The sequence below is a fragment of the Bufo bufo genome, chromosome 4, assembly GCF_905171765.1.
Source record: "Bufo bufo chromosome 4, aBufBuf1.1, whole genome shotgun sequence".
NCBI lineage: Eukaryota > Metazoa > Chordata > Amphibia > Anura > Bufonidae > Bufo > Bufo bufo.
In genome coordinates, this window is record NC_053392.1 from 300,912,613 (window position 1) to 301,190,905 (window position 278,293).

The 278,293-nt window shown below is 44.7% G+C and overlaps 1 protein-coding gene and 1 long non-coding RNA gene across 2 annotated transcripts; one reads left to right on the forward strand and one right to left on the reverse strand.

The window, feature by feature from the left end:
- The first annotated feature begins 61,183 nt into the window (after positions 1-61,183).
- NT5E (5'-nucleotidase ecto) lies at positions 61,184-223,948 on the forward strand. The gene is made up of 9 exons (XM_040428723.1): positions 61,184-61,549; positions 150,529-150,751; positions 154,442-154,630; positions 155,099-155,296; positions 178,051-178,205; positions 185,070-185,178; positions 200,659-200,808; positions 217,229-217,429; positions 221,466-223,948. Exons 1-9 carry the CDS (start codon positions 61,229-61,231, stop codon positions 221,648-221,650), a joined length of 1,731 nt encoding a protein of 576 aa, XP_040284657.1. The 5' UTR covers positions 61,184-61,228; the 3' UTR covers positions 221,651-223,948.
- A 24,128-nt stretch (positions 223,949-248,076) lies between these two features.
- On the reverse strand, positions 248,077-257,374 carry LOC120996940. Its single transcript, XR_005777991.1, has 3 exons — positions 257,154-257,374; positions 252,957-252,962; positions 248,077-248,087 (listed from the first exon to the last, which is right to left on the reverse strand). It is a non-coding gene; the product is annotated as an uncharacterized LOC120996940 (long non-coding RNA).
- Positions 257,375-278,293: the final 20,919 nt, after the last annotated feature.

Below are 278,293 nucleotides of genomic sequence, written 5' to 3' on the forward strand. Positions count from 1 at the left end.
AAGGTAAAACAATTGGTTCACTGAATATTGCAACACCTGCTCTAAACAGGTTTATGTATTTTGTAAGCACTAGCTAAGGAAATACTATATAAACTATTTTATGCAATTTGTATGCATTGAAAACAAATTCAGGCTTAAAAATGTTTATCTACAGCAGCGGTGGGGAACCATTTTGCTGCCAAGGGCCTTTTGGATATTTGTAACATCATTCGGGGGCCATACAAAATTCTCAATAAAATTTTTTTACTGCTGTATTTGGTCAAACATATAATTGACTTAGGGATAAGTTACAGAAATTGCACTTCAATTAAAATAATCTAGAGGGCTGTATTTTTGCAGCACAAAATAGCGCCTGCACTATATATATACAGTATATTACATACAATACAGGCGCCATATTGACCACACATAGCAGTCTAATTTTTAAGTTCAGAATGTTACTTATTTGACATTAATGGCAGGAAGCTAAACCCAGGGGGTCCAGAGAGGGGTTCACCCAGCTTTCACTCTCCCTGCCTCTTTCTTCGCAACTGTCCCTGCCTTTGTCCCTTTCTCAGCAAAATATCTGCCCCCACCTCCATCAGCCTGAAATCAGCCTCCTATCAGACCCCCCAGGCCTACATCAGCCTCAGATCAGACTCCCATCAGACCTCTAAGCCTCAGATTAGACCCCAATCAGACCCTTCCTAGCTTCAGATCAGACTCCCATCAGACCCCCAGCCTCAGACCAGACCCGGATCAGACGCCCAGCCTCAGATCAGCCCCCATCAGACCCCCCAGGGTCAGATCAGCCCCTATAAGACCCCCCAGCCTCAGATCAGACCTTCATAATACCCTCCCTAGCCTCAGATCAGCCCCCATCAGACCCTCCCCAGCCTCAGATCAGCCCCCATCAGCCCCCCTAGTCTCAGATCAGACCCCTATCAAACCCCAGCCTCAGATCAGACACCCCCAGCCTCAGATCAGACCCTCCCAAGCCTCAGATCAGACCCCCATCAGACCCTCCCCACCCTCCTTTAGCCTCAGATCAGCCCCAATCAGACATCAGATCAGATACTGTATTTAAGATAAACAAATAAACTTACCTCTCCAGCTCCGTACGGCGCTGCCTCTTGGCAGATTCACTTACCCTCCCTGTTCTTCTTCCTGCCGCACTATATTGTCACCTCACACCGCACAGCGTCAGGTCATAGTGCACGTCTACGTGCACTGCGTCCTGACGCTGGATGTGTCAGGACACAGTGTGGGGCTGAAAGAAGACCAGGGAAGGTGAGGACAGCCAGTGCAGTCCTGTTCTCACCTTCCTGTGCCTCCCGTATGCTAATGACCGCTTCCATAATGGAAGGGGTCATAAGCATTTTCACATTATGTTCTGGCAGGGGGCCGGGGGCCACATGAAATGATACCGTGGGCCGCATACGGCCCTCGGGCCGGAGGTTCCCCACCCCTGATCTACAGTATAGTACTATAAACTAGTTCTCTTTAACCTGACTTTATGAATCACAGTATGGTATAATATAGTAGTAGCTTTAATCAGAAAGAAATGTTCTCAGGAAAATATTACATCAGCACATCATGGCTATTAACTATAACTATACTGTGATTCATCAATGGTGCTAAGTTTTGGTATCCTTTCCGTCTGGGTATATTATACTTAGCAGCATTGGAAACTATGTGATTTTTCCCATTGCATTTCCTGTGTAGTATTAGACATATAAAGGGAAGACTGTACTTTATGCAGATGGTGTGAAATAAAGACGTTTTCAAGTGAAATTGGCCCATAAAAAGGACCACTAGTTCTAAAACCAGAAGTACTGCACTAGAACATAAATCAACAGTTCTACAATTTTCTAATATATCTTAAGGGTGTATTAGGCTGAGTTCACACGGGCGAGATTTCCACGCGGGTGCAAAGCGGGAGGTGAACGCATTGCACCCGCACTGAATCCGGACCCATTCATTTTATATGGGGCTGTGCACATGAGCGGTGATTTTCACGCATCACTTGTGCGTTGCGTGAAAATCGCAGCATGGCCCCATAGAAGTGAATAGGGCTGAGTGAAAATCGCAAGCATCCGCAAGCAAGTGCGGATGCGGTGCGATTTTCACACACGGTTGCTAGGAGACGATCGGGATGGAGACCCGATCATTATTATTTTCCCTTATAACATGGTGATGTCACTCCGGACCTGTGGTGACGTCACTCCGGTCATCACATGGTCCATCACGTGATCCACCACCATGGTAAAAGATCATGTGATGGACCATGTGATGACCGGAGTGATGTCACCACAGGTCCTTTTCCTGTACACAGCAAAGAAGAAGACATAAGAGATGCCGGCTGCGCGAGCAAGTGGATTAAGGTGAGTTAAAAAAAATTATATTTTTTTTTAACCCCTCCAGCGCTATTGTACTATGCATTCTGTATGAACCATGTTATAAGGGAAAATAATACAATCTACACAACCCCGATCCCAAACCTGAACTTCTGTGAAGAAGTTTGGGTTTGGGTACCAAACATGTTGATTTTTCTCACGCGCCTGAAAAACGCATTACAATGTTTTGCACTCGCTCGGAAAAATCGCGCATGTTCCCGCAACGCACCCGCACCTTTCCCCGCAACGCCCGTGTGAACCCAGCCTTAGACTGCCAGATTTTCTGACATATGATCGCTAATGAGTGTTCCTATGAACACTCATTAGCGATAGTGTTGATCGAGCACCGTAGTGCTCGGGTGCTCGGGGGCTCGGGCCGAACACATCTTGATATTCGGGTGCTCAACCGAGCACCCGAGTATAATGGAAGTCAATGGGAGAACCCAAGCATTAAACCAGGTACCCCCTGCTCTGAAGAGGAGAGGGTGCCTGGTTCATAAGAAAATGTCAGAAATTGTTGGTAACACCACCAAAATGGTTCTGTAACAGCATGGGGAGGATGTATGGATGCATCTTGGACTCATTGGTCACTGCTAGGAACTATGTTGTCCAAATTGTACTCCCCTTTTACATAATGACAATAATACGCACATTCGATTGCGTATCGATTTTAGAGGAAAAATTGATAGAAAACATTCTTTCCTGAATATTTACTTGTATATAAAGTGCAAGTGCTGCCAAAAATTACAAGGAAGAGGCACTCTGATACACCCTTAGTTACACATAAAAGAGGGCATCATACACAACCTTTAAAATTATGATTGATGGCCTGCTGGTGACCCTCAAAAATATTAGAAGCAAGGGCCTGCTGATCTGACCATCTAAAACATTATGAGCGGTGGCCTGCTGCCGCTTTGGTGACTCTAGTTAACCTGGGGCTGATGGCACGTCTCTGTGACGGCGACGATCCATTTGAATGTCTTGCCTATAAACTTTTGATGTAATTGTCAGCTCAAAACCATTGTAAACTACGGGTAACGGGGAGTCAGTGTTTTATTCCGGAGAGGGAGCCTGAGAAACGGCTACCATGGCTACCACATCCAAGGAAGGCAAGCAGTACCCTAAATCTGGTGTTTCAGCTGTGGCTAGCCAATTGTAATACTGTCTGCTGTCTGCCGAAGCACAGTTTTTGTTCTGAGTTGAATACAATTCCCAACTTAGCAATTCCCTAAATAATTGTTTTCTACTGTATCAGGCCAAGTTTAAATCTATCCATAAAAGGGTATATTAGATTGAAGGTGCTGATAGGGTCATCCTCAATAACTTCACACGCTACCGTGCATTTCCAAGTCTAATTCTGTCTGTAAACGTATACCTGTCATCCAGCGCATAAATAATAAGCCTACAATTTATATTCAGCTAAATCTGTTGTTACTGCTGTGGCTGGTCAATTTATTTAGTGTCCGCCAAAGCACAGTTTTTGTTCTGGGTTGAAATACAATTTCCAACTTAGCAATTCCCTAAATCAGTGGTTTCTGCTGTATCAGGCCAAGTTTAAATCTATCCATAAAAGGGTATATTAGATTCAAGGTGCTGATAGGGTCATCCTCAATAACTTCACACGCTACCGTGCATTTCCAAGTCTAATTCTGTCCGTAAAAGGGATACCTGTCATCCAGGGCCTAAATACTAGGCCTACAATTTATATTCAGCTAAATCTGTCGTTACTGCTGTGCCTGTATTAGTGTAATACGGTACCTAAATAGATAGCCAGATAGTGTTAGGTGCCTGTAAAAAAAGGCCTGAATTTGAATTCAATACATTGGGCCAAATAATTTTTTTCTTATTGTGGTGAACGGTAACAATGAGGTAAACATCTAGTAAGGGACGCGGACGCGGACATGGTCGTGGTGGTGTTAGTGGACCCTCTGGTGCTGGGAGAGGACGTGGCTGTTCTGCCACAGCCACACGTCCTAGTGAACCAACTACCTCAGGTCCCAGTAGCCGCCAGAATTTACAGCGATATTTGGTGGGGCCCAATGCCGTTCTAAGGATGGTAAGGCCTGAGCAGGTACAGGCATTAGTCAATTGGGTGGCCGACAGTGGATCCAGCACGTTCACATTATCTCCCACCCAGTCTTCTGCAGAAAGTGCACAGATGGCGCCTGAAAACCAAGCCCATCAGTCTGTCACATCACCCCCATGCATATCAGGGAAACTGTCTGAGCCTCAAGTTATGCAGCAGTCTGCTGGCAGGGTTTCCCAAGGGCATCCACCTAGCCCTTCCCCAGGGGTGGAAGACATAGAATGCACTGGCGCACAACCACTTATGTTTCCTGATGATGAGGACATGGGAATACCACCTCAGCACGTCTCTGATGATGACGAAACACAGGTGCCAACTGCTGCGTCTTTCTGCAGTGTGCAGACTGAACAGGAGGTCAGGGAGGAAGACTGGGTGGAAGACGATGCAGGGGACGATGAGGTCCTAGACCCCACATGGAATGAATGTCGTGCCACTGACTTTCAGAATTCGGAGGAAGAGGCAGTGGTGAGACCGAGCCAACAGTGTAGCAAAAGAGGGAGCAGTGGGCAAAAGCAGAACACCCGCCGCCAAGAGAGTCCGTCTGCTACTGGCCACCGCCATCTGGGACCGAGCAACCCAAAGGCAGCTTCAAGGAATTCCCTGGCGTGGCAGTTCTTCAAACAATGTGCTGACGACAAGACCCGAGTGGTTTGCACGCTGTGCCATCAGAGCCTGAAGCGAGGCATTAACGTTCTGAACCTTAGCACAACCTGCATGACCAGGCACCTGCATGCGAGACACGGGCTGCAGTGGCGTAAACACCTTAAAAACAAGGAACTCACTCAGGCTCCCCCTGCTGCCTCTTCTGCTGCTGCCGCCTCGGCCTCTGGAGGAACGTTGGCACCTGCCGCCCAGCAAACAGAGGATGTACCACCAACACCACCACCTCCGTCACCAAGCATCTCAACCATGTCACACGGCAGCGTTCAGCTCTCCATCTCACAAACATTTGAGAGAAAGCGTAAATTCCCACCTAGCCACCCTCGATCCCTGGCCCTGAATGCCAGCATTTCTAAACTACTGGCCTATGAAATGCTGTCATTCAGGCTGGTGGACACAGACAGCTTCAAACAGCTCATGTCGCTTGCTGTCCCACAGTATGTTGTTCCCAGCCGCCACTACTTCTCCAAGAGAGCCGTGCCTTCCCTGCACAACCAAGTATCCGATAAAATCAAGTGTGCACTGCGGAACGCCATCTGTGGCAAGGTCCACCTAACCACAGATACGTGGACCAGTAAGCACGGCCAGGGACGCTATATCTCCCTAACTGCACACTGGGTAAATGTAGTGGCGGCTGGGCCCCAGGCGGAGAGCTGTTTGGCGCACGTCCTTCCGCCGCCAAGGATCGCAGGGCAACATTCTTTGCCTCCTGTTGCCTCCTCCTCCTTCTCGGCTTCCTCCTCCTCTTCTTCCACCTGCTCATCCAGTCAGCCACACACCTTCACCACCAGCTTCAGCACAGCCCAGGGAAAACGTCAGCAGGCCATTCTGAAACTCATATGTTTGGGGGACAGGCCCCACACCGCACAGGAGTTGTGGGGGGATATAGAACAACAGACCGACGAGTGGTTGCTGCTGGTGAGCCTCAAGCCCGGCCTGGTGGTGTGCGATAATGGGCAAAATCTCGTTGCAGCTCTGGGACTAGCCGGTTTGACGCACATCCCTTGCCTGGCGCATGTGCTGAATTTGGTGGTGTAGAAGTTCATTCACAACTACCCCGACATGTCAGAGCTGCTGCATAAAGTGCGGGCCGTCTGTGCGCGCTTCCGGCGTTCACATCCTGCCGCTGCTCGTCTGTCTGCGCTACAGCGTAACTTCGGCCTTCCCGCTCACCGCCTGATATGCGACGTGCCCACCAGGTGGAACTCCACCTTGCACATGCTGGACAGACTGTGCGAGCAGCAGCAGGCCATAGTGGAGTTTCAGCTGCAGCACGCACGGGTCAGTCGCACTGCGGAACAGCACCACTTCACCACCAATGACTGGGCCTCCATGCGAGACCTGTGTGCCCTGTTGCGCTGTTTCGAGTACTCACTCCGCCAACATGGCCAGTGGCGATGACGCCGTTATCAGCGTTACAATACCACTTCTATGTCTCCTTGAGAAAACACTTAGGGCGATGATGGAAGAGGAGGTGGCCCAGGAGGAGGAGGAGGAAGAGGGGTCATTTTTAGCACTTTCAGGCCAGTCTCTTTGAAGTGACTCAGAGGGAGGTTTTTTGTAACAGCAGAGGCCAGGTACAAATGTGGCCAGCCAGGGCCCACTACTGGAGGATGAGGAGGACGAGGATGAGGAGGAAATGGAGGAGGATGAGAATGAAGCATGTTCACAGCGGGGTGGCACCCAACGCAGCTCGGGCCCATCACTGGTGCGTGGCTGGGGGAAAACGCAGGATGATGACGATACGCCTCCCACAGAGGACAGCTTGTCCTTACCTCTGGGCAGCCTGGCACACATGAGCGACTACATGCTGCAGTGCCTGCGCAACGACAGCAGAGTTGCCCACATTTTAACGTGTGCGGACTACTGGGTTGCCACCCTGCTGGATCCCCGGTACAAAGACAATGTGCCCACCTTACTTCCTGCACTGCAGCGTGATAGGAAGATGCGCGAGTACAAGCGCACATTGGTAGACGCGCTACTGAGAGCATTCCCAAATGTCACAGGGGAACAAATGGAAGCCCAAGGCGAAGGCAGAGGAGGAGCAAGAGGTCGCCAATGCAGCTGTGTCACGGCCAGCTCCTCTGAGGGCAGGGTTAGCATGGCAGAGATGTTTAAAAGTTTTGTCACCACGCCACAGCTAACTGCACCACCACCTGATACGGAACGTGTTAGCAGGAGGCTAAACATTTCACTAACATGGTGGAACAGTACGTGTGCACACCCCTCCACGTACTGACTGATGGTTCGGCCCCATTCAACTTCTGGGTCTCCAAATTGTCCACGTGGCCAGAGCTAGCCTTTTATGCCTTGGAGGTGCTGGCCTGCCCGGAGGCCAGCGTTTTGTCTGAACGTGTATTCAGCATGGCAGGGGGCATCATTACAGAAAAACGGCAGCCGCCTGTCTACAGCCAATGTGGACAAGCTGACGTTCATAAAAATGAACCAAGCATGGATCCCACAGGACCTGTCCATCCCTTGTGCAGATTAGACATTTATAACTACCTCCCCTTAACCATATATTATTGTACTCCAGGGCACTTCCTCATTCAATCCTTTTTTTATTTTCATTTTACCATTATATTGCGGGGCAACCCAAAGTTGAATGAACCTCTCCTCTGTCTGGGTGCCGGGGCCTAAATATATCTGACAGTGGCCTGTTCCAGTGTTGGGTGACATGAAGCCTGATTCTCTACTATGACATGAAGCCTGAATCTCTGCTATGGGACCTCTCTCCTCTGTCTGGGTGACGGGGCCTAAAAATATCTGACAGTGGCCTATTCCAGTGTTGGGTGACATGAAGCATGATTCTCTGCTATGACATGAAGCCTGATTCTCTGCTATGGGACCTCTCTCCTCTGTCTGGGTGCCGGGGCCTAGAAATATCTGACAATGGCCTGTTCCAGTGTTGGGTGACATGAAGCCTGATTCTCTGCTATGACTTGAAGCCTGATTCTCTGCTATAACATGAAGCCTGATTCTCTGCTATGGGACCTCTCTCCTCTGTCTGGGTGTCGGGGCCTAAATATCTGACAATGGCCTGTTCCAGTGGTGTGTGACGTGAAGCCTGACTCTCTACTATGACATGAAGCCTGATTCTCTGCCATGAGACCTCTCTCCAATTGATATTGGTTAATTTTTAATTTATTTTATTTTTATTTTAATTCATTTCCCTATCCACATTTGTTTGCAGGGGATTTACCTACATTTTGCTGCCTTTTGCAGCCCTCTAGCCCTTTCCTGGGCTATTTTACAGACTTTTTAGTGCCGAAAAGTTCGGGTCCCCATTGACTTCAATGGGGTTCGGGTTCGGGGCGAAGTTCGGGTCGAGTTCGGATCCCGAACATTTCCGGGAAGTTCGGCTGAACTTCTCGAACCCGAACATCCAGCTGTTTGCTCAACTCTGCCAACAAGTGTTAAGCATCTCTGGGAACTCCTTCAAGACGGTTGGAAGACCATTTCAGGTGACTACCTCTTGAAGCTCATCAAGAGAATGCCAAGAGTGTGCAAAGCAGTAATCAAAGCAAAAGGTGGCTACTTTGAAGAACCTAGAATATGACATATTTTCAGTTGTTTCACACTTGTTTATGTATATAATTCCACATGTGTTAATTCATAGTTTTGATGCCTTCATAGTCATGAAAATAAAGAAAACTCTTTGAATGAGAAGGTGTGTCCAAACTTATGGTCTGTACTGTATATTAGAAAAACTTTTATTAGGGCTTTAGGGACATTATATAAAAATTTTTGTTTAAGGTTTAGTTACTCTTTAACTTTTTTCCTTATTTTCATGGGGGTGTCTAGTAATTAAGAGATGAGCTGAAGTGCTGACACATGGGGCTGTCTTATTGTCTGAAGCATCCACCCTTTTCTCATCCCTCACCTCAAGGGGGGGGCCTTTGGTCAACCTAGTTGATCCTCCCTCTTTCAGTCATTCTGTCCTTGCACATGAGGTCAGATTCCTGATGTTAATTTAACATATAGCATTTAACAATACAATCATGGAAACAATAGTCTGACAATACAAATAACACATATCAGGGCTCATAATAATGTTTACACAACACAAACATATCTGAGTTCTACTGAACACGTAAAAAATGTAAGCGCCAAAAATCTTCCATATACAGGTGAAACTCGAAAAATTTGAATATCGTGCAAAAGTCCATTTATTTCAGTAATGCAAATTAAAAGTAATTGCATTAATGCAGCTTAAAATTAGTATTTTGTGAAAAGGTTCGATATTCTAGGCTCAAAGTGTCACACTCTAGTCAGCTAATTAATTCATACCCCCTTAGCAAAGGGTACCTCAAAATTGTGACTTTGGGGTTTTATAAGTTGTAAGCCATAATCATCCAAATTATAACAAATAAAGGCTTGAAATATCTCACTTTGCATGTAATGAGTCTATCTCAGATGTTAGTTTCACCTTTTAAGTTGCATTACTGAAATAAATGAACTTTGCACGATATTCTAATTTTTCAAATTTCACCTGTAGAAAATCAAAACTCCCAATGCTTTTTAAAAAAAAAAAATCTCAATTATTTGCTGCAGCCTCATGTCATACTCTCATTTCTTTCTGCAGCCTCAAACATTTATCACACACAGCTCATGGCCACATAGATAAACTTTGCTCCCATTAACAGACAATAGCTTATAGCCACACCTATCTCTTGGTCTGCTTAATCACAATGTAGCATCACACACTCAGCAGCCCCCACTGGGTTCCTCTTATCGCTGAAACATTCCTCCACCCAGCATTCCTGAAAACACATGCAGACCCCCAGAAAACCATCCTGTCTGGGTACAAAGAAACATTCATTAAGTCAATTGCTGGCAAGTAATACCATTGTCTTTGTATCTTCACGCCTACAAAACATCAAGCTAGTTAAAACAATTATAACAATGCTAAAACACACAAGTGAGCACACAGAGCAACAAATCATTGCAATACCAAGTGGTCATGATCAAATGGTGGTGGAAATATATAAAAACCATTTTCTTGGAAGAGAATAAAGAAAAAATATGAATTGATCTTTACTCTTCTGTGTCTTATAACAAGGAAACATGTATATCTTCTATATTGCAGACAGTCATATCACAAACTAAAATACATTACTAACTTCAACACACTCTATAGCCCTCTCTTTTTTCTACTCCTGCCCCCTCCCAGTAAATTAACACAAAAGGGAAAAATGGGCTTGTGGGAGAGAAACATCTTTTTTTAACGGACCCAATAAAACACATCGAGAAAGTCCAGATGTGGAGCCGATATATTGACGATGTGCTCATGATCTGGCAGGGAAACACTGAGAACTTGCAAGAGTTCATGGCACTCCTCAATGAGAATAACGTAAATATTCATCTGACATATAAAATGGGGAGAACCAAGATGGATTTTTTGGATGTGGCTTTGCATGTGGATAACGATGGCTTTATTCATACAGATCTGTTTCGGAAGTCGACCGCTGTGAACAGTCTCCTCCGTGCTGACTCCTATCATCCAAGCAAATTACTAGATGGCATACCCGTTGGACAGTTCTTGAGATTGAGAAGAATTTGCTCTAGGGATGAAGATTTTGAAAAACGGGCAGTTGATCTAACCAGAGATTTAAAGACCGTGGATACAGTGAAGCGTATTTGCGAGCTAAACACTGTAAAAGAGTGAAACTGCTGGAAGATCGCGGTAAACAAAAAGATGGCAGTAAAATGGTGAGATTTATCACATCGTATACTTCTGGCCATGAAGAGCTTACCTCTATACTTGAGAAACATTGGAACATACTACGGATGGATCATACCCTGCGGAGTTATGTACCACATCATCCCTCTCTCACTTTTAGACGTGAAAAGAACTTAAAGGATATGCTAGTCCATAGTCATTATGAAGGCAAGACCACAGGGAATCTATTTGGGTTCAAGGGTCCAAAATGGGGATGTCGTCCTTGTGGAAAATGCGTTGCATGTTCCAATATCATGCAAACAAATTCCTTCACAGACTGTACTGGGCGGAAGAACTATGAGATCACGCACACAATTTCGTGCACAACAGTGGGGGTGATTTATGTCGCCACCTGTCCCTGCAATTTGTCCTATGTAGGGATGACATCGAGACAACTGAGACGAAGAACGCGAGAACATGTACTCGGAATTCTGGGAGCGAAGGAAGAAGATGACCCACAGAATCTAAAAACGGTCCCCCAGCACTTCAAGATCCATCACAATTGTGATGCCTCTCTCCTTAAGCTAAGGGGGATTGACAGGGTCCTGGTAGGCGGGAGGGGAGGTAACTGGAAAAAGGTCCTTGCTCAGAAGGAGGTCAAATGGATTTTTGAGCTAAATACGGTTATACCATCTGGCCTGAATGAGGCTTTAAGCTTCTCGCCATTTTTGAGGTAGTCTAATAATACCTGTTTATCTTGCCTTTCTGTGAATGAATTCCTCTGTAGGTCTAAGTGGTGTGTATCTCTCTGACCTTTTTAATACACAGCTTTGTGTTTTTAATTTATTAATTACGTTTTTTCTTCATTATTAGGTTATTTCGGGTCGCATTTTTTTTATGGCTGCATCTAACAGTATATATGTATATATAGTGGATAATAGTGTCCGTTGACGAGCAAATAACAGTGTCCGCTGACGAATCGTACATAATGGGAAGCATTAGCAAGGAAGCTGTACAAATGGAGAGTACACAGTGTCTCTGCAACTACAGAGAAAAAAATAATGGAAAGTGCAAAGGGCCTACCTGCACCTAATAGATACATCCATCATTGTATTCAGTTTGAGTAGGGACATGTGTGTACAGAGTACATCATGAATAAGGGTTATTCTTAATAATTAAACATGTCTGTATAAGATATACTCACCTTTCACCTCTATCACATCTATCATTATTTTTCACCTTTTATTATATTTAATATCACTTTTTTGCACTTATCACTTTTTTCTTTTTCTCACCCCTCACAATTAACCAATATTATAAGTTATAAATGAACATTAAATGTTTAAATCCATACTGTGTATATGGTCTGAAAATCTACACCTGTCTTGTATTATATATTACTGCTTGATTTGTGCACCTTATGTTATCTGTATCATATGAAGGTATTATTCATATAGGTGGGCCCCTGCCGTAAAAGATATATGTATATTTTCTTTACCTTTTTATAATTGATCTATTGTTTATTTTTCAGATGTCAACTATCTAATTATCCACCATGTGATTAGTCTACAACATGTAAGATAATCTTTCCATCACAGTGCTTTTTGTGTGTTGACTATTGTAGTATGTTGATTTACATTTCTGTCTTATATCTCTTTGTGGCCACTCCCCCTATGGGATGGGCCTCCTGCCCCTGTGGACGGAACCTTTTGTATATATATCTTGTTCTGATCACACTTGGACATACCTGTTGATGAAGGCACATCGCCGAAACGCGCCCTGGTTATAGGACTATTTCCGTTTATGGAATAAAATTGCTTATTTGCATCAAGACACGACTGCTGGGATTCTTTTCTGAACCATTATTGTGGAGTGGCCTCTTCTCCCGGGTAGCGTGCACCTGAGCGAATGCTGGTTTTTCCATATTCAATATACATGTATCCAGCGTTCTGATGTATTCAGCTATTGATGTATTCAGCCTCTGATATATTCAGCTAAAACCGCTCATGTATTCAGCTTTTGATGTACCCAGCGATCCACCTGAGGATTAAAAAAGCCTGTTGCACTGATTGGTGAGTGCCGCCTGAATATTTTCTTTTTACTTGTTGGCATGATATCACTGAAGGGCAGAGCACCATCAGGTAGCACACCTGTACACCCCGTGCATTAATAGTGACATTTAACTGGTAATTGTAAGGGGAAAGATAGCAGTGCCACTCACACTGTTTTCTCAAGATTTGTCATAGACAAGGACTTTGCTATTTCTCAAGGAGTAAAGCACGCACAAAATTCATCCCCAGCCATGGAAGTCACTACAGAAGAACCGCACCTGGGTGTAATAGAAGGCAGAGAGGGGGCGGACACATACTTTATGCAGTGTAATCTCAAAGACACATATGAAACACTAAGTACAAAGGCCTTAGAGATCAAGACCATGCAGTTGGCAGAAAAGAAAGTCTATACTGGACTATCAGCTCCCTTAAATCATACAGAGACAGTGGTCGAGTGCCGAGAGGCCTGCATATATACAAAGACATGTCTCAATGCCAAGAAGACAAGGATTTCTCAAAGGAATGGCAAGCCCTACACCAAGATTTCTCCATGAGAATATTACAAAGCGTATTAAAAAGAAATGAGAAAGAGTATTTAATGATAAAGGATGGCCTCCAAAAAGCCAGAGGAGAACTACAAATGCGTCTCACAGAAAGCCTGCTTCAATCATTTAATAAACGCCTTGAAAAGAAGTTAATTGTAATCCAGAGCAAGATAAAGGAAAAGAAATGGGACAAGTTCCTCAGAGATAAACAAGATTATGACCAAGAATGGATTTTCGATTGGAATCAAAGAAAATTGGGCCAGAAACGCCAGCAGCGACACCGGGTGAAAGTGACTATTGGACAACAGATTCCGACTCAAGTATCTCCGATGACTCAAGGGATGCAACAAGCACGAAAGGACATAATAAAGGGGCCCCTTTGGGAGGAACACCAGGAGGGGCAAAAGAAAAAGGAAAAACAAAGGAAAGACAAGGACACAAAAAAAAGCAAGTCTCTTGGAGACGATAGTAGAAGAGGATGAAAATCCTGTAATGTCCAATTTGGTAATCAACTTGACCGGCTCCGTGCTTCCACCAGACTGTGAAAGAGTCCTTAATATAGGGCTCAATTACATTTTGGTGGAGCAGTTTGACCCGGTCAATTTTGAAATTGACCTGTTCAAAACCATAAGAAAGCTCAACCTAAACAGAATGTTTCGAAATGTGCCTAAAAACACGTAAATTAACATGGAGGGAGAAACACCGGCAGCCATAGGACCCCTGGGTTTCACGGTGACTTCCGGTTTCAATCCAGCCGAAATATCAGTCCTGGAATGGATGGCAGACACATCATTAAAAGTACCCGTACAGACACAAAAACAGGAGAGTTTAAGGGGGAGAGTCGTTTCCACTTTTTATCCCCCCTTGCCCGCCGGTTGTAGCATAGAAATTTTCCAACGTAAAGTGCTGGAAGGGGTTAAAGCTTTATTTACCCCCTAGCACCCAAAAACATAGATACGGGAGAAGAGAAAACACTGAAGTGGCTACAATCTCAAAATAATCTGGTGGTTAAGCCGGCGGACAAGGGGGGAAACGTAGTGGTAATGACTAAGGAATACTACGTACTGTATTTGAAGCGCGCAGACAATTGGAAAATGTTGAGGTGTATGAGAAACTGAAGACCAACCCTACATACAAAATACAGGGACAATAAGAAGTCTCTTGTTTAAATACACCCAATATGAATTTCTGTCATGTAAAACAGCGGAGAGACTCCTACCCCTTTTCCCAAAAAAAGCCCAGTTGGTACTTTGTGCCAAAGGTTCATAAGTCACTGACCCACCCCCCTGGGAGACCTATTGTCTCGGGGGTTGGGTCAGTGACTGAGCCTTTGTCCAGGTACATTGACTGGCTATTGAGAGCGATGGTACGGGCAGCACCATCACATCTCAGGGACACTGATGACCTATTACGGGCACTGGACAATGTCCAGTGGCGTGAAGGGTTTCATCTAGTGTCCCTGGATGTAGAGAGTTTGTACACACGTATTCCCCAAGATGAAGGCATTAGGGCCATAATGGAGATGCTAAGCAATACCGATAAGAGTGCGTTTTTTTGTAACTTAATCAGTGAAGCATTAAGCTTCATCCTGAAAAATAATGTCTTTCAGTTTGGGGATCAGTGGTATAAACTAAAATTTTGCACTTCGATGGGTACGCCCGTTGCATGTACCTTTGCCAACCTGTATTTAGCAAGACTAGAAGATAAATTCATATATTCAACTGTTAATAGATTTCTTCCATACATGTACACATATCTAAGATTTATAGATGACGTGTTCATCATTTGGTCAGGTTCAGAGAGGGATTTTGTCGACTTTGTTGATTACCTAAACAAAGAAAACAGTGTGAATATGGTATTTACTTACAAGTTTGGAGGCTTGAAGTTGGAATTCTTGGACGTGCTTTTCACAGTGAGCGATGGTGAGTTGGTGACAGAGGGATATCGTAAACCCACTGCCACCAATTCACTCCTACAGTATTCCAGCTTCCACCCTTTCAGCGTCAAGAAAGGGGTCCCCTATGGTCAATTTTTAAGATTGAGGCGTATAAATAGAACAGAGGAGGACTATGCAAAGAAGGCCTCAGATTAAAAAAAAAACGCTTTCTAGCCAGAGGATATCCAATCAGTTTGCTTAATGAAGCTTTGTCAAAAGTAAAACAAATAGGTGACACTCATAGGACTACACAGAAACAAAAACAGGAAGCTACACAACCAATTGTCTTCTCCTTCAAATTTAGTCCCATGGCAGAACAGATTAAAAAAAAGTAATACGCAGCAATTGGGACATTTTGGAGGGGAGACGACAATTTAACCAATGTGAAGGGCATTCGCCCCATTATTGCATTTAGGAGGTGCCATACGCTCAAAGACAAGATAGTACGCAGTTGCTTTAGGGAGGATACAAAAACCTGGTTAGACGGGTGGAAACCCAAGGTTAACCACCGCTGTGGAGACTGCATATGTTGCAAATTTAACCCCCAATGGGAAATACTATTTTTTTGGAGGTGTCGAATATAGGGTAAAAACAGTTATTACTTGTAAAACCAAGTTTGTTGTTTATTTATTAATTTGCACATGTGGCAGATTCTACATTGGCAAAACCATCAGAAACCTAAATGAGAGGATTAGGGAACATGTTTTATCTATACGTTCAGGCAAGGGCTGCCCATGCGTAATAGAACATGTCCATTCCATACGTAACGGAGATGTCAATGTATTGAAGTTCACAGGCATAGAAACGGTACAGAACTTCCCTCAGGGAGAAGATAAGCACCGCAAATTATTAAGGAGAGAAAATAGATGGATACTGAAGTAGCAATGGGCCCGCAATGGGCCCGCTAGGTCTAAATGATAAAATCGATTGGCAAGTGTTTCTTTAACCATCTAATATGTCAGCAAGAGATTTGTTGTTTTTATGATTGTGTTTTTACACACCTAGTAGCACCTGCTCCAGGGCAATGTCAGACGAGTGCGCCGAGTCTGTGACGCAGCGGATGACGTCACAATTGTGAGACGCTGGAGCCGATGCTTAAATAACTGGCGCGGACGCGCAGTTATACTAAGGGCCAGGTGAAGCGCTGACGCGCGAAACGGCCGTCGCCGAATCTCAACCACTGCATGCTTGTATGTAAGTCCGTCCCATGCCACATTTATATGTACCCAGCTTTTGAATTCAGCTATTTGTGTACTCAGCCATATACATGTATCCAGCGTTCTGATGTATTCAGCTATTGATGTATTCAGCCTCTGATGTATTAAGCTACAACCGCTCATGTATTCAGCTTTTGATGTACCCAGTGATCCACCTGAGGATTAAAAAAGTCTGTTGCACTGATTGGTGAGTGCCGCCTGAATATTTTCTTTTTACTTGTTGGCATGATATCACTGAAGGGCAGAGCACCATCAGGTAGCACACCTGTACACCCCGTGCATTAATAGTGACATTTAACTGGTAATTGTAAGGGGAAAGATAGCAGTGCCACTCACACTGTTTTCTCAAGATTTGTCATACTCTTTAAAGAGAGACAACCCACACCACTTTAAGAACATCGATGGCCAGTTCGCAGTGTTCGCCGACGAACACATGCGATCTGCCATCTTTATTCCCAAGTTCGGCGATGCAGAGGTAAGTCCTTACCGGTGCCTGCGCCGCGAGCCGCTCTGAAACACATGCGGTCACCGGGAGCAGGCAGTTCCGAGAACAGCCTTCATCGGGCTGTTCTCTGAACTGTCTGCTCGCTATGACTGCATGTGTTTCAGAGCGGCTCGCGGCGAGTTTTCTTTGCTCATTCATTCTGATAGAAATGGACAAGGTCTCGCACCAACAGTTGAGACAAATATTCACTTCATACATAGATCAGGATAATTTTATCAGACTCAATGGATTCATGCCACAGCATCTCGATTAGATTTAAGTCCAGACTTTGACGAGGCCATTCCAAAACCTTCATTTTGTATTTTGTCACCCGTTCAGCTATGGCCTTGCATTGTCCTCCTGCAGAACCCAAATACACTTGAGCTTAAAGTCACAGACTGATGGTTGGACATTCTCCTTCAGGATTTTCTGGTAAAGAGCAGAATTCATGGTCCCATCAATTACAAGTCATCCAGTTCCTGAAGCAGCAAAGTAGGCCCAGACAATCACACTACCACCACCATGTTTGACTGTCGGTATGATGTTCTTTTTCTGAAATGCTCTGTTAGTTTTACGCCAGATGTAATGGGATGTGCACCTTCCAAAAAGTTCCACTTTTGCTTTGTCAGTCCACAGAATATTTTCCCAAAAGGCTTGGGGATTATCAAGATGTTTTTTTTTGCCAAATGTGAGACGGGCCTTTGTGTTCTTTTTGGTCAGCAGTGGTTATCGTCTTGGAACGCTCCCATGGATACCATTTTTGCCCAGTCTCTTTCTTATTGTTGAATCATGAACACTGACCTTAACTGAAGCAAGTGAGGCCGGCAGTGTTTTAGATGTTGTTCTGGGCTCTTTTGTTATCTGTATGAGTTGTTGATGCGCTCTTGGAGTAATTTTGGTAGGCCGGCCACTCCTGGGAAGGTTCACCACCATTCCATGTTTTCTCCATTTGCGGATAATAGCTCTCACTCTCACTGTGGTTTTTTGGAGTCCCAAAGACTTAGAAATGGCTCTGTAACCTTTTCCAGACTGATAGATGTCAATAACTTTCTTTCTCATCTGTTCTTGAATTTCTTCAGATCAGGGCATGATGTATTGCTTTTGGAGATCTTTTAGCCTACTTTTTTTTTTGCCATGTTGTCAGACAGGTTCTATTTAAGTGATTTCTTGATTCTACAGGTCTGGAAGTAATCCGGCCTGGATGTGGTTAGTGAAATTTAACTCAGCTTTTCAAAAACGGTGGTTAATCACAGTTAATTCATGGGGCAGCAAATAATTTTTTCACATAGGGCCAGGTTGTTTGGGATAGCTTTTTCCATTAATAAATGAAATTAACACATGTGGAATTATATACATGACAAACAAGTGTAAAACAACTGAAAATATGTCATATTCTAGGTTCTTCAAAGTAGCCACCTTTTGCTTTGATTACTGCTTTGCACACTCTTGGCATTCTCTTGATGAGCTTCAAGAGGTAGTCCCCTGAAATGGTTTTCACTTCACAGGTGTGCCCTGTCAGGTTTAATAAGTGGGATGTCTTGCCTTATAAATGGGGTTGGGACCATCAGTTGCGTTGAGGAGAAGTCAGGTGGATACACAGCTGATAGTCCTACTGAATAGACTGTTAGAATTTGTATTATGGCAAGAAAAAAGCAGCTAAGTAAAGAAAAACGAGTGGCCATCATTACTTTAAGAAATGAAGGTCAGTCAGTCAGCCGAAAAATTGGGAAAACTTAGAAAGTAAGGGCTATTTGACCATGAAGGAGAGTGATGGGGTGCTGCGCCAGATGACCTGGCCTCCACAGTCACAGGACCTGAACCCAATCGAGATGGTTTGGGGTGAGCTGGACCGCAGAGTGAAGGCAAAAGGGCCAACAAGTGCTAAGCATCTCTGGGAACTCCTTCAAGACTGTTGGAAGACCATTTCAGGGGACTACCTCTTGAACCTCATCAAGAGAATGCCAAGAGTGTGCAAAGCAGTAATCAAAGCAAAAGGTGGCTACTTTGAAGAACCTAGAATATTACATATTTTCAGTTGTTTCACACTTGTTTGTTATGTATATAATTCCACATGTGTTAATTCATAGTTGTGATGCCTTCATAGTCATGAAAATAAAGAAAACTCTTTGAATGAGAAGGTGTGTCCAAACTTTTGGTCTGTACTGTATATGAAAAAACTAAATAAATTTGTAAGGGGCAAATACTTTTTCACAGCTCTGTATCTATAATTCTATCTATCTATCTATCTATCTATCTATCTATCTATCTTATATCTATCCAGTTATCTATCTTTTATATCTATCAAATCTGTCTATTCCCACTAATAGGTCCTCCTATTGTGTCCTGTCAGCATAGAGGCAGTTAGAGAACCTCTGTACATACCTGCTGTAGCCTCTGACCCATGAAGGTTGGCCTCCTGCAAAGAATTAAGCAGCCCCAATAGTCTCTGGTGTTCTTATACAAGGACCATCATTGTGATTACATGGAATGCAACTGTGAATCTGCTGCTTTTTAACCCCTTGAGGACATCTGCCGTACATGTCCAGCAGACATCTCCATTTTAAAGAATTGCACTACTACCCCTACTTTCCCTGGTCAAAGACACTACTTTCCCTAAAGCAGTGTCTTTGACCACGGCATCTGAGGTGGCCTTTCCCAGAGTATCCTGGGGTCCAAATTGCTCCTTGATCACCACAGAAGGCTTGAGTCTACCAAAGCAATAGATTCCTATGGAGTCCTGCCTGTGACAATATATTGAATCTCTTAGGCCTCATGCACACGGCCGTTGTTCACTTCAATGGGGCCGCAAAAGATGCGGACCGCACTCCGTGTGCTGTCCGCATCCGTTGCTCCGTTCCGTGGCCCCACAAAAAAAATAGAACATGTCATATTCTTGTCCGTTTTGCGGACAAGAATAGGCATTTCTACAATGGGCCGCCTGTTCCGTTCTGCAAATTGCGTAAGGCACACGGGCGGCTTCCGTTTTTTGCAGATCCGCGGTTTGCGGACCGCAAAAAACAGAACGGTCGTGTGCATGAGGCATTATAGACAGCAATGGTAATTCAATGCAGTCTACAGGAGAAGCGATCTAACAATCGCACGTTCAAGTACCCCTAAGGGGACTTAACAAAAGTGTACAAATAAGTCCCAAAAAAGTTTAAATATATAAAAATTCAAATCACCCTTACTTTCCCCATAATAAAATAACATTTAACAAACAATAAAAAAATAAAGATTATGTGCTCTGCCGCATTCCAAAATGCCCATACTATTAAAATATAAATGTTTTTATCCTGTAATGTGAATGCTTTAACAGAAAGAAAATCAAAATGGCCTATTCACAGTTTGTTTTGTTGCGTCACCTCCCTAAAAATGGAATAAATAGTGATCAAAAAGTCATACACGCTCCAAAATGGGAAAATTAAAAAACACAGAATACCCCACAAAAAAATGAGCCTTTACACAACTATGTAGATGTAACTATAAAAAGTTATAGGGGTCGCAAATAAAAAAATCAGGTTTGTTCAAAGTTTTAAATTTTTAAAACACAACAAAAATTATACAAATGTGGCATCACTGTAATCGTAGAGACATGGACAATGATGGATCAGTTTTATCATATAGGGAATGCCATAAAAGCAAAATCGGTAAAAGTGTGGCGGAATTCAATTTTTTCCAAATCCACCCCATTTGGAATTTTTTTTCCAGCTTCAGGCTACATTGTATGCAATATTAAATAGTGCCATTAAAAAGTACAACTTGTCCTGTAAAAAACAAGCCCTCATCCAGCTATGTGAACGGAAAAATAAAAAAAGTTAGAGCTTAGAGCTCCTGTTGCTCCAGGAAAAACACGTAAATGCAAAAATGGAAACTTGCTCTCTCCTCAAGGGGTTAAACTATGGAAATCCTCTTTTATTGCCTCCCAGACTAAAAACTTCCCACCCATTGGATCCCATAGATGCAATGTAAAATGGATTAGGGTACTTTCACACTAGCGTTTTTCTTTTCCGGTATTGAGTACCGTCAGAGGGGCTCAATACCGGATAAAAACTGATGAGTTTTATCCTAATGCATTCTGAATGGAAAGCAATCCGTTCAGGATGCAGCAGGATGCATCAGTTCAGTCCCTCTTACGTTTTTTGGCCGGAGAAAATACAGCAGTATGCTGCAGTTTTCTCTCCGGGCAAAAATCCTGAACACCGGCATTATTTTCCATTGAAATGCATTAATGCCGGATCCGGCCCCAAGTGTTCCGGAAAAACGGATACGGTTTTGCAGTCTTCGCATGCGCAGACCTTTAAAAATGTGAAAAAGATAAATACCAGATCCATTTTTCCGGATGACAACCGGAAAGACGGATCCGTCTGACAAATGCATCCGTTTGTGTCCGGATTGCGACGGAACTGCCTGCCGGAATCCTCTGACACAAGTGTGAAAGTACCCATAGCTATTAGCTGCCAGATGCGCATCTGTAATAACGTGATGTAACTATTTCATAGCCAGCGCTAGATTAGTCCACCAGATTACCAGAGGGCCTCAAATGTCCAATATGATGTTATTATTTGAATCAAAACCTATTAGACTTTAGTGATGATATGGGGGTTAGGGCCCAAGAGTAATGTCCTCTGGTGGACCCAAGGAATCCCAGTCCAATCCTGCACACAATCTCCTGCTGTGGAGATGCCAGGAACCTCACTTATTGTGGCACTTATTCTTTGGGGACTGTGAAATAATGAGGATGGAAGACTTGATTTCCTCATTTAGAGGTACAGCTACCTCTTTCACCAGTACATGGCATCATGACTGGCCTTCTAATCCACTACAGTACACCAAGCCCATTTGGAAAAAGAACTCTTGCATCAGGGGAGCATAGACTGCTTAGCCATATTCCACTCCCCTTTCTTTTCTCTTTCTCTTTCTTTTCTCTTTAGTGGTTCCATAGCCAGATTGATTTGAAAAAAAAATTGTTGCCATCCCCAGGCATAAAATGAATTATAAAGATCCATTACTCGGAGGTCAGGCAATAGCTCCCTGGGTTCCAGTTAACGCTTTTAAATTCTCCCTTTGTAAGGCAGATGTTTTTTCCTTGGATACTGCGTAACATCTGCTCTTAATTATATTGGTTTGCTTTTCGGCAGTGTTCTGGGATCTGCATCCCACCACTGCCAACACTGCGGCCAAGTGATGATTGTTTAAATAAAGAATTAAAAACACAAAGAATGAAGAAAACGATCAAAGGTTAAAAATCTAACATAACGAAATATAAACAAAAAGAAAGAACAAGAAAGGTATTGGTCCTTAACTGCATGAAAGAAGTGCTAAGTGGTTAAAGCTTTTTTGACCTCATTTAAATATTTTTGTGGGCTGTGCTGAAAACTCCCACAATTAAATCCATGGTACTGTAAGGCCCCTTTACATGAGCCAGCAGAGTGGGCACTGATAGGGAATAAGGAAGTTTATACACAGCATTGACCAGTGATTTAAGGGGGAGTTTCCTTGTTTGTTGGCAGCAACAAGCAAGGACTGGGCAGTTTACAGTTTTTGCATCTTTAATTTTTCACTCCCTGCCTTCCCAGAGCCATAGCTTTTTTAGTGTTTCACAGGACAAGCTAGTTTTTTGCAGGAGAAGTTGTGCTTTCTAATGGCTCCATTTAATATTCCATATGATGTAATGGAAAAAAAATTCAAATGGAATGGAATTGGAAAAAAACACAATTCTTTTTTTATGGGGTTTGTTTTAACGTCATTCCCTATGCGGTAAAACTGACCTGTTACCTTTAGGCCTCATGCACACGACAGTATTTTTTCACGGTCCGCAAAACGGGGTTCCGTTGTTCCGTGATCCGTTTCCGTTTTTTTGTCCGTGTGTCTTCCTTGATTTTTGGAGGATCACCAGACATAAAAAGTGAAAAAAAAATCTAAGTCAAGTTTGCCTTGAAAATGATAGGAAAAAAACGGACACGGATCACGGACGCGGATGACAATTTTGTGTGCCTCTGTGTTTTTTCACAGACCCATTGACTTGAATGGGTCCGCGAACCGTTGTCCGTGAAATAAATAGGACAGGTCATATTTTTTTGACGGACTGGAAACACGGATCACGGACGCGGATGACAAACGGTGCATTTTTCGAGTTTTCAACGGACCGATTGAAGATCACGGAAAACGGAACAACGGACACGGAACCCAACAACGGTCATGTGCATGAGGCCTTATTATCAGGGTCAGTACGATCACTGTTATAATACGTTTTTGTAGATTTTCTTATATTTTTAATTGAAAAACAAAACTAAAATCTTTGAAAAAATATATTTTTTCTTTTTGCATATTCTAACCCCCATAACTTTTTTATAGTTACGCTTATGGAGTTGTGTGATACAAATTTTTTTTGTGGGGCAATCTGGCATTTTTATCGATACAATTTTGTAGTGTGAATGACTTTTCGATCACTTTTTATTACATTTTTTGGGAGGTATAGCAATAAAAAACAGCAAGTTGGCCATTGTGATGTTTTCTTCCATTCCGGGGGTTCATCATATGGGATAAATGCATTTATATTTTAATAGTACTGGCGTTTTGGGATGTGGCAGTGAAAATTATCATTTTTTTATTGTTTATTTTTATTATGGAGAAAGGGGGTGATTTTATATATGTATATTTTTTTACCTTTTCCCACTTATATTAAGTCCTCTTGGGGGACTTGAACATGCAATTGTTAGATTGCTTCTGCCATAGACTGCAATGAATTACCATTGCAGTCTGTGGAAGATTCACTATGGTAAGGCAGTGTAAAACAGAATGCACCCGACAGCTATGGTGCCCTCTCCACTGCGAAGCAGGCAAGGTCTTTAAAGACCAGACATGTGCCATACATATATGGCACATGTCAGGAATGGGTTAAACAGGTGTTATGAGCAGTAGAAGATTCCTTGCTGCTTGTCCTTGACTGTTCACTAACATTGTTTGAGGCAGTTGCTATGCAATTGCCTTACATCTGGATCTGGTTCATTGTATCAACTTGCCTGGTTAATTTACAAAATTTTTGATTAGTTTTCCTTCAAATGGGTTTTCTGAGTGCTTAATATTAATGAAGTCCAGCAGAAATTATATCACTTTATAGAAAATAAGGGTAGTATTAAGAAAAACAATAAGTCCAGCAATTATACCCTACTAGAATAATGGATAACTAAGTTTAATGAGAAAAAAAATATACATAATATAAACCTCTATATAGTCAGTCGAGTGGGCCACAGCCTAGTAGGACATACAGGGTAAGTGATGGGGAAGATATCCCTACCACTGCTACCCTGCTCTGGTCCTCAGCCCAGGGACGTCTCCTGATGGTGGGGACTCCCTGTCCACGTGCCTAACCTAAAACTCCTGTCTAACCCTGATAAGGTGACAGGTGAGGAGATAATGATGTACAAGTGGCCCCTCCACGGATGACTAGCACAAAAAATATATATATAGAAAAAATATATATAGAAAAAAGAGGTGTCCACTGTATCATGCCCTCGTGACTAATTGCCAGGAGGTACAGGGTGCACCTAGCGGTTAAAATACGCAGACAAACATACGCACAAAGAGACACTAATATAATGGTTAAATGATACACAAAAAGATACAAATCCAACCCCGACGCGTTTCACCCACAAAGTGGGATCATCAGGGGGTAATACGAGGTAGGTAAAGGAGCCCGAAATAAATGGCACAGGCCCTGTCCAATAGTAATGTGTAATTATATATGCGTTTTGATAATTACGTGAAAAACACACCAGACCCAAGACTGATGAATAAATAAATCAATGGATCGAAGCCAAATGGCAAGGTACATACGGTCACTGGAAAATGAGGTAGGATGAACTCGTGCAAAATTCAAATTTCTACAGGAAAAACACATGGATAAGGATATGAATAAATAAAGAAAATGGCCTTGTAAATACACATGGAGCACTAGAATGAATAATTCAATGAATACCTGCAGTACCAGAGGGCGTCAGTGTCACAAACTGATGAATTGTGAAAGTGTGCAGTAAAAGGCATCAAAGGTAATACCCATGATAGGTGTAGCTGAAAAGAACAAAATGATCACAATACTGTACACCCCTCAAATCCAAGGGATAAATGTAGAGATAGATTGCAATACCGGATATTCAATCCTAGTGTGAAAATGTTAAAGCTCCTATGATACAGAGCTATCGTCCGTAGAGTACCTAAAAATATATATAATAAGGCTGAAATGATGAGCCTATAGACAAGTTGTCAAAAGACCAACAGTAGAGTGGGTACTCACATGGTGCCGATATCCAAATGGGAAGAGGGTCTGGAGCCATGGTGATGGAAGCCCCCGCCCTTTTATATATACCAGGCCCGCCACCATGTGAAAGGGGGCGGTAGCAAGCCCCAGGTGAAAGGACTAAGTCAAGAGTCGCTGCTATGCGACCGCCGTAATGTGTGCGTTCCACAGTGGAACGCACGCCAGAGTCATGCTAGGCCGCCGTAATGCGTGCGTTCCACAGTGGAACGCACACCAGAGTAAATCCTGATAAGCTGCCGCCGGGCGGATATCCGGTGTGTGAAGCGCAGACAACCGGAAGTTACATGGCCAGCGCCAAGCATGCGTGTCAACGTGGAACGCATGTCGGAAACAACGCTTCCAGGTGAATGCCAGACATGATATCGGCATATAGAGCGCATCTCCCACATATTGAAATGGTACCAGATGGATTAAATAGAATAGAGTTGAATGTCAACCCACTGTGGGGTAGAGCGCCTTATGAAAAATAATTAATTAAATAAATAACAACGGCGAACAGCATGTTGATGGTAAAGGATGGGGCCGAATAACAGTGGGACTGGCGAGGTGGGGGCGGGGAGGGGGGGGAAGCAGTGCACAGAATGGAATATATAAAGTAATCAAAAAATACTCAGATATATAACTGGTCACCTCACAGATGACAAGGTGCCATTTTTGGTGTGCATAAGTATAAGCCACACCATAATAAATATCACATTCGGGTACTTCCCGTACCCAGGCTAAGTGACAGGGAACACCCAATATTTTTACGAATGGCCACAATTGCGAACGGGACCTGACAGGGATAGTCCCCGTACGAGGCCAGAACTGTAGCAAAACAGGATAAGTTCAGTGATATGTGAATATGTGAAATATAGTATTGATGAATGATTAAATGATTAAATGATTAAGTAAATTGTCGAGGGGGGGGGGGGAATAGGGGAAAGATTCCTAAAAAGCATGAAAATGTAAGACGCTCGTTGAGACCCCGTGGAGATTGTGAGCGGAACCTATGTATCCATTCGCTCTCCTTTTGTAAAATTCGCCTATCCAGGTCTCCTCCTCGTGGAGAGGGGGACACTAATTCAAGGACGGTAAAGCGGAGAACGGAAGGATCACCCCCATGACAGTCATTAACGTTGGTGGCCACGGGTGTTGGCTCTTTCTTAATTATATCGTTGATGTGTTCGAGGATTCTTCTCCTGAACTCTCGTATGGTTTTACCCACATAGTCCATTGGACAAGGGCACTGGCAGAGATACACCAAGCCCTTAGACACGCAGTTAATAAAATGGCGAACCTGATAGGAATGACCTGTGACTGAGAAATTGATTGTCTTTGCAGTCGAGATGTATTGGCAGGCTTTGCATCTCCCGCATTTAAAGACACCAATAGGTTTCCGGTCAAGCCAGCAGCCACCTTTTATAGATGGTAAAAAGTGGCTGCGGACGAGGCGATCCTTAAGGCTCCTGCCTCGTCTATAGGAGACCGAGGGATATTTGCTCACAATGTCCGATAGGTCAGAGTCCATATGTAGTATGGGCCAATACTTACTAAGGACTTCCCTGATTGCACGATTAGCAGTGTCATAATTTGCAATGATACGTGCTGGTTGGGGACCATCACTGGTTCTACATCTTGGAACCAAGAGTTCAGTTCGAGGTTTAGTTACTGCACATTGAAATGCCTCCCGAAGTACTCTTTTGGGGTACCCCCTTGCCAGGAGTCTCTGCTGCAGGCCACCAGCCTCATTGAAAAAAGATGTGTTGTTGGAGCAGTTCCTCCTAACCCTGAGGTATTGTCCTCTGGGTATGGCCTGTTTTAGAGGGACAGGATGGTAACTGCTCCAATGAAGGAGGGAGTTTGTGGCAGTGCTCTTACGATAAATATTGGTAGACAAGGAGTCCCCTACCTTGGTTACCAACACATCAAGGAAGGCAATGGACTCGGGATCCATCTCATAGGTGAATGAGAGGCCCACATGGTTCTGATTGAGGTCAGAGACAAACCGTTTGAAGCTATGAGAGTCACCCTTCCAGACAACGAACACGTCAGCTATATATCGGGTCCAAAATTGGATGTTATCCGCCCACCAGACGACGTGGTCCGGAAACACGTGAGTGTCCTCCCACCAGCCCAGGAAGAGATTGGCATAGGATGGGGCGCAAGGGCTACCCATTGCCGTCCCCCTGAGCTGGTGGTAGAACCGTGCATCAAAAAGAAAAAAGTTATGATTAAGGGTGAACCTCAATAGCTCCAAGATGAAAGCGTTGTGCGGAAAGCAATGAATACCCCTGGTTCTGAGATAATGGTCAACAGCCTTAAGACCCTGATCGTGTGGTATAGAACTATACAACGCCTCGACATCAATACTGCCCAGTAAACAGTCTGGATCAAGATTCAAGGTGTTAATTTTATTGAGGAAGTCCATCGTGTCCCTCGTGTAAGCAGGGAGGGACACGACGAACTCCCCCAGAATCCGATCCAGATAGATGCCACAATTCTGGGTTAAGCAATTAACACCTGAGACTATCGGGCGACCTTTAAGGGGGGATGTTCCCTTATGAACTTTCGGAAGGCCATAAAATGTGGCTATCAATGGTTTCGCCGGCAGTAGAAAATCATACTCAGCTGCACTAATAACCTTGTTGGATACACCCTTGCTCAGGATGTTCTTTAGTTGCCCCAGGTATACCTGAGTTGTTAGTGGATAGAATCTCATAACACCCTCTGTCCTTCAAGAGGTCCAGACACATATTTTTATACATTTTGCAATCAAGAACGACAAAATTGCCGCCCTTGTCGGATGGCTTAATGACAATGGTATCATCCTTCTCGAGTGTCCTAAGTGCCTGCATCTCAAGGACAGAGAGGTTAAAAGTCCTGGGTCTCACATGTTCCAACTGATCAAGGTCCCGTGTGACCAACTGAAGAAATATATCGATATGCTCAGAACTCGAAGGAGGAGGCATTCTAGTGCTTCTGGGCCGTAATGTAGTAAATGGGCCCGTACCGGGGGTTCTAGATTGTTCACTGCTGAGATCCATGAGATTCTGAAGATCACTATAGTCAGCCTCCTCAAGTCCTAATCTATAGCAAGTGTCACTGTTGGAGTTCTTAAAGAACTTGTGCCATTTAAGCCTTCCTCAGAATAGGTCATTAAAATCTGATTGGTGAGGGTCTGACACCTAGCACTTCCACCGATCAGCTGTTTCCAGTGAGCGCCACAGTCTCCATACTGCTTACCAAGCACAGCACTGTCCACTGAATAGAGCTGTGCTTGTTACTGCAGCTCAGCCTCATTTACTTGAATGGGACAGAGTTGTGCCTAGGCCATGTGACTAATGAATATGATCTAACTTAATTTACATATAGCTCCCTAACACGTGTTGGAACTTCATTTTATTTCATACATTTTATTTACAATTGGTCATGAAGACCATTGATGTCCCTGGGTTAACATGTGTTACTAAATATAAAATTTAACATGTATTTCATATCCTTAAAACTTTTAGAACAACTTAAGTTAAAATAATCAGCTATGCCTGCCTTGTGTATATTAGTCACTCTGGGTCTGATTATTGGGTGAGTCCACTAGGGGGCACCCTTCACTTATAGCTGTTAGGGTCTCTATTCTTTAAGTATCATCTGCACTCAGTTATTACACCCTGTTCCTTTCACAGCGCGCTACTCACTAGCGATGTTTGCCCTTGTGGAATAAACTCCTATTAATAATGTATCTACCAGACCTTTATTGGCTAGGCATACGCTGCCTAAAATACACTAACAACACTCTCTGCTCCCCGACATGTTTCGCCAAACACTTGGCGTCTTCAGGGGTATGAGCAGTGAATAGTGTGTTGGGGGCGGGGCCGACCTTATAAAACCTCCCTACATGTGTCATAGTTCTGTAGACCAATCTGTATCTCTGTTACTAGGAGCCAAGATGACCGACCAATCTGTGTAGGTCTAACAATTGAGGCTCGATGGAAGCTCCTCCCACTGTCTCATTATCCAATGAGCATTCGCCTGAGCTGTTTCAGTTGCGCTCACACTTAGTGCCTGTTGCCGATGCTTGTATTACCTGCGCATGTCTGGGCACTTAGTTGACAATCCCATGTTAGTCATGTATACACGCGCGCTCCCACTGTTCATGACGTAAATTCTTCTGCAACCGTCCGGTATGTCGCGCATCTGCGCATGTCAAATGACTTAGTCTCTTTTCATTTTGATCGTAAGTTTTACTGCGTCTGCTCAGGATGATAGTGCAGGTATCTCAGGCTTCTATTGCGCATGTGCTAGGACTCAGTTTCCAGCTTGTGTCCCATACTTCCTACTGCGCATGTCAGAACACTTCAATTCCGTTTTCTGCCATTTGATTTTCCTTTAGTAAATAGCTCCTCTCTGTATAGTTCATTCATCCAGCTCGTGCATGTGACTAATGAATATGATGTCACTGGCATAGGAAGATGCCACAGAGCCACTAGAGTGCCACAGCCTCTTTAAACAGCTGTTCGGTGGAGGTGCTGGGTGTCAGACACCCACTGATCAGATATTGATGACCTATCCTGCGTCTACAGGTTCCTGAAAGGTAAATCTGGTGCTGTCCGAGTCATAAGCGGAAATGAATTAGTAAGAATACAATTAAAGGGTTTCTACCACTTAGTTTCACATATTTAGCTGTCAGACACTAGCGATCCGCTAGTGTCTGCTCTAACAAACCATCCTAATATAATTGCTTTTTGGGCAGCCGTTTCGCTAAAAAAAGAACTTATATAGATATGCTAATGAGCCTCTAGGTGCTATGGGGGCGTCATTAGCACCTAGAGGCTCGGTCTACCTTCACAAACTGCCGCCGCCCAGCGCGTCCCTCCAGCCCGCCCATCTCCTCCGGAATGCGATCCTCCCTGTGAGCGTATGTATTCGGCGCATGCGCAGTGAATGTCTGACCGCTTCCCTGCTCAGACATCTCCACTGCGCCTGTTCCTCGGAGCACTATGACGTCATCGGCGCAGGCGCAGTGGAGATGTCTAAGCAGGGAAGCGGTCAGACATTCACTGCGCATGCGCCGAATACATACGCTCACAGGGAGGATCGCATTCTGGAGGAGATGGGCGGGCTGGAGGGACGCGCTGGGCGGCGGCAGTTTGTGAAGGTAGACCGAGCCTCTGGGTGCTAATGACGCCCCCATAGGACAAAGAGGCTCATTAGCATATCTATATAAGTTCTTTTTTTAGCGAAACGGCTGCCCCAAAACCTATTATATTAGGATGGTTTGTTAGAGCAGACACTAGCGGATCGCTAGTGTCTGACAGCTAAATATGTGAAACGAAGTGGTAGAAACCCTTTAAAGTGACCATATTTAGACCAATAATCAGTGTATCTACAGTGATTGGAATACAGCTTATAACAAATGGGACAATGTTCAATTATATTCATCTTTACTATAATCTATCTGAACATAGCAGAATACAGCCTTATGTCAGTGTTTGGTTAGTGTTTTCCATCAGTGATTGTGAGCCAAGTGGAGCCTACACAGAGATCAGGTATTACCGAAAGATCTGCACCTGTTCTTTGGTTTCACTCACTAAACACTGACTTGTAAATAAGACCTAAAGGGAATAAGGTTACAACTGTGCAGTCCATGTATACTGCAAACTGCAGAGGGTTTACCCAATTTATATATTTTAATATGTAATACCTGCATATGTGCGCATGGTAACATCAGGCCATATTCTTAGCTACCACTAGCTACCACTAGATATAAATAGAGGAGATAGAACATTCTAGATTCAGTTCTGAGCCTAGCCTAGGTAGTGCTAGGAGAAGGAAGCACATGTGTAATGCTGATATCCAAGCTAATCCTGGACCTGGTACCATCAAGATGGGGCTGTAACAACTACAAAAAGGAGGCGTAGAGGAAGACCCGTAAAGATAACTGTCTAAAAAAAGACTTATATGCTGTGTGGAACATATGTGTAGGAGAAGCCTCCGGTGCCTGTATACATACCTAAACACATCCCAAGGTGGATTCTGTGGACTTGTACTGTTAGTACCGGCAACCTGTCTTAAAGGGGTTAACCACTTTCTGGCTACTTTTTACCAATGTGTATGTAAGATGACTATATAACACTTACATAGCCTTTGTTGATTTTCTTTGCTGTTTGCTATATTTCATGTCAAGTCATGTCCCATGTTGGGCAGAATCCACACAAGAGACCTTTCCATAAGATGGCCACTGATGGAAGATCATGTGAGCAGGCAAAAATTACTCCAAACACATGACTCAGCATTCTCCACTCACATACACCCCATCTGCCATCTGAACTTGAAATGTTGAGAGTTTATTGCAGGTGTACTGTATTTTAATGGAGGAGACTGAGTGCTTTGCCTGGTCACAGGACCCTCCATCAGCAGCTGCTTTATGGACAAGACCTCTGTGTGGAAAGCACAAAAGACTTGGTTAGCAAGGGGGCAAACCTTATGAAATTTATAAAATGGTGTAGTATACAAACAAAGACTAAGTGCCATTTAGTCATCTTGCAAACACATTTACCAACAATAACCGGAAAGTGGCCAATCCCTTTAATAATGGAGTTTGCCTTCTGTGAGGGAGAACTGCCCTACTAGTTGCTAGTGGAGAACAGAAGAAGAAATACCATATTTAAGAGTCACCTTTTGACCTATTACTACTGTGCGGCTGTGAACCCTGTAAGGGTGAATTCACGTCACCGTTTAGTTTTCCATTCTTCTCATCCATCAGAAGAACCGAAAAACACAGATCCTTTACATTGAGCATCTGTTGTGCTTATTTTGCATCTGTGTTAGTCCCTTCCCTCTGATATCCATTATTTTTGATGGGGGAAAAAGTCCTTCCTGGAGGTTTTTTCCTCCCGTCAAAAATAAAGGATCTCAGAGGGAAATGATTAAAATGGATGCTCTAAATAAAAGATCCATTTTTTTTCTGTTTTTCTTTTTTTATGGATCAGAAGAATGGAAAAGTAAACTGTGAGGTAAACCTACCCTAAGATCTTTGAAAGTGCATTCTGCACTACCTCTTGAAGCTCATCAAGAGAATGCCAAGAGTGTGCAAAGCAGTAATCAAAGCAAAAGGTGGCTACTTTGAAGAACCTAGAATATGACATATTTTCAGTTGTTTCACACTTGTTTGTTATGTATATAATTCCACATGTGTTAATTCATAGTTTTGATGCCTTCAGTGTGAATCTACAATTTTCATAGTCATGAAAATAAAGAAAACTCTTTGAATGAGAAGGTGTGTCCAAACTTTTGGTCTGTACTGTATATATATTTTTTCATCATGTAGCTGTACCCTTAATGTTTGCCTAATTCTGGACAAAGCTTCGTGTCCATAGTTACATAGTTGACACAGTTGAAAAAAGACATAAGTCCATCAAGTTCAACCAAGGGATAGGTGGGACGCGAATCCCAGAAGGAAGTGAGACTCAGATTTCTACACGTTTACATAAGTATTAATGTTGTTTACTTTTAAGAATGAATCTAAACCCTTTTTAAAACTGTCCACTGTTCCTGCCGTGACCACGTCCTGAGAAAGTCTATTCGGTAAAGAAGCTTTGACGCTTCCGGAGACTGAACTTTTTCTTCTCCAATCGGAGTCAGTGCCCCCTTGTCTTTTGAGGGCATTTTACATGGAACAGTTTTTCACCGTATTTTTTGTATGGCCCATTTATTTATTTGTATAGGTTAATCATGTCCCCCTTAGACATCTCTTCTCAAGACTAAATAAATTCAATTCTTTTAATTTTTCTTCATAACTAAGATACTCCATGCCCTTATCATTTTAGTCGCTCTCCTCTGTACTTTTTCCAGCTGCAGTGCATCCTTTCTATGGACTGGTGCCCAGAACTGAACTCCATATTCCAGATGAGGCTGCACCAACGCTTTGTAAAATGGTAATATCACATCCCTGCCCCGCGAGTCCATGCCTCGTTTAATGTATGACAATATCCTGGTGGCCTTAGAAGCAGCTGATTGACATTGTATGCTGTAATTTAATCTACCATCCACAAGGACACCAAAATCCTTCTCTATAAGTGACTCTCCCAGTGCTACATCACCTAGGACATATGAAGCACAGAGATTATTACTACCAAGATGCATAACTTTACATTTGTCCACATTGAACCTCATTTGCCAAGTTGATGCTCAATCACTCAGAGTGTTCAAGTCAGCTTGTAGTTTATGGACATCTTCCATAGACTGTACAGCAGTGGCGTAGCGTGGGGGATGCCATGGGGGCCGTTGCTCCGGGCGCAAAATTGCAGGGGGCGCCAGGCAGCAATCACTTCAATGAGGGCCACAGGAGCCTACGGCTCCCGTCCCCTCTGTTCTTCCTCATAGGCTTCAGGATAGTGGGCTGAAGCCTCTGAGACAAAAGAGCATCCATAGGGACTAGAATGGATTTTCTCCTGGGAAGTATGATGTCAGGGAAAAAGGCGGAGTCTTGTTGTACAGGGGGTGGGGCCTAAAGATGTGCGGGAGATTCTACAGAGCACAATGTTGGAGAGAGGAACAGAGGCTGCAGGTCAGTATGTGGAGGAGAATAGTGATTGTTATTTTTACTTGGGGGGGGGGTTTGCGAGGGCTGAAGGGAGGAGGAATAATCCTTGTACTGGAGACTGCATGTTAGAGGGGTCTGTAGAGAGGGGCAGGGTGGTGATATTATTTGCATGGGACTGTATGCTGGAGTGGCTGAAGGCGGGGGGGTGATAATATTTTAAATGGGACTGTATGCTGGTGGGGCTGAAGGCAGGAAGAGTGATGAATTTTACATGGGACTGTTTGCAAGAATGGCTAGAAGGCAGGGGGAGTGATGTATCTTACATGGGACTGTATGCTGGAGGGTCTAAAGGCAGGGGGAGTTTTGTACTTTACATGGGACTGTATGTTAGAGGGGCTGAAGGTGGGGAGTGATATATTTTACATGGGACTGTATGCTGGAGGGTCTGAAAGCAGGGAAGTGATTTGTCTTACATGGGACTGTATGCTGGAGGGGCTGAATGTGGCGGGGCATTGTATCTTACATGGGACTATATGCTGGAGGGGCTGAAGGCAGGAGAGTGATATATCTTACATGGGACTGTATGCTGGAGGGGCTGAAGGCAGAGGGAAGGTTGTATGTTACATCGGACTGTATGCCGGTGGGGCTGAAGGGGGCCATTATTACTATAAGGGTCCATTCAGACGTCCATAGTGTATTGCGGATCAGCAATACACATGGCCGGCACCCCTATAGAAATGCCTATTCTTGTCCGTAGAGATTGAATGGGTCCGCACCCATTCCGCACAATTGCGGAACAGATGCGGACCCACTCTGCGGACGTGTGAATGTTGCCTAATACAGAGGGGGCCATAATTATTACAATAACACTACAGAGGGGTCCATTATAATATTATTAATAATAATTATACAGAGGGGGCCATTATACAGGGTTGGCCATTTATATGGATACACCTTAATAAAATGGGAATGTTTGGTGATATTAACTTCCTGTTTGTGGCACATTAGTATATGTGGGGGGGGCAACTTTTCAAGATGGGTGGTGACCATGGCGGCCATTTTGAAGTTGGCCATTTTGAATCCAACTTTTGTTTTTTCAATAGGAAGAGGGTCATGTGACACATCAAACTTATTGGGAATTTCACACGAAAAACAATGGTGTGCTTGGTTTTAACGTAACTTTATTCTTTTATGAGTTATTAACAAGTTTCTGACCACTTATCAAGAGAATGCCAAGAGTGTGCAAAGCAGTAATCAAAGCAAAAGGTGGCTATTTTGAAGAACCTAGAATATGACATATTTTCAGATGTTTCACGCTTGTTTGTTATGTATATAATTCCACATGTGTTAATTCATAGTTTTGATGCCTTCAGTGTGAATCTACAATTTTCATAGTCATGAAAATAAAGAAAACTCTTTGAATGAGAAGGTGTGTCCAAACTTTTGGTCTGTACTGTATATATAAAGAATCTTTTGGAATCTGTTTTGCTCTCTTTTGCCACCTGCTGTTGGTTTTGTATTTTTGCTAATTTTATCTCCTTTTTACAGATTTTATTAAGCCCTTTGTAATCTTCAAAAGCGACAGCTGACCCTTCAGATTTGCATTTTTAAATGCCCTTTTTTTTGTCTTTTATTGCCTTTTACAGTAGCTGTAAGCCATGGGGGGTTTAATTTTAGCCGTTTATACTTGTTAGCTAAAGGAATACATTTTTTAGTGCAATTACTCAATATGGATTTGAAGCTCTCCCATTTATCCTCAGTATTATTATGTGACAGTAGCTGCACCCAGTTTATGCCCTGAAATGCTGCCCTCAACCCAGGGAAATTAGCCTTTTTAAAATTCAGTGTCTTTGCTCTGCCTGACAGAGTTTGCTTCTTATAGTTTAGGGGGAATATAATTATATTGTGGTCACTATTACATAGTGTTTCTCGAACAGTAACATTTCCAACAAGCTCTGCATCATTAGAAATTACCAGATCCAACAGAGCATCGCCCCTAGTGGGAGCTTCTACAAACTGGCCTATGAAGTGGTCCTGCAGCAAGTTGAGGAATCTTCTCCCCTTTGCGGTTGAGGCAGAACCATGACCCCAGTCAATGTCTGGGAAGTTAAAATCTCCCATTATGACTACTGTACCAGCCTGTGCAGCCTGCTCTATTTGGTTATACAGTTGCATTTCTATCTCCTCTGTGATATTAGGGGGTCTATAGATTACACCAAGTATTATTTTTTCAGTGTTTTTATCCCTTTGAACTTCCACCCATAAGATTTCCACATGCTCACCCACAATTGCCTCTTTCACACTTGTCTTCAGATCACTCCTCACTTAGAGGCACATGTCACCACCTTTTCTATTGACCCTGTCTTTTCTAAATAGTGTAAAACCCTCAATATTTACAGCCCAGTAATGCGGAGTCCAACCATGTCTCAGCCACACCAACTACATCTATGTGTTCTTCTAGTACCATAGCCTCCAGCTCCCCCATTTTGCTTGCTAGACTTCTGGCATTTGTGAAAATACATTTTAAATTACTATGACCTGTAAAGTGAATATCTGGGATTTTGGGGTTTTCTTGGTTGATGTTTGTATGTAACAGGTTCTTGTTATCAGCAGTTCTATTTTTCACCGCTGTATAGTTCTGCCCAGTCTTCTCCCTACTTTCCTAACTAACCACAGCCCCCACTAAATCCCCACTGTCCCCTCCTATATCCAACTCTCTATCTACACTATCTACCCCCTTATTAGTATGACCCCCCCACCCTCCCCCAGATCCTAGTTTAAAAGCTCCTCCAGCCATCTAACCATTTTTTCCCCCAGGACAGTTGCACCCTGCCCATTAAGGTGCAGCCCATCCCTACTGTAGAGTCTGTAACTGACCGAGAAGTCGGCCCATTCTCCATGAACCCAAACCCTACTGCACCAGCTTCTGAGCCAATTATTTAACTCCCTAAGCTCTCCGTTGTCTCTCTGGTGATGCTCGTGGCACTGGTAGTATTTCTGAAAACACTACCTTGGAGGTCCTGGACTTGAGTATCTCTCCTAGTTCCCTAAAATCATTTTTAAGGACCTTCCATCTTCCCCTGACTTTGTCATTGGTGCCAATGTGTACCATGACAGCCGGGTCTTTCCCAGCCCCACCCAGCAATCTGTCAATCCGATTCGCAATATGCCGAACCCGAGCACCTGGAAGACAAAACACTGTTCGGCATTCACGGTCTCTGTGACAGATGACCCTGTCTGTCCTCCTAATAATAGAGTCCCCTACCACCACCCTCTGCTTGACCTTTGCTGCACTCCTTTTCCCATCTTGCATTGGTCATCTTCCTGGTTGCTAGGAGAAACGCCCTGCTGCAGTGTTGCTGGCCCTGGGCTTTCTTCTCTAATATCAGCCAGTCATATTTACTAGGGAGTTCCAGCTCAGGACTAGCCTACCTGGCACTTTTCCCTCTACCCATTCTTCCTACATTAACCCAACTGCTGACCTGATAGTCTTGCACAGTGAGGTCTAAGCCTCTCTCCAGGTCTGCAATGCCCCTAAGTATTTCAAGCTGCTTATTTAGATCCAAGATCTGGGCTTCCAAATATGCAACATGCTTGCATCTAGTGCAAATGTATTCACCCTCGAATGACTCTTCAAGGCACGCATACATTGCACAGGACACACACTTAGTAGCATTGTCCATGGAGCATATGTTTAGATGGGGATGAACAGTGAAGAAGGAAACAAAAATATGAGTTAGAATTAGACCCTGCCTGCTGCAGTTGGATGACTAGCTATAATCAAGCCAACAACACACAAGGAAAATGTAGCAAACTTTAGTTTCTTGCTCCTTGTCTTAAACGCTGGTTCTTTAAACTCCACTAGTGATGATCGAGCATGCTCAGCCAAACACCTGTTCGGCTCGAGCATCTCGATGCTCGGCACATGGCGGTACTCGACCGAGTACCGCATATGCTCGAGCGCCATGCTCAAGTCTCCTCCCCGCATTTTTCTTGGCTGCTACGCAGCAAATAAACGTGTACGTGAGTGCTGCCCTCACTGTAATGCCAGTAGCGCTAAATTGCTCAGTGTTAGGGAGAGCTGTGCATAGGAAGGGACAGACAGTGTAGGGAGTGTAATAGGAATATTTTTATACAAAAAACTTTTCAGAGACCCTTAAGTCCTTTTAAGGACTATTGTGTGTGACAGCAGCAATATATATTTTTTGCGCATCCTGCGCAAAATAACGTGTAATAGGCCGCTGCTGGCAGTTAAATTATTTGCGCTATATCTCCTGTGTAAAGTGTGCGCATCCCTAAAATATCAGTGACATCCAGTGTACTTTTTCCGTAGACGGTGTCTGCTGTGGACAGTTAAATTATCCGCGCCACATCTCCTGTGTAAAGTGATTCCGCCGTTACCCATGGTTTACATGGTTTGGGCTGAAAATAACATTGAAATTTGGTAGGGCAGACATCCGAATGGATCGTCGCCGTCACTGGGATGTGCGATCGTCCCCAGGTTATCTAGAGTCACCAAAGCGGCAGCAGGTCCTTGCCTATAATGTTTTAGATGGTCAGATCAGCAGCAGGACCTTGCTCCAAATGTTTTTGAGGGTCACCAGCAGGCCATCAATTATAATTTTTCAAGGCTGTGTATGATGCCCTCCTTTATGTGTAACAAAGGGTGTATTGTAGTGCCGGTTCCTTGTAATTTTTGGCAGCCCTTTCACTTAGTGCATAGGCTTTATGAGTGTAGGAGTCCCACTACCTGAACAATTGTACCACAATGTGAATGAGGCCCTTCTTTATGTGATATACAGGTTGTATCGGAGTGCCTCTTCCTTGTAATTGTAATTTTTGGCAGCACTTGCACTTTATATAAAAGTAAGTATACAGGAAAGAATGTTTCCTAACAATGTTTCCTCTAAAATCTATTTTATCTTTGGTTTTGTGCGTATTATTGTCAGTCTGTAAAAGTGACGTACTACTCAGACAACATCGTTCCCAGCAGCGACCTGGGAGTCCAAGATGCATCCAGACATCCTCCCCATGCTGTTCCCAAACCATTTTGGTGGTGTTTCTGACCTTTTCCTATGAACCAGGCACCATCCCCTATTCAGAGCAGGGGGTGCCTGGTTTAATGCTCGGGTTCTCCCATTGACTTCCATTATACTCGGGTGTTCAGTAGAGCACCCGAGCATCCCGATGTGTTCGGCCCGAGCCCCCGAGCAATATGGTGCTCGATCAACACTATACTCCACTTATTCACAAGCCCACTTAGTACAGCAAGCCCAGGTAGAGCGAGCTCCGGAAGAGTGGAGCAGTGCAATTAATAGCACCTGGAAGCACAAACCACTCCCCTTACCCAGGTACACAGCAGAGAAAAAAAATGGGTTTAAATGTCAGTACCAAAAGCACTTAACTCACAAGGACCTTTTCTATAAACTATATGCAGCTATTTGCAATCACTCCCACAAAATCACACTCAGCACCAGCACTCCGGTTCTTTTACCACTTCCAGACCGGCCATTTACCCCCTTCCTGACCAGGCCTAATTTTGCAAATCTGACATGTATCACTTTATGTGGTAATAACTTTGGAACACTTTTACTTATTCAAGCCATTATAAGATTGTTTTCTCGTGACACATTGTCCTTCATGTTAATGGTAAATTTGAGTCAATATGTTTTACCTTTATTTATAAAAAAAATCAAGAAAATTTCCAAAGTCAACTTTTTTAAGGACCAGTTCAGTTCTGAAGTCACTTTGTGGGGCTTACATGGTGGAAACCCCCATAAATGACTCCATTGTAGAAACTACACCCCTCAAGTTACTCAAAACTGATTTTACAAACTTTTTTAACCCTTTAGGTGTTCCACAAGAAATAAAGGAAAATGGAGATGAAATTTTTAATTTTAATCCATTTTAATCCATTTTTTTCTTTAACACATCGAGGGTTAACAGCCAAACAAAACTTAATATTTATTACCCTGATTCTGCGGTTTACATAAACACCCCACATGTGGTCGTAAACCGATGTAAGGGAACACGGCAGGGCGCAGAAGAAAAGGAGCGCCATATGGTTTTTGGAAGGCAGATTTTACTGAACTGGTTTTTAGATGCCATGTCCCATTTAAAGCCCCCCTGATGCACCCTTACAGTAGAAACTCACAAAAAGTGACCCCATTTTGGAAACTAAGGTATAAGGTGCCAGTTTTATTGGTACTATTTTGGGGTACATATGATTTTTAATTGCTCTATATTCAATTTTTTGTGAGGCAAGGTAACCAGAAAATGTCTGTTTTGGCACGGTTTTTATTTTTATTTTTTTAAAACATTCATCTGACAGGGTAGATAATGCACTATTTTTATAGAGCAGGTTGTTACCGATGAGATTATATCAAATATGTCTACTTTGTTTGTTTGTTTATTTCACTTTAACACAATAATAGAAGTTTTGAAGCAAAAAAAAAAAAACATATTTTAGTGTCTCCATTGTCTGAGAGTCATAGTTTTTAACTGATTGTCTTAAGTAGGGTTTCATTTTTTGCGGAATGAGGTGACGGTTTGATTGGTACTATTTTGGCGGGCATACGCCTTTTTGATCGCTTGGTGTTGCAATTTTTGTGATGTAAGCTGGCAAAAAATGACTTTTTTTGGCACTGTTTTTATTTTTTTATTTTTACTATGTTCACCTGAGGGGTTAGGTCAAGTGATATTTTTATAGAGATGGTTGTTACGGACACGGCGATACCTAATATGTATACTTTTATTTATTTATTTCACTTTAACACAATAATAGAATTTTTTTAACAAAAAAATTATGTTTTAATGTATCCATGTTCTAAAAGAGATATAAGGCCAGATTTATCATTAGCTCAAGTCAAAATAATGAAGTGAAAAAGTCACAAATTTTTGCGCAATCGCTAAAACTGAGCAAAAAATTGCGACTTTTATTGGCTCTACGCTATGCTCGCCAGTTTTCTGAAAGTCGACTGGTTTTCTTATCTAAATGAAACTCTAGACAGATTTACTATTGCAACAATTTAAAAAAGTCGCTAAAAATTGCGCAATTTCACTCCAGTGAGGACCATGCTTATCTTATGCGACTTTTTAATAGAACATGCGACTTTTTCGTAAAGACGTGGGACTTTTGTAAAGCCGCTTACTGAAGGATAAACTGCTACCGTCAAACCACATTTATTACAGTATTAAAGGACCATTAATAAATCGGACTTAGCCAGAAGTGACTTTGGACATATGTAAAAGTGGAGTAAGATGTAAGTGTAATGATAAATCTGGCCCATAGTTTTGTTTTTGTTTTTAGCGATTTTCTTATGTAGGGGCTCATTTTTTGTGAGATGAGGTGAAGGTTTTCTTGGTACCATTTTGTGGGACATACACCTTTTTGATCACTTGGTGTTGAACTTTTTGTGATGTAAGGTGACAAAAATGGCTTTTTTGACACAGTTTTTATTTATTTTTTATGGTGTTTATCGGACGGGGTGGATCATGTGATATATTTATAGAGGCGGCCGTCACGGACGCAGCAATACCAAATATGTATATTTTATTTTTTCTATTTTTAACTTTTATTTTAATTACTTAATTGGGGATTTATTTTTTTACATGTGAAACCTTTTTTTTATTTTTTTTATAAAACACTTTCTTTTTTAATTTTTTATTTTACACTTTGCGTCCCCCATAAGGTCATACAAGACCTCTGGGGGACATTTAACTTCACTTTTTTTTTTTTTCACCATTGATTTCTCCTGTAACTGGGGCTGACATAGTAGCCCCAGTTACAGGGGAAATACACCCCCAGAGAGACTGTACAGCAGTATACAGTACTGTACAGCCTCAGTGAAGGGCAGATCGAGGTCTGTGGAATACCCGACAGCTACTGCACTCTCCCGGCCCCAGCGGTGACATGACCACCAGGCCAGGACAGGAAGCGCATAGCGCTTACTGATCTGTATACACAGCGCTCGTTGAGCACTGTGTATACAGCGATCTAGAAGGCAGGGACACCTGGGAACTGTCCCTGCCTTCTCTCTGGGGTGTCCTGCTGTCAATGACAGTGGGACCCCCACTCGGCAGCTGCACGATTAGCGTGCAGATGCCATCTCTGAATGGACGTTCTAAAATGTCCATTCAGAGATAAACGACCGCCCATAGGACGTTTATAGTCAGTGGGTGGTCTGGAACTGGTTAAACTCCACTTATTCACAAGCAGTGATGGCCAGTTCGCCGTGTTCGCCCGCGAACACATGCAGGCTGCCATCCTAAATCACAAGTCCGGCTAGGCAAGTCTGGCGAGCCGGTCTGAAACAAATGCGGTCATCGGGAGCAGGCAGTTCCGAGAACAGCCCGATGAAGGCCCCCGGTGGCTGTTCTCAGAACTACCTGCTCCCGGTGACCGCATATAACAACTACCTAAATTTTCCCTATGGTGTCAGGATGCGGTGTTTTACTTTTATAACTTAATATACTAATGTCCCTTGGACTAACTTACACCTATTAATCCTGCAACTCCTTATCCTAAAACGAAACCTTTATTCATGTTGCTTGTAATAGGTGACTAAGAACTCATTGTTAAAAATTTGCCAGTTGGTCTCTAGATTATAGTCGGTAGTTTCCTCTGAATATACACTGTTGCCTTATTGGCTGCGCGCTAGCCAGCAAAGTTAGGTTCAATGTGTCTAATATCTCCTATTTCCCATCACTACAGACCATACTGAATTAGGCTACTTTCACACCTGCGTTCGGGTGTCCGCTCGTGAGCTCCGTTTGAAGAAGCTCACAAGCGGCCCTGAACGCAGCCGTCCAGCCCTAATGCATTCTCAGTGGACGCGGATCCGCTGAGAATGCATCAGTCTGCCAGCGTTCAGCCTCCGCTCCGCTCAGCGAGCAGACACCTGAACGCTGCTTGCAGCATTCGGGTGTCCGCCTGGCCGTGCGGAGGCAAGCGGATCCGTCCAGACTTACAATGTAAGTCAATGGGGACAGATCCGTTTGAAGATGACACTATATGGCTCAATCTTCAAACGGATCCGTCCCCCATTGACTTTCAATGTAAAGTCTGGACGGATCCGTTCAGGCTACTTTCACACTTAGAAATTTTTCTAAGTTATAATGCAGACGGATCCGTTCTGAACGGATACAAACGTCTGCATTATAGGAGCGGATCCGTCTGATGAAACATCAGACGGACCCGCTCCGAACGCTAGTCTTCAGGGGTTTGGGCAGGTGTGAGCGTGTTACTGCTCGACTTGGCTATATACCCTTCGTTTGTCATGTCATCAATAGAGGACTGTCCAATGGAGGTCATCTCCGCCCATGGGCTTCGGGTCGTGATTGGTAGCGTTCGCCGGGTCCTCCCCTCGGCGACCACCCCCATCCGGACCAAGCTTCCTGATTCGTTCTAGCCCCAGCGTGTCATCCGTCCGCGCCGCGCATGTCTTGGGGACTTAGAGATTTTCATCAGTCGGCAATGGTACTGCGCATGTGAGAGGACTTAGTTTTCATCATTTCCCCAGTGTAGTGCTGCCTTTGCGCATGCGTAGGGACTTAGATCTTTTTTCCAGCAGGCTCATCATTGCGCATGTCACGGGACTTTATATTTTTACGACTTTGTTTTCATCACATCCCCGGTCTAGTGCTGCATTTGCGCATGTGTAAGGACTTAGATCTTTTCACCAGCAAACTCATCATTGCGTCTGTCATAGGACTTTGTTTTAGACCTTTCAAAGGTCAGATACTGCAACTGTGCCTGTTTACCCACTTGTGTTTTTTCCCCCAACAGGTCAAATGGCTGCGCATGTCATCGGACTTCACCCCCAACACCCCCATAGCCAGGTACTTCATCCAGACTTATGTTAGTATTTGCTTGACATTTAGTTGCCTATATATTAGGTCGTCAGACCTCCAAAGTGTATGCTTGGTCTCTTTTCTTGCTTTTCATATCCTGGGACCCAGCATTTCTGCACCACTATAACTAACCTCTATATGTGTATATATATTAATGCCTCATTGTCTGCATAGGTCATTCATTCAGTGGCACATATCAGGCAATATCTATTTATAGTAAGTAATGCTTTACATCTGCCTGTGATGTGTTCTTCAGTCTCTGCTGGGTCTGTGCCATGGAACTATGCCCATGTGAGTTCTTGGTTTATGACATAACCTGTCTGGTTATATGTCCAAGGAATACGTGTCTTTCCCTATGCACTTTCATGGATGCAGTATAGCTGGCACTCTTTGGATGCAATATAACTGGCACTCTTTATATGCCACATGTTTCAGGGCATTGTTTCCAGCCATGGGTAAGTATATCTCCATTGTGATTTCTATGCCTCAAGAGTTACACTTATTGCGTAATTTTATTTTTTGCGAGCAGTTACTTTGTTTACTACTGTATCTTCTTGTGTCTGCCTTCTTTTCTGTTTACTAATTGCTTTATTTTATTTGTTTTTATAGGTGGAGCTCGCAGCCAGTAAGGCAACAGTGTATATTCAGAGGAAACTATCGACTATAATCTAGAGACCAACTGGCAAATTTTTAACAATGAGTCCTTAGTCACCTATTACAAGCAACATGAATAAAGGTTAAGTTTTAGGATAAGGAGGTGCAGGATTAATAGGTATAAATTAGTCTAAGGGACATTAGTATATTAAGTTATAAAAGTAAAACACTGCATCCTGACACCATAGGTAAAATTTTGGTAGTTGTTAGACAAATTAGGGGATAATTCTCCCAGCGTTGTTCCCTGTACCTGCAGGCAAGCAGCTATAGGAGGGACGGAAGAGTAGCAACCCAAACTTGACGAACCCCTGGTGATGGCAGGCTTTCTCTCTAACCAAACCACAACACAGATGCTTCTGGCTGAGGCTGGGAGAGTTTTTTCCACTGAAAATTTACCCATAGACTCGCTTGATGTGGCTCAGGCGTTTAGAGAAATTAATTAAACATATAAACAATACATTCATGCAGTTTGGGAAACAGACAGTTTGGATACATATATTCAACAAAAGATAGTGTACAGAGAAATGCGAATTAACATAACACCAAAATCCCATCAGGAGGATAGTGATTTTGCAAAAGGGTGGGAAACATTGCTAACTGAAAACTCCTTACGCATGCAAGCATATTTATTAGATTACGAACAAAAATCACTGGTGAAAATCACATCACAACTGCAAAAAGAGATTCAGGAGATCCAGATATTCAGAACAAAACGAGAGTTTGGAGAGTACGAACTAAGGGCTCTTTCACACTTGCGTTGTCCGGATCCGTCGTGTACTCCATTTGCCGGAATTACACGCCGTATCCGGAAAAACACGTAAGAACGCATATTTTTTTCTTTCCGGATGCGTCTTTCCGGCTTTTTTGGTAAGAGACTGATCTGGAAATCCTGAAGCCAACATCAACTTTTTTATTTCCCGGATCCGTCGTACGGAACCGGTATGGGGCCGGATCCGTACGATGGATCCGGAAAAAAAACGTTGATGTTGGCTTCAGGATTTCCAGATCAGTCTCTTTTCGCGCCAGCCAAGTCCTTCCTACTTCTTGGCGCAGGAGCAGATGCAACTTCTGGATCCGTTGTTGCGTCGTAACAACTGAAGATGTTAGGACGGATCCGGAATAATACATTTCAATGGGCTATTATTCCGGATCCGTCGATGCGGCAAGTGTTCAGGATTTTTGACCGGAGCAAAAAGCGCAGCATGCTGTGGTATTTTCTCCGGCCAAAAAACATTCCGGTTCTGAACTGAAGACATCCTGATGCATCCTGAACGGATTTCTCTCCATTCAGAATGCTTGGGAATAATCCTGATCCGGATTTTTCTGGCATAGAGCCCCGACGACGGAACTCTATGCCGGAAAACAAAAGCGCAAGTGTGAAAGAGCCCTAAGACTTCAAAAAAACGTAGAGAGCCTTCAGGGCGAAATTAAAGAACGCAAACACAGAAAATATAACAGAGATAAAAAAGACTTTGATACAGGCAACATATACCCTAGGAGACAGGGAGGACGGTATCCATATAAGACGAGGGAAAATTGGAGAGATTACACTGATATCTCAGAGTCAGAGATATCAGAAGTGGAAAGTAATCAAGGACAAACCAAAGCAGGTACAAAAAGGAGAGTAAAAAATAGAACACTTTATCCACCAAGGAAAAATCCTCCAAAAAACCCCCCACAGTATACAAACCCAAATCCTGCAGCAAACACAACATGCATAAGGAACCAGGAACCATCACTAAGCATGCCAGCACAGTATTTGCAATTTCCACAATCATCCTCCTCAGTTATACCAGCAGCAACAAATATTATCCAACCACCCCTAAACATGACATCTGGGAATTTTTTAGGAATGGGAGTCCAACTGAGAGACAGGGACAAGTGGGGTTACAATCAGAAGATCTGAACCCAAGGACAGTACAGTCAAGAAATAGGAACCAACGAGTAAACCATTTAAATGCGGAGTCCCTGGGGGGAGCGATGCAGATCATCAATAAAACTGAGATGGAACTCAAACCCGAACATATAAGCCTGATACATAAAGGCCTATCATTTACACCAGCTCCACAGTTCAACTGCTTTCTATGGGTCAAAGATGTAAACTTGTTCGCTAGGAAACTAGCTTTACACAAAGAATTTAAAAATAAAGTATATGCAACTGACACAATGCAAAAACGTGAGAGAGAAGCAGTTGAGACACTTGAACTCTTGATGAGAGAAAGTGAGGGAGAAATAGTTGCCCCTACCCCCCCCTTTCAGCACGATGACACCCAGGTCTAAATTCACTCCACCTTTTGGCAAATATGCCAATATTCAGACCTTTGTGGATGTAGTGACGAGAGACTTACAAAAAATCAAAGTACACAAAAATAATACATACTGCAATCTAACCACAGAAGAACAAGCAGCTATGAAGGATCTAGAAAATGAGAACCTCATAATAAAGCCCTCAGATAAAGGGGGGAATATTGTGCTACTGGAAAGAGAATACTATGAACATATAGTAATGACACTCCTAAAGGAAAACAGTACTTATAGAGAACTAAGTACTGATCCAACAGAAAAATATGTCTCAGACCTAAAAAAAAAGCTAAAAAATGCCAAAGACAGGAAATTAATCACTAAAGAAGAGTACAGTGTAATGTTTAAATCACGTCCCACTATAGCCACCTTCTATGCCATTCCCAAAATCTACAAACAAAGAGAACCTATCCCGGGTAGACCCATTGTCTCAGGCAACCAGAGTTTGTGTGAGGGTATTAGTGAGTATGTAGAACTGGTCATCTCCCCATTCGTGAAATCACTTCCATCATATCTCAAAGACACCAAGGACACTGTCGTCAGGCTGCAAGAGATCCAAGTCAATCCACAAACATATATAGCAAGTTTGGATGTTGAAGCCTTGTACACCAGCATCCAACATAGCCTAGGGATACAAGCAATAGAACACTATCTTGGCACTAAAGGTGTTCAATATCAGGAGCACAATTGTTTTGTTATAGCACTTTTAAAGTTTTTGTTGGAGCACAATTATTTCATGTTTAATGGGAAATATTATTTACAGTTAACTGGCACCGCTATGGGCACAATTTGCGCACCAAGTTTTGCCAATCTTTTTTTAGGGTGGTGGGAAGGTCTTATAGTCTTCACTGAGAATTAAAGCAAGTACACAAAACACATTTCTTTTTGAGGTCGATATATCGATGATATATTGATATTTTGGGATAGCACTGAAGCACTTTTTCACGAATTTGTTAGTCAACTTAATGACAACCAAATTGGTATGAAATTTTACGGCTGAAATACACAAAAGCACCCTAAATTTCTTGGATCTAAAGATAATGCTGCAACCTGACGGCAGTGACCAAACGGAAATATACCGCAAACCAATGTCTACCAACAACTTCTTACACTGGCAAAGCTTTCACCACGAATCCCTCAAAAAGGGAATCCCAGTAGGGCAATATTTACGAGCCAGGCGGAATTGCTCTACAGAGGAAGCATTTGAAAGTGAATGTAACACACTATACTCACGGTTTTTAAGTAGGGGTTATTCCAAGAAATGCTTACACAGAGCATACAACAAAGCAAGAAAGATAGAAAGAACGGAACTACTAACAGACCAGACTAGAAAAAGAGGAGAAAAAAATCATTCGCTGTATAGGCACGTATGATACAGCACATAGTGCCGTAAGACAGATTTTGAAACGGCACTGGCACATTTTACAAGCAGATATTGACATACAGGAAGTGATACCACGATACCCCATGATAACTTACAGAAGGGGAAGGAATATGAGAGAGATGCTGGTCCATAGTCACTACCAACCTCATAAGACAACACATAAAACAACCTGGCTGGACCATAAGGGATCATACTCATGTGGTGATTGCACCTTTTGTGGCCAAATGAAGACCACAAAAACTTTTGAGAATCCAGTGGATGGGAGGAGCTATGAAATTAGAGATTACATCAATTGCAAAACGAAAGGAGTAGTGTACATTATCAAATGTGACTGCCCCAAACTGTATGTGGGTAAAACCACCCAAGAAGAAGTTCTGGGGAGTGACAAAAATAAAATCAGGCCCACGGAAAGACGACATAGATAGAAAATCACAGCAGGAGGAGACAAAATGGATTTACCTGCTGAACAGCCTATCCCCAAGAGGCCTAAATGAAGGGTTCACATACTCGTCCTTCCTATAGCCAGCACCCCCTCCTATAAAAACAAATAAAATAAAGCAATTAGTAAACAGAAAAGAAGGCAGACACAAGAAGATACAGTAGTAAACAAAGTAACTGCTAGCAAAAAATAAAATTACGGAATGAGTGTAACTCTTCAGGCATAGAAATCACAATGGAAATATACTTACCCATAGCTGAAAACAATGCCCTGAAACATGTGGCATGTATAGGCGCGGCAGACGCCGCATTTGTGTGAGGGGAGGCGCCAGCAGGACTACAAAAGGTAGGAGCAGCGAGCTCCCGAGTGACGCGGTCTTCAGCTACAGCTGACGTCACTTCCGGGATTCTCCTGCTCCTACTCTTGCACCGGCGTCGGCGTGGAACGCGATCCCCCGATACTTCCTCCGGTGGGTAAGTATAGGGCGTGCAGCCGAAGCGAGGGACCGTACATCGGTACACACGGAGGGTAAGTGGGGAGGGGGGGGGCGGCACGGCGCAGACACCAGCCAGACACCAGCCAGACACGTTTTCACACTTACCAGCGGCGCCGGATCACTGGCACGCACGCCCGGTCCTTGCGGCGCATCTACCTGCTTCCTCACATGTGTTCTTCCAACAGGTTGGCGCTAGTGGCAGTTCGGCATCCCTCACTATAGCAGCGCTTACTGTGGGTGTGTTAAAGGCATTGTCTGGGGATGATAGGGCTGTGGCAATGCAAACATGGGAGTCCACCATCAAGTACATTTTCCTTACAGGGCGCCAGTTTCAGTAATAAGAGAGAAAAAAAAATAAAAAAAAAAAATAAAATAAAAATAAGGGGAGCATCTGCCTGTGGGAGAGGGGGGGGGGAGAGGAAAGAGGAAATATTGGCGATGGTGACATTATCCTGCTGCTGATAGGTCACGTAGGGGAAATTCTCATAAGGGGCGTACGGCCCGGGTATTCTGCAACAATCAGCTGCGCCCCCTCATCGCCGGGGCGCTAGTCGCGCATCACCATGTATTATCAGGTTCACGTGTCTGTCTGTCCTCTCTGAGTACCCAAATACGCTTAGCGCACGCGGGGCGCGTATTTGCAGTTGGCTCAAGCTACGCGTGCTGGGTTAAATGATGGTAAATGTGGATCAACGGTCAATGATTTAAAAGCGGTCCATGACGTGTAGCGCTCTGGGGTGAAGGGGGTTGGGCTCCAATGGTCAAAAGATCGGGGTTAGGATTGTTATCTTCAAAGCTATATCCGTGTGTCTGCATTTACATTTTGTCCTATACGCCATTCACTACCAGAGCAGCGTTCGCTGTTGCATTACATTAATACTCTGCTCACTTCAGATTGCATTCATACGGCTGCTTGATACCATGCTCCTCATATTCATACTCAGAGCTGTGCCCATACCATGTTTTAGGCTCCACTCACATCCAGAGCTGCATTTACCCACTTATTCTTACATCATGTGTTATACTCCGCTTCCACCCAAAGCTGCATTTCTTTTCATTGCTACATAATGGTTACTCTGCATTTTTACTAGGGCTATCAGCACACCGCTCTGATACCGCTCTTCCGATAAACATAGCTGCTTTCTTTTCAGGCTTACGTTTCTTTCCTCGATGGTTTGTTACATTCCTTAGGCCTACCCCTTTTTCTGTTGGTGTTCTTTAAATCCTGGTTGGCATTCACTCAGACTGGTCTCCTTTACTTCGGGTTCGCATTCACTCAGATTGATCCCCTGCCCCAGTTAACCAAATAGCTCCCTAGTGGACAGTGGGCAATAGGAGTAAGTTCCTACAATGTTTCACAGGTGTTCATTCGTTTGTCATCAATTTCACGGTTGGGTAATGTTTCATTTATGCAAGTGGTTCGGATCATTAATGTCTATGCATTTTCCATTAGGTCTGGCTTACGTTTTAAATTACTTATCGTCACTGTAAGGTCATCCAGGTCAGTCTCTTGGCTCAGGGGGCGTCATGGCTTAGGGGGCCCGATGACCGTTCTTCATGTTGTCCGTTAGGGGTACAATAGGGTGTAGGCTGGTTAGAGTCCTAGGTTGTTGGAGAGGGTCATGGTTATGCGAGTCCCCAAGTCATACTGGAGCTGCATAAGTGGTCAAAAAAAAATAAATATATATATATAGATATATATAATTAAAAATCCGCCCTTAGAATCTCTCTCACATGGCTCCGCCATTAGTCTCTCACGCATGACCTCTCCGTTTTAGTGTTACACATATGGCTCCACCGGTAGAGTCTCCCACGCATGGCTTCTCCATTTTCAGGTTTACACATATGACTCCGCCACGAGTCTCTCACACTTGGCTCCGCCATTAGAGTCTCTCACGCATGGCTCTCTGTTTAGTTTCACACACATGACTCCGCCATTAGAGCCTCCCACGCATGGCTTCGCCATTAGTCTCTCACCCATGGCTTCTTCGGGTTTTAGGTTTACACATATGACTCCGCCATTAGTCTCTCTCGCATGGCTTCGCCGTTTTTAGGTTTACACATATGACTCCGCCATTAGTCTCTCGCATGGCTTAGCCATTAGTCTCTCGCATGGCTTCTCCGTTTCAGTTTACACACACATGACTCCGCCATTAGAGCCTCTCACGCATGGCTTCTCCGTTTTAGGTTTACACATATGACTCCGCTATTAGTCTCCCACGAACGGCTTCTCCGTTTTAGTGTTACACATATGACTCCGCCATTAGAGTCTCTCACGCATGGCCCCGCCATTAGAGTCTCTCTCGTATGGCTTTTCCCTTTAGTGTCACACATGACTCCGCCATTAGAGTCTCTCACGCATGGCTCCGCCATTAGAGTCTCTCACGCATGGCTCTCTGTTTAGTTTCACACACATGACTCCGCCATTAGAGCCTCCCACGCATGGCTTCGCCATTAGAGTCTCACGCATGGCTTCTCCCCTTTTTGGTGTTACATATGACTCCGCCATTAGAGTCTCTCACGCATGGCTTAGCCATTAGAGTCTCTCACGCATGGCTTCCCCCCTTTTAGTGTTACATATGAATCCGCCATTAGAGTCTCTCACGCATGGCTTAGCCATCAGAGTCTCTCACGCATGGCTTCCCCCTTTTTAGTGTTACATATGGCTTAGCCATTAGAGTCTCTCACGCATGGCTTAGCCATTAGAGTCTCTCACGCATGGCTTCCCCCCCTTTTAGTGTTACATATGGCTTAGCCATTAGAGTCTCTCACGCATGGCTTAGCCATTAGAGTCTCTCACGCATGGCTTCTCCATTTTAGTGTTACACGTATGACTCCGCCATTAGTCTCACGCAGGGCTTCTCCGTTTTAGTGTCACACATATGACTCCGCCATTAGTCTCTCACGCATGGCTTCTCCCTTTCAGTGTTACACATGTCTCTGCCATTAGAGTCTCTCACGCATGGCTCCGCCATTAGAGTCTCTCACGTATGGCTTCTCCGTTAATTTTTACACACAACAACGCCATTCGAGGCCGGCTGCTTAGTCCCACAACAAGTAAGTTCCATGTCTCATTCTGCCTTCAGACCCGCTCGCATGGCTCGGCAATCTGTGGCTCGCAATACAATTTCTCGTGGTGGCTCGCACATGTGACTCATGCCATTAGAGTCTCACTCACGTTATTGTTCTCCCTGACTTTTATTTTCTAGGTTGTTGGGTTTCATTGCTTTCTTTATTAGCAGTCATCCCAGGCCTGCCTTTGCGGACATCATCTTCTCCCAGGCATGCTTACTTCATCTACAAACTCGGACTGAGGGTGTTGGTGTCCGGCCTAAGTCCTGGGTCTCGGTCCATCTTCCAGTAGGAGGTACAGTAATAAGGCGCAGCTTACGAAGTCCGTCATGTCTGCTGACACGACTAGTCCTATCACGACTATAGGCGCAGCATACACAGTTCATCACGACCTTAAGCATTTTTCTGTCACAACTGCAGGTATCGTGTACGTTCTGTCCTCATTACAGGCAACATTAGCTCGGTAATCGATATAGCATGTATTCCTGTGGATGGTTCCCCAGGCCTGGTGGGCTTACACATTTCACTTAATTTACTACTACAGTAAGACGGCAGACACCATGTTCTGACTCGTGGGCCCTTAATAGGAAGTGTGGCCTGGGGAATAAGTAGAGGTAAAGTATTTTGCCACCAGGAACAGTTGGTGCCCGATCTGGGCCCTGGGCGGATGGTTGGAATTCATCTAGGCCCTACCAACAGATTCACCATTGTTTGTTTCAGTCTGCAGCTCTCAGGATTCAGACCTTCTCGTAATATGGTCATACGTTAGTCAACATAGGAGTAAATCGTTTCTGGTTATTGGCCACTCTTTCAATTGCATCAGCATTAACCATCTCCAAGAACGATGTGGTGGTACACATGACAAAGAGGTAAGGTAGATGGTAGTCACTGTGATATATACGGTATATTCCGCACCTCCATCGTGAAGGGTCTTTTCCGTTCAAAATCGGGTGTCGTAACGGTATGTATATATTTACTCTAAACAAGGTCGGCTCTTTTTGGCCCCTTTAGGCCACCCTAACACGGCGGTCATGGCATAACTCTACTGCTCATGGTAGATAGGGTAGGCCCGCCTTTCTGATAGCCTATCCGACCACAGGTATTAAGCAAATATATCGCGGCATTTGTGGGAGGGGAGGCTGATTACAAGGCTGATTACACGCACCAGTGGGCCCCAGCTGACGATGATTCAGCTGATCTCCCCTACTAGCTCTTGGCTCCGTTCCCCTCAGCATTCTAGTCTTCCCAAAGCACGTCCGGATCCTCCTCTCCAAGCTAAAGGTAAACCCACGATCTATCACGGGGCATTCCTTTAGGATAGGCGCAGCTTCCGCAGCTTCAAAATATATAGCACCCCAGCGCACATCATAATGTAACTAGGTCGGTGGCAGTCGTCATGCTATACCAGGTACATTCCCAATCCACGCTCCGAAAGGTCTTGTGCTTTTCAGAAGGTATTACTGTAAGTCAGTAACATGAGTCCTTTGTACCATCCGGGTCTCACGCGTCATTTTTGGCCCCCTTTAGGCTTTCCTTACACAAGCAGTTCCGCCACACCCCCACTGCTAAGGTTAGGGCTCATCATCTGCTAGCCGATCCGATCACAAGTATAGGCGCGGCAGACGCCGCATTTGTGTGAGGGGAGGCGCCAGCAGGACTACAAAAGGTAGGAGCAGCGAGCTCCCGAGTGACGCGGTCTTCAGCTACAGCTGACCCTCCCACCCACAGCCCTCAACTCACACATCCTCCTTTCAAGGTGGCCCCCTTTAGGCTTTCCTTACACAAGCAGTTCCGCCACACCCCCACTGCTAAGGTTAGGGCTCATCATCTGCTAGCCGATCCGATCACAAATAAAGAGTGCCAGTTATATTGCATCCAAAGAGTGCCAGCTATACTGCATCCATGAAAGTGCATAGGGAAAAGACACGTATTCCTTGGACAAATAACCAGACAGGTTATGTCATAAACCAAGAACTCACATGGGCATAGTTTCATGGCACAGACCCAGCAGAGACTGAAGAACACATCACAGGCAGATGTAAAGCATTACTTACTATAAATATCTGTATGGGTCCGTCCGGGGTGTGGGGGGGCCTGTCCTTCGTGACGGGTGCTCTGGCCTAAAAGGGTCATATAGAGAATCAGGGAGTAGTAAATGCACTAAAAGATATTGACTGATATGTGCCACTGCATGAATGACCTATGCAGACAATGAGGCATTAATATATATACACATATAGAGGTTAGTTATAGTGGTGCAGAAATGCTGGGTCCCAGGATATGAAAAGCAAGAAAAGAGACCAAGCATACACTTTGGAGGTCTGACGACCTAATATATAGGCAACTAAATGTCAAGCAAATACTAACATAAGCCCGGATGAAGTACCTGGCTCTGGGGGTGTTGGGGGTGAAGTCCGATGACATGCGCAGCCATTTGACCTGTTGGGGGGAAAAACACAAGTGGGTAAACAGGCACAGTTGCAGTATCTGACCTTTGAAAGGTCTAAAACAAAGTCCTATGACAGGCGCAATGATGAGTTTGCTGGTGAAAAGATCTAAGTCCTTACGCATGCGCAAATGCAGCACTAGACCGGGGATGTGATGAAAACAAAGTCGTAAAAATATAAAGTCCCGTGACATGCGCAATGATGAGACTGCTGGAAAAAAGATCTAAGTCCCTACGCATGAGCAAAGGCAGCACTACACTGGGGAAATGATGAAAACTAAGTCCTCTCACATGCGCAGTACCATTGCCGACTGATGAAAATCTCTAAGTCCCCAAGACATGCGCGGCGTGGAAGCATGACATGCTGGGGCTAGAACAAATCAGGAAGCTTGGTCCGGATGGGGGTGGTCGCCGAGGGGAGGACCCGGCGAACGCTACCAATCACAACCCGAAGCCCATGGGCGGAGATGACCTCCATTGGACAGTCCTCTATTGATGACATGACAAACGAAGGGTATATAGCCAAGTCGAGCAGTAACACGCTCACACCTGCCCAAACCCCTGAAGACGCCGGTACTCGGCGAAACATGTCGGGGGGCTGTGTGGAACTTATGTTTTAATTCAGTATGGTCTCTAGTGATGGGAAATAGGAGATATTAGACACATTGAACCTAACTTTGCTGGCTAGCGCGCAGCCAGTAAGGCAACAGTGTATATTCAGAGAAAACTACCGACTATAATCTAGAGACCAACTGGCAAATTTTTAACAAGGTGACCGCATATGTTTCAGACTGGCTCGCGGCGCAGGCACAGGTAAGGGCTTACCTGTGCCTCGCCGGACTTGTGATTTAAGATGGCAGCCCGCATGTGTTCGAGGGCGAACACGGCATCACTGTTCACAAGTCCACTTAGTACAGCAAGCCCAGGTAGCGCGAGCTCAGAATGAGTTCAGTGGTGCAATTAATAGCACTTGGAAGCATAAACTACTCCCCTTAACCAGGTACACAGCCCGAGGTGCAGGCTCCCAGGGGTGCCGAAGCCTAGAAGCAATGAGCGCTTCCATTAATATAGATGTAAGCGTTCATTGCTAGAGCACAGGGAGCTGTGGTCCTGTCACTCAGCTCCCTGCGTTCTTTCTCTCCCGCACTGAATGGTGAAGTAGGAAGACTTCTCCCCGCTCCACCATTCAGCCTGCGGGCACAGATCGCTCTGCCGGTTGGTGTGGGCGGAGCCTGCAGCCCAGAAATGTGCATAAGCTCTGCCCACACAGTGCTGCAGAGCGATCTGTGTCTCTAGGGGAGAGAGGACTGTGAGCTTCAGGAACAGGACAAGGTGAGTAGTTACTGTGTTTTTTTTTTATTTAACAGAGACAGAGGGCATTTCTACCATGGTGGGAGCACAGAGGGTATTTCTACCATGGAGGGGGCACAGAGGGCAAAATTACTACAAAGGGGGCACCGAGGGCATTACTACTACAAAGGGGGCACAGAGGGCATTATTACTACAAAGGGGGCACAGAGGGCATTACTACTACAAAGGGGGCACAGAGGGCAATACTACTACAAAGGGTGTTACTAGTATTAGGGGGGCACGATGGGCATTACTTCTATGGAGGGGGCACAATGGGCATTACTACTATAAATGGGATACAATGGGCATTCTAACTATGAAGTGGGCACAATGGGCATTACTACCGTGAAGAAGGCACAGTGATCATTATTACTATGAAGGGGGCACAATGGACATTACTACTATTAAGGGGGCACAATGGGCATTACTACTATGAAGGTGCACAATGGACATTACTACTATGAAGGGAGCACAGATTGCATTACTACTGTGAAGGGGGCACAGAGAGCATTACTCTTGTAAAGTGGGTGGGCATAACTGTTATGGGGCACTGAATGGGCATTATTACTATGAAGGGGCACAGAGGACATTATTACTGGTATGAGGGCACAATGAGGGCATAACTACTCTGAAGGGGCACAGAGAGGGCATTATAACTGTAAAGGGGGCACAGATAGGGTATTACTACTTTGAAATGGGCACAGAGAGGACATAACTACTGTGAGGGAGGCACAAAGAGGACATTACAACTGTGAAGGGGGCACAATGAAGGGATAAGTACTTTAAAGGGGCACAATGTGGGCATAACTACCATGAGAGGGCACATATATGGACAAAACTACTGTGAAGGTTGTACAATGAGGGCAATACTACTGTAAGGGGTTACCATTTTTTTAAAGTATTGGTGTGAGGTGCCAGAGAATGGACCCGCCCCGGGTGCCAAACACCCTAGGCAAGCCACTGCATGAAGTCAGCCATGTGTGCCAGAGTATCAACAGGCAAGACTTTTCTGTCGTCATCAGGATGATCTCTCTCAAACTCCTCATTCTCTTCCTCCCCTTCTGCCCACTCACGCAGAATAGGTCAAATTGAACTTCCATGGGTACTACCCTCTGTAGCAGAGGCAACCGTCTCCTGCTCCTCCTCCTCCTCTTCATCGTCCAATTAGCGAGGAGAAGACGAACTGAGGGTGGTCCGGCTATCACCCTGTGTAATGACTTCCCCCATTTCCACCTCTTCCACATGCAAAGCGTCGTCCTTAATTGTGAGCAGCAAGCGTTTGAGTAGACACAGAAGTGGGATGGTTACGCTGATAATAGTGTTATCGCCGCTCACCATCTGTGTTGATTTCTTAAAACCTCACAGAGGTCAGATATCTATGCCCACTCCTCGCTTGTGAATAGCAGAAGCTGACTGGAAAGAAGACAACCATGTTGCAGCTGGTATTCCACTACTGCCCTCTGCTGTTCACAAAGCCTGGCCAACATGTGGAACGTGGAATTCCAGCGCGTGCTCACGTCGCACAACAGCCGGTGAGCTGGCAATTTCAAGCACTGCTGCAGTGTTGACAGACCGACTGAAGCTGTTGGTGACTTGCAGAAATGTGCACAAACGCGGCGCACCTTCACCAGTAGCTCAGGCAAATTGGGGTAGGTTTTGAGAAAATGCTGGTTGGTTGAACATGTGGGCTAGGCATGGGATGTGTCTGAGCTTGCCAAGCTCCAAAGCCTCCACCAAGTTAAAGCCATTATCAGACACAACCATGCCTGGTTCTAGGTTGAGTGGCGAGAGCCACAGCTCAGTCTGGTCTCTTTTTCCCTGCCACAGCTCTGCGGCGGTGTGCTGTTTTGTCCCCTAAGCATATCAGCTTCAGCACGGCCTGTTGCCGCTTCCCCACTGCAGTGCTACACTGCTTCCAGCTACCAACTGATGACTGACTGGTGCTGCATGCGGATAATTCGGAGTTGTTTTTGGCGGAGGAGGAGAAGTGGGGATTGGAGCCACTAACGTAGGTGCTGGCGGAAACCCTGATCGACATAGGGCCCACAATCCTTGGTGTTGTTAGCACCTGTGCCATCCCAGGGTACGACTCACTCCCGGTCTCCACAAAGTTCACCCAGTGTGCCGTCAGGGAAATGTAGCGTCCCTGGCCGAATGCACCTGTCCATGTGTCCGTGGTTAAGTGGACCTTCCAGTAACTGCATTGGTCAGGGCACGTGTGATGTTACGGGACACATGTTGGTGTAAGGCGGGCATGCACACTGTGAAAAATAGTGGCGTCTGGGGACTGCGTAATGAGGGACGGCCGCGGACATCAGGCGGCGGAAGGTCTCAGTGTCCACAAGCCTAAATGGCAACATTTCAGGGCCAGTAATTTGGAAAGTTGCGCATTTCGTGCTATGGCCTGTGGGTGAGTGACTCGGGATTTGCGCTTGCGTTCAAATGCGCTTGCGTTCAAAGGACATTTGTATGCTGCGCTGGGACACGGAAGTGGATATGGTCGCTGATGGTGCTTGCGAAGGTCCAGGTGCAGGGCAGGATGCATCCGGTCCTGCGCCTTTGACAGGCGGTTGGCCAGCACGTAACACAGGGGAAGAGGAGGCAGTGGTGTGACCCGCAGACACAGATTGTGGACCCAGGCGTTCGTCCCACTTATTACAGTGCTTGGATGCCATGTGGCGGATCATGCTGGTGATGGTGAGGTTACTAGTGTTCACGCCCTGGCTCATTTTCATAGCACAGGTTGCAAACTACTATTCTTTTGTGGTCTGCACTTTCCTCAAAAAAGCGCCATACTGCGGAACATCTACCCCTTGGCAAGGGAGATTTACGCAAGGGGTTGCTCCTTTGAACAGTTGCGGTTCTGTGTGGTATGGCCTGCCTTCTCCCTTTGCCATCCCACTGCCTCTTCCAGCCTGTTGCGGTGCTGCAGATCCCTCCCCCTCTGTACTGCTGTCCTAGCTCGGCTTGCTACCTTCCCAGGTTGGGTCAGTGACCTCTTCGTCCACCACCTCCTCTTCCACTTCCTCACTCTGATCATCCTCCTGATTTGTTGACCTAACTACAACCTCAGTGATTGACAACTGTGTCTCATCCTCTTCATCAACCCCTTGAGACAGTAATTGTGGTTGACTCATTGGCAACTGTGTCTCATCATCATCCACCTCATTAAACACTAATTGCCATTCCCCACAGTCATGTTCTTTTGACTGTGGATGTTCAAGAGGTTGGGAATCAGGGCACAAGATCTCATGTCCCTCTTCAAGCGTGCTTGGCGAGAGGGCCAAATCAAGTAATGGCGATGAAAAGAGGTCCTCGGAATATCCAAGTGTGGGATCACTTGTTTGGCCAGACTGTAAATGGTGGGAGGAAGGAGGATCATGGTGAGGATTGTGTTGACCACACTCCTGGCTACTGAGACTGGACTTGGTGGAAGACAGGGTGGTGCTTAACCGACTAGAAGCATTATCTATTAACTAGTTGCACTGGTCTGACTTCAAGACTGAGTGGTGTCCTGCGCCAACCTGCAAACTGGGACATGAAGCTAGGTATCTTGAATGATTGTTTTTCTTGTGCTCTGGCAGCAGGCACTGTTTCTCCGCGCCCAGGGCCACGGCCTCTGTGTGCACCATCAGCATCATGGACACTTTCCTGTCCCTTACTGCTCCCCTTCTTAATTTTAAATGTGATATATGCTTGAAAGTATGTGACATGTACAGTAGCGTAGAATTTGGAAGTGTATGTGCAAAAAAATTTACAAAGGTATTTGTGATGAGTAAACGTTATACAGGACAGGTACCACAGGTAATGTCACAGTTCGCAGTGTCTAGGGAAAAAGTGTACTGCTGTCACTAAGAGTAATGTCACTGATATTTTAGGGATGCGCACACTTTAAACAGGAGATGTGGTGCAGATAATTTTACTGTCCGCAGGAGACACCATCTACTGAAAAAGTGTACTGAATGTCACTGATATTTTAGGGATGTGCACACTTCAAACAGGAGATGTGGCGCAGATATTTTTACTGTCCGCAGGGGACACCGTCTACGGAAAAAGTGTACTGGATGTCACTCAAATTTTAGGGATGCGCACACTTTAAACAGGAGATGTGGCGCAGATAATTTTACTGTCCGCAGGGAACACCATCTACAGAAAATCTGCACTGGATGTCACTGATATTTTAGGGATGCGCACACTTTAAACAGGAGATGTGGCGCGGATAATAACTGTTTGCAGCGGACATCGTCTACGGAAAAAGTGCACTGGATGTCACTGATATTTTAGAAATGCGCACAATTTACACAGGAGATGTGGCGCGGATAATTTAACTGTCCGCAGCAGCCTATTATACGGTATTTTGCGCAGGATGCACTCAAAATATATATTGCTGCTGTCACATACAATACAATAGTCGTTAAAAGGACTTTTGGGTCTCTGAAAAGTTTTTTGTATAAAAATCTTCCTATTACACTCCCTACACTGTCTGTCCCTTCCTATGCACTGCTCTCTCAAACACTGAGCAATTTAGCGCAAGTTGCGCTAGAAACATATATTGCTGCTGTCACACACAATAGTCCTTACAAGGACTTTTGGGTCTCTGAAACGTTTTTGTACAGAAATAATATTCACACTGCCTACACTCTCTGTCCCTTCCTATGCTCAGCTCTCCCTGACTTAGAATAAGCCGAACACGAGTCATCAGGTGTTATATAGCACTCTATGACGCGTTCCGGCCAGCCAATCACTGTAATGCCAGTAGCCAACATGGCTACTGGCATTACAGTGAGGGCAGTACTTACCTGCACGTTTATTAGCTGCTTAGCAGTCGCGAAATGTGTGGGAAGGAGATTCGAGCATTTCGCTCGAGCACATGCGGTACTCGGCCGAGTTCCGCCATGTGTCGAGCATAGCGATGCTCGAGTCGAACTGGTATTCGTCCGAGCATGCTCGCTCAACACTAGTTAGTACTAAAATACAATCACTTAACTCACAAGGACCTTTGCTATAAACTATATGCAGCTATTTGCAATCACTCCCGCAAAATCACACTCAGCACCAGCACTCCGGTTCTTTAAACTCCACTTATTCACAAGCCCACTTAGTACAGCAAGCCCAGGTAGAGCGGGTACAGCAGGTCCATGGTCACCATTACTTGAGTTCCAGACCACAAAAGATAGACAATACTTTTTGGTGGAGTAGTTGTAAGATGTAACATGTCACAGTGTGATAACAGTCACTCTGACACTTCATGCTTGCAAGGAACACCTCCTAGATCCTCCTCTGTGGAGTGCCCGCCTTCTGTAGATGAAATGAATTTTATGTTAGTCAACTTGAGCAGTGCAGAAGAAGGCTTTAGACGTGCACTTGCTAGCCTGTGGTAATGCAGCTTGTGCCTGTGCTGTGGCTGCTCTGCAGTGAGCTTTTCACTCTTTCAGCATCCTTCGAGATTACTATCCTGCACACCAACGATGTCCATGCTCGTATAGAGCAGACCAACAGGGACTCTGGTAAATGTGGCGACCCTACAAACTGTTACGGAGGGGTGGCCAGGAGACTCACCAAGATTAAGGAGATCCGCGCCAGCCATAAGAATGTTCTCCTATTGGATGGAGGCGACCAGTTTCAGGGGACTATTTGGTTCAATGTTTATAAAGGAGAGGAGGCTTCATATTTCATGAACCACCTAAAGTACGATGCCATGGTGAGTGACGGACGTTCATCTCTAATCACCAAGCGGATGCAGCTTAAGGATTTATACTACTTTTACCTTTGGAACTGCATGCAAAAGCTGTGTCCATATAGCAGATATGAAGTTGTGTACGTGTATGTCTCTAGAAAAGAACATACAGGTGAAACTTGAAAAATTTGAATATCGTTCATTTATTTCAGTAATGCAAATTAAAAGGTGAAACTAACATATGAGATAGACTCATTACATGCAAAGCGAGATATTTCAAGCCTTTATTTGTTATAATGTGGATGATTATGGCTTACAGCTTAGGAAACCCCAAAGTCACAATTTTGAGGTCCCCTTTGCTCAGGGGGTATGGATTAATTCGCTGACTAGAGTCTGACACTTTGAGCCTAGAATATCGAACCTTTTCACAAAATTGAATTTTAAGCTTCATTAATGCAATTCCTTTTAATTTGCATTACTGAAATAAATGGACTTTTGCTCGATATTCAAATTTTTTGAGTTTCACCTGTAGTTTGACCCTGGGGCCAGTGCATTGCTTTCCAAATTTCCTCTTACAGAACAATATCTGAGTTAAGACGGTGTGTACTCCTGCTGTATGCAGTCACAAAAAGTATACATTTCCAGACAGGCTTAAATAAACAAGAATAGCACAACATTTCTTGTAACGTAAGCCAAATGTGCAAGTAGAGGTATGTGTATTTGTAACAAGTAGTATAAAATCTTCCTATAGTCCACAACGGACCCCATGTAGGCAGTGTACAAAGATGACTTTCTTGTTTAACTGCTTCTTGTGGTCAGCTGCTAGCCACATGGCAAACTCAGCTCTGCTGCACCGACAGATTCAGCCTACTTCATCTGTATAAAGTCACACTGAGCACATGCACGGTGCTACTCATTTCAGCGAAACAGCATTCCTTTGTATTCGTCACTAGTAAGTGTGATGTACAGAAGGACTTCAGCCTCCCATATCACTTCAGTCTCTACATACATTCATTAAGCTGTGGCATTTGCGCTTGATAACAAATGACAATGGCTGGACTGTTTCATCAAAGATCATAGACCCTGAGTTGCAAGATACAGATGTAGTAAAGCTGAGTTTGTCGTGTAGCACAGCTTACATTTGCTAACATTTTGACATCGGTTTTGGGCATAAAAAAGTTGCATGACTCCTTTTTGCGACTTTTGAAACATCTGTAAGAGAATATTTTGTTGCACGCGGGTTTTCTAGGCTGTCCTCTCCTCGCCACTTGGGAGTGGGGGTGACGGCCGGGCTGGGGCTGGGATTTCAGCTCCTGCAAATTTACTATCCTTTATGCCTGAAAACAGGCATCAAAGAGGAGTGAGAAGTAATCCAGTCAGGGGCTGGAGAAGCTTTTACTCCAGGCACACGAACTGCTGGAGCTGCGCCTATTTTATGACAAGGCACACGCCTCATCATAAATTAGACAAATCCTCTGGCAGTGCAGGGGGGTAACACAGACCGTCTTTGTAAATGACCCCCAATGTTTTCTCTGTAGTTCTACATAGGAAAATGGGTAAATCTTACAAAGTACAAACGAAAATGAATTTCTGCTGTAGTACAGCCGTGTGGGGACCTCATGCATGGAGGCAGCATGCCTTGCCTGTTCCCTACTTTGCTTCCGAATAGTGAATTTCTAAGGCATCCATAACCCTGTAATACCACAGAGAGCAGCCTTATGGTCATCTAGAGCTGTGATGGCTAACCTCCGGCACTCCAGCTGTGGTAAAACTACAACTCCCAAGATGCACACTTGCTTGGCTGTTCTCACGACTCCATACAAATGAATGGAGTATGCTAGGAGTTGTAGTTTCACCACAGCTGGAGTGCCGGAGGTCAGCCATCACTGATTTCTATATAGTCTAGATCAGGCATGCCCAACCTGCGGACCTCCAGCTGTTGCAAAACGACAACTCCCAGCATGCCTGGATAGCCTACAGCTATTAGGGCATGCTGGGAGTTGAGCATCCCTGGTCAAGATAATACGGCTGTGTGCCCATGAAGGAGCAGTGCTATGACTTATGTTGGGATCCCTTCACATACACCCAGCGATCCGGATCACTTTGCCTTAGGCGTGGTGTAGAGAACTCCAGAGGAAAACTGAAGCTAGAACTGACCCCATAGTTTTCTATGGGATCATTCACATACATATGATGTATTGTATCTGATGTTGGATGTCATATAGCCCAGGGCAGAAAAATGCTGCATGTGCAACTTGAATGGGTCCGTGATCCGTCCGCACCACCACAAAATAGAGCATGTTCTATTTTTTTGCAGTGCGGAGGCACAGAACGAAATGCCACTCCGTCCCTCCGCTCCGTATCTTCTGGATTGCGGACCCGTTCAAGGGCCTGCAATACAGGCAGGGCTGGCACACGGTTGTTTGCATGAGGCCTTAGTAAGGGTATGACCACTTGGCATGCTTGCAACATGACCCTGCTGCCTTCGATTACTGCGCAGCTGTGGCGGGTTCTAATTAAAGTAATTATGACCGCATTGTTTAGCCGGTCTATATTGGCAGTGGTCACGTAGTATTGCGGGTGCCGTTCGGTCATGAACAATACAGACCGACTAAATAGTGCAGTCATAATTAGTTAATTAGACCTGGCTGTGGCTCATAAGGCTGCACAGTACTTGAACACAGCATTGCCGTGTGACAACAGTGACATGACCACCCTGTGTGGTCGTACCGTAAGTGACCACCCGCCCAGTTCTCCACTACTGCTACTGTTCTGAGTTCTGCCATTGTATTCATGAATCAATATACTGGTAAAGAGCAGAGTCGTACGGTAGTATACTGTAGATAATGCATGCATACTATACTGAGCCATAGATTAGGTTTTAGTTAGAGGCAAGGGTGGGTATGTTTTTGCTGTCATTCGCCTCTTCTCATCTGTATGCATCTCATGCCTTAGGCTGACTGGAATGTATGTCTGTATATTTTCTTTGTATGTGAATACTGTACAAAGTGCTGCATGAAAGCATCCTTGTGTATCATATAAGACTGGCATTTCATGCCTCTGGCTAATAAAGGGAAGGCATGTTACTAGTAACTAGGCTCGTCATATTTAAAGGGACATGATAGAATTTTTCACACAGGAGGCATCTTAAGAATAACTGAGCTGGCAAATGTACAGAATTTTTTTTCAAAACTGATTGCCCATAAGTGGGAACATCCAATGCCGTCTCCCCTTCACTCGCGTATCTGTAAAAGGGACCAGTCAGACATGTCTATTATAGTACCTATTTATGCTCATCTTAAAAAAATTAAAAATGCATAATTTTTTTCTTAGAACTCTGCATTGTACCCTTCCTCTGTTATTCCTCCCAGAAATGTATGAATAAATTGAAAACTGTGTGTTACCAGTTGGAGGTATGTCCCTTCACACGAGTGAGTCCCATGTATCGGACTCCAAGGAAAATTCCAAGGAAAATCAGAATTTTATCAGAATTTCACTCATCACTCCTTGTAAATCCCATATTTCACATTCCTTTACCCTTAGGCCCCTTGCAGATGAGCGTTCCTCCCGCAGCGAGTCCGCATCGCAGCACGCGGCCTGAACTCCCAGCACTGATGGGATTCACATAGCATTATATTGATTTATGATGCAATGTAATCCTTACAGTTCTGGAATGTATTAGATGACACTGACATAATGCTGCCAGTGTTATCCAATACATTCCAGAACAGTAAGGCCTCTTTCACACGGGCGTTGTGGGAAAAGGTGCGGGTGCGTTGCGGTAACATGCACGATTTTTCCGCGCGAGTGCAAAACATTGTAATGCGTTTTGCACTCGCTTGAGAAAAATCACGCATGTTTAGTACCCAAACCCAAACTTCTTCACAGAAGTTCGGGCTTGGGATCGGTGTTCTGTAAATTGTATTATTTTCCCTTATAACATGGTTATAAGGGAAAATAATAGCATTCTGAATACAAAATGCATAGTACAATAGGGCTGGAGGGGTTAAAAAAAAAATAATAATAATTAAACTCACCTTAATCCACTTGCTCGCGCAGCCGGCATCTCTTCTGTCTTCTTTTTTGCTGTGTGCAGGAAAAGGACCTGTGGTGACATCACTCCGGTCATCACATGGTCCATCACATGATCCATCACCATGGTAAAAGATCATGTGACGGAACATGTGATGACCGGAGTGACATCACCACAGGTCCTTTTCCTGCACACAGCAAAAAAGAAGACAGAAGAGATGCCGGCTGCGCGAGCAAGTGGATTAAGGTGAGTTTAATTATTTATTTATTTTTTTAACCCCTCCAGCCCTATTGTACTATTCATTCTGTATTCAGAATGATATTATTTTCCCTTATAACCATGTTATAAGGGAAAATAATAATGATCGGGTCCCCATCCCGATCGTCACCTAGCAACCGTGCGTGAAAATCGCACCGCATCCACACTTGCTTGCGGATGCTTGCGATTTTCACGCAACCCCATTCATTTCTATGGGGCCTGCGTTATGTGAAAAACGCACAAAGAGGAGCATGCTGTGATTTTCACGCAACGCACAAGTGATGCGTGAAAATCACCGCTCGTGTGCACAGCCCCATAGAAATAAATGGGTCAGGATTTAGTGCGGGTGCATTGCGTTCAACTCACGCAATGCGTTTTTGCTTTCACACAATTAGCGTTTGGTCAATGTTTAATTAGTGACGTCCATCAGTGATTGTGAACAAAAACCAGAATTGGGTGCAGTTCTTTCAATTATACTTCTCACTATAGGCTCCACTTTTGGCTCAAAATCACTGATGGAAATCACTGATTAAGGCCTCTTTCACACGACAGTATGTCTTTTTCAGTGTTTTGCGGTCCGTTTTAAACGGATCCGTTGTTCCGTTTTTTGTTTCCGTCGTGTTTCCGTTTCCGTTCCGTTTTTCCGTTCCGTTTTTCCGTATGGCATATACAGTGTACAGTAATTTCATAGAAAAAATTGGGCTGGGCATAACATTTTCAATAGATGGTTCCGCAAAAAACGGAACGTATACGGAAGACATACGGATGCATTTCCGTATGCATTCCGTTTTTTGCGGACCCATAGACTTTAATGGAGCAACGGAACGTGATTTGCGGCCAAATATAGGACATGTTCTATCTTTAAACGGAACGGAAAAACGGAAATATGGAAACGGAATGCATACGGAACACATTCCGTTTTTTTTGCGGAACCATTGAAATGAATGGTTCCGTATACGGACCGTATACAGACCGCAAAAAACGGCCCGCAAAACGGAAAAAAAAAACGGCCGTGTGAAAGAGGCCTAAGGCTGGGTTCACAGGGGCATTGCGGGTGACGTACGGGAAAAGACGCTGGTACGTTGAAGGAAAATGCGCGATTTTTCCCAGCAAGTGCAAAGCGTTTTAATGCGTTTTGCACGCGCGTGAAAAAAATCTGCATGTTTGGTACCCAGACCCGAAGCCGGACTTGTTCACAGAAGTTCAGGTTTGGGTTAGGTGTTCTGTAGATTTTATTATTTTCCCTTATAACATGGTTATAAGGGAAAATAATAGCATTCTTAATACAGAATGCTTAGTAAAATAGGGATGGAGGGGTTAGAAAATAAAAAAAATAAAAAATAAAAAAATTAAAATGTAACTCACCTCATCCAGTTGTTCGTGCTGCCCGGTTCGTCTTCTTCTTTGATGACCTGGGAGGAAAAGTACCTTTGGTGACGTCACTGCGCTCATCACATTGTCCATCACCATTGTGATGGATCATGTGATGGACCATGTGATGAGCGCAGTGACGTCACCAAAGATCCTTTTCCTCCAGTTCATCAAAGAAGAAGACAGAAGAGAAGTTGGGCTGCGCGAACAAGTGGATGAGGTAAGTTAAATTAGTTTAACCCCTCCATCCCTATTTTACTGTATTAAGAATGCTAATATTTTCCCTTATAACCATGTTATAAGGGAAAATAATAATGATCGGGTCCTGATCATCTCCTAGCAACCGTGCGTGAAAATCGCACCACATCCGCACTTGCTTGTGCATGCTTGCGATTTTCACGCAGCCCCATTCATTTCTATGGGGCCTGCGTTGCGTGAAAAACGCACAATATAGAACATGCTGCGATTTTCACACAACGCACAAGTAATGCATGAAAATCACCGCTCATGTGCACAGCCTCATAGAAATGAATGGGTCCGGATTCAGTGCGGGTGCAATGCGTTCACCTCACTCATTGCACCCGCGTGGAAAACTCGCCCTTGTGAAAGGAGCCTAAATGCTGACTATGTGAAAGTGGCCTAATTAAGAAGGGTGTGCTAGGGTGTGTAAGTTTGGTACATTTTACTGTAGCTTACTTTTATTTAAGACCGATGTATGAAATGCTGGTCTTAGCAAACTGCCTCCTGTAGTCCTTGCAGATACCTAAAGACTGTTAAATGAATTGAGGAAATAAAAACCATGAAAGATAAGAGTTGACATCAGTATTGTCACCATTGCATGAGCTTTAGTGAAGTCCACATGCCCAAACAAGCCTGCAGTCCTATGTCACGAACTCATCAGCCTAGATTGGGGTTGAAACAGTAAGGCCTCTTTCACACGAGCGTCACGTGTGAGGGCCGGATAGGATGCGGGTGCGTCGCCGGAAAATGCGCGATTTTTCCCCACGAGTGCAAAGCGCTTTAATGCGTTTTGCACGCGCGGGAGAAAAATCGGCATGTTTGGTACCCAGACCCGAACCTGGACTTCTTCACAGAAGTTCGGGTTTGGGTTAGGTGTTCTGTAGATTTCATTATTTTCCCTTATAACATGGTGTGAGAGAGTGACTGGAAAAGTAGTAGAGAATCGTTATATTTCCCCTAGGTTTCTTTCGTATACCATGTACTATGCTACAGGAGGTGGATATCTCAACTAGGAAACCTGGGTGAGATATCAGAAATCCAGGAAAAGATGGTCTGCTTTAGCAAAGCATAGTTTGCTGAGGACTTTGGTAAATTGTGTTGTCGGGCCTGGATTTCAATGGAATGAGGATGCAGGTTGGTAGCGGGGCTCCTCATTCCCTTCCTGTCCAGAACAGGTTTCATATAGAGCTCTCAGCCAGGTGATGGAGCTCAGCTCATTTCTGGGCTATAAAGGCTTGCACTATGAGCATGTCTGGGTGGGGGCAGGTTGAACTGACTGGCTTTCACCATTGCTGCTGAAGTCTGTGCAAACAACAAAAAGGACACTGAGTTTATTTTGAATTGTGTCGTGTGGCTGGTAGTAGGCCGCCCGTATAGAAAGGGTGATTTTATGTTTAGTTAGTGCTCAGCCGAGCAGGAATTTATTTTGTATCTTTGCCTGAATGTAAGGGCCTTATATTTTGTTTGTGGACGAGAATAAAGAAAACAGGCAAACCCCTGTGTGAACTGTGCCATTGTGTCACTGTCTCTGACTGCTGTGCCTACTACTATTGAGCTGATCCCCACAATGGTTATAAGGGAAAATAATAGCATTCTTAATACAGATTGTTTAGTAAAATGTCTATTGAGAGGTTAAAAATAATAAACAAATTTAACTCACCCCATCCACTTGGTTGCATAGCGGATCTCCTCTTCTTTCTTCAGGACCTGGCTAAAAGACTAGCCTGTGCCAGTCACTTCACTGGTTGCCCATCCACCACAGAATACAGTTCAAACTTCTCACCCTCACCCACAAAGCTCTCCACAGTGCTGCACCTCCATATATCTCCTCCCTCATTTCCATCTACCACCCTACTCGTGCTCTCCGTTCTGTTAGCGACCTAAGATTAATAACCTCCATAATTCGTACCTCTCACTCCCGTCTTCAAGACTTTTCTCGAGTTGCACCTACTCTCTGGTAAACTCTGTCCCAGAATACTAGGTCAATCCACAACTTCTCCACCTTCCAACGTGCCTTAAAAACACCTTTTCAGGCAGGCTTATCAAGCTACCTAAACTGACTATTCCCCGACTAAACCTCCCCCCACCAACTTCTCTGGCCTAAACTCGATCCTCTAGTAGTCCCAAACCCGAAGCAGATCGGCCGGCACCATTCCTTCAATAATGGCTTCAATCCTACTTATCACAATCAACTACCTTATGTGTCACCCCCAATTCTCATAGATTGTAAGCTCTTGCGAGCAGGGCCCTGACTCCTAGTGTTTCAGTTGCATATTATCCAGTTATTTTTGTTTTGTATATGAACCCTATGAACTTGTAAAGAGCTGCGGAATACTGTGGCGCTATATAAATACATTTTATTATTATTATTATTATTATTATTATTAAAGGACCTTTGATGGCGTCACTGCGCGCATCACATGGTCCATCACCATGGTGATAGACCATGTGATGGATTATGTCATTCTATCTTCATTCAGCAGGACCTGCGCTGACGTCACCCCGCTCACCACGTGCTGAGCGCGATTACGTCATCAAAGGTCCTTTGGCAGGTCCTGAAAGAAGAAGAAAGTAGAAGATGCCGGCTGCACGAACAAGTGGATGAGGTGAGTTAATTTATTTATTTTTTTAACCCCTCTTGCCACATTTTAGTAAGCATTGCACTCACGCGGAAAAAATTTGAGCAACGCAATCGCAGTCAAAACTGACTGAAATTGCGTGAGCACTCGCACGATTTTACCTGATCGCAGACGCAACGCATCCGGACCTAATCCGGACACGCTCGTCTGCAAGGGGCCTAAACCTTCTGTCCCTGAGCATCACTGAGGTGTTTCTGACACACAATTTTTGTCAGTGTCGAAGGCTCCATTAGGGGCCTATATTGGATATTGGATTAATAAAGGAAGACAAAATACAGGAGCATGCAGAAAATGCCAGGCTCAGTGAAGGAAACCTGACATCCACCATTATCTATATATAAAGTGAAAGTTTTTTGGTATGTTTGTCCTTCAAAGGCTCCTATGTGCATTGCTAATTTAATTGAAACATGGTACATACGCAGGGGCATTGCTAGGGTCTCAAAAGATCCGGGGCCCAAGCCCCAATGAATATTGCCCAGTTCTCTAAATCGCCTCCCAGGAGATGTCTCCTCCAATGTAGATCTTCTCTGTCATCATCTTCTCGATTTGGTCCATACAACATCTTTCAGCTGCCTCGTTTCTGCAGAGTGTGTCACAGAAACATCTTAGCTTCCTCACATTTCTTTCATCATCTCCCAACCTGGAGTCCCAACTGTGTCATCCTGCTGCTCACTGTGCTACTCAATACCCCAAATACTATCCTGAAGAAAAATGAGTGCCCCCATAGTAATAGTGCTCCTCATAGTCCCACCAATAGTAATTCCCTTCCAGAATGCCCCCATTAGTAATACTGCCCCTTACAGTGCCCCCAACCGTGATAATGCTCCCCAAGAGTGCCCCCATTATTAGAAGAGCCCTCCAGTATTAATAATACCCTCACAGAGCCCAGAGTACAAATAAGGCTACCTATTGTTCCCCCAGTGGTAATAAAGCTTTCTACATACCCCTCAGTAGTAATAAGGCCCCCATAGTGGTCTTAGTAGAAATAAGGCGGATCTATAAGTCCCTTTAATAGAGCCCTCAGTAGTAATAAAAATGCCTATAATGTCCCCTGGATTTGCAGTGCCCCCTTTAGTTATATTCCTCCCTCCACCATACAGCCCCATGTAAATAAGATCACACCATCTTTCCTGCCCCCTCCAAAATACAGTCCTATATAAATAACATCACTCCCCTCCCTTCAGATACTCCTACATACATTCCCATGTAAATAACACTATTTCCCTGCCATAGAGTCCCATGTAAATAACATCACATCATCTCTCCAGCCCCCTCCAATATACAGTACCATTTAAATAACATCACCTCCTCCCCTGTCGCCTTTAACATACAGTCCCAAGTAAATAATATCACCCCCTCCCTAGCCGTATCCAACATGCAATCCCATGTAAACATCACACCCTCAACATTCAGTCCCATGTAAATAACATCATTCCCCCCACCAGCCACCTTCAACATACAGTCCCATATAAATAAAATTGCCCCGTTAACATTCAGTCCCATGTAAATAACATCACTCTCTCCCACAGTCGCTATCAACATGCAGTCCCATGTAAATAACATCACTCACTCCCACAGCCCACTCTGACATACAGTCCCGTGTAAATAACATCACTCCCTCCCACAGCCACCTCCAACATATAGTCCCATGTAAATAACATCACCCTGCCCCAGCCCCCTCCAACATTCAGTCCCATGTAAATAACATCACCCCTCCCACAGCCGCCATCAACATACAGTCCCATGTAAATAACATCACTCCCTCCTATAGCCACCATCAACATACAATCCCATGTAAATAACATCCCTCCCTTCAGCCCTAACATACAGTCCCAGTTAAAAAAAAAACACAACTCCCAGCATTGCTCTGCCTCTCCCTTCACTTACCTCTCCTTATGTAGCAGACATCACCACAGCTTCTTCCCCCAGGTCTTCTCCTCTTCACTGCCATCCTCTCCTGCATGGTGACATCATTGTAGGTCCTTAGGACCTATTTACGTCTTTTTTCATGTGCTATTAAATATAAAACTTCACTTTTATTGGTGTCTTTATTAAAACTTCTTTAACAGAAAATACTGGAACACATTAAAAATCTCCAGTGGTCACAGATCATCTCCTAGATTAGAAGTTTGCTGCTCTTTATTATCTCTTACAGCAGCACATTTGCTAGTCTCTCCCAGCTTCAATCTTCGTGCTCCAGCTATTTGCCTGTGTTTCTACACTTGCTGTCTCGCTGTGCTAGCTATAAATTTACTCCTCTTGAGAAGTTCCCTCACTGCTAACCACTGTTACTAAAATCACACACACATAGAGACCCTGCCTCCCGACATGTTTCGCTGGACACCCAGCGTCTTCAGGGGATCGTGCAGGTCGTCCACTCCCTCCCTTTGGTGCCCCAACTCAGAAGAGGCCCATCCAGGAGGAGGACTAAAAGATTTTATTGTCAGGGCCAGTATTTTGCTAGCTGGGCCTCATCTGAGAGAGTGATCTTTACTAGACACAGGAGTGGGGGTTGCACGGGAGTTGGGGGTTGCAAAGAAGCCGCTGGGGGGGGAGAGCCCATTCAAAAATTTGCTGGGGGGCCCATTTATATCTTGTTACACCACTGTACATATGCTCTTCATGATATAACTTAAAATACTGGGGAGTTGTAAAGTCCACCAGACAGGATTCTGAAAGGTTCTAATAAAGTAATGGGTTTTTGATGCAGCGTACACTGCTGAGGCCCTGCTTCTCACTCTGCCTCTCATCCCATAGCAACCAATCACAGCACAGTTTTCATTTTTGCCCATAGCAACCAATCACAGCATCCTGAAATTCAATCCGAATTTCAGGATAAATTCGATACGCCGCAAAGGCAAAATTAATTTAACCAGAAATTGTGCAAAAAAAGACAAAAACAAAAATACTTACCTCATCCATTTGCTCGGGAAGGCCGCCCACCACCATCTCGGACGAAATTCCGTGCACGGTGACGTATGACGTCACCATGCCGGCTGGCGTGATGAAGTCATCTTGACCTATGCGAGATTTCGCCCCAGACCTTCAAGCAAGATGGCAATGGCCGGCCCGGCAACGTCATTGCACCCACTTCTTACAAAGAAATGCGCTTCATGACAAATTATTTCATCACGAAGTGGATTTTTTTTGTGAAAGTGAAGCAGCCTAATCGAATTTTACTTCGCTCATCTCTACTTACAACACTGTAGACCTATGTTTACCAACCTGGAGCTCTCTAGTTGTTGCAGAACTACAACTCCCATCATAACCTGATGGCTACAGGCTGCCGGGGCATGATGAGAGCTGTACTTTTGCAACTGTTGGAGAGCCACAGGATGGTAAACATAGGTCTACAGTAAGGTAAGAAGCGCTGTAGCATACCTCAACTTTTGAAAAAGCCAAAGAGGAACAATAGCAGCTGGGCCGTCTTAGTGTCCCGACACAGTATTTATACCCCCATAGAGCCCCTACACAATATTTATGCCCTCATAGTGCCCCCACAGTATTTATGCCCTCATAGCGCCCCCACAGTCATCATGCCCCATTGTGCCCCCACACAGTCATGCCCCCATGGTTTCCCCTACACAGTAATCATGCCCCCAAAGTGCCGCCACACAGAATTTGCCACCATAGTGCCCCCATACATTAGTTATACTCCCATGATACCCCCTGATGGCTCCCTGTTTCACTATTGCATTCAACTGTCTCTGCAACATAAGGACACCGAAACAGTTGAAATTGGGACATACCTCAGCTGTCCTGGGATCAAGGGACAGCCGCCAAAATCTAGAACTGTCTCAGCGGATACGGAACGGTTAGGAGGTATGTTGTAGTAAAATGAAAGCTGTGTTGTGACTGTTCTATATGGGCAAAAATGAAAGCTGTGGTGTCCTTGGACACTATGGGCAGCAAACCGATAGTATTTTAGATGGTACACACAGTGAGATGAGAGGCAGACTGAAATGCTGGGGGAATGCAATATCCAACAGGTTCTACACAGAGGGGAACTCCCAAAACAGGTGCAAAGATCTTTCATCCATGAATGAGCACCTGAGGCAGTAGCACGTTTTGCTAAGTTTGCAGACATGACCAAAGTGTTAGGACGGATTCAATAGCTGTTGGCCGAATGATAATCTGTCTCTCATTTCTCCCTCACAGCTCCCCCATACACATCGGCTTGGCTGAACATGTATGTGTATTTAATGGGGGAGAGGAAAAACTTGCTGCCAGAGACTTCTGGCAGTGGCTTATCTCCCAGGGGAACAAAAGGATTGGGAGCTCCCCATAAACATTAAACTATTGGGCATACCCGCCAAGAGCAGCAGGTACAGCCAACATTACTCTAATGTGTATGGGGCCCTATGAAGAAAAAAATACATGATCTAAAAAAACATAATTTAATTATTTAAAAAATGGTGATATTTTCTTTAACTCTAATTGCGCCAAAGACCAAAATAAGGTCTATCAGGCACCGCTTACATATCACGGCTGCAGCGTAGATACGTTTTTTTTTTTTATTGCTGCTAGAAGGGAAGAGCAAAATGGGAAAGATATGCAGATGTGAACGTAGCCTAATTCTTGCAAAGTTTTGGCATCTGCGTACAGTCTGTCTTTTGAACCTGTCAACTTTTCTCCTGAAGGATTTTGGCATGGGAAATCAATTTCTTTAGTCTGCTTTGTCTCTCTCAGGATTCTATAAGATTTACATGCTATGGTAACAGGTCATGGGGGATAAGTGGCTGCCAGACATGCATGTTAAAGAGAGAATCAGAACTGAATGTGTCTTTGTCTATGGTCATCTTGTCTGGTATAAATCTCAGGTATAGCATATTCCCTATAGACCTATGTAAAGGAGTTGTCAGGATTCACTGTAAAAGAAGCCCAAATCTTCCTGTTCCTTTTTGCGTTTAATTTTTTAAAATATTCCATTTCATTAATATTACATTTATTTCTTGATGAATGCTGCACCTATTTACAATAAATTCATTGAGCTGGCCATACGCAGGAGAATTGCCTTTCGATTAGAAGCTTTATTCATTAGGGAGTCTCTTCATGATGCCACTTGTATTATTGAACTCATAACTCCATTAGGCCTCTTGCACACGAACGTTGTGCATCCGTTCTGTGCATTGGGGACTGCAATTTGCGGTCCCCAATGCACGGGCAACGTCCGTGCGGCGGCTGGGATGGATCAAGATTCATTCGACTTCAATGAGTACGTGATCCGCCTGCACCACAAAAAAAAATAGAAAGTTCTATTTTTTTTTGCGATGCGGAGGCACGGACAGAAACACCACGGAAGCACTCCGTAGGGCTTCTGTGGGGCTCCTATCCGTGCTTCCGTTCCGCATCTCCGTGATGCAGAGTGTGCACGGTGCCCGTGTATTGCGTACCCACCGTATGCGGGCTGCAATATGGCCACGGGCACACAATGTTTGTGTGCAAAAGGCCTAATAAAAAGGATCTGCCATTTCTGGAGATATATTGTATCAATGGACAAAAGGTCCAAGAGATCCGAGACCATTGATGAGAACAGGAGGTCTACAGTCCAAGGCATTGAGACATTTAATCTAAGACACAATCAAACATTGGGGCAGAAGTCTCCAATATTTTTTTTTTTTTTAAATAGTTAAAACAACAAACATTACTCACCCCCCTGATCCTATCTCTGCTGTTCAGCTGCTTCAGTGTCTGCTTCTCTCCACTTCCTGGTCTCAGATTCAACCCAAAAGAAATGGTGTTGACTGCCCTTTCAACCAATAACTAACTGAGGTAGATTACTATTGTGACAGCTGCTGGAACCAAAACTGATCACAAACACAAGGGAGAGGTTTCTGAAACTCCCATGCATTTTAATTAAGACAAAATGTGCACCATGTTCACATCCCCACTGCAAAGTGCAATGGAATAAGTACATTAGTGGAATTTGAGGTCAAGCTACTGAGCTCCACACATCCTATTTTTTGGTAAATTTCTTTTTTTACATGTCATTAAAGAGTTTTCTGGGACTATCCTTTTAGGATGGGCTGTAGTCCATTTTCTAGATCATGAACACATGTTATAAGTAAGTTAGGTTTCCAATTTAAAAAGTAAAACAAACTGTCAGTGTACACACAGCCTGTATGGTGTCAAATAAAGGTCCTGTAGCTCTGCTTAATGAAGCCATAGGCACTTTGAGGGTCATTTATAAAACCAATCAGATTCCAACTTTCATTTTGGAAAGCTACTTTGGAAAATGAAAGGAGTAATATGATTGGTTGCTATGGGCAACTTAGCCAGTTTTACTTTACACCAGTTTGATAAATGACCCCCTGTGTGTTCTGGACATATGGTGTCACTTTAATGCACCATATAACGTAGATGTTCTCCCTTAGAAGCAACATTTCCTGTGCAGAACGACCCTGTAATATGACCGTACAGCAGGGACTCATTGAATTCTATGGGTGCTGCATTACTGCTCTAAAAGATGGTTACTTATACAATTACAACTATTATACAAACTAGGAATTGGAATAGGATGATACCATAGTCGAATGTCAGAATAATGTCAGTTTGAGGCAAAATACTTCCCTTGTTAACTGACTCTGACATCTGACTCTGACTTTGATATCTGACCACTCAGATATATATTTTTTATTCACAGTGAAATTATCTCAAAAGCTAAAGCTTAACTGTTATTGCTATATCAAAAAGAAAAATATTTTCAAATAGCCAGCACTAGGGCCCGTTAAATAATGATAATTAAAATTAGCAACAGATTGCGGATATAGGTTAATATACAGGAACACCTATAGTGTTAAGGTGGATTTAGACACAAGAATAACACCAAACAAAAAATTCAAGATGGGGAAAATACTTACAACAGTCTAACTGAATATATTAAGGAACACCAGCTAGGGCAGATAAAGGAAGTTTAAACTACGATATAACTTTTATTGTGATCGTTAAAAAGTCTGGGAGTACCAGCTATTAAAAGGACAAACAACTAAAACACTAAAGTCCCAGGGGGGACAAAATAGTACCAGAGGTTCCAATCAAGAACAGGTAAGATAATAAGCAAGTCAAAAACAAAGGAACAGTCTTACTAATTGATGCGCTTGAGGACCATCCGGTAACTGTACAGCCCGAGGGGTGAATGGCAATTGATTGTAAGTCACTCTGTGCGAGGCAGCTATGGCAAGTATCTATCCCTAAAATAAACCCTGAAAAACGAAAGCCGGGGGAGGGAAACTGTGAAAGCCCTGCCTTACTGAACAAAGAAATGCCCCAAACAGGGCAACACTATCTGGATGTCTGACCCTATTAGATGCAATATCCCTCAAAATGCCTTATAATCTAGTTTGCAGTCACTTGGGGACTATAAGAGCAATAGTAGTCGTACTTCCAAAATATTATAGAGGATGCTGTGCGTAGGTAGCAGTCGGGGACAGCTGTCCCTAGACACCCCTATATAGCGGGAAGGGGGCTAATTTGACCCTACCTATCTACACAGAGCATCCGCCCCAAAATGGGCGACCCCGTCCGGATGCCTGTCCCTAGTCCGGGCGGAATCCCTGAAAGACCCTATAGGAAAGTTCCCGACGTGCCACGTTTCATATAATACTCATCAGGAGAAATATACCAAGGGCTTGGTGTACAAATCCCCTGTGCCCCATCGTATGCAAATCTGTTCCTGGGCTGGTGGGAGGCTACACATGTTTTTGGTGATGACTGCATGGGACCTCTGGATTCGATTGGGCTGTGGGCGCGGTACATTGATGATATCTTCATCATCTCGCATGGGACCAAGAACACCTTTGAAACATTTGTTAAGGGGCTCAATCTCAACCAGATAGGGCTACGTTTCACTTTTGAGTCTGACTCCATATCTCTACCCTTTCTGAAGGTCTTTATCACTAAAAAGGAGAAGGGTGAACTGGACACTACTGTATATAGGAAACCAAAGTCTACCAATTCCCTTCTGAGGTGGGAGAGTGGACATCCGCTCCCACTGAGAAGAGGTATCCCTAAATGGCAGTATCTGCGCCTCAGAAGGAATTGTTTCTCCAAAAAAGAATTCCTTTTTCAGGCTGCAGACCGACGGCAAAGGTTTCGACAGAGAGGTTACCCTGATAAGGTCCTCAGAACGGCCTTTAGGTCAGCTTTGCAGGCTGATCGAACTTCTCTGCTTACACCAAAACCTAAATGTGCACAAACTAATCAAACTATTTGTCTCATAACGACCTATGACGAAGCTTCCAAGCCGATTCGTGATATTGTGGGGAAAATACTGGCGGATCCTCACGATGGATCCTGATCTTAAGGAAGTTGTAGGTGATCACCCACATATCACATATAGGCGAGGCAGGAGCCTGCAGGACAGACTTGTGTATAGCCAGTTTACTCCCGTGCTCATGTCCGGTAGTACATGGCTCCGTAGTAACATTCAAGGATGCTACAGATTTAGTGGGTGCATCACCTGCAAGTATATCCAAACTGTTAAGACGTTCCAGAGTAATGTGACTGGGAAGAGGTATACCATCCGTGATTTTATCAATTGTAGATCTCGTGGGGAGGGGAGGCGATTGGGACAGAAGCATGTTGCAAAGGGAAGCTCGCTGGATTTACTATCTAAAAACTGTGGCTCCGTTAGGACTTAATGAGCAGCTGTATTTCAGTTGCTACGTATAAGCCATGTAATTCCACTGTCACATACGTTTGCCTGTTGCATTTCGGCACCCTCGTCTCCCCCACACCCCTTCCCTTAAGGGAGGTACCCAATTCACTGCTTGATCCCATTGTCTATCCATTTATAAAATTGTAGCCTATTGACTCCTTATTGAGTCTACCGAATCCATATACAGTTGCAAGAAAAAGTATGTGAACCCTTTGGAATGATATGTATTTCTGCACAAATTGGTCATAAAATGTGATCTGATCTTCATCTAAGTCACAACAATAGACAATCACAGTCTGCTTAAACTAATAACACACAAAGAATTAAATGTTACCATGTTTTTATTGAACACACCATGTAAACATTCACAGTGCAGGTGGAAAAAGTATGTGAACCCCTAGACTAATGACATCTCCAAGAGCTAATTAGAGTGAGGTGTCAGCCAGTGAGATGAGATTGGAGGTGTTGGTTATAGCTGCCCTGCCCTATAAAAAACACACACCAGTTCTGGGTTTGCTTTTCACAAGAAGCATTGCCTGATGTGAATGATGCTTCACACAAAAGAGCTCTCAGAAGACCTACGATTAAGAATTGTTGACTTGCATAAAGCTGGAAAGGGTTATAAAAGTATCTCCAAAAGCCTTGCTGTTCATCAGTCCATGGTAAGACAAATTGTCTATAAATGGAGAAAGTTCAGCACTGCTGCTACTCTCCCTAGGAGTGGCCGTCCTGTAAAGATGACTACAAGAGCACAGCGCAGACTGCTCAATGGGGTGAAGAAGAATCCTAGAGTGTCAGCTAAAGACTTACAAAAGTCTCTGGCATATGCTAACATCCCTGTTAGCAAATCTACGATACGTAAAACACTAAACAAGAATGGATTTCATGGGAGGATACCACAGAGGAAGCCACTGCTGTCCAAAAAAAACATTGCTGCATGTTTACAGTTTGCACAAGAGCACGTGGATGTTCCACAGCAGTACTGGCAAAATATTCTGTGGACAGATGAAATGGAAGTTGAGTTGTTTGGAAGAAACACACAACACTAAGGGCCAGATTTATCATTAGCTCAAGTCAGAATAATGGAGTGAAAAAGTCGCAAGTTTTTGCTCAATCCCTTAAACTGCGCAAAAATTTGCGACTTTTATTGGCTCTGCACTATGCTCGCCAGTTTTCTGAAAGTGGGCGTGTTTTCTTATGTAAATGAATATCTAGACAGATTTACTATTGCGACTATTTAAAAAGTCGCAAAAAAATGCGCAATTTCACTCCAGTGAGGACCATGCTTATCTTATGCGACTTTTTAATAGAACATGTGACTTTTCCGTAAAGACGTGCGACTTTTGTAAAGCTGCTAACTGACGGATAAACTGCTACCGTCAAACCACATTTATTACAGTCTTAAAGGGCCGATCATAAATCTGACTTGGCTAAAACTGACTTTAGCCACATGTGAAAGTGGAGTGAGCTGTCAGAGTAATGATAAATCTGGCCCTATGTGTGGAGAAAAAGAGGCACAGCACACCAACATCAAAACCTCATCCCAACTGTGAAGTATGGTGGTGGGGGCATCATGGTTTGGGGCTGCTTTGCTGTGTCAGGGCCTGGACGGATTGCTATCATCAAAGTAAAAATGAATTCCCAAGTTTATCAAGACATTTTGCAGGAGAACTTAAGGCCATCTGTCTACCAGCTGAAGCTCAACAGAAGATGGGTGTTGCAACAGGACAACGACCCAAAGCATAGAAGTAAATCAACAGAATGGCTTAAACAGAAGAAAATACGCCTTCTGGGGTGGCCCAGTCAGAGTCCTGACCTCAACCCGATTGAGATGCTGTGGCATTACCTCAAGAAAGCGATTCACACCAGACATCTCAAGAATATTGCTGAACTGAAACAGTTCTGTAAAGAGGAATGGTCAAGAATCACTCCTGACCGTTGTGCACGTCTGATCTGCAACTACAGGAAACGTTTGGTTGAAGTTATTGCTGCCAAAGGAGGTTCAACCAGTTATTAAATCCAAGGGTTCACATACTTTTTCCACCTGCACTGTGAATGTTTACATGGTGTGTTCAATAAAAACATGGTAACATTTAATTCTTTGTGTGTTATTAGTTTAAGCAGACTGTGATTGTCTATTGTTGTGACTTAGAAGATCAGAACACATTTTATGACCAATTTGTGCAGAAATCCATATCATTCCAAAGGGTTCAAATACTTTTTCTTGCAACTGTACCTCCATAGTGAAATCACTCAGGTAGTGGGAGGAATTTCTCCCCTGGTTATAAACACGCTACAGTGTTTGGGGTTTTTGAGCATTTCCTCCCATTTAGGCCACTTTATTTCAGTTATTTCAGTTATTTTTCTTGATATGTTCAGAATGTGCCATTGTGTACTGCTGGTAGCATTCTGTCGCACCTGGTAGCCTGTGTCACATGGCCTGTTATAGGTGGGGCTTACAGCCTTATCATCTCTCCCACTACCTGAGTGATTTTACTATGAAGGTATGTGGGAGCTTGGCTGTAAGTTGTATCTTAGCACCTCTCAGACTGTGTTCACACACCGTAGGTAGTCTAGTGGTAGGAACCCATGCCACACTGAGATACCTTGACGGTGGTGCAAAAGGGCTCCGATGTGTTCCTGACAGTAATACATTGGCTAAAGTCTCAGTTCTTAACATCAGCTTGAGGGATTAGCCAGTGTTGTCAGTTGCATATCATTGTGGTGCACCTTTCGCAGTGATTTATGTACCTAGAGCTCCAACCTGTAATAGCTGCAGGTAATGGTTACTATTTTCTACCTAAAGCCTCCTACCACCTAGGTTGAACAGAAGGTTTGAAATATGCTAGCTAGATGACAAGCTAAAATGGTGTTTGACGTCTGACTTTCCCCATGGGTCAAAGTAAGAATGAGTTTCAGATACATTGTGTTAGCTAAATCACGTAGACAAAGAAAATCACCCCTCAGTAACAGATGAGCTGTTGGCTCAATGGTACGTTTTATGTCTCACACATTGTAAGTTCTGGGTTCATGACCTGCTAGCAGACAAAAAAGGAGGGAAATCTTTTAAATAAGTAGATGACAAATTCAAATGATGTTTGAGTTTGATTTCTGACTTTCGTCACCTGTCATGGTCAGAATGAGTTTCAGATACACTATCTATTTGCATGCTAAATCATATAGCCAAAGAAAACCCCAACTAGCAATGTCTGAGCCTATGGCTCAATGGTAAGGTCTCTGTATCAGAGACGGCAGATTTTAGGCTGAAGACCTGGTAGGAAACAAGAAGAGCAGTAAAGCTTTTTTAAATACCCTAGCTAGACGACATGTAAATGATGTGTGACTTTCCTCTCTGGTCAGGATTAAGATCAGGATGAGTTTCAAATATACTGCATATGTGCTAGGGAGAAGATATGACCAAAGAAAATCTAACAGTTGAGCCTGTGGCTCAATGGTAAGGTGTCTGTCTCATATGTTGTAAGTTTTGGTTCCAAGACTCGCTAGCAGACTAAAAAAAACATTTTTTTTTTAAAAATAAGCCAGGTAGATGGGAAATTCAAATGATGTTTGACTTTGATATCTGACTTCCCTCACCAATCAGGGTCAAATGAGTTTCAGATACGCTGTATATTTGCATAAATCACATAGCCAAAGAAAACCCCTAAAGTATGTAAACCCATTTTGTACCCTTAATTATCTGAACCCCTATTGCAGCCTAATGTAAGTGAACCCCCTATTCCAACCTAAAGTGAACCCCTTATTGCACCCTAAAGTAAATGAACATCTTATTGCATTGTAAATTAAGCAAATTTCTCTTTTTTGTTTGCTAGTGGATCTTAAACACAAAACTTGCAACATATAAGACAGAGGCTATATAATTGAGCTACAGACTAAGGCTACTTTCACACTGGCGTTTCTGGGTCCGCCTGTGAGATCCGTTTCAGGGCTCTCACAAGCGGTCCAAAACGGGTCAGTTCAGCCCCAATGCATTCTGAATGGATGAGGATCCGTTTTGACTTAGACTTTTTTTTGAAAGAATAATGCAAACTGATCCGTTCTGAATGGATACAAGCATTTGCATTATTGGCGCGGATCCGTCTGTGCAGATACAGACAGATCCACACCGAACGCAGGTGTGAAAGTAGCCTAATCTGCTACTGCACTGGGATTCCCTAGCACAGACACAGTGTATGTGAAACTCATTCTGATCTTAATCTTGACCAGAGAGGAAAGTCACACCTCATTTGCATTGGTTGTCTAGCTAGGCTATTTAACAAGGCTTTACAGCTCTTTTTGTTTGCTACCCTGCTGTCTGTGATACAGAGACCTTACCTTTGAGCCATAGGCTCAGCCATTGCTTGGTTTTGGCTATATAATTTAGCATACAAATAGATAGTGTATCTGAAACTCATGCTGACCTTGACAGGTGAGGAAAGTCAGACATCAAAGTCAAACATCATTTGAATTTGTCATCTACTAAGCTTATTTAAAAAATGTCCCTCCTTTTTTGTCTGCTAGCAGGTCATGAACCCAGAACTTATATGTGTGAGACATAAAACTTACCATTGAGCCAACAGCTCATCTGTTACTGATAGGTGATTTTCCTTGTCTATGTGATTCAGATAGCACATACACAATGTATCTGAAACTCATTCTCGCTTTCACCCATGAGGAAAGTCAGACGTCAATCACCATTTGAGCTTGTCATCCAGCTAGCATATTTCAAACCATCTAGTCAACGTTTACTGCTTATTTGATTAGATATTAAGGCAAAAAAACATATGTTTGGGTATTGAGTAGTCAGATTTCAAAGTGAGATATCAAAGTCAGAGTCAGATATCAAAGTCAAACGTCAGGGAGCAAAGTCAGACATCACAGTCAGATCTCAGGTGTCATAGTCAGATATCAGAGTCAGATTTCAGTCAGTTATCAGGGAGAGTATTTTGCCTCAAACTGACATTCTGATATTTAAGTCTGATATCTGATCATGTTCTTAAATAAGCACTGTAAGCAAGTAAATGATCATATTTACTAGTCAATGATCAACTTTCTGTAACTATAACTCATACCGCTCATTTGTGATTGATTGTTTTGTGCATTTACACATAGTAATTATCATTAATAATGAAACCTTCAAACTCATAATGATAATTGCTGTGTATAAACTGGCTTCAACTCAATGTCAAAGTTGATATTTTCAAGGGTGTTGTTAAAGTACACAAGGTTTCCTGTATTCTGAGAAGACTGCAACTGTTTTCCATGATGAAATGGGCAGTTATCAGAAATTTGATGACAAATGGATTTTATTTTCTGCCTCTTGCCATAAACCAAATGAGCAGAAGAATATCGTACATAAAGATTTCCTTAAATAGAAAAATTCTACAAAAAAATCTTAAGTATCATGGCTAACCTGAAGTATGTCCAAACACATGTCTACATAATCCAGTGATAACAATAAATCATTTTTTTTTTAGTGTTCCTCATTCCATTTACATTCACTTATTTATGCTATATAATCAAGTTAATAACTCACAACATATATACAGGTTTATCAGTTCAAGCCACAGAAAAGGCTCCTAAAACATCTAGGATGGCCCAAAATATTTATCAAGAAGTACACACGCATTTATGTGCACTATCCTACAATAATGATTCCAAATTCACATGGCAAAAAATTTCTTATGTACTTTTTTGGGTGCAAGTCCACTTTTGTTTAATCAATTGTCATTTTATTAAAGTTTATATGTCATTAGTGACCACCCTGATTAAAAAACTGTTTTTCTATTGCCGATCTGAGGCTCTGTTCCTGAGTTATGATATTTTTTCTTTAAAAAAAAACGTACTTCTTTCCCACTGCCTGGCCCTGTCAATCAAAGCAGCAAGAGAGGATCTGGCCAAAGAAATGAGCAGAGTTTTGGTGCAGCAAGAGCAATGGTGCCCTCGTTGCAACAAAGGCCTAATTTGCATATCTTTTTTTAATATAATTGTGTTTTTATTAAAGTATTATTGAAATTCATAATACAATAGTATCATTATACTGAGTATTTTTAATTATATTTCTGCAAATAATACAAATATCTATACATTAAGGAAGAAGAGAAAATATACGAACAACTAGTTACTGGTAGCAATGTCATCGAAACAGTAACAATGGATCTAAACGATAGACCAACAACTATCTGGCACATTAAAATATTACATCATATCTCTTGACCAGTATATAAATGGCATTGGCACGTTTTATCCGACAAGGCAACGAGAAACACATACTAGTGAAATACAACAAGACTGGACACAAAAGGGATAGACACGTAGGGGGAGGGATAAGAAAAAACTTCTAGAGAAGTGTGTCAGCATAATCATCGCAGGGTTGCCATATTCGGTTAAATTTTTCAATCTGATCATTTATGGAAGCTGTAAGATATTCCATTCTTCTGACCTCTAATATACTGGCCAATATACACTGGCCAGTAAGTCTAAGTGAGTAGGTGAGTCTGTCCTCTTCCAGAAACTAGCGTCTAGCTGCGTTAATATATGTAAAATCAATGTCAAAACGTGTTTTTTCAGAGGTGTAGGAGGCATATTCAATAGGTAGAATAAGGGATCTAAGGGGAACCTAATGTCCAATAGCTGGAATAAGAGATTCTGAGTCGATTTCCAAAATGGGACCAGTAGTGCACATTCCCAAAAAATATGTATGTGGGAGCCCACCCCTTTTTCACATCTCCAGCACCTATCCAAAATATTGGAGTCAAAGTGTCTCAGTAATTGTGGAGTATGATACCAGAACATTAGTATCTTGTAAGAATTCTCCTTGTGGGTAGTGCAAGTGGAGGATAGTGCAGCTCTCCTCCAAATCAGCCCCCATTCTTTTAAGGAAATAGAACGGTCTAAAATCGACTCCCACCTGGACATATATGAATGTTTATTGGTTGTGGAAGTAGAGGATGAAGACAGTATTACATAGATCTCAGAAATGAGTCCTCTAGTTGAATTTGAAAGTTTGCATAGTTTTTCAAATGCCGTCGGTGTGGAGACCTGTGATGAGCCAAATAGGCTAGTAAGCAAATGTCGTATTTGCAGGTATTGATAGTTGGCAGAATCTGGCAACTGAAATGAGGACCTGAGTGTTTCAAATGGCAGCATTTGCAGGTTTCTATAATCGACCACATCGGCGAATCTGAACAACTTATTATAGAACCATAGTTTGAAAAAAGATGCATGCATACCTATCGGAAATAAGGGGTTAAACAAAAAAGAGGTCATATAGGAGTTATCAGAGGCCAAGTGAAACCGTGTTTTGCACCTGCGCCATAAATCATATGTAAAAGACATTGGCCCCAACAACTGTGGTAGTAACGTAGATGGGATAGGTGACCACAAAAGAGAGTTGGGATGTATAGGCGCCATCCACAGCTTGTCATGGTCTTACCTGCTTGCTGCTCTCCTTCGTTTGACATGTGCTGGCGGCCATCTTGGTTTCTGGGTTTCTTGTAGCTTTCCACCCTGCGGCTCCTCCTTCCCCTGGGAGGAGCTGGATGCCTAGCTCATATATATAGGAGGTCTGTGGCTTCAGTTCCTTGCTTGGTCCTCTTGTGTTCACATGCTTCTAAGACTGCTGCTGCTTCTGGTTCCTGATCCTGGCTTCGTCTGACTACCCTGCTGGTTCCTGATCCTGGCTTCGTCTGACTACCCTGCTGGTTCCTGATCCTGGCTTCGTCTGACTACCCTGCTGGTTCCTGATCCTGGCTTCGTCTGACTACCCTTCTGGTTCCTGACCTCTGGCTTCGCAAAGACTCTGCTCGGTTTCACCATCCGTTTGGACTTTTTCTTTACAGCTTTATTTTCAATAAAGCCTTCTTATTTTCACTTATCTCTTGTTGTACGTCTGGTTCATGGTTCCGTGACATTAGGACCAAGCCATGAATTCTGACGGTACAGGGCCATCCTCGCTACCCACGCTGGTTGCCAGACTTGATCAGCAGGATCACCTGTTGGGTCGGTTCGCTGTGGCGTTGCAAACCCTGCTTGAACGCACGGCTCATTTCGCTCCCGTTGCCGATGGGTCGGTTGTCGCTCCTGGGCTCGCTCCTACTGCCGCTCCGGTTGTTGCGCCAGAGTCTACCCCGACACCTGTTGTTGCGCCTGCGGTGTTTCGGGGTATGACCGGTTCTGCCCCTCTTCCACAGCGCTTTGGGGGAGAGCCAACTCAGTGCCGAGGTTTCCTTAACCAGGTGGGCATTTATTTCGAGTTGCTGCCACATGCCTTTCCTACTGAGAGATCAAAGGTGGGCTTCTTGATCTCGCTGCTCTCGGACAAGGCCTTGGCCTGGGCCAGCCCTTTATGGGAGAACAACAATCCGGTGGTTGCCGAGTTTTCCGGTTTTGTTGCTTCTCTTCGGAAGGTATTCGATGTGCCGGCTCGTGCTGCCTCTGCTGCGAAGCTCCTTATGTCCATCAGACAGGGTTCACGATCCGTAGCTGAATACGCCATTGAGTTTCGTACCCTGGCAGCAGAGGTGGGCTGGAATAATGAGGCTCTGGTCGCTGCTTTCTCTCATGGTCTCTCGGATGCCTTGAAGGATGAGGTTGCAGCTAAGGACCTACCAGTTGAGCTCGAGTCTCTTATTTCTTTCCTGATTTTGATTGACACCAGACTCAGGGAGAGACCTTCCTTTAAGGAGAACCTGCGGAGGTCTTCTAACAGATTGGTGCCTACGTTTGCTGTCCCACCCGTGCCTCCCTCTCCTCCCACGCCTCCTGGGGATGACTTGTCTGGGGGTGAACCCATGCAGCTGGGGTTTGCTCGCCTGTCCGAGGGGGAGAGGGCACTCCGGAGACGCGAGGGCCGATGCATGTACTGTGGTCTCGGTGGGCATTTTCGGTTGGCATGTCCGAACCGTCCGGGAAACGCTCGTACCCTGAGATCCTGTCGGGGGCAGATCTTGGGTGGAGTCTCCTCGTCCCCGGTTTCCCGTGTTGACAAACCACTGATCACTGTTGTCCTCTCCTGGGTCGGGGGCTCGGTGACGACCCAGGCGTTGGTGGACTCTGGTGCTGGTGGTTTGTTCATTGATAGTGTGTTCGCTGCCGCCAATTTCATTCCTCTGCAGGCTCGAGGTTCCCCACTGGCTCTTGAGGCGATAGACGGCAGACCCCTTCTGCCGCCACACGTGACTCATGAGACCCTTCCAGTGGGGATAGCCATTGGTGCCGTTCACAGAGAGTCGGTCTGCCTCCAGGTTATTTCGTCTCCACACTACTCGGTTGTCTTGGGGTACCCCTGGCTCCAGAAGCATAATCCGACTTTCGATTGGAGATCGGTCGAGATCCTCTCGTGGTCACCGCAGTGTGGGGCTAGTTGCATCCATGGGTCTGTCAAGTTGCTGTGTACTTCCTCGGACTCTCTGTTGCCTCCTGCATACGAGGAGTACCGGGATGTATTCGATAAGGTGCGCGCGGTTGCCCTACCTCCGCACCGCCCATACGATTGTGCCATAGAGTTACAATCTGGTGCCGTTCCTCCTCGTGGCAAAGTCTATCCACTGTCGGTAGCGGAGAATGAGGCCATGGAGGAGTACGTGAGGGAGGCGCTTTCACGCGGACACATTCGCAAATCTTCGTCCCCGGCAGGGGCTGGATTTTTCTTTGTGAAAAAGGGCGGTGAGTTGAGGCCTTGCATCGATTACAGGGGTCTCAATCGCATCACGATCAAGAACGCTTACCCGATACCCTTGATTTCCGAGCTGTTCGATCGCCTTAAAGGGGCCACGGTCTTTACCAAACTCGACCTGAGGGCGGCATATAACCTGGTAAGGATCAAGGCGGGCGATGAGTGGAAGACCGCGTTTAACACCAGGACCGGTCATTACGAATCCTTGGTTATGCCCTTTGGGTTGTGCAATGCGCCCGCAGTCTTTCAGGAATTCATCAACGATGTTTTCCGTGACCTGTTGCAGCAGTGTGTGGTAGTCTATTTGGATGACATCTTGGTATATTCTGAATCCATGGAGGCCCACATTCTGGATGTCAGACGAGTGTTGCAACGGTTACGAGAGAACAAGCTGTTCGGTAAGCTTGAGAAATGCGAATTTCACCGATCCCAGGTAACCTTCTTAGGTTACATCATTTCCGCTGAGGGGTTCTCCATGGATCCTGAGAAGGTTTCGGCTGTCTTACAGTGGCCCCAGCCCAGTGGTCTTCGTTCCCTGCAGCGCTTTTTGGGCTTCGCCAATTATTATCGGAAGTTCATCAGGGACTTTTCCATGCTGGCCAAGCCTCTCACGGATCTGACCAGGAAGGGCAGTAATTCCCAGGTCTGGCCGCTCGAGGCCATCCGAGCTTTTGAGGCCCTAAAGTCCGCCTTTGTGTCGGCTCCGATTCTGTCGCATCCCAACCCTGGGTTGCCCTTTGTCCTCGAGGTGGACGCGTCTGAGACGGGAGTAGGCGCCCTTCTGTCTCAGCGTAGAACACCAGAGGGTCCTCTGCTTCCTTGTGGGTTTTACTCCCGGAAACTGTCTTCCGCGGAGTGCAACTATCAGATTGGTGACAGGGAGTTATTGGCCATCGTGCAGGCCCTTAAAGAATGGAGGCACTTGCTCGAGGGTTCGGTGGTTCCGGTTCTCATCCTGACGGACCACAAGAATCTGACCTACCTTTCTGAGGCCAAGAGATTGACACCACGTCAGGCCAGATGGGCTCTGTTCTTGTCACGTTTTAATTACGTGGTCTCCTACCTACCCGGTTCCAAGAACATCAGGGCGGATGCCTTATCACGGCAGTACTCCGAGCTGTCCAGGGAGGAGTCGATTCCGACTTCGGTCATACCTCCGAATCAGATCCTGGCCGCCATTCGCACCAGCCTGACCTCTCCCCTGGGTGAGCAGATTTTGGCGGCTCAATCTGGTGCTCCCTCTGGGAGACCCAACGGCAGATGTTTTGTGCCTGAGGAGTTGCGCACTCGGTTGTTGCGAACCTACCATAACTCCAAGACCGCGGGGCATCCTGGAAAGAATCAGCTGTCCTGGGCTGTTTCACGTCTGTTCTGGTGGCCTTCCCTACGTTCCGACATCGCCGCATATGTAGCGGCATGCTCCGTTTGTGCCCAGAGTAAGTCCCCTCGGCACCTTCCGTTGGGCCTTCTGCAACCCATAGCCACCGGGGAGCGCCCATGGTCACACCTGGGGATGGATTTCATTGTGGACCTCCCTGCATCCCGAGGCCATACGGTCATTCTCATGATTGTGGATCGGTTTTCCAAAATGTGCCACTGTGTTCCTCTCAAGAAGTTACCCTCTGCACAAGAGTTGGCCACGATTTTTGCCAGGGAGGTCTTCCGGTTGCACGGTTTGCCTAAGGAGATTGTGTCGGATCGGGGGAGTCAGTTTGTGTCCAGGTTCTGGCGCGCCTTTTGCTCCCAGTTGGGGATTCATCTCTCCTTCTCCTCGGCCTACCACCCTCAGTCCAATGGGGCCGCAGAACGATCCAATCAGGCCTTGGAGCAATTCCTTCGTTGCTATGTCTCCGATCACCAAGACAATTGGGTTGACCTCCTGCCTTGGGCTGAGTTTGCCAGGAACACGGCGGTGAACTCTTCCTCTGGGACGTCTCCCTTCATGGCCAATTATGGGTTCCAACCTGCCGTGTTACCGGAGGTATTCTCTCCCCAGGATATTCCGGCTGTGGAGGATCACCTTTCCGTCCTACGTGCTTCTTGGGTACAGATCCAGAAGTCCCTTGAGGTCTCTGCGCAGCGCCAGAGACTCCAGGCTGATCGCAGACGAGCGCCTGCTCCTTCCTACCAGGTCGGAGACCGTGTATGGTTGTCCACCCGCAACCTCAACCTTCGAGTGCCCACTCCCAAGCTGGCGCCTCGCTTTGTTGGTCCCTTCCGAGTGCTTCGCAGGGTAAACCCGGTAGCCTATGCCCTTGCGCTTCCTCCTGGCATGCGGATCTCCAACGTGTTTCATGTCTCCCTGTTGAAGCCACTGGTGTGTAATCGTTTCACTTCCTCGGTTCCTCGGCCTCGTCCGGTCCAAGTGGGCAATCGTGAGGAATATGAGGTGAGCAATATCCTGGACTCACGCCTGGTCCGCGGTCGGTTGCAGTTTTTGGTCCATTGGCGTGGTTATGGTCCAGAGGAGCGTTCCTGGGTTCCCTCCGCAGATGTCCATGCTCCTGCCTTGCTCCGAGCCTTCCACGCACGCTTCCCTCAGAAACCGTTTTGTGCTCCGCGGAGGAGGGGCCCTTGAGGGGGAGGTACTGTCATGGTCTTACCTGCTTGCTGCTCTCCTTCGTTTGACATGTGCTGGCGGCCATCTTGGTTTCTGGGTTTCTTGTAGCCTTCCACCCTGCGGCTCCTCCTTCCCCTGGGAGGAGCTGGATGCCTAGCTCATATATATAGGAGGTCTGTGGCTTCAGTTCCTTGCTTGGTCCTCTTGTGTTCACATGCTTCTAAGACTGCTGCTGCTTCTGGTTCCTGATCCTGGCTTCGTCTGACTACCCTGCTGGTTCCTGATCCTGGCTTCGTCTGACTACCCTGCTGGTTCCTGATCCTGGCTTCGTCTGACTACCCTGCTGGTTCCTGATCCTGGCTTCGTCTGACTACCCTTCTGGTTCCTGACCTCTGGCTTCGCAAAGACTCTGCTCGGTTTCACCATCCGTTTGGACTTTTGCTTTACAGCTTTATTTTCAATAAAGCCTTCTTATTTTCACTTATCTCTTGTTGTACGTCTGGTTCATGGTTCCGTGACACAGCTTCTCTATTTCCATCCACCTAGAATATGCATATAAAGCTGACCATGCAACCGCCTAAGATGAGTAGCCCAATAATAACGAGTGATATCCGGTGCTGCCAGCCCCCCTTGTGTCTTAAGAGCTGCAAGAGTACTACATGCTATTCTGTGTCTTTTCCCATTCCATATAAATTTTAATATTGCGGACTGAAGTGCCCTCAATTCCTTCCCAGGTACTGGGACTGGAAGGGTTTCAAATAAATATAGTATCTTGGGCAAAATAGACATTTTGATGGTGGCTATACGACCTAAAAGGGAAATAGGCAAAGACATCCACTTATTTAAGAGGGCCTTAAGTTCTCTAAATAGGGCCGGAAAATTTTGAGTGTATAAAGTAAAGTAGGAGGGAGTCAGCTGCACTCCCAAATAGCGTAAACCCTTATCATTCCATCTGAAGTGAAAGTTAGTCTGAAAAGTAGACAGCATTTCCGGAGGGACTTTAAGTGGGAGCACTTCTGTTTTTGTGGTGGTTTATTTTATATACTGACAATTTACTATAGGAATCGAGTAGTTTACTGGTGACTGTGGGGGCCATTTTAGTACAATGAACTCATTGTCATGTTCAAGAAACCAATTTGAAATGATTCGAGCTTTGTGACATGGTGCATTATCCTGCTGGAAGAGGATGGATACATGTTCTCATTCTGTTTACGCCAAATTCGGACTCTACCATTTGAATGTCTCAACAGAAATCGAGACTCATCAGACCAGGCAACATTTTTTCCAGTCTTCAACAGTCTAATTTTGGTGAGCTCGTGCAAATTGTAGCCTCTTTTTCCTATTTGTAGTGGAGATGAGTGGTACCCGGTGGGGTCTTCTGCTGTTGTAGCCCATCCTCCTCAAGGTTGTGCGTGTTGTGGCTTCACAAATGCTTTGCTGCATACCTCGGTTGTAACGAGTGGTTATTTCAGTCAACGTTTCTCTTCTATCAGCTTGAATCAGTCGGCCCATTCTCCTCTGACCTCTAGCATCCACAAGGCATTTTTGCCCACAGGACTGCCGCATACTGGATGTTTTTCCCTTTTCACACCATTCTTTGTAAACCCTAGAAATGGTTGTGTGTGAAAAACCCAGTAACTGAGCAGATTGTGAAATACTCAGACCGGCCCGTCTGGCACCAACAACCATGCCACGCTCAAAATTGCCTAAATCACCTTTCTTTCCCATTCTGACATTCAGTTTGGAGTTCAGGAGATTGTCTTGACCAGGACCACACCCCTAAATGCATTGAAGCAACTGCCATGTGTTGGTTGACTAGATAATTGCATTAATGAGAAATAGAACAGGTGTTCCTAATAATTCTTTAGGTGAGTGTATATAATACAGATAGTTGGTGGGAGATAGTCAGTCAGTGTAGGTTAGATAGTGATATAGTGTAGCTGATAAGGAACAGTGCAGGGTGTTAGGTAGTGTGATAGGAATTAGTGTTGAGCGAGCATGATTGGCCGAATACCTGTTTGGCTCGAGCATTGCTATGCTCGGCACATGGCGGAACTCGGCCGCATACCGCATGTGCTCGAGCGCATTGCTCGAGTCTCCTCCCCGCACGTTTTGCAGCTGCTAAGTACTGCCCTCAATGTAATGCCAGTACTGGCATTACAGTGATTGGCTGGAAGGAACGCATCATCGGGTGCTATATAGCACCCGATGACCCGTGTTCGGGTCATTCTAAGTCAGGGAGAGCTGAGCATAGGAAGGGACAGACAGTGTAGGGAGTGCAATTGAATATTATTTCTGTACAAAAATGTTTCAGAGACCCAAAAGTCCCTGTAAGGACTATTGTGTGTGACAGCAGCAATATATGTTTGTAGCACAACCTGCGCTAAATTGCTCAGTGTTAGGGAGAGCTGTGCGTAGGAAAGGACAGTGTAGGGAGTGTAAAAGGAAGATTTTTAAACAAAAAACTTTTCAGAGACCCAAAAGTCCTTTTAAGGACTATTGTGTGTGACAGCAGCAATATATATTTTTAGCGCATCCTTGGCAAAATACTGTGTAATAGGCCGCAGCAGACAGTTAAATTATTTGCGCCACATCTCCTGTGTAAATTGTGCGCATCCCTAAAATATCAGTGACATCCAGTGTAGTTTTTCCATAGACGGTGTCCACTGCGGACAGTTAAATTATCTGCGCCACATCTCCTGTGTAAAGTGTGCGCATCCCTAAAATATCAGTAACATCCAGTGCACTTTTTTCGTAGACACTGCGAACAGTGACATTACCTGCAGGATATCTCCTGTATAACGTTTCCTCATCACAAATAACTTTGTAAATTTTTTTGCACATACACTTCCTAATCCTACGCTACTGTACGTGTGACATACTTTCAAGCATATATTACATTTAAAATGAAGAAGGCGAGCAGTAAGGGACGGGGAAGTAGCCGTGATGCTGACGGTGCACGCAGAGGCCGTGGCCCTGGGTGTGGAGAAAATGTGCCTGCTGCCAGAGCACAAGAAAAACAATCATCCAAGATACCTAGCTTCATGTCCCAGTTTGCAGTGTGGCGCAGGACACCACTCTTGATGTCAGCCCAGTGCGAGCAGGTGGTCGGTTGGATTGCAGCAAATAATGCTTCCAGTCGGTTAAGCACCACCCTGTCTTCCACCAAGTCCAGTCTCAGTAGCCAGGAGTCTGGTCAACACAATCCTCACCCTGATCCTCCTTCCTCCCACCATCTATTTACAGTCTGGCCAAACAAGTGATCCCACACTCGGATATTCTGAGGACCTCTTTTCATCGCTATTACTTGATTTGGCCCTTTCCCCAATCACGATTGAAGTGGGACATGAGATCTTGTGCCCTGATTCCCAAACTCTTGAGCATCCACAGTCACAAGAACATGATGGTGGGGAACAGCAATTAGTGTTTAATGAGGTGGATGATGATGAGACACAGTTGCCAATGAGTCAACTGCAATTACTGTCTCAAGAGGTTGATGAAGAGAATGAAACACAGTTGTCAATCACTGAGGTTGTGGTTAGGTCAACAAATCAGGATAATGATAAGGGTGAGAAAGTGGAGAAGAAGGTGGTGGACAATGAGGTCACTGACCCAACCTGGTAAGAGGGGAAAGATCTGCAGCATCGCAACAGGCTGGAAGAGGCAGTGGGGTGCCAAAGGGAGAAGGCGGGCCACACCAAACAGGCCCGCAACTGTTCCACGGAGCACCCCCTCGTGTAAATCTCCCTTGCCAAGGGGTAGATGTTCTGCAGTATGGTGATTTTTTAAAGCAAAGTGCGGACGACAAAAGAATAGTAGTTTGCAACCTGTGCCATACGAAAATGACCCGGGGCGTGAACACTAGCAAGCTCACCACCACCAGCATGATCCGCCACATGGCATCCAAGCACCGTAATAAGTGGGACGAACGCCTGGGTCCACAATCTGTGTCTGCGGGTCACACCACTGCCTCCTCGTCCCCTATGTTACGTTCTAGACATCCACTGTCGAAGGCGTAGGCACGGAAGCCTCCCATCCTGCACCTGGACCATCGCAAGTGACCACATCCACTTCCGTGTGCCAGCACAGCACACAAATGTCCTTACCCCAGGCCTTTGAACTTAAGCGGAAAAAAACAGCCACCCACCCACATGCCATAGCACTAAATGCGCAGCTTTACAAATTACTGGCCCTGGAAATGTTGACATTTAGGCTTGTAGACATTGATGTCGTCCACAGCCTGATGTCGGCGGCCGTCCCGCGTTACGCAGTCCCCAGCCTCCACTATTTTTCAAGGTGTGCCGTGCCCGCCTTACACCAACATGTGTCCCGTAACATCACACGTGCCCTGACTAAAGCAGTTACTGGGAAGGTCCACTTAACCATGGACACATGGACAAGTGCATTCGGCCAGGGATGCTACATTTCCCTGATGGCACACTGGGTGAATGTTTCGGAGGCTGGGAGCGAGTCGTACCCTGGAATGGCACAGGTGCTACCGACGCCAAGGATTGCAAGCCCTATGTCGATCAGGGTTTCTGCCAGCACCTACATTAGTGCTCCAACCCACGCTTCTCCTCTGCCTCCTCCTCCACTTCCACCTCTGAATTATCAACGTGCAGCACCAGTCAGTCATCAGTCGGTAGCTAAAAGCAGTGTAGCACTGCAGTGGGGAAGCAGCAACAGGCCGAGCTGAAGCTGATCTGCTTAGGGGACAAACGGCACACCACCGCAGAGCTGTGGCAGGTGATAAGAGACCAGACTGAGCTGTGGCTCTCGCCACTCAACCTACAACCAGGCATGGTTGTGTCTGATAATGCCCGTAACTTGGTGGCGGCTTTGGAGCTCAGCAAGCTCAGACACATCCCATGCCTATGCCACGTGTTCAACCTTGTAGTTCAGCAGTTTCTCAAAACCTACCCCAATTTGCCTGAGCTACTTGTGAAGGTGCGCCGCGTGTGTGCACATTTCCACAAGTCATCGCCCTTGGCCCTATCTTATATGAAGGATGACCTTCTGTCTATCCCATGCATGCTTAACCCTTTCATGACCAAGGGTCATTAATGCCCCAGTGTCCAGGTCAAAATTTACAAATCTGACATGCGTCACTTTATGTGGTAATTGCTTTGGAACACTTTTATTTATCCAAGCCATTCTGAGATTGTTTTCTTGTGACATATTGTACTTCATGATAATCATAAATTTGAGTCAATATATTTCACCTTTTATTTATGAAAAAATACCAAATTTATAAAAAAAATGGAAAAATTCGCAATTTTCAAAATTTCAATTTCTCTGCTTCTAAAACAGAAAGTCATACCTAATAAAATATTTACTACTTAACATTTCCCATATGTCTACTTTATGTTGGCATCGTTTTGGAAATGTCATTTTATTTTTTTAGGACGTTAGAAGGCTTAGAAGTTTAGAAGCAATTCTTCAAATTTTTAAGAATTTCCAAAACCCACTTTTTAAGGACCAGGTTCAGGTCTGAAGTCACTTTGTGGGGCTTACATAGTGGAAACCCCCCATAAATGACCCCATTGTAGAAACTACACCCCTCACGTTACTCAAAACTGATTTTACAAACTTTGTTAACCCTTTAGGTGTTCCACAAGAATTCAAGGAAAATGGAGATGAAATTTCTAAATTTTACTTTTTTGGCAGATTTTCCATTTTATTACATTTTTTTTCTTTAACACATTGAGGGTTAACAGCCAAACAAAACTCAACATTTATTACCCTGATTCTGCGGTTAAGGCCTCTTTCACACTTGCGTTGTCCGGATCCGGCGTGTACTCCACTTGCCGGAATTACACTCCGGATCCGGAAAAACGCAAGTGTACTGAAAGCATTTGAAGACGGAACCGTCTTCCAAATGCTTTCAGTGTTACTATGGCACCCAGGACGCTATTAAAGTCCTGGCTGCCATAGTAGGAGCGGGGAGCGGGGGAGCAGTATACTTACCGTCCGTGCGGCTCCCCGGGCGCTCCAGAGTGACGTCAGAGCGCCCCATGCGCATGGATGACGTGATCCATGTGATCACATGATCCATGAGCTTGGGGCGCCCTGACGTCACTCTGGAGCGCCCGGGGAGCCGCACGGACGGTAAGTACACTGCTCCCCGCTCCCCACTACACTTTACCATGGCTGCCAGGACTTTAGCGTCCCGGCAGCCATGGTAACCACTCTGAAAAAGCTAAATGTCGGATGCGGCAATGCGCCGAAACGACGTTTAGCTTAAGGCCGGATCCGGATCAATGCCTTTCAATGGGCATTAATTCCGGATCCGGCCTTGCGGCAAGTGTTCCGGATTTTTGGCCGGAGCAAAAAGCGCAGCATGCTGCGGTATTTTCTCCGGCCAAAAAACGTTCCGTTCCGGAACTGAAGACATCCTGATGCATCCTGAACGGATTTCTCTCCATTCAGAATGCATTAGGATAATCCTGATCAGGATTCTTCCGGCATAGAGCCCCGACGACGGAACTCTATGCCGGAAGACAATAACGCAAGTGTGAAAGAGCCCTTACAGAAACACCCCACATGTGGTCGTAAACTGATGTAAGGGCGCACGGCAGGGCGCAGAAGGAAAGGAACGCCGTATGGTTTTCGGAAGGCAGATTTTGCTAAACTGGTTTTAGATGCCATGTCCCATTTAAAGCCCCCCTGATGCACCCATACAGTAGAAACTCCAAAAAAGTTACCTTATTTTGGAAACTAGTGGAAAAGGTGCCAGTTTTATTGGTACTATTTTGGGGTACATATAATTTTTAATTGCTCTATATACCTTTTGTGAGGCAAGGTAACTGAAAAATGGCTGTTTTGGCACAGTTTTTTTTTTTACAAGATTCATCTGACAGGGTAGATCATGTGCTATTTTTATAGAGCAGGTTGTTACGGACGCAATGATATCAAATATGTCTACTTTCTTTGTTTGTTTCAGTTTTACATAATTTATTTTTCAAAATTGCTTTATTATGTTTTTGTGTCTCCATTTTCTGAACGCCCTATGTTTTTTATTTTTCTGCCGATCATCTTGTGCAGAGGCTCGTTTTTTGCAGAAAGAGTTGAGGTTTTTATTGGTACCATTTTTGGGTACATAGGATTTTTTGATGATTCATTATTACACTTTATGGGGCAAAGTGACCAAAAAATTGGCTGTTTTGGAACAGTTTTTATTTATAAATTTTTACAGAGTTTATCTGAGGGGTTAGGTCATGTGACAGTTTTATAGAGAAGATCGTTACGGACGTGGCAATACCTAATATGTATACTTTTTCTTATTTATTTAAGTTTTACACAATAATAGCATTTCTGAAACCCAAAAAAAGATGTTTTAGTGTCTCCATAGTCTGAGAGCCATAGATTTTTTATTTTTTGGGCGATTGTCTTAAATAGGGTATCATTTTTTGCGGGATGGGGTAACAGTTTGATTGGTACTATTTTGGGGGTCATAAGCCTTTTTATAGTTCAACGTTTTTATTGAAAATTTTCACACAATAATCAGCAGAGCATGTCAATACGTAAACAGTTCGAGGTGGACGCAGCCACCAGAGACAAGTATATTTCCATAGGTAAGGTCTCCATTCTCATGGAGTACATAACTTTTCAGCAGTCTTTAGATATGGATAGTCCTTATTAGGACACACAAAACATAAGCAACAAATATTAAACATAAGCCACAAATATTAAACACAGGTCTGTCTAGTCAGGTGGCTCATCTACAGGAGGGACCTATCCGAAAAGGTCTTGAAAATATACATCCGACCACTTCTCTCTCATAGGGGCCATATGTATAGGGGCCGACTACTGGGAGAATTTCGGGTGGGCCATCCAGGGGTTCCATTTATGACTATTTCCCAGGGGGGAGTATGGAGGCTGGAATCATCTTCTCATATCGGCATGTGGTGTTTAGCTCCGCTATCACTTCCGAGATATCTGGAGGGAGCACTTTCTTCCAATGACGGGTTATGACCAGTTTGGCGCTAAGTAAGATGTGTCCTGCTATGGGCCTATATGTCAGGCATATACACCTAATGCCCAGGAACAAGAGAGCAAGTTCCTGGGAGGGGAGGGTGTTGTGACCAGTTATTTCCCCCAGCAATGCAAACGCTTGTTTCCAGAAACCAGTGATAACTGGGCATGTCCATAGAACATGGAACAAAGAGCCTATGTTTCCACATCCCCTCCAACATAGGGGAAAAGACGTGGGGTAGATGATATGTAATCGTTTGGGTGTAAAGTACCAGTTTAAAAACGTCTTAACCCCAGCCTCATAATGAGTGACACATTTAAAGGTAGAGGTCAAGAAGCCTATTGCGGAGGACCAGTCTTCCTCAGAAAAAGTTTTGCCCAGCTCTCGCTCCCACCTCTGGAAAGGTTTGGATTTGGCAAATTCTGACTTATTTCCCATGAACTCATATATACGACCTGTTGCTCCTTTTTTCAGTAAACTCTGGGTGCAATAGAGTTGAAGTATCCCTGCATGCGTGGAGGGGGGTTTAGTGATGACAGATGTCAGTAGGTGTTTAACTCTGAGATAGTTGAAGATCTCCCTCGTTGGAAGCTGGAACTTCTTTTGAACAGAGGTGAACGGGAGGACCCCCTCAGGACCAATGAGCTGGGAGACCCCCTCAATTCCTTGATCCCGCCAACTGCAGAGATTGATATTCCCCAATAACCATTCTAGAGAGCGAGTATCCAAATGAGAGGTCAGGGCATCAGTAGAATCAGCGTATGTGTTGTGAAAGTGTAACCAGAGCTTCCCTACGTGTCGCACCGTCTGCAGGGAGACATTAGGGGCCTTCCCGCTCCGTATTATACCAATCAGCAAATCTCTTAAGGAGCCCTCCTTTACTGAATGAGACTCAATTTAGTGCCAAGCTTTGCTACAATGTCTGTCCCACCATTCCCTAGCAAGTGACAAGCTAATAGCGCTATGGTAATCTCTAATGCAGGGTAGACCCAGCCCCCCAGCTTTTTTACGTAAGAATAGCTGTTTTTGGGCAATCCTGGGTTTAGACGATTTCCAAACGTACTTGGACAATATCTCCTGCGCTTTTCGAAAGAATGCATCAGGGATTGGAATAGGGAGAGCTCTAAATATATAGATCAATTTAGGCAATGTCATCATCTGAAATGCCGCCACCCTACCAACCCATGATATCTCCTTCATGGAGAAATGAGAAAAATCAGATGACATAGTATCGAGGAGAGGTTCATAGTTCCGCTTATATAAGTGAGAGCAGGGATATGTCAGCTTGATTCCCAAGTATGGAAGTTCCAATTCCTGCCAGTCTAGGGGAAATCGAGACTTTAACACCTCAGCGTCATAATGAGGGATATTAAGTAACAGGGCTTGGGATTTGGAATTGTTAATTTTATAATAGGAAAGCGTGCCAAAATGCGCTATTATGTCAAAGGCTGAACTTAATGACTGAAGGGGAGTCGATAGGGTGAGGATAATGTCGTCAGCATATAACGATATTCTATGGTCCCTTCCTCCAATATCTACGCTGTGAATGAGGGGAGCTCTCCTAATATTTTGAGCTAAAGGTTCCAAGGCCAAAATGAACAGGAGGGGCGATAAAGGGCATCCTTGGCGCGACCCATTGGTAATCTGGAAAGGAGCAGACAATACCCCATTAACCCATACCCGAGCCATGGGGGATGTGTACAAGCTGTGGAAAGCGTTCAGTATACTTCCCTGAGAGCCCATCTTACCAAGAACTGAGAATGCAAACGACCAGTGTAGCCGGTCGAATGCCTTCTCGGCATCCAGGGTCACCGCCAACATCGGAAGGTTATTTTGCTCAGCGTAATCAAACAAGTCAATCAACCTTCTAGTATTGTCTGAAGATACACGTCCCTTAACAAACCCAGTTTGGTCCTCTTTAATCAAGGAGGGAAGTATGACTGACAATCTGTTGGCTATTAACTTGGCAAAAATTTTAATATCCGAATTCAGTAGCGAGATTGGCCTAAAATTTTGAGGGGCATCTGGGGACTTCCCAGGTTTTGGCAATGTAACTATAAGGGCTGTAAGCATCTCTGGCGGGAATGGGGTCCCTTCAAGAGCGCGGTTAAAAATGTCTAGAAAGTGGGGGGACAGTACGGGGAGGAAGTGTTTGTAATAGTCATTAGACAAGCCGTCTGGGCCAGGGGATTTACCCAATGGGAGAGTTGCTATTATTCTTTGGAGTTCCATTGATGTGAGAGGAGCGTTTAATGAATGAAGAGTTAGGAAGTTCTCCACCAATTCAGGGTAGCTATCGGGCAAAACGACCGTATCTTTAAGATTATAAAGGCTGTGGTAATAAGAACGAAACTGTTCCGCAATATCTCTAGGGTCTAGTAGTTTTGCTTTGGAGGACGGGTGGATGAGAAATGGGATTTTAGATTTGGTCTGTTGGGCTTTAAGCTGATTGGCCAACAGCTTGCCAGCCTTCTTACCCCGGACATAGTACCTCGACTTTAATCTGAGTAGGGGTCTAGAATAATCACGTGACATGAGACTACACAATTTGTCCCTCTCTACTCTCAGTAGGGAAGATATATGAGCTGTAGGAGATATCTTATCTTATTCCGATTCTCAAGCTCTGCGACCGATTTAAGCAGCTGAGAAATTTCCATTTCCCTGACTCTCCTTAGTTTACATTTCAATCTGATCAATGAGCCCCGGATGAACGCCTTATGAGTTTGCCAAAGGATATATTTATCCGTGACAGATCCTTCATTGAAGGAGAAAAACTCCCGCAATTCAGCAGATAACTCCCTAATAGTTTCTGGGTTGGAAAATAAGTATGTGTCATTACGCCAAATGGGAGCGCGTGGGAATTGGAACAGGTCCTCCAGTGTCAATGTTATTGGGGCATGGTCAGACCATTGAATAAGTCCAATATCTGTCGATATTGTGTGCATCAAGGTAGCTTGATCTACAAAAAACATATCAATGCGTGAGTATGAGAGGTGAGGAGCGGAAAAGAAAGTATAATCCCTTTCCATACTATGTTGAGCTCTCCACACATCAACAGAGAGGCAACACCGCCCCCTGAACGCCGGGTTAAGCTAGTAGAGTCCAACGACCGGTCCATCACCGAATTAAAGTCCCCACAGACAATCACCTTCCCTTGTTTCAGTGAATTGAGCTGTTTCAGTATTTTTCGCAGGAAGGAGATTTGGTGATCATCAGGTGCATACACATTAACTATGGTATATATGATGTTATTGATAGAACATACCAGAATGATGTACCGGCCGTTGGAGTCCACTTTTGAGGAAATGGTGTTGAATGCCACTGAACTCCTAACAGCTATGAACACTCCTCTAATTTTCTTACTGAAATGAGAATGTAGTACATGGGGGAAAAGTCGGTTATGAATACGTTTAGCATCTTCCTGCAGTAAGTGAGTCTCCTGGATGCAAATAAGGTCCGCTCCAGCTTTGGTTGCCTCTCTCCAAACATATGATCTTTTCTGAGGACAGTTAAGTCCTTTGGCATTAAGTGATGAAATTTTGAGACCCATATGAGTGAGGAGAGGAACCAGGGCTTGTACGGATAGACAGACTATCAAGTATTATTTAACTACAGTAATAACAGACCATTGCCTAACAATAAGCTAGATGTACAGGAGGCTGTAGATATATACTCTAGATGACGAGTTGGTGAGGAGTCTAAAGTGGTAAGAAAAAACAACCGGGAAAGGGAAAAATAATACAACTCCAGACGATCAACCCGTCTGTGCAGTATAGGTGGCGTAAGTCCTCTGGTGAGGCTGAGAGGGGTCTTAACTATGTTAAATGCGCAAACATAGTGACAGCACCTAAATAGAAAAGGTTAGTTATCAGACCCATATTGCACAATGCGAAGGTATCTCCACTTCTCCTAGTCACGTGTAATTTAAGGCTAAGTATGAAGAGCAGTTCCTGCATTTTCAACCTGGATCCGGGTTAGACCCGTAAGGAAATTAGCAATCTTGTGTTCCAGACACAGACATTTGATCGTCCCTTCTGTGAGTTCCTCTTTTTTCCATCTGAAGGGGAATGTCCCATGTTAATAGTAGCTCTCTTCCATCTGCAACTGATTTCACCACATGGGTTTTTCCATCTTTGCGGATCAGCAATTTTTGCGGGTATCCCCATTTGTATTGAATGTCATTGTCCCTAAGGGCAAGGGTGACCGGCTGCAATTCCCTCCTTTGCCTCAAAGTCGCCATGGAGAGATCAGCAAAGAGTCTGACTGTCTGGAAGGGAGCAGGGAGTTTGTCGCAATTCCTAGCCGCCGTCATTAAGGCCTCTTTAGTATGGAAGAAGTGGATCCTAGCTAGTGTGTCCCTTGGGATATCCGCATTGAGATGAGGCGGCTTTGGGATCCTATGTGCCCTGTCGATTATCATGTCAGGGACAGGGATTTTTGGTAGCAATGCTTTAATAAGGCTCTTGAGATAGGGCTGTAGATCTCGGGGTGCTATATCTTCCGGAATGCCCCTGAATTTAACGTTGTTCCTTCTGGAGCGATCCTCCAGATCTGCCAATTTGCCCTTAATAATCTCCATTTCATCCGCCAAATCATTGTGGGCATCAATAATGTTATTCTGTGAGGTGGCAAAATCAGCCATCTTACTCTCCACATGCAGGATTTTATCCGCAGACTCTTTAACTTTGGCCGCCAGAGGGTTAATGAATCCCTCCATATCTGAGCGCAGGGACTGGTGCAAAGCTAAGAGCATATTCTTAATGGAGTCCTCACACAGGGGTTTATCAGAGGTCTGATATGCAATAATGGGGATGACGGCGGGGGTCTCCACCGCTTGTATCCATAGCCCCTTACTGACCTCAGGAGAACATGACGGGTCCAGGCGCGGCTTCTGCTTCTGGGGGCTACAGGAAGGTGAGAGCCCAGTGTTAGCCGCAGCGCCATTTTGTGCAGCCGTGGTGCCTGGAGTCCCCGGATCGATTGGAGTCGGTGGGAGTGAAGGGAACTCTGCTTCCGTCAGGGAGAAAACATCGGGCTCCGATGGGGGTGATGGAGACCTGGAGGCGCTTATCGGCGATGTATTGCTCTGAGGAGATGAGGTATGTATGCCGGTGCGGGAACATGCGCCATCTTTAGCTAGGCCCCGCTCAAGGAATCTGTCCAGGTTGCCGCTCTTTAGCCTATGAAGCTGCCGTTTAGATTTTCCCATATTGTCCTGGAGTGTGTCCAGTCTTGTCGCAGGTAGGAATATAGAGATGGCAGTTATCGTAGCCCTAGGGAGCTTCTCTGTAGTCGCTGAGGTGCGGGAGCAGATAGATCAAGCGACCATTCCTCTCAGCGGCCAAGCCACGCCCCGGTCATAAGCCTTTTTGATCGCTTGCTGTTGCACTTTTTGTGATGTAAGGTGACAAAAATGGCTTTTTTTACAGTTTATTTTTTATTTTTTATGGTGTTTATCGGACGGGGTCTATCATGTGATATATTTATAGAGACGGTCGTTACGGACGCGGTGATACCTAATATGTGTATTTCTTTATTTTTTTCATTTTTTATAGGAAAAAGCTATTTCTTTTTTTAATTTTACATATTTATTTATTTATTTTTACTTTTATTATTTAAATTTTTTTTTTTATCAAGTCCCTCTTGGATCTTGAAGATCCAGTGGGGCTGATGGCTTTACTATACTTTGCAATGCTCTTGCGTTGCAAAGTATAATACAATCAGATGCCCTGTAGGTGGCAACAGCGGACGCTTTGCAGCGCAGCAGTCCCGATGGTGGAGAGAGGGAGCCCCCTCCCTCTATTAACCCCATGGATGCCGCTGCCGCGGCATCTATGGGGTTACAGCAGAGTGTCAGCATAGAGCTGACACTCTCTGCTGATGGCGGCGGCCATCACACAGCAGGGGGACCGCACGGCATGGGGGCAGCTCTGGAAAGGGGGGGGTGTCACGGCCAGCATTGAGGGGGCAGGAGGAATGTATGGGGCGGGGAGGGGGCGGACCACAGGAGGCAGGAGATAAGCAGCGGATAGATTCAGCGGCAGGCGGACACAAGGGGGGACTTGGAGGGGCACACATGGGGGGCACAGATCGGGGAGGGGGGGCACGAGGACACATTACCTAATTTCAGTCTCTGATCTGCAGAGAGCAGATCAGAGCCTGAAACCGGCATTTTTTCACTGCCACGATCCGATTGGTTAGTCTGCACAGACTAACTAATCGGATCGATTGTCAGCAAGGGGCCACTCTGATTGGTCCCTTGCCGGCATTACTGAACTGTATGCTGTCCGTGACAGCAGCAGGACAGGGGCAGAAGCTTTAATCCAAGCGCTTTGCAGCGCTTGGATTAAAGAGCTGCCATGACATCTATACACATGGTAGCTGCACGGGGTATGTGCAGCTATCACGTTTATATACAGATTGCGGTCGGGAAGGGGTTAAACTCCTTCACTGTATTTGCAGCTACCACTTCTGCAGGAAGGCTATTCCATGCATCCACTAATCTCTCAGTAAAGTAATACTTCCTGATATTACTTTTAAACCTTTGCCCCTCTAATTCAAAACTGTGTCCTGTTGTAGCAGTTTTTCTTCTTTTAAATATTCTCTCCTCTTTTACCTTGTTGATTCCCTTTATGTATTTAAAAGTTTCTATCATATCCCCTCTGTCTCGTCTTTCTTCCAAGCTATACATGTTAAGGTCCTTTAATATTTCCTGGTAAGTTTTATCCTGCAATCCATGTACCAGTTTAGTATGTTATGTTATGTTACTAAGTCCTTATATAGCGCTGTAGAGGAACTCAATCCGATCGAAGCGCTTGTGGACGGCTATATTGGTGGGCCCCTACGTCATCCTACACAAATAGCCAGGTCTTAACCAGCTTCCTGAATTCCAGGTAATCTGGTATAGTTCTAATATGTTCTGGGAGGGAGTTCCAGATCTTGGGGGCTAATACTGATAAACGTCTGTCCCCCCTTGTCTTGAGGCGGGTTCTTGGCACCGACAAAAGGGAGGCTGAGGTGGATCTCAGTTCTCTAGGAGGATGGTAACGTGTTATCTTTTTTTGCAGATAAATGGGGCCTGTTTTGTAGAGAGCTTTGTGTGTTAAGCAGCACAGCTTAAACTGCACTCTCTCTTTCACTGGGAGCCAGTGGAGTTCCCTGCGTGCTTTTGTAACCGAGTCTGTCCAGTCTAGTTTCTTGATGAGCCGAATGGCTCTGTTTTGACAGAGTTGCAGAGCTCTCAGATCTTTCTCTGGTAGCCCCGCATACATTGCAATGCCATAGTCCAGGTGAGAGTTGACTAGCGCTCCCACCACGACCTGTCTGCATGTGTTGGGGAGAAACGGTAGGGCTTTTTTTTAGAAGGAATAGGGCGAAGTTTGCTTTCCGTATTACTTCTTTAATCTGGGGACGGAGGCTCATTTCTTGATCCAAAATTATCCCCAGACTCTTTCCTTGTGTGGCGATGGCAACGTTTTCCCCAAAGATAGACGGGGCAGCAGCCTCTGGTGTTTTATGTAGTGCAATAAGCTCAGTCTTGGTCGGGTTGAGTTTGAGGTGGTTATGTGCTAGCCAGTTCCTGGCCTTATTTAGTCCTTCTTGCGTGAGTTTATAGTCATCAGCGGATTTCGATACTCTCAAAAGGATCTGTGAATCGTCCGCATAAGACTCATAGCTGATGTTATACTCCTTCAGAATGGCGAGCAGAGGTCGAACATAAATGTTAAAAAGTAATGGCGAGAGGGGAGATCCCTGAGGGACTCCCCACTCCACCTTCTCGACTGGGGAAAAGAATAAGCCCAGTTTGACTCTGAGTTCTGTTTTTCAGGAAAGAGTCAAACCAGGCAAGTCCGTGGTTATCTACTCCAATGTCAGCTTTTAATCTATTTAGGAGGATGGGATGGCTGATAGTGTCGAAGGCTGCCGACATGTCTATGAGAACCAGCCAGGTCCCCCCTCCCTCGTCAGCGACCCCTAGGGCTTCATCCCAAAGGCTGACCAGGGCTGATTCCGTGCTGTGTGTTGGCCTGAAGCCCGACTGATGTTCATCTAGAAGTCGATGCTTTTCTACGTGCAGCTGGAGTTGGCTTGCCACTGCTATCTCCATGATTTTAGCTATTAGGTGGATGTTGGTAATCGGTCTGAAGTTGGCCATCATATTTGTCTGCTCCTGGTTTCTTGAGGAGGGGGTTATGATTCCTAACTTGAGAGTCTCGGGGACGTTACCACTGAGAAAGGAGTCATTTATAATTGTTAGAATTAACGGGGCAATGGTGGTCGTGCATTCAATAAGAGATTTAGTTTGGATATTGGAGAGGGGATAAGTTGCTTTGGACATGTTTTTCATGCTTTTAGTTAGGTCCTCAAGTTTTAATGGGCATAGAGTGAAGGTGTGGGTAGGGTTTGTCACGTTGTTCTCCATGGGGGGAACAGTTGCCTGTTGAGCTAGCAGGATGTCGTTTTGGATGTCATCAACTTTTTGTTTGAAAAATTTCGAGATGTCGTTGCAGAGGTCTTGGGATTCGGGGATGGTGGTTTTGAGGCCATCAGGGTTAGCTAGATCGAAAATGATCTGAAAGATCTTTTTAGGCTTTTGAGCAGCGTTTTCGATCTCGCTAGCAAAATGGTCTTGTTTGGCCTTGAAGATTGCTTTGTGGTAAATCGTCAGTTGGGTCTTATATTTTAGCTGTGATTCTTCTATCGGATTTTTCCTCCATGCCCTCTCTAGTCTGTTGCATTCTATTTTCACTATTTTTAGTTCTCTCGTATACCACGGTGCTTTTTTCCCTGATTTCTTTACCAATCTCAATGGGGCATGTTGGTCCGCCGTTTTTTTGACGATGTCGTCAAATTGTAATGTGAGTTTCTCACAGGGCAGTTTGAGGTCAATTTTGCTGATGTGTTCTTTTAGGGTAGGTAGAATTTTGTCATATGTCAGGTTGTTGTTATTTCTTCGCCAATTTTTTTCTCCTGTAGTTAGCTGCTTCGTATTAATTGGGATGTGGAGTTCGAAGGCTATGTGTCACGGCTGTATGTGAGCAACAATAGTATACACAGTAAAAGAGCTACTGACCGGACCCAAACTAGGGAGGATAAAGGGTGACCCCTGTCCGACCCTCAAAGCTCTCCCTATGCTGCTAAAGCACATGCCCGGATCCAAATGGCAGAACGAGGCATGCCCACGTGCCTAAGACTCATGACCACTGTAACCCCTACAATAGTGGAAGGGGCACGGCCACCGGTGCCCTACTCAGTATATGGAGGGAACCGTGGCCACCTCAGATCCAGTCAGAAAATAATCAGGTACACAACAATGTCTGTACACTTAGCTGAAGGTGTTGCAGCCGCAGAGAAGACAGATCCAAGGACAGCTGGCAATATCCGGAGTGCTTGCTGCAGCAGAATACAGGTCCAGTGAACTGATGGCTACAAGTGAAGATACTAAAGCAAGAGCTACAACTGAAATGAGAACTATAATCCACGCCCTACAATAGGAGGAGGGGTGATATAAAGAGAGGGAAATCAAACGCATGAGGAACAGCTGGGAGGAAGGAAACCAAAAGTAAACAGAGCAGTGAGAACTCCTCCCAGCTCTAGTAGTGAAATCATCACAGGGGTGGAGAAACAGAGCTGTGAGAACGTCCCAAAGCTCTGGTAGTGACAGTACCCCCCCCTCTACGGGTGGACTCCGGACACCCAGGACCCACCTTCTCAGGATGAGCCCTATGAAATGCCCTGATGAGGCGAGTGGCTTTAATGTCCGACACCGGAACCCACATCCTCTCCTCAGGACCATAACCCTTCCAATGAACGAGGTACTGAAGAGAACCGCGGACAATGCGAGAGTCCACAATTCTGGAAACCTCAAACTCCAGATTGCCATCAACCAAAATCGGAGGAGGAGGCAAAGAGGAGGGTACCGTGGGCTGGACATATGGTTTTAAGAGAGATCTGTAAAATACATTATGTATCTTCCAAACCCGTGGAAGATCAAGACGGAAGGCAACAGGATTGATGACTGACAAGATTTTATAAGGCCCAATAAACTTGGGGCCCAATTTCCAGGAGGGAACCTTCAGTTTAATGTTTCTTGTAGACAACCACACCAGATCACCCACATTCAGGTCTGGACCAGGCACACGTCTCTTATCAGCCACACGCCTATACCTCTCACTCATTTTTTTAAGATTACTCTGAATCTTTTGCCAAATGGTAGACAAAGACGAGGAAAATCTCTCCTCCTTAGGTAAACCAGAAAGAGCCCCTCCCGAGAATGTCCCAAACTGCGGATGGAACCCATATGTACCAAAGAATGGTGACTTATCAGAAGATTCCTGACGACGGTTGTTCAGAGCAAACTCAGCAAGAGGGAGAAATGAACACCAATCCTCCTGGTTCTCTGCCACAAAACAGCGCAAATATGTCTCCAGATTCTGATTTAGGCGCTCAGTCTGACTATTCGAATGCGGGTGAAAAGCAGAAGAGAAGGACAGCCGAACCCCCAGGCGATAACAGAAAGCCTTCCAGAACCTGGACACAAACTGCGTGCCTCTATCGGAAACAATATCAGAGGGAATGCCGTGCAATTTAACAATATGGTCGACAAAAGCTTGCGCCAACGTTTTAGCATTGGGTAAACCAGGGAAAGGTACGAAATGAGCCATCTTGCTAAAACGGTCCACCACCACCAGGATCACCGACTTCCCCAAGGAACGAGGAAGATCCGTGATAAAGTCCATGGACAGGTGTGTCCAAGGACGGGAAGGTATGGGTAACGAGAGAAGGGAACCTGAAGGCCGTGAACGAGGGACCTTAGCGCGAGCGCACGTCTCACAAGCAGCCACAAAACCCTCCACCGACTTACGAAGAGCCGGCCACCAAAATCTCTGAGCAATGAGATCTACCGTGGCTCTACTCCCGGGGTGACCAGCAAGAACCGTATCATGATGCTCCTTAAAGAGTTTGTGACGTAGCTCAGGAGGCACGAACAACTTCCCAGAAGGACAACGGGCAGGTGCCTCAGTCTGGGCAGCCTGGACCTCGGCCTCCAAATCGGAATATAGAGCAGAAACAACTACCCCCTCCGCCAAAATGGGACCCGGGTCCTCGGAGTTTCCTCCTCCCGCAAAACAGCGAGAGAGCGCATCAGCCTTCACATTTTTTATCCCAGGTCGGAATGTAACAACAAAATTGAATCTGGAGAAGAACAGAGACCATCTGGCCTATCTCGGATTCATACGCCTGGCCGACTCCAAGTATGCCAGATTCTTATAGTCGGTAAAAACGGTGATAGGGTGCCTGGCCCCCTCCAACCAATGGCGCCATTCCTCGAAAGCCAACTTGATGGCCAACAACTCCCTATCTCCCACATCATAGTTTCTCTCTGCCGGGGAGAGTTTTTTAGAGAAAAAGGCACAGGGTCGCCATTTGGCAGGAGAAGGGCCCTGGGACAAAACCGCACCCACCTCGGAAGCATCCACCTCAACAATAAAAGGTAAGGAAACATCGGGATGCACTAAGACGGGAGCAGACGCAAAACTCTCTTTAATCTTAGAAAAGGCTGCAAGCGCCTCCTCCGACCAAGAGGAAAAATCCGCCCCCTTTTTTGTCATGTCAGTGAGGGGTTTGACAACAGAGGAATAATTCAAAATGAACTTTCTGTAATAGTTCGCAAAACCCAGAAAGCGCATCAATGCCTTCTGATTCTCAGGAAGCTCCCACTCAAGTACAGCACGGACCTTCTCCGGATCCATGCGAAAACCAGAAGCAGAGAGGAGAAAACCCAGAAATTGAATCTCCGATACCATAAAAAGACATTTCTCCAGCTTGGCGTACAATTTTCCCGCAGAATCTGCAGAACCTGAAAAAGATGATCCTGATGGGTCTGAACATCAGGGGAAAAAATCAAAATATCATCAAGATACACCAATACAAATTTCCCCATTAAATGGTAGAAAATACTATTAACAAAATGCTGAAAGACGGCCGGAGCATTCATCAGGCCGAAAGGCATAACGAGATTCTCGAAATGCCCGTTAGGGGTATTAAAGGCCGTTTTCCATTCATCCCCCTCTCTGACCAGGTTGTACGCGCCTCTCAAATCCAATTTGGAAAACACCTTGGCCCCAACAATTTGGTTGAAGAGGTCCGGGATCAGAGGAAGGGGATAGGGATCGCGAATCGTGATACGGTTCAGCTCCCTAAAATCTAGGCAAGGTCTCAGAGAGCCATCTTTTTTTTTAACAAAAAAAAAACCTGCGGCCACAGGTGACTTTGAGGGACGAATATGCCCCTTCTCGAGACTCTCGGAGATATAAGTTCGCATTGCGATTCTTTCCGGTTGTGAGAGATTGTAGAGGTGTGCTTTTGGCAGCTTGGCGCCGGGAATGAGGTTAATGGGACAGTCAAACTCCCGGTGAGGAGGTAGCTCCTGAACACCGCTCTCGGAAAACACGTCCGAGAAATCAGAGAGAAATGATGGCACAGTTTTAGTAGACACCTCTGCAAAAGTCGCTGTGAGACAATTCTCTCTACAAAAGTCACTCCACTCATTTATTTGCCTTCCTTGCCAATCAATAGTGGGGTTATGTCTAGTGAGCCAGGGTAACCCCAAAACTAGAGGAGAAGGCAATCCGTTAAGGACAAAACAAGATATATCCTCCACATGAGTGTCACCTACAGCTAGCCGGATATTGTGAACAATGCCCTTCAGAGATCTCTGTGAGAGTGGAGCAGAGTCAATAGCAAAAACAGGTATATCCTTTTCTAATGTGCAAACCTGAAAACCATGCATGGCTACAAATTGAGTGTCAATAAGATTGACGGCCGCTCCACTATCAACAAAAATCTCACAAGAAATGACTTTGCTCTCTAGCGCCACCCTGGCAGACAGGAGAAAACGGGAACTGCAGGTCAGAGGAAAAGCATCAATTCCTACATCAACTTTGCCCAAAGTAGCAGATGAAGCAGAATTTGATGATTTACCTTTTGAGGTTTTTCTCTTATTATCGCTCTTAGTACAGTTCAAGAATCTCCTAGACGGACAAACATTTGCCAAATGACCTATGCCCCCACAACAAAAACACACCATACTCTGAGGACTAAATCCTCTTTTATCAGGGGCAAGTCGACCTAGCTGCATGGGCTCCTCCTCAGAGGGGAGCGAGACAGGATGAGGCCCCTGCACACTGAATGAGTCCGCACCACTGCCCCTAGACTGACAATGGCTGGACAGAGAGGTCTCGTTTCTTTCTCTTAGACGCCTGTCAAGGCGTACCGCCAATGACATGGCAGACTCTAAGGACGTTGGTCTCTCATGGAAAGCAAACGCATCTTTCAATCTTTCTGAGAGACCATGACAGAACTGACTCCGGAGTGCAGCATCATTCCAACCCGAATCAGCTGCCCATCTCCGAAATTCAGAACAATAAAGCTCCGCAGACAGTTTGTTCTGGCATAAAACACGTAAGTTAGATTCGGCCAGAGCAACACGATCCGGGTCATCATAAATCTGCCCCAGGGCCACAAAAAATCTTTCCACGGATCGAAGGGAGGGATCCCCTGATGGCAGCGAAAAAGCCCAAGTCTGAGCATTACCCCTGAGCAGGGAGATGACAATCCTCCCCCTCTGCTCCTCCTTACCAGAGGAGTGGGGACACAAGCAAAAATGGAGTTTGCATGCCTCTCTGAAGCGAACAAAATTCTCACTGCCCCTGGAGAACGTTTCCGGAAGTGAGACCTTTGGCTTGCAACAGACTCCATGAGCCGGAGCAGAGCCCAATGCTTGAAGCTGAGTCATAGATTGACGGAGATCCGCTACTTCCAAAGAAAGACCCTGCATGCGGTCAACCAGGCCAGAAAGCGGATCCATGTCAAAAAAGGACGGTTTTGGTGGATTATAATGTCACGGCTGTATGTGAGCAACAATAGTATACACAGTAAAAGAGCTACTGACCGGACCCAAACTATGGAGGATAAAGGGTGACCCCTGTCCGACCCTCAAAGCTCTCCCTATGCTGCTAAAGCACATGCCCGGATCCAAATGGCGGAACGAGGCATGCCCACGTGCCTAAGACTCATGACCACTGTAACCCCTACAATAGTGGAAGGGGCACGGCCACCGGTGCCCTACTCAGTATATGGAGGGAACCGTGGCCACCTCAGATCCAGTCAGAAAATAATCAGGTACACAACAATGTCTGTACACTTAGCTGAAGGTGTTGCAGCCGCAGAGAAGACGGATCCAAGGACAGCTGGCAATATCCGGAGTGCTTGCTGCAGCAGAACACAGGTCCAGTGAACTGATAGCTACAAGTGAAGATACTAAAGCAAGAGCTACAACTGAAATGAGAACTATAATCCACGCCCTAGAATAGGAGGAGGGGTGATATAAACAGAGGGAAATCAAACGCATGAGGAACAGCTGGGAGGAAGGAAACCAAAAGTAAACAGAGCAGTGAGAACTCCTCTCAGCTCTAGTAGTGAAATCATCACAGGGGTGGAGAAACAGAGCTGTGAGAACGTCCCAAAGCTCTGGTAGTGACACTATGAGTCTATGGTCAGTCCAGAGCAATTCTTCGGGATCTTCTACCGTTAATTTTAGATTTTTTTCAAAAATCGGATCAAGCAGGTGACCCGCTTTATGTGTGGGTTTGTCAACCCTTAAAGTGAGCTGGGCTAAGTCGAGCTGTATGATAACCTTTGGTTCAACGATAAACAAGATACCTCAGCCCAAAAAGTCAAGGTCCCCTAGAATAAGAAGTCTATGATGTTTTATTGTGAGATCCGTGGCCCATTCTATGAAGTTGTCTGTGAAATGAGTGCGGGGTCCTGGGGGTCTGTAACATAACGCTGTTATTATTGTATATTTATTTTCTAACGTCAAACGTGCTATGAGTGTTTCCCATGATGGGTTTTCCGTGGGAAGGTTAATTTCTGTTATTTTTATTGTGTTTTTATGTACAATCGCTATCCCTCCCCCCTGTTTGTTAGGCCTATTCTTTATGATGAGGTTGTAGTCTGGTGGGAGAATTTCCCCGATGTCTACCCTGGACTTTTCTGTAAACCATGATTCCGTAATGAACAGACATTCATAGTTTCTATCTATGCATAGATCGCGAATTTCATATTTATTCTTAACTGCCGATCTGGCATTTATTAAGGCACATCTTAGGTCAATGTGGAGGGATTTTCTTTCCGGGGGCCGTTTATTTTGTTCTGGAAATTTTAGGTCTATGCTATCTATGGTTTGTGGCGAATGGTTAAAAATAGATGTTTTTAAAATCTTAAGTTTAAAAGCTTTGGTTAAAATAGCACCAGGGATATCTGTGCCCCTGTTTTGTAGTGCCAGCAGTTGTTGTGAGTCGTACTTGATTCGCAGATCTGAGGTATGCGACCCAGGGTGACCGCTCTGGTTTCTCTGGTCCCTTCTGGCCCGGGCGGGCTCAGACGGGCATGTCCCCTGGACCACCAGACCCGTCCGCCGGACCCGTCCGTGGTACGTGTACATTTTTTTTATGTGTGATGCGGCGTAAAGACGCCGAGCGCCGTCCCTCTGTCGGCTCCGGCCCTCTCCTTGTCGTGCCGCAGCGCTGGAGCCGGGCTTAGGGGTGTTCTTAGGCAGATTCCACAAAGTGCAGGTGCGTTCCGAAAAAATTGTAAATTGTAAATTGTGCCAAAAGTGCAAGTGCTTGGTGTGGTGGCCCCCTAGAGGGGTCGCCACTTTTGTAAATGCGGGTAAGCCTTTTCAGAGTGTGTAGGCAGCGTGAGGGTCCTAGTAGGAGAAATGATTATCAAAAATCCTGGTAGTGTAAAGAATCACTAGTAATAAAACCAAAGTCCATCCGTGTGTAACCGTGGTATAACAAATAATTTGTTTGTTTAGCATGCATATAAATGCAGCAGTGAAAATTGTGTTCTAGGTAATAAAATGATCGGTCACAGTCCTAGGTCGTATCCTGCCCTTAGTCTGTGGGGGCTCAGTATTATCAATGTGGAGGTTATATCTCCCTCGTAGCTGCTTTCCTGGAAGAGAAACTGTTGCTGAACTGTTGCAGTCCAGGGGATTTGGATACAATGTTGCAAATTGGCCCTGATTGTCTAACAGAGCATTTCAAATCAAATATCCCACGTTTATTTAGGTATCATACAGTGATTTGCTACTCACGCACAATGCTTCTGTCCGGTCCGTGGCGTGAGTGAAGGTAAGCTTACCTCTTTGGAGCAAAAATCCAATGTATGCCTTACTGGTTCGTGCCGAGTCCGTGCCGGCCGTTTAAGTTGTTTGCAGAAGTCCGGCTGCAGGTAAGAGGTCTATGGAGGCTGAAAGCTCTCCTCTGAGAAGTTCTCGGTACAGTGCTAGGAGGTGGCGGTAACTTGCTTAGACCCAAGACACCATTAACCGTCCAGTCTCCCCAGAAGCCGCTCCATGCGCTCTCGAACATAAGTTGTAGTCAGGCAGAGCGGTCGGTCGTGGTCAGCGCTTTGTTGTAATCAGGCAGAGCGCTCGGTCGTGGTCAGCGCTGTGTTGTAGTCAGGCCTTGATGAACGTGCAATTGTACGACATGTAGCGCTCTGGGATAAAGCAGAGTTTGGGCTCTTCTCTGAACTCTCTCCAAAGTATCAATATCCTTCTGGAGATATGGTCTCCAGTACTGCGCACAAATGAGGTCTCACTAGTGCTCTGTAGAGCGGCATGAGCACCTCCCTCTTTCTACTGGTAATGCCTCTCCCTATACACCCAAGTATTCTGCTAGCATTTCCTGCTGCTCTATGACATTGTCTGCCTACCTTTAAGTCTTCTGAAATAATGACCCCTAAATCCCTTTTCTCAGATACTGAGGTTAGGACTGTATCACTGATTTTATTTTCTGCTCTTGGGTTTTTACGCCCCAGGTGCATTATCTTGCACTTATCAACATTGAATTTTAGTTGCCAGAATTTTGACCATTCCTCTAGTTTTCCTAAATCCTTTTCCATTTGGTGTATCCCTCCAGGAACATCAACCCTGTTACAAATCTTTGTGTCATCAGCAAAAAGACACACCTTACCATCGAGTCCTTCTGCAATTTCGCTGATAAAGATATTAAACAATATGGGTCCCAGAACAGATCCCTGAGGTACCCCACTGGTAACAAGACCTTGGTCTGAATATACTCCATTGACTACAACCCTCTGTTGCCTGTCCCTCAGCCACTGCCTAATCCATACAACAATATTGGAGTCCAAGCCCAAAGACTGCAATTTATTGATAAGCCTTCTATGTGGGACAGTATCAAAAGCCTTACTAAAGTCCAGATAAGCAATGTCTACTGCACCTCCGCCATCTATTATTTTAGTCACCCAATCAAAAAAATCTATAAGATTAGTTTGACATGATCTCCCTGAACTAAACCCATGCTGTTTTTCAGCTTTCAATCCATGGGATTTTAGATGTTCCACAATCCTCTCCTTAACTATGGTTTCTTATTTATTAATTTCCCCACTATTGATGTCAGGCTTACTGGCCTATAGTTGCCCGATTCCTCCCTACTATCTTTCTTGTGAATGGGCACAACATTTGCCAATTTCCAATCTTCTGGGACGACTCCTGTTGCCAGTGATTGGTTAAATAAATCTGTTAATGGTTTTGCTAGTTCGCCGCTGAGCTCTTTTAATAGCTTTGGGTGTATCCCATCAGCCCCCTGTGACTTATTTGTATTAATTTTAGACAGCTGACTTAGAACCTCTTCCTCTGTAAAGACACATGCATCAAAAGATTAATTAGTCTTCTTTCCTAACTGAGGTCCTTTTCCTTCATTTTCCTTTGTAAAAACTGAACAGAAGTATTCATTGAGGCAGTCAGCTAGTTCTTTATCTTCTTCCATATACCTTCCTTTGTTTTTAATTTGGTAATTCCTTGTTTTAGTTTCCTTTTTTCATTTATGTATCTGAAGAATGTCTTATTGCCTTTTTTTTCACTGACTGAGCTTATTTCTCTTCTGCCTGTGCTTTAGAAACTCTTATAACTTGTTTGGCCTCTCTCTGCCTAATCTTATAAATTTGCCTGTCATCCTCGTTTTTTTTTTTTTATATATAATTACTAAATGCTATCTTTTTGTTTTTAATGATTTTGGCCACTTCTGCTGAGTACCACAGTGGTCTCTTCCTTTTTTTACTTTTACTGACAAGCCTAATGCAATTTTCTGTTGCCTTCAATAGTGCCACTTTTAAAGGGATTCTGTCACCAAGTTTTGGGCTATAGCGCTGCGGACATGCACGGCTAGATCGCCGCTAGCATGTCCGCAATATACATATCCTATAGGGCTGTGTGCTTTTATTTTCTTTAAAAAAGGATTTTAGATATATGTAAATTAGTCTTGTATGTGTCCAAGGGGCTGTACTAACCTTCCTGGAGCCCAGCCACGCCCGCCTGTGAAGGAGCCCAGCACCGCCTATGTCCTCCGAATCTCCTCCTTTCATCAACGATAGATTGCCGTAATCTCGCGATGCGCGAGCTCACGCATGCGCAGTTCTCTCCCTGAGGCTGATGCCAGCACAGGGAAGGAACACTATACCGACACTGCGCATGCGCGAGCTCGCGCATCGCGAGATTACGGCAATCTATCGTTGATGAAAGGAGGAGATTCGGAGGACATAGGCGGTGCTGGGCTCCTTCACAGGCGGGTGTGGCTGGGCTCCAGGAAGGTTAGTACAGCCCCTTGGACACATACAAGACTAATTTACATATCTCTATAATCCTTTTTTAAATAAAATAAAAGCACACAGCCCTATAGGACAGGTATATTGCGGACATGGTAGCGGCGATCTAGCCGTGCATGTCCGCAGCTCTATAGCCCAAAACTTGGTGACAGAATCCCTTTAAATAGTCCCATTTCTCCTGGACTCCATTGAAACTGTTCCAATCTGATAGGCACTCGTATACCACTAATCTAATTTTAGAAAAGTCCATTTTTCTCAAATCTAAAACTTTTGTTTTTGTGTGGCGTGACTCAGTCACTGTACTTATAGTAAACCACACTGACTGGTGATCACTAGATTCCAAGCTTTCCCCTACAGTAATATCAAATACCAAATTCCCATTTGTGAATACTAAATCTAAAATGGCCTTGTTCCGGGATGGCTCCTCAACTACTTGCTGTAGAGATAATCCCAGTAGGGAATTTAGAATATCTGTACTCCTGGCAGAACTAGCTATTTTGGTTTTCCAGTTTACATCAGGAAGATTAAAGTCTCCCATAACGATAACTTCCCCCTTCAATGTCAATTTAGCTATTTCCTCAACTAGTAGATCATCTAATTCTTTGACTTGGCTAGGTGGTCTATATATCACACCTACACGAGTTACCTTATGATTATCAAGCTGCAAGGTAGCCCAAACAGACTCTAAATTGGTCTCACTAGCATGTATCAAATTAGATTTCATGCTATCTTTCACATACAGGGCCACCCCTCCCCCTTCTTGCCTTCTCTGTCTTTCCTGTATAGAGAGAACCCTGGTATTGTTCTATCCCAGTCATTGAACCACGTCTCAGTAACAGCCACTAAATCTATATTCTCAGATGCCATTATAGCCTCAAGTTTATTGATCTTATTCCCTAAACTGCGAGCATTTGTAGACAAGAATCTGAGCTTGTAATTTCTTAACCTTTGTGCTACTGGCATCTTCTGGCATTGTTCCGGGGGGCAGTCGGACTGCTGGATTATCACTCTTTTGCCCCCCTTTCCTAGCTTAAATTCTCCTTAGCAAATACTTGGAACTGTTCACTGAGGACATTCGTTCCCTTGAGAGAAAGATGCAAACCATCTTCTTGTACAGTTCTTTTCCATTCCAACGAGAGCTAACATGAGACACAAAGCCAATCCCTTGGTTCAGAGGTGAAGGTGGTGAGATGGTGAAGGAGTACATAGCAGACCATGTCAGCATCCTCAATGACCCCTCAGTGCCTTACAACTACTGGGTGTCCAAACTGGACATGTGGCACGAACTGGCGCTCTACGCCTTGGATGTGCTGTCCTGCCCTGCCGCCAGCGTTTTGTCTGAGCGGGTATTTAGTGCTGCGGGTGGCATTATAACAGGATAAGCGTATCCGCTTGTCAACAGAAAATGCTGACAGGTTGACTCATAAAAATGAACAAGGCCTGGATTAACCATGACTTCTTGACTCCACCAGAGGAAAGCTGATGAACATAAAGGCACTTTAAATGTGTTGTTTATAATGTACTCAATACACTGTATTCCCATGCACCCCTTCCGCCACAAACAAGGGCAAATGGTTGAATCTTCCTTTTCTCATCCTCCTTCTCCTCTTCCATCATATAAACATATGCTTATTCGTCGCATATATTGCCCTCACATATATGCCCTCTGCATATTATGTTTTACAGGGTCAGCTTAGCAGAAGGCCCTCGTATATAATTTTTTAGAGGGTCAGCTCACCAGCAGGCCCTCACCTACAATGTTTTACAGGGTCAGCTCACCAGCAGGCCCTCGCATATAATTTTTTAAAGGGTCAGCTCAACAGCAGGCCCTCGCATATAATTTTTTAGAGGGTCAGCTCACCAGCAGGCCCTTGCATATGATGATTTACAGGGTAAGCTCACCAGCAAGCCCGCACCTCAAATCTTTTACAGGGTCAGCTCACCTGAAGGCCCTCGCAAATAATGTTTTAGAGGGTCAGCTCACCTACAACCTTTTAGAGGGTCAGCTCACCAGCAGGCCCGCACCTCAAATTTTTTACAGGGTCAGCTCACCAGCAGAAGGATGGATCCGGATCTCTCGGATGTGGTCTCTCCATGTCCGAGCATTACATTCTGAAAAGGGAGGAGTCTACGCGACCGTCTTGTGCATAGCCATTTCTCTGGCCCAAAAAGAGAGGGCACATGGTTGGATCGGAAACCCCTGGGAATTTTTAATTGTGGCAGGTGTAAAGCTTGTAGATACATCAATAATGTCAAGAGCAATATATGTTCTGCCACTGGTAGGGAATACTATATCAGAGATTTCGTGAACTGTAGAACTAAAGGGGTAGTATATCTATGCCAATGCACATGCCCGATGGACTATATAGGCAAGACATTTAGAGAACTACGTCATCGGATATGTGAACATATTAATGACATAGAAAAAAGAAAAGATACCCCAATTGCAAACCATATGACGGAAGTGCATGGTGGTAAATCGGATACCCTCAGGTTCTCGGCATTGGAGGTCATTCATGAGTCGATTTCGATCCCAGTCTCCCATCGGTCTCAATGAGAGATTAACATTTTCATGTTTTCTATAAAGTCTATCTGGTTCTGGTGTCTCTGGTGTATTAATCATGATTATATGGTCCCCTCCTTTTCTTGTCTTTGGTTTCCTATATAATAGGCAGTTAGGGATTAAGTCTGGTGATATACATCGACATGAGAAGTGTCATTATAATTTTTTTTTATCATGTGGTTATGTTAGTGGCAGCGTCGGTATCTTGAGGCTGCCTAATATAATATAGTATATCATCTGTCCACTTCAAGTGGTTTTTTGTGAATATAGGGTAGTCTCTAATGGTATATGTTTAACTATACATTAGGGCACCTTATAGATATGTTTCGGCAATAATAGCCCCTTTCTTATCTTATATAACTATTTCAGAGGTCGGACCACCACCATACCTACAAATTTAGTATTTGATGTGGCCCCCTTTCTTTGTCCTATTAGATCATTGGTGAACGGAGTGGAACGCATCTGCGTTCCATAGACAGGAAGGTAATGGGGAAATGAGCCAGTGGTGGAACGGTTCCACCAACAGGAATTGAGGTGAGCGTTCCACAGAAGGGAAGTCCTGGCGGTGCATACACACATGTGAAGTTAGCGTGCGCTCCACTCACCGGAAGTAGCGGAAATGGGATGCGCATCTCAGCTCTATAAAGAAGGTGACATTTCAGATATTTATAGCGCATAAATTTCCAGGACATCCACCCCTACACCAGCTCCTCTGGCTATCGATACAGCCATGTAATGTGTATATCAGCCCTCCTGTCATGGAATATGTAAGAGGTCTCTTGACCGCAATCTAGTTCTTTATGTGAAGTTTCATTCTGATATTGGGTTAACTATGTGGACACTGGTTTATATTGACGGTATCAACTCTATAAGTGTGAATTGGATTGACTTGTACTTAGTTTAGGATTTTACATTATCTAAGTACATTATAATATATCCGTGGTATTTGGCATTGGTAATCTCATACATGAAGTTTTGGTGAATAAGTGCTTGGTTGAGCATTTCATATTATCTAAGTGCCCTACTTTTATCAGTTGTATATGATCATATTGTATCAATTATGTATAACCAATAGAAGTAATATATGGTCATACTGCATAAACTATGTATAACTAATAGAAGGACAGGGCCACTGGCGAACGAATCGGTCTATAGAGTTGAGGCCAATACGTGCTTTATTATATGGCTGTGACTTCTGGGCATATCATATAAACTATGTATAACCTATAAAAAGACTAGGCCACGGATGAACGAGTTGGCTACATAACTAAGACCACTCGTTGGGGCTTTTGACTCGTCGAACTATCTATACCCTGGGTGATTTTGGATGATATATCGATTTTTCATCTTGTACATCTAAGACTTATAGTTATTTTAAGTTGTGTTTTGTTTCTTTACCCATTATCTCTCCCCTGATGAACCTTTACTAGGAAAAACGCGTTGGGAGGTTTTAGGTTTTTTCTTAGGGAGAGTTAGGGCAGGTACGAGACCACAGGCCATCCACCATCAGGGTGTTCCTGTGGGTTGAGGCATTAGTGAGAGTCCTCGTAGGAATGGCGTGGCCCCTCACGTGTCTTTTCTATCAGCCTTTCCCCTCAGATTTCATCAAGGTGATAAAAAGCTATGATGTCATGAAAATATTTGTCTATATCTATTTTTTTATTAACATTAAATATTAAAAGCTACATTTTATTCATGCTCACTGTGATCCAATAAGCTCACCAGCAGGCCCGGACCTCAAATCATTTACAGGGTCAGCTCACCAGCAGGCTTTCACCTACAATATTTTACTGGGTCAGCTCACCAGCAGGCCCGCACCTCAAATCTTTTACAGGGTCAACTCACCAGCAGGCCATCGCATATAATCTTTTACGGGGTCAGCTTACCAGCAGGCCCGCACGTAAAATCTTTTACAGGGTCAGCTCACCTGTGGCCCTCACCTAACTATACCTAATAGGTCATTTGCGCGTATGATGCCTTGCTTGGATACGGTAGCAATAGCCGTTTCTCAGGCTCCCTCTCCAGAATCAAACCCAGATTCCCCGCTATGAGTAGAAACCATAATTTGCGCTGACAATAACATTGAAAGTTGATAGGCCATACATCCAAATGGATCGTCGACGTCACGGGGACGTGCGATCGGCCCCAGGTTAACTAGAATCAACAAACTGCAGCAGGCCCTCACCCATAATGTTTTAGATGGTCAGATCAGCAGGCCCTTGCTCCAAATGTTTTTGAGGGTCACCAGCAGACCATCAATCATAATTTTTCAAGGCTGCGTATGATGCCCTCCTTTATGTGTAACAAATGGTGTATTGGAGTGACAGTTCCTTGTAATTTTTGACAACCCTTTTACTTAGTGCATAGGCTTTGAGTGTAGGAGTGCCACTACATGAACAATTTTACCACAATGTGAATGAGGCCCTCATTTATGTGATATACAGGTTGTATCGGAGTGCCTCTTCCTTGTAATTTTTGGCAGCACTTGCACTTTATATACAAGTAAATATACATGAAAGAATGTTTTGTGCGTATTATTGTTAGTCTGTAAAAGTGGCGTACTATTCGGACAACATTGTTCCCATCAGCAACCTGGGAGTTCAAGATTCATCCAGACATCCTCCCCATGCTGTTCCCGAACCATTTCAGTGGTGTTTCCATCAATTTCTGACCTTTTACTATGAACCAGGCACCCTCCCCTCTTCAGAGCATCAGTCTGGCTCCTCTGCATCAGTCTGGCTCCGTTTGTCCTCCGCTCCGCTCAGCAGGCGGACACCTGAACGCAGCTTGCAGCGTTCGGGTGTCCGCCTGGCCGTGCGGAGGCAAACGGATCCGTCCAGACTTACAATGTAAGTCAATGGGGACGGATCCGTTTGAAGTTGACACAGTATGGCTCAATTTTCAAACGGATCCGTCTCCCATTGACTTTCAATGTAAAGTCAAAACGGATCCGTTTGCATTATCATGAACAAAAAAAAAATGCAAACGGATCCGTTCATGGTAATGCAAACGGATCCGTTCTGAACGGATCTAAGCGTTTGCATTATAGGTGCGGATCCGTCTGGGCACATACCAGATGGATCCGACCTAAACGCTAGTGTGAAAGTAGCCAAAATAAGATTTTCCGAACACTGAACAAACAGGAACTTTTTAAAGAACACCAACAGCAATATAATGTAATATACTGTATTTTTTGCCCTATAAGACACACCTGCCCATAAGATGCACCTAGGTTTTTGAGGAGGAAAATAAGAAAAAAATATTTGAACCAAAAGATGTGCTTTTGGTGGGTTTTGAACTAATGGTGGTCTGTGGATGACACTATTATGGGGGATCTGTGGATGACACACTGTTATGGGGGGTCTGTGGATGACACTTATGGAAGGGATCTGTGGATTGCACTGTTATGGGGGGGGGGGTCTGTGGATGACACTGTTATGGAGGGGATCTGTGGGTGGCACTGTTATGGTAAGGATCTGTGGATGACACTGTTATGGAGAGGGTCTTTGGATGGCACTGTTATGGGGGATCTCTGGATGGCACTGTTATGGGGAATCTCTGGATGGCACTGTGATAGGGGCATCTGTGGATGACACTGCTATGGGGGATCTGTGGATGACACTGCTATGGGGGATCTGTGGATGACACTGCTATGGGGGGATCTGTGGATGACACTTATATAGCATCTTATGCTATGTGCCATCCACGGATCCCCCACATAACAGTGTCCCTGCAGTGTGAATGACCCCCAATACAGGGGCTGGGGGCCGGCATCTGGATTAGGAATGACAGCCGGGACCGATGCAGTCCCTGTATTCTAATGCACCGGCCCCGCTCACTGTTGTATAATCTTATCTAACCTGTAGGCATTGTTAAGATATAATAATCATGTGTAATCCAGCTGTATTACTTACAACTAATTTCCATAGCAGAGAGGAGGGAGGAGGCAGGCTGGGAGGACCGGCGGGCGACGCATCACTCACTACGTCCCGCTCCGCCTGCCTCCTCCCTCCTCCCCCCTCCCTGCTACGGAACTTAGTTGTAGGTAATACAGCTGGATTACACATGATTATTATATCTTAACAATGCCTACAGGTTAGATAAGATTATACAACACTGAGTGGGCCGGTGCATTAGAATACAGCAACTGCCCCGGGCCCCCGCTATCATTCCTAATCCAGATGCCGGCCCCCAGCCCCTGCTCCCTTGGTTGATACACCCGCCGATCGCACTGTGCGGCATCACAGCGGCCGTGTATCATTGTAGGTAATCGCAGCATTTTTAGGTCGACCAAATCGCTATATCGCAATTGTCGATTATTGCGATACGATTGCTTTGGCGATATATCGTGCAGGCCTAATCAACACTAATAGGAATTATTGTACTGTGCATTTTCTCCAGTCTCAGGAAAATTCTACCAGCTTGAAAAATGTAGCAAAAGTGAGCCACGCCTGTATTGTGCGCGCAATACGCGCATATTGCATTGCCGATTTTTGCAATCAAAAAAATAATGACTGGAGATCACGAATTCTAGAATTTGCAAATTTATGGCGAATATTAGGCCAAAAATTTGTGAAATATCGCGAAGACGAATATTGCCCATGCTGCTCCTCACCATCCGCCCTGGTTCATTTCAAGGGTCTGCAGGGGGTACAGGGCACCCATTCTTATGATCAGTTTGTGTCCCAGCAGTAGGACCCCTACTGAGCTAATAGTTATCCCCGTCCTGTGGATAGGGGATAACGTAATGTAACCAGAATACCCCTTTAAGTAATATAACAAATAATGTAAGGAAACAACAGTAAGGCCTCTTTCACACGGGCGTCATGGTTTTGGGCAGGATAAGATGCAGGTGCGTCACATGAAAATGCGCAATTTTTCCGCGTGAGTGCAAAACATTTGAATACGTTTTGCACACGCGTGAGAAAAATCAGCATGTTTGGTACCCAAACCCGAACTTCACAGAAGTTCGGGTTTGGGTTAGGTGCTGTGTAGATTGTATTATTTTCCCTTATAACATGGTTATAAGGGAAAATAATAGCATTCTTAATACAGAATGCTTTGTAAAATAGGGCTGCAGGGGTTAAAAAAAAAAATATATATAATTTAACTCACTTTAATCCACTTGTTCGCGCAGCCCGCCTTCTCTTCTGTCTTCATCTTTGCTGTGCAGTAGGAAAAGGACCTTTGATGACATCACTGCGCTCATCACATGGTCCATCACATGATCCATCACCATGGATTTTCCCATGTTATAAGGGAAAATAATAATGATCGGGTCCCCACCCCGATCGTCTCCTAGCAACCATGCGTGAAAATCGCACCGGATCCGCACTTGCTTGCAGATGCTTGCGACTTTCACGCAGCCCCATTCACTTCTATGGGGCCTGCGTTGCATGAAAAACGCACAAAGTAGAGCATGCTGCGATTTTCACACAACGCACAAGTGATGCGTGAAAATCACCACTCATGTGCACAGCCCCATAGAAATGAATGGGTCCGGATTCAGTGCGGGTGCAATGCGTTCACCTCACGCATTGCACCCGCGCGGAAATCTCGCCCGTGTGAAAGAGGCCTAACACCAGACAATACAGTATACTGAATCACAGCCACAGTAACATAGTAAAATAGTACAAATGATACTACCAAGCAAAAAATAGAGAAGTGTGAGAAATGGGGAGAGGGAATGGATCAAAAAATTAAAAGACAAATAGATAATTTCTACTACATTTATTTTGGCTTGGGGATCCACTTACATTTTTCTAATTTGGCATTTCACTTGAGCCTATTGTTACATATGCAACGGACCGCCCCCTGGGGCCCTATTAGAGGAGTTGCCGAGTGCTATAGGGTAGCCTGAAATGTCCCTTCTAGTGTAAGTGAGTCACGGTGCTCCTACCTGGATACGGTTGGACCCCAGGTGTTGGCTTCAAAGCAAATAGGGGTGAATAGTTGAGGGATAAAATAAATAATTGAGTCCAGACCTTGTGATGAAGTTGAATAGCAGCTTTACTTTAGTAAACTTTCATCAGACACAATCTTCAAACTTTGTCTTGGTCCCAGCAGGCTTTGGCATTAAAACTCTGGCAGGCAGGCAAACTCAACTCTGCTACATCAGTTGCTCTCTGGCTCTGCTGCACTGACAGGGTAGCTGTATAACTTAGCTTCTTCTTTATGCTGCAACTTCTCTCTTTGTAGTCTGTCTCTTAATTATGCCAGAGAACTATGCTCCTGGCATCCACATCCGGCAAAGCTGAAGGTGCTCTGGCTGGCTTGGCTTAGCCTGGGCACATGCAGCAGAGTCGTGCCCAGCACACCCTCCTTCCCCTAGCAGGGGGTAAGCTAGACTAACTGAAACTGATCCCCACCCTTCCTGCAGGAAGTGGGTATTCGCCCACTCCTCCAGAGAGGGGGGGGGGTTAGAATGGAATGGAAGCTCCATTCTACCTAACTGTAGCTCTGCTGTATTTGCTGCCACCTGCTGGTGAATCGGGCACATTACATGAACAGTTACATAACATTAGAAATGCACAGTGTGGAGGACCTGAAATAAATGCATAAGATGACATTATATTAGCCCATTAAAGACAGTAGCGGGGTGAAGAAGTGGTAATGCCACTCTGGGGAATTACACATACAATTTGTTATGGTTCTTTAAATGTTCTCTTAATACATTTGGGTATGTGATACTATTATCTTTCTGGTTTCGGCCATTTCCTTTTATAATATAAAACATGTTACATCATTAAACATACTGATCAAAAAACTTCACACCTATCATTTCAGGTGACTTCAGAATAAATGGTACACTATAACTGTATATGGCATGTGTATGGCATTTTTCACCAGTTTTACCCTCTGTAGGCTTATCTTTAATTGTTCATTTTTCCTGAGCCCATCTCCTGAGTGTGCGGAGAATGCTGCTGATATGTCTTCCATACACAGCACACATAGAAAAAAGGAGATCCCACTCCCCATTGTCTCTATAGCAAACCTTCAGAAGCAGAAGCGGCATGGAGGACATTATCCAGCAGTATTGAGCAGTGTTTCTGTGAATCCAGCAGTAGGACGAGAAAGAAAACTTACTAGAACCTGCGCAATGTCTATGTGTACTATAGCTCTGCCTCCCTCCAGTAGCTTACTGTTCCTCTTCCTCTTCTCTATAAAGATATATTACAATGTTTCTTATAGTTTGTACTATTGGTTTATGCAGTTTATTAAAAGTACAAATTTAAATAGTCCAAATAAATAATAATAATATAGTGCTAATTTAAGTGTAATAAAAGCACATTGTCTCTTTCAGTTAAATGCTAATAACTAGAGATGAGCGAATCGAAGTTAACGAAGTGGAATTCGATCCGAATTTCAGGAAAAATTTGATTTGCACCAAATCCGAATTTCCTCATGCTTCGTGGTAACGAATCAAATTTTTTCCTAAAATGGCTGCTGCACGTGTTAGGACATGGAGCAAAGAACTCTGGGAACGAGGGATAACCCACAATGCCATGCATGCATCCAGCCAGCCCTGTGATGTTACAGCCCTATAAATAGCCTCAGCCATCTTGGATTCAGCCATTGTACTTAGTGCAGGGAGAGACGTTAGCAGGCGCTAGGGAAAGTGCTAGGAAAGACTTGAAAATTTTTATTTAGAAGTGCAGGGAAAGGATAGGGAGGAATTATTCCACAGTATTGAAGCAGAACAGGGTTCAGTAGGGGAATTTACAGCCTGCGTAAAAGGAACAATCCTATTACCCTTTGCTGCACTGACTGCGGATCCAAATTGCCATTATATTGCTGCTTTCAGGTTTGCAATAGATGATACCTCTAATTCCAGCAAACCTTTCTTGTTATTGGGGTGCAAGTGCTGTGTGATACAGCCATTAACAGGGTGTATTACTAGGAAATATTTATCCGTCTTATTAGTCTGTGTGCGGTGCAGTTAAATGTTCTAAAGCCTTTTTTGCTGTGTATAAGTGGAGGGGGGGGGAAGGTCTTATTAGTCATTGTGTGGTGAAGTGAGAAAATTACAGACCTTTTTGGCGTGTATTAGTGGCAAAAATTTTTTATTATTTGGCGTTCTGTGGTGCAGTTATACAGTCAGGTCCATAAATATTGGTACATCGACACAATTCTAAAATATTTGGCTCTATACACCACCACAATGGATTTGAAATGAAACGAACAAGATGTGCTTTAACTGCAGTCTGTCAGCTTTAATTTGAGGATATTTACATCCAAATCAGGTGAACGGTGTAGGAATTACAACAGTTTGCATATGTGCCTCCCACTTGTTAAGGAACCAAAAGTAACGGGACAGAATAATAATCATAAATTAAACTTTCACTTTTTAATACTTGGTTGCAAATCCTTTGCAGTCAATTACAGCCTGAAGTCTGGAACGCATAGACATCACCAGACGCTGGGTTTCATCCCTGGTGATGCTCTGCCAGGCCTCTTCTGCAACTGTCTTCAGTTCCTGCTTGTTCTTGGGGCATTTTCCCTTCAGTTTTGTCTTCAGCAACTGAAATGCATGCTCAATCGGATTCAGGTCAGGTGATTGACTTGGCCATTGCATAACATACCACTTCTTTCCCTTGAAAAACTCTTTGGTTGCTTTTGCAGTATGCTTTAGGTCATTGTCTCCTGATGCTGCTGCTGCCACCTCCACACTATGTCACCTTGCCACTCTGTAGTCTCCTCATGCTGCTGCTGCCACCTCCACACAATGTGATTGTGCCACTCTGTGGCCTCCTCATGCTGCTGCTGATGTGACTTCCACATTATTTCATTGTGCCACTCTGTGGCCTCCCTTATGCTGCTGCCACCTCAACACTGTCATTGTGCCACTCTGTGGCCTTCTCATGCTGCTACTGTCATCTCGTCACTCTGTCATTGTACCACTCTATGGCCTCCTCATGCTGTTGCCACCTCAACACTATGTCATCTTGCCACTCTGTGGCTTTCTCATGCTGCTGCTGCCACCTCCACACTTTTTCATTGTGCCACTCTGTGGCCTCCTCATGCTGTTGCCACCTCAACACTATATCGCCTTGCCACTCTGTGGCCTCCTCATTCTGCTGATGCCACCTCCACACTTTGCCATTGTGCCACTCTGTAGCCTCCTCATGCTGCTGCTACCTCAACGCTACAGTTGCAAGAAAAAGTATGTGAACCCTTTGGAATTATATGGATTTCTGCACAAATTGGTCATAAAATGTGATCTGATTTTTATGTAAGTCACAACAATAGACAATCAGTCTGCTTAAATTAATAGTACACAAAGAATTAAATGTTACCATGTTTTTATTGAACACACCATGTAAACATTCACAGTGCAGGTGGAAAAATTATGTGAACCCCTAGACTAATGACATCTCCAAGAGCTAATTGGAGTGAGGTGTCAGCCAACTGGAGTCCAATCAATGAGATGAGATTGGAGGTGTTGGTTACAGCTGCCCTGCCCTATAAAAAATGCACACCAGTTCTGGGTTTGCTTTTCACAAGAAGCATTGCCTGACATGAATGATGCCTTGCACAAAAGAGCTCTCAGAAGACCTACGATTTATAATTGTTCACTTGCATAAAGCTGGAAAGGGTTATAAAAGTATCTCCAAAAGGCTTGCTGTTCATCAGTCCATGGTAAGACAAATTGTCTATGAATGGAGAAAGTTCAGCACTGCTGCTACTCTCCCTAGGAGTGGCCGTCCTGTAAAGATGACTGCAAGAGCACAGCGCAGACTGCTCAATGAGGTGAAGAAAAATCCTAGAGTGTCAGCTAAAGACTTACAAAAGTCTCTGGCATATGCTAACATCCCTGTTAGCGAATCTACGATACGTAAAACACTAAACAAGAATGAATTTCATGGGAGGATACCACAGAGGAAGCCACTGCTGTCCAAAAAAAACATTGCTGCACGTTTACAGTTTGCACAAGAGCACCTGGATGTTCTACAGCAGTACTGGCAAAATATTCTGTGGACAGGTTATTTGGAAGAAACACACAACACTATGAGTGGAGAAAAAGAGGCACAGCACACCAACATCTAAACCTCATCGCAACTGTGAAGTATGGTAGTGGGAGCATCATGGTTTGGGGCTGCTTTGCTGCGCCAGGGCCTGGCGGATTGCTATCATCGAAGGAAATATTAATTCCCAAGTTTATCAAGACATTTTGCAGGAGAACTTAAGGCCATCTGTCAACCAGCTGAAGCTCAACAGAAGATGGGTGTTGCAAAAGGACAACGACCCAAAGCATAGAAGTAAATCAACAACAGAATGGCTTAAACAGAAGAAAATACGCCTTCTGGAGTGGCCCAGTCAGAGTCCTGACCTCAACCCGTTTGAGATGCTGTGGCATGACCTCAAGAACGCGATTCACACCAGACATCTCAAGAATATTGCTGAACTGAAACTGTAAAGAGTTTCCTGACCGTTGTGCACGTCTGATCTGCAACTACAGGAAATGTTTGGTTAAAGTTATTGCTGCCAAAGGAGGTTCAACCAGTTATTAAATCCAAGGGTTCACATACTTTTTCCACCTGCACTGTGAATGTTTACATGGTGTGTTCAATAAAAACATGGTAACATTTAATTCTTTGTGTGTTATTAGTTTAAGCAGACTGTGATTGTCTATTGTTCTGACTTAGAAGATCAGATCACATTTTATGACCAATTTGTGCAGAAATCCATATCATTCCAAAGGGTTCATATACTTTTTCTTGCAAATGTATGTCACCTTGCTACTCTGTGGCCTCCTCATGCTGCTGCCAGCCCAACACTATGTCACTGGGCCACTCTGTGGTCTCCTCATGCTGTTGCCACCTCGCCAGTATGTAATTGGGCCACTCTGTGGTCTCTTCATGCTGCTTCCATCTCACCACTTTGTCATTGTGCCACTCTGTGGACTTCTCAAGCTGTTCTTCCACCCTCCCCACTCCCTGACTGGGCCACTATTTTGCCTTTTTGGCCTGGTTGACTTCACCATTTATTTGACCCTTCTTCTGATCTGTCAGAAGGAAGGAAAAATGAGATGCACAACGGATCCTTTCTGTGTAGCAGCTGTAAGGCCTGTATGGTCCCATCAGAATTGGCTTATGATTTGGTAGCCTAAAGCAGGAGTGGGTACAAAACACAGAAGACATGCAAATATTCCATTCACGTGTTTTGGATCCACTCCTGTGTTTTTTGGCATTAGCAATACTGATGAATTACTGACCAAATGCTGACCGAGTGAAGGCGGATGCTCAACATACAGGATCCGTTTTTTAGGGGTTATTGTTCTGACAGATCAGAGAAAGAGCAAAATAATTAGTGACATCAACAAAAACTTACTGCTGACAACCTCTCCACTCTGTGCGGGGGATGGGGGGGCTCTACTTGTATAAGCGTTTAATAGAACAGGTTCTGTAGACATCTATGTGGAATCAGCTGACGACGGTGTAAAAGGCGTGCGCTTCTTCTTGACGCTAACATCGACCTGTAAGGCTGAGTTCCCACTTGATTTATTTGGTCAGTTTTGGCCCCGTAATTGACCAAATAAGGGAAGTGTGCAGTGATTCTAAGGCCTCTTTCACACGGACGTCCCGGATGCATCGCATGTGCATTTCGGGAAACCCATGCGAGTGCTCACAAAATTTTTGTCAGTTTTGACTGCGATTGCGTTGCGTTGTTCAGTTTTTATCGCGCGGGTGCAATGCGTTTTGCACTCGCGTGATAAAAAACTGAATGTGGTACCCAGACCCGAACCCGGACTTCTTCACTGAAGTTCGGGTTTGGGTGAGATGTTCTGTAGATTTTATTATTTTCCCTTATAACACGGTTATAAGGGAAAATAATAGCATTCTTTATACAGAATGCTTACTAAAATGTCAATTGAGGGGTTAAATAATAAAAAAAATATAACTCACCTCATCCACTTGTTCGCACAGCCGGCATCATCTTCTTTCTTCTTCTTTCAGGTCCTGCAAAAGGACTTTTGATGTATCACATGATTTTGGCAGTAGAAAACCAGTATCTTTGATGTCCATTGCAATGTGTTATTTAATCATTTTTTCCCACTAATTCAGCCTCAATTTCAAAGTTTTTTGGCATTTATTTCCTGTGCATGCACAATAAATGGATTTCAAATAGCCTGTGTTCATTCATTTTCCATCCATCCCCTAAAAATGTTTGAGGCCCGATGGGGTTATTACATTGAAGTTTCATAAGAACTGCAGCATATAAATATGTTATAGAGAACAAGTTTAAAACTGGATTGAAAAAGCACATCTTGGCACATAACCAGTGGCTCCAAGCCTCCGGTACAGACTCCATTATTTAGTTGATGTGAGCAAAGACACTGAACAGCTAAAGATGCTATCTACTAGTGGGTAATATGTACACAGGAATTACTTAGATGCAGATGTTTTTTTCACTCTACCCAGAACAATCTAAGGAAATTTGCTGTTGTGTTGTGAGGATTCTAGGAATATATTTAAAGTACTGTAACTAAAACTTTATTTGGAGCATAAGGGGGTCATTTATTAAGCTGAAATAAGCCAAACTTAGGCGTATTTAAGGTGCAGATGGCGGCACAAAGGTCTAAAAATGTAGGCGTGACATGAGTGGGGAAGGGGGCAGGCCAGCAAGCCCATCTCATTCACTGTTTTCTACGCCTGTTTTAGATGTAGAAAATGGTCTAAATGTAAGCAAGCTTGGAAGCTGTCTTACATTTAGAACTGCCGCATGATCCACTGAAGTTATGGAGAGGCCAGCACCTCTTCATAACTTCAGCGGATCCCCCACCAGTAATGAGCCTTTATTAAGACCAGCGTCTAAAACGCCGGTCTTAATAAATGTACCCCTAAAATTTTATTTCTCAAATACAGTTGTTGGGTAATCTCATGTGGTGCAATACTGGACTTCCAACAGTACACCTGAACCAGATTTAGATCACCATAAGATCCATTTGAGTACAGTGCAATGGTAATATGGAAAGTAAATGGTTCCATAGTACATCCATCTAAGCAGACATTCATATGTGGACCCAGCCCCACCTGACATGTCTCTCAAATTAGATTCCTGCTTTCTTAGTAACTATCTGCACTTTGAAGTTTGTAGCCAGCATCCTTCCCCAGTTTTGGCTATGAAAACCATTCATCAGTACTAAGTAAGATTCTGACTGGCTTAGTGAGATGACTTGGACACAACTTAAGGAGACCAGCTGTGTAAGGAGACATGGGTAATACCTGATGGGAAAATAATATTCAAAGAAGTATCTTCCAGAAAGAGAGAGTATATTCTCAATAATGATACCTTCTGGAAGTGGTTTTTAACAACCGTTTGAGCTCGACAAGGGAAAATAGCCAAGCCAAAAAACCATCTGCAAACATCTGTTTTGAGGTGTTTGCTCTCATCATTATGGAGCAGGAATCTGACTAGCTAAATTAGATGCCTTGGCCACTGCTTAAGAAGACTAGCAGTGTATTGAGACTTTAAGGGGTTGTACAGTATTTTTATATCGATATTCTACTCTCTGGGTAGGCCGCCAATATCTAATCGTCTGCACCTGACACCCCAGTTGATCAGCTGTTCTGTGCCAGAACTACACAGTCCTGTCCATTGTGTTGTGGATAAAGCTAGTTTCATTTCAATGGAAGCAACACCGCATTAAACAGCTTGTTCACTATGCAATAATAGAGATAAAGAAAGTTGTTACTTATGAAACAGTTTGGGTTTGGACCAAAGTTTGCTTTTTTCGGATGGCCAATGAACCCAAGTCTTTTCAGGTCTGTTGTGGACGAATCCATTAAAACTGCACATTGCTCCATTTTAGTGTGCATGTCGGTGGGAAAAAAGAACTGGGGTTCTCACTTGACCTACAGAAGAAGAGGGGGAGGGCTTGCCCTGATTGGCTCCCAGGATGACAGACAGCTTAGAAAGAGAGGAGGGAAAAACTCATAAAAAATAAATTAAAACAGATATAAAGTTTTCCTAAAAATTCTGAGTCCTAGGAGGCTATAGGGGGTTATAAACCAACTTTCAGAGCAATTGGAGCAACTGTGGTTCTGCCCAAATCGATTTGGGTCTGAATCCAATCAGTAGAGATGTCCCGAACTATTCGCCGGCGAACAGATCCCGGAGAACATCGCTTGTTCGCGTTCGCCGTGGCGGGCGAACATATGTGATGTTTGGTCCGCCCCCTATACGTCATCATTGAGCAAACTTTGACCCTGTACCTCATAGTCAGCAGACACATTCCAGCCAATCAGCATACCCTCCCTCCCAGACCCTCCCACCTCCTATAAAAAAGCAAGGACAGCATCCATCTTAGATTCATTCTGAAGCTGCAGTGTTAGTGAGTTAAAACAGTAAAACAATTTTTTCTCTGTAATATAATTGCAGTTGCCTGCCAGTGTGTGTCAGGCCCACAGAGTGTACTGTGCCCACTGCCAGTGCCCACCACTCATATCTGGTGGCACAGTAGCTTGCAGTTAAAACAGTAAAACATTTTTTCTCTGTAATATAATTGCAGTTGCCTGCCAGTGTGTGTCAGGCCCACAGAGTGTACTGTGCCTACTGCCAGTGCCCACCACTCATATCTGGTGGCACAGTAGCTTGCAGTTAAAACAGTAAAACAATTTTTCTCTGTAATATAATTTCTTCTCTGTAATATAATTGCAGTTGCCTGCCAGTGTGTGTCAGGCCCACAGAGTGTACTGTGCCCACCACTCATATCTGGTGGCACAGTAGCTTGCAGTTAAAACAGTAAAAAAAAAAATTCTCTGTAATATAATTGCAGTTGCCTGCTAGTGTGTATCAGGCCCACAGAGTGTACTGTGCCCACTGCCCACCACTCATATCGGGTGGCACAGTACCTTGCATGCATAGTACCACTAATCTAAAAAAAAATGACAGGCAGAGGCAGGCCACCCCGCAGGGGCTGTCGTGGTCGTGGTGCTGTGATTTCCTTTGGCCCTAGAATAATGCCCAGTGTTCAGAGGCCACGTACCCTGAACTTGAAAAGTTCTGAGGACATAGTTGACTGGCTAACACAGGACACCCAATCATCTACAGCTTCCGCTCGGAACCTTGACGCACAATCCTCCTCCAGCTCAGCTTCGGGCACCTCTCAAGTTCCCACTCGCCCGCCTGCCGCCACCACTAACACTAGCACCACAGCCGCTTCATTTGATCTGTCAGAGGAGTTATTTACACATCAGTTGGAAGAAATGAGTGATGCGCAACCATTATTGCCAGAGGATGTAGATAACAGGGATATGTCTCAGTCAGGCAGCATTACACACATGGACGTACAGTGTGATGATGATGATGATGATGATGATGTTGTACCCGCTGCTGCTTCCTTTGCTGAGTTGTCAGATACAAGTGAAGCGGTTGATGATGACGATGTGTCCGTGGATGTCACGTGGGTGCCCGCTCGAAGAGAAGAAGAACAGGGGGAAAGTTCAGATGGGGAGACAGAGAGGAGGAGGAGACGAGTTGGAAGCAGGGGGAGGTCGTCGCAAAGAGCTAGTGGCACAGTCAGACAGCATGTATCGGCACCCGGGGTCAGCCAGACAGCACGCCAATCAACGCATGCTGTTGCCACCACCAGAATGCCATCATTGCATAGCTCAGCAGTGTGGCATTTTTTTTGTGTGTCTGCCTCTGATAACATCGATGCCATTTGCAACCTGTGCCAAAAGAAACTGAGTCGTGGGAAGTCCAACACCCACCTAGGTACAACTGCTTTGCGAAGGCACATGACCTCACATCACAAACGCCTATGGGATCAACACATGATGAGTACAAGCAGCACACAAACTCAAAGCCCCCATCCTCCTCCTGGTCCAGCATCTTCAGCCACGTCAACCACTGCTGTCCTCCTTGCCCCCTCTCAACCACCCGCCACTCCGCCTCTCACCTTCAGCAGTTCCTGCTCCTCTGCCCACAGTCAGGTGTCTGTCAAGGAAATGTTTGAGCGTAAGAATCCAATGTCACAGAGTCACCCCCTTGCCCGGCGTCTGACAGCTGGCTTGTCGGAACTCTGAGCCCGCAAGCTTTTACCATACAAGCTGGTGGAGTCTGAGGCCTTCAAAAAATTTTTAGCTATTGAGACACCGCAGTGGAAGGTACCCGGCCAAAATTTTTTTTCACAAAAGGCAATCCCCAACCTGTACTCTATTGTGGAAAAGGAAGTCATGGCATGTCTGGCACACAGTGTTGGGGCAAGGGTCCATCTGACCACTGATACCTGGTCTGCAAAGCACGTTCAGGGCAGGTATATCACGTACACTGCGCATTGGGTAAACCTGCTGACGGCTGCCAAGCATGGAATGCGTGGCTCTGCAGAGGAGTTGGTGACACCGCCACGACTTGCAGGCAGGCCTGCTGCCACCTCCTCTACTCCTCCTACTCCATCCTCTTCGCTAACCTCCTCGGCTGAGTCCTCTTCTGCTGCTGCATCTTGCTCTACATCAACTGCACCCCCCAGAGCTCCCCAGGGGATATTCCACATCCCGGATACGACAGTGTCACGTCTTGGGGTTGACTTGCCTGAAAGCAGAGAGTCACACCGGACCAGCACTCCTGTCCGCCCTGAACGTACAGGTGGATCAGTGGCTGACCCCGCACCAAATGGAGATCGGCAAAGTGGCGTGTGACAACGGAAGCAATTTGTTGGCGGCATTGAATTTGGGCAAGTTGACACATGTGCCGTGCATGGCACATGTGTTGAATCTGATCGTACAACGCTTTGTGCATAAGTACTCAGGCTTACAGGACGTCCTCAAGCAGGCCAGGAAGGTGTGTGGCCAGTTCAGGCGTTCCTACACGGCCATGGCGCACTTTTCCGATATTCAGCGGCGAAACAACATGCCAGTGAGGCGCTTGATTTGCGACAGCCCGACACATTGGAATTCAACACTCCTAATGTTCGACCGCCTGCTCCAACAAGAAAAAGCCGTCAACGAGTATTTGTATGACCGGGGTGCTAGGACAGCCTCTGCGGAGCTGGGTATTTTTTTGTCACGTTACTGGACGCTCATGCGCAATGCCTGTAGGCTCATGTGTCCTTTTGAGGAGGTGACAAACCTAGTCAGTCGCACCGAAGGCACCATCAGCGACATCATCCCATTTGTTTTCTTCCTGGAGCGTGCCCTGCGAAGAGTGCTGGATCAGGCCGTAGATGAGCGTGAAGAGGAAGAGTTGTGGTCACCATCACCACCAGAAACAGCCTTATCAGCATCGCTTGCTGGACCTGCAGCAACGCTGGAAGAGGAGTCAGAGGAGGAATGTGGCTTTGAGGAGGAGGAAGACCAACCACAGCAGGCATCCCAGGGTGCTCGTTGTCACCTATCTGGTACCCGTGGTATTGTACGTGGCTGGGGGGAAGAACAGACCTTCAATGAGATCAGTGAGGACGAGGAACGGGACATGAGTAGCTCGGCATCCAACCTTGTGCAAATGGATTTTTTTCATGCTGTCATGCCTGTTGAGGGACCCTCGTATAAAAAGGCTGAACCTGTACTGGGTGGCCACGCTACTAGACCCCTGGTATAAGCAGAAAGTGGCTGAAATGTTACCGAATTACCGGAAGTCGGAAAGGATGCAGCAGTTCCAAAACAAGTTAAAAAGTATGCTTTACACAGCGTATAAGGGTGATGTCACAGCACAACGGGAACAGGGGAAGAGGTGAAAGTAATCCTCCTCCTACCACAACCACGCCGGCAAGGACAGGACGCTTTACAGACGTGTTGTTGATGAAGGTCATGCAGAGCTTTTTAAGTCCTAAGCATCGCCACAGCCCTTCGGGGTCCACCCTAGAGAACGACTCGACTGACAGTTAGCAGACTACCTCGCCTTAACTGCAGATATCGACACTCTGAGGAGCGATGAACCCCTTGACTACTGGGTGTGCAGGCTTGACCTGTGGCCTGAGCTATCCCAATTTGCGATAGAACTTCTGGACTGCCCCGCTTCAAGTGTCCTGTCAGAAAGGACCTTCAGCGCAGCAGGAGGTATTGTCACTGAGAAGAGAAGTCGCCTAGGTCAAAAAAGTCTAGATTACCTCACCTTTATTAAGATGAATGAGGCATGGATCCCGAAGGGACTGACAGTGGGGGATGCATTTGACTAAAAAAGGCCTGATGAGATGCCTTGGGCTAAAAATGGTCCACACGCTGCTGTATTTAATCTCTGCATGCCGGATGACTTGCGTGACTTCTCCGCCACCAACTAGGGTTCAAGCCGCAATGTTTTAGTGCACTTTCTGCCTGGAAAACATCAATTTTTCCGGCCGCTGCAACAATACCTAATTTTTCGGGCATGTGTACATGCCTAATTTTTCTGGCCTCTGGTGCTGCACTGTGGCTGCAAAAACAAAACAAAAAAAAGGCACATACATGTGTCAATTCCCCTTCGTGATCGTTACCTTGTTGTGGTGAAGGGGCTTGCGTATCACAATGAAGCGATCACCTCTATGAGTGTGTTGGCAATGGCAATGTTGGCACACCCCAGATGATAAGGTCGTTCCTTCATTGTGAACAGACCAAAAACGATCGGCTGGATAATTTTGCATAGAAAAAACATAAATTTTCTTTGTGATCATCTAAGGTGATCATTAAAGCCTACTATGCCAACAATGGGCCCACACTGCAGAATCATTGTTTTCTGGGTCACTTAATTGTCACTGAACTACCTCAGCACAACCATAGGCTTTGAAAAACCGCCATCGCCTGCAATCTCCCAAACGTGCACACGAGCACAGTCATCACTACACCAAGATTGACGCATAGAGGAATAAAATTTATGTCATGAGTGTGTCAACTATTGACAACTCTTTGCGGTTGTCTAAACTCTATTCGATACAGGTCCCCTGATAGGGGACGTAACAGGGATTAAACTGATAAGAATAGTACTACTTAACACACCACTCATATAGGGTGGCACAGTTATTGCACGGCGCATGCGCAGTGCCCCAAATTGGAAGTAAGAGGACCAACCAAGCATCATTTTCCATCTCCCAGTTCCTAAAATCTATTCTATACACCGGCCCCTGATAGGGGACGTAACAGGGATTAAACTGATAGGAATAGTACTACTTAACATACCACTCATATAGGGTAGCACAGTACATTGCACGGTGCACGCGCAGTGCCCCAAATTGGAAGTAAGAGGACCGACCAAGCATCTTTTTCCATCTCCCGGTTCCTAAAATCTATTCCATACACCGGCCCCTGATAGGGGACGAAACAGAGATTAAACTGGTAAGAACAAATTTTTTTTAATAAAAAAAAGAGGACAGCCTCTGCGGAGCTGGGTATTTTTTGGCCGCGTTACTGAATGCTCATGCACAATGGCTGTAGGCTCATGCGTCCTTTTGCGGAGGTGACAAACCTGGTCAGTCAAACCCAAGGCAACATCATCGACCTCATCCCATATGCGTTTTTTCTGGAGCGTGCCCTGCGAAGAGTGCTGGATCAGGCCGTAGATGAGCATGAAGAGGAAGAGTTGTGGTCACCATCACCACCAGAAACAGCCTTGTCGTCGTTGATTGCTGGACCTGCAGCAACGCAGAGAGAGGAGTCTGAAGAAGAGGAGTCAGAGGAGGAAGGTGGCTTTGAGGAGGTGGAAGACCAACCACAGCAGGCGTCCCAGGGGGCTTGTTGTCACCTTTCGGGGACCCTTGGTGTTGTACGTGGCTGGGTGGAGGAAGAGACCTTCAATGACGTCAGTGAGGACAAGGAACGGGACATGGCTAGCTTGGTATCCAACCTTGTGCAAATGGGGAGTTTGCGGTTGTGCAAATGGACTGTTTGCGTTTGTTTGCGGTGCGTTAAACGGGGAGTTTGGTCTGTCAGAGTTTGGTCTGTCACTGTGAAGCGGGCGTAACCCTTACACTACCTGATCGATACAACATCATACCTGATGTTTTAAAGCACGTTATTCCAAACAATTTAGGAATGTTAGGTGATTTATGCCCTTTATGGATTAAAACCCGACTCTGCGTCAACTATGTAATTTTCCATGGGAGTTTTGCCATAGATCCCCCTCCGGCATGCCACAGTCCAGCTGTTAGTCCCCTTGAAACAACTTTTCCATCACTATTGTGGCCAGAAAGAGTCCCTGTGGGTTTTAAAATTCGCCAGCCTATTGAAGTCTATGGTGGTTCGCCCGGTTCGCCCATTCGCGAACATTTGCGGAAATTCGCGTTCGCCGTTCGCGAACGAAAAATGTTATGTTCGCGACATCTCTACCAATCAGTACATGCAATTCAGTAATACAAGCTTTTTTACAGTGACGTGTTCATGCTGATTTGCTGGATCTTCCAGTAATTCACTGATAACAGGTGTTGCATGTTGGCAGTACCTGTGGTATGGTATGTTAACAGGAATTATGATTGGGGTGGGCCTTAACTTTGGGACTCCTACCAATCTTGAGAATAAAGGGCCCACAGCCCTGCTTTAGCATTACATAACCTTCTAAATTCTCCAACCTCCCGACCACCGACTGGGCCATGCAGCAGTTGCCTACACAGGAGTACTGCTTTGCATCCAAAATGGTGAATGGGGTTGCATCAGCAGTTTGAGCTCTTCATTATCAAGATTGTGTGCGTCCCAGAGGTGGGCCACCCTACTGATATGCCATACCTTTGCAAGATGGGAATACCTAATTTAGTCTAACCAGGTGGCAAACGAGTATTCATATTTTGTTAGAACACTTTCGTACACAGTCACCTGCCAGTGGGAACTTATAGCCAGGATGTCACGGTCACTCCCAGGCTAGGTGTTAGAAGATTGGAGAGGCTGTTTGCATGTGATGTCATCTGACAGCCTCTTTTGGTTTCACTTTGTTGTTGATGGTAATGACCACACGTCTAGTCAGGTGCTGCAAAGTGGTCATTACTATTTAAGTCTGGCTACTTCCTTCACTCCTTGCGGTGTATAGCTTAATTTGCTAGTGGAAGAGCTGCTGTGTGTTTTCCCCTTTGGTGTTCCTGCTCTTTGTATTTGAATTGTGTGCTTACCTTTTTGTATCTGGTCTGAGTCAAGACCCCTGTTCCTTCTGCTTAAGGAACGTGTCGTCTTTGGGCCCTATCACTACCTTAGGGCATTACAGGGTTATCAGGCTTTAGGTTCCAGTGAATGAACGGTCCTACCACTGAGGTCCGTTCATTCGGTTAGCAGTCAGAGCTAGGGTTAGGTTTCATTAGGTGTTGACCTTTTTCCTCTCCCTAACTTCTAGGCCAGATATCTTCCCCCCCCTTCCCCCCTTGTGTTTGGTGTGGTGTTCCCTCCCACACCTTATCGTGTCACAGGATGAGCGCGACGAGCAATCACTAAATGATTATTTCCCTTTTAATGCTGTGTGCATGATCATAACCGTGGATTGTGCATGGCATAGCATTCTGCCACTAGTGCTAAACTAGAGCACTAGAAATTGTGTGTTACTGATCCCCTGCTTGGTAGTATGTATGAAGTTTCCTGGCACCAGTTTGGCCCCTTTCACACGGGCGAGATTTCTGCGCGGGTGCAATGTGTGAGGTGAACGCATTGCACCCGCACTGAATCCGGACCCATTCACTTCAATGAGGCTGTGCAGATGAGCGGTGATTTTCACGCATCACTTGTGCGTTGTGTGAAAATCGCAGCATGCTCTATATTGTGCGTTTTCCACGCAACGCAGGCCCCATAGAAGTGAATGGGGTTGCGTGAAAATCGCAAGCATGCACAAGCAAGTGCGGATGCGGTGCGATTTTCACGCACGGTTGCTAGGAGACGATCGGGATGGAGACCCGATCATTATTATTTTCCCTTATAACATGGTTATAAGTGAAAATAATAGCATTCCTAATACAGAATGCATAGTACAATAGGGCTGGAGGGGTTAAAAAAATAAAATTAAAATTTAACTCACCTTAATCCACTTGTTCGCGCAGCCCGGCTTCTCTTCTGTCTTCATCTTTGCTGTGCACAGGAAAAGGACCTGTGGTGACGTCACTACGCTCATTACATGGTCCGTCACATGATCCATCACCATGGTAAAAGATCTTGTGATGGACCATGTGATGAGCGCAGTGACATCATCAAAGGTCCTATTCCTCAAAGAAGAAGACAGAAGAGAAACCGGGCTGCGCGAACAAGTGGATTAAAGGGTTTCTATCACTTCGTATGCCATAATTAGCTCTCAGACACTAGCGATCCGCTAGTGTCTGCTCTGGCCAACCATCCTAATATAAGAGCTTTTTGGGCAGCCGTTTTGCTAAAAAAAATAACTTTTATAAATATGCTAATGAGCCTCTAGGTGCTATGTGGGCGTCATTAGCACCTAGAGGCTCCGTCTACCTTCATACACAGCCACCGCCCAGCGCGTCCCTCCAGCCCGCCCATCTCCTGCTGAATGCGATCCTCCGTGTGACGCAGCGGACGAATTCTCGCGCATGCGCCGTGCTCGGCTGTATTCGGCGCATGCGCAGAGAATGTCTGACCGCTTCCCTGCTCAGACATCTCCACTGCGCCTGCGCCGATGACGTCATAGTGCTCCAAGGAACCATGTTATAAGGGGAAATAATATAATCTACACAACACCTAACCCAAACCCGAACTTCTGTGAAGAAGTCCGGGTTCGGGTTTGGGTACCAAACATGCCGATTTTTGTCACGCGCGTGCAAAACGCATTACAATGTTTTGCACTCGCGCTGAAAAATCGTGCATTTTCCTGCGACACACCCTCATCTTATCCGGGCCAAAAACATGACGCCCGTGTGAAAGAGGCCTTAGAAATAACAGAGCTCTGCTGAACTGCTTTTGCATGCCAGATTTTTCTTAACTAACTTAGTAGAGCAATTTGCAGTATGTTTCTGGAAGAATCAGTGCAATTCATTCAACTTAGTGATTACTATGTTTCTTCAAAGATTAATGCTGTTTTGCATTTTCTATCTGTGACCTATTTTCTTTTTATTATCATTATGGTCTAATTGGCTGTTATATGGTTTATTGGACATTGTGTGCAAGTAAAGTATAAAGTCTACTGAAGCAAGATAAATATTAGCTCACTGATAATGTGGTCATAGACAGGAGATTTAGGCTACTTTCACTCTTGCGTTCGGGGTTCCGCTTGTGAGTTCCGTTTGAAGGCTCTCACAAACGGCCACGAACGGATCTGTAGTGCCCAAATGCATTCTGAGTGGATGCGGATCCGCTCAGAATGCATCAGTATGGCACCGTTTGGCCTCCGTTCCGCTCAGCAGGCGGACACCCGAACGCAGCTTGCAGCGTTTTCGTGTCCGCCTGGCCGTGCGGAGCCAAACTGATCCGTCCAGACTTACAATGCAAGTCAATGGGGACGGATCCGTTTGACGTTGACACAATATGGTGCAATTTCAAACGGATCCGTCCCCCATTGACTTTTAATGTAAAGTCAGGAGTCCCTATTAATATACCATCGGATCAGAGTTTTCTCCAATCCGATGGTATATTTTAACTTGAAGCGTCCCCATCACCATGGGAACTCCTCTATGTTAGAATATACCATCGGATTTGAGTTAGATCATGAAACTCAGATCCGACAGTATATTCTAACACAGAGGCGTTCCCATGGTGATGGGGACGCTTCAAGTTAGAATATACTAAAAGAACTGTGTACATGACTGCGGCCTGGCAGGTGCTGCCAGGCAGCAGGGGGCAGACCCCCCCTCCCTCCCCCCCTGTTTTTAACTCATTGGTGGCCAGTGCGGCCGCCCTCCCCCCCTGTTTTTAACTCATTGGTGGCCAGTGCGGCCTCACCTCTCCCCCCCTAGTTAAAATCACGTTCCGAATCCCCCATCATTGGTGGCCAGTGCGGCCTCACATCCCCCCCCCCCCTAGTTAAAATCACGTTCCAAATCCCCCATCATTGGTGGCCAGTGCGGCCTCACATCCCCCCCCCCCCCTAGTTAAAATCACGTTCCGAATCCCCCATCATTGGTGGCCAGTGCGGCCTCACATCTCCCCCCCCCCTAGTTAAAATCACGTTCCCCCATCATTGGTGGCAGTGGAGAGTTCCGATCGGAGTCCCAGTTTAATCGCTGGGGCTCCGATCGGTAACCATGGCAGCCAGGACGCTACTGCAGTCCTGGTTGCCATAGTTACTTAGCAATTTTTAGAAGCATTATACTTACCTGCGAGCTGCGATGTCTGTGACCGGCCGGGCGCTCCTCCTACTGGTAAGTGAAAGGTCTGTGCGGCGCATTGCCTATAGCACAGACCTGTCACTTACCAGTAGGAGGAGCGCCCGGCCGGTCACAGACATCGCAGGGGGGGGGAGATGTGAGGCCGCACTGGCCACCAATGATGGGGGATTCAGAACGTGATTTTAACTAGGGGGGGGGGGGAGATGTGAGGCCGCACTGGCCACCAATGATGGGGGATTCGGAACGTGATTTTAACCAGGGGGGGGGGGAGAGGTGAGGCCGCACTGGCCACCAATGAGTTAAAAACAGGGGAAGAGGGGGGTCCAGCTGCACTGGCCACCATTGAGTTAAATATAGGGGAGAAAGGGAGGGGGGGTCTGCCCCCTGCTGCCTGGCAGCACCTGCCAGGCAGCAGGGGGAAGTCATGTACACAGTTCTTTTAGTATATTCTAACTTGAAGCGTCCCCATCACCATGGGAACGCCTCTGTGTTAGAATATACTGTCGGATCTGAGTTATCACGAAAAATCAGATCTGAAAAAAACTGTTATGCAAACGGATCCGTTCTGAATGGATGCAAGCGTTTGCATTATAGGAGCGGATCTGTCTGTACAGACACCAGACGGATCTGCTCCGAACGCAAGAGTGAAAGTAGCCTTAACCTGTCTGATCTTCCCTTCCTCTTGAAATAACAATTATCTCACAACAAGCATGTTAAGACCCTTTTTACACAGGCCGATCAGGGCAATTATCCGGAAACAGCGCTCCTAGGAACAGACGATTCCCATAACTGCCCTGTGTAAGGGTCCCTGTACACGGGCCGAGAATCGGATAGATCATCGCTAACGAGCGTTCATAGGAACACTCGTTAGCCATTATCTGGCGGTGTAAATGTACCGACGATTACCCGATGAACAAGCAAAATGCTCGTTCATCAAGTAATTGGATAGTTTCTGCGAACACAAAAATCCTTGCTTCCCAAGAGCCGGCAAACAACAAGTCATTATGGGGAAGAGCTATGGCATTAGCGATCGCTCCTCCACATCTCTGGAGGAGATCACTGCCTGTAAATGCATCAGTCTCCTCCGCTAGCGAGCAGCAGATTGTTAGGAAGGAATGCTTCCCTCCCGACAATCTGCTAGTACATTGTCCCGTGTAAAGAGACCTTAAGTGTGCCACTGATCACACCAGGAATGAGTAAACACTCGTTCACAGGGTGATCATATGCTTTGTTCGGCACCCAGAATCATCCATTCTGGAAAGCACATCGCTCTGTGTAAACAGAGATTTGCTGCCCGCAAACAATGAATCTGTAGAGGGACAAGTGGTAGCAGAAGTAATCATTGATCCCCACACAGAGGAGATCATTGCTGCATGTAAATACTCCTTTGCTCAACAATCAGGCAATGATCGGCAAGCAGCCTGTGCCTGTGAAGCAGCCTGTGTAAAAGGATCTTTAGTCTACGAATGGGAAAAGATAGCAAAGAAATCATTTCAAGTACATCTTATGTCTATCTAAGGCTACGTTCACACTTGCGTTGTTAATTCCGGTATTGAAATCTGTGAGAGGATCTCAATACCAGATACTAAATGATTTTGCACATCAGGATGCATCCGTTTCATCAGGATGTGGTTGTGTGAAATCAAAACGGAAAAGAATAGATCTGTTTTTTTGCGTTTTTTTATGACAGGACACAAAACTGCAGATTGCAGCGGTTTTGTGTCCAGTCACAAAATGGAATGCTTCCGGAACGGAACACATCCTGATGCATCCTAAACTGATCTCTTTCCATTCAGAATGCATGACGACTAAACAGAATTTATTTTTTCCGGTATTGAGATCCTCTGCAGGATCTCAATACCAGAAAACAACAACGCAAGTGTGAAAGTAGCCTAACAGCTATAACAGCTCTATTCAGAGGCATAACTTGAAGTTCCAGGGCAAAATGGTAAATCTGACACAAATGTTACATGTTGTTTGTTGTACTAGTCTCCTCAGTGTTGGGAATGCAACTATAACTTCTATACATTCTGGAGTTTAACCTCTGAACATACAGGTGAAACTCAAAAAATTAGAATATCGTGCAAAGTTCATTTATTTCAGTAATGCAACTTAAAGGGAACCTGTCACCAGGATTTTTTGTATAGAGCTAAGGACATGGGCTGCTAGATGGCTGCTAGCACATCCGCAATACCCAGTCCCCATAGCTCTGTGTGCTTTTATTGTGTAAAAAAATGATTTGATACATATGCAAATTAACCTGAGATGAGTCCTGTCCCTGACTCATCGCAAGGACAGGACTAATCTCAGGTTAATTTGCATATGTATCAAATCGTTTTTTTTTACACAATAAAAGCACACAGAGCTATGGGGACTGGATATTGTGGATGTGCTAGCGGCCATCTAGCAACCCATGTCCTCAGCTCTATACATCAAATCCTGGTGACAGCTTCCCTTTAAAAGCTGAAACTAACATATGAGAGAGACTCATTACATGCAAAGCGAGATATTTCAAGCCTTTATTTGTTATAATTTGGATGATTATGGCTTACAGCTTATAAAACCCCAAAGTCACAATCTCAGGTACCCTTTGCTGAGGGGGTATGGATTATTAGATGACTAGAGTGTGACACTTTGAGCCTAGAATATCAAAACTTTTCACAATATTCTAATTTTAAGTTGCATTACTGAAATAAATGGACTTTTGCATGTGTGCGAACTTCACCTTTTCAATGCAAAGGTGACATCTGCACCAAAAACTGCAAGTAACACAGGTGGTTTTTGGTGTGGACCTGGACGGGAGACCTGCATGAAAAATTGCACAGATTTTCTGTTTTGAAACCTGTACCCGTAAGTACCCGTAATGGAGCAAATACACCTTCAGTTGCTTTCAGCCCCCATACACATACACGAGTCAGCCAAGCACACAAGGGGTTTCAAGGGGAAAAGAGGAGAGCCGCTGATAGACACTTCACAGCAGCCCAAACACCTCCATACACAAGGTCCCAGACATCAATGTTTTCTTCTCTTTTTTTTTTCAGTATTTCTCAGAATGAGTAGAACTGGTGAATTTACTTCCTTTGCTTTCTAAACATTAAATCTGTGATCATTATAATCTGCATGATATTAATAGAGAAGCAATAATGATTCTAGTTACTGTACATTATATTACAGAAATCTAATATATAAAGCTGAGTGTATGTATGTATGTCCGCTAAAGGAATCCGCACCGTCGCATTTACAATCACGTAATTTGGCACACAGGTACATCAGGTGTACGGGAAGGCTTCATACCTGTCTCAGCTCTCTAGCATGTACCGTTCCTGAGATATCCCAAAAATGCAAATATGGCACATCACATGACCTACATTAGCCAATAGAAGCCTGCAGGTCTTTCTCTTCATATCCCAACTGCTATACACATGGTTACATGACTTTTATCAGCCAATAAAAGCTTGCAGGTCCTCAATCTCCACATACACACAGTTTTACATCAGGTTTCCAAAACAACCCAGCAATTTTTCATCACTGCTGCAGGTCAGCTTCAAAGGGGCAGGGCGCTGTGGATGACACTGTTAAGGAAGCGGAGTGCTGTGGAGGTCACAGTTAAGGGGGCAGGCTGCTGTGGAGGTCACAGCTAAGGGGACGGTCCGTTATGCAGGTCAGTGTTAAGGGGCAGATTGCTGTAGAGGCCATTGTTAGAAGTAAATCTTGAAATTTCTCTAACATTTCAAAAACAAACTTTTTAAGGACCAGTTCAGGTCTGAAGTCACTTTGTGAGGCTTACATAATAGAAACCACCCAAAAATGACCCCATTATAGAAACTACACCCCTCAAGGTATTCAAAACTGATTTTACAAACACCGTTAACCCTTTAGGTGTTCCACAAGAATTAATGGAAAATAGAGATACAATTTCAAAATTTCACTTTTTCGGCAGATTTTCCATTTTAATAATTTTTTTCCAGTTACAAAGCAAGGGTTAACAGCCAAACAAAACTCAATATTTATGGCCCTGATTCTGTAGTTTACAGAAACACCCCATATGTGGTCGTAAACAGCTGTACGGGCACACGGCAGGGCGCCGAAGGAAAGGAATGCCATACGGTTTTTGGAAGGCAGATTTTGCTGGACTGGTTTTTTGACACCATGTCCCATTTGAAGCCCCCCTGATGCACCCCTAGAGTAGAAACTCCATAAAAGTGACCCCATTTCAGAAACTACGGGATAGGGTGGAAGTTTTGTTGGTATTTTAGGGTACATATGATTTTTGGTTGCTCTATATTACATTTTTTGTGAGGCAAGGTAACACGAAATAGCTGTTTTGACACTGTTTTTATTTTTTTTGTTATTTACAAAATTCATCTGACAGGTTAGATCATGTGGTATTTTTATAGAGCAGATTGTCATGGACGCGGCGATACCTAATATGTATACAATTTTTTTGTTTATGTAAGTTTTACACAATGATTTAATTTTTTAAACCAAAAAAATCATGTTTTAGTGTCTCCATATTCTGAGAGCCATAGTTTTTTCAGTTTTTGGGCGATTATCTTAGGTAGGGTCTAGTTTTTTGCGGGATGAGATTACGGTTTAATTGGCACTATTTTGGAGTGCATATTACTTTTTGATCACTTGCTATTACACTTTTTGTGATGTAAGCTGACAAAAAATGGAATTTTTTACACCGTTTTTTTTTCTTTTTTTAGGGTGTTCACCTGAGAGGTTAGGTCATGTGATATTTTTATAGAGCCGGTCGATACGGATGCGTCGATACCTAATATGTATACTTTTTTCTATTTATGTAAGTTTTACACAATGATTTCATTTTTTAAACAAAAAAAAACATGTTTTAGTGTCTCCATGGTCTGAGAGCCATAGTTTTTTCAGTTTTTGGGCGATTATCTTAGGTAGGGTCTAGTTTTTTGCGGGATGAGATGACGGTTCGATTGGAACTATTTTGGGGTCCATATGACTTTTTGATTGCTTGCTATTACACTTTTTGTGATGTAAGATGACAAAAAATTGCTTTTTTTACACCATTTTTATTTTTTTACGGTGTTCACCTGAGGGGTTAGGTCATGTGATATTTTTATAGAGCCAGTCAATACGGACGCGGCGATACCCAATATGTATACTTTTTTTATTTACTTAAGTTTTACACAATAACAGCTTTTTAAAAAAAAAAATGGTGGGCCCACGCCTTTTTGATCGCTTATTGTTGTACTTTTAGTGATGTAAGGTGACCAAAAAATTGTTTATTTAGCACAGTTTTTATTTTTTACGGTGTTCATCTGAGGGGTTAGGTCATGTGATATGTTTATAGAGCCGGTCGATACGGATGTGGAGATACCTAATATAAACTTTTTTCCCCCCTATTTTTTACCAATTTTTTTTAACTTTATTTGCGGAAAATGACGTTTTTGTTTATTTTTACTTGAAACTTTAAATTTTTTGGGGGGAAAATTTATTTTTCAACTTTTTTTAACTTTATTTTTTGTCCCACTTTGGGTGGCCACTATTAAAGGGGCAGTGGGGTACTGTGAGGTCACTGTGGCAGTCACTGTTAAAGGGGCAGTCGCTGTGGAGGTCTCTGTTAAGGGGGCCGGGAATAGTGGAGGTCACAGTTAAGGGGACAGGTTGCTGTAGGTGTCACTGTTATAGGGGATACTGTCGATATCTTTGAACGACACACACAAACATTAAATGAAATAGATGAAATATACCCGTGCGAAGCCGGGTCCTTCTGCTAGTCCTGAATAAAACACACAGGCCCTGGTGTGTGGTATGCCAGTCTTGACAGGGCCTGCATCACCGGAGGAGGCATTTAATTTATGACAAGGCACAGGCCTTGTCTTAAATTAAATGCCTCCTTCGGCAGTGTGGGCGCCAGACTGAAATCTACTCCAGCTTGCAGCTGGTGTAGTTTTCAGTTGTCGTTTATACTAGTTTCTGGTGTAAATGATAAATGGGCCATGGCCAATGGTCCTGCCCTTGCCATGCCCCCTTTTTAGGAAATTGGTGAGGGCGGTGTAAAAATACTCGCTACCAAAACTAGTCGCAATGGCATGAAAAAAGGTGTAAGGGGATGATAAATCTCCTACAACGTTTTTAACATGTTCTAGGAGGCCCCACATTTGCCATTTTATTACATTGCCGCAATATTAATTTTCTTTTCCGTTTAGGCTCTTGGAAATCATGAATTTGACAATGGAGTTTCTGGTCTTTTGAGCCCTTTCCTGATGGACGTAAACTTTCCTGTTCTGAGTGCCAACATTAAATCAGACAACCACCTTGCATCTAACATCACTGGATATTTTCTCCCATTTAAGATTCTGGATGTTGGTGGTGAAAAGATTGCAATTGTTGGATATACCTCAAAAGAAACCCCAGTATTATCTGACCCAGGTAAACACATTCTTTTCTGACTAAGCTACAACACTTTATGTGCCTAATGTGCTTTCAAATGAACACTTGCAAATAATAAGGAAAGAGCATATACAGAAATGTCTTAAAGGAGTTGTCTGAGTTATCAAAAAAAAAAAAAAGAACTTTTAATCTGATTTTAGCAATATATACATAAACTAAGCAAGTTTTAAGCAATATATATATATATATATATATATATATACACTCATGTACCTAGTTTTGTTCTGGCCCTTTGTTGACATGCAGTTGCAGAGCTGTGGGGGCGTGTAACAACAATCTCTGAGGTTTTCCTCATGAATATTTGTGGATGTCAACAAAGACTGCCTTTCCCTTCTTCTGCTCTGCAAAGAAACACATAACAGTATAGTGGGGCGCCAGTTGCACGTGACCGGTATTACAAGGGTAGCAGTATAGATATATATGTATATATGACAATATACAAAACAGCTCAGATGGCGGGTCTATTAATGTTATATTGGAGCTATATAGAAACATGCCATAACCATAATTAAAATGATAATTAAAATTAGAAATGAGTTAAGTCAAGGGACTTACTTCACCAGGGAGGAGGATGAACAGGATAAGCACAAGACACCTGTCCTCCTTACCTCCCTCGCCGAGGTCGCCTGTAAGATGGATACACACCCCGTCCTCCTGATGAAAGAAAACTTGAGGGCTTCAAACCAAGGATGCTTGTTTTATTCCAATTAAAAAGCTTGACGCGTTTCGGGGATTACAACTAAGTCCCCTTTATCAAGAGCATAAGTATAAGCATCTGCTCTGCAAAGGGAGTGAATAAAAGTGCTGCCCCATCTGCAGTCTGACTGTTGGAATACTCATGTTGCATGTGTGGGACTACAAGTCCCACCTATACAGTACAATTACATTGCTCATACACATCACTGATACACTTCCCTCTACCTGTTCTTGTGCAATGCTCTGCAGACACTTCCTCACAGCCAACAGAGGAGTACAGAGGAGAGAAATCCTCTGGTTTTTGTCAGCTCTGTATTTGCAGGATGAGGAGGGAGGGAAGATGCTGTGCACAACATTTATCTTGCCGGTGCCTGGAGAAGAAGAAACCCTGCAGCTGCTCAGTACCTGAGGCAGAGCCTTCAGCCGTGAGTCTGTGCTAGTGATGGTAGAAGGGGTTAAACTGCTGAAGAATCCACTGGGAGGGGAGACACAGCGCAGACAGCACAGACAGCAGATTGAGCAGTGCAGGGGGCGTGGCTTGTCGCTCCCACCAGCACATCCTTCACAGTGATGTTCAGTGCACAGAGGCAAACATGCTCCCTCAGGCTTGTGCACCGAATGTCATCACAGCAGGGAAAGAAGCTGACATCACAGTTCATGTGACACTCAGATAACTAGGAGAACAAGGCCACTATAGATGACGTAAGTGAACACCCCTTACATTTGCTTAGTTAGAAACATACAAAGAACAAAAAAAATTACTCGGATAACCCCTTTAATTTTCTAAAATTACCATGCATTAGAGAAAGCAGTAGTAGGGAACTCAAATCCCCTATAGTTGTTCTCCCTTGCTCCTAATATGAAGTAAAGGATAAACATTTATTTGGCATTTCTAAAATCAGAGAAAATCTATGTGAATTCATAAATGCAATATTATGTATGTAATTCATGAGATACAAGATGATATTATCAGTTAGGGCTTATGGACATGAGCATATTAAGGCTACATACACACTCTAAATTGTACAGATCGATAATACAGTACCTATGTCAGTCAATGAGGCCCATTTTGACCTCTGTATATGAAGCTTCCCACTGCAAATGTTAGTGATTGTATTTAATGCACTGTATGTCTCTTAGACTGTATATGGAGATAGCAGTGGGCCCCTAGCTACTGTTGCTAGGTAGGGCTGGCCCCACCCTATCATCTCTAGTAAGACGTGAGTCAGTCTAATGTGAGCTGTGGATGTGTAAACAGCTAAGGAGCAAAGCTGTGCCAAGTGACACACTATGTGCCAGCCCTCCAGAGAAGATCTTACTGGATCCTACAGAGAGTGTAAGGGTTCTACCAGTGGGAGTGGAAAGGTAAATGCCTGCATCTTGGCTACAGACTTCCATAAATGTGGTGGGACCTAATAAGCTTCACGTACCCCATACTGAAAGAACAGCCTGATCACTGTTTAGAGATGGTGCTATATTGAGTAGATACCGATAAAGTGAGAGTGAGAGGAACAAGTTGCACCCCTTAGTCGAGCTGTAAAAGATTGAGCAGATTATAAAAGAGACAGCCCACTGCCTCCTATACATTGTTTTAGGACACTGCACATGGTAACTGTAAAGACCGTGTGAACCATCTGCAAATGTGCCTCAGTAAAGTTCAGTGAGCTTGTGTCACTAAAATCCTCCATATTGTTCCACGATGCTGCCTGCATCACCAGCACACTGCATTATCAGCCTGTCTGCGGGACCTCTGCCTTGCACCCACAAAACCACACTACACTACAATCAGGCAGAGGGCCCCAAAGCCAAAATGCGTCCCAAGAGAAGAAAGGGTGCACCCTCCTATCATTGCATGGCCTAAGGATCACCAGAGTGAAAGCTCCCACATTGAGAATGACTACTCCCATCCTCTCCATTGTCTCTGTGGCTCACTGCATATACCTCTGTCTTCCGCAGAAGAATAATTTTTTCTTTATTGTCAGACTTTATATGACTTGTGCTCTGTTCCATTGGACCGTGCCATGCTCTATTGGATGCCATGTTACGGAAGTATTTCCCATTGGAAGTACTGATTCTAGGGGAGAATATCTCCATAATATGGCATCATACAAAGATACAGCTGCAACACTTGCAGTAACTAGTATTTATGCACAAGAGTCTACCTTCAAGGGTAGCCTTGCCACTTTTGCTTCATATAATTCTGCCAGAAGTGTAGGTAAGCAGGGGTGCACCTAGCCTTTCTGCTGCCTGAGGCGAAAACTGAAACAGCCCCCCATGCCAATTTCTTAACCTAACCCCTTTGCCACAATGAAAGCACTCATTGCCCATGGCCCCTCTGCTGCCCCTCTCTTGCCCCTACCTGGTGCTGCCTCACCTGTCCTCATTGGTTGAATTAAGATGCTGCATTCTGTATCGCCGTCTGACAGTCTTAGTTTTCTGGCACGGCACTGCACCCATTAAAGCTAATGGATGCCTGCATTACTTTGTCAGTGAGCTGTCTATTATACTGTAGCTGGGACCATTCTCGGTGGGACTGTTGGGAGATAGCTGATTTCTATACTTGGCAATAAAAGAGACAGCAGCACACATGGTCAACCAATGCTCGATTCAAACTTACAAATTTACTCACTGTGAGATGCTGAGAAATATAAAAGTCCTATTACCTAAGCCCATTTTAGTCGGAAAGAAGCGGCAATCAGTGACATAGCATATCCTGTGGATACATCATAAATAATTATGAAGGGATCAGCCCTCTAATTTATAATTATGTAAGGTTTGATTGATTGCCTTCATCGTATTACATAGGAGGTGGACTTTGAGCATGCAAGCACACCCATGTAAGAACCGGCTCTTTCGCTACTGTGAGCTGCCAGTCCTGAGATGACCTTTTCCCATAAGGTAAAGCAACGAAACATCAAGGAGACTGCATTGTGTCTGTTTCACGTATTTCTTTTTCTATATTTTGTGTTTCAGGCCCACATTTGATATTTGAAGATGAAATTTCTGTGCTGCAACAAGAAGTTTCTAAAGTGCTAACTCTTGGTGTAAATAAAGTTATAGCGCTGGGACACTCAGGCTTTGAAACTGATAAGCTCATTGCTCAGAAAGTGAGAGGAGTAGATGTAGTAGTGGGAGGACACACAAATACTTTTCTTTATACAGGTTAGTACTTATTTTTAACACAAAGAACTCTTGGAACATTAGAAAGCCGAGATAGTCGGATCTCTGGGTATTTTGGGTGATTTCCTGAACCATTCAGTATAAATAGAGCTATGTTCACATTTTGGTGCAATTTTTTTCAGCTGTGTTTTTTGTTTTTTTTACATGTGGTTTTAACATTCAGTGATTATGGACCTTTTTTAAAATTATTTTTTGAAAATTCTCATATGGAAAATTGCGTTACCTTACAACTGGAGACAGAGAAACAGATAAAGAGATGGATAGGAGATGAATAGATATCGACATATATACATGCAGTGTTTTTGTAATCCTTGATGACCCCATTTACACAGAAGATACATTTGTGCAGTCCGTGAACCCTTACAGAGTAGCTTGATGGTATTACATATTATTGCATTAACCCTTTTTCCAGATTCTTCTTTACAATGGTAAATGTCAATGTGATTGCAGGCCCACCACCCTCCAACGAGGTACCTGTCGGGAAATATCCCTTTATAGTAAATTCTGATGATGGTCGATCAGTGCCCGTTGTCCAAGCATATGCATTTGGAAAATATCTTGGCAACTTAAGTATTACATTTGATGAACAAGGAAATGTTTTACATTCTTCTGGAAATCCAATTCTTCTGGACAGCAGCATTCCTGAAGGTTAGCAAAATATCTGTTCCTTAACTCAACTATATATACTGTGAAGGCAACTAAGGTCAAGCATTGAACTTTCTGAAACTGGTGCAGTACTAGATCTGCATGGTTAATTTAGAACTGCAAACCTAGAAATGACTTGGCAAAATACACTTTTGTGTTGAGGTGTAATACACCATAAGTTTATTTGTACAGGAACATTTTACAATAAAATGGGACCAGTGAAAGCGAAGAAGCTTTTAAAGATGAAGAAAATATAAGGCTGGCACTCAAATATGTGAAATCAATAGAAGTGACAATTTATTACATAAAAACCAATACAATGCACAATCAATTAATTAAAATATGTAGGAAAATACACAAAATAAAGAATGTAAAAATGCCGCAGATTAAGCATGCACTGTGGGCTGCAATCTAGGGGTATTGTGTCCCTTGAGAAGCTAAAGATGTATCCCTTAGTTAGGTCTGTGTAGAAACTTATGGAAACAGTTTCTCTGTGATATAAGGTAATGTCCTCCTTGGAATAATCCTCTGATTAGGATGCGGGCTGTTCCAGGAACGGCGCTGTGGCCGGTGGTAATGGCAATTCCAGGAGAAGATATCAAGTTCCAACTAATGTGGATATACCACAAAGTAACTGTAAGGCTGCAGGTGGGGAGTAAAGCGGGACCGGTGTATCTTACCCTTCTGGTTCGGGTCCGGTAGCTGGGAGGTCTCTTCCTCTTGCCGCTACTCACCTCGATGCGCCGGCTTCTGCTCACGCTGTTCGGCGTCCTCGCTCGAGACTGTCGTGTCACGTGATACTTGTCTCGCGGGATTTGCCTTTCAGGAAGTTCAATCTGTTTTTTCCTCCGGCTACTTTCGCATTAGATATCTGTGGAGCGCTCCAACATCCGAAAGTCTTAAGAACTTGTTTAGTGATTCCAGGTCATTCTTTAGGGGTGAACTCGCCAGACGCGTTTCGGGGACGTCTCTCCCCTTCCTCAGTGGCTCTACCCCCATTGTAGTGTCACTTCCTTTTATAGTCCGCTCAGTGCCATCCAAAATGAGTAGCGGCAAGAGGAAGAGACCTCCCAGCTACCGGACCCGAACCAGAAGGGTAAGATACACCGGTCCCGCTTTACTCCCCACCTGCAGCCTTACAGTTACTTTGTGGTATATCCACATTAGTTGGAACTTGATATCTTCTCCTGGAATTGCCATTACCACCGGCCACAGCGACGTTCCTGGAACAGCCCGCATCCTAATCAGAGGATTATTCCAAGGAGGACATTACCTTACATCACAGAGAAACTGTTTCCATAAGTTTCTACACAGACCTAACTAAGGGATACATCTTTAGCTTCTCAAGGGACACAATACCCCTAGATTGCAGCCCACAGTGCATGCTTAATCTGCAGCATTTTTACATTCTTTATTTTGTGTATTTTCCTACATATTTTAATTAATTGATTGTGCATTGTATTGGTTTTTATGTAATAAATTGTCACTTCTATTGATTTCACATATTTGAGTGCCAGCCTTATATTTTCTTCATTATATTACCCTTAGACTGATTGGGTGATCAGTCCTTAGGCTAGAGCACTAGTCCGTGTGGGAGAGGTGGTGAGCTATCCACTATTGCGAAGCTTTTAAAGATGCCAAGCATTAAAAACTACAAATTCTACAAATTAGAAGGTGTAAATCTTAATAGTCATTATCTGCCTTGATGTACTCCCTCTTATCCTGTCCTTATACTGTACCATGATTCCTTGCTGGGGAAAAATGTCAGTCAAAACAAGTATGTGGATTTGCATCCATGCACTTAGACTTCTAAGTCTTCTAAGAAGGCTTTCTAACAGATTTTGAATATGGCTGAGATTCACATCTATTCATCAGTGTTAATGAGGTTGGGCACAGGCAGAGGCTAAAGAGCTTTGGCTTACAGTCAGTATTCAAGTTCATGCCAAAGGTTGTTGATAGTGTAAAGGTCTGGTTTCTGTGCAGGTCAGTCAAGTTCACTAAATCTGGCAACCATATTATATGGATCTCAGTTGTATACGGGGGTATTGTCATGTTGAATTGTTGCCACAAAGTTGGACCTACAGACCTTTATGATATTGTGTATTGTAGCACTCAGGTTATCTTTCACTGTAACTAAAGGACCCAACCTAAATGAGGAAAAAATATTAGGGAAGAAGCATGAGAGCGGCGACGTAGTGTGCCGTGATGTTAAGCCGTCTGGCTGATACCCGGAGAAAGCTTTTGCGCACCACACTGATTCTCGGTCCTTGTGCTTGAGACAAATTCCCTGTGAGCTTGAATCGGCCAGATAATCACTAACATGCGTTCGTAGGAACTCTCATTAGCGATTATCTGCAGGTGTAAAGGTGTCGCCGATTTCCCGATGAACAAGTGAAACACTCGTTCATCAAGTAATCGCATAATTCATGCGGTCACCTAAATCATTGTTTAGCAAACAATGCTTCTGTATGGGGACTAGTGATGGCATTAGCGATCGTTCCTCCCCATATTGTGGAAGGGATCGCTGCATGTAAATACGGTGGTCTCCTTCACCGATGAGCAGGTGATTGTCGGCAAGTGATGATTTAGGTGACTGCATGAATTATGTTATTACCTAATGAATGAGCTTTTCACTTGTTCATCGGGTAATTGTAATCTTTCAGGATTAAAAATTGTTTGCCGGTGGCAGATCGCTGTGTCTAATCACTATCTGCAGCCGGAAAACAATAATTCAGTATGTGGACGAGCGTTGGCATTAGCAATCGCTCCTCCTCATACTCTGGAGGAGATCATTGCATGTAATAGCAGCGGTCTCCTCCGCTGACAAGCAGGCGATTGCCAGGAAGGAACGCTTTCCTCCCGACAATCTCCTGTGTGATCTGCCCGTCCAATATAAGCTTAAGCAGGGCAGGTATATCGGATTCTGTAAAACAGGAGTTTACTACAAGTGTTTGGAGAAAAGGATAAGTACTCTGCTAATTCGCCTTACAATTTACAATGGACTGCTCTTCTCAGGCTTAAAGGCCCCTTTACATTGCTCAATTGAGCAGACGATTGTCAGGAAGGAAGGGTTTCTTCCCAGCAGTCGCCTACTCGTCAGTGAAGGAGACCGCTGCTATTACATGTAGCGATCTCCTCTACAGTATGGAGAGGAGCCATCACTAATGCCATCGCTCGTCACCAAACTAACACCTCCCAACCGTCCCGGATCCGGTGGGACAGTCCCAGATTTCAGTGGCTGTCCCGCGGTCCTGGAACAGGGGAGGTATGTCCCGCTCTCAGGCAGCTGTCTCTGTATCCATAGGATGCAGAGACAGTTGCCTGTAATGATGAAGCAGAGAGTCGTTTGCTCCCTGCTTCATCATTCCTCCCTCTGTCGGCACTCCACACTGCTGGTCTGTGCATGGGGCGGGGCCGGCCAGGAGTCAGCTGTGCTCCTCCTCCTCCTCCTACACAGATAAGCAGCTCTCTGTATCCTGCTGCTGCTGGGGAGATTATCAGAGGAACACGGTGTAGAGTTTATTTATTTTTTTACTTCCTGTGAAGGGGCACATAACTGGGCATAATACTGTGAGGGCACATAACTGGGCACAACTGGGCATATAACTGTGAATGGTCACATAACTGGGCATATTACTGTGAGGGGGCACTAACTTGGCATATTACTGTGATGCGGCATATATCTCTACATGACTACTGTGTGGGGGCACATATCAGGGCATAACTACTGTGAGGGGGCCCATATCTGGTATAACTAATGTGAGGGGACACATGTTTGGGCATCGCTACTGTGAGGGGCAGTGAGGTACTAACGGAGGGGCATGGGGGGCGGTCCACCACGGGTGCCGGCTGTCACGGGGGTGCCAGAAGCAGTGAGCGCTTCCATCAATACAGACAGAAGCGCTCATTGCTGGAGCGCAGGGAGCTGGGTCCGGTCACTCACCGCTCAGCTCCCCGCGCTCCTCCCCTCCTTCAGGCTGGCGGCGCTCTGAATGGTAGAGCAGGAAGACTTCTCCCGGCTCCACCATTCAGCCTGCAGGCACGGATCGCGGTGCTGGCCTGTGTGGGCGGAGCCTGCAGCCTGGGAGTCTGCATAAGCTCCTCCCACACAGTGCTGCAGAGCGATCTGTGCCTGCAAGGAAGAGAGGACTGTGAGCTTCAGGAACCAGACAAGGTGAGTAGTTAATGTGGTTTTTTTTTTGTTTTTTTGTTTTTTAACACAGAGGGGGCACAATGGTCATTGCTAATGTGAAGGGGCACAATGGTCATTTCTACTCTGGAGGGGGCACAATGGACATTGCTAATGTGAAGGGGGCACAATGGGCATTTCTACTCTGGAGGGGGCACAATGGGCATTTCTACTCAGGAGGGGCCACAATGGGCATTGCTAATGTGAATGGGGGCACAATGGGTATTTATACTCTGGAGGGGGCACAATGGGCATTTCTTCTCTGGAGGGGGCACAATGGCATTGCTAATGTGAAGGGGGCACAATGGGCATTTCTACTATGGAGGGGGCACAATGGGCATTTCTACTATGGAGGGGGCACAATGGGCATTTCTACTCTGGAGGGGGCACAGAGGGCATTGCTAATGTGAAGAGGACACAATGGGCATTTCTACTATGGAGGGGTCACAGTGCACAGAGGGCATTACTACTCTGAAGGGTGCACAGAGGGCATTACTACTATGAAGGGGGCACAGAGGGCATTATTACTGTAAAGGGGGCACAATGGGCATTATTTCTATTAAGGGGACATAATGGGCAATATTACTATTAAGGAGGCACAATGGGCATTATTACTGTGAAGGGGGACAATGGGCATTACTACTATTAAGGGGCATTATTACTGTGAAGGAGGCACAGTAGAGATTATTACTGTGAGGGGGGCACAAAGAGGGCATTAAAACTGTGAAGGGGCACAGATAGGGCATCACTACTGTGAAAGGGCCACAGAGAGGGCATAACTACTGTGAAAGGGTCACAATGAGGGCATAACTACTATGAAGGGGCAAAATGAAGGGATAAGTACTTTAAGGGGGCACAATGTGGGCATAACGACTGTTAGGGTGCACAATGTGGGCATAACTACTGTTAGGGGGCACACATCTGTACAAAACTACTGTGAAGGTTGTACAATGAGGGCAATAATACTGTGAGGGGGTGCGATTTTTTTAAAAGTATTGGGGGGTGCCAGAGAAAGGACCCACCCAGGGTGCCAAACAACCTAGGCACGCCACTGGTGAGGGGGCACATATTTGGGCATAACTACAGTGAGAGGGCACATATCTGGACATAACTACTGTCAGGGGGCACATATCTGGGCTTAATTACTGTAAAGGAGGCACATATCTGGGCATAATCTGTGAAGGGGCACAATGTGAGCATAAATACTGTGTGGTGGCAACTTTTGTGGGGGCATTTAGGGGACTGGGTGGGATTAGGTGGCCTAGTGTGGAATTTTTTTTGCCTTGGTGCACTTTGCACGATGCACATATCCGTATCCCTCTTTCTTCTCTTCAAAAGTTGGGAGGCATGCTACTGAATCAATATTTGCCGGCACCAGAGTTTGTTTAGACAGCATGATATGCCGCAGGCAAACAATGATTCAGATGTCTACTCCAATGATCCTATTATCTGATGAGCAAGCATCAGGTAATCGGCAGCACCTTTACACCAGCAGATCATCGTTAAAGGGCTTCTGTCACCCCACTAAACTCTTTTTTTTTTTTGGGGTACTTATAATCCCTATACTGCGATATATCTATACATTATGTTATTAATCATTTTCGTTCAGTAGATAATGAAAAAAACGTACTTTTATAATATGCAAATTACCTGTCTACCAGCAAGTAGGACGGCTACTTGCTGATAGCAGCCGCAAAAAACCGCCCCCTCCTCCTGTTGATTGAGAGGGCCAGCAGCGATCTCCTCCTCCGGCTGGCTATGTCTGCATTTCAAAAATCGCGCTCCTGTCTTGATTCGGCGCAGGCGCTCTGAGAGAAGGAGGCTCGCCTCCTCAGCACTCCCTCAGTGCGCCTGCGCCGATGACGTCTTCTCTTTCAGTGACGTCATCGGCGCAGGCGCACTGAAGGAGTGCTGAGGAGGCGAGCCTCCTTCTCTCAGAGCGCCTGCGCCGAATCAAGACAGGCGCGCGATTTTTGAAATGCAGACAGGGCCAGCCGGAGGAGGAGATCGCTGCTGGCCCTGTCAATCAACAGGAGGAGGGGGTGGTTTTTTGCGGCTGCTACCAGCAAGTAGCCGCCCTACCTGCTGGTAGACAGGTAATTTGCATCTTATAAAAGTACGTTTTTTGCATTATCTACTGAACGAAAATTATTAATAACATAATGTATAGATATATCGCAGTATAGGGATTATAAGTACCCAAAAAAAAAAATTTGTTTAGTGGGGTGACAGAAGCCCTTTAACTAGTGTTCGTATGAATGCTTGTTGGCGATAATCTGCATAATGTTTGAGCAGTGTAAAAGGGCCTTAAGTGAAGGAGTCAGTGCTGATTCTGTGATATAGGGGTCTGGTACAAGTATTTGGGAAAAAAAGATAAGTATTGTGCTGATTCATCTTACCATTTATATTTGACTGCTATGCTAGGGCCTATGCAAATGAGTCAAATCTGATTCTGTGATATAGTCATTTGCTACAAGTGTTTGTAGAAAAAGATAAGTACTGTGCTGATTCATCTTATATAGCAGATGTGCACACAATTGCTTATGTTGCTTCTTTTTTGATCCTCTTCTGTGAAATGATGACAAGAGGCGGTTATGGTTCACATAAGCAGAATTAATAATTGAAAAGCCCATATAGTAACAAAAATATGGCTCCTAAACCAGACTGTCTCTCAATATCATCAGCACAACTGGTTAAAATCCATAAATGCTTGGATATGAAAGCAATTGAAAAATGGTGTATTAAAAACTAAAATGTCTTTTTTCAGAGAATATATACAGAAAATTCATGAAAGGCAAGAGGTTGATGTAAGGAATATGGATTATTATTTTATGTCAGCCATGTTCCCACACCAGCCATCAGCTGTCAGATAGCAGAGGTAGTGAACTCCACAGGGATGCCCTGCTTCAAAGCCCAGCCAAATGGCAGAGAACCTCTAGCAGGCCACCGTTGTTTACAATTTCTCACTTCCATTCAGCCAGCCAGGAACCCAGCTAATGGAACAGGAAAAACCTCTCTGCAGGGGGTCTAGGCCATTGCTCAGTTCAATGTACATTATCAGACATCATGGAACTGACAATTCATAAGGAATTATGAATCGCCCGTCCATCAAAGACATAAATCAGATGCATATTTATGTCCCTGTGGCCACGATGAACAGGCCTGTGGTCATAGTTTAGTGGTGGAATGCCAGGGAGTTGAGATATACATATTTCCCCACAGAAACCAAATAATGGTACCATGCTTGGACTCTACTGGTAGCCGGAACTCAGGCAGATCCATTGGTCCCAGAACCACCTCACTGCGACATTCTGGTCTGGAACCAAGAGGCCGGGAGGGGAGGGGCCGACTACAGGTTAAAAGGCTTGTGCCAGCAAGCGGCAGTGGCGTCGCCAGTGGGGAGCCAGAGGGGGCCACGGCCCCCCCTACATCACGCTGTGCCCCCCCAGGTGCCCCCCCAACTAAAATGCCCCCCAACTGAGCGGCTGCAGCCGGGCACAACAGGGAGATGAGCGCTTCCATTGCGCTCATCTCCATAGTCATCTGCCTGTGCTTCGGCAGGGGAGGGAGAGGCGTGTCCCTTCCCCTTCCTCTGATAGGCTGCCGGCCTAGTGCCTGCAGCCTATCAGAGGGCAGTGCAGGCGGCGCGATGACGTCATCGCACCGCCTGAGCCATACAGTGCGGGACACAGGCCGGAAGAGGCCTGCATCGCATCGCTGACATGGAGGTAAGTATAAGTGTTTTTTGGGGATTTTTTTACAATAGTTTTACAGGCACATTGGGGGGGCTTATTACTGGCACATGATGGGGGGCTTATTACTAGCACATGATGGGGGCTTATTACTGGCACATGATGGGGGGCTTATTACTGGCACATGATGGGGGGGCATATTACTGGCACATGATGGGGGGGCATATTACTGGCACATGATGGGGGGGCATATTGGCACATGATGGGGGGGCTTATTACTGGGACATGATGGGGCGGCTTATTACTGGCACATGATGGGGGGGCTTATTACTGGCACACAATGGGGGGGCTTATTACTGGAACATGATGGGGGGCTTATTACTGGCACATGATGGGGGGGCTTATTACTGGCACATGATGGGGGGGCTCATTACTGGAACATGATTGGGGGCTTATTACTGGAACATGATGGGGGCTTATTACTGGCACATGATGGGGGGCTCTTGTTACTGGCACATGATGGGGGGCTAGGCTCTTATTACTGGTACATTGGGGGGCTCTTGTTACTGGCACGTTATTGGGGGCACTTATTACTGTCACATTATTGGGGGCACTTATTACTGGCACATTATTGGTGGGCACTATAGGGGCATCTATTGATGCCACAAAGAAGGGGTATTTTATATGGGGGACTCTGTACAGTAGCATTTTATACTGGGACACATTATGGCGGGTACTATGGGGAAGGGGGAGAGGAGTACTATGGAGTCATCTTCAGGGGGCACTAAGAAGGGGAATTTTATACTTGCAAATTATGGGGGACACTGAGGGCATCTACTGGGGCATGATATATGGGGCATTTTATACTGGTACATTATGGGGGGCACTAGGAGGAATGGGGGAGAGGAGCACTATGGGGGCATTTACTGGGGGCACTATATAGGGGTATTTTAGGTATTTTATACTGGCACATTATGGGGACATTAGCTCAACTGGGGGCATTACAAGGGGGTATTTTTTGCATTGTCACATTATAAGGAGAATTATTTCTACTGGGGGGGGCATTATGGTGGGCTTTATTACTCCCCCATGGTATGACCCCCTAGTAGCAGCACCAGCCTCTCCCTGCTCTGCTATCCCTCTGCCCCTTCTCCAAATCCTTATTATGAAATCTTTCTCATTAGGATAAAACACATCAGCTCCGCCGAGCCCCCCAGCCAAGTGTGGAAGTGGCATCCGAGATCCCCAAGGGTCAAGCCAAGTAATTGTAAGTTTTCATGTAAAATATGTTTGTTATACACATATAGCATACACTGTGCCACACAATATACAGTATACCGCTACACTGTGCCACACAATGTACAGTATACCTCTACACTGTGCCACACAATGTACAGTATACCTCTACACTGTGCCCCACAATATACAGTATTCCTCTACACTGTGCCCCACAATATACAGTATACCTCTATACTGTGCCCCACAATATACAGTATACCTCTACACTGTGCCCCACAATATACAGTATACCTCTACACTGTGCCACACAATATACAGTATACCTCTACACTGTGGAGTCTGTTCTATAAGCATCCTTGTTCTGTGGCAGCGGACAGAAAATAATCTGGAAGTGCCCCTCCCAAGACCAGGCTCTGGATCCGCCACTAGACCGCTCACAGGAGTGTACATTTCTTCTAAACTGTAATCTGTAGTATGGAGGGGGAAATGGAGATGACACTGTCATGGGGTGGATCTGTGGATGACACATATAGCATAAGATGCTATATACGGTATGTGTCATCCACAGATCCCCCTCCCTATAAAAGTGTCATCCACAGGCAACTAGGACATGTTGAAATCTGAGTGATTTATTTATTTTTTTTAAAACCACAGACAGCAGGACTTTTCTTCCCTGTTGCGGTTTTAGGTATTGGGTAAAGTATCGCAGCATTTCTAAGCATACTTGTGTAAATGTATCGTTGTTATAGCTGCCCCCTACTTTTGTCCTGGCCCCCAGTGTGCCCCCCCAAAATTTGAAAGCTAGAGACGCCACTGGCAAGCGGGCAAGTCTTTTTTCTGAAGGGAGGTCACATCGTGCAATGTGTTTAGAGGGACCTGCAACCTGCTGACATCACTGCTGCCCATAGTACAAACAAACAGGTAACGGCAGCACCTCCAGTGACTTCTTTATTAAACAGACTTCACAGAAAATGTGCCATAAAAATAATATTCTTATGGCACACTTTCTGTGAAGTCTGTCCAATAAAGTAGTCGCTGGAGATGCTGCCATTATCTGTTTGTTTGTACTATTCGGTGGGCTGCTGTCACGGCTGTATGTGGGCAACAATAGTAATACACAGTACAGAGCTACTGACTGGACCCAGAACTAGGGAGGATAACGGGTGACCCCTGTCCGACCCTCAACGCTCTCCCTATTCTGCTAAAGCACATGCCCGGATCCAAATGGCGGAAAGAGGCATGCCCACGTGCCTAAGACTAATGACCACTGTAACCCCTACAATAGTGGAAGGGGCACGGCCACCAGTGCCCTACTCACTATATGGAGGGAACCGTGGCCACCTCAGATCCAGTCAGAAAATAAACAGGAACACAACAATGTCTGCACACTTAGCTGACGGTGTTGCAGCCGCAGAGAAGACGGATCCAAGGACAGGCTGGCAATATCCAGAGTGCTAGCTGCAGCAGAACACAGGTCCAGTGAACTGATAGCTACAAGTGAAGAAACTAAAGCCAGAGCTACAACTGAAGTGAGAACTATAATCCACATCCTATCATAGGAGGAGGGGTGATATAAAGAGAGGAAAATCAAACACATGAAGGACAGCTGTGGTGAAAGAAACCAAAAGTAAACAGAGTAGTGAGAACTCCTCCCAGCTCTAGTAGTGACATCATCACAGGGGTGGAGAAACAGAGCTGTGAGAACGTCCCAAAGCTCTGGTAGTGACAGTACCCCCCCCTCTACGGGTGGACTCCGGACACCCAGGACCCACCTTCTCAGGATGAGCCCTATGAAATGCCCTGATGAGGCGAGTGGCTTTAATGTCCGACACCGGAACCCACATCCTCTCCTCAGGACCATAACCCTTCCAATGAACGAGGTACTGAAGAGAACCGCGGACCATGCGAGAGTCCACAATTCTGGAAACCTCAAACTCCAGATTGCCATCAACCAAAATCGGAGGAGGAGGCAAAGAGGAGGGTACCGTGGGCTGGACATATGGTTTTAAGAGAGATCTGTGAAATACATTATGTATCTTCCAAACCCGTGGAAGATCAAGACGGAAGGCAACAGGATTGATGACTGACAAGATTTTATAAGGCCCAATAAACTTGGGACCCAATTTCCAGGAGGGAACCTTCAACTTAATGTTTCTAGTAGACAACCACACCAGATCACCCACATTCAGGTCCGGACCAGGCACACGTCTCTTATCAGCCACACGCTTATACCTCTCACTCATCTTTTTAAGATTACCCTGAATCTTTTGCCAAATGGTAGACAAAGACGAGGAAAATCTCTCCTCCTCAGGTAAACCAGAAAGAGCCCCTCCCGAGAATGTCCCAAACTGTGGATGGAACCCATATGCACCAAAGAATGGTGACTTATCAGAAGATTCCTGACGACGGTTGTTCAGAGCAAACTCAGCAAGAGGGAGAAATGAACACCAATCCTCCTGGTTCTCTGAAACAAAACAGCGCAAATATGTCTCCAGATTCTGATTGAGGCGCTCAGTCTGACCATTCGACTGCGGATGAAAAGCAGAAGAGAAGGACAGCCGAACCCCCAGGCGAGAACAGAAAGCCTTCCAGAACCTGGACACAAACTGCGTGCCTCTATCGGAAACAATATCAGAGGGAATGCCGTGCAATTTAACAATATGGTCGACAAAAGCTTGCGCCAACGTTTTAGCATTAGGTAAACCAGGGAAAGGTACGAAATGAGCCATCTTGCTAAAACGGTCCACCACCACCAGGATCACCGACTTCCCCGAGGAACGAGGAAGATCCGTGATAAAGTCCATGGACAGGTGTGTCCAAGGACGGGAAGGAATGGGTAACGGGAGAAGGGAACCTGAAGGCCGTGAACGAGGGACCTTAGCGCGAGCGCACGTCTCACAAGCAGCCACAAAACCCTCCACCGACTTACGAAGAGCCGGCCACCAAAATCTCCGAGCAATGAGATCCACCGTGGCTCTACTCCCGGGGTGACCAGCAAGAACCGTATCATGATGCTCCTTAAAGAGTTTGTGACGTAGCTCAGGAGGCACGAACAACTTCCCAGAAGGACAACGGGCAGGTGTCTCAGTCTGGGCAGCCTGGACCTCGGCCTCCAAATCGGAATATAGAGCAGAAACAACTACCCCCTCCGCCAAAATGGGACCCGGGTCCTCGGAGTTTCCTCCTCCCGGAAAACAGCGAGAGAGAGCATCAGCCTTCACATTTTTTATCCCAGGTCGGAATGTAACAACAAAATTGAATCTGGAGAAGAACAGAGACCATCTGGCCTGTCTCGGATTCATACGCCTGGCCGACTCCAAGTATGCCAGATTCTTATGGTCGGTAAAAACGGTGATAGGGTGCCTGGCCCCCTCCAACCAATGGCGCCATTCCTCGAAAGCCAACTTGATGGCCAACAACTCCCTATCGCCCACATCATAGTTTCTCTCTGCCGGGGAGAGTTTTTTAGAGAAAAAGGCACAGGGTCGCCACTTGGCAGGGGAAGGGCCCTGGGACAAAACCGCACCCACACCCACCTCGGAAGCATCCACCTCAACAATAAAAGGTAAGGAAACATCGGGATGCACCAAGACGGGAGCAGACGCAAAATTCTCTTTAATCTTAGAAAAGGCTGCAAGCGCCTCCTCCGACCAAGAGGAAAAATCCGCCCCCTTTTTTGTCATGTCAGTGAGGGGTTTGACAACAGAGGAATAATTCAAAATGAACTTTCTGTAATAGTTCGCAAAACCCAGAAAGCGCATCAATGCCTTCTGATTCTCAGGAAGCTCCCACTCAAGTACAGCACGGACCTTCTCGGGATCCATGCGAAAACCAGAAGCAGAGAGGAGAAAACCCAGAAATTGAATCTCCGATACCATAAAAAGACATTTCTCCAGCTTGGCGTACAATTTATTTTCCCGCAGAATCTGCAGAACCTGAAAAAGATGATCCTGATGGGTCTGAACATCAGGGGAAAAAATCAAAATATCATCAAGATACACCAATACAAATTTCCCCATTAAATGATAGAAAATACTATTAACAAAATGCTGAAAGACGGCCGGAGCATTCATCAGGCCGAAAGGCATAACGAGATTCTCGAAATGCCCGTCAGGGGTATTAAAGGCCGTTTTCCATTCATCCCCCTCTCTGACCCTGACCAGGTTGTACGCGCCTCTCAAATCCAATTTGGAAAACACCTTGGCCCCAACAATTTGATTGAAGAGGTCCGGGATCAGAGGAAGGGGATAGGGATCGCGAATCGTGATACGGTTCAGCTCCCTAAAATCTAGGCAAGGTCTCAGAGAGCCATCTTTCTTTTTAACAAAAAAAAAAACCGCGGCCACAGGTGACTTTGAGGGACGAATATGCCCCTTTTCGAGACTCTCGGAGATGTAAGTTCGCATAGCGATTCTTTCCGGTTGTGAGAGATTGTAGAGGCGTGCTTTTGGCAGCTTGGCGCCGGGAATGAGGTTAATGGGACAGTCAAACTCCCGGTGAGGAGGTAGCTCCTGAACACCGCTCTCGGAAAACACGTCAGAGAAATCAGAGAGAAATGATGGCACCGTTTTAGTAGACACCTCTGCAAAAGTCGCTGTGAGACAATTCTCTCTACAAAAGTCACTCCACTCATTTATTTGCCTTCCTTGCCAATCAATAGTGGGGTTATGTCTAGTGAGCCAGGGTAACCCCAAAACTAGAGGAGACGGCAATCCGTTAAGGACAAAACAAGATATATCCTCCACATGAGTGTCACCTACAGCTAGCCGGATATTGTGAACAATGCCTTTCAGAGATCTCTGTGAGAGTGGAGCAGAGTCAATAGCAAAAACAGGTATATCTTTATCTAATGTGCAAACCTGAAAACCATGCATGGCTACAAATTGAGTGTCAATAAGATTGACGGCCGCTCCACTATCGACAAAAATCTCACAAGAAATGACTTTGCTCTCTAGCGCCACCCTGGCAGACAGGAGAAAACGGGAACTGCAGGTCAGAGGAAAAGCATCAAATCCTACATCAACTTTGCCCAAAGTAGCAGATGAAGCAGAACTTGATGATTTACCTTTTGAGATTTTTCTCTTATTATCGCTCTTAGTACGGTTCAAGAATCTCCTAGATGGACAAACATTTGCCAAATGACCTATGCCCCCACAACAAAAACAGACCATACTCTGAGGACTAAATCCTCTTTTATCAGGGGCAAGTCGAGCTAGCTGCATGGGCTCCTCCTCAGAGGGGAGCGAGACAGGATGAGGCCCCTGCACACTGAATGAGTCCGCACCACTTCCCCTAGACTGACAATGGCTGGACAGAGAGGTCTCGTTTCTTTCTCTTAGACGCCTGTCAAGGCGTACCGCCAATGACATGGCAGACTCTAAGGACGTTGGTCTCTCATGGAAAGCAAACGCATCTTTTAATCTCTCCGAGAGACCATGACAGAACTGACTCCGGAGTGCAGCATCATTCCAACCCGAATCAGCTGCCCATCTCCGAAATTCAGAACAATAAAGCTCCGCAGACCGTTTGTTCTGGCATAAAACACGTAGGTTAGATTCGGCCAGAGCAACACGATCCGGGTCATCATAAATCTGCCCCAGGGCCACAAAAAATCCCTCCACGGATCGAAGGGAGGGATCCCCTGATGGCAGCGAAAAAGCCCAAGTCTGAGCATTACCCCTGAGCAGGGAGATGACAATCCTCACCCTCTGCTCTTGATTACCAGAAGAGTGAGGACACAAGCAAAAATGGAGTTTGCATGCCTCTCTGAAACGAACAAAATTCTCACTGCCCCCGGAGAACGTCTCCGGAAGTGAGACCTTTGGCTCGCAACAGACTCCATGAGCCGGAGCAGGGCCCAATGCTTGAAGCTGAGTCATAGATTGACGGAGATCCGCTACTTCCAAAGAAAGACCCTGCATGCGGTCAACCAGGCCAGAAAGCGGATCCATGTCAAAAAAGGACGGTTTTGGTGGATTATAATGTCACGGCTGTATGTGGGCAACAATAGTAATACACAGTACAGAGCTACTGACTGGACCCAGAACTAGGGAGGATAACGGGTGACCCCTGTCCGACCCTCAACGCTCTCCCTATTCTGCTAAAGCACATGCCCGGATCCAAATGGCGGAAAGAGGCATGCCCACGTGCCTAAGACTAATGACCACTGTAACCCCTACAATAGTGGAAGGGGCACGGCCACCAGTGCCCTACTCACTATATGGAGGGAACCGTGGCCACCTCAGATCCAGTCAGAAAATAAACAGGAACACAACAATGTCTGCACACTTAGCTGACGGTGTTGCAGCCGCAGAGAAGACGGATCCAAGGACAGGCTGGCAATATCCAGAGTGCTAGCTGCAGCAGAACACAGGTCCAGTGAACTGATAGCTACAAGTGAAGAAACTAAAGCCAGAGCTACAACTGAAGTGAGAACTATAATCCACATCCTATCATAGGAGGAGGGGTGATATAAAGAGAGGAAAATCAAACACATGAAGGACAGCTGTGGTGAAAGAAACCAAAAGTAAACAGAGTAGTGAGAACTCCTCCCAGCTCTAGTAGTGACATCATCACAGGGGTGGAGAAACAGAGCTGTGAGAACGTCCCAAAGCTCTGGTAGTGACAGCTGCTGAGGTTTGTGGCCGTGGTTTGGCTGATGCATTCAGGTGTGGTCGTTTGACGGTCCGTGGGTGCTGCTCTACATTTACTATTATCACTGCTTCCCATGTGACTACAACTAAGAATTCATCACCACCCAAAGGACTCATCTATCTGGTAAACTGACTTTTGTTCTGCTTAACCCTGTTGTACCACGCCATCTGTATTTACCACTCAGACAACTGTATATATTTTCTGTGTATATTGTGTTATGTCTAGTGAGCCCTTAAATATATAATTTAATCTTGTGCTGTTCTGGTATCTTGATCACGAATCCCCACGTCCGTGTTTCGGCCTAGTAATACGCTACTGCGGGTTGGTTTCTTACCCTATATAATCCCATTAGCGGACTGGGCTTATATCAAACAAGAAACTGGTGGCAGTATACCTGGGCTGAGGAAGCGCTGTTTCACTGGGGCATTGAAAAGGCTCCCTCAGCTTGTTGCCTCTCTGTGCCCGTGTGGACAGGAGGAGTCTGTGAACACTGTACCAAGCTGACCTTACCTGCTCCTCGTGGAGGGCGTAACGTCACGCCTTGGTAACCAGTGACTATACTATATCTCGCTGGCTCTACGTATTTGACGTCCAATGTCAGTCGGGGTACGGTATTCGTCACAGTTGAAAATAAAGTGGCTTCTCTTGAGCAATAAAATTATGAGATCAGGAAAGAATTAAAGAACCTGAAAGCCTCTAACAGACAATATATTGATAAATTATAGTAACTGATCTTGAAAACCACTCAAGGTGTTATAATATAAAATGTGTTGGATTTCCAGAAAAAGTGGAAGGTGATGTTGTTGCATTCAAAAAAAACTGGTTCAGGGAAATGTTTGATGCAGACTCCTTTATACACATACATTTTTTGGATAGAGCCCCATAGCATTCCATTTTGCTCTCCACCCTCAGGAAGTCTCCCAGGGCTAATTCTGGTTAAAATGTTGTCATCTAGGGATAAAGAAATAGTGCTTTGCAGAAATAGAAACAACTTGGATTTGAAATCAGAATTTCCTGATTTTTGCACCTCAAACACAAAGAGAAAGAAAGTCCTTTATGGACTATAAGAAGCTCCTCAGGGAAAATAATGTTCAGTACTCATTATTTCCAGAAGAACTGAGGATTGTTTTTGATGGGACTTTTTCGCCAAAAAGGCAATGAAGTGGATAGAGAGACATCCTAAAGGTTTGCTGAGGCTTGGAACATTGGAATTTCGTGAGGTGGGATTGTTCTTTTTTCTATTACTGTACTACTTCGTGCCCCAGATACAGGCTAGCGGTGGGCATCAGGGTTGAAGGGGACCTCTGGATTGCATACTAATATATGAGGGAGTTTGTTGAGTTTGGGGTGGGAAAGAGGGGGCAACTCCAAGGGTTTAGGGCGTGTGTTCTTGTGTCTTTTCTTTTTTTAAATGAGTAAAATAATTTAAAGAGGACCTTTCACTTGTATAAACTATGTGAACTGAGTATGCTGCCATATAGGGCGGCGCCCAGGGATCTCACTGCACTTACTATTATCCCCGGGCGCCGCTCCGTTCTCCCGTTATAGGCTCCGGTACCTTTGCTCCTTAAGTTATAGTAGGTGGGTCTTCCCTTGTCCTGTGGGCGTCTCCTTCTCCTAGGCTGCAGCGCTGGCCAATCGCAGCGCACAGCTCACAGCCTGGGAGAAAAAAACCTCCCAAGCTGTGCGCTGCGATTGGCCAGTGCTGCAGCCTAGGAGGGGGAGACCCGCCTACTATAACTTAAGGAGCAAAGGTACCGGAGCCTATAACGGGAGAACGGAGCGGCGCCCGGGGATAATAGTAAGTGCAGTGAGATCCCCGGGCGCCGCTCTATATGGCAGCATACTCCGTTCACATAGTTTATAAAAGTGAAAGGTCCTCTTTAATGGAATGTTAGAGGGATGAGGAACCAGCTGAAAAGGTTGGTTGTGTTTATCTTACTAAATACATATTATCCAGATATAATATGCTTACAGGGAAAACCGCAGCACTCATTTGTCTTCAATTATGCAGGATTTATTCACCAACAAAAATGCGACGTTTTGACCGTCATGGTCTTTCTCAAGGTTGACGGTCGAAACGTCGCATTTTTGTTGGTGAGTAAATCCTGTATAATTGAAGACAAGTGAGTGCTGCGGTTTTTCATATACGACGCATCCAAGGGGGATCTTCAGACTGGCTCCCAACCACGGCTGGCACCACCACAAGAAAGGTTTCATTTTTTTGTTGTGCTGCTATTACTGGTAAAAAAAATTCTATGCTTACAGGGAGCCATTTGGTAATAATTGACTAAGTAATAGATGGCTGGAATTGATGTTCAATTCCTGCTACTCCACTTACTCATAAGGGTACACTAGTTAAAAAGAAATTACAATTTTGCTGACATGCACATTTGGGACGCTGATACTCCACTGTAAAATATATTTTTTGGAATAATTATTGGTTAGAATGTATATTCTGCCACCATTTAAAGCAGAGGTCCTAGAAAAGAATGTCCATATATGTTTTAGTAACCACTCGGAAAATTTACGACTCAATTGGTGATTTTAATGATGTCACAGATCTAAAAAGAGATAAATTTAGGAAGCGGGGTAAAAATGTGAGTCTGAATATAAAATATTACTACTAATATAAATAAATGGTGTATGGTATTAGGCTGGATTGATATCTGGCGGATTAAGTACTCCAAACCATATGGGACTTTTTCAAGAATATATTTGGCATTGCCAAAGGTAGCTATGTATAATTTGGTGAATACATTTGATTATGGATCAAGGGGAATCTTGAACTATGTCCCTATTATAGTGAAACTAGTGGCTAAAACTGATAAACCGAGGATAAGTTGGAAAATTCATTCTTATTAGATTAAGGCAGTGTAACGGATCTCCTGGCACCCCGATTGGGTACCTCCGTTGATGGATGCTCCTAGTGCTTCCCGAGGACTCCAAGCACTCCACTCGACACTGTAACCACCACAGGAACCAGGAACAGGAACAGCTCTTACAAGAGCTAGGGGTTATAGCCAGGGGAGTATATAGCGTATAGCATTCCCCAGCGTCGATCAGTTACCCAAACACCAGCCTCAACTTTATGAAGGGTAAAACAGGAACTCTTTATTGAACACACAAGCATTGACTTATATACACATTTTCCAACAAGGGTACCACCCCTGTGGACCTGATTGGGAACTGAGAACATAGCAGCCAATCCTTTACAGTTTTACAGTTTAAACACAAAAACTATACATTCAACAAACACAATGGCATCGTCTGTGATGCAATTAACAAACACAATGGCATTGCCTATGATGCACTCAATAACAGAATAGGCATTGTCTTTGACGCAATCAATAAAATACAATTACCAAAACACAACGGGCTCTGCCTGTGATACAATTACCAAACATAATGGGCTAACTTAATCACTCACAGGCAGAAAACACACATTTTTCCCTAACACACAGAAACCACCTCAAAACCCCACATATCCCCATAATTTCATCCATGGATAGCTCCGATCTGGGTGAACAACATATCCAAAAATCACTCAGATCCGAGCAGTTTTCCCGAATTCCATGGAAGTCACATTTGGCCGACGCAAGCATGGCTTTCCTGCCCAAAACAGTTCCACATATTTAGGCTATTTGAGGCAAGAGACTGGCAAACAGGCCCCTCCAAAACCCAGTGGCGAGTTACCCAGGGATAACTCTTTTTTTAGATAAATAATAACTCAGCCTTAAATGTGGTTTCAGATGCCTTTAAGGCCCACTTAAAGAGGTTATGCCATGATTAATGTAAAAAAATGACAATCGGACATCATATAGTACCTGACATTACCTTTATCACAAAGCTAGATCAGCCCCGTACCTCACTTGGGTCCAGAGATCCGCACATTCACTGCTCCAATTGCTCTGCTAGATTATCTTCAGGGTGTGTGTCTTTTCTGCTGCAGCTCTCTCCCGGTAACTGCCACATGTTCTTACAGAACAGTTCAACTAGCTCATTGAGACGGACAAAATTAAGGGTAAGAACAAACAGCAGGTTGCACTATACAGATACATTTTATTGAATACCCCAGTGGCTATAATACATTTTTATTGCAACATGCAATTACAAAAGTATTCAGATCCAGGTGCTGGTTTGTAAAATGTAGAATATGTTTCATGACACAACCATATTCCTATTCAGAATGGCCCCGGGTTATAAGTGGTGTACCCCAAGGTTCAGTGCTGGGTCCCCTATTATTTAATGTATTTATTAATAATATTGAGGACGGGATTAATAGCACCATTTCTATTTTACAGATGACACTAAGCTATGTAGTACTGGGCAGTCTATGGAAGATGTCCATAGACTGCCCAAGCTGACTTGGACAGTCTGAGTGATTGGGCATCAAGTTGGCAAATGAGGTTCAATGTGGATAACTGTAAAGTTACACATCTGGGTAGTAATAATCTCCATGCATCATATGTCCTAGTGGATGTAACACTGGAACAGTCGCTTGTAGAGAAGTATTTGGGTGTCCTTGTAGATCGTAGATTAAATATCAGCATACATTGTCAATCAGCTGCTTCGAAGGCTACCAGGATATTGTCATGTATTAAGCGAAACATGGACTCACGAGGCAGGGATGTAATATTACCACTTTATAAAGTTTTGGTGCTGCCTCATTTGGAATATGCAGTTTAGTTCCAGGCACCAGTCCATAGAAAGGATGTCCTTGAGCTGTAAAAAGTACAGAGGAGAGCGACTAAAATGATAAGGGGCATGGAGGGTCTTAATTATGAAGAAAGATTAAAAGAACTGGATTTATTTAGTCTTGAGAAGAGAAGTCTAAGGGGGACATGATTAACCTATACAAATATATAAAATGGGCCATACAAAAAATACGGCGAAAAGCTGTTCCATGTCAAATGCCCTCAAAAGGCAAGGGGGCACTGCCTCCGACTGGAGAAGAGAAAGTTTAGTCTCCAGAAGAGTCAAAGCTTCTTTACTGTAAGAACTGAATCTGTGGAATAGACCACCTCCAGACGTGGTCGCAGCAGAAACAGTGGACAGTTTAAAAAAAGGGTTTAGATGAATTCTTAAAAGTAAATGACAATAATTTAATACTTTTTCTAAAAATCACATCCCCACCTATGCCATGGTTGAACTTGATGGACTTATGTCTTTTTCCAACCATATTAACTATGTAACTACAGTATATAACCCCTTTAAGAGGGTTATTGTTGAAGGAATTTGTGGTGTTGAAAAGCTCTCAATGTTCCTGCATAAAATATGATATTAGGGAGTATTTCAAGGGAATTAATTTCAAATCTATTAAAATGGATAGTTTGGATGCTCCAATTACATATGATGGTATTAGTAAGGCAATTAATAGTCTTTCGGAAAATAAATCACCTGGACCAGGCGGGTTACCCTACGAAATATATAGTTGTGTGAGTTAGGCTACTTTCACACTTGCGGCAGAGTGATCCGACAAGCAGTTCCGTCGCCGGAACTGCCTGCTGGATCCGTCAATCTGCATGCAAACAAACAGCATTTGTAGACGGATCTGGATGCGGATCCGTCTTACAAATGCATTGCAAGAACGGATCCGTCTCTCCGCATGTCATCCGGAGAAACTGATCCGTTATATATTTTTTGCACATTTATTGGTCTGCGCATGCACAGACCGGAAGGACGGAACCGGCATTGCGGTATTTTTAATGCCGGATCCGGAACTAATACATTTCAATGTAAATTAATGCCGGATCTGGCATTCCGGCAACTGATCCGGAATTTTGGACGGAGATAATACCGCAGCATGCTGCGGTATTTCCTCCGTCCAAAACGCCGTTCAGAGACTGAACTGAAGACATCCTGATGCATCCTGAACGGATTTCTCTCCATTCAGAATGCATTAGGATAAAACTGATCAGTTCTTTTCCGGTATTGAGCCCCTATGACGGAACTCAGTGCCGGAAAAGAAATACGCTAGTTTGAAAGTACCCTTAGATTTAAAATCTGAATCCTATAAATTGGGTGAGCTACCAAAGTCAATGTATGAAGCAGATATTGTATGGATATGTAAACCAGGAAAGAATCTGATGGAGCTTGATTCATACAGGCTCAATGATGATGTTAAGATTTTTGCAAAGGTATTGGCAGGGACATTGGAGTCGTTCATTGGTCTAGTTGTATCAACAGATTAAAATGTGGATTTATGCTCTAAGAACAATAACGGATAATATATGGGGACTTTGGGCTAATATGGTCGAAGCAGGGGATGGGGATGGAGGTAGGTCGGTCCTATGCCGTGATGCAACCATGCATCTCGCATCCGGTTAGCTTTCCTGTTATTTTAATTTAAAGGGGTAATGTCAGTTCCACAAACAGCATTTATGTAGAGAAAGTTAACTCTTAGACGACAGTGCAATTTTCAGTTTTTGTATTTTTGCTTTTCACTCCACGCAGGGAAAGACTCACTCCTTGCTGGGAAGGAATAACTTTTTTTTCCGTTCACATAGCCTTATGAGGGCTTATTTGTTGCGGGACAAGTTTTACTTTCTAATGGCACTATTTGTGAGATCTCACGGTCCCGGCCACCAAAGAGGCCAGCACTTTTTCCTAATGCGTACAAGCACGGCCACCACTGATGGATTGCAGGGTGGTCTGTAACCATGGAAACAAGCAGTGTATAATGTGATGGAAAAATTAATCCAGCCAGCAAAGGGGGCAATATGGACAATCACAATACATTAGTAAGTGTCTTGTATTAACTTTCTCTACATAATAAATGCTATTTGCTGAAGTGACACGACCCCTTTAATGACAGAATAAAGAAGATGTATTTTGTGAAAATGGTGAGTACTGCAATCTTTTCACTTTCTGTATGGTAATTTTATTGTATATGGTGCCTGTATAAGTGTTATACGATACAATGAACATCAAATGATTAAACGCCGGTATATACTGACAATTTGTATATATCTCTTTTGTAGATCCTGCGCTTTTAGCAGAAATTAACAAATGGAGGGAGAAAATAAATAATTTCTCCTCTGAAGTAATTGGAAAAACCTTGGTGTTTTTAAATGGTTCTTCTCTGGAGTGTCGATTTCGGGAGTGCAACTTGGGAAATCTGATATGCGATGCTATGGTAGGGGCTGTAACATACTGATATCTGTTTGTTCACCTTATCTAAAATCCTGCATTAAATTATCAATGTCACACAGTAGGCATGGTTTTCATTTACTCTTAATTTCAAGATGTTGAAATTGCAATTTGTGGGGTCTTAGCACCCAGATCCCCACTGATGATAACCTATGATGTTTGGTTAAATCACAGATGTTTGGTTAAATCACAGGTACAGTACTCTTTACCCCCTGGCAAGATATGACGTACTAGTACGTCACAGCGGGAAGTATGTCATGATGATCAGGTGGGCACACCCCAATCAATGCTGGGCCCCTGCTGTATCCACTGGCATTGTTGTAAATGCCAATGCCAGCGGATTAACCCCTTATATGCTGCAATCAACGCTGACTGCAGCATATAAGAGGGTAGCAGAGAGAGGGGGCCTCCATCGGCCCTCCACGCTGCAGTGACAAGGGGCTGATGGCTGCCAAGTCAACCCCAGGCCACGCAAAGGCCTCGGGGTCTGCCATGCACAGAAGTGTTTTATAAAAATAAAAGTTCACTGTAAAAAAAAATTGGCCCTTTCCCTTCATCAAGCGATTTTTAATGAAAAAGAAAAAAATGTTAAATTAATAAAAATAGACATATTAGATATTGCTGCGTCCATAACAAGCGGCTCTAAAAAATCTCACATGACTTACCCCCTTAGGTGAACGCCATAAAAAAAATTCTATAAAAACTGCCAAAACAGCAATTTTTTGGGGTCACCTTGCCCACAAAAAAAGTGCAATATTGAACAATCAAAAAATCATATGTACCTAAAAATGGTACCAATACAAATGTGAACTCTTCCCACAAAAAATGAGCCCCTACACAAGAAGATAGGCAGAAAATTGTAAAAAAAAAAAAAAAATATGGCTTTCAGAAATGGAGACACAAAAACATGATTTTTTATTTTATTTTTTAAATGCTTTTATAGTGTAAAACTGAAATAAATTTTAAAAACTAGACATATTAGGTATTGCTGCATCTATAACAACATGCTCTATAAAAATACACAGGGTCTACCCCCCATATGAATGCTGTAAAAAAAAAAATATATATATATATATATACAAACTGTGCCAAAACAACCATTTTTGGTCCCCAAAAAAGTGTAATATTGAATGATCAAAAAAATCATATGTAGCCAAAAATGGTACCAATGAAAACTTCACTTACTGCAAAAAGACGATCGGCGAAAAAAAAAAAAACGATCGGCGAAAAAAAAAAAATATATGGTTTTCAGAAAATGGAGCCAGAAAATATATTTATTTTTTCAAAAATGCTTTCTTATGTAAAACTGAAACAAAAAAGTTAAATACACATATTTGGTATTGTCACGTCTGTATCAACATGTTCTATAAAAATAACACATGATTTATCCTGTCAGGTGAACGCAGTAAAAAACTGAAAATAAAAATGGTGCCAGAACAGCAATTTTTGGATACCTTGCCTCACAAAAAGCGTAATATCGAGCTATCAAAAATCATATGTACACAAAAATAGTACCAATAAAACCTTATCCCGTAGTTTCCAAAATGGGTTCAGTTTTTGTTAGTTTCTACTGTACAGGTGCATAAAGGCGACATGACAATTTAAAGGGGTTTTCACATCACAGACAATTAGGGCATTTCGCTGGAATATGCCCCCATTGTCTAATAGGTGCAGGTCCCATCTCTGGGACCAGCACCTACACTGAGAACGGAGCAGGGAAAGGTAGTGGAGGGCGCACTGCGCTGGCTCGGCTATTTCTGTTGGCCCCATAGAAATGAATAGATTAGCGGTTTGCTCCCATTCACTTGTATGGTGAGAGTGCTTGGGGTGGCCAAACCCTGAGTAACCCTAAGTCCTCCAGCCACAGCTCTCCCCGCTCCGTTCTCGCCATAGGTGGGGGTCCCAGAGGTGGGACACGCATCTATCAGTCAATAGGGGCATATCCTAGCAATATGCCCCCATTGTCTGTGATGGGAATACCCCTTTAAACTTTTCTTCTCCATTGGGTGCAGACTGCCATGATGACATCTTTCAGCCAAGTATTGTCTCTGCAGTTTGCCACGCAGACATCTTAGATTCCTCACTTTAACATCATCCTCCCCCTCCTGGTTCCCTAACAGTGTTATCCTGCTGCTACCCCCAATACTGTGTCTGCTGTGCGCCCCAATGCCCCCAAATACTATACTGAAGAAATAGCAGTGCCATATAGATAGTCTCCCACATACTAATAGTTCTCCAAAAAGTCCCACCAATTATAATTATCTTCCAGAGTGCTCTTATTATTGATAATGCTCCCTGAGACTGCCCCCTTTAGTAGTAGTGCCCTCCATATTGTGCCCAATAATAATAATGCCCCCCCACAGTACCACCATTACTAATAATCCTCCATAGTGCCCTAAGTAGTGATAAAGCTCCCCAAAGTGCCAACCAGTAGTAATAAGGCCCATAAGGTGCCCCCTAAAGTACCCTCAGTGGAAATAAGACCCCCAAAAATGCCCCAGTAGTAATAATTAGTGTATAAATTTTGACCTAGATAAATGAGGGGTATTAGTTACTTCTACTTCTTATTTACAACTGTGACGAATACCACACCTCGTGCCCGCTTTACGTCAACTACGTCGAGCTCACGAGACGTGGTATGGTCACGGGTTTACCAAAAACGTGAAGTTACGCCCTCCAGAGGAGCAGGTAAGGTCAGGTTGGTACAGTTTACACACACATCTGCTGTCCACGCGGGCACAGAGAGGCAACAAGTTGAGAGAGCCTTTTCACTGCCGCAGTGAAAACAGCGTCTCCTCAGCCCGGGTATCTGCCACCAGCTCTCGTTTGATTAAATTATATATTTAATCGCCGTAAGGGCACACTAGATTTAACACAATATACACAGAGAATATATACAGTGGTCTGAGGTTACAGATTACAGGTTATATGGGTACAACAGGGTTAAGCAGGGTAAAAGTCAGTTACCGGGTAAGATGGAAGTTCCTTTTGGTTGTGAGATGTTCTTTGCTGGAGTTTACATGAAGGGCCGTGATCTCAGCTATTTCCTGGGTCCCTCTAAACACATTTGTAAGATGTGACCCTTCTTCCGAGAAAGACACGCCTGCTTGCTGGCATCAGACTTTTAACCTGTGGCCGGCCCCTCCCCTCCCGCTCTCAGGGAGGGGTCCACTCCCCCTCTTCTGGGCTGGCAGCAAATGACCCACAAAACCCTTTAGGGTTCCTAGCTCCAGACCAGAGGGTCACAGGGAGATGGTTCTGGGACCAATGGACCTGCCCGGGTGCCGGCTACAAGTAGAGTCCAAACCTGGTACCGTTATGTGGTTTCTATGGGGAGATATGGATATCTCCTTTCCCTGACCTCGCCCTATTAAACAAAGACCATGGGCACGTACATCATGGCCTCCGGGACACAAATATGTATCCGGTTTGCGCCTGCGATGGCCAGGCGATTCATAATTCCTTATGAAAGGTAGGTGCCAACATGTCTGGGAGATTTCATTCAACAAACAAAGGATCCCTCAGGAGGTTGCGATGCTATATTTAATATACAATAGAGTTTAATGGTCTCTAGGACCTAAGCGTAACTTTTGCAGCCTCTCTGACTAGTAATTGTAAAACGTTTTTCTTTATTATTTACTCCTTAAAACACATATAACTCTTGGGAACTAACTTAAAATTCCTCAGGGAGAACAGGATAGGGAATCTATCTCTTTTATGTATTGTATATTCTAATATGTATTCAGATGGACCTTGTCTGGGTGGACACCTGATCACCTCTCAGGTCTCTCGACCCTGCAAAAACACTCTATCTATCACTATCTAAATACACTTTCCCACTTTGGGGTCCCTACCTATAATCCCTGAACTAAAATCTATTCCTGCATCCCTACATGTTTCGCCGTATATTTCGGCGTCTTCAGGGGATGACGTGCAGGTTTGGCATGTGGAGGCGGTCTCTGGGCTTTAAACCCTCGGTTCCTGCAGGTGGGATCAATCCGCCCAATCACCAAGTATTCTGCCTGTCTGGGAGGTCTCATTGATCCTGGGCAAGGGCGGATACCCCATGCTGGGGGTTTTCCTGCAGGATTCAGCTTGGCTCCAAACTGGTGGACTGAGGTGTGATCTTCTCCTTGAAGCCCGGACCCCCTGGGGCTTTCTTCCTTGCCAACTGACACTCAGATGGCTGGGGGGTGGAAACTTATTTTGCATGTACACTGAACATGCCAAGAGGTGAATCAAATGACAATCATGGCTGGGGGCTTTGAAGCAGGGCCCTCCTGTGGAGTACACTACCTCCGCTATCTGTCAGCAAATGGGGGTGTGAGGACATGGCTGACAGTAAATATTAATCCATATTCCTCACAACAACCCATTGGCTAATATTACCCTTTTCTCATTTACCATTATAAAGTGTAATTCTTAAAACTTTCAATTTTATTAACACATTTAAAATCTTGGTGCTCTTCAAAAGCCTAGCATGCTTGTTCCTGTGTAATTCAATTAGCTCCAGTATCTGTAAATGGAAGCCGGGATCGTGGCGATGTGCACTCCCACCACTGATGCCTAGTAAGCTGCCTCATATGATTTGCTTTTATTTGAGAGTTTTAAGAATTACACTTTATTAGGGTAAGTGATAAAAGGGTAATATTATAAATAAGAGCCAGTAGTAATAAGGTCCCCTAAAGTGCTCCCAGTGATAATAGGGTCCCCTAAAATGTTCCCAATAGTAATAAAGTTCCCTAAAATTCTCCCAATAGTAATAATGCCCATCCATAAGGATCCCCCAGTAGTGATAATGCCCACTATAGGGCCTAAGTACTTTATAATGCACCATTTTATTACCCATAGTAGTTGTAAGGTCCCCATTTTGTGGCCCCAGTAGTTATAATGCCCCCAGTGGTTATACTACCATATTTTATTGCCCCAGAAGTGACTGAAAAAACAACAAAATATTGATGCTTCATTCTGTGAGTTGCCCGTGTGCCAGTTCAGGAGATCACAATGAAGAACTGGGACAGGTGGACGCGATTACGTCATCACCCCATGACTCCCTGCGTTGCCTCATAGTCGTCAGGCATACACAGTTTAGTAGGCTATGTTCGCATGACATAATTTTGAAGCGGACAGATACAAAACAGATTTCAAGAGAAATCGGTCTTTGAAATCCAGGCCCTTTTTTGGAGCATTTTTTAAGCAGCATTTTCAGCTGTGTAAACGCCCGCTAAACACATACCATGTGCCAAACAAACGCATCTGGAATATATTTTTCCAAAATCAGCTTCTTAAATGTCACATCTCGAAGTATGTTTGAAAGTAGCAGTGTTTTTGAAGCATAAAATGGTGTGTAAGGCCGAGTTCACATTTCAGTTATTTGGTCAGTTATTTCCATTAGTTATGTGAGCCAAAACCCAGTGCAGGTCAGAAACACAGAACAGGAGGAAATCTTTTCATTATACCTTATCTCTGTGTAGGCTTCACTACTGGTTTTGGCTCATAAAAATTTATGGAAATAACTGACTAAATAACTGAAGTGTAAACTTGGCCTAAAATGGGTGTTTTATGTGCCAAAATACACTGCGTATTGTGCCATATGAACCCAGCCTGACAGCTGAAAACTGCACTCTCCTTTTACATTTGCTCTCTCTGTCTTGTGTCCCGGTGGCTTCATTAGAAATTATAGGTAGGCTTGAGAGAATCGAGCTTCAGATCATAGATCCAAAGTCAATTTGTTTAAAAACGTAATTGGTAATGCTGTTGCCATACAGCATTAAAATGTATGGGCTCCGTGTAGCAAAACTTCGTTTCGGCCGAAGTTGCACGAGACTTTGGTGAATGACTTTGGTATTCGTATCTGCATCTTTAAAAACATTTTAAATAGTAATCCAGTCGACTTTGGTACCAAGGTACCAGCCAGTGCCAAAGCAGGCTTCAGATTCCTATTTTAAAATGTTTTTAAAGACGCAGATACGAATACCAAAGTCATTTACTAAAGTCTTGCGCAACTTCGCCTGAGACGAAGTTTCGCTACACGGAGCCCATACATTTTTATGCTGTATTGAAACAGCATTACCAACAAAGTTTTTTTAACTAATCGACTTCAGATGATCCGAAGCTCGATTGGCTCAAGCATAACATTATGGAGGTCATTTATCATTTAAGGTTGTTTTTATGTAAGGACCATTCACCACTCCAGACATGCCTGTTTTAATAGCTTCATGCATTCCCCCATGTAACAGCATCTATTCTTATGACTGTATGTTGTGCCATTCCTGTATTATTCCCGCTAGAAGTTATGAATGAACTGCTAGCACTCTGCAGTAAGGGTACAGAGGGGTGGTGACCATTTGGGGGGGTGTTCCTGCAAAGACTCACTCTATCCAATCAGTGCTGCCATTTTCGGACTGTGCAGGTACACACCCCCAACTGGTTACCACCCCTCTGTACCCTTACTGCAGACTGCTGGCAGTTCATTCTAGAAGAAATAATAAAGCAATGGCACAACATAGAGCCATAAGAATAGATGCTCCAGAATTGTTATTACATGGGGAATGCCTGAAGCTATAAAAACGGGCATGTCAGGAGTGGTGAAAGGTCCTCTTTAAGTCAGGCTTTGATTTGTGTGCCTGCACCAAGCATTAATAATATATGTGGTGTGAGTGTAATGTGGTTTTTGCGACTTTTGAAACAGCAAATGAGCCACAATCCAGGTCTAATCTTACTTTTAGCTCTTAAAACAGCGAGGATCACAAAATGTCACAGTTGCCATGACTTGCAACTTTTTTACACCACAAAACCTATGTATCTGATTTCATAAATGATCCCTATGATTTTGTTTTCTCTATTTAAGATATATAACAATATCCGGAATCCTGATGAAGTGAGATGGAACCATGTATCCCTCTGCATTATGAATGGCGGTGGAATAAGAGGATCAATTGATGAGAAAACTTTCAATGGTATGTGTGACTGATCACTGTAATATGTCCAACTCATCTTTGGAACACAAGAAACACATACAGTAGACAAGTGGTCCCTAACATTGCTTTCCTTATATTACTCTACAAAGGGTCACTATAAGGCACTGCTTTCTTCATCATCTACCAGCCTGTGTGTAACTTTGTGTTCTTCACTTGATCTACATGGCATAATGTACATTCACGCTGAGAATTTGTATCTTCTCAATGCTCTCCAACAGCGAACAAAGAAACCGTTGTTCAAACGTGTCACATTTATATCTTCATAAAGGAAAACGTCTATTTCCTATTTGGCTGAGTTGTGTCCAGAGCACAGGGGATAACACAACACCGCAACATTAAGCTGGCAAGTCAGTGCTTTATACAATTGCGCAGCCCTTTACACGTCACAAAACCAAGGTTATTTTCAGTGAACTGCATGCAATTCTGCTGAATAGTTCTTGGTCCTGTGGCACAATGCCACCAAAGGCACGCTTACACATGCTGACTGTGCTGGCAATTATCAGGAAGGAACTGTTCTTTCCCGATAATTGCATGGAGGTAAAGAGTTGCATTTTCATGCAGTGGTCACCTCCATTCTATGGGGACAAGGAAATGTTACTGCAATCGCTCATCCCCAAACAGATTTATTGTTTCTGAGTTATACATACCCAGATCTCATAGGGCCCCACAGCAGAACTTAGTAAGGGCCCCCTGCACCTAGTTTCCCAGTGTACATGCACCAATCACTCCCAGGCAATGCAGAACATGCACAACGTCCCAGACTTCTGACGAATTTACTTCAAGTGGCACAAATTTTAAAAACATACAGACTGTAATAAAAAAAAAAGTTGCCTTTGGCCTCACCTACTTTATCTAACTTTTATGCTGGAAAAAGTGGAACAGGTGGTTCAAATATATGGCGCCTATTCTGAACACCATCTCTCTCAATGTATTTATACCAGAAAAAATACACTGATAAATCTCCTTCTCTTCTATTACAAATCTAGCTGCCTGTCTGCAGCCACCACTAGGGGGAGCTCAGTAAATAGGAATTAGTACAACTACCATGGAGGCTGTAACAATCTCTTTGCATTGAGCTCCCCTTAGTGGCAGCTGTGTTAAAATCCAGTGTTTTCACACAGGGAAGAGAAGAGCAAGTTCCCTGCAGATCCCCCTCCCCCCGAGCCCCATAGCAGGCGCCTGGTCTGCCTGTATTGCAGATACGCCACTAGAGAGGGGGTCTTCTGTTCAGGGTTCTCCTCTTTTTTCCTGAGAGGAGAATGGTTATAAAGCAAGTTTCTCACTGTTAAGAGCTGTCCTAACTTACATAGACGACTCAGTGATTTGAATGGGTAATGTGTAGTACTCAGCTTCACCTGTGGTGGCATTAAAGAGTAATTGAACACATACTGCACATAACATCCGAACACAGGAGGACATGCTGTGGTCCCTCTGTTGTCCATGGACACTGAGGAAACCCCCTTTAAGTTCCTTTAATTTTAATTTTTAAATTGTGTATACTCCCTTTCTTATGAGAATACTGGACGCTACATTAGGTATATTATTTACACTTGTAGATGTCTACCTGCATTTTACTTATTGGATGCTTTCAGAAGTTGTGTTTTGACTACACAATGTATGTCTATCTGTTTAGTACACTAAAAACCAATGCTAACTGATTGACTTTTTCCTCTTCGTCTATTCGTCCATCCAGATGAATTTTCTGCAAACATTTTTATTTTAGAAAACCTTTCAGCCATTACTGTCTATGGTAAATTTCATTTCAAATCAGATTGGACCTATTCTTGATGCTTATATTTATCGAAATAATTTGCTACTTACGTAAACTCATTTTTTGTTACATTTGTGTTTACTGAATTTTAATAGCGTATAAAAAGTAAACAATAACCAATAGGTTTTGACTAATAGTACAGTATAATAGTACTGTAAAAAAAGAAGAGTACAAAGAGGAATATAGTAATACATTTCTGCACTGAATGTTAAGTACATGCTGTATTATGTAAAGATGACAGCCAAAAATCCCATCTGTATCTAGAGGTTCTTTATTGAGATGGATATTTTCTGTTCATTCCAACAGTTGTTTTTGATGTGTTTAACCACTTAAGGACCACAGGTTTATACACCCCTAAAGACCAGGCCCTTTTTTACAAATCGGCACTCCACAACTTTAGCGGTTTATTGCTCGGTCATGCAACTTACCACCCAAATGAATTTTACCTCCTTTTCTTCTCACTAATAGAGCTTTCATTTGGTGGTATTTCATTGCTGCTGACATTTTTACTTTTTTTGTTATTAATCGAAATTTAATGATTTTTTTGCAAAAAAATGACATTTTTCACTTTCAGTTGTAAAATTTTGCAAAAAAAACGAGATCCATATATAAATTTTTCTCTAAATTTATTGTTCTACATGTCTTTGATAAAAAAAAAAATGTTTGGGTAAAAAAAAAAATGGTTTGGGTAAAAGTTATAGCGTTTACAAACTATGGTACAAAAATGTGAATTTCCGCTTTTTAAAGCAGCTCTGACTTTCTGAGCACCTGTCATGTTTCCTGAGGTTCTACAATGGCCAGACAGTACAAACACCCCACAAATGACCCCATTTTGGAAAGTAGACACCCTAAGGTATTCGCTGATGGGCATAGTGAGTTCATAGAACTTTTTATTTTTTGTCACAAGTTAGCGGAAAATGATGATTTTTTTTTTTTGATTTTTTTTTTCTTACAAAGTCTCATATTCCACTAACTTCTGACAAAAAATAAAAGCTTCCATGAACTCACTATGCCCATCAGCAAATACCTTGGGATGTCTTCTTTCCAAAATGGGGTCACTTGTGGGGTAGTTATACTGCCCTGGCATTCTAGGGGCCCAAATGTGTGGTAAGGAGTTTGAAATCAAATTCTGTAAAAAATGGCTGGTGAAATCCGAAAGGTGCTCTTTGGAATGTGGGCCCCTTTGCCCACCTAGGCTGCAAAAAAGTGTCACACATGTGGAATCTCCGTATTCAGGAGAAGTTGGGGAATGTGTTTTGGGGTGTCATTTTACATATACCCATGCTGGGTGAGAGAAATATCTTGGCAAAAGACAACTTTGTATAAAAAAATGGTAAAAGTTGTCTTTTGCCAAGATATTTCTCTCACCCAGCATGGGAATATGTAAAATGACACCCCAAAACACATTCCCCAACTTCTCCTGAATACGGAGATACCACATGTGTGACACTTTTTTGCAGCCTAGGTGGGCAAAGGGGCCCATATTCCAAAGAGCACCTTTCGGATTTCAATGGTCATTTTTTACAGAATTTGATTTCAAACTCCTTACCACACATTTGGGCCCCTAGAATGCCAGGGCAGTATAACTACCCCACAAGTGACCCCATTTTGGAAAGAAGAGACCCCAAGGTATTCGCTGATGGGCATAGTGAGTTCATGGAAGTTTTTATTTTTTGTCACAAGTTAGTGGAATATGAGACTTTGTAAGAAAAAAATAAATAAAAAAAAAATCATCATTTTCCACTAACTTGTGACAAAAAATAAAAACTTCCATGAACTCACTATGCCCATCAGCGAATACCTTGGGATGTCTTCTTTCCAAAATGGGGTCACTTGTGGGGTAGTTATACTGCCCTGGCATTTTCCAGGGGCCCTAATGTGTGGTAAGTAGGTAAATGACCTGTGAAATCCTAAAGGTGCTCTTTGGAATATGGGCCCCTTTGCCCACCTAGGCTGCAAAAAAGTGTCACACATGTGGTATCGCCGTATTCAGGAGAAGTTGGGGAATGTGTTTTGGGGTGTTATTTTACATATACCCATGCTGGGTGAGAGAAATATCTTGGCAAAAGACAACTTTTCCCATTTTTTTATACAAAGTTGGCATTTGACCAAGATATTTCTCTCACCCAGCATGGGTATATGTAAAATGACACCCCAAAACACATTCCCCAACTTCTCCTGAGTACGGCGATACCAGATGTGTGACACTTTTTTTGCAGCCTAGATGCGCAAAGGTGCCCAAATTCCTTTTAGGAGGGCATTTTTAGACATTTGGATACCAGACTTCTTCTCACGCTTTGGGGCCCCTAGAATGCCAGGGCAGTATAAATACCCCACATGTGACCCCATTTTGTAAAGAAGACACCCCAAGGTATTCAATGAGGGGCATGGCGAGTTCATAGAAATTTTTTTTTTTTGGCACAAGTTAGCGGATATTGATATTTTTATTTTTTTTCTCACAAAGTCTCCCTTTCCGCTAACTTGGGACAAAAATTTCAATCTTTCATGGACTCAATATGCCCCTCACGGAATACCTGGGGGTGTCTTCTTTCCGAAATGGGGTCACATGTGGGGTATTTATACTGCCCTGGCATTCTAGGGGCCCTAAAGCGTGAGAAGAAGTCTGGAATATAAATGTCTAAAAAATTTTACGCATTTGGATTCCGTGAGGGGTATGGTGAGTTCATGTGAGATTTAATTTTTTGACACAAGTTAGTGGAATATGAGACTTTGTAAGAAAAAAAAAAATATATATTTCCGCTAACTTGGGCCAAAAAAATGTCTGAATGGAGCCTGACAGGGTGGGTGATCAATGACAGGGTGGGTGATCAATGACAGGGGGGGTGATCAATGACAGGGGGGTGATCAATGACAGGGGGGTGATCAGGGAGTCTATATGGGGTGATCACCCCCCTGTCATTGATCACCCCCCTATAAGGCTCCATTCAGATGTCCGTATGTGTTTTGCGGATCCGATCCATCTATCAGTGGATCCGTAAAAATCATGCGGACGTCTGAATGGAGCTTTACAGGGGTGTGATCAATGACAGGGGGGTAATCAATGACAGGGGGGTGATCAGGGAGTCTATATGGGGTGATCACCACAGTCATTGATCACGCACCTGTAAGGCTCCATTCAGACGTCCGTGTGCGTTTTGCGGATCCGATCCATCTATCAGTGGATCCGTAAAAATCATGCGGACGTCTGAATGGAACTTTACAGGGGTGTGATCAATGACAGGGGGGTGATGAGGGAGTCTATATGGGGTGATCACCACAGTCATTGATCACGCCCCTGTAAGGCTCCATTCAGACGTCCGTATGCGTTTTGCGGATCCGATCCATCTATCAGTGGATCCGTAAAAATCATGCGGACGTCTGAATGGAGCTTTACAGGGGTGTGATCAATGACAGGGGGGTAATCAATGACAGGGGGGTGATGAGGGAGTCTATATGGGGTGATCACCACAGTCATTGATCACGCCCCTGTAAGGCTCCATTCAGACGTCCGTGTGCGTTTTGTGGATCCGATCCATCTATCAGTGGATCCGTAAAAATCATGCGGACGTCTGAATGGAACTTTACAGGGGTGTGATCAATGACAGGGGGGTGATGAGGGAGTCTATATGGGGTGATCACCACAGTCATTGATCACGCCACTGTAAGGCTCCATTCAGACGTCCGTGTGCGTTTTGCGGATCCGATCCATCTATCAGTGGATCCGTAAAAATCATGCGGACGTCTGAATGGAGCTTTACAGCGGTGTGATCAATGACAGGGGGGTAATCAATGACAGGGGGGTGATCAGGGAGTCTATATGGGGTGATCAGGGGCTAATAAGGGGTTAATAAGTGACGGGGGGGGGGGTGTAGTGTAGTGTAGTGGTGCTTGGTGCTACTTTGCTGAGCTACCTGTGTCCTCTGGTGGTCGATCCAAACAAAGGGGACCACCAGAGGACCAGGTAGCAGGTATATTAGACGCTGTTATCAAAACAGCGTCTGATATACCTTTCAGGGGTTAAAAAAAACACATCTCCAGCCTGCCAGCGAACGATCGCCGCTGGCAGGCTGGAGATCCACTCTCTTACCTTCCGTTCCTGTGAGCGCGCGCGCCTGTGTGCGCGCGTTCACAGGAAATCTCGGCTCACGCGAGATGACGCCTATTGGCGTTAGCGTAGCCTGGGGGAGCCGCCGCAATGACGCCTTTCGGCGTTACAGTTGCGGCAAGAGGTTAATAGTCTCCCCAATAGATGGTAATTTATTAGATCAATAGCATTTAGCCATTTTAGTCCTCCCACAGTAAAAGAATGTAGAATAATAGTCTCCTGGGAGTAGGAGATACTGTCATTTTATATTCAGAAGTGCCAGGGAAGAATCTAAAATAATTGAAAACCCACTTATGGAAAGCAAGAAATCTCTCTATATATCTCTCCAGAGGGTTAAGACATCCCTATATGCCCACCACACGTAAATCAAGATTCCAACTTCACAACACCTCCAGCATTTGTTGGACACATGGCAAAAATGAGCAACATTTGATGCAACCATATACAGACAGTATAAGAGCTTATACATTCAATATATCATGTATTGGAAACTAGAAAAAAAAATCTTTGTGGGGTGAAATTAATAAAAAAAAATATATACTTTTTGGAGTTATGTTTTTATGGTGCATTAAAAATGATATGTCAAACTTATTCTGTGGATCAGTACGCTTACCAAATTTACATATACAGTACAGACCAAAAGTTTGGACACACCTTCTCATTCAAAGAGTTTTATTTATTTTCATGACTATGAAGGCATCAAAACTATGAATTAACACATGTGGAATTATATACATAACAAACAAGTGTGAAACAACTGAAAATATGTCATATTCTAGGTTCTTCAAAGTAGCCACCTCTTGCTTTGATTACTGCTTTGCACACTCTTGGCATTCTCTTGATGAGCTTCAAGAGGTAGTCCCCTGAAATGGTCTTCCAACAGTCTTGAAGGAGTTCCCAGAGATGCTTAGCACTTGTTGGCCCTTTTGCCTTCACTCTGCGGTCCAGCTCACCCCAAACCATCTTGATTGGGTTCAGGTCCGGTGACTGTGGAGGCCAGGTCATCTGGCGCAGCACCCCATCACTCTCCTTCATGGTCAAATAGCCCTTACTTTCAAAGTTTTCCCAATTTTTCAGATGACTGACTGACCTTCATTTCTTAAAGTAATGATCGCCACTCCTTTTTCTTTACTTAGCTGCTTTTTTCTTGCCATAATACCAATTCTAACAGTCTATTCAGTAGGACTATCAGCTGTGTATCCACCTGACTTCTCCTCAACGCAACTGATGGTCCCAACCCCATTTATAAGGCAAGAAATCCCACTTATTAAACCTGACAGGGCACACCTGTGCAGTGAAAACCATTTCAGGGCACTACCTCTTGAAGCTCATCAAGAGAATGCCAAGAGTGTGCAAAGCAGTAATCAAAGCAAAAGGTGGCTACTTTGAAGAACCTAGAATATGACATATTTTCAGTTGTTTCACACTTGTTTGTTATGTATATAATTCCACATGTGTTAATTCATAGTTTTGATGCCTTCAGTGTGAATCTACAATTTTCATAGTCATAAAAATAAAGAAAACTCTTTGAATGAGAAGGTGTGTCCAAACTTTTGGTCTGTACTGTATATATATATATTTTGCTTTGTATTACTATTTAACCACCTCCGGACCGCCTAACGCAGGATCGCGTTCCGGAGGTGGCAGCCCTGCGCAGAGTCACGCATATATGCGTCATCTCGCGATGGCCGAGATTTCCTGTGAACGCGCGCACACAGGCGCGCGCGCTCACAGGAACGGAAGGTAAGAGAGTTGATCTCCAGCCTGCCAGCGGCGATCGTTCGCTGGCAGGCTGGAGATGTGTTTTTTTTAACCCCTAACAGGTATATTAGACGCTGTTTTGATAACAGCGTCTAATATACCTGCTACCTGGTCCTCTGGTGGTCCCATTTGTTTGGATCGACCACCAGAGGACACAGGTAGCTCAGTAAAGTCCCACCAAGCACCACTACACTACACTACACCCCCCCCCCGTCACTTATTAACCCCTTATTAGCCCCTGATCACCCCTGATCACCCCATATAGACTCCCTGATCACCCCCCTGGTCATTGATCACCCCCCTGTCATTGATTACCCCCCTGTAAAGCTCCATTCAGATGTCCGCATGATTTTTACGGATCCACTGATAGATGGATCGGATCCGCAAAACGCATCCGGACGTCTGAATGAAGCCTTACAGGGGCGTGATCAATGACTGTGGTGATCACCCCATATAGACTCCCTGATCACCCCCCTGTCATTGATTACACCCCTGTCATTGATCAACCCCCTGTAAAGCTCCATTCAGACGTCCGCATGATTTTTACGGATCCACTGAAAGATGGATCGGATCCGCAAAACGCATCCGGACGTCTGAATGAAGCCTTACAGGGGCGTGATCAATGACTGTGGTTATCACCCCATATAGACTCCCTGATCACCCCCCCCTGTCATTGATTACACCCCTGTCATTGATCAACCCCCTGTAAAGCTCCATTCAGACGTCCGCATGATTTTTACGGATCCACTGATAGATGGATCGGATCCGCAAAACGCATCCGGACGTCTGAATGAAGCCTTACAGGGGCATGATCAATGACTGTGGTGATCACCCCATATAGACTCCCTGATCACCCCCCTGTAAAGCTCCATTCAGATGTCCGCATGATTTTTACGGATGCACTGATAGATGGATCCGATCCGCAAAACGCATCCGGACGTCTGAATGAAGCCTTACAGGGGCATGATCAATGACTGTGGTGATCACCCCATATAGACTCCCTGATCACCCCCCTGTAAAGCTCCATTCAGATGTCCGCATGATTTTTACGGATGCACTGATAGATGGATCCGATCCGCAAAACGCATCCGGACGTCTGAATGAAGCCTTACAGGGGCATGATCAATGACTGTGGTGATCACCCCATATAGACTCCCTGATCACCCCCCTGTAAAGCTCCATTCAGATGTCCGCATGATTTTTACGGATGCACTGATAGATGGATCCGATCCGCAAAACGCATCCGGACGTCTGAATGAAGCCTTACAGGGGCGTGATCAATGACTGTGGTGATCACCCCATATAGACTCCCTGATCACCCCCCTGTAAAGCTCCATTCAGATGTCCGCATGATTTTTACGGATGCACTGATAGATGGATCCGATCCGCAAAACGCATCCGGACGTCTGAATGAAGCCTTACAGGGGCATGATCAAGGACTGTGGTGATCACCCCATATAGACTCCCTGATCACCCCCCTGTCATTGATTACCCCCCTGTAAAGCTCCATTCAGATGTCCGCATGATTTTTACGGATGCACTGATAGATGGATCGGATCCGCAAAACGCATCCGGACGTCTGAATGAAGCCTTACAGGGGCGTGATCAATGACTGTGGTGATCACCCCATATAGACTCCCTGATCACCCCCCTGTCATTGATTACCCCCCTGTAAAGCTCCATTCAGACGTCCGCATGATTTTTACAGATCCACTGATAGATGGATCGGATCCGCAAAACGCATCCGGACGTCTGAATGAAGCCTTACAGGGGCGTGATCAATGACTGTGGTGATCACCCCATATAGACTCCCTGATCACCCCCCTGTCATTGATCAACCCCCCTGTCATTGATCAACCCCCCTGTCATTGATCAACCCCCCTGTCATTGATCAACCCCCCTGTCATTGATCACCCCCCTGTCATTGATCACCCCCCTGTCATTGATCACCCCTCTGTAAGGCTCCATTCAGATATTTTTTTGGCCCAAGTTAGCGGAATTTTTTATTTTTTTTTCTTACAAAGTCTCATATTCCACTAACTTGTGTCAAAAAATAAAATCTCACATGAACTCACCATACCCCTCACGGAATCCAAATGCGTAAAATTTTTTAGACATTTATATTCCAGACTTCTTCTCACGCTTTAGGGCCCCTAGAATGCCAGGGCAGTATAAATACCCCACATGTGACCCCATTTCGGAAAGAAGACACCCCCAGGTATTCCGTGAGGGGCATATTGAGTCCATGAAAGATTGAAATTTTTGTCCCAAGTTAGCGGAACGGGAGACTTTGTGAGAAAAAAAATTAAAAATATCAATTTCCGCTAACTTGTGCCAAAAAAAAAAAATTTCTATGAACTCGCCATGCCCCTCATTGAATACCTTGGGGTGTCTTCTTTCCAAAATGGGGTCACATGTGGGGTATTTATACTGCCCTGGCATTCTAGGGGCCCCAAAGCGTGAGAAGAAGTCTGGTATCCAAATGTCTAAAAATGCCCTCCTAAAAGGAATTTGGGCACCTTTGCGCATCTAGGCTGCAAAAAAGTGTCACACATCTGGTATCCCCGTACTCAGGAGAAGTTGAGGAATGTGTTTTGGGGTGTCTTTTTACATATACCCATGCTGGGTGAGATAAATATCTTGGTCAAATGACAACTTTGTATAAAAAAATGGGAAAAGTTGTCTTTTGCCAAGATATTTCTCTCACCCAGCATGGGTATATATAAAATGACACCCCAAAACACATTCCCCACCTTCTCCTGAGTACGGAGATACCAGATGTGTGACACTTTTTTGCAGCCTAGGTGGGCAAAGGGGCCCATATTCCAAAGAGCACCTTTCGGATTTCACAGGTCATTTTTTACAGAATTTGATTTCAAACTCCTTACCACACATTTGGGCCCCTAGAATGCCAGGGCAGTATAACTACCCCACAAGTGACCCCATTTTGGAAAGAAGAGACCCCAAGGTATTCGCTGATGGGCATAGTGAGTTCATAGAACTTTTTATTTTTTGTCACAAGTTAGTGGAATATGAGACTTTGTAAGAAAAAAAAATAAAAATAAAAAAATCATAATTTTCCGCTAACTTGTGACAAAAAATAAAAAGTTCTATGAACTCACTATGCCCATCAGCGAATACCTTAGGGTGTGTACTTTCAGAAATGGGGTCATTTGTGGGGTGTTTGTACTGTCTGGGCATTGTAGAACCTCAGGAAACATGACAGGTGCTCAGAAAGTCAGAGCTGCTTCAAAAAGCGGAAATTCACATTTTTGTACCATAGTTTGTAAACGCTATAACTTTTACCCAAACCATTTTTTTTTTTTACCCAAACATTTTTTTTTTATCAAAGACATGTAGAACTATAAATTTAGAGCAAAATTTATATATGGATGTCGTTTTTTTTGCAAAATTTTACAACTGAAAGTGAAAAATGTCATTTTTTTGCAAAAAAAATCGTTAAATTTCGATTAATAACAAAAAAAGTAAAAATGTCAGCAGCAATGAAATACCACCAAATGAAAGCTCTATTAGTGAGAAGAAAAGGAGGTAAAATTCATTTGGGTGGTAAGTTGCATGACCGAGCAATAAACGGTGAAAGTAGTGTAGGTCAGAAGTGTAAAAAGTGGCCTGGTCTTTCAGGGTGTTTAAGCACTGGGGGCTGAAGTGGTTAAAAAAAACAAAACGTAGTTTTTATTGGCCGTTTCAGGGTATATACAACTTTTTTTTCATTACCCCACACAATAAACATTTTTTATATTGTATGATTTCGGACATTTTCAAATGCAGCAATATCAATTATGTTTATTTTTTATTGTTTCTTTTATATGTAAAATTGGAAAAGAAAGTGATTTGAATTTTGAATATTTTTCAGCTTTTTTATATTTTAAAAATATTTTACTGTAATCTTTAGCCCTTTTAGGGGACTTTAACAAGCAATCCACTGATCACCCATAGACTACCCGTAGAATTAAAGGGCATCTTTCAGCAGATTTGTACCTATGAAACTGGCTGACCTGTTACATGTGCACTTGGCAGCTGAAGACATCTGTGTTGGTCCCATGTATATATATGCATGCATTGCTGAGAAAAATGAAGTTTCAATATATGCAATTGTGCCACTGGAGCAACGGAGGCTCAGCTCTCTTGGCAATCAGGTTTACATTGCCTAGCCCTGTCAATCAAAGTGCAGAAGATGCAGCAGTTGCAGAGAGAGCTGAGCCTATAGGAGTAATGGCAATGCCCCTGTTGCTTCTAGAGGCTCATTTGCATATATAAAAAAAAAATAATTCAGCAATGGGACCAACACAGATGTCTTCAGCTGCCAAGCACACATTCAACAGGTCAGCCAGTTTCATAGGTACAAATCTGCTGACAGTTTGTCATGGCAGACTTGGGATTCCCCTATGGGGGGATCCAATCGGGGGACAGAGGGTTCCCCCCCCCCCCCCCACACACACACACCTGTGTCTAACCCTTCACATACTGTGTATCTGAGAGGTTAAATGACTGGACGAAAAAACGTTAGGAGATAAAGCAGGGGAAAAAAGTCTCAAAAACACCTCAAACACCTCAGCAAAATGCTAAAAAAGCTGATGAAGTCAGGCTTATTTGAGGCATGTTTTTGAGCAAAAAAAAAATGCCAGGGACAAAACTGTCTTAAGAAGTCTTCATAGACATTGCTAGCTATTTTTAGCTATGCCTAAGTAATACCAACTACTTCGCCAACCAGGCATATCCTTGGGTAAACAATCCACTGAGGTCATAGTTTATATAATCTTCTGAGTCAGTCTTTTCGGAAATTAGAGGTATAAAAACTAGTACAAAATAAAGTAATACTGCTGCCCTTCAGTTTCCATAAAAAAAATGTTTTCATGAATTGGCGATTTTCCTTTGTACTTTTGCAGCGAGCCCCCTTGGGAGCTGGTCTAAAGGATGGGAGTGGCAGTGGCCATGATGTAGTGTTGGAGTGTCACGGTGTCCTACCTCAGGCCGTCGCTCCCTGTTCCTGCCAACCTTTGCCTTACCTTCCTTGCTGATAGTAATAGCCAGGAAACAAACAGTAAAATACAATGCATAACAATAAATAGTTTATAGAACCCCCAGGTCTGAGATACTACACTTTTACCGGAGTTTGTTTTTATACAAGATGATTTTTTTTTACCTAAAGTAACAATAAAACATATTCTGCATGCAATTAGCATGGACGGATATTTACCTAGTTATGTACCTGTATGCTTGCTCAGGCAAAAGAAAACCTAATATTTATATGTATTTTTACATTCACTGGCAATAAAAAAAAATACAATTTGTTTTGGAGACTATATAGACAAAATGGTACTAGAAAACGTAAATATCACAAAGCGGGCATGAAAAGTAAAACTGTTCAACCATCATGTTCTAGTTGATATATAATTCATTACTTTTCTTATTATAAGTTACAGCCTGTATTGTAGCCCAGAGCTACATTCACTGTTTTGCCGCTTGTGACTAGAGCAGGTATGACAGGCATACTAATAATGCAATGCTGTCTGCTACATTTTGGAAAAGTAAAGGTTCAGTCGGATTTTCCTGTCTGACTGCTGCCCAAGTTTGGAACAGATAGCAAGTGGACCGAACACTGACCTGTTAAAATCAATGGGTATACTGAAATGTCAGAGAAAATCACAGCATGTTCAGTCTTCATGATTATTTTGCATAAGGGCTTGTTCACATCTGTGTTGGAGGACACGTAACGGCCTCCATTGCAGATTTCATCAAAAAGAGTGGACAAGCAAAAAAAAGGCAGAACAGATTATAGTAAATGGCATCCATTGGCTTTCTTCACGTCAGTTATGTGCCGGTTCTAGCACTTCCGTTATTTTTATTGTTTTGTTCCTCTAACAGAATGGAAATAACTAGCTAGATGTGAAGGTATTCTAATATTTTCCTATTGAAGTCAATGGGTCAGTAAAACTATTAAATCACCAGTTAGCAGTCTGTTTTTCACTGATGGTTCTTAAGGTTTTTAAGAGATGCTGAGTAGGCATTCCTCCATTTTTTAAGGACTCAGACACAAGACTATTTTTCTTCAGTGTGTTATCTGTGTTATTGTTGCAGAGAGCACACTGACCCATTCATTCCTAAGGGACCCCGCACACAGCTCCCATGCTGCTCCTCTGACTCAGAATGTACAGGAACTGGAAGGTACACATGAGCTCCCTTTGGCAACTCACATGCATCTTCCAGGTCCTACAGTGTAGTGAAAGTCAACATGCTGCCATGAAATCCAGCTTTTTATTCTCTACATAAGACAGATATGGCTGTAATTGCTCATTTTTATTTTTCTGCATCGGCCAGAAACAAACATTTCTATGCCCTTATGGCTGTGAGTCACAAAGAATGGCATGGGACCATAGGTTGTGCAATTCTGTAGTAGATTTAGAGCAATATGGAGAGGAGGCATGGGTCAGAGAGTATGGGAGTGGTCGTAGTGATTCTGATGGTGGTAGCAGTATTCACAGGTCACAGTGGCAGTCTTTCCTTTGCATCTCCCTGGGCTGCGCACAGTGAATGTAGGGCGCACCGTTTCTTCCCTTGGGGCAAACCCTGGTCTCTTCCTAGAGCTGCTCTTTTGGCAGCTGTAGTCTCAGAGACAGAGGTTCTCTGGACTTGGACCTTGTCTACAGAAACTCTCTCACACATATCCTTCCTGTAGCTTTGCTCAGGCTAGACTCCTCTACTAGCCAGAGGATCCATCACCCCAGTAACCTAAACAGTCTGACAGTTTTTAAGCCTATATTGCTCATACAGTGCATAAATAAGTGAATGCTTCAACAATAAATCACAATGTTTAACATGGCAACATTAAATTAACTCTTTTGGCAATAATTAACCCTTTGCAGTAGTCCTCTGGGGTGCTGCAGATTCAGTGTGTGAAGTTAGAGGTATTCCAGTTTTAATGATTACATTTATTCATTTAGAAAATAGGATGTTGAACAATTTTGCCCACAAACTTTATTATATTCATGCAGTAGACTTTACTTAAAGAAAAAAAAAAAATGGTACGACTGTTTTAGTCCTGTAAAATGCATGAGAGAAAGTTGATCTTCCCTCAAAATTACTCAATACAGAGCCATTAGTGTCTAAACCGCTGGCAACAAAAGTGAGTACACCCCCAAGTGAAAATGGCCAAATTATGCCCAAAGTTTCAATATTTTGTGTGGCCACCATTATTTTCAAGCACTGCCTTAACTCTCTTGGGCATGGAATTCACTAGAGCTTCACGGGTTACCACTGGAATCCTCTTCCACTCCTCCATGATGACATCACGTAGCTGGTGGATGTGGATCCACAATATGGGGAGGAGCGATGTCTAATGCTATCGCTCGTCCCCATACAGAATACAGCACAGTCTGCTGCCGGCAAACAATGATTTAGGTGACTGCACCAATGATCCTATTACCCAATGAATGACTGTTTAGCTTGTTCATCAGGTCATTGGCAGCACTTTTACACCGACAGATATTATCGCTAATGAGCGTTCGTACAAACTATAATCTGCCCAATCATTTGGCAGTATAAAAGGGTCTTAAGTGTATTGAGTAATCGGGAGGGAGATAGATGACGGCCAAACTATAGAATGTGAATGCCCAGCTTTAGTGAGGTAAATACATTAGCATATAAATAGGATTGCTTCTCAAGCAAGTGCATGAATTTCTGAAACACAGTGAAATTCTGCAACACATCTGCTGTGGGTAAACATACCCTTGTTACGTGTTATCTTAAGCAACACTAGAAAAATGTTGACGAACTTATAATAATTGTCTAAACTGTGTTACAGGAAGCATAACTCGTGAAGACTTGTTATCAGTGCTACCGTTTGGGGGTACTTTTGATCTAATTGAAATTAAAGGATCGACCCTCGAAAAAGCATTCGAGCACAGCGTGCACCGTTATGGAGCCAGTAGTGGGGAGTTTTTACAAGTTGGCGGTATGTTGAATTTCTAATTTCTTATGTTATTGAACACTAGTATACATTTTAAAAAAAAGCTGGCAATCATCTTTTCAGTGCAGCAACAATAAAAGTGCAAGCAACTCTGCAAGCAGTCTTAAATGAGAAATTTCCACCATATTGTGTATGCAGATGTTTGTGACCTATAGTGGAGGAATACACAGTCCAGAATATCAACATACTCTAAAATTATATATTCACATATTCAGTTATCAAATCTATAGCCTTTATTGGGCCCATGTAAGCTGTATTGTATTGAAAAGCAGTCGGCCACACTTTCCAGTACAGTAGTCATTTGGCATAAATGGGCCCTGTAAAGGCTATGGACTCTAACAATGAAGCTTGTATTGTGTGTTTACGATTTTACATTATCCAACTGTACGGCAAAGAGTTGCACACATTTGGGTACATCCACAAATGTTTAATGCTAACTTTTTCTATCAAGGCTTAAGATAAGAAATGAAATTTATAAAAAAAAAAGTGTGAAAGTTCAAAAGAGCAAAGAAAGTACAGAAAAGATAATACGACTGAAACAACAAGCGATATAACTATGTATGTCTTGGCACTCCATGGCTTTTCCTACTTTTTGTCTTTACTAATTCAAGGATGGAATTTGGATATATTTGTTATATGGATATAATTAATCTCTATGGGAATACTGATATAAATGACAGAAACATGTGGAGGGAACTGAATATTGTTTATCTTGACTATTTTATTGTACGTGTGTCCAAGCATTATATTACTCTCTAGGGCCATTGATACTTGACAGTAATTATATGTACTGTGTAAGGTATTGTCAGGCCGAACAGATTTGTTGTAAAAGTTTCTGCAACTGAAAATCTTTTCCATAAATCAGAATGAAGTTGTTTCTGCAATAGGTACAAGGATTTCTACACCCCCCCCCCCTTCCCTTTGAGATGAATGGGACAGTTTCAGAAATTTCTGCAATAAATCTGTCATGTGTGAATAAACTCAAAATTTCATAGGAATGGAAGATTTGGGGACATAATTGCATGATTTTCCTAACTTGTGACGTAAAGTAATGATTTTATTAAGGACACAGAGGCGAGTATTGCTATCTGTAATGGGGTTCCTAAGGTGCACTCGGTCCCCCATTGCCCACAGAACTGTTGCTTAGCTTTGGGAGTGAGGATCTGTGTTTGACCTCATTCCCAGGGCGGCTTTACTGCTGGGTGGCTTCCTGCTCCTAAGTCTGCCTTGAGCGCTGAGCTGATCACTCGGTGCTCAACTGGTTGGTCTGTCGGTCATGTGACGCTGGCCACGTCACATGACCCTCACTCCCCACTATAAATACAGGCAGCCTGCTAGCCACAGGTTGCCTGTTAATTTCTAGGTTCCTGGCTATTTGTTGGACTACTGAATACTCACCTGATTCCGTTCCCTGACGATCCTTTGCCTGCTCCTCCTGTACTGCGCATCCGTCCTGGTATTGTGACCTCGGCTCCCACCTGACTACTCTCTTAGGACTCCTCTTGTACTTCTCTACTCTCCTGGTATTTGACCCCGGCTTCTCCTGACCATTCTTTGCTTAACCCTTTGTACTGCGTAGCGCTCTTGGTTCTGACCCGGTCCGTTCATGTTCCGTATTTTGTCTTGTCTGTCTTCCCTGCACGTATCCTAAGTTAGGGACTGTCGTCCAGTTGTCCCCTGTCATCAGGACTCATGAGGCAAGTAGGCAGGGCCAGGGGTGAGGGTGGAGCGCAGTGGTCACTATCCTTCCCACTGTGAGTGTGTGTGTGGACGTGACCGTTACACTATCTCTTTCTTTACTTAAATCATAGCAGCAAAGAACAAACATTTCAATCAAAATGAAAACCATGGTAACCAACCCCTCCCCACTGGCCCATCATAACAGTCCTGGTCTCTGTCAACTCCTCCTCTTTCTTTGATGATGACATTCTCCTGGAACTCTGAATGTGAGAACAAAAAACACTCCAGCCCCCGAATCCGAGGTATAAATATAACCGAACGACAACTCTTCAACTGAAGAATGATGCTGGAGACTCAAACGAAATCAGCAGATGGAAAACGGCATGTTCATCCTGTGAAAAAAGAGAGACAAGGAAAAAGGTAGAAAACGTCCTTGTAATGAATTGAAACAATTCATCAGTCCATGGTCGAGTGCATACAGTAAAATAACAAGGCATTAGAGCAACCAAAATACATAGACACCAACTGTAATCAACATCCCAAATCTAGGGGGGGTAGCAATAAGGGAAGGGGCAATACTCGCCTCCGTGTCCTTAATAAAATCATGACTTTACGTCACAAGTTAGGAAAATCATGCAATTTTATTACATGACACGGAGGCTCCTATTGAGAGTTTAAAGCTGACTTACCACAGAGGAAAAAAACATGAACTGTAGGCCGGAAATAAAACTCCCGAAATGTAGATACGCATGACCAATCCGCCAGTCTCATAATGTCCTCCAAACACGCCCCTGCCACGGCCATGGAGGTCGCCGAAACTCCTCTAGCGGAATGTGCCGTGAAAACCGAGGTATCCACTCCTGCCAAAGACATAATCCACTTTACCCAATGGGCCAGAGTGACCGTGGTGACAGGATGGAAGGGTCGGCGGTATGACATAAAAAGCTGAGGACAGGCAGGGGAGCGATGAGGATCTGTACGAGCCTCATATTCACGGAGACAGGCTACTGGGCAGAGAGAAGGAACATCCGGGAAACTAGGATAAGAGACAGACCGAATGTTGGTCTTGGTGCGCCGCATGATGTTAAACACGACACCCTCCGGAGTAAATGAGCGAGCGTCATGATCCAGAGCGCGGACATCTGAGACTCTCTTGCAAGAGATTAAGCAAAATAGAGAGACCAACTTAGCAGAAAGCTGACGAAGAGAAAGGTCCGCATTAGATGGCCACGAGGAGAATAAGGACAGTACAGAGGAGACATCCCAGGTAGAGGAGAAACGAGGTCTGGGAGGACGAGAAAGGCGGGAACCTCTGAGAAGACGGCATACCAGAGGGTGTTGACCCACCGGGCACCCCTCAAACCCCTGGTGAGAGGCGGAAATGGCAGAACGGTATAAGTTGATCGTGCGGTACGCCTTACCCTCATCGTAGAGTGTAGGAGCCTTCACTGCCCTTGATAAGGCCCAGACATCCATGAGGCGAGTCTTCCAAGGACGGGTCTCTAACAGGGCTGGCAGCTCTAGGGGCCGCCTGTCTGACCGATCGTCTTACCAGACCCGTGGATCGGGTCGAGGCTCCTTCTCTTATAGACCCTCCAACCAGGAATTCCGGCAGCCTCCCGCCTTCTTTCCCACCCGCGGTTCTTCATGGCTCCCGTGGAGCCAGAGGATCTTCTTCCAGACACCCTTTCGGTAAGTCGGATCCCATCGTCTTCTTCGGTTCCTTGGGTGGGGGGCAGGCTCTGTCTTTTTTCCCATGTCTGGTCAACCATCACTACCGAACCATGGGTTCTCTCTACCGTCCAAGGTTTTCACATAGAGCTGGTTTGTTCCCAGGTCCAGGTCCCTTCCCCACATCCAGTGGTTCTGCCGGCCCCAAAGTGCCTGTTGTTACACCAGGAGTTGACAGCACTGTGTCAGAAAGGCGCCATAGAGCGGGCTCCCTCTTCATCCGGGGGCATCATCAGCAGTATGTTCCTAGTGGCCAAAAAAGGAGGCCAGATGCGACCTGTGATCAACCTCCGGGCACTAAACGCCTTCATGCAATATCGGCACTTCAAGATGGAGGGCATTCACCTCCTCAGAGATATGCTCCTCCACGGAGATTGGATGGTCAAACTAGACCTGAAGGATGCCTACCTGACAGTACCGGTTGCCGAGTCATCCAGGGATCTCCTTCGTTTCCTCTGGAACATGGAGGTATGGAGATTCACATGTCTACCCTTCGGGCTCTCTTCAGCCCCTTGGTGCTTCACCAAGCTTCTGCGCCCAGTCATATCCTGTCTCCGCAGTCGGGGGATTCGCCTGATTATTTATCTGGACTATATCCTCATCATGACCCAGAGTCCTGCTTACTCATCTGCAGTGGTCCATGGATCTGTTGTCTCGGTTAGGGTTCCTCCTCAACCTGGAGAAGTCGTGTCTTACTCCTGCCCAATCCATCGAATTCTTGGGCTTTACTATCAATTCTACCATGGAGACCCTCAGCCTCCCTCTCTCCAAGGTTCGTGCCATCCGCAAGGAGCTTCTCCACACCCTCTCCCTTCTTCAGGTCTCCTTGCGACACCTAGCCCGCATCATAGGGCTCCTCTCATCGTCCATCCAGGCAGTCTTTCCAGCACCGCTGCACTATCGAGGCATGCAGCGCCTCAAGATTGCCCACCTTCAGGCGGGGGCATCTTATGCGGATTTGATCACCTTGGACATGGACACCAGGGACGAATTGACATGGTGGATCCACAACTTGGAGGCGTGGAACGGGAAAGCGAAAATCTCAGTCAGTGGGCCCAATAGGTCCAAGAATTTGTCCTGACAGGACTTTAAGGCCGATTCAAAGTCTTTTCTAGGGCTCCAGCCCGATTTAGATAGAAACTGACACATTTTTGGGTCTACTACGGGCGTCTCACAGACCTTGTTGGGAACAATAGGTCTGGGGCACTCTGCCTTAAGCTTATTACGAGCCTCCTTCTTAAGAGGCTCACGAACACGGGCCTCAAGGTATCTGGCTACATGGGAGAACGGGAGCCACTCCAGCGACCTCGGATGATGGAGTGCATCCAGGTCAAAAAGTGGTTCACCCGCAAGATCCAATATTGCCGCCGAGGAGTCCAAAGGAACCTCAATGGATGTAGCAAGTGGTGCAGCTGGTACAGAGGATGGACCCGGCAGGTCCGCATCCAAAGGATCCTCCTCCTCCATGTCTGCAAAGTCAAAAGACTGGGACTGGGACTGAGCCTCCTCATCAGAAGCGAGTTCGGAATCCGAACCACTGTCATGCTGCGCTTTGGCGCATTTCCATTGCCTCGCCTTTTCTGCCTGGCGGGCGTAGGCTCTCTTGCGCGAACGGTGCGCGCCATCCTGGGTGGCTATTTCTCCACCAGTCGTAATGTTTCTGGAGGCAGGTAACACATGCTCAGATGGTTGAGACCCTAATGGTTTGGAGGAGGAAGGACAAGCCAAAAGGGCTTCAGAAATGGAATTTGAAATGGCCGAGGACATGGATCCCATAGCAGCCTGAATCGCTGCAGCTACAGAGCGTTGAATCGCTAGAGATTGAGCATCATTCGAAATGGCACCTGACTCCTGGGTATGAGGAGTAACCTCCATGACCTCAGGAACAGCATTACCCCCACGTAAGCTATCTTTGGACATAATGTCCCTATGAGCCAGCAAGTAACTAACTAGTAATAAGCCCCCAGGGAAGATGAGCAACAAGGGGACTAGAAATTAGGCTTATGTGGGGCAAAAAACGGGTTGGCAGAGCAACCGACCGGCAGAAGCAGGACAGGGAAGCTCCGGTAGCTCTGTGAGGCAAAACGGCCGAAATTTCGCGAATTCCCGCGAGATCTCGCCGAGTGCAGAGCGGGGAGAAGCGCGAAACCAGCCGCAAGAAGACGGGAGGAAAATGGCGGCCGAAATCGCGCGAGATCTCGGCCGCCTCAGATGAGGACGCAATGCAGAGCAAAAGGCTCTATGAGGAAAAAGCTTGAGAAGGTAGGAAGAAAAAAGGTGGCACCAAGGCCAGAGAGATAAAACACAAGGGGAGGGGGGGGGGGGGAAGAGAACGGTGCAAGCAGGGGAGAAACACACAGGGAACAATGGCAAAATACCTATGGAAGAAACATATACAGTACAGACCAAAAGTTTGGACACACCTTCTCATTCAAAGAGTTTTCTTTATTTTCATGACTATGAAGGCATCAAAACTATGAATTAACACATGTGGAATTATATACATAACAAACAAGTGTGAAACAACTGAAAATATGTCATATTCTAGGTTCTTCAAAGTAGCTACCTTTTGCTTTGATTACTGCTTTGCACACTCTTGGCATTCTCTTGATGAGCTTCAAGAGGTAGTCCCCTGAAATGGTCTTCCAACAGTCTTGAAGGAGTTCCCAGAGATGCTTAGCACTTGTTGGCCCTTTTGCCTTCACTCTGCGGTCCAGCTCACCCCAAACCATCTCGATTGGGTTCAAGTCCGGGGACTGTGGAGGCCAGGTCATCTGGCGCAGCACCCCATCACTCTCCTTCATGGTCAAATAGCCCTTACTTTCAAAGTTTTCCCAATTTTTCGGCTGACTGACTGACCTTCATTTCTTAAAGTAATGAAGGCCACTCGTTTTTCTTTACTTAGCTGCTTTTTTCTTGCCATAATACAAATTCTAACAGTCTATTCAGTAGGACTATCAGCTGTGTATCCACCTGACTACTCCTCAACGCAACTGATGGTCCCAACCCCATTTATAAGGCAAGAAATCCCACTTATTAAAGCTGACAGGGCACACCTGTGAAGTGAAAACCATTTCAGGGGACTACCTCTTGAAGCTCATCAAGAGGATGCCAAGAGTGTGCAAAGCAGTAATCAAAGCAAAATGTGGCTACTTTGAAAAACCTAGAATATGACATATTTTCAGTTGTTTCACACTTGTTTGTTATGTATACACTGCGTGCAGAATTATTAGGCAAATGAGTATTTTGACCACATCATCCTCTTTATGCATGTTGTCATACTCCAAGCTGTATAGGCTCGAAAGCCTACTACCAATTAAGCATATTAGGTGATGTGCATCTCTGTAATGAGAAGGGGTGTGGTCTAATGACATCAACACCCTATATTAGGTGTGCATAATTATTAGGTAACTTCCTTTCCTTTGGCAAAATGGGTCAAAAGAAGGACTTGACAGGCTCAGAAAAGTCAAAAATAGTGAGATATCTTGCAGAGGGATGCAGCACTCTTAAAATTGCAAAGCTTCTGAAGCGTGATCATCGAACAATCAAGCGTTTCATTCAAAATAGTCAACAGGGTCACAAGAAGCGTGTGGAAAAACCAAGGCGCAAAATAACTGCCCATGAACTGAGAAAAGTCAAGCGTGCAGCTGCCAAGATGCCACTTGCCACCAGTTTGGCCATATTTCAGAGCTGCAACATCACTGGAGTGCCCAAAAGCACAAGGTGTGCAATACTCAGAGACATGGCCAAGGTAAGAAAGGCTGAAAGACGACCACCACTGAACAAGACACACAAGCTGAAACATCAAGACTGGGCCAAGAAATATCTCAAGACTGATTTTTCTAAGGTTTTATGGACTGATGAAATGAGAGTGAGTCTTGATGGGCCAGATGGATGGGCCCGTGGCTGGATTGGTAAAGGGCAGAGAGCTCCAGTCCGACTCAGACGCCAGCAAGGTGGAGGTGGAGTACTGGTTTGGGCTGGTAACATCAAAGATGAGCTTGTGGGGCCTTTTCGGGTTGAGGATGGAGTCAAGCTCAACTCCCAGTCCTACTGCCAGTTTCTGGAAGACACCTTCTTCAAGCAGTGGTACAGGAAGAAGTCTGCATCCTTCAAGAAAAACATGATTTTCATGCAGGACAATGCTCCATCACACGCCGCGTCATGCGTCATCCGTCCACCTCCCCACGTCATCACGCACGCACCCTGGAACGCAACTTCGCCCAGTGGAGCGCACAGTGAACATAGCGGCGGCGGGGGGAGGGAAAGAAAAGACACATGACCGGACACACTGCCGGGGCGTCGAGGGGGCGTGCCTGTAGCCATGGTGACACAGTGGAAATCAATACAAAACAAGAAGAGAGGAACATCGAGGCAGTCACGAGCGCATAATTACCTAGCCAACCTGCATATTGATGTGCAAATGAACCCAGGAGTGGCGGCCACTACAGCATCCGTACACTGACCTGACGCAGTGCGCCCCCTAGGTTAATATGCACATCCAGAGTGAAAAATCTGTGCAGTTACAATGGGATGGATCCATCCCATCTCCATGCACATAAAACTTGGTATACATACAGCCAACTTCTAGCTTATAGATTCCCGGTCAAAGCTGGCATCTAGTACCATTTTAGTAAAAATTGATGCAGGTCGGGTTGTCCTAACGTGCTACGCGTGACTTGTCATCAACGCCCCTCCTCAGCATAAGCCACTGGTCACCATTATGTCAGCGCGCCGGGGTGGTCCATACACGGAGTAGTCCAATCATGAGACAAAGGTTCATTATATTCTTCAAAACTTCCATCTATAAATAAACCAAAGGTATATGAGTGTATTTATCATACAAAAGATTACAAATAGCACTGTTGTATATCCTCCCCATTCGACTCAACGAATAATATCACCTCCACGTCTGATGAGCAAATAACACATTACCTATCCACATAACTCCCATCTGCATTCAGCATTAAGACCATCAGGTCTAAGTGTACGCAATTTGTGTATCCACATGATCTCACGTTGTTTCAACTTTTTTTCCCCTGTTACCTCCCCTTTTAAGTGGGGGAATAAAATCTATCACCCTGAACTTGAGATCCTTTTCCCTGTGTCCAGCTTCTACAAAGTGTTTGGACACCGGGAGATCTCTCCGTTTCTGACGGATGGAGTACCTGTGATACTTCATTCGCCTCTTCACATCACACGTAGTCTCCCCAACATATAGGAGACTACAGGGGCATGTCAATAGATAGACCACGAATGAACTATCACAGGTCAAGAAATGTCTGATCTCAAACACTCTATTGGTCACTGGGTGTGTAAATGTTTCTCCCTTCAACATATAGTTGCAGTTTACACAGTTCAAACATGGATAGCTCCCAATTTTTTTTCGACCCATGTATGTCTGAACAGCGATTTTATCACCTGCCACCTCTACTCTAACCAATTTGTCCCTCAGACTGTCAGTTCTCCTGTAAGACATCAAGGGGGGTGTAGAGAATTCTTTCACATGGCCAAAATTGCTACTCAGTATAGGCCAGTGTTTCCTAATAACCTTTGCTACCTGATCACTTCCTTCAGTGTAGGTAGAAATGAATGGTATTCTAGCTTGTTCAGTCACTCTCTTGGGGTTCCTAGGTTTCAGATCATCCAGATGTTTCTGTATTAATCTCTTGGGATACCCTCTATTTATAAATTTCTCGGCCATCTCAGACAGTCTTTTATTTTTTAAAATAAGATCTTTTACAATGCGCTGGATACGGAGGAACTGGCTCCATGGTAAAGACTTGACCATAGGCCGCGGGTGGCAGCTCTCAAATCTCAAGAGCTTATTGCAATCCGTCGGTTTAATGTACAAGTCAGTTACCAGCCTCTTGTCTTGTTTCCTCACCATAGTGTCCAAAAACTGGACCTGCTCGGTGGAGTGCGTCAGAGTGAACCGGATTTCAGGATCCATGTTGTTCAAAAATTCATGGAACTGGGTCAATTCACCCTCAGTGCCCTCCCAGATGACGAACACGTCATCTATGTATCTCCACCACCCCAGCACATGGCTGAAGTGGTGGGACACATAGACGTGCCCAGCCTCCAGGTCTGACATGAAAATGTTGGCATAAGTTGGCGCCATATTTGACCCCATTGCGGTTCCGCGTAATTGGAGGTAGTAGCCATTTTGGAAAGCAAAATAATTGTATCTGAGCACTACACCGAGCAGGTCAGTTATGAACTCCTTACATTCATCAGTGTAACGTGTTGAGACCAGACATTTCCTGAAAGCCTCCACACCCCTATCATGATTGATAGAGGTGTAGAGGCTGACCACATCAAAAGATGCTAGTATGGTCATGGGTGTCACTTCCACTCCAGCTATTTTGTCTAGGAAATCGCCTGTGTCCTGTATGTACGATCTAGCTGAACTGGCAAACCGCCGAAGAATCTTGTCCAGAAAGATCGCCAAATTTGAGAGCACAGACTCCCTCCCGGAAACTATGGGTCTCCCCGGGGGGTTACACATGCTCTTATGAATCTTTGGTAGCACGTACATTAATGGTGTCTTGGGGTGTGTAACCAATAAAAAATTGTACAAAGACTCATCAATCAGACCTCCTAGTTTGGCTCCATCAAGTACCCTGGTGATGACTTTAATCACCTCAAACTTGGGGTCATGATTCAACCGTTTGTAAACCAGAATCACCTAACAACTGGAAGTGCTGCCTCTTCATTCTTTGAATATATATCTTGGAGGACAAGCCAGCCTCTGTGAGGATTTCTTGCACCCAGAGCTCTACATCTGACTGTGCTGCTGCATTATTTGTGGTATTGTATAAGGACTTAGCAGCTTAGCACTGTACGCACATAAAATGCCTGATACTATTGAACGGGACCCCCCCGATATATTCTCCTACACGAGACAAGACGAGGAGAGGATCCTCCATGATCTGGTGAGTGACTGCACATTCCTATCCACTCCATCTGTCACGGAATTGAAAACGGGCTATGAGGCTGATGGAAAACGGTTGGCCTCAATGGAGCTGCATCTGGCGACTTTAGCTGAATACTACAGGTCACACAGAATCCCAAGGGGTATGCGCTCCCAACTGAAGCCCAGTCTATTTCCAGCTGATAGCAAATTTGCACACAAGTTCACACAAATCTCCAACAAATATGCCCTAGACGTGATATTGCTAAATCTGGAGTTTCTTCAGCATAAATTAGGAGCAACACGTGAGCAGTTCGAAAGAGCTGATAGTAAATTGAAAGATGCTCTTCCTATACAGGACTATGACACTTATCTTACCAATTGTTCTGCCTATCTGGAGAAATTCAGAAAAGAGCAAGAACTGATTAAGCGGCGTAAATGGCTGCGAGATGAGGAGGACTACAAACGGGGAAATGTGTACACATGGCAAGAACAGAGAAATCAGAGACGACAACCCAACTATGGTAACACCACCAATATCAGGAACAACAGCAGTAATTCTACCCAGAGAATGAAAGCAGCTACAGAAGTGGGATCCATGCAAATGGAACAGCGGCGTGATGATCGTTTTTTAGCCCCCACTCCAGATCCAAAAGGACCAGACGTGGGGGACAAAAACAATACAGATGGAGAAAAAGATCAGCGCACAGCAAAGAATCGGCCCACGAGGAAGAGAAATCATCAGTGGTGGTAAATATATCTTCTCAAGTCTTAACAGTTGCACAGACTGAACTTTTGGCTAAGGGCCTATCATACTGTCCTTCAGTTGGTATTGACTGGTTTCAGCTTGAGGTCGACTTACAAAAGTTTTTTAGGAATATTAAGTTGAAGGTCTGGTTTTCTGAGAAGCAGTCAATTGTAAATACTGATGCACGAGGTTGTGAACTCTCCCTTCACAGTGTTGGATTACACGTGAAGAGCGACTTCACGCCACAGATTAGAAGTCCAGCTATTGACACGTACATTAATGCAGTAAAGGTGGAGATGGAAGGGTTAAAGGATTCTTTACAAACCAGTGGTCTCAAACACCCGAACATGACATCTGCTGAGATATGGGCCCTGGGTGAGCTGTGCAACGACGGCTCCCTCACAGTGAAACCCGCTGATAAGGGGGGAGCCGTCGTTGTAATGGACACCGCATGGTATATCTCTGAGATACAGAGACAACTGGGTGATGTTCTGGTTTACAAACGGTTGAATCATGACCCCAAGTTTGAGGTGATTAAAGTCATCACCAGGGTACTTGATGGAGCCAAACTAGGAGGTCTGATTGATGAGTCTTTGTACAATTTTTTATTGGTTACACACCCCAAGACACCATTAATGTACGTGCTACCAAAGATTCATAAGAGCATGTGTAACCCCCCGGGGAGACCCATAGTTTCCGGGAGGGAGTCTGTGCTCTCAAATTTGGCGATCTTTCTGGACAAGATTCTTCGGCGGTTTGCCAGTTCAGCTAGATCGTACATACAGGACACAGGCGATTTCCTAGACAGAATAGCTGGAGTGGAAGTGACACCCATGACCATACTAGCATCTTTTGATGTGGTCAGCCTCTACACCTCTATCAATCATGATAGGGGTGTGGAGGCTGTCAGGAAATGTCTGGTCTCAACACGTTACACTGATGAATGTAAGGAGTTCATAACTGACCTGCTCGGTGTAGTGCTCAGATACAATTATTTTGCTTTCCAAAATGGCTACTACCTCCAATTACGCGGAACCGCAATGGGGTCAAATATGGCGCCAACTTATGCCAACATTTTCATGTCAGACCTGGAGGCTGGGCACGTCTGTGTCCCACCACTTCAGCCATGTGCTGGGGTGGTGGAGATACATAGATGACGTGTTCGTCATCTGGGAGTGCACTGAGGGTGAATTGACCCAGTTCCATGAATTTTTGAACAACATGGATCCTGAAATCCGGTTCACTCTGACGCACTCCACCGAGCAGGTCCAGTTTTTGGACACTATGGTGAGGAAACAAGACAAGAGGCTGGTAACTGACTTGTACATTAAACCGACGGATTGCAATAAGCTCTTGAGATTTGAGAGCTGCCACCCGCGGCCTATGGTCAAGTCTTTACCACGGAGCCAGTTCCTCCGTATACAGCGCATTGTAAAAGATCCTATTTTAAAAAATAAAAGACTGTCTGAGATGGCCGAGAAATTTATAAATAGAGGGTATCCCAAGAGATTAATACAGAAACATCTGGATGATCTGAAACCTAGGAACCCCAAGAGAGTGACTGAACAAGCTAGAATACCATTCATTTCCACCTACACTGAAGGAAGTGATCAGGTAGCAAAGGTTATTAGGAAACACTGGCCTATACTGAGTAGCAATTTTGGCCATGTGAAAGAATTCTCTACACCCCCCTTGATGTCTTACAGGAGAACTGACAGTCTGAGGGACAAATTGGTTAGAGTAGAGGTGGCAGGTGATAAAATCGCAGTTCAGACATACATGGGTCGAAAAAAATTTGGGAGCTATCCATGTTTGAACTGTGTAAGGCTACTTTCACACTAGCGTTTAGGTCGGATCCGTCTGGTATGTGCCCAGACGGATCCGTACCTATAATGCAAACGCTTAGATCCGTTCAGAACAGATCCGTTTGCATTACCATGAACAAAAAAAAAAAAAATTTTTTTATTTTTTTTGTTTGTTCATGATAATGCAAACGGATCCGTTTTGACTTTACATTGAAAGTCAATGGGAGACGGATCCGTTTGAAAATTGAGCCATACTGTGTCAACTTCAAACGGATCCGTCCCCATTGACTTACATTGTAAGTCTGGACGGATCCGTTTGCCTCCGCACGGCCAGGCGGACACCTGAACGCTGCAAGCTGCGTTCAGGTGTCCGCCTGCTGAGCGGAGGACAAACGGAGCCAGACTGATGCATTCTGAGCGGATCCGCATTCATTCAGAATGCATTAGGGCTGGACCGATCCGTTCGGGGCCGCTTGTGAGCCCCTTCAAACGGAACTCACAAGCGGAGCCCCGAACGCTAGTGTGAAAGTAGCCTAAACTGCAACTATATGTTGAAGGGAGAAACATTTACACACCCAGTGACCAATAGAGAGTTTGAGATCAGACATTTCTTGACCTGTGATAGTTCATTCGTGGTCTATCTATTGACATGCCCCTGTAGTCTCCTATATGTTGGGGAGACTACGTGTGATGTGAAGACGCGAATGAACTATCACAGGTACTCCATCCGTCAGAAACGGAGAGATCTCCCGGTGTCCAAACACTTTGTAGAAGCTGGACACAGGGAAAAGGATCTCAAGTTCAGGGTGATAGATTTTATTCCCCCACTTAAAAGGGGAGGTAACAGGGGAAAAAAAGTTGAAACAACGTGAGATCATGTGGATACACAAATTGCGTACACTTAGACCTGATGGTCTTAATGCTGAATGCAGATGGGAGTTATGTGGATAGGTAATGTGTTATTTGCTCATCAGACGTGGAGGTGATATTATTCGTTGAGTCGAATGGGGAGGATATACAACAGTGCTATTTGTAATCTTTTGTATGATAAATACACTCATATACCTTTGGTTTATTTATAGATGGAAGTTTTGAAGAATATAATGAACCTTTGTCTCATGATTGGACTACTCCGTGTATGGACCACCCCGGCGCGCTGACATAATGGTGACCAGTGGCTTATGCTGAGGAGGGGCGTTGATGACAAGTCACGCGTAGCACGTTAGGACAACCCGACCTGCATCAATTTTTACTAAAATGGTACTAGATGCCAGCTTTGACCGGGAATCTATAAGCTAGAAGTTGGCTGTATGTATACCAAGTTTTATGTGCATGGAGATGGGATGGATCCCTCCCATTGTAACTGCACAGATTTTTCACTCTGGATGTGCATATTAACCTAGGGGGCGCACTGCGTCAGGTCAGTGTACGGATGCTGTAGTGGCCGCCACTCCTGGGTTCATTTGCACATCAATATGCAGGTTGGCTAGGTAATTATGCGCTCGTGACTGCCTCGATGTTCCTCTCTTCTTGTTTTGTATTGATTTCCACTGTGTCACCATGGCTACAGGCACGCCCCCTCGACGCCCCGGCAGTGTGTCCGGTCATGTGTCTTTTCTTTCCCTCCCCCCGCCGCCGCTATGTTCACTGTGCGCTCCACTGGGCGAAGTTGCGTTCCAGGGTGCGTGCGTGATGACGTGGGGAGGTGGACGGATGACGCGGCGCATGCGCCTGGCGGACGGAGGGACGCTGATGCCAGCGCGCCGGGCTGATCAATGACGGTTAGTCCCAAAAAGTTTTTAAAGTTTAATATGATGCAGCTGCATCGAGTATTTGATTTTAACCCTTAATGGATGGAGCACTCTTTTACTCACATATGTGTTATTAGAAGCTGGACACGAGGGATATTGATACAGCACATTGGAACACTATGTATGATATGTATAGAACCTATTATGTAGGTGCTTCACTATTGAATATGTTACCACTTTTGTATAAAGATTTTTGACATGTAGAATATGTTTACACAAATAGTCATGTGAGATGTGACGTTTTTAGGATCATGTGATTTTATTGTCAACATGTGGTTTCACTAATTGCACCAATTTGTATTGGATTGTGGGTATATAAACCCCACAGTGTAGCACTGTTGTAGCTTGACAAAGGCCTCATTGAGAAGGCAGAAACGTAGCTGGAATAAAGTTTGGGGTCGTCACCCTATCACCTAACAACTGGAAGTGCTGCCTCTTCATTCTTTGAATATATATATATATATATATATATATAAAAGAAAAAGAAAGAAAGCAGCACACAAAAAATGAACGGGTGCAAAAAAATCCTCCCAGGAGACTTGCGACCAAGATCCCAAATGTAGATACTGTAGCAAAAGAAGGCAGCACTCCAGTTTGCAGTAAAAAAGTGGACGGTTTATTCACTCATCAGCAACGTTTCAGCTCTCACATTGGAGCCTTTTTCCAGCTGAGTAACATGTGCAAAATTACATACATATATAGTGCAAGTAATTACCAAAATACAAATTAACCCATCATATAATAAAGTGCAAATGCATAGACATAATCATCACATTACAAATATAATCAGTGTATTGTCATAATTTGATATAGCAGCAATACAGACATAACCGTAAGAAAATTCATAATATAGTGGATGTGATATAAAATCACCAAACTGTCATAATGACCAATCAAATGTGAGGGTGAACAGGTGTGTTTAAACATGATATAACAATCAACCGCAAGTGACTCATTCAAAGGTTTTTAATCTTTTTTGATTGTTATATCATGTTTAAACACACCTGTTCACCCTCACATTTGATTGGTCATTATGACAGTTTGGTGATTTTATATCACATCCACTATATTATGAATTTTCTTACGGTTATGTCTGTATTGCTGCTATATCAAATTATGACAATACACTGATTATATTTGTAATGTGATGATTATGTCTATGCATTTGCACTTTATTATATGATGGGTTAATTTGTATTTTGGTAATTACTTGCACTATATATGTATGTAATTTTGCACATGTTACTCAGCTGGAAAAAGGCTCCAATGTGAGAGCTGAAACGTTGCTGATGAGTGAATAAACCGTCCACTTTTTTACTGCAAACTGGAGTGCTGCCTTCTTTTGCTACAGTATATATATATATATATATATATATATAAAATATATGAAACAGTATATCTCTACCCACAGATATAAGGAGAGAAAAAAACGGGTATTTATCTAGTGAGAGGAGCAGCAAAGAAATAGGAGGAAATGACAGAGACCAGGACTGTTATGATGGGCCAGTGGGGAGGGGTTGGTTACCATGGTTTTCATTTTGATTTAAATGTTTGTTCTTTGCTGCTATGATTTAAGTAAAGAAAGAGATAGCAATAGGAGCCTCCGTGTCATGTAATAAAATTGTCATTTTGGGAAGCAAAATTGATCTCTGTCCTGTCAATAATACTCCATATAATGGTATACTATATACTTACTTATTCCGTACTTTTGTAGGAATCAAAGTGGTTTACAACCTCAATAATAAACCTGGAGAAAGAGTTGTCAAATTACAAGTTATATGCACCAAATGTCGAGTACCAAAATATGTTCCAGTGCAGATGGATGAAGTGTATAAAGTTGTTCTTCCTGCTTACCTTACTGAAGGGGGAGATGGTTTTAGTATGCTAAAAAATGAGAGTCTGAAACATGATAGCGGTAAGTTGTGAACAATTCCTCCATGTGTGTAGAAGAGAAATAAAAAGTAGTAAAACAGTGTTGTTAAGACATTAACACTCATGAGAATGTGTATTCATGTCTATTTATCCTATGGAAATAAATATGTGACTAGAGGGGCAGGTTTTTAAAGCCAGTGGCTAGACATACACTAGGACTGACTCTTGGGTGGTTTTACATATGTTTTTGGTAAAACTCTACTGCAGTTTTTCATGGAGTTTTTAAGCCAAAGCCAGGTGTGGACCAGAAGTAATGGGAAATATAAGGGAAGGTCTTACACTTCTCCATCCTGCTGGATCCACTTCTGTCTTTGACTCAAAAGCTGCATCAAAAACTCAAAATATGGAACCTTACAGATTTCAAGGGGGTTGGTGGCTCCCATATTTATGGATGCCTGAAATTTCTTGTTAAGTTGCTAAACATGTTATAATCAAATGCAGATAGTAAAGTACTTGACTTTTATATTAACATAGTACATAAGGCCGAAAAAAGACATTTGTCCATCCAGTTCGGCCTGTTATCCTGCAAGTTGATCCAGAGGAAGGCAAAAAAAAAAAACCCTGTGAGGTAGAAGCCAATTTTCCCCACTTTAGGCGAAATAAAAAATTCCTTCCCGACTCCAATCAGCAATCAGACTAACTCCCTGGATCAACGACCCCTCTCTAGTAGCCATAGCCTATTACACTCCACAAATACATCCAGGCCCCTCTTGAATTCCTTTATTGTACTCACCATCACCACCTCCTCAGGCAGAGAGTTCCATAGTCTCACTGCTCTTACCGTAAAGAATCCTTTTCTATGTTTCTGTACAAACCTTCTTTCCTCCAGACGCAGAGGATGTCCCCTCGTCACAGTCACAGTCCTGGGGATAAATAGATGATGGGATAGATCTCTGTACTGACCCCTGATATATTTATGCATATTAATTAGATCTCCCCTCAGTCGTCTTTTTTCTAAAGTGAATAACCCTAATTTTGATAATCTTTCAGGGTACTATAGTTGCCCCATTCCAGTTATTACTTTAGTTGCCCTCCTCTGGACCTTCTCCAGCTCTGCTATGTCTGCCTTGTTTACAGGAGCCCAGAACTGTACATAGTACTCCATGTGTGGTCTGACTAGCAATTTGTAAAGTGGTAGGACTATGTTCTTATCACAGGCATCTATGCCCCTTCTGATGCAACCCATTATCTTATTGGCCTTGGCAGCAGCTGCCTGACACTGGTTTTTGCAGCTTAGTTTGCTGTTTATTAAAATTCCTAGATCCTTTTCCATGTCAGTGTTACCGAGTGTTTTATCATTTAGTATGTACGGGTGACTTGCATTATTCCTTCCCATGTGCATAACTTTACATTTGTCAGTGTTAAACCTCATCTGCCACTTCTCTGCCCAAGCCTCCAATCTATCCAGATCCCTCTGTAGTAGTATACTGTCCTCTTCAGTGTTAATTACTTTACACAGTTTAGTGTCATCTGCGAAAATTGATACTTTATTATGCAAGCCTTCTACAAGATCATTAATAAATATATTGAAGAGAATAGGGCCCAATACTGACCCCTGAGGTACCCCACTAGTGACAGTGACCCAATCTGAGTGTGTATCATTAATAACCACCCTCTGTTTTCTATCACTGAGCCAGTTACTTACCCACATACAGACGCTTTCTCCCAGTCCGAGCATTCTCCTTTTATGCACTAAGCTTTTATGTGGTACAGTGTCAAATGCTTTGGAGAAGTCCAGATATACGACATCCATTGATTCGCTGCTGTCAAGTCTAGAACTTACCTCCTCATAGAAACTGATTAAATTAGTCTGACATGACCGATCCCTCACGAAGCCATGCTGATATGGCGTTATTTGCTTATTTCCGTTGAGATGCTCTAAGATAGCATCTCTCAGAAAACCTTAAAACAGTTTGCCCACAACAGATGTTAAACTTACCGGCCTATAGTTTCCAGGCTCTGTTTTTGGACCCTTTTTGAATATTGGCACCACATTTGCCATGCGCCAATCCTGTGGGACATTACCTGTCAGTATAGAGTCCGCAAATATCAGAAATAAGGGTCTGGCTATGACATAACTTAATTCCCTTAGGATACGGGGGTGTATGCCATCCGGTCCTGGCGATTTGTCTATTTTAATCTTTTTAAGTCGCTGATGTACTTCTTCCTGGGTCAGACAGGACACTTTTAATGGGGAATTTATTTTTACATTTTGCATGTCATCTGACAGTTTATTTTCCTCAGTGAATACAGTGGAGAAAAAAATATTTAATGATTAGATATTATAATGTATTCTAAAACAAAAATAGTGCCCTTAAAAGTTAATTCCATCACAGATTATATCCATATAACTTTTAACTGCTAAACATCATGCTGTACTAGGTTTCATCAAAGAGGTTGACCCACGAACATCATATATGACTTATGTATGATCACTGGGACTTCCAAGTTCAGCACTCGGCTATCTCCAGAAGTCCCACAGAAGTGAATGGAGTGATGGTCATGCATGTGCACTACCACTTCATTTTCACAGGAGACTTGAGGGTCCCTGTTCTTGTGATTAGTGGGAATCCCAGTGGTTGGACCTCCAACAAGCATACAAATAGGTGATACAGTTGTTTGTGGGACAATAGCGCTAACTTTTAGTTCTGGTTGTGGGAAATGTATGTGGATCAACAAGTTGATTGGGAGCCACAGATAGCAATAAAAGGCAGCATGCGCTAGCTTACCATTCTAGCAGTCAGACCAATGACCCTACTAAAGATTTTTGTTTGTGCTTAACCACTGTGCCCACCCCTGGATGATATTACTATTTTAATATTCTTAAGGCTGGCAACCACAAAGCTCAGCCTGCTCACCACCAGGAGGTTTAGCATCCTCTATTAGGCTACTTTCACACTCGCGTTTGGTGCGGATCTGTCATGGATCCGTTCAGAACGGATTCGTTTGTATGATCTTTAACATAGCCAAGACGGATCCGTCTTGAACACCATTGAAAGTCAAAGGAGGACGGATCTGTTTTCTATTGTGCCAGATTGTGTCATAGAAAATGGATCTGTCCCCATTGACTTACATTGTGTGCCAGAACGGATCTGTTTGGCTCAGTTTCGTCCCCAAAACGCTGCAAGCAGCGTTTTGGTGTCCTCCTCCAAAGCGGAATAGAGACGGAGGCAAACTGATGTATTCTGAGCGGATCCTTTTCCATTCAGAATGCATTAGGGCAAAACTGATCCATTTTGGACCGCTTGTGAGAGCCCTGAACGGATCTCACAAATGGAAAGCCAAAACACCAGTGTGAAAGTAGCCTTAGTTAAATTTAGTCCACCATAACTTGCTTGCAATTTTCACCCAGCTCCTCAAAATTATGACAATTTCCATGCACGTGTAACACTTTCCCAAATAAGATTGACTCCAAATAATTTTTATTCAGTTTTTGTTATACTTTTATTTCATTTTATAAACTGGAAAATGAAAAGTAATCCTACAGCACTTAAGAGGGGAAACACCCCCTGTAGAGGAGATCTCTAGGGAGCCGCGGCTGATGGACTGGTCTTCCCTTGGGCTTAGAAAGATAATGCCAATATGTATCTTATCATTGTCATAAATGAATTGTGCATTGTATCAGATATACAATGGCAATATCAAACAAATAATACTGGGTGATTAAAACAGGGTGGGGAGGAAATGTGTTCTCCAGCTCTTCTGGCAGGAGAACAAGGAAGAGAGATAAAGTTATATCTATTCCCAAACCCTACATGTTCCTTCCTCTTAAAGCTAAACCAAACTTGTTTAAATCTAAATACAGGTTATAGGACCTCTATAGGTTCCCCTTTTGGTTTGTGTTCTGGGGTGTATTTTTAAACCAGTGAGCAGTTAGTTGTGACTTTTTGCTTATTACCTTAAGTTGTAGCTGGATCATGGGTAAGAGCAAGATGATTGGACATCATTATGATGTCACCAAACAGGTTTTAGAAAGATATACATCTTTACTAATATACATATTTTTTTTTATCTTCTAGGTGATCTTGATATAGCAGTGGTTGGGAATTATATTCAAAAAATGTTAAGAGTTTACCCTGCGGTGGAAGGGAGGATTCAGTTTTCAGAAGATGACACTAGACATTCTTCTTCAAACAGCATTCAGATGAACTTTTCATTCTTTCCTTTGATGACTTTACTTGTATTAATACATACAATACTCTGAAAGTCATCATCAAAGATGTGAAGCAAAGATTTATTCTTGGTATAAAATGTCTCTACTTGTCTTTTCTAGCAAATATTGTATATACAGTGATAATGGTTTAGGAGATAAGGAACCAGGGTAGCACAGCAAGCTATGCTGGTTCCACATCACACAAACTATGGAAATAGCAAAGCTTGCAGTTCTACATTTTTTTCCTTAACTTGAAACCCCATAGAGCTGCCCACTAGACTGTTTCCATAGTCTTGACCAACCAATCCAGTCCAGATGCGGTCGGCAGTGGCATGTGTTGTGGATAAATCTCTGAAATAGGAATAACAATTTAATAAAACATATAAAAAGGATTGCCTACACTCCATAAACAATAGGGGATACATTTATGATCACTTTGGGTTCAACTGCTGGGAGCGCATAATCATCAGATCTGGAGCATGGATTAAGCTGTAGTGCACATGCACTGTGTATAGAGGTGACGGAGATAGCTGAGCACTGTACTCAGCCATCTCCATCAGCCCAGCAAACAGTGAATGGAGCGGTGCTCATGCATGTTGTTTATTACAAAAGTAAAAATCATTTAAGTATTATGGGGGGAATTTACCATTACTTTTTAGACTGGAGTTGCTACGGGCACTTGTGCCAAATTTTCGAAGATGGCAGACAGTAATAATACATTTGGTGCAATTGCTATACGGTTGCACCCGTTTCAGTAAAAGTAAGACTGGGGGATGCCTGGCATGGAGTTGCAACTTTTCAAAAATTTGCACTTCATAAATATGTCAAAAAAGTTATCTACTTTGAAATGCTGACCAAGTTTTCAATCTGTAGGTGAGCAAAAGAAAAAGCCAGCACTCAATGTCTCCAAATAAAATCAAGTATTTAATGAAAATCCCCAGAAGCCCCTTTTACCTCCCCCTCTCTTCCCCTATACCCACTTTATAATCCCCACCCACAGCTAAATCTGTCTGACTATTTAGGTGACTCTCAAACTGAGAACCTTATCTGTTCTTTTAGAATACGTGTCTAGAGAGACAGACAAATATGTATTCAAATAAAGAAAAATATTCCAGCTCACTATGAAAATCTCTCTGCACAGAACAGACTGGACAAGTCCTTGGCGTATGAACAGAAGAAAAAGTTCCAGCATCCAGGATAAAATGTTGCCAACTTCTTTATTAAACTTTGGTTATATTCCAATTAAACAGACAATGTAAACGAAGTTTAATAAAGAAGTTGGCAACATTTTATCCTGGATGCTGGAACTTTTCCTTGTGTACATAGTTGATCTGTTAGTTTCGGTTGATCAATGTTAATGTTACTTCCTTTCCTGTATATACATAAAATTTTCAAAAAAAGATAACCGAAAAAAGCATATTAGAACATACTGCATAACTGGTCAACGTGTTTTGAACAGAAAGTTCTTAATCATGACCGATAAACTTTCAGCTTGAAGCGCATTAACCAGTTATGCAGTATGTGGTCACATGCTTTTTAATGTATTTTTATTAAATACTGGATTGGGAGGCATTGAGTGCTGGATTTTTCTTTTGCTCCTGCCTCCATGCACAGATCTCTTCAAATCAAGGGGTTTGAGCTGATCTATTTTTTTCTTTTATACCTGTAGGTGGAGCTGGACGGTGTAGTGCTCAAAAAAGTTGTACAATTTGTGTACAACCCCCACTTGCAACTTTTTGAAGCCAGAATTCTAGTGTGCAGAGCTTGATAAATTCCCTCTTAGAGTTTACAGTAACTAGCTGCTATATACAAATGCACAATTTGGTATAAAAGCCACATGGAAATATGCTGCTCTGTTTTTCATGTAAGGAACTTGTATTTGTATTCCATAGTTGAGGAAAAAGTGGTAATCTATATTTTCTAAGAAATTGTTGGGTAGGGCAGTGATGATGGCTAACCTTCGGCACTCCAGCTGTGGGGAAACTAGGACTCCCAGCACACGCCATTCCTTTCTATGGAGTTCTGAGAACAGCCAAGCAGCTGGAGTGCTGGAGGTTAGCCATCACAGGGTTTCTGTCACATATCGTTTAATTTGTGTCACCTTTTATGTTGTTACTTTCTAGAGCATACAATCATCACTGGGTCTGTGCTGTACTGCAGTTCTGTGTGCATAACTGAAAGGTGTGTACATACTTTGGAGCTTTTTTTAGCAGCCGTCCATACAGCAGGACAGCCCCTTTCCTCTGTACACTGACGAATAGTGTACTGGCAGTATGATTATGCCATACATGCTCACCATCTTATTCCAATGTAGTCAAGTGGTAAAGAATAAAGAGACCATGGATAAGGGGTGCTGTTTTTTCTTTTTTTCCTCCGGTGTTTTCTCCCGCTTTTAAAAGTCAGAAGTCCGCTCGCTATACTTTAATAGGCAAATGAGAATCATTCTAAAAAAAGAGTGCTTTTTTAGGGTGGTTTCCCTCACTTTGGATGTGTTATGAGGTCCATGCATTTTTTTTTTTTAAGCACCGCATGCTCTAAATATAATAATTTGCTCAGTGTTTTTTCCTCCATAGGTTTCTCTATCGGAAATAAAAAAATTGGAAAAAGCAGGATAAAATATGTAAATAAAAAAATCCACTTAAAAAAATGTCAAAAAATAAATAAAATAAAAAACCCTGTGATTGAAGGAAACCTTAAAGAGGACCTTTCATGGGTCCAGACTTTATAAACAAAGTATCAGCGCTTACTATTTTTTCTAGTCGCAGCTCCATTCACCCTCTAAATTCTTCCGCCCTGTATGCTAATTTTCGCATCGGTACAGGGAGGAGGAGACCGCCCTTTTTCTCAATGGGCGTCTCCTTCTCCCTGGCCGTAGCGCGGTCCAATCGCAGCGGAGAGTGTTACAGCCAGGGAGAAGGTGAGCTTTTTTTTCTCCCTGGCTGTGACGCTCTCCACTGCGATTTGACCTCGCTACAGCCAGGGAGAAGGAGACGCCTATTGAGAAACAGGGCAGTCTCTTCCTCCCTGTACCGATGCGAAAATTTGCATACAGGGCAGGAGAATTTAACGGGAGCCACAGCGGGCGAACGGAGCGGCACCCAGAAAAAATTGTAAGCGCTATTAGATCCCCGCTGTATGCCCTACATACCCTGATACTTAGTTTATAAAGTCTGGACCCATGAAAGGTCCTCTTTAACGTGCTATTTTATGTTTCTTCATGGTTTCTATATACAGTACCTCGTGTATATAAAGACACCAAAGAAACATTAACTGAAATAAAGGTGCATTGTTGTTATATCACTTTAGAAGGTGCAATTTTTTTTCTTATTTCTGTTGATTCCCAAAAGATGGCAAAAACATAATTTTTGTATACCCAGTGTTTTAGAAGCCACAATGCATCTTTCAAAAAACCATGTACAGGAAACACTGACTGTTTTTTCTGATGCATGGTTTGAAGCTAAATATTCATGTCAAGAACCAGTATTGTCCATAAAGCACAATGAGACAGTAAATAACAGGACATACAGAATTTTATTGCACACATTTGTAAACTGATACAATGGAACCTGCGATTGTTATGAGTAACATATTGTTGATGCTGTGGATGAAGAAATCTGAACAGACGCTTTGTTGCTTAATTTGACAACTGTATCGGTCATGGAGAAAAACCATAATTTGTACTTATAACGGTAGTAAATGGCAGTATGACCTTCACATCTTCTTTTATATTCAAAGCAGAGAAGGAAAATAACTAAAAAATAAAAAATATTGGACATCACTACTCAACCATATAAAGAATATACTGTGTATAGTGGTGAAGGTAGATTAAACTTACTTGAAAGAATTCAAGTTCACTGACTAAGAGGGTGAGTTTGTGTAGTGGACTACCATCTGTCAAATGCACTCACACCTACTGACCAGGTCCACAAATCACTCATTCATGTTGAAGCAACACTGAAATCAATATTAACAATTGGGCCAGAAGTAAAAACTCAGATGTGTGCAGAGATTCATGCATGCAAAATCAAGGAAAGATCACTCAATATACCTCATATTAAGGGCTCTTTCACACCTGCGTTATTGTCTTCCGGCATAGAGTTCCGTCGTCGGGGCTCTATGCCGGAAGAATCCTGATCAGGATTATCCCAATGCATTCTGAATGGAGAGAAATCCGTTCAGGATGCATCAGGATGTCTTCAGTTCCGGAACGGAACGTTTTTTGGCCGGAGAAAATACTGCAGCATCCGGAACACTTGCCGCAAGGCCGGATCCGGAATTAATGCCCATTTTTTTTTCTGGTATTGAGCCCCTAGGACGGAACTCAATACCGTAAAACTAAAACGCTAGCGTGAAAGTAGCCTAAGTCGCTTCCTGTTCAGCTTCTCAAAAACAATCACTACCACTCTTGTTTTCTATATCAAGTTAATGAGATCATAGATAAACTTTGACCAAGGTCTCACAAACTTAACCACCCCAGGACCGCCGTACGCAGGATTGCGTCTTTGCGGCGGTCCTGTTGTTCTGGGTGGACGCGCCGGTGCGTCCTCTCGCGAGACGCGAGATTTCCTGTGAACGCGCGCACACAGGCGCGCGCGTTCACAGGATCGGAAGGTAAGCGAGTGGATCTCCAGTCTGCCAGCGGCGATCGTTCGCTGGCAGGCTGGAGATGTGATTTTTTTTAACCCCTAACAGGTATATTAGATGCTGTTTTGATAACAGCGTCTAATATACCTGCTACCTGGTAGTCTGGTGGTCCCCTTTGTTTGGATCGACCACCAGAGGACACAGATAGCTCAGTAATATGTTGCACCAAGCACAACTACACTCCCCCCCCCCCCCCCTGTCACTTATTAACCCCTTATTCACCCTTTATCACCCATGATCACCCCTGATCACCCCATATAGACTCCCTGATCACCCCCCTGTAAAGCTCCATTCAGATGTCCGCATGATTTTTACGGATCCACTGATAGATGGATCGGATCCGCAAAACGCATACGGACGTCTGAATGGAGCCTTACAGGGGAGTGATCAATGACTGTGGTGATCACCCCATATAGACTCCCTGATCACCCCCCTGTAAAGCTCCATTCAGATGTCCGAATGATTTTTACGGATCCACTGATAGATGGATCGGATCCGCAAAACGCATACGGACGTCTGAATGGAGCCTTACAGGGGAGTGATCAATGACTGTGGGGTGATCACCCCATATAGACTCCCTGATCACCCCCCTGTCATTGATCACCCCCCTGTCATTGATCACCCCTCTGTAAGGCTCCATTCAGACATTTTTTTGGCCCAAGTTAGCGGAAATTTTATTTTTTTTCTTACAAAGTCTCATATTCCACTAACTTGTGTCAAAAAATAAAATCTCACATGAACTCACCCTACCCCTCACGGAATCCAAATGCGTAAAAATTTTTAGACATTTATATTCCAGACTTCTTCTCACGCTTTAGGGCCCCTAGAATGCCAGGGCAGTATAAATACCCCACATGTGACCCCATTTTGGAAAGAAGACACCCCAAGGTATTCCGTGAGGGGCATATTGAGTCCATGAAAGATTGAAATTTTTGTCCCAAGTTAGCGGAAAGGGAGACTTTGTGAGAAAAAAATAAATAAAATCAATTTCCGCTAACTTGTGCCAAAAAATTTTTTTTTCGATGAACTCGCCATGCCCCTCATTGAATACCTTGGGGTGTCTTCTTTCCAAAATGGGGTCACATGTGGGGTATTTATACTGCCCTGGCATTTTAGGGGCCCTAAAGCGTGAGAAGAAGTCTGGGATCCAAATGTCTAAAAATGCCCTCATAAAAGGAATGTGGGCCCCTTTGCGCATCTAGACTGCAAAAAAGTGTCACACATCTGGTATCGCTGTATTCAGGAGAAGTTGGGCAATGTGTTTTGGGGTGTCATTTTACATATACCCATGCTGGGTGAGAGAAATATATTGGCAAACGACAACTTTTCCCATTTTTTTATACAAAGTTGGCATTTGACCAAGATATTTATCTCACCCAGCATGGGTATATGTAAAATGACACCCCAAAACACATTCCCCAACTTCTCCTGAGTACGGCGATACCACATGTGTGGCACTTTTTTACAGCCTAGGTGGGCAAAGGGGCCCACATTCCAAAGAGCACCTTTCGGATTTCACAGGTCATTTACCTACTTACCACACATTTGGGCCCCTAGAATGCCAGGGCAGTATAACTACCCCACAAGTGACCCCATTTTGGAAAGAAGACACCCCAAGGTATTCCGTGAGGGGCATGGCGAGTTCCTAGAATTTTTTATTTTTTGTCACAAGTTAGTGGAAAATGATGATTTTTTTTTTTTTCTTACAAAGTCTCATATTCCACTAACTTGTGACAAAAAATAAAAACTTCCATGAACTCACTATGCCCATCAGCGAATACCTTGGGGTGTCTTCTTTCCAAAATGGGGTCACTTGTGGGGTAGTTATACTGCCCTGGCATTCTAGGGGCCCAAATGTGTGGTAAGGAGTTTGAAATCAAATTCTGTAAAAAATGGCTGGTGAAATCCGAAAGGTGCTCTTTGGAATGTGGGCCCCTTTGCCCACCTAGGCTGCAAAAAAGTGTTACACATCTGGTATCCCCGCATTCAGGAGAAGTTGGGGAATGTGTTTTGGGGTGTCATTTTACATATACCCATGCTGGGTGAGAGAAATATCTTGGCAAAAGACAACTTTTCCCATTTTTTTATACAAAGTTGGCATTTGACCAAGATATTTATCTCACCCAGCATGGGTATATGTAAAATGACACCCCAAAACACATTCCCCAACTTCTCCTGAATACAGAGATACCACATGTGTGACACTTTTTTGCAGCCTAGGTGGGCAAAGGGGCCCACATTCCAAAGAGCACCTTTCGGATTTCACTGGCCATTTTTTACAGAATTTGATTTCAAACTCCTTACCACACATTTGGGCCCCTAGAATGCCAGGGCAGTATAACTACCCCACAAGTGACCCCATTTTGGAAAGAAGACACCCCAAGGTATTCACTGATGGGCATAGTGAGTTCATAGAACTTTTTATTTTTTGTCACAAGTTAGTGGAATATGAGACTTTGTAAGAAAAAAAAAAAATCATCATCATTTTCCGCTAACTTGTGACAAAAAATAAAAAGTTCTATGAACTCACTATGCCCATCAGCGAATACCTTAGGGTGTCTACTTTCCGAAATGGGGTCATTTGTGGGGTGTTTGTACCGTCTGGGCATTGTAGAACCTCAGGAAACATGACAGGTGCTCAGAAAGTCAGAGCTGCTTCAAAAAGCGGAAATTCACATTTTTGTACCATAGTTTGTAAACGCTATAACTTTTACCCAAACCATTTTTTTTTTTTACCCAAACATTTTTTTTTTAACAAAGACATGTATAACAATAAATTTAGAGCAAAATTTATATATGGATGTCGTTTTTTTTGCAAAATTTTACAACTGAAAGTGAAAAATGTCATTTTTTTGCAAAAAAATCGTTAAATTTCGATTAATAACAAAAAAAGTAAAAATGTCAGCAGCAAAGAAATACCACCAAATGAAAGCTCTATTAGTGAGAAGAAAAGGAGGTAAAATTCATTTGGGTGGTAAGTTGCATGACCGAGCAATAAACGGTGAAAGTAGTGTAGGTCAGAAGTGTAAAAAGTGGCCTGGTCTTTCAGGGTGTTTAAGCACTGGGGGCTGAGGTGGTTAATATAGAGAACAAAAGTGGCAGAAATAGTGTATGAGGAGCTGACCACAAAAGTGGTTAATGTACATTAATGTATATCTGTGAACAAGCTCCTAACCCCTGAAGACGCCACATCTGTGGTGAAACATGTAGGGGGAGCTTTGCTTGTTATTTTAAATACAAAAAGCATAAGTGTCTGTGAAAAGCTAGGGGGTCAACCTGCAGGCGTTCACCAGCATTGTCAGTGAGAAACAGATTTGAGGAAAAGGATGGATGATGGTTGGGAAGGGAACTATTAGGGTACTTTCACACTTGCGGCAGGATGGATCTGACATGCTGTTCACTATGTCGGATCCGTCCTTCCGCTCAGTGGCGTACCGCCCATATAGGCAGCCCACGCCGTTGCTATGGGGCCCGGAGCGCAGGGGGGCCCGGAGTGCACGGAAGGCCCCGCCCCCTCAGTTTATTTTAGCCAGTACACACTGTGGCGCAGGCGCAGCGGGCCCGCGGCACTTGTCTTTGAACGTGGGCCCCCCCCCCGCCTCGCGCTCGCCCCCCCCCGCCTCGCGCTCGCCCCCCCCCCTCCTCCTCCTCCTATTCACCAGCCTCACTAGTCACTTCAGGAACTTGATTCTCCCGGCCAGGCTGCGGGTGTGTTCTAGTCTTCACACTGGCCAATCAGCGCAAGTCAGCAGCACAAAGAGGCAGCTGCTGATTGGCCAGTGTTTGCAGGCAGCAGGAGCGGGCGTCGCTCATACATACCCATACAGAGCGTGACCTGAGCGAGTGAAGTAGGCTGCGCACCCTCCTGCACCCTGCACCCAGCCCCAGACTGAAGGACTGACCGCCGGACACGGAGTCCTGGACGGTGGTCTATAGATTGGTTGGTGTGCCTGTGGACTGTGGTTTGTTGTATATGGGAAGGGATTGCCAGGCAGCAAGAGAACTCATAGGGAGGGGGGCTCATAGAGGACAGTTTGCTTTCCTCCTACTCTGTCCTGTATGAGCCTCCACCCCTGAATCCTCTATGAGCCCCCCTAATGCCCCCATTACCCCAAAATGCCCAGGGGGGGGGGGGAGTAGGAGGCAAGCACAATGTTCTCTATGAGCCTCCCCCCCCCCCCCCCCGAGTCCTCTATGAGCCCCCTAACCCCTAATGTCCCCATTACTACAAAATGTCCATGGGGGGAGGGGTAGGAGGAAAGCACACTGTCCTCTATGAGCCCCCCCCCCCCCCCCAGAGTCCTCTATGAGCCCCCAAACATTTAATGCCACCCAAAATGCCCAGGGGGGAGAGGAGTAGAAGGAAATCACACTGTCCTAAGCATTTTGGAGGTCATTAAGGGTTTGTGGGGCTCATAGAGGACAGTCTGCTTTCCTCCTACTCTGTCCTGTATGATCCTCCCCCCTGAATCCTCTATGAGCCCCCCTAATGCCCCCATTACCCCAAAATGCCCAGGGGGGGGGGGAGTAGGAGACAAGCACACTGTTCTCTCTGAGTCTCCCCCCCCCCCCCCCCCCCCGAGTCCTCTATGAGCCCCCCAACCCCTAATGTCCCCCAAAATGCCCAGGTGGGAGAGGAGTAGAAGGAAAGCACACTGTCCTGAGCATTTTGGGGGGCATTAAGGGTTTGGGGGGCTCATAGTGGACAGTGTGCTCTCCTACCCCCCCCCCCCCCCCCGGGCATTTTGGGGGGCATTAGGGGTTGGATAACCCCTCTAACTCCTTTCTGCTGATGCTGACAGTGCACATAGCCACCAATCATATTCCCCCAATCCCCCCACCCCCCAACACCCCCACCCCCCAACACATCAGTCACCTTTGGGGGGTGGGGATATGATTGGTGGCTATGTGCACACTCAGCATCAGCAGCAAGGAGTTAAAGGGGTTTGGGGTAAGAGAAGTGATACAAAATGGCACTGGTAGCAAAGGGGTTAAGATGTGGGGGATGGCCTACGTCTGGCTTTAGCACAGTGGACACAGGAAGGAGGTGCGATGTGTATGTGGGCCCCTGCCCTGCACTCGTTCAGCTGTGCTCACATACATATTGCGCCCTGTGTCCACTATCCTGTGCCCATTCTGCTAAAGCCTGACATAGCCCATCTATGCCCGGCTTTACCAAATCAGACAGGCAGGAGCAGTGATGTGTGATGTGATCATATTTATTGTATGTATGTGTGTGTGTGTCTGTCCCTGTGTTTGTGTCACCATCACCATGCCCACAGTGTTCCTATGTCTTGACGCAGCTGCATCAGGACGTTCTGTGCGGAGCAAGAGAAAGAAGAAGGAAGAGGAGGCAGCACCGCCAGCATGGAGTCCGTGGTAGAGGCACAGGGAGGCACACTAAGGACACAGGTAACACTACCACATGATGTACACTAGTGTTATCTGTGGTTTTACATAAGACTGCAAGTAACACTACCACATTATCAGCACTAGTGTTATCTGTGGTTTTACATAGGACTGCAGGTAACACTACCACATTATCAGTACTAGTGTTATCTGTGGTTTTACATAAGACTGCAAGTAACACTACCACATTTTCAGCACTAGTGTTATCTGTGGTTTTACATAGGACTGCAGGTAACACTACCACATTATCAGCACTAGTGTTATCTGTGCTTTTACATAGGACTGCAGGTAACACTACTACATTTTTGGTAATCAGAGAGCCATCACTGTGTTATTTGTATTCAGAGAGCTATCACTGTGTTATCTGTGGTGTTACATAGGACTACAGGTGACATCTACTACATTATCTGTACTCAGAGAGTTATCACTGTGTTATTTGCAATGTTACATAGGGCTGCAGATAAAACTTTTATGGAATATCCACAGGAGTCCCATAGATTCAGATACCACAGGGTTTTGTTCCTACAGCATTCCCTTTGCCACAAAACCGACCTGTGCCCTTCATTCTCTGGGTCAGTACGAATACGTACAAACGTATGTATACATTTATTTATTGGCAAATGGGGGTGGAGCCAAGACAGGAGGTGGGATGGGCCAATAGGTGGGCGGGGTTAGGGGGCCCAATTCAGATTCTTGCTATGGGGCCCAGTGATTTCTATGTACGCCCCTGCTTCCGCTATTTCGCTGCTCCGTCCCCATTGACTATAATGGGGACGGGGGGGGGGGGAAGTCCTGCATGTCCGACTTTTTAGTCCATTATAGTCAATGGGGACGGAGCGGCGGTCTGGCGGCACGGCGAAATAGCGGAAGGACGGATCCGACATGGTGAACAGCATGTCGGATCCGTCCTGCCGCAAGTGTGAAAGTAGTCTTAGAAATAAGCTAGCTCCAAATGAGCAGGAAAGGATATTTGAATGGTTGATAATACTGAGAGAGCTAGTTGAAACAAAGTAAATGGAATATGGAAACAACTTCTTATATTGGAAACCTGAATGCTGTTAATGATAAGCGAATAACTCTCAGCATATAGCAGCCATTGCTATTTGATACTATTGTAGCGGTGGTGTGTGTGAGTTAACACAACCACCGTTATTATATATCCATACCCAGCTATCAGCACCACCAATATATAGCCCAGCACCGCCCCACTGCTAATTTATTCACTCCTCATTGCCGGCTGGCGCATGTGCAGTGCGTCCTGTGAGGCCGATTCCAGGCGCTGACATGTGTATCCACGGCGCATGCGCAAGCTTATGGCTCAGCGAACGTATTCCGTGGATACACATGTCAGCGCCTGGAATCAGCCTCACAGGACGCACTGCACATGCGCCAGCTGGCAATGAGGAGTGAATAAATTAGCAGTGGGGCGGTGCTGGGCTCCAGAAGCAGGGGAGCGGCTGGGCACCAATGGCCGGAGGGACAACCCCTTGGGCACCTTACTCAGGTAATTACCATATTGATAAAAGAGATTTTCTAGACAAAGAACAACACTTAGGGTAGTAATACTAGTTAACAAAATAATAGCAAAGACAGGTGCACTCTGCGGTCTTACTAAACCCTCAAACTGATTTTAAAATTGAGAGATTAGCCAACATGTCCTACGGTGTAGGACATGTCTAAGCCCGGGCACCACGCCAAGGTTTCTCAAGTAGCCCGGGACCTAACACTCTCCTAACTGAGCCGTATGGGCAATACCAGGAGCCAGTGGGCAAATTACAGGAGCATGACTCACAAACAACTCACCAGTTACCTCCAGCATGTAACCATGCTAGCAATGGGAGGAGGAAGGAGTCTGCGAGTCCCACTCAAGACTGGCTGATAAGGCCCAGGCCTCACAGGTGCACCTAAATGTGGCCTGTAGATGGAAAGCAGGCACATTTAAATTGGAGTTTATACACCTCCAGGAATCTCTATATATACAAACTGAAAAGACTAGCGTGGTATTAGCAGGAGGTGCTCAAACCCACATGCAGTCGTGCATATATATAGGGGAGCAAATCCTGCACTTGTGGCCCGTTGCTAATGGCGATCCCCAGCAAAAATGCATACGGTGGAGGATGCCCGCAGCGAACCATAAGTACCACAATAGACATCCTACACAAGGACATGTTGACTAATCTCTCAATTTTAAAATCAGTTTGAGGGTTTAGTAAGACTGCAGAGTGCACCTGTCTTTGCTATTATTTTGTTATATTGATTATGACATCCACACAATTGCTACCTTGTGTAGGATGTCTATTGTGGTACTTGTGGTTCGCTGCGGGCATCCTCCACCGTATGCATTTTTGCTGGGGATCGCTATTAGCAACGGGCCACAAGTGCAGGATTTGCTCCCCTATATATATGCACGACTGCATGTGGGTTTGATCACCTCCTGCTAATACTACGCTAGTCTTTTCAGTTTGTATATATAGTAATACTAGTTATTTTAATACAAAACAAGCAGACTGATGTGATGATGTTAAAAGCTCTGTCACTAAAATCCAGGTGATAGAATCCCTTTAAGAAAAGAGAACAAATAATTTAGGCCTAAAACAGAATTGGTATAGCTACTGGCTATTGATTTGTGTTCATATTTGAAAAATATTCTGGGACAATAAGGGTCAACTTTTTTCTAAAATTAATGTATATCTGACACTAATCATTTGCATCCATTGGGACACCTCTACTGTAATTACATTTGTTTCTATAATGCATATGTTGAGTGAAATTTTGCACACATTAGTCTTTTATTTTCAAGACCTACTTTCTCTAATATAGTGGCTTGTGTAGCTTTCAAGTTCAGAGCTTAGCTGACACTCTCTGCTCTTTCCCACTCTCATGTCCTAATGCTCCATGAAGTGTTTCCCAACCAGGGTTCCCTATATGGCCAAACTAATCGTGGCTTGAACAAAGCTTCTCGGCATGGGTGGCAATACATGAATGAACATTAATACTTACTGTAGAGAAATGTCAGCTGCAAACCACTGATTTTGAGAGGATCAGTTCGATTTCAACATGTCTAACCAATTTGTTCAAGGGAGATAAGTCATCCCCAGATGTATCTGACAACAACTTATTCCATACTCCCTTTTGAGAACACTTGTACGTTGACGTGAGCCGAATGTAAATGTGTTTAGGAAGTTGGAAGGAATAGCTGTCAGCCGAGCAAGCTGGTTGAGATGCATGGCCTCCTTGAGGTAGAACATAAGAGGGAGATTTATCAAAACTTGTGTAAAGGAAAATTGGCCCATGGCAGCCAATCGGATTCCACCTTTAATTTTTCAGAGCTCCTTTGGAAAATGAACAGTGGAAACTGATTGGTTGCTATGGACAACTAAGACCGTCACCAGTTTTGATCAATCAATCCCAAAATCTATTGCTATAGGAATGAGATTATGGCAATGGAAAAAAAATAGGATAGTAAAGCTTAATTAGTTTGGATGCACCTAAGGGCTCTTTCACACTTGCGTTGTTTTGTTCCGGCATAGAGTTCCGTCGTCGGGGCTCTATGCCGGAAGAATCCTGATCAGGATTATCCCAATGCATTCTGAATGGAGAGAAATCCGTTCAGGATGCATCAGGAGGTCTTCAGTTCCGGACCGGAACGTTTTTTGGCCGGAGAAAATACTGCAGCATGCTGCGCTTTTTGCTCCGGCCAAAAATCCTGAACACTTGCCACAAGGCCGGATCCGGAATTAATGCCCATTGAAAGGCATTAATCCGGATCCGGCCTTAAGCTAAATGTCGTTTCGGCGCATTACCGGATCCAATGTTTAGCTTTTTCTGAATGGTTACCATGGCTGCAAGGACGCTAAAGTCCTGTTTGCCGTGGTAAAGTGTAGTGGGGAGCGGGGGAGCAGTATACTTACCGTCCATGCGGCTCCCGGGGCGCTTCAGAGTGACGTCAGGGCACCCCACGTGCATGGATGACGTGATCGCATGGATCACGTCATCCATGCGCATGGGGCGGTCTGACGTCATTCTGGAGCGCCCCGGGAGCCGCACGGACTGTAAGTATACTGCTCCCCCGCTCCCACTACTACTATGGCAACCAGGACTTTAATAGCGTCCTGGCTGCCATAGTAACACTGAACGCATTTTGAAGACGGATCCGTCTTCAAATGCTTTCAGTTCACTTGCGTTGTTACGGATCCGGCGGGCACCTCCGGCAAATGGAGTGCACGACGGATCCGGACAACGCAAGTGTGAAAGAGGCCTAAGTAGTCTGTTAAATAATTATCTTGTAATTATTATATAACTGCATTCTCATAAGAGAAACTAATTCATTCTTGTTGATCAATCATAGCAATGAAGAGATGAGAGATAAGTATTCTAACAGATGCCTATTTCTTCAAGGGAGAAATGCAATTGATAGACCATAAAAAACATTTGATGCCAAGTCTATAGTACGCAAGAAATACATTAAAAAAAATACTTTCATAAGCATGGTCTGTCTTGGGCATACAGTTTTCTGTGATGTCATGATAATGCCCTGAATGTAGCACACACAGATTTTTGTTCATTGTCAGCACTGCAACATCAGTACTTAAAGGTGTTGTCCGGGTGAAGGTCTAAACTCGGACATACCCATAATTTCACCCAGGCAGCCCCCCTGACAGTTCATGCTCCGATGCTCTCCCTTGCCCTGCGCAGGAACGCGCATGGCAAGGGCTCTTTTATTTACCATAACACACTGTCGGGCGGAGGCTTCCGCCCAGCAGTGTGTTGGGTGACGTCACCAGCTCTGATGGGCGGGCTTTAGCGCTGCCCTAGCTGTTTTACAGGCTAGGGCAGCGCTAAAGCCCACCCATCAGTGCCGGTGACGTCATCGGCTCTGCCTGGCAGCCGGAAGCAGAGTCCGGTTCGTCACCGGAACTCCACAAAATGAAATCGCGCAGGGCAAAGGAGAGCATCGGAGCATTCTGATGCTCTTGTCAGGGGGGCTGCCTGGGTGAAATTCTGGGTATGTCCGGGTTCATCTCTGAACCCGGACAACCCCTTTAATAGTGGCCCTTGACCGTGACATTCGTCTGCTACAATATTACAAAAAAGATTACTTACTGTATGTGATATGTGCTTTTATCACTATCTTTTTTCACCAACATATATGCTAAAAGTGAGACAAAAACCTGATGTGAACTAAGAAGTATGTAGTGCCAGAGTTCTGTTTCACGTTTAAGGCTGGGTATATGCAAGGCAGACGTGGCTGACGTGTGAAACCCTGTCTACTCATGGTGCCCAATGGCTGCACAAATTTGAAGGTAATACCTTAGTTGACCTGTAAATGTGTGCACCCATTGGCTTAAAAGTAAATTCTTAGATTGGAAGTAACAGAAAAAAAAAAATGGCCTGATTTGGGAGACCACCTGTATCATGATGGGGACTACTCCCTGGTGAATATCACTGATTAGGAGGCATCAAACAAAATAATATTAAGTTGATTTAGGGAAGAAAAATAGCTTAGGATACCGAGCAGCTGCAGTCTGGCCCAGCTCCTTTTGGTATTAGGTGCTACTAGTGTCCCTAGCAAGGGATTGAGTGCAGAAATTGGAGACTGCAGATCACAGAAAGCCCAACATGACCAACATCAATAGGCAAAATATACTTGTGTGGTGGGCACTGACTAGTTAAAGGGGTTGTGCAGTGTTAAAATAGTAATATATACGAGATTGGCAGGGGTCTGACTCCAAGCACTTCCATCATTCAGCTCTTTGAAGGTGTAGTGGTGCATATGCGAGCACTGCTTCCATTTCAAGATGACCCGTGTGCCGTCTCTCTCTCTTGCAGCACACTGTAATTACAACTACTCATCTCATTCACTTTAATAGAACAAGCAGTTAGTACACTGCGCTGCCTCTACAAGCGAGACGATGGGCAGGTAATTTTGAAGTAGAAGCAGGGCTTGCACAAGCGCCGATTACACCTTCAAACTGCTGATCGGCAGGGGCGTCGAGAGTCGGACATCAAGATTTTAGCAGTGCAAAACCCCTTTAAATGTCACATAGCTGCACATGAACGTCAATGAAGTACTGTCTTGCATAAATCTCATGGCCAAATTTAAAGAATTTGAAGATGCTTGTATTATCTAAATATCTAGATTCTGTTTAATTTTGTGCTATGCGTAGTATCCTCTATAGAAATCGGTTTCAAGTATAAATTAGTTTGTTTGAATAAGGTTTTATGTTAAACAGAATTCACAATACATATATGATGATGAAACTGGAAATCCAATGCTCCAAGCTAGTAAAATGAGAATTTAAGGTCCGTAGGGACAAGTTGAAACAGTATCTGAGTGCAAATATTTGATACTCATGTACTCCACCCAGAAAATCAAATCTCCTTTTGGTCCTCTTCTTCAATCCTCTACAGAATCCCCTTTCCAGGCCTCCGTATGCAACAACAGCAAGATACATAGTAAAAAAAAATCGGAGAGCAGAAACCATAAAATCAGGGGCGCATTGCAAACCACCCTCTTTTCCAGGAACACTGGGGCCCATTTACTAAGAGCGGCTTTTTTACTCCAGTCTCAGTTCCCCCTTGCGCTGCCATAAGGTTCGTCTAATTTATGATGAGGTGTGCGCCTCTTCGTAAATTAGGCGCATCTATGGCAGCCCTTGTGCCTGGTGAAAAAAATATGCCAGACCGACTGGCGTAGTTTTTCGGGAACATTTACGCCTGTTTCCAGCTATAAATGTTACTACATTTGCCGGGGCCGAGGTCTTAGTCCTGGACCCGGCATGGCCCTCGCTCTGCCCCCATCATGCCTAACAAAGAAACATAGAAGACTGACTGCAGAAAACAAGACTACCCGGTCCATCTAGTCTTTTCCTAACTGCTGAACACAGCGTGAAACCAGTTGTTGTAAATATTGTCGTACAACCAGTTGAAAAAGAAACTGGCGACTATTTTAGTCAAAAAAGTAATCACAAGTCTTAATAAATGACCCCCACTGAGTCTCATCCACATAGGGTCAACATATCCTCCGCTGACCAAGCAGTTCATGATATTTAAAACCAATACAGATTTATTCCAACAATAAAACCAGCTATTTGCATTCAATGCTTTCCTGGGTGTCATCCATCAGGAAGAATTACAATTCCTTACATACCTTCCTCTATCAAGTTCCTTGCACCTTTACTACTCCTTCTTCTGCGTCTGTTTCCCAAGTACCAGAAGTGACGTACCAAACTTCTCTAATTAGTTTTACACAATCACTTCTAAAGAAACAATATTACAACTAATATAATCCCAATACAATAATACAGGTAATATTTTTCTTTAGGAGTGATTGCTTGAATGGGTGAGTTACTACAGAAGTTCAACGTGCCACTTCTGGTCCTTAGGAAACAGACATAGAAGGTGGAGTAGTAAATGTGCAAGTAACTTAGATGAAGATAGCTAATGAAGAATTATTATTCCTGAGATTCAGGGTACACCCACTCGTTCGGGTTTCCTGATGCAGTTTTGGAAACCAAAATCATAAGTGGATCATAAAAAGAGAGAAATTATAAAGGATAGATAAGACTTATCTTTTTTTTTTTTATTATTCACTCCTGCTTTTGGCTTCCAAAAACATATGCAGAAACCTGACCGTATGGTTCCACCCTTACTGATGCTATAATAAAGGAGGGTTTGTGATGAGCTCTCCTCGGGTGTGTGAGTAAATTTGGCTGCTCTATACTAACGTGCTGCATCTTGTTTGGTTGTTTTTCCTCTCTAATTTTTATTGTTTTGTATCTAGCCGAGGTTAAAAGGGTTGTGTAACTTCAGCAAATCTTGTAGAGAAAGTGAATACAAACCACTTACTAATGTATTATTATCCATATTGCGTCCTTTACTGGCTGGATTCATTTTTCCAGCACATTATACACTGCTCATTTCCATGGCTATGACCACCCTGCAATCCATCAGTGGTGGTCGTGCTTGCACACTATAGGAAAAAGCACCGGCCTCTCTAGTGTCCAGGACTGCGGGTGTGCACCAAGGCTAGTGCTTTTTCTTATAGTGTGCAAGCATGGCCACCACTGATGGATTGCATGATGGTCGTAACCATGGAAATGAGAAGTGTATGATGTGATGGAAAAATGAATCCAGACAGCAAAGGAGGCAATATGGACAACATCACAATACATAAGTGGCTTGTATTAACTTTCTCTACATAATAAATGCTGTTTGCTGAAGTGAGACAACCCCTCTAAATGAATAGATGGGATGAAGGGAGTAAGATTAAACCATGATAATAGCTCAGTAGAGCTAACTAATATATACAGTAGAGATGGCCTTGCGGTTCGCGGCAAACTTTGCGTGTTCGTGATTCGCCGAACAAATGGAGATATTCACGCCCGCCATATTCTTTTACATTGTGAAGAACTTTGACCCATGACACATCCATCAGGTGTTACAGGACAGCCAATTGAGACGTTTCAGCACATGGACATACCCTTACCTTATAAATAAACCTGATCTGGGCACCATTTTACATTCAGTGTTTTGCCAGTGTAGGGAGAGGTTGCTGTGTGGAGCAGGGACAGGCTGTTAGGGACACCAAACGCTAGCTAATAGGGCCACAAAAGTCATTTTAAGCACTGGTATAGGTGTGCTATCGATAGGTGTGATACACAGAGGGGTGCGATATACTTATAATATACTTTTATAATGAGTCAAAAACACATAGATCTATATAGTGATCACCTGGAAGTCAGGGGCCTAGGGGCTAGGGGCTTACTAGGGCCATTTTTATATAGGGTAAGGTTCCGGACGGGGTCGCTCTTCTCAGGGAGGGTGGTCTGTGGTTAGGCTATCAGGGCCAGAATAGGGCAATATCAGGGACAGTTCTTTGCCCACCCTGTCCTTCAATACCACATCATCATCTAGCCCAGGGATGGATGTTTTTTGCTTTTCCTCCGGGATTCATGATGTGCACTGGAACCCCCCGGATTGTGGTAGGACATATGGTTTCTGATTTGGTGCCGCCGAGCACCTGATTTAGTGCCGCCGAGCACTTGTTATTGCCTACCACATCTATGCTTTTTGCTTAACTTTAATAATTGAATTTATTTTCATTTTGAGGGATATCTTTTTCCAATTACACGTCCGCAAAATGGGTCCGCATCCATTCCGCAATTTTGCGGAACCGATGCAGACCTATTCATTTTCAATGGGGCCGGAATGTGCTGTCCGCATCCGCATTTGCGGATCCGCACTTCCGCATCCGTGCTTCAGTTTCCGCAAAAAAATAGAACATGTCCTATTCTTGTCCGCAATTGCAGACAAGATTAGGCATTTTCTATAATAGTGCCGGTGATGTGCGGTCCGCAAATTGCGGAATGCACATTGCCGGTGTCCGTGTTTTGAGGATCCGCAAAATACTTACGGACGTGTGAATGGACCCTCATAGTAAAATTATTAAAGGTTACATTTTATCTTCATGTATATTCTAATGGATTGCCTTCCTTGTACAATGTTATAATATACTTTCTATGTTAGAAAGTATATTATAGTGCATTTGTATTGTGCGGCAGTTGTGTGCGGTTCTGCTGCGATACTGCAGGTATATAGAGGGACAAGCGGTATTGGAACAAATAATTTCTACTAGTGTGATATACCAGTCATCTCCCCAATAAACGCATTGAAGCGGGGTGTTATATACCAATATACTTTCTTTATATTGCCGATATTTTGCATTGAAAAAAATAATGAATGAAGATCGCAAAATCGAATAATATATCTGGTATGTCACTGTCCATGTTGTGGGACTATTTGTGCACTTCTAGTAATTATTTCTTGGCTGCAAATATGAGCTGAAGGTTTTTCAGGTTCGCCTTCCATTAAAATTAATGGGACCCGCCGCGAACATTTGATCGCGTTTGCGAACCGTCCGGGCAGATGTTCGTCTATCACTAATATACAGTACCTGTAATTAATCCATGTGGATATAACTAGTTAGGCTTCTTATGCTTGTCATGAAGGATGTTTCAATTATTTAGATTCAATCAATTTAAAAATCAATTTCATTTGCTTTCTACAGAAAGAACAAATTTCAAGATGCATAATAAAGTAGTGAGAATGCTAGAATGAGCTGAAAAAAAACTGCTTTGTGCAGGACTAGCACATGGTCACACAATCTCTGAAGGTCCTTAAGCCACAAGGGAGAACAGCAAGGAGACAGAAAAGGGTAAATTACTCTTACCAGTAATTGGATTTTCCAACAGCATTCCCAGGAGGACGTCCCCGCCTCCAGGACAGGAAACAACGAGGAAGCACAGGATTTAAGGAGCCTCCTCCCCTTACCTTACCATCACAGAAGTGATGCAGAAAAAATCATATATTATAGTAAACAAATTACATCATTCGTCTACATTCAAAATTTGGGAAGGAAACCAGTGCCGTTGTGGAGGCTATTGGAAAATCCAATTACCGGTAAGAGTAATTTACCCTTTTCCCCGGCGCCTCCACAACGGCATTTCCAGGAGGACTAACAGAGTAATCAATATTAGGGGGGGGGCCACAGCAGATAGAACTTTACGACCAAAGGACAAGTCCTGATCCCTTACTACATCTAGCTTATAGTGCCTGAAAAAAGTCATAGGGTTGGCCCATGTTGCGGCTCTACAGATCTGTTCCAGAGAGACTGCTTTCGTCTCTGCCCAGGATGAGGCCACTGCCCTTGTAGAATGAGCCCTCAATACCTCTGGTGGCTGACAGCTCTTGGCAACTTAGGCAGAGGATATTACGTTCCTAATCCATCTAGCTATGGTTGATTTGCTAGCAGCTTGCCCCTTATTAGGGCCCTGAAATTGCAGAAAGAGGCGGTCCGATTTTCTTAGCGGCTTAGTGGCTTGTAGGTAAGAAAGGACTGATCTCCTGACGTCCAGATTATGGAGAGTTCCCTCCGAGTCAGTAGATGGAGACTGAAAAAACGAAGGTAGGGAGACTTCCTGTTCATGATGGAATCTGGATACCACTTTTGGGAGAAAGGCAGGACAGTACCTGAGGATTATACGATCATCCAGAATTGTAAGATAGGGAGGCTTGCATGAGAATGCTTGAATTTCTCCAACTCTTCTGGCAGAGGTTATGGCAACTAAAAAAAACGTCTTCATGGTGAGGAGCCTTAGAGGGATATTATCAATTGGCTCAAACGGAGGAGTAGTGAGAGCAGAAAGAACTAGGCCCAAGTCCCAAGGAGGAACCACCGGACGAGGGAAGAAAGAAGTTCTTACTGCCCCCTTCAAAAAAAGTTTGATCAGAGAGGAATCTGACAGTTTTACGTCCAAGAAGGCGCTGAGCGCGGAGATCTGTACCTTCAGAGTTGACGGGCGGAGGCCTTTTTCCAACCCAGCTTGCAGGAACTGAAGGACCTGAGGAACATCAGGAAAATCTACACTTCCCAAAAAGGACAAAGGCATTCCAGGTTCTCAAGTAGATCCGGGAAGTTACGGGTTTCTGGCTTTTTAGCATTGTGGAAATAACCGCATCTGACAGGCCCTTCTGTTTTAGCAGGAGGCGTTCAGATTCCAGGCCGTCAAACTGAGTTGCTTTACACTGGGATGATTTATTGGTCCCTGATGGAGTAGGTCTGGGTTTGACGGCAGTGTCCAATAAACTCCGGCTGATAGTTTGAGCAGGAGTGGAAACCAAGCCCTTCTTGGCCAGAAGGGGGCCACCATAATTACATGGACCCTCTCTTCCTGAGTTTTTACCAGGACTTTTGGAATGAGGCTGAATGGAGGGAAGGCATAAAGGAGCTGTTTTGGCCACGGCCGGGAGAGCGCGTCTAGCCATACCGGATGATCTTTTTGCGAGAGGGAACAGAACCTTCTGACCTGCCTGTTGCTTTTGGTGGCGAACAGATCTAACACTGGGGTCCCCCACATCTGGCAGATCTGGCTGAAAACGTGGTGATTTAGGGACCATTCGGTTTCTCTTATGAGATGTCGACTGAGATAATCGGCCACCACATTTTTTTCTCCCTTGATATGCACCGCAGAAAGGGACAGAAGGCTTCTTTCTGCCCAACAAAAAATGTTTTTCGATACTTCCGCCAGTGAGCGACTTTTGGTTCCCCCTTGTTTGTTTACGTACGCCACAACTGTAGTGTTGTTCGTCAATATTTTTACGTGTTTTGGAGAGGAAGTTTTGTAAAGGGCAAGGAGGCGTCCTGCATGTCTTTCTCCCAGGATCCCTGAACTACTGATCCTGAAGAATGACCTCCCCACCCTGAGTTGCTGGCGTCTGTTGTAATGACCATAACATCTCTTGGGCGCCAGTGAACTCCTATGCTCAGGTTTCCCTTTATTCTCCACCAAATTAGTGACTGTTTTACCTGTCTGGGAACATGAACCTTTCTGTCTAGAGATGAATTCTTTCCGTCCCATGAGGATAGGAGAAAGGCCTGAAGGACTCTTGTGTGACTTTGGGCCCACCTTACTGACGGGATTGTGGCTGTTAGCAGCCCCAGTACAGCCATGATGTCTTGTATCGAGGACCGATCCCTGCTGGAAAAACGAGACACTGTTTGGATTAAGTGAGATTGTTTGTCTTGAGGAAGGAAAGACATTAGATGCCTTGAGTCCAACAGTACCCCTAAAAAAACCTTTTCCTGATTGGGGATAAGGTCTGATTTTATTGTATTTATTATCCACCCTAGAGTTGTAAGGCAGTCCCGGATTTGCCTGAGGCGTGATTGTAGAAGTTGGCGCGACTCCGCAAACACCAGAAAGTCGTCCAGGTATGGAACGATCTGTACCCCCTGAAGGTGAAGAAATTTCGTGACCTCTGACATTATTTTTGAAAAAACTCTGGGGGCAGAGGATAGGCCGAAAGGAAGGGCTGTGAACTGAAAATGGGACAGTTTTCCTTGAAAATAAATTGCTATCCTTAGAAAACACTGATGCCTGTGGTCTATAGGGACGTGGTAATAAGCGTCCTGAAGGTCGACGGTAGCCATAAAACAGTCCTGCGGAAGGATCTGTGTGGTAGATTTTATGGTCTCCATTTTGAATCTCTTGTAAACAATGGATTTGTTTAAGGACTTTAAATTTATTATTAGGCGAAGGGAGCCGTTTGTTTTTTTTATCAAAAATATAGGGGAATAGAATCCTTCGCCGTGTTGTTCTTCTGGTCTGGATGAGGACTCCTTTAAGGAGTAACGTAGTTATCTCTGACTCTAGGGATGCCTGTTTGTCGGGCTGCTGTCTTTGGTTGATAAAGAAATGTTTTGGGGGTGAAGAAACAAATTCTAGCTTTAGGCCTTCTCTTATGAGTGACCCAAGGGGAGGCATACATTTCTTGCCAGGCAGAGGAGAATTGTTTTAGTCTGCCTCCTACCTGGATCAGCGTGTCACTGGGTAGGGCGGGTAGAGGCTTCTGGCTTAAAAAGGTATCCCCTTCCTCTACCTCTAGAAGGCTGCCACCTTTTTGATCCGTCCCTTTTACTCTGATCTGCTCTTGACCTTTTTTGATTTTGAAAGGAACGTCTCTGTTGATAGTAACGATTATCAGAGGGGAAACCTTTTTTTCTATCGGAGGCCTTCTCCAGAATATCGTCAAGAGCGGAGACAAATAACCTATCTCCCTCACATGGGATGGAGCATAGGCGGTTCTTAGATCCTGCGTCCCCGTCCAGGAACGGAGCCATACCGCCCTACGGGTCGCATTGGCTAAAGCACTGCTTCTTGCAGAGAGTTTAACCAAGTCGGCCGAGGCGTCCACTAGAAAATTAGATGCTCTCTTTTAGGGTAGGAAGGGAGTTTAAGATTTCTTCTCTGGACATACCCCCTGACAGATTGCTCTCTAGCTGATCTAGCCACACTGAGAGGGTTCTGGCCGTACAAGTGGACGCTATGCTGGGACACAACATCGCCGTATTTGTCTCCCAGGATTTCCTTAATAAACTTTGGCATTTTTTGTCCATCGGGTCTTTTAGGAGACCCATATCCTCAAAGGGCAACGAGGATTTCTTTGAAATACGGGCCACTGGAGCATCTATTTTGGGAGTTTTATCCCACAAATCAGTCAGACTCTGAAAAGGGGTATTTGCGCTTAAAGGCGGCCGATACAGTTCACCTTCTATTAGGCTCCTTCCATTCCCTGGAAATAAGGGCCTTAATATTATTGTGGATGGGGAAGGACCTCTTCTTTTTTTCCCCCAACCCTTGAAAAATTTGATCGTGAAGGGACTGAGTCTCTTTTACATCTTCTAATTTTAGGGTAGATTTAATATCCTTCAGTAGGGATTGCGTTTCTTCGGGAAAGCACATAGGCCTCCCTGCAGCCTCCTCAGAGGATAAGGAGACCTGATCATCAAGTAACTCCCCTTCATCCAGATCCACTTGGTCTGCCAGATTTAGGGAACGGGAAGGCCCAGGGGAAAGTGCCAATTGTCTAGAATCAGCCGCAGCTTTAATCTCTTCTCTAATGAGGGTTCGCATGGACTCCACGAAGGAAGGGGATTCTTCTGAGATAACCTTTTCAATACATCTAGGGCAAAGGGTCTTTTTCCGATCCAACACCAAGCCTTTACGGCACCCACCACACTTTTTGCGCCCCGAATCTCCTTTGGGTTTAAGCTTTCTGGACTCACTGTCCTAAAAGGAATAAAACAATCTTTGTATAGGACAAAGGAGAGACCCAGAGTAAGGGTGGAGGAGAGGTCCAGGACTCCTTAACCCTATATACCTATGTGGAAACATATAAAGGAATAGGGATAACTCCCCCCTGGGAGGAGGCTTACCGGGCTGAGGGCCGAGACAGCGGGATCACCGGAGCGTTTTGACGACTCTCTGTCGCTGGAAGGCATCTCTGCAGTTCACCGGCGGTGGTGGATGTGAGCTTTTCTTTTTAAATCTCCCGCCGCGTGCAGGAGCCGTCCCACGAGAATATCGTTCCGGTGACGTCCGATCCCGCGCGAGTTCCGGTGGACTCGCAAGCCCGGGGATGCCTGAGGTCAGGACTTACTCCAAAGGATCGAGGAAGTGAGGCAATGCATCCCCGGAGACCCCAATCCCTGCACCAGCCCTCCTAAACGGCAGGGAAAGGACCAGGCCGGTGCGGTATCCAAATTCCTGGATAACCCCAGGAGTGGCTTCCACACACGTCCGAGGACAGGAAACAACGACTGGTAAGGTAAGGGGAGGAGGCTCCTTAAATCCTGTGCTTCCTCGTTGTTTCCTGTCCTGGAGGCGGGGACATCCTCCTGGGAATGCCGTTGTGGAGGCGCCGGGGAAAATAAGCTGTTTTATATAAGTGTATATGATTTATTTAGGGGGACTGGATTAGTTTAGGGGGCCAGCCCTGATCTGTATTTAAGGGGGTCTATTAATTTTGATGGGTCTGGTTAGAGATCTTTTCTTGGGCCTGTATTTGTCAGGAGTAGGGGGGCCTCTGGTCTGGGAACTGTGAGGGTACTTCCTACAACCTGTATACCCTGTGGATTTTTTACCATGAAACTGATGGCAGAAAAAAAGGCAGCATTTTACAGTAGCAGCATTGTGAAACAATTGTTATGTAGTATATTGCATTTGCAGAATGTCAAATTATGCTGTGCTGCAGTTTCACCCTTTGCAACTGATAAGGAGGAATCTGGCATGTTCCTAGTCACTTTGTAGAACTGGGAAATACATAGCTGCAGTTCATATAAGTGATGTATTCTTCTCCTCCTCTTATTTTGTGATTATACCCTAGCTAGATATTCCCCCACTTTTTACATGCATCACAGTTTGGTTAAAACTAACTATCTTGGTAGCCACTTAACATCATTAAAATTGATGCTAAGCTTTTCTTCTTTGGTGCATTAGGCAGCTGTCTAGAAATGGGAGCATGCCACCTAACACATGGTGAATCCAGCCCCTGGATAGGACATCAGCTAAGATGTTTCATTAGCCCCCATTATGCCTCATTAGGCTCTATTATGCCCCCAGCAGCCTCATTTTTTTTATAAAAAAAATAAAAATATTACCTCTCTGCTCCTGGACGCCACCGCTCCTGCACAGCCGATGACCAGGAAGCGGTAAGTACATAGCGTTCACCGCTTCCTGGTCCTCCGATACTAATGAGCGCTTCCAAAATGGAAGCGCTTCATTAGTATTCGCCGGCCAGCAGGCTTGATTAGGGTGTGCCCAGGCACACCCTGTGCGCACACCTATGACTACTCCTGTATTACTGTAGATAATAGTTCAGAATTGTGATGACAGATTCTCTTTAAGGTTTTCATCACTGCTTAGTTTTCCATTCTTCTGATCCATCAGAAGAATATTTTAGCATCCATTTTAGCTATTTTCATCTGAGATCTGTTATTTTTGCTGGGAGGAAAAGTCCTCCATGAAGGATAGATCTATAAACCACGTATCTGTAAAATAGAGACACCTTCCGTGTGCACTCTGCCTTTTTCTAACTCCCATCAGTAGAAATAGCTATTCTCATCTACAATACAGACAAGAATAGGATGTTCTATAATTAGTGGAATGGACATAAGGATGTTTTTTTTGTGGACCCATAGAAATGAATGGGCCCATTTGCTATCTGCAAAAAATGGGGATAGCACACGGATGGAAAATATGGTCATCTTATATACAAATGATACTCAGACATGTGCTTCAGTTTCCTAATCGTGGCCCTAAACTACCCAGTATCCTATTTAACCGCCTCACGCAGGATCGCGTTCCGGAGGCAGCAGCTCCAGGCAGAGTCACGCATATACGCGTCATCTCGCGAGACGCGAGATTTCATGTGAATGCGCGCACGTTCACAGGAACTGCAGGTAAGCGAGTGGATCTACAGCCTGCCAGCGGCGATCGTTCGCTGGCAGGCTGTAGTGCGATTTTTTTTAACCCCTAACAGGTATATTAGATGCCGTTTTGATAACAGCGTCTAATATACCTGCTACCTGGTCCTCTGGTGGTCCCCTTTGCTTGGATCGACCACCAGAGGACACAGGCAGCTCTGTAATAAGTAGCACCAAGCACCACACTACACTACCCCCCCCCCCCTGTCACTTATTAACCCCTTATTAACACCTGATCACCCCATATAGACTCCCTGATCACCCCCCTGTAAGGCTCCATTCAGATGACCGTATGTGTTTTACGGATCCACGGATACATGGATCGGATCCGCAAAACACATACGGACGTCTGAATGGAGCCTTACAGGGGGGTGATCACCCCATATAGACTCCCTGATCACCCCCCTGTCATTGATCACCCCCTTGTAAGGCTGGCTCCATTCAGAGGTCCGTATGTGTTTTGCGGATCCACGGATCGGATCCGAAAAACACATACGGACGTCTGAATGGAGCCTTACAGGGGGGTGATCAATGACAGGGGGGTGATCACCCCCTATAGACTCCCTGATCACCCCCCTGTATGGCTCCATTCAGACGTCCGTATGTGTTTTACAGATCCACGGATCGGATCTGCAAAACACATACGGACATCTGAATGGAGCCTTACAGGGGGGTGATCATTGAAAGGGGGGTGATCACCCCATATAGACTCCCTGATCACCCCCCTGTGATTGATCACCCCCCTGTAAGGCTCCATTCAGACGTCCGTTTGTGTTTTGCGGATCCGATACGTGGATCCGCAAAACACATACGGACCTCTGAATGGAGCCTTACAGGGGGGTGATCAATGACAGGGGGGTGATCACCCCATATAGACTCCCTGATCACCCCCCTGTCATTGATCACCTGTAAGGCTCCATTCAGACATTTTTTTGGCACAAGTTAGTGGAAATAGATTTTTTTTTTTTGTTGTTTTTTTGTTTTTTCTTACAAAGTCTCATATTCCACTAACTTGTGAAAATAAATAAAATCTCACATAAAATCTCACGGAATCCAAATGCGTAAAATTTTTTAGACATTTATATTCCAGACTTCTTCTCACGCTTTAAGGCCCCTAAAATGCCAGGGCAGTATACACTCACCTAAAGAATTATTAGGAACACCATACTAATACGGTGTTGGACCCCCTTTTGCCTTCACAACTACCTTAATTCTACGTGGCATTGATTCAACAAGGTGCTGATAGCATTCTTTAGAAATGTTGGCCCATATTGATAGGATAGCAGCTTGCAGTTGATGGAGATTTGAGGGATGCACATCCAGGGCACGAAGCTCCCGTTCCACCACATCCCAAAGATGCTCTATTGGGTTGAGATCTGGTGACTGTGGGGGCCATTTTAGTACAGTGAACTCATTGTCATGTTCAAGAAACCAATTTGAAATGATTCGAGCTTTGTGACATGGTGCATTATCCTGCTGGAAGTAGCCATCAGAGGATGGATACATGTTCTCATTCTGTTTACGCCAAATTCGGACTCTACTTTTTGAATGTCTCAACAGAAATCGAGACTCATCAGACCAGGCAACATTTTTCCAGTCTTCAACAGTCCAATTTTGGTGAGCTCGTGCAAATTGTAGCCTCTTTTTCCTATTTGTAGTGGAGATGAGTGGTACCCGGTGGGGTCTTCTGCTGTTGTAGCCCATCCGCCTCAAGGTTGTGCGTGTTGTGGCTTCACAAATGCTTTGCTGCATACCTCGGTTGTAACGAGTGGTTATTTCAGTCAACGTTGCTCTTCTATCAGCTTGAATCAGTCGGCCCATTCTCCTCTGACCTCTAGCATCCATAAGGCATTTTTGCCCACAGGACTGCCGCATACTGGATGTTTTTCCCTTTTCACACCATTCTTTGTAAACCCTAGAAATGGTTGTGCGTGAAAATCCCAGTAACTGAGCAGATTGTGAAATACCAAGACCGGCCTGTCTGGCACCAACAACCATGCCACGCTCAAAATTGCTTAAATCACCTTTCTTTCCCATTCTGACATTCAGTTTGGAGTTCAGGAGATTTTCTTGACCAGGACCACCCCCCTAAATGCATTGAAGCAACTGCCATGTGATTGGTTGACTAGATAATTGCATTAATAAGAAATAGAACAGGTGTTCCTAATAATTCTTTAGGTGAGTGTAAATACCCCACATGTGACCCCATTTCGGAAAGAAGACACCCCAAGGTATTCGCTGAGGGGCATATTGAGTCCATGAAAGATTGAAATTTTTGTCCCAAGTTAGCGGAAAGGGAGACTTTGTGAGGAAAAAAAAATAAAAAAATCAATTTCCGCTAACTTGTGCCAAAAAAAAAAAAAATTCTATGAACTCGCCATGCCCCTCATTGAATACCTTGGGGTGTCTTCTTTCCAAAATGGGGTCACATGTGGGGTATTTATACTGCCCTGGCATTTTAGGGGCCCTAAAGCGTGAGAAGAAGTCTGGGATCCAAATGTCTAAAAATGCCCTCCTAAAAGGAATTTGGGCCCCTTTGCGCATCTAGGCTGCAAAAAAGTGTCACACATGTGGTATCGCCGTACTCAGGAGAAGTTGGGCAATGTGTTTTGGGGTGTCATTTTACATATACCCATGCTGGGTGAGATAAATATCTTGGTCAAATGCCAACTTTGTATAAAAAAAAAATGGGAAAAGTTGTCTTTTGCCGAGATATTTCTCTCACCCAGCATGGGTATATGTAAAAAGACACCCCAAAACACATTGCCCTACTTCTTCTGAGTACAGCGATACCAGATGTGTGACACTTTTTTGCAGCCTAGGTGGGCAAATGGGCCCACATGCCAAAGAGCACCTTTAGGATTTCACAGGGCATTTTTTACACATTTTGATTTCAAACTACTCCTCACGCATTAGGGCCCCTAAAAATGCCAGGGCAGTATAACTACCCCACAAGTGACCCCATTTTTTGGAAAGAAGACACCCCAAGGTATTCCGTGAGGGGCATGGCGAGTTCCTAGAATATTTTATTTTTTGTCACAAGTTAGCGGAAAATGATGATTTTTTTTCATTTTTTTTTCTTCTTCTTACAAAGTCTCATATTCCACTAACTTGTGACAAAAAATAAAAACTTCCATGAGCTCACTATGCCCATCACGAAATACTTTAGGGTGTCTTCTTTCCAAAATGGGGTCACTTGTGGGGTAGTTATACTGCCCTGGCATTTTAGGGGCCCTAATGTGTGAGAAGTAGTTTGAAATCAAAATGTGTAAAAAATGCCCTGTAAAATCCTAAAGGTGCTCTTTGGCATGTGGGCCCATTTGCCCACCTAGGCTGCAAAAAAGTGTCACACATCTGGTATCGCCGTACTCAGGAGAAGTTGGGCAATGTGTTTTGGGGTGTCTTTTTACATATACCCATGCTGGGTGAGAGAAATATCTCGGCAAATGACAACTTTTCCCATTTTTTTTATACAAAGTTGGCATTTGACCAAGATATTTATCTTTGCCTAGGTGGGCAAAGGGGCCCACATTCCAAAGAGCACCTTTAGGATTTCACAGGGCATTTTTTACACATTTTGATTTCAAACTACTTCTCACACATTAGGGCCCCTAAAATGCCAGGGCAGTATAACTACCCCACAAGTGACCCCATTTTGGAAAGAAGACACCCCAAGGTATTTCGTGATGGGCATAGTGAGTTCATGGAAGTTTTTATTTTTTGTCACAAGTTAGTGGAATATGAGACTTTGTAAGAAAAAAAAAGAAAAATCATCATTTTCCGCTAACTTGTGACAAAAAATAAAAAGTTCTATGAACTCACTATGCCCATCAGCGAATACCTTAGGGTGTCTACTTTCCAAAATGGGGTTATTTGTGGGGTTTTTCTACTGTCTGGGCATTGTAGAACCTCAGGAAACATGACAGGTGCTCAGAAAGTCAGAGCTGCTTCAAAAAGCGGAAATTCAAATTTTTGTACCATAGTTTTTTTTGCAAAAATTTCGTTAAATTTCGATTAACAAAAAAAGTAAAAATGTCAGCAGCAATGAAATACCACCAAATGAAAGCTCTATTAGTGAGAAGAAAAGGAGGTAAAATTCATTTGGGTGGTAAGTTGCATGACCGAGCAATAAACCGTGAAAGTAGTGTAGTGCAGAAGTGTAAAAAGTGGTCTGGTCATTAAGGGTGTTTAAGCTAGGGGAGCTGAGGTGGTTAAAAAAATCTGTCATGATCTCTTCGATGAAAAATAACAGAGAATATTCCTGTTTTAATAGAGTCTTTCTTTCCACTGTCTAAACCCTCTTACTAACTCCACAATGACCTAGTCTCCTCTTGCCTGCTGAAAAAGGATTAGACTCATTTCTTGTTCCAACATTTACATCCTACAGTTTTCATTGTGAAAATACTTCTCTCATCCACCCCATCCTTACTCCTGACACTACTAGCATGCCAGCACATGCCCTCATTTCCTCACTCCTACTCCTTCCTCTTTTGCCTGCCACCGAACAAACTGGCAACACTTCAATACATTCCTAACTGACAAGCAACTTTCCTCGCTCAACATGACTTTGTCATAACCTGCACTGACTGCTAACTAATCAAATTCAAAATCTTAAAATGTGCTTATAAAGTTGACTTATACTTGGTCTCCACATTCATTAGGTACAATTTTTTTTTTTTTTTTTTAACATTCTCACCTTTATTACTCCTCATGTGCATTTCTTTAAGGAGGTAAAGTATGATAGCTGTTAGTCTAACAAGAGTTTGACTATTGTATGGCCAGCTCCTGTATCTGTCAAACCTTTTACAGATATCTTGTTTGTATGGTCTATATTTTACCCTTGTTTTGTAAAGTGTTATGGAATAAATTAGCATTATACAAGTCAATAACAACCAAAAATATTTTGGCTGCCAAAGTTATGGTGGAATCAAATTTACATTCTATAACTATAGCTTCCATACATAGTAACCACAGGTGAAAAGACACATGTCCATCAAGTTCAACCAAAAGACGGGAGAACCTGAAGGGAAGGAGAGGAGAAACACAAATTCTATACATTTTCAAATTTTGTTGTAAGAGATCATCTTTTCAAAGCCATCAACTGTTCCTGTTGTGGCCAACTCCTGAGGTAGACTACTCCACAGATTCACAGTTTTTATGATGAAGAAGATCTGTAGCCTCTGGAGATGGAATCTTATTTTTACAAGAGGGGGGGGGGGGGGGGGGGAAGTGCCCAAGTGTCTTTTGAGAGGTCTCTTCTCATGACTAAATAAATTGAATTCCTTTAATCTTTCTTCATAAGTTATATATTCATGACCCATTTTAGTTTAGTAGCGGTCCTCTGTAATTCCAGGGCATCATTTCTGTGAACTGGTGCCTAAAACTGAACTGCATATTCCAGATGAGGCCACACCAATGCCTGTGGTATATTACTTCCCTATCCCATGAGTCTGTCTCTTTTAATACATGACCTTATTCTGCTGACCTTAGAAGCAGCTGATTGACACTGCACTCTGTTATTTAGCCTATGACCAGATTTTTGCAATAAGTGACTCTGAGTCTTACTCTCCCTTGGACATATGTTGCATGTACAGTCATGGCCAAAAGTTTTGAGAATGACACAAATATTAGTTTTTACAAAGTTTGCTGCTAAACTGCTTTTAGATCTTTGTTTCAGTTGTTTCTGTGATGTAGTGAAATATAATTACACGCACTTCATACGTTTCAAAGGCTTTTATCGACAATTACATGACATTTATGCAAAGAGTCAGTATTTGCAGTGTTGGCCCTTCTTTTTCAGGACCTCTGCAATTTGACTGGGCATGCTCTCAATTAACTTCTGGGCCAATTCCTGACTGATAGCAACCCATTCTTTCATAATCACTTCTTGGAGTTTGTCAGAATTAGTGGGTTTTTGTTTGTCCACCCGCCTCTTGAGGATTGACCACAAGTTCTCAATGGGATTAAGATCTGGGGAGTTTCCAGGCCATGGACCCAAAATGTCAACGTTTTGGTCCCCGAGCCACTTAGTTATCACTTTTGCCTTATGGCACGGTGCTCCATCGTGCTGGAAAATGCATTGTTCTTCACCAAACTGTTGTTGGATTTTGGAAGAAGTTGCTGTTGGGGGGTGTTTTGGTACCATTCTTTATTCATGGCTGTGTTTTTGGGCAAAATTGTGAGTGAGCCCACTCCCTTGGATGAGAAGCAACCCCACACATGAATGGTCTCAGGATGCTTTACTGTTGGCATGACACAGGACTGATGGTAGCGCCCACCTTTTCTTCTCCGGACAAGCCTTTTTCCAGATGCCCCAAACAATCGGAAAGAGGCTTCATCGGAGAATATGACTTTGCCCCAGTCCTCAGCAGTCCATTCACCATACTTTCTGCAGAAGATCAATCTGTCCCTGATGTTTTTTTTGGAGAGAAGTGGCTTCTTTGCTGCCCTTCTTGACACCAGGCCATCTTCCAAAAAGTCTTCGGCTCACTGTGCGTGCAGATGCGCTCACACCTGCCTGCTGCCATTCCTGAGCAAGCTCTGCACTGGTGGCACTCCGATCCCGCAGCTGAATCCTCTTTAGGAGACGATCCTGGTGCTTGCTGGACTTTCTTGGACGCCCTGAAGCCTTCTTAACAAGAATTGAACCTCTTTCCTTGAAGTTCTTGATGATCCTATAAATTGTTGATTGAGGTGCAATCTTAGTAGCCACAATATCCTTGCCTGTAAGCCATTTTTATGCAACACAATGATGGCTGCACGCGTTTCTTTGCAGGTCACCATGGTTAACAATGGAAGAACAATGATTTCAAGCATCACCCTCCTTTTAACATGTCAAGTCTGCCATTTTAACCCAATCAGCCTGACATAATGATCTCCAGCCTTGTGCTCGTCAACATTCTCACCTGAGTTAACAAGACGATTACTGAAATGATCTCAGCAGGTCCTTTAATGACAGCAATGAAATGCAGTGGAAAGTTTTTTTGGGGATTAAGTTAATTTTCATGGCAATGGCAAAGAAGGACTATGCAATTCATCTGATCACTCTTCATAACATTCTGGAGTATATGCAAATTGCCATTATAAAAACTTAAGCAGCAACTTTTCCAATTTCCAATATTTATGTAATTCTCAAAACTTTTGGCCACAACTGTACAGTTTAAGCATTCAGATGCATAACTTTATATTCATCCACACTAAACCTCATTTACCAAGTGGATGTCCAAACACTCAAGCCGGCTTGTAGCTTATGGACATCTTCCATAGATTGTACTATACTACAAAGCCTGCTGTCACCTTAAAGGGAACCTGTCACCTCTACTATGCTACCCTCACTGAGCGTTTCTAAATGTTCATTGCGTTACCCTAACCATATAAATTACACTTTTAATTTCATTTCCAGACGAATTCAATAAGTATTATGCATTTTTGTACTTCCCGCCTTTTATGAAAATTAACATAAAAGAGTCATATCTTACTTGTGTGACCAGAGAAGAGTCATATTTTCAAGCTCTGACTCATCTCAGGTTAATTTGCATATGTATAAAATCGGTTTTTTTACACAATAAAAGCACACAGAGCTATGGGGACTGGGTATTGCAGATGTGCTAGCGGCCATCTAGCAACCCATGTCCTCAGCTCTATACCCAAAATCCAGGTGACCGGTTCCCTTTAAAAACAGGATTGTTAATCCCATCTTGTATATCATTAAGGATCCATTCACACATCCGTAGTGTATTGCGGATCCGCAATACACCCAGTAGGCACCCCCCCCATAGAACTGCCTATTCTTTTCCGCAATTGCGGACAAGAATAGAATATGTTCTATTTTTTTGGGGAGCCGTGGACCGGAAGATCGGGGCCGCGCTACGGAAATGCGGATGCGAACAGCACACTGTGTGCTGTCCGCATTTCTTCCGGCCCCATAGAGAATGAATGGGTCCGGATTCGCTCCACAATGTTGCGTAACGGATCCAGACCCATTCTACGGACGTGTGAATAGACCCTAAGAGAGTTTTCCAGGACCACCAAAAATGTGAGAAAAGCCAGAAATGTTATATAATAAGAAAATAAACCATGTGTTTGTGCAGTACCCCGGAATAGGATACTTGCAAATTATTTATTGACATTTAATGCTATTTTTTTCAATGTAATATAATGTTCTGTTGCATTATACGTGTATACTCTTGTACGGATCTGATAGGGTTAACAATCCTGCCTTTACCCTTGTAGCAGAGGTGTATCTAGGGGTTAAGCACAGGGTGGGCCCCAATGCATGTTTACAACTACAGCGGTGCATCCTAAGGCTAGGTTTCCAGGTTTTGTCCAGGTTTTTTGTTGACTTTTTTTAAAAGTCAAAATCAGGTGTGGATCATAAAGGGGGAAAAAGTATTGTATATAGAACAGGTGCTATTACTCCTCTTATTCAATGCAGTCTTAGTTAAGGCAGTCAGGGTTTAGTTGAGGAAGTGAGAAGAACTACATATGTATCGAGAAAGCCATAAGCCTCTGCATAGCTTTTTAGTTCATTTTTACAGTAGAAAAATGCCTAGGTTTATTATTGTGTTGTGCATATGCCTTAACCCTTCTCTTGCAGCAAAGTCAAGAAAAAGGAGGAAGCTCAGTTCTGCATCTTTAACTGTATGCATCCTGTACTGCAGAGGAACTCTGCATAACAGCCGGTTCAGACCTGAGCGTACTGACCTGAGCGTTCTGTATGCGCGATTCTCCAGGCGTCTCACGTACGCGGCTCCGGAAGTATGCGAACGCCCATTGTTGCGCGTTCCCGGAAGTCTATGTACGGGAACGCGCGACACTACGCCCCAAAGAAGCTCCTGTACTTCTTGGGGCGTAGGGCGTTTTACAGCGCGTTCGTACGCGCTGTAAAACGCTCAGGTGAGAACTATGCCCATAGGGAAGCATTGGTTCTTGCCTGTTGAGCGTTTTACAGGGCGTAGGAACGCGCTGTAAAACGCTCAGGTGTAAACCCAGCCTAAAGAATGCAGAGGATAGCTTGTTTCACAATAGGGGGTGCAGTATACTAGAATAGGGTACTTGCAAATTGTTTATTGGCATTAATTTTTTTTAGTTTGCACGTAATTTTATATTCTGCTGTATTATACCCATATGGTCTTGTATGGATCAGTTGGGGTTAACGATTCTGACTTAACTCTTTTAGGAGGCTAGAGGATCAACATATGTTTGCCCCTAGTGAAGTCTAGTGTTAGCCAAGGAGCTACATTTGCTCACTCCTCAGAAGACTAGGTCCAAGTCCAAGAAAACCACTATCTCTGAGATATTTCCAACAAGAAAGCCATCTCTACTTTACAGTACTCCAGAGATAAAAGCAAGAACTATAAGGTCCATAATCTGTATGGCCGAGCATTTAAGTCAGTCAATAAAAAAAGTCTTTCAAAACTCGTAAGAAATATTCTGCACCTTAATAACATAGTACATAAGGCCGAAAAAATACATTTGTCCATCCAGTTCGGCCTGTTATCCTGCAAGTTGATCCAGAGGAAGGCAAAAAAAAAAAAACTGAGGTAGCAGCCAATTTTCCCCACTTTAGGGGGAATAAAAAATTCCTTCCCAACTCCAATCAGAATAACTCCCTGCATCAACGACCCCCCTCTAGTAGCTATAGCCTATAATATTATTACGCTCCAGAAATACATCCAGGCCCCTCTTGAATTCCTTTATTGTACTCACCATCACCACCTCCTCAGGCAGAGAGTTCCATGGTCTCACTGCTCTTACCGCAAAGAATCCTCTTCTATGTTTGTGTACAAACCTCCTTTCCTCCAGACGCAGAGGATGTCCACTCGTCACAGTTACAGTCCTGGGGATAAATAGATGATGGGATAGATCTCTGTACTGACCACCGATATATTTATACATATTAATTAGATCTCCCCTCAGTCGTCTTTTTTCTAAAGTGAATAACCCTAATTTTGATATTCTTTCAGGGTACTGTAGTTGCCCTATTCCAGTTATAACTTTAGTTGCCCTCCTCTGGACCTTCTCCAGCTCTGCTATGTCTGCCTTGTTTACAGGAGCCCAGAACTGTACATAGTACTCCATGTGTGGTCTGACTAGCGATTTGTAAAGTGGTAGGACTATGTTCTTATCACAGGCATCTATGCCCCTTCTGATGCAACCCATTATCTTATTGGCCTTGGCAGCAGCTGCCTGGCACTGGTTTTTGCAGCTTAGTTTGCTGTTTATTAAAATTCCAAGATCCTTTTCCATGTCAGTGTTACTGAGTGTTTTATCATTTAGTATGTACGGGTGACTTGCATTATTCCTTCCCATGTGCATAACTTTACATTTGTCAGTGTTAAACCTCATCTGCCACTTATCTGCCCAAGCCTGCAATCTATCCAGATCCCTCTGTAGTAGTATACTGTCCTCTTCAGTGTAAATTACTTTACACAGTTTAGTGTCATCTGCGAAAATTGATACTTTATTATGCAAGCCTTCTACAAGATCATTAATAAATATATTGAAGAGAATAGGGCCCAATACTGACCCCTGAGGTACCCCACTAGTGACAGTGACCCAATCTGAGTGTGTACCGTTAATAACCAATAGAAAATAGTGCGTCTTCCCAGGATATTTGACTGCAGAGGCAGTTTACCTGGGTACCGCTCAGGGAAGTAAAGAGTATGCAGAGAAGGGGAGCAGTAACAATTTTAAAACATAGCTTTTAATATGTCTATTCTCCCAGGGTAGGGAGTAAAAGACCCCTTACAAACAAAAAACACAAAAAGACAGACAAGACATGCCGCGTACCCACACAGGTGTCGTCCTCCCTAGGCCTATGGTATATTAACACAAGGGCCTATGAGGAAAGGACCATGTGATCCCTAGTATCTGAAACCCTTAAGGTGATGTTAGGATCAGAAAATAAATAAGAAATGGAAAGGTCTTACCAGTTCTTAGAAGGCCTCACTTAATAACCCCAAATAATGGGTTAGTACAGGAAGTGGTCACAATCAGGCAGGAAGGTACATCAACAGATGTTCATGTAGGAAGGGGATAAGGACGTCCAAAGTGTCCATACAGCCTGGTATTAGAGTAGCCTCAGAAAAGAAACTCACCCTAGTACCTCCCTACTTGACCTACCTGGCCCTAGTGACCTATCACGGGGTCCGTGCCCCGCAAGGGGTGGCCCCGTCCGGAACCTTGCCCTGATGCGGAAGCCCTAGGTAACCCTATCACAGGGTGACTAAGGGCAGGGTCCTGTATATCAAGGCAGGTAGAGATATAAATAATTTAAGGTAACGTATATCTCAAAATCAATAAGGTGAAAACATTAAATAATAAGCACAAGAAGAGTGCGTGTTTTTAGTGATATGTGAGCGTGTACCAACGCGTTTCATAAGTGTAACATATCTTAAATCCACATTCTTAAACCTAAAGCCCCATAAATCATCAGGGGACACGGGGTTAGGTATTATGGCTCCTGTCGGTCTAACTATTACAACTGTATTAGGTATTCCAGTGTATCAAGGGAGTAATCATTCAAGCAAATGACTCCATATCAAAGTAGACCATAGACAGAGTGAGGCATATAGGATGATGTACCAATAGAAAAACATAGAAACAGTATAAAAAGAATGTCTAAGTGTCCATGCTGTCCACATAGTGATGGGTGCAAGCCGGTACTTACATAACTACTGGAGTGGTATCTTTCAGTGTCCAGAAGTGACGGCATGGAGGTTCACCATGTCGTCCATCACAGGGTGCACGCCTGACATGTAAGCCGAGGCGCGCTGTATTTAAATGAGAGGAAGGGGAGAGTCGCCAGTCAGTGCGCATGCGCCAGTATGACGTCGACCCACGTGACCGGATCAAGTCACATGATCGGGCCAGACGGGGGTGCGGCGTCCCAACAGGGCACATGCGCCATAAGGCACGGCGTTATCGGGTAAGGCCAAGGGGGAGGCAGCTATTATGACGCGATCGCGTCACCACGCCTGCCGGGCCGTCCGATGGGCGCAACTCAGGGGGGAGGAGTGGAAAGCCTCAGATCGCCCCAGTATGCAGCGCCACTTGCAGTGCGATCTGCAGATAGAGGGGGTGGAGCCAGACAGGGAGAGTAAAAGGTGCAGTCCGAGTGGCTACTACACTAGTCTTCCCCAGGTGGGGAGAGAATGACCCCTCAATATTTGGACATAGTGGGACATTTTGGTAGGTTAAAATACTAGCTAGCCCATATATAACAACCAAAATGTAGTTGTTCGTTCAAGCCATGGGGGTGGGATGTGTTGAGTTTAAAGATCCACCAGCATTCACGCTGGAGGATCCGTCTGTCCCAATCACCCCCCCGGAATAGTTTGTTCACCCGTTCGATTCCCATAAACTTAATGGCTGATGTGCGGCCACCGTGTAGTGACCGAACATGCCTGGATACCGGTGTATCCCTCCCATTGCGGATGTCTCCCAGGTGTTCACTCATCCTTTTACGGAGTTCCCTCCAGGTTTTGCCCACGTAGCGTTGACCACACTCGCAGCTAAGTAGGTAGATCACCCCTACGCTGCGGCAGTTAATAAACTGCTTGATCGTGTGGGCTTTGTCCGGGGGGTTCGCCGCAAAGGATTTACCCTTGACCAACCAATCACAAAAACTACAGTGGCCGCATTTGTAGCAGCCTATAGTGTCTCTGTCCAGCCATGTCCCTTGGGTCGTAGCGGGACTGAAATGGCTGTGTACTAACTTGTCCCTTAGGTTGGCCCCCCTTCTGAATGTTACTGAGGGGTGCGGGCTCAGAATTTCGGCTAGGTCGGGGTCCATTAAAAGTGTCTCCCAGTTGCGACCCAGAATGCCTTTTACTTGGGTTGCGGTTGAGTCATAGGTGCCAAATTATCCTTATCGTTTTTGCTGAGTCTGTGTTGGGGCGTATGGTAGGATATAGAAGGGCAGTCCTACTGCATCCCAAAGCCTTTTGATACGCTTGTCTCAGAATTCTATCTGGGTAGCCACGTTCTAAGAACCTAGCTCTCATGATGGATGCCTGTTGTTTGAATTCACTGAGTTCGGAACAGTTACGTCTGAGACGGATGTATTGTCCGAAAGGGATTCCACGTTTGAGTGGCGCAGGGTGGCAACTGTCCCACCTCAATAGTGAGTTTGTGGCTGTGGGTTTACGATATATCGTTGTCCTCAACCCGCCCACGTCATCCCTAGAAAGAGCGATATCTAAAAAGGGGAGGTTATCCCTCGTGATGGAGGAGGTGAACTTAAGTCCAATAGAGTTGGTGTTTAACTCTTGGACAAAGCTATCAAATTGGACTTCGGTCCCGCTCCACAAGATGAATATGTCATCTATGTAGCGAGACCAAAGCAACGTGTCCAATGGACTCGCTAAACGTGTCCCCGAATACAACCGTCTCCTCCCACCAGCCCAGGAGCAGGTTGGCATACGAGGGCACACAAGAGCTGCCCATCGCCGTGCCCCTGAGCTGGTGGTACGTGCGGCCATCAAATAGGAAAAAATTCCTGGTAAGAATAAATTGCAGGAGCTCCAGTACAAAGTCGCTATGTGCCGAATGCTGGCACCCCCTTGCTCTTAAAAAGTGTGCGGCTGCCCCCACGCCCTTGTCGCGAGGGATGGAGGAGTATAGTGCCTCAACGTCGATTGATGCCAAGAGCCAATCGGGTTCAAAGCAGATGTGCTCTAGTTTGGTTAGAAGATCCCCAGTGTCCTTTACATAGGAGGGCAACGCTTGCACAAACGGGCTGAGGAGACGGTCGATATAAATGCCCGCATTCTGCGAAAGGCTGCCCACCCCTGACACGATGGGGCGTCCCCTCATCGGTGTCGTGTCCTTGTGGACTTTGGGAAGACAGTAAAACGTTGCTGTCACCGGGTGGGGGGGATATAAGAATTCATACTCATCTCCATTGATGAGTTGGGCAGTTTTGGCACTAGCGAGTATCGTACATAATTCGCCCTGGAAACTCAGCGTGGGGTTATTCCGCAAGATTTCATAACCCTCTTTGTCGTTCAAAATGGCCAAACACATTGATTTGTATGCTAGGGTGTCCATAAGGACAATGTTTCCTCCCTTATCTGAGGGTTTTATGACTATGTTTTTATCACCCTCAAGTGAATTGATGATGTCCCTTTCTTCTCTGCTACAGTTAAACCGAGTAGCAGTAGATTCAAGAGAGCAGAGTTCAGCTACGGTTTGTTTAATAAAGACGTCTATACATGAGACTTCACCTGCTGGGGCATTTTTATACTTCTCTTCTTAAGGTTTGTAAAGGGGCCTCTCCCCTCCAAGTTAGCGGGTACCGTCTCCAAATTATATAGGAGATGGACATCGTCAAGGATCTCCACCGGGATGCCTAGATCACGACTTTCTTTATGATCTTTAGCTCTAAAGTGCTTATGCCATTTCAGCTTCCTGGCAAACAGGTGGAGATCCTTGACCCAGCGAAAGACGTCATACTTTTGGGTCGGAACAAAGGAGAGTCCCTTTCTCAGGAGGCTATTCTCCTTCGTGGTCAGGGGGCGAGAGGACAGGTTGATAACTAGCCTGTCGTCCTCTGATCTTACACGTTTTGTAACGTGGGGTTTCGGTTGCGCAGCGGATAGTGTGTCCCTTGTTCTAAAAAAGGAGAGGAAGAAGAGGATGAAGAGGGCTGCGTGGAGAAGGGCGGCAGGGTAGAGGGGGGACATTGTGATTGGTTTGGGAATTGACCCGTATTGTATCTACCACCTCCCCGTCTCCTACCTCTATAACCACCTCTCCCCCGACCTCTATTCCTAGGGTATCTGTCTCTATCGATATCCGAGGCCTCAGTGTCGGTGGAGGACCAGACATGATCGGGCCAGACAGGGGTGCGGCGTCCCAACAGGGCGCATGCGCCATAAGGCACGGCGTTATCGGGTAAGGAAAAGGGGGAGGCAGCTATTATGACGCGATCGTGTCACCACACCTACCGGGCCGTCCGATGGGCGCAACTCAGGGGGGAGGAGTGGAAAGCCTCAGATCGCCCCAGTATGCAGCGCCACTTGCAGCGCCACTCCTCCATCCCTCACGAAATGAGCCTGGGGGCAGCCGCACACTTTTTAAGAGCAAGGGGGTGCCAGCATTCGGCACATAGCGACTTTGTACTGGAGCTCCTGCAATTTATTCTTACCAGGAATTTTTTCCTATTCGATGGCCACACGTACCACCAGCTCAGGGGCACGGTGATGGGCAGCTCTTGTGCGCCCTCGTATGCCAACCTGCTCCTGGGCTGGTGGGAGGAGACGGTTGTATTCGGGGACAAGTTTAGCGAGTCCATTGGACACATTGCCCTTTGGTCTTGCTACATCTATGACATTCATCTTGTGGAGCGGGACCGAAGGGCAATTTGATAGCTTTGTCCAAGAGTTAAACACCAACTCTATTGGACTTAAGTTCACCTCCTCCATCACGAGGGATAACCTCCCCTTTTTAGATAACGCTATTTCTAGGGATGACGTGGGCGGGTTGAGGACAACGATATATCGTAAACCCACAGCCACAAACTCACTATTGAGGTGGGACAGTTGCCACCCTGCGCCACTCAAACGTGGAATCCCTTTCGGACAATACATCCGTCTCAGACATAACTGTTCCGAACTCAGTGAATTCAAACAACAGGCATCCATCATGAGAGCTAGGTTCTTAGAACGTGGCTACCCAGATAGAATTCTGAGACAAGCGTATCAAAAGGCTTTGGGACGCAGTAGGACTGCCCTTCTATATCCTACCATACGCCCCAACACAGACTCAGCAAAAACGATAAGGATAATTGGCACCTATGACTCAGCCGCAACCCAAGTAAAAGGCATTCTGGGTCGCAACTGGGAGACACTTTTAATGGACCTCGACCTAGCCGAAATTCTGAGCCCGCACCCCTCAGGAACATTCAGAAGGGGGGCCAACCTAAGGGACAAGTTAGTACACAGCCATTTCAGTCCCGCTACGACCCAAGGGACATGGCTGGACAGAGACACTATAGGCTGCTACAAATGCGGCCACTGTAGTTTTTGTGATTGATTGGTCAAGGGTAAATCCTTTGCGTCGAACCCCCCGGACAAAGCCCACACGATCAAGCAGTTTATTAACTGCCGCAGCGTAGGGGTGATCTACCTACTTAGCTGCGAGTGTGGTCAGCGCTATGTGGGCAAAACCTGGAGGGAACTCCGTAAAAGGATGAGTGAACACCTGGGAGACATCCGCAATGGGAGGGATACACCGGTATCCAGGCATGTTCGGTCACTACACGGTGGCCGCACATCAGCCATTAAGTTTATGGGAATCGAACGGGTGAACAAACTATTCCGGGGGGGTGATTGGGACAGACGGATCCTCCAGCGTGAATGCTGGTGGATCTTTAAACTCAACACATCCCACCCCCATGGCTTGAACGAACAACTACATTTTGGTTGTTATATATGAATGTCTCCTCCCCATTTATCACTGCACGGGTCATAGGCAGTTCTACCTTTAATGTTTCTCCCTAGGTATTCATATAGTTGGAGTTCACAATATAATGTCCTCTCTATCAACTGTCTGTCTTTTCCTCCTTAACCCCTTCCCCCCTCTCAGGCTAGCTAGTATTTTAACCTACCAAAATGTCCCACTATGTCCAAATATTGAGGGGTCATTCTCTCCCCACCTGGGGAAGACTAGTGTAGTAGCCACTCGGACTGCACCTTTTACTCTCCCTGTCTGGCTCCACCCCCTCTATCTGCAGATCGCACTGCAAGTGGCGCTGCATACTGGGGCGATCTGAGGCTTTCCACTCCTCCCCCCTGAGTTGCGCCCATCGGATGGCCCGGTAGGCATGGTGACGCGATTGCGTCATAATAGCTGCCTCCCCCTTGGCCTTACCCGACAACGCCGTGCCTTATGGCGCATGCGCCCTGTTGGGACGCCGCACCCCCATCTGGCCCGATCATGTGACTTGATCCGGTCACGTGGGTCGACGTCATACTGACGCATGCGCACTGACCGGCGACTCTCCCCTTCCTCTCATTTAAATACAGCGCGCCTCGGCTTACATGTCAGGCGTGCACCCTGTGATGGACGACATGGTGAACCTCCATGCCGTCACTTCTGGACACTGAAAGATACCACTCCAGTAGTTATGTAAGTACCGGCTTGCACCCATCACTATGTGGACAGCATGGACACTTAGACATTCTTTTTATACTGTTTCTGTCTATGTTTTTCTATAGGTACATCATCCTATATGCCTCACTCTGTCTATGGTCTACTTTGATATGGAGTCATTTGCTTGAATGATTACTCCCTTATATTTTGATACACTGGAATACCTGATACCGTTGTAATAGTTAGACCGACAGGAGCCATAATACCTAACCCCGTGTCCCCTGATGATTTATGGGGCTTTAGGTTTAAGAATGTGGATTTAAGATATGTTACACTTATGAAACGCGTTGGGACACGCTCACATATCACTAAAAACACGCACTCTTCTTGTGCTCATTATTTAATGTTTTCACCTTATTGATTTTGAGATATACGTTACCTTAAATTATTTATATCTCTACCTGCCTTGATATACAGGACCCTGCCCTTAGTCACCCTGTGATAGGGTTACCTAGGGCTTCCGCATCAGGGCAAGGTTCCGGACGGGGCCACCCCTTGCGGGGCACGGACCCCGTGATAGGTCACTAGGGCCAGGTAGGTCAAGTAGGGAGGTACTAGGGTGAGTTTCTTTTCTGAGGCTACTCTAATACCAGGCTGTGTGGACACTTCGGACGTCCTTATCCCCTCCCTACATGAACATCTGTTGACGTACCTTCCTGCCTGATTGTGACCCCCTCCTGTACTAACCCATTATTTGGGGTTATTAAGTGAGGCCTTCTAAGAACTGGTAAGACCTTTCCATTTCTTATTTATTTTCTGATCCTAACATCACCTTAAGGGTTTCAGATACTAGGGATCACATGGTCCTTTCCTCATAGGCCCTTGTGTTAACATACCATAGGCCTAGGGAGGACGACACCTGTGTGGGTACGCGGCGTTACACACGCGGCATAACCCTCCAGGGGTCTTGTCTGTCTTTTTGTGTTTTTTGTTTGTAAGGGGTCTTTTACTCCCTACCCTGGGAGAATAGACATATTAAAAGCTATGTTTTAAAATTGTTACTGCTCCCCTTCTCTACAAATCGTTAATAACCACCCTCCGTTTTCTATCCCTCAGCCAGTTACTTACCCACATACAGACGTTTTCTCCCAGTCCGAGCATTCTCATTTTATATACTAACCTTTTATGTGGTACAGTGTCAAATGCTTTGGAGAAGTCCAGATATACGACATCCATTGATTCGCCGCTGTCAAGGTTAGAACTTACCTCCTCATAGAAACTGATTAAATTAGTTTGGCATGACCGATCCCTCACGAAGCCATGCTGATATGCCGTTATTTGCTTATTTCCGTTGAGATGCTCTAAGATAGCATCTCTCAGAAAACCTTCAAACAGTTTACCCACAACAGATGTTAAACTTACCGGCCTATAGTTTCCAGGCTCTGTTTTTGGACCCTTTTTGAATATTGGCACCATATTTGCCATGCGCCAATCCTGTGGGACATTCCCTGTCAGTATAGAGTCCGCAAATATCAGAAATAAGGGTCTGGCTATGACATTACTTAATTCCCTTAGGATACGGGGGTGTATGCCATCCGGTCCTGGCGATTTGTCTATTTTAATCTTTTTAAGTCGCTGATGTACTTCTTCCTGGGTCAGACAGGACACTTTTAATGAGAAGTTTATTTTTACATTCTGCATGTCATCTGACAGTTTATTTTCCTCAGTGAATACATTGGAGAGAAAAATATTTAACAGCTTTGCTTTCTCCTCGTCGCTCTCTGCGACTCCCTCCTCATTACTCTTTAAATGGCCGACACCTTCAGATTTATACTTTTTAACATTTATATAATTGAAGAACATTTTAGGGTTAGTTTTACTCTCTTTGGCAATTAATCTCTCGGTCTCTATTTTGGCCGCTTTTATTTGTTTTTTACATGTTCTATTTTTTTCCTTATAGTTTTTCAGTGCTTCCGTGCTACACTCCTGTTTTAGTGATTTATATGCTTTCTTTTTGTCATTTATTGCTTTCTTTACAGTTCTATTTATCCACATTGGTTTATTTTTGTTCCTTAACCTTTAGTTCCCATACGGTATGTACCTCTCACAATGAGATTTTAGGATGTTTTTAAAGATATCCCATTTTGTGGCTGTATTTTTATTTTTGAGGACTTTGTCACAGTTAGTTAGGCCTATGGCCTCTCTTAGTTGGCTAAATTTAGCTTTTTTGAAGTTTGGTATTTTTTTGTTCCTCCCTGTAGAAACGCTCTTTTGAATGATAATTGGAAGGTTATTACTTTATGGTCACCATTTCCCATGTGTCCCCCAACCTGCACGTCTGTTGTTCTGTCAGGCCTATTGGTTAATAATAAGTCCAGTATGGCCGTCCCTCTAGTCGGATCCTGAACCAGTTGGGAGAGGTAATTGTCTTTGGTTATTGCCAAGAACCTGTTTCCCTTATGAGATATACAAGTTTCAGTTTCCCAGTCTATATCTGGGTAGTTGAATTCCCCCATAATAACCACCTCATTATGCCGCCTCGTCTATCTCGTTTAGTAGTAGATTTTCTGTGGACTCTGGTATATTAGGTGGTTTATAGTAAACTCCTATTAGTAATTTATTGTTGTTTTTAGCTCCATGTATCTCTACCCACAGTGACTCCACATGTTCATGTCCCTCACTTATATCTTCACGGAGTGTGGGCTTTAGACAAGACTTTACATAAAGGCAAACCCCTCCCCCTCTCCGGTTTTGACGATCCTTTCTAAACAGACTGTAACCTTGTACATTAACTGCCCAGTCATAGCCATCATCCAGCCATGTCTCAGTTATTCCCACTATGTCATAGTTCTCCTCACACATCACTAATTCCAGCTCCCCAGTTTTATTAGTCAGGCTTCTGGCATTAGTATACATTCATTTGAGAGGTTTATGTATATGTTTTACCCTACACCTTTCCTTCTGAACTGTTCTAGTCCCTCCTTCCATTCCTCCCCCAGTCCCACTACATTGCCCCCGGTCTCTATCTGCCCTATCTTCCCCTCCTATAATGTAATTTCCCTCCCCCAGTCCCTAGTTTAAACACTCTTCCAACCTTCTAGCCATCTTTCTCCACAGCACAGCTGCCCCTTCCCCATTGAGGTGCAGCCCGTCCCTACGATAGAGCCTGTAGGCGATAGAAAAGTCGGCCCAGTTCTCCAGGAACCCAAACCCCTCCTTCCTACACCAGTTCTTGAGCCACTTGTTAATCTCCCGCTGTCTTTCTTGTGTGGCTCATGGTACAGGCAGTATTTCAGAAAATACTACCTTTGAGGTCCTTGCCCTAAGCTTTTGACCTAAATCCCTGAAATCATTTTTAAGGACTCTCCACCTACCTCTAACTTTGTCATTGGTTCCGATATGGACCATGACCGCTGGATCTTCTCCAGCCCCTCCCAGTAATCTGTCAACCCGATCCGCGATGTGTCAAACTCTAGCGCCAGGAAGACAGCACACTGTTCGGCGATCACGGTCTTTGTGACAGATTTCCCTATCTGTTCCCCTAATAATGGAGTCTCCCACTACCAGCACCTGCCTGGCCTGCCCTGCTCTCCTGGTTCCCTGCTTACTGGAGCTGACATTCCCCTGACATTCTATCTCAGCTACATACACCATCTACCCATGCTCTACCATTTTCAAATGATCTGTAGCTAAATGTCCTTTGTTTTGACTTGGACCATCAGTCTAGTCATTAGATGATTGTTCTCTGAAGCCAACAATTTTGGACATGAGGGTCTCTTGACAGATGGAAGATGTTGGAAGATTTCAAAATGCCTGACTATTTATACCCACAGGGCTTGTTTCCCTCTCTTCATCAAAATACATCAACAGTAACTGCAGAGATGTTCGACAGAAGAAGGGGGCTCCCTCTGTCCTCCGATTTTACTGCAGGGGGTCCAATCATGGAGTTCCGATCGGTTACTTTGGCAGCCTGGAAGCTTGTGAAGGCTCCTAGGCTGGTCTGCTAAAGAGCATCTGTCACCATGGTCAAACATATAAATCCAGGCATACTGCCTTGTAGGGTTTATCATGGTCTATATCCATACATTGTTATTGGGAAGATTTGCACTGTGAAATGTTTGGAACTGTGTTTTGATACCGCTTGATGTACTACAACTCCCATTCTGCACTTAAGTAGAGACTTGTCTATTGTCTACAATTCATCTGGTTATGGACTCGGCAACTCCATCCCCTGCCTTGCACCCATATCTCACAACTCATAACACCAAGGGCAGCCCAACTAACATCAGGCAGGAGCACCAAGGGAAGAAAGAGTGCAGCCTCCTGTCACTGTGATTTATGTGAATAGATATTGCTGCCAGAGCCAATACCACTCCCATCTTCCCGGGCCATGACAAAATATTTGCATCCACATAAAGAAGCAAGCTGGCTCTGTGATGTAATGAGGATCAAAGGGAAAGAAAAGTAAAAGGAAGAGGTCAAGTGACAATGGTGGCTAGTTAAAACCCCCCCAAAAAAATGAAATGACCTTTGCCTTTGGTAGAAAACAATCATAAAATAAATGGGAAATATGCTATGTCTTTAATGCTTTAAAAAGGAATATCTCGCTTTCCATCTAAGGAACATTAATGAATCTTGATTACAGAACTTTGGCAAAAATATTTTTTGTAGTTTAATAGGATTGATGGGTCATTACCAACACTTGGATAGATCACATTAATGAGTTGGGCACAAAAGCTGGAGAGATGAAAATGCTTACAGGACGGTGTACAATTGCATGCTAGAACAAAGTTCATAATTGCTTTCTATGACGTCTTTGCATCTGAAACATAATCTTACTGACAAGTTCAGTGGTTTCAGTATGCTCCTTCACCAATGTGCAAATCCTTTTCAAATTAATGTTTTGGTTCATAGGATCCATTCAGATATCAAGGAAGAACAAATTGTGCTCTATTATAACATGGGTTCAACATTACTAGACACAATGGAGGGAATTTATCATTCCCCACACCAGTTTTTTGGCGTAAAAGTCACAAACCTAGTGTTTGCAACTTTTTAAATCTCATTGTGCTTAAATCCTAGGTACAAATGTCGATTCTATGCTGTCCTCACCACTTTCCCAAAAAACGAGGAGTGGGAGGGTGTGTCTCATCATAAATTAGGCGCATCCTCTGGCAGCACAGGGGATATCTGACTGGCAGAAAATGCTGCTTTGTAAATTCCCCCCAATATTATCACAATGCAAACAGGAATAATGTAGTGAGAGGTTATCTTACATGTTTTAAGAAGGATTTGATAATAGTTAATTATGGAATTCTGAAGGAACTGTTCCCAGTGATCTCCAGCCAGTACTGCGCATGTGCTGAATGCACTGCCGCAAGATTTTAGAGTCTGGTCAAAGTGGTGTGGGTGTGACTGGCAAGGAAAAGGAGTGGAGCCTCTGTGCAACAGCAACGCTCTTGTTGCACCAAGGAGCTCATTAGCATAAATGTAAAAGGTTTATTTCTCTAAATAGGGACCACGGATGAAGATGGCATTAAGTGTACTGAAATCAGCGGAGAAGTGCACATCTATACAGGGAAGGTATGTGGTGAAAAACGAGATTTTTGTATAACTTACCAGTAAAATCTCTTTCTCGCTCTTCCTTGGGGGACACAGGAAACCTTGGGTATAGCTCATCTCCATAGGAGGCGTGACACTAAGTGAAAGACTGTTAAGCCCCTCCTCCAGCAGCTATACCCTCAGCCTGGAGCGAGCGACTACCAGTTATGTGCCCAAGTAGTTAAAACAAAGGCAAGGATCAACCAAATTAACACCAACAAGTCAAAACTCCCGTCAGGGCAACCAAAACAATGGGTGGGTGCTGTGTCCCCCAAGGAAGAGCGAGAAAGAGATTTTACTGGTAAGTTATACAAAAATCTCGTTTTCTCGCCCAATTCCTTGGGGGACACAGGAAACCTTGGGACGTTCAAAAGCAGTCCACAAATAGGGAGGGACCACAACCCAAAGTGAATTAAAGCACCATAGGCATTAAGGCACCGCCGCCTGCAAGACCAGGCGGCCCAAAGCAGCATCCGCCGATGCATAAGTGTTCACCTTGTAGAACTTGGTGAAAGTGTGCAAAGAAGACCAGGTGGCCGCCTTACACAATTGTTCAGCCGAAGCTCGATTTCGCTGAGCCCAGGAAGCCCCGACCGCTCTGGTAGAATGAGCGGTAACACCAAAGGGCGGTTCCCTGCCCTTAGCACTGTAAGCCTCAGCAATAGCCATCTTGATGAAGCGGGCAATAACCACTTTAGATGCCGCCAGCCCCCTGCGCGGACCCTCCGGAACCACAAATAGAGAATCCGAGCGCCGAAAGGGTCTAGTTACATCCAAGTAGATCCTCAGAGCCCTAACAACATCCAGACGGTGAAGATCCCGTTCCCGAGGATGAGACGGGGACGGGCACAGAGAAGGAAGGATAATATCTTCATTCAGGTGAAAAGCGGACACCACCTTCGGAAGGAAATCCGGAACCGGGCGGAGAAACACCTTGTCCTGGTGAAAAACCAAGAGGGGTTCTACGCAAGAAAGTGCCGCCAATTCAGACACACGCCGAAGAGACGTGATGGCTATGAGGAAAAAAACTTTGCAAGACAACAAGCGAAGGGAAACCCTGCGCAAAGGCTCGAAAGGAGAAGATTGGAGAGCCGTCAGCACAACATTAAGATCCCAAGATGGAACGGGAGCGCGATACGGGGGAGCATAGTGAGCAACCCCCTGCAGAAAAGTCTTAACTGGACCGAGCGGAGCCAGAGGTCGCTGAAAAAGGATCGAAAGCGCTGAGATCTGACCCTTTAGGGTACTGAGACCCAAACCCAAGTCCAGACCAGACTGCAAGAAGGATAAAATCGTGGGGAGAGAAAACCGAAGGGGATGAACATCTAAGGTCTCGCAGAAGTTCAAATAGGCCCGCCAGGTTCGGTAATAAATCCTGGACGATGCCGGTTTACGCGCACGAATCATGGTACGGACCACGTCAGCAGAAAACCCCCGCCGCGTTAGGACCGCGGTCTCAATAGCCACGCCGCTAAACGTAGCGACCCTAAATGCTGGTGGAAGATCGGCCCTTGAGAGAGGAGGTCTTCTCTTAGAGGCAGAGGCAAGGGGGCGTCTGCCAGGAGCAACATAAGGTCGGCGTACCAAGGACGACGAGGCCAATCCGGGGCTATTAGGATCGCAGGCGTGCCCTCCGCCGCGATCTTCCGAAGGACTCGTGGAAGAAGAGGCAGGGGCGGAAAAACGTAGAGGAGAGAGAACTCCGTCCAGGGAAGGACAAGCGCGTCCGCGCCGTAAGCGTCCGGATCCTTGGTTCTGGCCATGAAGGTGGGGAGCTTGTGGTTGAATCTGGAGGCCATGAGATCCACGTCCGGACGACCCCAACGGAGGCAAAGAGACTCGAAGACGTCGGGGTGCAGAGACCACTCGCCCGGGTCGATCGTCGTCCGGCTGAGGAAATCCGCCGCCCAATTGTCCACCCCCGGGATGTAAATGGCCGAAATGGCTGGAACATGAACTTCCGCCCAGCGAAGGATTAGAGACACCTCCCTCATTGCTGCCGCGCTGCGAGTGCCCCCTTGATGATTTATGTATGCCACAGCCGTGGCATTGTCCGATTGGACACGAACAGGGTGACCCTGAAGCAGCGAAGTCCAATGCCGGAGTGAGAGGAGAATCGCCCTCAGCTCCAGAACGTTGATCGGCAGTTTGGACTCCGATGGAGACCAAGTGCCTTGTACGGACCGAGGAGGAAACACCCCCCCCCAACCCCGCAGACTGGCATCGGTGGTAATCACCAACCAAGTTATCGGTAGGAAGGACTTCCCTTGGAGAGGGGTCCGTAACCACCAGAGTAGAGAGGAGCGAACCTGGGGGGGAAGGGGAAAGTGCTGATCCAGACTTTCCTGGGACTTGTCCCATGCGGACAGAATGGCAGTCTGAAAGGTGCGGGAGTGATACTGCGCGTAGGGGATTGCTTCGAAACAGGATACCATCTGTCCCAAGACCCGCATGCTGAACCGGAAGGAAGGACGGCGGTGGTTCAGAAGGCTCTGAACCGACCGATGAAGGAGCTGGCGCTTCTCTGACGGAAGCCGAACCTCCGCTGCATCTGTATCCAGCAGCATCCCTAGAAAGATCAGTTGCCTGGATGGAACAAGAGCGGATTTGGGAAGATTGATAATCCAACCGAACCGGCGTAAGGTTTGTAGCGAGAGGTCCACACTGGCAGATGTCAGTGACAGAGAGGGTGCCTTGATAAGGAGATCGTCCAAATATGGAAGAAGAAAAACTCCCCTGGAACGAAGTAAGGCGAGGACAGGGGCTAGGACCTTTGTGAAAACGCGAGGGGCTGTCGCCAGCCCGAAGGGGAGGGCAACGAACTGGTAGTGGTCGGACCCCACTGCAAAGCGCAGAAAGCACTGATGACACCGAGCGATTGGAATATGAAGGTAGGCGTCCTGGATGTCGATAGAGGCCAGGAACTCCCCTTTTTCCAGAGAGGCCACCACCGACCTGAGAGACTCCATCCGGAACCGCTGAAGACGAAGGAAACGGTTTAACCGTTTTAAATCCAGAATGGGACGAACCGAGCCTTCCTTTTTGGGGACCACAAAAAGGTTCGAATAGAACCCTTTGAATCTTTCCTCCATAGGAACCGGAGCGATGACCCCCTTGTCCAGAAGGGTACGAGTGGCAGTAAAGAAATCGGCCGCCCTTTGGGGATCTCGAGGAACCCGGGAGCGAAAGAACCGAACTGGGGGGAGGGACGCAAACTCGAGTTTGTACCCGGAAGACACCACCTCGAGAGCCCAGGCGTCGGAGACGTGCGTCTGCCAGAAGTCCCTGAACAGGAGGAGACGTCCCCCCACCCGGGTGGGTGGGGGCGCACCTTCAGGTAGGGTTCTGCTTGGTCGCGGGAGGACGAGCAGGCTGTGACTTGCGCCAGGAGGGCTGGGTCCGAAAAAAAGGCTTCTTACGTCTGTCTTGGACAGGGTTAGAGGATGGACCTGAAGTGGTGCGAGGTGTGGGAGCTCTGCGGGAAGAGATGACCCCCTTTCTGAAGCGAGAAAAGGTGGGACGGCCTCGAGTGGTGCTCCTAGTCCTGGATTGGGGAAGATGTGTACTCTTCCCTCCCGTGGCTTCAGAGATGATTTCATCCAAGCGGGCCCCGAACAATCGAGAACCAGTGAAGGGAAGGCCAGTAAGAGACCGCTTTGACGTGGCGTCCGCCGTCCAAACCTTTAACCAAAGCTCCCTTCTAGCCGAAACGGCCAGGGCAGATGAACGGGCTATAAGAGCCCCCGCATCCAGGGATGCCTCACAGACAAATTTTCCGGCTTGAACGATAAGTTGGGCCAGAGCCCGGAGGTCCTGAATAGTAGCGTCGGATTCAAACTCCTGATCCAGCTGAGACGCCCATTCTGAAACCGCTTTTCCAGCCCAAGCGGAGGCAAAGACCGGCCTGAGGGCGGAACCGGAGGCTGCAAAGATACCCTTTGTAATGGCCTCTATCCGGCGATCTTCCGTGGATTGTAAGGAAGAACCATCTGCAACGGGAATAGCCGTGCTTTTGGACAAACGGGCCACAGGGGGGTCGACTTTAGGTGGTGACGCCCAGTTTGTAATGCAATCCGCCGGGAATGGATAACAGATATCCAACTTCTTAGGCGGGGTAAAACGGGCATCAGGACGGGCCCAGGCCTTAGAAACCACCGACGAGAAGTCAGCGTGGAGGGGAAAAACCGCAGACGCCTGTTTTTGGCGAAAAAAGGAAACACTGGCCTTTTCAGAATTAGGAGGGTCATCGTGAATCTTAAAGGTATCACGGATATTGTTAATAAGATGGCCCACAGCAGAAGCCAGCTTTGAAGGCAAGGCCGAGTCCATATCCCAATCAGAATCGGCTAGTTCCCCTTCAGAGGGCATATCCTGTAATGAGGAAGGACCCGACTGAGGGCGCACCCTTGGGGGTGATACCGAAGCATCCGAGGATGATAGGTGCTCCGCCCTGGACCGCTTCTGGAGTTGACGGACTCTGGAGGTGTCGCCTGGAGAGAGAGACTCAGACGGGTCAGCTAAGGTAGCGGACCCGGAGGGCCCAGCAGGGGAATTATCCAGCTGCGGTAAGGGCAATGTATCTGCAAGGCGGGCCACAACATTAGTGAGACTGACCACAGCCTGGGAAAGGGATCTAGCCCAGTCAGGGGGATCCAAGAGGCCAGGGGGTGACACAGCAGATGGCGGACCCTGTAATGGGGCTTTGCAAGCCGAGCAATGCGGGTCAGGCTGCCCTTGAGGAAGGGGTGCCTTACATGCGGTGCAGGTATGATACCAAGGACCAGCAGGCACTGAGGGGTCAGACATGTTGGCTGGAAGTAATATACAAAAAACGTCCAGGCCAGAGGGCTGCAGTGCTGGAAGGGGTCAACAGTCCTACCAGGTCACAGTGGGAGCAGGCGGCAACAGCAGCGGCAACAGCAGCGGCAACAGCAGCGGCAACAGCAGCGGCAACAGCAGCGGTCCTCAGAGCCCTGAGGTAATCTGTCCTGAGAGCAGGCAGGCACGAAGAGGAGGCGGGGCTAGTGAGGAGCGGGAAGAAAGACATCCGCCCCTTGACTGAAGCCTAACATGTACAGTGGAACGGAACGAAGCTCCGCCCACCGATAAGACTTCTCGCGCGCGCGCGTGATTCAAAATATTACATGCCGCCGAAACCCCACAGAATAATGTCCCCCGTTCACTTCCATATAAGCGGAGGCGAACGCACACCAGTGGCCGGACAAGAGCGTGCGCTTGTCAGAATATCAGCCGACAGTTGAACACAGCCGCAGTACACGTGTGCCTGCTATCCAGCAGCTGATAACGAAAGGCTGCCCACGGCCGCCGCACCTGAGGTAAAACTGCGCTGTAACCCTCCCCCACGAGCATCGCTCCGCTTTTGCCCCACACACAAAGGAGCCGCAGGACTCACAGCTAAGAGAGCTGTAACTTGTAACTGACATGAAGGTCAGGCAGAGGGGACAGCAGCATCAGGCCCTAACGGGGGGGGGGGGGGGGGGGGGGAGGGGGTAGAACGGCTGCACAGCCACCTCACCATCGACGTTTTCACCCTCTGTCCATCCAGCAGGGACGCCCCTTCAGCCACTGGCACCGAAGTGGCAGGGAGCTGGAGAGGGGCTTGCAGGTGGGCGACCCTTGTGCTGGCGGGATGCAGGGGAGCTGGGCTGCCCTGGTCCTCCTTTTCTTCTGTGGGGGAGGCAGCAGTGCGGATAGCCGGCACTGGCGCAGCTCAACCCCGGGAAAACAGAGAGGTCTAATGCGACTCTGTTGTCCCTGTTGAAAAAAGGAAAAAAAGTTGAAAATAATAAAAGAGAAAAAATAAAATCTTTAGCAAAGACAGCTCTGCAGTGCAGAGAGTGTCTTGCCTCCTTGACACTAAGCAAAAAACTGGTAGTCGCTCGCTCCAGGCTGAGGGTATAGCTGCTGGAGGAGGGGCTTAACAGTCTTTCACTTAGTGTCACGCCTCCTATGGAGATGAGCTATACCCAAGGTTTCCTGTGTCCCCCAAGGAATTGGGCGAGAAAGACTGCCTCTAAAACACAAAGGAGGACATTTACTATTCTGAAATACACCTAAATTAGGCGTAATTCAGGCATCGCTATCTGCGACTTTGTCAGGTCTAAAATTGAATTGTGGGCGTGGTATGGGCAGTAAGGGGGCGGTCCAGTTGACTCGTCTAATGCATCATTTTCTACGCCTGGTTTAGGTGTAGAAAATGGTCTAAGAGTAAGACCGCTCGGAAGCGGTCTTACATTTAGAACTGGTGATGGACGTATTGAAGTTATGTAGAGGCCTGCACCTATTCATAACTTCGGTCAAACCCCTGCCAGCTATGGGCCTTTATTAAGACCGGCGTCTAAACCCTAAATTCTACGTCTAAAATATAAAAAGTGACAATGAAGTGTTTCCCATTTTTAATATGATTGTTATAGATTAAATGGGACTGAAAAACAAGCTCCTTTGCCCGCACCATCCTGTGCCATATACTTACGCCACTGTGAGTTATCTACATAAATGTATGATGTTTGGAGTTAAAAGGAACAATCCAGCAAAGATAGATAAGTTGAGGTACACCTATTTATATGATGATCAATCCGAGTCATGCACCACCCTCTAAGGCCCCACACTTGGCATAACAGTGTATCATTCTTTCATGGAATATTTCTTTAACAAATGAAAGATGTCCACAACAGGCTTGGCAATGTTGCAGAGCTTTCTGGTCTGGCAAAGGCCTACATAATCAAATATAATTCACAGACAGGAACTGCTTAGAACACAAGATCAAACCACACTCTGGAAATAGCAATAACAGAAATAACAGGAGACTATTCTGCTAGTCTGTTACGTAGGTGTACGTATAGGATATACCATCAGCATCTTTAATGAAGAATTCCAACAGTGCACAATACATGAAGAGTGAGTAACAGAACATAAGGAAATCCACAAACCTACATGCTGATGAAGACATTCAACCATACAGTACATATCCCTTAATGAAAGGTATCCTACTGAGTGTCAGTTTTCTCCGCTATAATGTTCTCTTGATCCCTCGACCCACCTTGCCTGTTTATATTTGTCTGTAATACTAACTAGGGATGAGAGAATCGACTTCAGAT

Bases quoted from the DNA above. Each gene is read 5' to 3' on its own strand.
- NT5E (XM_040428723.1), top strand. From the start codon at position 61,229: ATGCAGCTTGTGCCTGTGCTGTGGCTGCTCTGCAGTGAGCTTTTCACT. The intron at 155,297-178,050 runs GTTAGCAAAATA...TCTCTTTTGTAG, and splicing joins GGACAGCAGCATTCCTGAAG to ATCCTGCGCTTTTAGCAGAA. The intron at 185,179-200,658 runs GTATGTGTGACT...ACTGTGTTACAG, and splicing joins TGATGAGAAAACTTTCAATG to GAAGCATAACTCGTGAAGAC.